This window comes from Dromiciops gliroides, chromosome 2 (assembly GCF_019393635.1).
Source record: "Dromiciops gliroides isolate mDroGli1 chromosome 2, mDroGli1.pri, whole genome shotgun sequence".
Taxonomy (NCBI): domain Eukaryota; kingdom Metazoa; phylum Chordata; class Mammalia; order Microbiotheria; family Microbiotheriidae; genus Dromiciops; species Dromiciops gliroides.
In genome coordinates this window covers 214,195,006-214,437,988 of record NC_057862.1, presented here as the reverse complement: position 1 = coordinate 214,437,988, position 242,983 = coordinate 214,195,006, and the positions used below count along the sequence as shown (strand labels likewise).

Below are 242,983 nucleotides of genomic sequence, written 5' to 3'. Positions count from 1 at the left end.
AGAAGCCAAATCTGTCTCCCACACGTTACCAGGGAAGGACAGTGCTGCTTGTAAGGTCAGCTTTCTATGGTTACACCCTCAGCTCTGACGTTGATGAGGCACATTGTTAAACACGCTAGAACTTGGTACCTGCTGCCTCGGCCTCCACCACCACACTCCACTCTTCCACAAATCCAGATGCTCTTTGCAGAGGCCCAGGCATGCCTAAGACCCTCCCACTGGACTAGAGATTCAGGAGTCCAAAAAGCCATTCCCATCTTGATAGGTTAATAAGTTTTCACCCCTTCAGAGACTTTGAAACTGGATTTATCCTGTGGCAGTTGCAAACAGAGCAGGGGAATTTATCCTTCTGAAACTTGTCAGAACCCACCCTCTTACTTAAGGAGAATACCAGGTTTTCGGGACCACCAAAAGAATGCCATTGCCTTGCTGCTTGATGCCTGAAAAAAGCAATGAACCTGAATCCAGAGTATGAGGATTGTACTTCAAGAGCTGCAAGCTAGGTTTCGAAATCCAGCTGGGCTGTTTGGTAATTGGGTGCCCAACCTTCATTTTATAGATTAGAAACTGAGGCCCAGAGGTTAAGGGACTTGCCCCACGTCAACAAGCTGGTTCAGAACACAGGTATTATGATTTTAACATAAACATTCTTTCTAGAGATTATATTTGTAAAGTTCATTGCAAACCTTAAAGCACTATATAAATGCTATTATGTTTACTGCTACTACTACTAACTACTACTATTACTACTGTTGTTGCTGCTACTACTGCTGCTGCTACTACTATTACTGCTATTATTGCTACTTCTACTGCTACTGCTACTACTACTACTACAACTATTACTACTGTTGTTGCTGCTACTACTGTTGCTACTACTACTACTACTACTACTACTACTACTGCTACTGCTACTATTACTAGTGCTGCAACTACTACTATGACTACTGCTGCTGTTGCTGGACAGAGGGATAGTGAATAGAAGAGAATAGAGCACCTGGCCTGGAGTCAGGAAAAAATGAGTTTAAATTTGGCCTCAGACACTTGCTAGCTGTGTGACCCTGGGCAAGTCATTTAAACCTATTTGCCTCAGTTTCCTCATCTGTTAAAAATGAGCTGGCAAAGGAAATGGCAAACCACTCAAGTATCTTTGTTCAGAAAACTCCAAATGGAGTCACAAAGAATTGAGCATAACTGAAATGATTGAGCAACAACACTATTACACCATACTCTGAGGATCTAGTCTGAATTCTGACCATCATTTATTTATTTATTGCCTATATGATTCAGGATGAATAATATCATTTCTCTGGGCCTCAATTTTTCTCCATATAAAGTGATGTCTAAGGTGCTTTCCAGGTCTGAATTCTATGTCCTATGACAAAGCCAGTTTGGGGTTATGATTTGAAAAACATTAACCAATGACATAGTAACTAAATATCCATAGGCAGGACAGGGTAGGTATGGGTTGTTGTTGGTGGTGGTGGTTATGGTTTTAAGTTAGACTAAAGTGCAGTTTTCATTCTCAATAACCACAACCCCACATCTTCCAGGGATTCACAGATTAGTAACCTTACTATCTTAATTTATATAGTAACAACATTGTTAAGATAATTTTGAAATATAACTGAGAACTCGAACGGGACTGATGACTACGCAGGATTCCAGGGAACTGATGATGACTGATGATGACTGATTCTGCCCACCTCCTGTTCCAGGCAGGACATAGAGACTCAGGATGTAGAACGAGGCAGACCTTTTGTTTTGCTTGAATACCCAGGGTTTTGTTTCTCTTGTTTGTTTTCAAAACAAAAGGAGGTGGGGCAGCTAGATGGCGCAGTGGATAGAGCACTGGCCCTGGAGTCAGGAGGACCTGAGTTCAAATCTGGCCTCAGACACTTAACACTTACTAGCTGTGTGACCCTGGGCAAGTCACTTAACCCCAATTGCCTCACTAAAAAAACCAAACAAAAAAACAAAAGGAGGAAATGGGATAGAGAGAAAACAATACTTCTTAATTGAAAAAGTTTTTTTTTAAAGGTTAAAAAATTAACCCTACACACTAACTCTTTACATTTCTATAGGCTTTAAAAATACAAAATTCTTTCCTGATCTTTTTTGATCCTCACATCAACTTCTAGGAGGTAGGAGGAGTCTTACCCATTTTGTGGGTGATGACTTGGCAGCTAGGTGGGGCAGTGGAGTCAGAATCCAGCCTCAGACACTTCCTAGCTGTGTGGTCCTGGGCAAATCATTTAACCTGTATGGGCCTCAGTTTCTTCATCTGGAAAATGGAGATAATAACAGCACCTACTTTACAGGGTTCTTTGAGAATCAAATGAGATAATATGGGTAAAATGCATTGTAAACCTTAAAGTGCCCTATAAATGTCAGCTAATTATTATGAGGGTAAATAGCTTGCCAAGGCTCAGTTAGTGGAAGAGGGCAGGTCAAAAGCCCAGGCAGGTCTGATTCTACTCTGGTGGTACCCTTTCTCCACTTCTGGTCCTTTCACCCACCCCTACATGAAGGCATTGAGGTGGCACAGTGGATGGAACACTAGGCCTGGAGCAGGAAGACCTGGGGTTCTAATCTAGCCTCAGACACTAGCTGTGTGACCCTGGATAAGTCAATAAAACCTTATTTGCCTGTTTTCTCATTTGCAAAATGAGCTGGAGAGAAGGAAATGGCAAACCATGCCAGGATAGCTTTGCCAAGAAAACCCTAAATGGGGTCAGTTAAGGAAAGTCAGACACAACTGAAAAGACGGATTAACAACAGCCACCACCACCACCCCTATGAAGTTTCCTGAGGAGGTCTTTTGGGATTAGATTATTCTCCAAAAATCCAGGATCTGATATGATTAAGGGAAATGACAAGATAAACAGCACAAAGTTATTCCACTCCCACTGAGATAATCCTCATGTTTTCCAATAAACCATGACTAATAGGGGAATCTCCAAGTCGGGAAAAGACAGAATCAGCCCCCTCAACTTCGATTCAGGTGAAGTTCAAACTAACACAATCTGCATGACTAGAAAGTGTGTGTGTGCTCACCCTCGGGGATGAGCCAAACCTTCTGCCCCGGAATAAAGTCTAGGATTCTGTCAGTGTAGAACCTAAGGGGGCCATAACTAGGCCATGGCAGGAGGGAACTGCAACTTCTGGACGATGGCCACTTGCAGATAATTGGGATTACGGCTGTCAGGTCAAGGATCACATTGAATTAATTTACTGGATTATAGTAGCAATAAACGGCATTTATAGCACTTCGAGACAGCACAAGTAATCTTGCCCATATTACAAATGGGGGAAATGTGGCCCAGCGACATAGAGGGGCTGCCAACATCATGCAATGAGGGATGCCAGCCAGAGCAGTGATTGAAACTCGAGTCCCCAGATTCTAAATCCAATGTTATCCCAAAACAACTATAATGACACCTCATTGATGTACCCTCTTTTACAGTCTGAAAAAGTGCTTTTGTGTGTGTGTGTGTGTGTGTGTGTGTGTGTGTGTGTGTGTGTGTGTGTAAATCTCATCTCACAACCCTGAGGTAAATATTATGGGTCTTATTATCTCCATTTTATAGATAAGGAAACTGAGGCTCAGTAAGATGAGTTAAAATGGGCAGCCTAGATGGTACAGTGGATAAAGCATCGGCCTTGGTTTCAGGAGGACCTGAGTTCTAGTCTGGTCTAATATGCTTGACACTTACTAGCTGTGTGACCCTGGGCAAGTCATTGACCCTGATTGCCTCAGTTTCCCTCATCTGTAAAATGAGCTGGAGAAGGAAGTGGCCAAACCACTCCAGTATCTTTGGCAGAAAACCTCAAAAGGGGTCAGGAAGAGTCCTGCAGGGCTGAAAAAACGACTGAATATCATTTCCTCCTGGATCCAAGTACATGATCTGTGGCAAGCATTTACATAGCCTTCTAAGGTCTGCAATGCCCTGTACATATCATTTCATTTAATCCTCATGACAATCTTATGAGAGGTGCTATTATCACCCCTATTTTACAGATAAGGAAGCTGAGGTCAGGAGAGTTTAAGTGATTTGCCAAGAGTCACACTGTCGGTTATATCTGAGGTAGTATTTAAACTCAGATCTTCCTGACTAGGTCCAGCGCTCTCACCTACACACAATATCAATTTCCTTCTTTCTATGCTCAAAACACTCCCACCTCCACCCACTGACAACCTGGTGACTATTTGCCTGTTTTCTGTTTTGCATTTCATGATCTGCTGATCTAACATCCTGGCTTGATCTCTTCTAGCCCGCCTGGTTGTCCTATCCCATTGCTGCTGCTTACAACCTGTCACTGACACCAGTTTATTTGTCCTAATAAAATATACACTTGCCCACCCCGCATCCTTTCTTATCTCTTCTATTAGTCAAGAATTATATAGATGCTTCATTAATAACATAAATATTATTTTACCCTCACAACAACCTTGGAAGGTAGGTGCTCTTAACATGCCCATTTTAGAGTTGAGGAAACTTGAAGCAGAGATGAAGTGACCTTCCCTGAGTCACATAGCTCGTTAAATGTTTGAGGCAGAATTTAAATTCAGGTCTTCCTGACTCTAGGGCTCTATCCACTACACCAGCTATCTGCCCTCCATCTATATAGCATACACTCTGAAAATAAGAATCATGTGTCATACCCACCAAACCACCCAGCAAGGCTGGGCACAAAGGAGGTCACAGATCATAGGATCACAGATTCAGAGCTGGAAGGGACCGTACCTTATAGGTTACCTAGACCAACCTTCTCATTTTATAGAAAAGAAACTAAGGGCAGCTAGGTGGCGCAGTCGATAAAACACTGGCCTTGGATTCAGGAGGACCTGAGTTCAAATCCAGCCTCAGACACTTGACACTTAGCCTAGCTGTGTGACCCTGGGCAAGTCACTTGACCCTCATTGCCCTGCCAACCCCCCCCCCAAAAGAAACTAAGTCCCAAAGAGGTTAAACAATTTGGCCAAGGTCACACCAGTGGTGACAAAGAAAGGATTTAACTTGGGTCCTCTGACTCCAAAGTGGGGGCGGGGGGGGGGGCGGGAGGAGAGAGAGAACATCACCCACCTGCCAGGGTTATTGTGAGGATCAAATGAGTAAAAACTGTAAAGCGCTTAGCACAATGCTTGGCACATAGTACATACCATACAAATGCTGGCTATTATTATTATTTAATTTTGGGGGGGGGCAGGGCAATGAGGGTTAAGTGACTTGCCCAGGGTCACATAGCTAGTGTCAAGTGTCTGAGGTCAATGCCTGGCACATAGTACATACCATACAAATGTTGGCTATTATTATTATTTAATTGGGGGGGGGCAGGGCAATGAGGGTTAAGTGATTTGCCCAGGGTCACATAGCTAGTGTCAAGTGTCTGAGGTCAAATTTGAACTTGGGTCCTCCTGAGTTAAGCCAGTGCTTTATCCACTTCGCCACCTAGCTGTCCCAGCTATTATTATTATTATTATTTTTTTTTTTTTTGGTGAGGCAATTGGAGTTAAGTGACTTGCCCAGGGTCACACAGCTAGTAAGTCTTAAGTGTCTGAGGCTGGATTTGAACTCAGGTCCTCCTGACTCCAGGGCCGGTGCTCTATCCACTGTGCCACCTAGCTGCCCCCCCCCAGCTATTATTATTATTATTAACCCTGATCAAGCTACTCAATGGAGGCAAGTGTCAAAAAGTGAAGAGAATTTGATCTGGGGTCAGAGGACCTGGCTTTGAATCCCTGTAGCTAGGTGTGTTCCAAGGCCCAGGTTTGTTTCCTGAGCCCCCTCAGTTCCTCATCTGTAGTGAGAGGGAGGGCCTAGATGCTCCCTTCTGGCTCCGAATCATCCTTGATCTGCTGCCAACACGTTCAGTTTTGCTGAAGGCACTGGGACTCCTAGCGTCAATCCTGCCCTGATATCATCTTACCCTCCCAAGGTGATGGCTGCAGTGCTTTGCTGTTGACTCATCCTTTCATCCTCCCAAACCCCTCCAATCCTCATCTGAACTGATGCACCGGTCTACGTGCCTCCTGCCAATCTGGTGAGATGTCCGAATCTTGGCATTGAAGCAGGGTGCAATTTGGCTCTGACCTTCCTTTCTAGCCCTCATCTCCTAACACTCTACAATTCTAGTCCACGTGGGCTATGCTCATCTCCTCCTCTTCCCAGAAGCCCGTGAAAAGAGATCTGAGGGTAGGCCATGGGTCCAACCCACACCTGAATGGGATTCCCTCTCCTATCCAACATGGCTGGCCCATATCAAAGAAGGTGCTGTGTGCTATGAGTGAACCAGAGTAAAAGTATCTCAAAAGAAATGAGAGGGGCAGCTAGGTGGCGCAGTGGATAGAGCACTGGCCCTGGATTCAGGAAGACCTGAGTTCAAATCCAGCCTCAGACACTTAACACTTACTAGCTGTGTGACCCTGGGCAAGTCACTTAACCCCAATTGTCTCGAAGAAGAAGAAGAAGAAGAAGAAGAAGAAGAAGAAGAAGAAGAAGAAGAAGAAGAAGAAGAAGAAGAAGAAGAAGAAGAAGAAGAAGAAGAAAAGAAATGAGATGCTCAAATTTGGAGACATCTCCATTCTAAATGTTCACAGGCTATTTGTGCCCGACCTGTGCTGGAACCTTCTGAGCTCATATCGGTCTGATCAGTCATAGTCAGACTCACTGTGTATTGTGTACAAATTGTGTGCTGTACACTGTACACATGACGTCATTTTTGTCCTTTTCCAGGTGCAACCTTTAGGTAACTCCTTACATTGAACCTCAAACTGCCTAACTTACTTCCTCCCAGTCCTAACCTTTGGGACAGCGCAGAACAAGTCTCACCCCATGTTAATGTGAATGACCTGTACCCCTTAAATCTTGGCTCCTCTAAGCTTTCTGCTTTCTTCAATAGCTGTTTGTATGCCACAGGCTCTAGTCTCTTCACTGCTCAGGATGGATTGTAGCTTATAAATGTTATCCCTAAAATTTGGTGCCCAGAACTGTGTGTCTAGTGGACAGAGCAACTGAATTTGCAATCAGGAAGACTTGAGTTCAAATCTGACTTTACACACATACCCATGACAAATCACTTAACCTCCACCTACTTCTCAACTGGGAAACAGGGATGATAGTACTGTGTCATTTGAAAATATATGGGGGTGCCTATCTCTGTTCTAGGTTTTAGGGAACTTAGTTGGGTTTCTAATATTTGATACTTAGAAATTAGAGGGCTACTGCACCAGTTTGGGGCATTAATCGTTTATTAAAGCGTATTAAATGTTAGTAGAGAGAACACATTGCTCAAAATTAGAATCCCTACATACCTAGGGAGGAAAAGGAGAGGGGGGTCGTGCATGGCTGCCTCCACCAGTGCCCCACGCCAAGAGAGCAAAAGCTCCCTGTGGTCTAGAGGAGAGGCGGCCCTTACACACTGCTCAAAGATAATTAGCTAGCATTATTCAAATCTATCAGTTTACTGGACTTGAGAGTGGTCCATATTAAAATGAGCAGTACATGCTGAGGTCAGAGTCCAGAGGACAGACCCTCTGAGGGGAAAGGCTTTCAGGTAGGTGTGGTTTTAATCTCTATTGTGTCTCCAACTTTACTGACTCTGGGCTGGCTCTGAATCAGAGCAGGCAAGATTCCTGATGGGGGCCTCTGGGACCCCCAAAAAACTCATTATTTTCTCACAGTCCCTACCTTTTAGGGTTGTGAAGATAAAATGTGGTATTTGGAAAGTGCATTGCAAACCTTTAAATGTTATACAAATGCTAGTATTATAATACTCCAAATATGATCTAAGACATTAAGTCTAATAGGACTCTTGCTTCTCCCTACCCTAGATATTATTGTTGTTCAGTCATTTTCAAGAGTGCCCAACTCCTCATGACCCCATTTGGATTTTTCTTAGCAAAGATACTGGAGTGGTTTGCCATTTCCTTCTCCAGCCCATTTTATAGGTGAGGAAACTGAGGCAAACAGGGTTAAGTGACTTGCCCAGGGTCACAGAGGTAGTAAGTGCCTAAGGCCAGATTTGAATTCAGGAAAATGAGTCTTCCTGACTCCAGGCTGGGCACTCTATCCACTGCCCACCTAGCCCTGGACCTTAGCCTCCTCTAATGTAACCTAAGTCCATATTGTTTCATTGCTAACCCATACTGAGTCTGAAGTCCACAAAACTCCCCAGAGCCATCTCACATATCCAGTCATGCTTCCCCTATTCTATATTTGTGCAGTTAAAATGCTGTTTTGTTAAAATCTTGCCTTTTAAAAGAGTATAGGGGGGCAGTTAGGTGGCACAGTGGATAAAGCACTGGCCTTGGATTCAGGAGGACCTGAGTTCAAATCCAGCCTCAGACACTTGACACTTAACTAGCTGTGTGACCCTGGGCAAGTCACTTAACCCTCATTGCCCTGAAAAAAAAAAGAGTATAGGATATGAGCTAGAAAGGGCCATAGGAATTATCTGGTCTAAACCTTTCATTTTGTAGATGAGTAAACTGAGGCCTAGACTTGAGGCCACCCAGGAAGCAAGTAGCTGAATCAGAATTTGAACTCAGGTGCCCTGTCCCCCCAATTTAGTGTTCTTTCTACTTGCCCAGGGTCACACAGTGGTGATAAATTTATGTCACAAAACTATTCACTGGATTTCCTTAACATACATCTCTTATAGAATATCAAATATTAAACTTAATTTTAAAATTAAATCCACCTTAAAGAATGGGAAGATTCATATGAACTGAAAATAGTATAACTAGAGAAACCAGAGAAACACACACACTCTATATATCTGTGTGTGTGTATATATTTTATGTGTATTTCTTTTTCTTTCTATCTACCTATAATCCATCCATCCATCCATCCATCCATCCATCCATCCATCCATCCATCCATCCATCCATCCATCATCCATCCATCCACCCACCCACCCACCCACCCATCTATCTATCTATCTATCTATCTATCTATCTATCTATCTATCTATCTATCTATCTATCTATCTATCTATCTATCTATCTATCTATCTATCTATCTATCTATCTATCTATCTATCTATCTGTAGTCAAGGTCAAAAACCTCGAACTGAATGCTATGTAACTATAATGATAAAGCTCAGACCCCTCAAGATGAGCTGAGAAAATGTAGTTTCCTTATTTCTTTGCAGAGGCAGAAGACTATGGGTGTGGACTATTGCATATGCCGTTTAATAGAGTTGATCATGTTGGTTTTTCTTTTTCTCTCTTTAAAAAAAAAAAAAGCACAAAAATCCCCCTTTCTGGGTAAGGTGGGGGAAATGTTTGAAAAGAAAGCAATGTAAAAAAAAATTAATAAAAAATAAGATTAAGAAAAATTCAATTTATCCACTCTTTCAAGAATGCCTCTATTGTATTCTCTGGTGCTCTCAATCATATTTAAAATGCCTGACTGTCAACGAGGGTCTCAGGAAAGCAAGCACTAATGGTGCCTGTAGCCAGGTTTGCTGATGAAGAAAGCTTAATAATTAAGCAGTAAGGACAGAAAGCACCAGGAAGCTCTCTCCAAAGAAATATTTCTATTATAGAAAAATAGAGCCCAACATGTTTCTTTCTCCACTTTTATTATAATCCTGTCTTTGTGTTCCAGAATGTGGTTACTACAAGTTACCAGGAGCAACTCCTAAAGTTGCTTATTAACATTTTACAATTTCTTTCCATCCCTCTCAAGATTAAGTCAGCAAATCACCAAAAAGGACATCTTTAGGGAGGAAAAAAAAATCAACAGGTTTTCATATATCACAGGGAAAAGCACCTTTATAAACAACCTTGAGGACAGAATGAATGAGTCTGATCAGATACATAAAACAGCCAAGGAGATTTCTGACAGAAAAGAGGAATACCTACTGGAACATAAATAGATTCCCCTCCCCCAAAATGTGTGTGTTTATAGATTATATATATAATATATTAAAAGAAATTTGGTTTTCTACCCTGAAAAATTATTCAGAGGGAGAAATGGTCATCCCCTATAAGGGGTGTGGGGGAAGCCTCTAAGCCTCTTTTCATTTTACATGTTATTTACAAATGCTGGGCCTGGGAAATAGCCTTCCTCTCACTTTCCTGAGAGCCATCTTCCATAATAAGTCCCAGCACATATAAGCTCCAGTGTTTGCAGAAAAACTAAAGAAAAAGGTAGCCCAGCTTTGCTCTTGGGGGTTGAAAGCTGAAGCACAGGCTACCTGATTAGAGTTGGCAGGGTAAGCACCCTGACCTAACTCTATTCATCACCAGTGTCGAAAGGAAACAAAGAATCCTTGATTAATCCATGGAGTACTTGGTGTTATACTATCTAGCCTGTGAAGGCTTCATTTTAAAAAACAAACTCAGCTCTGGGATATTCCCTGTGATACCTGGGTTGGTAACACAACTGTTACTTGGGCCTAATAAACTTCAACTTGGGCCTAATAAACCCTGCCCCCAACCCTCAATTTCCAATAAAGTCGCCTGATACCTTGTTTTCTGTATACTCTCCAGGAGTGGACTGCAAGTTTGGGCAGTTCCTACCAAGCCAGAAAGCTCCAAGTATGGGGTCTAGTGACATAACATATGTCCATAACCTGTGGGCCAACCTAGCTAAGTTTGGAAAAATTATCACCAGAAAATTGGCCACCAAGGGAGAATGTTTTTTGAAGGGGTGGGGGTGGGAAGAGAAACAGTAATTCGGAAAAGACTATTATTAACGTGTGGAGAGGCCATGTCTTCAGAGGGAGTATCCACAACTGATGAGACCTTGAATTTCTTTTACACCAACTCACTTCAAACCAGCTCTCAATTTTATGAATGTGTCTGTTCTTAAAGACTGGTTCCAAAAGTACAAAAACAAAATAAGTGTCTTAGTAGGGGATTTATGATGTGTCTGGAGCAGAGAGAAGGAAAGTTTTAACATTTAATTTTTACATATCGACCATGCTAATGTGTACTTTCTTCAGGAGGAAAATAATACTGGAAGCAGCAGATAATATAGAACATGTTACTAAATTTGGGAATGGAATGCTCTTTAAGACTTGGCACAGTGTTCATTAAAAAATCTCCTCTGAATCCCCTCCTTTATTCTAAAAGCTGTCCCCTTTTTTCCCCGCGCCACACACAGGCAAAAAACAAAACCCAAGTCAAAAAAAGACAAGTCAAGCCAACCTACTCCACTACAATGCCATAACTGCTTCACTGTTTGGCTCTACTTGTAAGAGGGGACAGGTTACAACCAGCCGTACGCGTACCACACAGGTCTGCTGGTCCCCACTAGGCTCTGAGACCCAGGGGTACTCTTTGAGCCCCTCCTCGACTGAACTCCTCTAGCCCGGGAGAGTGAGGTAGAAGTCAGGAACTTAGTCCTGGCTCTTGGACACGAATCCATCGTTCTGGCCTTGCCAGGAGGTCCCTTCTCCTCGGGAGGTGGGGCACCATGCGGACGGGAGCAATAGTAGCCACTTCCCCAGTGTGTGGTGGGGTCTTGGGTTTGGTCCTGGCCGCTGAGATAGGTATAGCAGAGAAGGGTTGTCCTGCCCAGAGCTGAGGTGTTCTTGCTGCTGGGAAATGCCTGTCCCACTGCCACTCATGAAACGGTGGGAGAGGTGGAAGACTGTTGATGAGGAGGTGGTCTCTCTTCCTTTGGGGAGCCAGGGAGAACGTCTTGAGTCAAACTGACGGGTACGGGAGCTGGGACCCTGAGAAGAACCAACGATCTTCGCAGACTGGGGCCTCTCTCTGGAGAGAGAGTGCAGGCTGGAGGGAGGGAGGGAGTCTAAGGGCCTGGCGCCTGGTTCTCTGCCCCCATGGGCATCTGCCCCAAGCTTCTGTGGAGATTCTGTTTGTATCCATCTGGGTCCACTAGCACGAAGAAGGTCTGCAGAAGCCAGGCTGAAGGCTCTGCTAGTGAAGCATTCCTACTGGCTGTGGCAGTTGAGGGAGGGGGCAGCGGGGGCCTGTTTTAGGTCTGCCCAGTGGCAGGCTTTTGGGGAGGCTGGGCCAATCTCTGGGAGCTAGGAGTAGTGGCTGGGGGCTCAGGCTCTGACTGTCTGAAGTTGGCTTCACATACTGCCCTGGTTTGAGCAGCTTTCCCTCGGTTGTGTTGACCGCCATTTTGATGGTGGGTGCCACAAAGTTGGTGGGCATTTTGGTTCCCTCTTTCCTGATGGGTGGAGCCAGTGGGCTTCCAATGGCAGAGGGATCATTGGCCTTTCGAAAGTAGTCATTCCAGCAAGTCATCCCGGCCAGCGAAGCATCCTGGGGAAGTAGGGAGGAAAGATCAAAATGAGTGAGAATACAAAGGGACACTTTTAAAAAACCCACTTTCCGTCCCAGGATGTCACAATGGAATTCTACACATGGTACATCAAAGATGTTCAACAGGAAGCACACAGAGGAGCCGGTATGAATTGAAATGAGTTGCCCCTGCCGTTTCTTGAGGGAAACCCTTACTGGATTACCTGTGGTAATGGAAATGAGGGGTAAAGTGTAGAATCAAACACAATAGTGTACTTAAGAAGAATCACAGAATGTTAGAGACAAAAAAGAAAAAACTGAGAGAAAAGTTTCCTTACTAAAAACTTAGGTTAAGCTGATGAAGAACTGTGAATGACTTGACTATTCTCAACAATACAATGATCCAAGAGAATCCAAAGGATTATTGATGAAGCTTACTTTCCACCTCCAAAGAAAGAACTGATATTGATGGAACAGACTGAAGTATGCTATTTTTTCACTTTCAGTTTTGTTTCTTTTAATCAAGTTTTATGTACAAAATGACAAATATGGGAAATGTTTTACATAATCATACATGTATCAACCATATCTGATTGTTTGCCGCCTCAGGGAGGGATAGAGGGATAATAATATGGAACCCCAAATAGAAATAAAATATTTATTACTATATAAAACTTAAGTAGTCTACCTGTTGTTTGTTTTTCTTTTTGTTTTTTGCAGGCAGTGGGGGTTAAGTGACCTACCCAGGGTCACACAGCCAGTAAGTGTCAAGTGTCGGAGGCCGGACCTGAACTCAGGTCACTCCTGAATCCAGGGCAGGAGCTTCATCCACTGCGCCCTCCTAGCTGCCCCCTGGTCACCTGTTTTTAACTTTTCTTTCTCTTTATTAACCAGTCAGAGAACTAGAAAAACTGACTAATGTGAATTCTATTGCCTTTTGAATGAGTATCAAAATTACCGAAGCTAGCAAAAGGAATGGATATATCCACCAACTGGCTGATGACGTATTACTAATATTCATCATCCTAACACCTCCCTTTTATCTTTTTTTTTTTTATTTTAGCCGGGCAATGGGGGTTAAGTGACTTGCCCAGGGTCACACAGCTAGTAAGTGTCAAGTGTCTGAGGCCGGATTTGAACTCAGGTACTCCTGAATCCAGGGCCGGTGCTTTATCCACTGCGCCACCTAGCTGCCCCAACCTCCCTTTTATCTTAATAAGAAGTACCTTCATAAGGGAAGCAGGAGAGGAAATGGAAAAAAAGGGGAGAGAGGAAAAAGGATGAGAGTAAAGAGGAGGAAGGAAAAGGAAGACAGAGGGAGAAAAGGGAAGGGGAGATGGGGAAAAGAAAGAATGAGAAAGTTGGAGAACGTAGAAGAGATAATCAATGGGATGCATGTGAAAACCAATTACATTGTGACAGCCATACTGACCAGTCTAAGTGTTGCCAGTTTTTAACCACTGAGGCAGCAACATCCATGGATCCCAACCCAAGCCAGTTAACTAATGAACACACTCCTCCTCCCTATGGGAGGTCCTTTAACCACCAAGCAAGGTGGCAAAGGGAGAAATGTAAGTCAAGTTTTGATCACATCATTTATCTGCAGGAACTTCTCAAAGTTCCACAGTAGCACAGAAACAAGTCTTACTCTGGTTGTTAGAGTAAGACATCAGCCCTACCTTTCCCTCTCCAACAATCCCCCCTTAAACCCTCCAACCCCTACCAATGACAATAAATGAAGGCAGGTGAATTCATGCAGGATGTGAATTAGACTTCAGCAGCTGGTGTTGTTAGGGCTTAGCAAAGCGTGACTTGTTAGTGATGAGCCTCTAGAGAGGGTTTCAGCAATTTAGAGTCTATCCCTTAAGAGGGAGTTTAATCTGGCTTTTTATAAATGTTTTTGTGCTTAAGGTGATAAGAAACACATACCCATACAACAAGCATCTATTAAACACTTACTAGGGCAGCTAGGTGGTGCAGTGGATAGAGCACTGGCCCTGGAGTCAGGAGTACCTGAGTTCAAATCCGGCCTCAGACACTTAACACTTACTAGCTGTGTGACCCTGGGGCAAGTCACTTAACCCCAAATGCCTCACCAAAAAAACCAAACCAAAGCAAAACAAAATCCAAAACCAAAACCCCCCAAACCACTTACTAAATGCCAGGTGCTAGGCAAACAAATGCAAAGGATAAAACAATTCCTACTTGCAAGGAACCTAACTATGACCTGAGCTGGACTGGGCCGTAGCTATCGTGCTTTGCAAAACCTGAGATCCACAGAAATCATAGGATTTGGGGGCTGGAAGGGCCCTTAAGGGATCAAGTCTAAACCCCTTGTTCTACAGAGAAAACAAGCTTGGAGGTGATATGACTTATCTGGAATCACAAAGAGGAAAGGCAGAGCTTTGACTCAAACTCAGGTACTCGACTTCGAGGCCAATACCAATTTGGCTGTACAAATCTAATTTTTTGAAAAAAACTCTAATGAATTGGGTTTATTCCCCCCTTTGGATGCCCAAGTTGATCAGAGTCCCACACTAGGACACAGTCATCCCACACCATCCATACCCAGGCAGTGAAAGCACAGGTTATTTTGGTTATTGCTCTGAGGAGTTGTGAGCATGAATGCAAATCCAGAGTGAGGCTGTGCCAACTGTGCCAATGAGCCTACTCGAGATAGGGTGAGTCAAGTGCCCTGGTGACAGCAGTGTTAGCATGGGGACGGGTACCCTTGGGAGATACAGGGACGCTGTTCTCCGGTTGGCCCTGCCCACTCCTGGCCTCAGCATCTCCTCTTGAATTGTAGGCCCAAGGACTGGGTCCTCCAGTGCCTGGGGCTCCGGGTGTTGGAAGAAATGAGAAGAGGAATGGCAAGAAGGGTACAGTGAATCAGCTTCTAACAGAAACTGCTGCAATGAAATCATTTCAGTCTCGTCTAAGCTGTGTCGCCACTGAAAGGGAATAAGCAATGGGACAGAATGAGAATGGGACTGAAGATAGACAGAGATCGCGAAAACAAATTTAAACATATGGTAGCAGAAGTCGTACAAGATGACCTGTGTGAAGAGGATCTAATTTTTAGATTATGGTAAATGTTGAATACCGGTCTAGCTGTTGTTCCCAGAACATCTCTGGTCTGTCTCCTCTGCCGCCTCTCTCATCTTCCACCAATTATTTTAGGAAGAACAGGCATTCCAAAAAGAATAAGCTTCTTGAGGGCAGGCACTGTTTTGTGTCTCTAATGCCCAGCATAGGGCCTGGAAGGGGGGGCGGCGCTGATACATGCTTCGTAAGGGAAGCCTGCAAAGTCACACACTACACAGGACTAGGAACAGGAGCCAGAGAGGATACAATAATACTTACAAGAGCTGTATCAGTGATTTGGGGTCAGGGACTACGCTTCATAATTCTCCTAGCTTACTGTGCCTACCATGATGTAATCATGGGTCCCAGATAGAAAGGCCCTGTAGAATCTGCAGAAGCCAGGCGGAGGGCCCTGCTTGGTGAAGCACTCTTACCAGGGAGGGGCCATAGAGTGGCCTGTTTAGGTCTGCCCAGTGGCAGGCTTTGGGGAGGCTGGGCCAATCTCAGGGAGCCAGGAGTACTGGCCGGGGGCTCAGGCTCTGTCTGTCTGAAGTTTTGGCTTCACATAGTGACCCATGGTCATCCAAACTCTGTTTTGTTTTTGGTGGGGCAATGAGGGTTAAGTGACTTGCCCAAGGTCACACAGCTAGTAAATGTCAAGTGCATGATGCTAGATTTGAACTCAGGTCCTCCTGAATCCAGGGCTGGTGCTTTATCCACTGTGCCACCTAGCTGCCCCCTGAGGTGACTCTTAAGTCAGGGAAAGCAGTAGGCAAGGAAGAACATTCTTGGTCGGGGAGTTAGTCAATGAAAAGGCAAAGATGTAGGAAATGGGAGTGTCTTGTACAAGGTACAGAAAGAAGGCCAGTTGTTGAGTCATGCGATAAAGTATAAGAAGGGGAGGTAGGTAAGAAAAGGCAGGAAGGGGCCAGGTGGTGAAGGGCTGCAGGTTTATATTTGATCCTGCAGATGGGAGGAAATCGACAGAGTTTACTGAGCTTTAGGAAAAATCACTCTAGCAGCTGAAAGGAAGATGCATTGGGATGGGGCAAAGCTCAACTAAGGAGATCAACCAGAAGGCTACGGAAGCATTAGCCTAGGCATGAGGCAATGAGAGCCTATGCCAGGGTAGCAGCTATATGCATGGAAAGAAAGGGAAGCATAGAAAAGATGTTGCAAAGGCAGAAATGACAAGATTGGCAACAGACTGGTTAGGTGGGTGAGTGTGAGAAGAGCTGGGGACGGCTTCAAGGTTGTGAGCCTCAATGATTGGGAGGATGGTGGTGCTCTTGACAGGAACAGGGAAGTCTGGAAGAGGAGAGGGTTTGGGGGTAGGGGAGGAGAGAGGAAATAATAAGTTCTGTTCTGGACATGTTGAATTTGGGATGCTAGAGATGTCTACATCTCATTAGTGTCTCCAACTCAACAGGTTCGAGATCCAATTTATTCCCCCAAGTCCCAACCCCAGACTGGTTCCTCCCTCTGATTTCAATGTCTGTTTATGACACCACAATTTGAAACCTTGGGATTATTGCTGACTCTTCCTTCTCCAATCAGTCACCAAGTTCTGCTAATTCGAGCTCCACAACACTTCTCAAACTCCGCCCCCCCCCCAAACACCTCTTTATTTCCACTGTCGCTATGAGCTCTCATTATTATCCACTTGGACACTGGACTACTTCACCAGAGTCCTATCTGCCAGGGCTTTCTGCCTCCAGCCTCCACACTGATGAATTATATGTATATGTATATGTATATATGTACACACACACACACACACACACACACACACACACACACACACACACACACCCCTCTCAGTTAGCCATGATGACATCCACAACTCTAAAACCTCCAGGAGACTTGCTCTGTACATCATTCGGTGCTCTGCAATCTGCTGCTAGCTTTCTGGTCATCTCCTACTACCTTTCTCTGCATCCTCTTCTCTTGCTAAGCTGATCTACTCTCTGCTCCGTCTTATAATATATACCATGTAGTCTCTTACTTCTGTGATTCTGCTCATGATCTTCCGTATACATTCTTCTCCACCTGTTGCATTTCTTTTTTTTTTGTTTGTTTGTTTTGTTTTGCAGGGCAATGGGGGTTAAGTGACTTGCCCAGGGTCACACAGCTAATAAGTGTCAAGTGCCTGAGGCCGGATTTGAACTCAGGTCCTCCTGAATCCAGGGCCGGTGCTTTATCCACTGTGCCACCTAGCCGCCCCCCACCTGTTGCATTTCTATTCATCCTTTTAAACCCCAACCCAAATACTACCTACTCCAAGGAGCCTTTGCTGAGCCCTGCTGCTCAGGAATAACTTTCTCCTTTGGACTGTTGAAAAACTGTTTTGCAATTCTTAAATACACTGTTTCATGGACAGTGCAAGTATCAGTCATCTTTCTCCCCCTAAGCTCCACAAGGGTGAGGCTACACCTTCTCTAAAATCTGTATCTCCCTCAATGCCTCGCACAGTATTCTGAACACAAAAGGGGTTTAATACATGTCTGTAGGTGAAAGCTTCACAAAACAGTTTATTCCAATACTGGACAGATCTAATTATTATAAAGTTCTTTACACTGAGCTGAAATCTGTTTTCCTATGACCTCCTACAACCATAGGCCCTAGTTTGGGTCCTCAAAGAGCTACACAATATAGTCCCCTTTCTACTAGACAACCCCTAAAATATAGAACTGCTTTCCCCCTTAAGTCTTCTCTTCCCTTGGATAACACCAAACACCATGATCCAACAGTCTTTTTTTTTTTTTTTTTTTGGTGAGGCAATTGGGGTTAAGTGACTTGCCCAGGGTCACACAGCTAGTATGTGTTAAGTGTTTGAGGCTGGATTTGAACTCAGGTCCTCCTGACTCCAGGACCAGTGCTCTATCCACTTCGCCACCTAGCTGCCCTGATCCAACAGCCTTGTGCAAATGTGGTGCCTCATACTGAACCCAATACTCTTGGGGTGGTGAAATCAGGTCAAAGTAAAGCAACATTATCATCTCCTCATGACAGACTATAGGCTTCTAATTGGTGCACTCTAAGATTGCAAGTTTTCCTCCAGTGAATGCCTCCTCTTATCATGGAAGTGACCCTGTCACAAGAACAAGCTTGGATAGGTCCTACCAACTTGGGAACCCTGAATACGGTGCTGAGGAGGGGCTGAAAATTTGCTGTCTCAGAACCAGCCTAGCTATATTTATTGAGGCCAAGAATATTTTTTTGGTCATAGCAACTCACTATCTAGTAAGGCATGGAGGAATTCCAGTCTATATTTAGAGGGGGTAGGGGTACCCTTACTGATGATATCGAGGATCCCTGAAGAACTATCACATATAATAGGTCACCTTACTTTGGTTTCTTTGCTATTACATCTACCTCATTAGTGCAGGCAATCAATAATTAATTGTATTATTAGTGAACCTTAATCAATCAATCAATCAATCATCCAGCATTTATTAAGCACTAGCTGGTTATCCAGGAACCATGCTAACTGCTAGGGATACACTAAGTACAAAGAATAAAACAATAACATAATCAACTTACATTCTAGTGGGCATGACAAGTATATAGAAAGATATATACAGTATAAACACAAAGTTATAAAATACATAAATGCATATGCACACAAATTAGTTAAAGGTAAAGTACTATGGGAGAGATTAGGAAAGGCTTAATACAAAAAATATGACTGAGAAATTCCTAGAGAGAGGGAAGGACTCTATAAAGTATAGGTAAGGAGAGAAAGCATCCCAGGCATAGGAGACAGGCAGTATAAAGTAGCCAGGAGACAGTGCTGTGAGCAAGAAATCGAGAGAAGGTCACTTTGGCTGGATTGCAGCATGTAAAAGGAGGGAGAGTAATGTCCAATGAAGCTGGAAGAGAGGAGAGGGTCAGGGTGTGTTGGATTTTAAAGGCTAAACAGATAAATTTCTATTTTATTTTTGAAGCAAGAAGAAGCTGCTGGAGTTGGCTAAGTAGAGAAGACACAGGATCAGATCTGAGCTTAAATAAAATTACTTTGGTAGCAATGAATGGCATATACCAAAGCAGCGAGAGACCTGAGGCAAAGAGACCAATTCAGAGGGCTGATGGAATAACCTAGGAGAGAGGCGATGAGGCCCTGAACTAAGGGTATCTGTGAAAATGAGAAGGGGCTGGATGCAAGAGATGTTGGGGAGGTAGAAACAGCAGGATTTGCCAACTGACTAGGTGTGTGTGTGTGTGTGTGTGTGAGAGAGAGAGAGAGAGAGAGAGAGAGAGAGAGAGAGAGAGAGAGAGAGAGAGAGAGAGAGAGAGAGAGAGAGAATGAGGAGTGCAGGGTAACACCAAGGTTAATAATCTGAAAAAAAGGGATGTTTGAAAAAGAGGAGAGTTTAGGTGAAAGATGATAATTTATTAGGTCATTATTAATGAGTTTAATAGGTCTCTGGGACATCCAATTTGAAACCCATCAGATAATTAGTGAGAAGAGTCTGGAGCTCACGGAGGGTAATGGGGCTGGTGGTATAGATCTGAGAGTCATTGACATACAGAGCATAATCAAACTCATGAAGATAACCAGGTTACCAAGAGAAAATAAAGAGGAAAAAGAGGGGCCAGGCCAAAATCTTGGGGAGCACCAACAGTTAGGGGGTGTGGTGTGTATGTTGACCCAGCAATGGAGACTGAGACTGAGGAGAGAAAAGAATCACCCAGAGAGGAAAGAACATTCTGGAGGAGAGGACAGTCAACAGATACTGATGAGGATTACGAATGAGAAAAAAAGACCACTGTATCTGGCCATTCAAGAGCTCACTGGTAACTTAGTTTCAGTTGAGTGATCAGGTTGAAAGCCAGATTGCAAAGAGAGAAGGAACACAACCAGCTGGTATAGACAGCTTCTTCCAGGAGAATGACTAAGAAAGGAAGGAAAAATGTGCCTTTGCAGGTAAGACACAACCTAATGAGTGTAACTTGGAAAAGAAGAGCTCTCTCCACCACCAAGGTATTCAAAGATACAATGTTACACAAGGCAACTAGAATGAAACAACACTAATTGAAAAAGACCCATGATCTCATTTGCATCCCCAGTCATTAATTAGCACGGTGCCTGGCACATAGTAGGCAGTTAGTAAATGTGTACTGTACTGACTATTCTATGATAATCTTCATGAGTAAGAACTCATCTGTAAGATCTTCAAAGTGCTTTCCTTGGAAGAATCAAGCAATATTTTCTCCATTTTACATATGAGGATCACACACAGAGCATCAGAGCTAGGGATTCAGAAAGACATAGCTCTTACACTAACTGCCTATCACCCTACACTGCTACCCGGCTGAAAGGCACTAAAAAGGTGTGGAGAGGCATCCCTGGATCCACAACCAAGGTGACATTTTGGTGGTAAAGTTGCTTTGGAATACTAATAATATGAAGCCTGCTGCCACCAGGACACCCCATGAAAAATGGTCTGTGGTCATTCTATTGTCTGGGGCAATGATGTTCCCTTTCTTCTGAGGGCCTCAGAGTACTTTGCAACCATCATCATAATCAGCAGCAGCAGGAGCAGCTAGAATTTATATAGTAAAGCTTTGCAAAGCACTTTAGAAATATTAATCTCATTTGATCCTGAAAACCAACCTGGGAGGTAGGTGCTAATATTATCCCTATTTTACCAATGAGGAAACTGAGGCAGAGGTTAAGTGACTTGCCCAGGGTCACGGTTAGTAATTATCTGAGGTTGAATTTGAACCAGGGGTCTTCCTGACTCCAGGTCCAGCATTCTATCTACTGTACCATGTAGCTACCTATATCCATCATTGTGACCAGTTCAATTCACAACTGTGAAAACCAACCTCTCCCCAAATTAATCAATTATTCCTCATCATATAATCAACCACCTTTGGTTCTTTATCTAAAGCCCTGCCCGTAGGCCCATGCTACGTCCCCTCCTGTGGTACATCTCTTTCCCTGGCTCAAAACCAAAGCAGTGCCTAACTTACATTGGAGGGGGATCCCCTGTTGCTCTCTTCCAAAAATTCTTCCAAAGTCACCATCTCACTGCCTGGAGAGGCAGAGCTTTGCCTGGTAGCATGAGGCTGGCCAGGATTGTTCTTCTGGAGAGACTCCTGTGGGATTGGCCCATTCCTGGGTGGAGGATGTTCTTGCCTGCTCACGGATAATGCTACTGAGCGGCTCAAGGCAACGTCTCGAGGCAAAGTGGCCACATCCCTGCTGGGGACCAGGTCTTCACTCCCAAAGCTTTCAGATCTGCCGTGGATACGATCACAAGACCCTAGATTGGGGTGGAAGTCAGACAATCTGTTAGCACTTACTAAGTGATTTGCTATGTGCTAGGCACTGTGATAAATCCTGGGAATACAAAGAAGGGCAAACCAGTGCCTGCCCTCAAAGAACTCCTATTTTAATGGAAGAAAGAAAAGTATGGAGAGAAGGCCACGTAGCAGATATATCTTCCTGTCTTCAATGGACAATTTATTTCATAAGGTAAATCTGAACAGAAATGAAAAGGAATACAGGACCTTAACTGATCTTAATGCTATTTAGGTTTTTTGTTTTGTTTTGTTTTGTTTTTTGGTGAGGCAATTGGGGTTAAGTGACTTGCCCAGGGTCACACAGCTAGTAAGTGTCAAGTGTCTGAGGCCACCTAGCTGCTATTTAGATTTTAAAAGATTTTATAGGGGGCAGTTAGGTGGATAGAGGACCAGCCCTGGATTCAGGAGGACCTGAGTTCAAATCCACCCTCAGACACTTGACACTTACTAGCTGTGTGACCCTGGGCAAGTCACTTAACCCCCATAGCCCTGCCAAAAAAAAAAAAAAAAGATTTTATAAACTGGATTTTAAAGGACACTGGAATTTTCAGAAGGAATAAATTTGAAAGTTTCACTAGAATTTTTTTTAAAAGTCAAGATAACCTAAAATAAACGTTTGGGCTTCTGAAAATGTTGGTAGGTATTAGGAAGCAGTAAAGGCCTCTGGGACAGACCTGCCAATAACAGATGGTGGCTGTCAACTGAGGAAGGACGGCTACCTGCTGATGATTTTTTTTAAAGTCACAGACGCTTATGAAAATCTCTTCGGATACAAAGGGGGATGCACACCAGAAATCATATATCTTCTAAGTATTGGAATATAACAGTTGAAAGATTGCTTAAAAAGCTCAACTGTCTATACAAATATAACATTGTGTGTGCACAGTGCCATTGCACTTAAAGCCTCCCACACTGACATCTGATTGTTCGATTCTAGGCCTGATTAGATACAGCGATGTGGAGATAGGAAGACCTGAGTTGAAATACTACCCCAGTTACTACTGATATAACCCTGGGCAAGTCTATCTCATCAATCTGTGCACTTTACTGGTTGGACTCAATGGTCTCTAAGGTCCCTCCCAATTATAAAAGGAGTAGTAATAACTAGTATTGATTTAGTACTTTAAGGTTTTTGCAAAGCACTTTATAAACATTATCTCATTTGATTCTCACAACAACCTACCTGAGAGGTAGGTGTTATTTTATTCTTATTTTATTTTACAGATGAGGAAACTGAAGCAGAAAGAGGTTAAGTGACTTACCCAGGGTCACACAGCTAGTAAATGCCTGTGATAGGATTGGAACTCAGGTTTTCCTAATTCTAGGTTTAGTACTCTATCCACTACACCACCTGTAAATTTGTTCCTATGACTTCGTTTAGGATCATTCAAACACTTTACTTTTCTTCCTGGCAATTCTACCTCTCTGTGAGTTAACCACTTCACAGCTCATTAACTTGTCCCAAGGAAAGGAAACCAGTTGTAAACTCAAATCATCTAATTTCTCCTCAGCACAGCTTTTGGGTACTCACAACAGCCTCAACTGGAATCTGTGGGACATCTGTGGATTTCTGGCATCAGCAAAATGCTTGATCTTTATTAAGAAACAAACAACTTGGCAGATAAAATAAAATCTAACCATATAAAACAGTAATGGATGGTTATTCTTCATCCAAAAAGATTCCCCATAGAGTCTCTTTAATAAAGCGAGCTCACTCAATGCATTTAAAAAGTGATTTTTACTCACAAAAAGTATTACTTGAGTACAGCGCTTTTCATGAACATAGCAATCTAGTCAAGCAAGAGAACACCTGTACTTTTCAGTGGCTCCTACCAAATCGCTATTGCACCATTGCTTTCCATGTAATGGCAGCATCTGACTGTTGTTTAAAGTACACTCTTGTCTTCCAAGGTAACAGAAACTCTTCCTAAAGTGGTTTAAATTTTGAACTTCATGAACTCCAATTTCTATTCTATTATCCAGCACTCTATTACTAAATATTTTCATGCTAATTAAACAATTTCATAGCTAACAAATAATTAAATAATGTAAATGTCATTATTGCTTATAAGTTAAATTATATGATAAATACATAATATACAAATAATTATATAATATCAAAGATATGGAACATTATATTAGATATATATTTAATTATTTGATAAATGCAATCTAATATTAATATTAAATAGAATTCTATTTACTAATAAGTCACATATATATATTAGCTTGCTAATATTAACTAAAACTATCAGAGATCTAAGAAGGAGAGAAACAAGTAATTATTAAGTGCCTATTATGTGCCAGGCACTGGAATAAGCATTTTATAAATATTATATTATCTGATTCCTCACCCTGGGAGGGAGGTAAGATTATTACCCCACTTTATAGATGAGAAAACTGAGATAAGCAGCAGTTAAGTGACTTGCCCATGGTCACACAGCTAGTAACTGTCTGAGCCTGGATTTGAACCCAGTTCTTCCTAACTCCAGGCCCAGAGTTCTATCCCCACATTACCAATCAGCACTCCAAAGCTAGAAGGGACTATTTAGTCCCAAATCCCTCAGGATCAGGGAGATTAAATAACTTGCACAAGTAGCAAGTGTCAGAGGTTGGATTTGAACGCAGGTCCTCTTGACTCTACAGCCAAGTGCTCTTTCCATTGCATCAAGCTGGGCTGCCTAGAATTGCACCCAGGACAAACTCTCTGGAAGATACTACAGTCCAAGAGTTGGCACTGGTCCCTGCTCCTTTGTGTAGCCCATTAGCCCATTCAGAACCCACCAGGAACAGAACCACGGTGCCTACCTTTTAGGTTAAGAGGTGAGCTGTTGCCTGATGCTGTCCTGCTGCTCTCTAAGCTATGGGGTCGGGACACTGAAAGGAAACAGCAATGGTTATTGAAGGGGTCCATGAGTAGGTGTAGTCCAGACAGAAAGACAATAAAATAAAAGAATAAAATCCAATAAAATCACCATCAGCCCTGCTCCGTTTTGCTATAGATAGGGTACGGGATTCAGCACTTTTGGAGATATAGTTAAATCTTTACCAACAGCCTGCTGGGTAGAAGAGAGGAGAATAGCGAAGGCTTCTTTGAAGAAGGATATTCAGGAGCCAGGCTCTTAAGGGTGGGTATTAATTCAATGGGTGGTGGCAGGGAGGAAAGAGGGGCTAAAAAGCCTAGGGCCAGTTTAACCGTGAAGAACTCAGGAACACAAGCATCTTGACTAGGCCTGGCCTGCTGGGGAGGTCAATAAGAATGTCTTAACTAACTGTCCTTTCTAGGCTTATTATGAACTCCACAGTCTAGCCAAAATGGAGTTATTGCTGTTTCCAACACAGGACATCCCATCTCCGGACTCCATGACCTTGCGCTGGCTGGTCCTCATGCCCAGAATGCGCTGCGTCCCCACCTCCGCCTTTGGAGAATCCTTGGAAGCTAAGCACAAAGGAAAAGCCTGGGACATTCCCCACTCCCCTCTTCACTTTTGCCTGTTAGAATCCCTCAAAGCTTAGTTCAAATGAAACTTCCTAAGTAACACCGCCTGCCTTAGCATCCATTCCCTCAGATGCCCCAAATTGCCTTGTATTTGTCTTGTTCAGGGATTTGTTAAGTACCTATGGTGTCTCAGCACTAGGCATACTTCATGCCTTTGTCTCCTCCAATTAGCGTGTGAGCTCTGTGAGAGCAAGGAATGTCTCCATTTTCCACTGTATTCCCCTAGTACAATGACTGGTAGATGGTAAGTACTACACAATAAAAGCCTTCCCATTCCATTCCTGCCACACCTTACACCAATCCAGAGGGAAACCCCTTATTCTTCTGAAATAAGCTGGAGAATGACGGGCAACTCCCATGGTAACCTTGGACAAACAACCGTGCCTCTTTCCCCAACAACCCAAAGTTACACTCTGCTACAGCCCAATCAGGACTCCTGCCTGCCTCCCTTGGACAGGTCTTGAGCTCTCCCGCCCCTATTCACATTATTCCTCCAGTCGGAATGAATACTCATCCTTTAAATCCTGGCCCTCATATCACTTCTTCAAAGACATCTTCCCTATTCTCCCAACTTGGTAATGACTATTCTTTCCTTGGACATACAGGGCACTTTGCTTATACCCAGAGATCTGGTGGTAAAGATTTAACAACTGGCTTGCCCCTACAAAAATAATCTGTTATTGGGGGCAGCTAGGTGGCACAGTGGATAGAGCACCAGCCCTGGAGTCAGGAGTACCTGAGTTCAAATCCGGCCTCAGACACTTAACACTTACTAGCTGTGTGACCCTGGGCAAGTCACTTAACCCCAACTGCCTCACTAAATAAAATAAAATAAAATAAAGAAAAAATATAAGAAGAAAAAAATAATCTGTTATTGATATTTTCTCTATCACTTTTCTAAGTTTAGACAACGAACAGAGCAATAAACCAAGTCTTGGATTTGTAAGCTTGCTGATTTCTGAAGTGTAAATGCTCCTGCTGAAAATCAAAATGATCCGGTTCTCTCAAGCTGGCTCCAGCACACTGCAGCTCCTGCTGCTCTACGTGCACTTTTCTTGTCATGGAGTCATTTGCATCTAAGTCACATCCCTCTGATTGCACTGCTGGCTCAATGCGGCCAACGTCTCCTCTCGTTCTCTCTGCTCTGCCCCTAGCAGGTGTCCTGAGAAGACGTCAGTTGGATGAACTGCAACTTATAACTGTTATTTCTGCAGCCTGCTGATTTTGTTTGCTTCTGATTTAAACTTGATGAAAGGGAAACGACCCAATTTCTAGTCTGACAAGTACTGCCCTTCCGGCTCTTACTGTGTTTCTATGAAGATTTTAGAATGGTAAGGGATTGGATAAGACAATGTCCTTTGAAAAGAAACTGCTCTCAACATTAGTCTAAAAATGTTATTAATAATAACAACAACAATATTAAACAACAGCATGACAGAGAGGCTAGAGAGCCAGCCCCAAAGCCAAGAAGGCCTGGGTTGAAATTCTGCCTGACAGAGACAGGCTATGTGACCCTGGGTGATAAGTCATTTAACCTAGGTTAAGTTATGCTCTAGGCAAGTCTTTAAGTGTAGAGAAGGTGCTGTCTTGAACTGGCCAAGGGAGTTTCCTCATTGAAGAGGTCCCTATCAGATGGGTGGGAAGGGAGAGAGAGACAAAGAGAGGAGAGAGGAGAAAGAGAGAGAAAAAGAAGACGGGGAGAGAAAGAAGGAAAGGGGAGAGGAATGGAGAGAAAATAAGAGCTTCAAGCCTACATAGAGCACTGCATACATTATTATCATGTGAAGAACAAAACCATGTTCTGTGAGATAGTCTAGGTCTTCCATATGACTTGAGCTTCACTTTGAAGCCAAGAGAACATAACTGAGGGGAGCATGCTCCCTTTTTTATTGAGAGTCCCAAACTGGACACTACCAGACACAGAAAACAAGAAATAGCTGATTATCATGAAAACCAGACAACAAAGACCTCACCCCTCCAGCAGAAAGCAAGTTTCTTGAGAGAAGGCTTGGGGGGGGGGGTCTTTTCGTCCCCAGCACCTAACGAACATGATACCTTTCACATAATAAAGGCTTAATGAATGTTTATTTAAATAAGTGCTTGCAGGCACTTATTTAAATAGGGCACCTTCCTAAGCTGAATGACATAACATGGGCCACTTACCATGCTGCCTGTGGTTGGTGAACTCTAGATCTGGGGTTGGCTCACAAAGGTTGTCATCAGAATTGTAACCTGAGGGTGAAAAATGCAAATTATCAGAATATTTCATATTGGTATACCTGATCTCAAAGCCCCACAACTTTAAAAATCTTGGTCAGGAGTAAGAGAGAAGAAATAAAGACGGTTTACAAAGGGGAAGCTAGTTAGTGGCTTTCTGCATCAAACTCTCATCTCAGAATTCTTAGATTGCTACCATTTAATGCCTCTCCAATGCCTAATGAATTGACTAGAAACCCCGGATCCTGGTTTTCAAGCTTCTGCTGTGTCTCCGGTATACCTTCCTTTCCGGTTTTACCTTTTCCTATGACCACGTGAGATAACACACGGAAAGCACTTTATATACCTTAAAACACTGCATTATTAGTCTTTATATATTCTTATATTTTCACATACAAAATTACTCTCTATCCCCTATTTTCATGCTGGATTCTCTCAGTTCTTTGCTATTACTCACACTGTCTACAATGCATGTCTTTGGAATGGCTCCTGTACCCTCTCCTTTTGAAATTCTTTTCTTCTTTGAAGGGTCAACTCAGTTGATCCATCTGTCTCATCCTCCATGAAGCTTTCCCTGACTCATTTCCCCAGCTGAAAGTGATCTTCCCCTCTTTGGGGTCTCCATAGCACTTTGCAAGATAACGAAGTGGGTAGAGGGGCCAGGCCTGGAGTCAGGAAGACCCAAGTTCAAATCTGGCCTCAAACAACACATTAGCTGTGTGACTCTGGGCAAGTCACTTCACCTCTGTCTACCTCAGTTTCTTCATCTGTAAAATGGTGATAATCACAGCACCTGCCTCCCTGGGTTATCGTGAAGATCAAATGATATAACAATTGTAAAGCTCTTAACACACCATCTGGCATATAGTGAACAATATCTAAATACATGAATTCCCCTGTCCCCAGCCTCTGACCAAAAAGCCTCTTTAATATATATTTTTTTATTTTGCTATTTCCCAATTTAAATACAATTTTTTAACATTCACTTTTTAAATTTTTGAGTTCCAAATCCCCTCCCCAAATCTATTTCTGTTTCCCCAGGAACTTGTAAACAGCAAGAGTTTAATACATGCTTGTTGAAAGAACAATCAGATCTTTGTTCAGTGTTGCCCAACCTTAGTGGAGTCCATTAATGTCTCAGGGCTGGTTTCTAGGGAAGGAAGCCATGTTGTCTTTTTTCTCTACTTTTCCCTCTGGGAACCCACTGACTCACTTCTCATTTAACCTTGAAGCCTTTCTTTTCCATTTCCTCTATAACCTTTAAACAGGGCTTATTCCTTTTTGAAACAAAATGGGATACTCTGGGTACTCGGGAGAAAACTGGCCTAAGGATAAAATAAAAGGAGTTTAAAAAATTTAAACCACTGAGTCATACTTTTCAGCATCAAAGCAGTTACACCAAAAGGAGGTGACCCCGACAGCAATTAATTAAGTCTTTCTGTAGCTTGGACTTTTATTTATTTCCCGTGGAGAGGGGGGAGAGCAAAGGGAGAAGGGAAATGGAAAGGTTCACCAGAATCTTTAATTAACCAAAGTCTATCAATCAACTTGGTCCACATTTCTTTTTCTCCCGTTTTTGTAAGAATTTAAATATATTTTTCATTTATTTTGCTAAATATTCCTAGTTACACATATTAAATTTTTTAACTTTCATTTTTAAAATTATGACTTCCACCATCCTCCCCCACCCTTTGAGAAGACAAGCAATATATTATCAATTATACTTGGATCTGTTTTCTTGAAAGGGGGAAGATTTGGGACTGTGATTTTCAATGTCATGGTGAACTCCCGATAAAGAACTCCCCTCTAACAACATAGAAGGCCTTCTCTGCAAGATACAGACTAAGAAATTTGCCTAGAGTATTGTGGGTTAAATCACTTTGCCAGATCACACAGCCAGTATCTGTCAGAAGTGGGATTGAACTCAGATCTTCCTGACTCTAAGGCTGGTTCTCAGGTAGTGAGAGTGCTGGACTAGAGTCAGGAAGGTCTGAGTTCGAATTTGGCCTCAGACACTAGCTATGTGACCATGGGCAAGTCATTTAAGCTGTTTCCCTCAGTTTTTCCCTTTATAAATCAGGCATAATAACAGCACCTGCTTTCCAGGGTTGTTGTGAGGATAAAACGAAATATCTGTAAAGTGCTTTACAAAAGTTTTGCAAAAACTTTGCATTACGTTATTATTTTAATATATTTCTAATATAATCATAATATACTATTATGATTATTATATTGTTATTTATTCACTATACACCACAGCCTCTCATGTACCTAACATATGCCAGGATCAAGAACGGCTTCATGGAGAAATGAAATTATTTGTCCAAGTCCGTACAGCCTTATCAGTGGCAAAACTTGGACAAGAAACCAAAGGGAGCAAGCAGCACTAGCCGCCTCGGCCTGCACCCGTCTGCCCCCGTATAACAGACTTCCCTAATGCTGGGGCAAACAGTAGAAGAATAGATAACATAGGTAAAGTGTAATTTTAAGCTTTCAAGCACGATGTAACTGCTAGCTATTATTATTACTAGCTTCTCTCTCTAGCTCCCATGGATTTCATTACCATCTCTATGGATGTTGATTCTCACATCTACCTTTCCTGCCCCAATCTTGCTGCTGACGTCCAATCTCACATCTCCAACTGCCTTTTAGACATCTCAAGTGGGAAGTCCAACAGACACCCTAAACCCAGTGTGTCCAAAACAGATCTCATTCTCTTTCCCCCTAAACCCCTCCTTGGGAGGGTAATACCATCCTCCTAGTTCCTTAGGTTGTGATTCCTCACCATCTCTGACCCAGCCCCCATCTATCTTTCCTGTCTTTAATCCAGTCCAGAGAGCAGTCCTCTCTGCTCTTCTATGACCAAGATGCTAGAGATCTCTCAGTTCCTGATATTTTCTCCGGCTGTCTCACATGGCTGGAATACTCTCTCTCCTCTGCTCCACTACTCACCTCCCTGGCTTTCTTTAAGTCCCAGTTAAAATCTTTCTACAGGAATCATTCCTTAACCCTTAATTCCAGTTCTTTCCCTCTTTTAATTATTTCCTATTTATCCTGTATATGACTTGCTTTGTATATATATTTGTTTGCATGTTGTCTCCTCACATTAGATTGTAAACACCTTGAAGGGAGGGACTGTCTTTTGTCTTTTGCTATATTCCCCATGCTTAGCAGGGCCTGGCACATAGAAGGCACTTTAAAATGTTTGATGAATTGAATTACCATTCTTTGATACCATCCTAGAAATGTTGCTGCTCCATAAAGAACATGGTAAGGGAAATGCTCTGAGTCAGGGGAGAAGGGACTGCTTAGTAAACTAAACTCTATAAGATTAGCCAAGAACCATCAGAAAATGAAATGTTGCAAATTAATTCCCATTTTGTTTAGAAAAGATGGGAAAAAGCCCTCTTCTTAAAACCTGCTGGGCACCAGTCCAATTCCAATTTGGCAAAAATTCATGATTTACCCCTTCAAAACAAAGGCTGGTCTTTCACACCAACAAAAATACGTATATAATGTACTCTGGGTACCTGAAGAATCAATGTTGGGGAAACAGAACAGGTCAAGTTTTAAGTGGATCAAGAACTGACTATAGTGCATGGTTCCAAGAGTAGGAATCACTTCAATAGCATCTTCCATCAGTATTTTGTAGGCAGCACTTGAGAAAAGACAATGGATTAGGCAGGGCCTTCAGAAGGGGTCAAGAGGTAAGCCCGAGTCCAAACAAGGATATAGCCCCCTTATTGGTCTCTAGCTAAAACAGAGAGTTAGGAGGTAGGTCAACCCAGAGTGATGAGCCTTGGGGGAGATACATCAGGAAGAGAAGGCTCCAATTCCAAGGCAGATTATTTTCTGAAACAGTCTCTGGTTCTGAGATGAATTAGGATGTTGACAGTTATTGTTCCTTCCAATAGTAGACATTGATACACTTGAGCTACAAATGCTTTCCTAAGTGATATTTCATGGAAAGACGACAAAGGTTCAAATCTTACATTTGCCACTTGTTACCTATAATCAAGGGGCAGCTGAGTGGTACGGTGGATAGAACTGCTGGATGTGGAGTCAGGAAGACCTGAGTTCTAATATGGCCTCAGACACTTACTAGCTAAGTGACCCTGGGAAAGTCCCTTAACCCCTTTTTGCCTCAATTCTTCATCTGTAAAATGGGGATACGCTGGAGAAGGAAAGCCTCAGACAGTAGCTGTGTGACCTTTGGGAAGTCACTTAACCTTTTTTGCCTGTTTCCTCTTCTGTAAAATGAACTAGAGAAGCAAGTGGCAAACCACTCCAGTATCTCGGCCAAGAAAATCCCAAATGGGGTCACAGAGTTGAACACAACTAAAATGATTGTAACAATAACAAAAACCTATAATCAATTCAATAAACATTTATTAAGCACCAACAATGTGCTAAGTAGCCTTGAGGATATATTTTCCCCACTCAGGGCTTCAGTTTTCTCATCCTAAAAATGTCCACAACAGGGGGTTCTTTATCTGAGATCCATGGAGAAATTCTAGGGTGGGGGGGGGTTGGCTGTGAACAAGGAGGGTTAAAAAAATACATCTTTATTTTCACTAACCTCTAACAGAAATTTAGCACTTCCTTCAATTATTTAAAAACATTATTCTGAGATGGGCAAAGAAAAAAAGTGGCAAAAAAACGTTAAGAACCCTGGGCCCAGATGATCTCCCCAAGCTATCTCTTGATCCTATGCCAATAACATTCACACATTATTTCCAATACTCAAGTACTTTTCATTGCCACATTTTCCCATTAGGAATTTCAAAAGGTTGCTCTGAATCATGTCCTCATAAGCATACTGCTTAGCCCATAGTAGGTGGTTAACAAATACTTGGTGATATATTCTCACTTAGGCCCTAGTACTCTCCCTCCAAAAATTACCTTTTACTCACTTTGTATGTGCTTATATATGTACTTTCTCCATTGTAGAATCTAAGTTCCTTGAGCCCAGGTACTATTTCACTTTTGTTTTGGTATTCACAAAACTATGAGTGGCATGTAGGAGGCATCTGACAAATATCCAGTTGACTAACACCTTAGAGGATCATAGACTGACTGCTCATAAGAGGTTTCTATAGAATTTTTTTTTTTTGTGAGGCAATTGGAGTTAAGTGACTTGCCCAGGGTCACATAGCTAGTAAATGTCAAGTGTCTGAGGCTGGATTTGAACTCAGGTCCTCCTGACTCCAGGGCCAGTGCTCTATCCACTGCGCCACCTAGCTGCCCCCGTTTCTATAGAATTTTTATGGAAATAGAAAGCATTTCCCCCAAAACATACTGGAAATCAGAATGCAGTATGCCATTATTGGGGACTGGTTAGATAGTGAAGGTCAAAGCTGAAGCCTGACTCCAAGCCCCAAGAACATCAATAAGGGATGATTACAGAACGGCCTCCTCCTCCTACCTACCTTTGGGCAGGCCTGTGTGCCTGGCAATGGGGGTTGAGCTAGAAGGGGTTAAATGGATGGCCGAGGTGGAGTGAGCCCTTGAGCCCAGCTCTGTGTGCCAGTGCTTGACCACGGAGTCTGTGGAACCCTCGAAGTGGTCACTGCTGCCTCCATGCGGGGAACCTCGTTTTTGCTTCAGATCACTGGTGACTGTGGCAAGAACAGCGGAGGAGGAGAGGGGGGAGGAAAAATTAAACATTAAAAGATTCTCCCAGGATATCTATCATGAAGAAAACCAAGAAGCCAGGGAAGAAGGAGACACACAGATCTGCACAAACAAGCAGCTTTATGGGCAAACTATTAATCACCCCCCACTCCCCCAATCCCCACCCCGAATAGCCTGTTTCCAAAGATATCTGATTCCACTTAAGGCCTGCTTTAAAATGGACTCTTACCTGTCTGTCATATCAGGTACAAACCAAAGAGTAAGCGAGAATATAAAGAAAATACCAAAGAAAAGAAACACAAAGGAAGAGAAGTCCCAAAAGATTAGCTAGGGGATAAGTTCCCTCTTGACATTTTAACCAAATTCTAAAAGTGCCTAAAAATGGTGTCTCCTGAGATAAGATTCTCTGATTAAAAAAAACAAAACAAAACAAAAATCAAACAAAACAAACAAAAAAACCACCCTTATAGTTGAAACTCTAGTGGTTCAGGAAGTTGAACTGTGTCAGGGGATTTGTCTATACAGTTATCCCTTCTACATCACAACTATCCCCATTGCTGTTACATTATATCACGGGCTGACATAAGAAATTAAATGGGAATTTTGTGGGGGCCAGCAGATGACAGAAAAAGTTTAGAAACTCAAATGAATAAAATTTGTATATAGTAAGTATTGTATAATATCAACATATTTTATCTTTTAATACCACAATAATTCAGACTTCTCTGTTATGAAAGAAGGGCCAAAAATTGTATGTGGATTTTGCAGATCACAGGGTCACCCCACTCCTAACCCCTACAATGTGAAAAGGATAACTGTAATACTTACTTTCTATTATTCATGATCTTTGATGGTTTAACATCTCATGATTTTTTTTTTTTTTTTAGTGAGGCAATTGGGGTTAAGTGACTTGCCCAGGGTCACACAGCTAGTAAGTGTTAAGTGTCTGAGGCCGGATTTGAACTCAGGTACTCCTGACTCCAGGGCCCGTGCTCTATCCACTGTACCATCTAGCTGCCCCTCTCATGATTTTTTAAAGGAAAAATGTGGACCATTATGCATATGCCTTCCCCCCAAAGAGAAAAATACTGTATTTTTTTCTTTGATTTACAAAAAGGGGGGGGGGGGTAAATGGCTTTTTACATCACAAAGTACAAATTAACCCAATAGCCAAACTTTCCTAACATTAGTACAAACCAACACTCTAAAAATGTTTCATTTTGATAGCCAAAGTATATATATCACCTTTTTTTTTTGTCTAGTCCCCCCTCCTACCCCCAACCCAGAGTCCCTTCCCCATGGACCCGACCTTCCCTACCTTCTCAGAAATCAGAGAAGTGGGTTCAGTGTGCCAATCATTTAAATGGCCCATATCTCTAAGTACATTTTATATTTTGGAAGGTAACCTTGATGAGAAGCAAGATTCAAGTGTGGTGAAATGAATCTGCATAGATTATGTAGGAGTTGAGTTAAAACAAGGACTGAATGGGAGGGAGGGCAGAGATGAGAAGAAATGGGGAGGGATGAAGTGAGTAGTTAGCATGAAGGACAGAAATAATATGGTCTCAGAAAACATGCTAGAAGGACAGACAGAAAGGGCATGACAGCAGCTGGGCTTCAGCTAAAGGCCTGTGCTGACCGGCTGTTTCTTCCTCTCCCTGGTAGCGCTGGTATTGTCTACAATTATTTTTATGTATAAAGTTTTCATAGGTAGAAAGCTCTGTCCTAAGCTGGAATCTGTCCTAGGACAGACTAATCCAATTTTTCAAACTACATAAAGCAGCAGCAGATCCCTTAAACAAACATGGAACATAGAGACATCAGAATAGAGCCTTTTTAATAAGAGCAGCATGTAGCAGGCAGTCATATTTGTTAGGATACTATGACATGACAAGAGGAAAAAGGGTGGTGACTTCAAACTCAGTTGCACAAGAGATACCCTTTTTAAAAATCCCACTTTATGGAAAGCATTACGTTTTAGGAAGTATAGCAATAGCTGACCAATGCCAACTTACAGCCGGACAAGAAATAAGCCTGCAAAGACAAGAGGACACTCGGAAGCACACGCAACTTTGCTCACTACTATGGAGCCCTGATCCGAGAGATAAATACGTGTGCTGTGTGTACCAGGAGGTTCCCCTAAAACTATTGCACTGAAGAAACAATCCAGCAGGTATAAGAACTCTTCTACTTTGGAATCACAATCCATATTGGCTAGTTTAAAACTTGGCTTGGGTTTGAGATTGAGTACCTTATAGCATTGGTATCAAAGGGGAAGGGAGGGTCACTCATGCCCACTGTTGGTCATTTAGCATTTACACTACTGTTTTTGCTTTTGAAAATCCAGAGATGAATGAAGGTACGTGATGAAGAAAAATGATAAAAGAAAAGGTGGTATTAGAAATCTCCAATGGCCGAGAAAGAGACAGACTCGTTAGGAGAGGGTGGGATGTCGGAGGAAGACCAGAATCGCAGGCGTTTAGAGAGAGCTGTTGGAGACTTTTCTTTGTCCTTGCTTTTGCTTCTCAAGAAGGGACTCTTTTTGCGTGTTGCTGCTAAATTATCATCACCCGAGTGGCCCAAAAAGAAGAAAACAAAATAAATGAACAGGAATGTCAGAAATGAAAACAAAATTATCTCAACAGACTTAAGATCCCAACATTACCTCATAAAGCAGAAAGGACTATAAGCATAGTGATGGGCATAATCTAAAACATTTAATGAATGACAATTGATTGATTTAGTTGGAGAAGTCATACACTGCACTCAGAACCCCAATTTAGGACTGGGACCAAACTTGTCAGTGGTAGCAAAGCCCTTGAGGTTAAAAATGTCATCCATGCATGCAACACTGGTGGAGAATTCTACCCTGACCACGGGGGAGACAATCTGAAGTATATTTAAAAGTAATAATTTTAATGACTATGTAGAAGAAGGTCATAAAATGAGTGCACAGAATACACAATTCTATAGTTGCTACATCAGTAAAAAACTGCGAACACAAATTTCCAAGGCCTCTTCCCAATAGAACATCTTTGTAATACATAATTCTGTGATTTTCAATGACATGAAGTTATTTTTTAATCCATTAAATTTAAATGTTTTCATTTCAAAATTTAATTAAAAAGGACTCAAACTTTTTTTGATTTCCTGTAACATTTCTGAATTCTAATTAGTTTTTTAAACTACCAAACAATTCAACAAACTCTATATTGCTATAGTGTTTTTTTTCTACTCCAGTCCCCTCCACCCAATTTTTTACATTTTAACTTTTTTTTTTTTAGTGAGGCAATTGGGGTTAAGTGACTTGCCCAGGGTCACACAGCTAGTAAGTGTTAAGTGTCTGAGGCCGGATTTGAACTCGGGTACTCCTGACTCCAGGGCCAGTGCTCTATCCACTGCTCCACCTAGCTGCCTCTAACATTTTTTTTTTACCCAAACGTCTTAGTGAATTAGACCTAAGTTTTTAGTAGTTTTAAACTTCACTAAAACTTCTGGGGTATTTCTACTTCAAGGATCTAACTTTAACTTAACCATCACAGTAGTTTGTACTTTTTTTCTCATTCTCCCAATTTTAACACTTCAGAGTAGGTTTTTTTCCCCCATCTTGCCATTATTTCTTCACCAACATCGCCATCTACTGGTGATGTTTCATTTCACAGATTGTAAAGGGACCAGGGTTCTGGTTAATGCCCATAGGCTTGCAGAGAGAGGGTTTTGGGACTTCATCAGAAGTTTCCTTTCCTTTAAAAAAAAAAGAGTATCAGGTTTAATTTAGTTTTAAAACCAAGAACACTGGTCCATAGCAAATTTTTACTGGTCTGCAGAACTGATATTATTAAAACTCCTTACTTTTAAAAACCTATATAACCTAAAAAAAAAATAAAAACAAAACAAACTCCCCATATTCCTACTCCTTTCTGTCAATTTCTTTCTTTCTCCTAATTGCTCCTTCGCCCTGGTCCAAATTTTGAGATGATTTGAACCACTGAAAGGTGGCAGAGGGCAGAGTATCTGCAGTATCAAATTTAGATATTTTATAGTCCCTATTCCATATATTTAAATAACAACACAATAATGTACTTTAATCTGCTCACAGATGGATAAGTTTACCAAGATAGATTAGTTGGGCATTTATAATTTCTGCAGTTTCTCTATTATTTCAGCTCATTATAACTGATGAAGCCAATTTACGATAAATAGCAAACTGAAAGGATGGAAAGAAGGTTGGACTCGGAGCCAGAGGGCCTGGCTTGGACTCTCTACTCAGCTACTTATTATATGCGTGATCTTGGACATGATCACTTTAATGTCTCTCGTTCTGTGTTTTTACCTGTAAAGTGGCTGGACTGGATAAATTCTGTGTCTGGCTCTAGAAGCAGCTAAGAAGCTATAGACACAGAGTCAGGATGGCCTGAGTGTGTGAATCCTGCCTCCGACATTCATTAGCTATGTGAATGTAGGCAAGTCACTAACACTCAGACTTAGTTTCCTTATCTATAAAATGGGGGTATTATTAGCTCAAAAGAAACATGAGACGCACGAATTTAGAGACATCTACACTCCAAATGTTCATGTGGATTATTTGTGCCCAATCTGTGGTGAAGCCTTCTGAGCTCATGTTGGTCTGATCAGCCACAGTTAGACACACTGTGACTAGTGATAACATCCAATGGCTCGAAGCATCTCAAACATACTGATGTTGGGGCAGGTAGATGTCGCAGTGGATAGAGCACCAGCCCTGGAGTCAGGAGTACCTGAGTTCAAATCCAGCCTCAGACACTTAACACTTACTAGCTGTGTGACCCTGGGCAAGTCACTTAACCCCAATTGCCACACCAAAAAAAAAAAATCAAACATACTGATGTCATTTTGGTCCTCTAAGAATGAAGGACAAACAATCAAAATGGGGATGATAACAGTATCTAATTTTATAGGGTTGTTGTTAGGATTAAATGATATAACACATAAAGTGCTTTGCAAATCCAAAAGCACAACATAAATGCTAGTTATTATTATCTATGATCTGATGGATCCATCCCTGGACTTTGGTCTCTTCATCTATGGAATGAGGGAGTTGGACTAGATAGGTGATTTCTAGGGTTTCTTCCAGCTCCCCATTCTATGCTGCTGCTGCTGCTATTCAGTTGTGTCTGATTCTTCCTGACCCCATGGGGGATATTCTTGGCAGACATACTGGAGTTGCATGACATTTCTTTCTCCAGCTCACTTTAAAGAGGAGGAAACTGAGGCAAACAGGGTAAAGTGACTCGCCCTGAGTCACATAGCTAGGAAGTGTCTGAGGCCGGATTTGAACTCAGATCTTCCTAACTCCAGGCCTGGCGCTCTATCCATTGCACTATCTAGCTGCCTTCCTATAATGATACATCACACATATTAGGAACCAAAAATGTTTGGATGTGGAGAAGTTAATTTTTTCAAAGCCTAATTAGCCTCAGAAGCCAGCAGGTCCAGGTCGTTGTGGATAGACAGCTAGCTTTTGAGTTAGAACAACCTGAGTTCGAGTCTTGCCTTTGACACATGCTAGCAGTGTGACCCTGGGCAAATCATTTAACCTTGCAGTGACCCTAAGTCAACTCTCTAAGTCACAGACCAGGGGCCATTCTGCATTGGTAGAGGGCATTTCCAAGCTTGAAGTTCTCTATAGCAATAGAATCATGAGCCTATTTCAAAAAGTAAAACACTCACCAGCATCAGAGTTTTCCTTTCCTTTTTAAAAAAACAGTATCAGAATTAATCCAGAATTTTAAAACTATGAGCACTTGTCCAAGGCAAATTTTTACTGTTCTATAGGAAAGTCTCTACATCTGTTATCTTTTTTCTGCATAAGGTTTTGTGCTGCATCAAAAGGACCAAAGTCAGAGATTTGGATGGGTCTTCTAAGATCATCTTGTCTAAACTGAAGCCAGAGAGAGAAGGGGCCTGGTCTCAGGTCACAAAACAAGTCAATGGCAGAGTAGGATCCCTTAACTATGAATATAAGACATCACATATTATTTATGCATATTTATGTACACATTACTGTTTCTATGTGTACCTACTGGCAATCACTAGATGCATCTCTAGGTTGGGCTAAACAATTTGCCACATGGAAGAATCAGAAATTGAGGGGTTATGCCCATCAAGTGGTGAATGGCCAACTAAGTTATGGCTTATGGATGGGATGGATGCTGTAAAGCAGTGATAAAAGGGATGGTTTTAGAAAAACCTGGGAAGATTTTTATGAACTGATGCAAAGTGTAGGGAGCAGAACCAGAGGAACAATTTATAATAAGAGCAGTATTATAAAGATAATCAGTTTGGTAAGACCTGGTAACTTTGATTAACACAATGATCACCACAATTCCAAAGGACCCATGATGACACACTTGCAGATAGTGATCCAACGGACTCAGATTGTAGATTGAGATGTTTTTTTCTTTGTCTGTTTTTGGTGTGGGAGGAGCATAACTAACGTGGAAAATCTTTATGCAAGTGGAACTGAAGTCCACACGACTAGCGAGAAGAAAATTAAACTAGAGAGGTATGTTGGAAGGAACACTGGATTTGCACTGGGAACACTTGGTGGGGTATTGAGTCCTAGCGTCATTTACTAGCCATGTGACCCATAGGCCAGCCAACCTTCCTAAGCATCAACTTTCTTATCTGTAAAATCGGAATAATAACTAAACATCATATTCTCTTCTTGGGAGGATTGTGACAAAAGTGTTTCATAAATTGTAAAGTGCTTTATAAACATGAAGTATCCCTGGTACAGGCAGGGAAATGTTATTTATATTTTGCTTCTGTAATACTTGCCAATCAAGTTATTAAGGTTTAAAAGAATTCTGTGCAGATCCCGAGGGTTCCTACAGGCTATGTGAATATATGTTAGTGCTTTAAAAGAAACATTTCATTATAAATACTAAGTGAGCATGAAAACATACAGAGGCATACTTTTCCTCTAATATATTAACACAGGGAGGACTGCAAGGATGACAGCTGCAAATGTTTAGAACTCCTACCTGCTAAGTAATGCTTCTGGCTCTATTAGGACCTATCGCAGATTCCCTCCCTACTTGAGTGGGGAACACACACACACACACCCCCCAACATACTCTCACTCTTTCTACTTATCTAATCAATCATTTAGCACGTTACTCAAACTGGGATCAGGGTAAGCAAGTCTTACCTTTCCCCCCGGGTCCATTGTGAGCATCCCTCTCATCCTGGCTGTTTGAACCTGTAGCAGCAGTGTTATCTGTAGTCTCCTGCTGTAATTTGAGATGTTGGGAAGCAGATGGAGAAGCAGGATCTGCGGATTCCAGCTGCCAGGGAGGGCTGTCAGCGGTTGATTTGGGGCGTTCTTTTGAACCCTCTTTCTTTGGTTTGATGAGTTTGACTAAGGCTTTGGCTCCAATCCAGTGGTTTTTCCTATTGGGGAAGAGATTTTCAGGAAGAAACTACTATAAGATACACTCAGGAACTGTGTTTCTTGAGGCTGTGGGACCCTTCAAATACCAATATGGGGGCTGGATCAGTCACTGGAGATGCAGGAGAGCAAGGGTATTCAACAAGCCAAGCACAGGACTTTTGGTACAGGAGAGAAATATTTCAAAGGAAATAAGGTCAATCCTCAAATAAGTGAATTACTAGAGGGATATAGTGATGTAATTATAGAAAGAACTGATATTTCCTAAAGAGATTCTGGCCTAGGATGTTGAGTGAAATGGAAATTATCCTGAAAGTACTATTACCACCAATTGATGATGATGATAATAATAATAGTTCATAGACTGGATAATAAGCTTGTGGCTAAATGATAGCTCATTTCATCATGGTGTAGTGGAAGAAGAACTGGACTGGTAATAAGGAAACTAAGTTTTTATCTAGCTCTGTACAGTTCTCTTTTGGGGGCTTTATCTGTAAAATTAAGCGATTTGCTTGGATAATTCTTAAATTATATGATTCCTCCTTAAAGAGATGGATCTTAAAGAGGAATCATTGCTATGAGCAAAGACAGAATTTCCTGCTTGTTTGCTTAACTCCAAGGAAATTTTGAAAAGGGATCAGAAATATGGGTAAGATGAAAGGTACACAAACAAGATTATGTTATGGTGTTCAAATTCCTTGGCACAGGGAAATTTCAGGAATCAGGGACAGGTAAGACCTAGAATCTCCTCCTTTCCCCGGCAGACTGTATTCCCTGGTGACCAGGTTTCACAAACAGAGAAGTCTCCCTCTTATCATGAGGAGATGCCTTAGAAATAGTTAATCTCATCTATCTGGCACTGCTGAGGTCTAAGAGATCAGAATTTAAAACAAAGCCAGGAGGACACCACCAAAAATGCCCAACGAACTCTCACAACAAGCCTATAATTTGTGAAGCATCGATTCAATCTGACGAGCATCTTTAAACTGCCCACTATGTTTAATGGGTTATTTAGCCATCATTTGAAATGTTCTTGTGTAGAGAAAACCCACTACAATTGCCATTTTACTTTTAGATAACTGTTAGGAAGTTTCTGCCTCTCAGTAACTTCCATCTATTGTTCCTGGACCCATCTATACTTTAAATGCTCTAAGAATTAGGTCACGTCTTCCTTACGTCTTCTCTTCTCCAGGCTCAACACCTACACTATGTATGGAGTGGCCAGGAGAAGGGTCTCTAAGGTCTTCTCTAGCTCTGCATTTAGGGTTTCTCTTTGGAACACACCAGTTTGTAAATGGACCTGTGTTCTTGAAATGTGCCCCTCAGAATGAAACTTGACATTCCATGTGCCACCTGACTAGGACTGATGGAGTACAAGATGTCACCTGATTAGTGCTAGACACTAAGTCTTTCAATAATAGCTAGTTAGTATTAGTATAGTTGAGGGCAACTAGGTGGCACAATGAATGCATAGATCGCCAGGCCTGGAGTCAGGAAGACTCATCTGAGTTCAAATCCAGCCTCAGACACTTACTCTGTCCATTTGCCCTAGCTATGGATTTCCCCTCTTTGCTAAAGTTGTAAAAGCCCCTCATCCTTTGATATCACTAATTTTTTAATGCTGTGACCCATTCATTATCACATGCCCATTTGGGGCTTACTGTAGTATGTGGTTTATGGTACTTTTTTCAATTAAAAGGCCCCCATGCTTCCTTTATGGTCAAATGTGTGAGCCTCTAAAGTAAATGTATTTTTTACCAGCTCTTATTAGGCATTCTCTATCCTGAGCCCATAGTTCTTTTTTTAATTTAATTTAATTTAATTTATTTTTTTGTGAGGCAATTGGGGTTAAGTGATTTGCCCAGGGTCACACAGCTAGTAAGTGTTAAGTGTCTGAGGCCGGATTTGAACTCAGGTCCTCCTGACTCCAGGGCCGGTGCTCTATCCACTGTGCTACCTAGCTGCCCCCTGAGCCATAGTTCTTACATTTTAAGCTCTATTCCACCCTTTTCTCAGACACCATCTTTTTTTTTTTTTTTTGGTGAGGCAATTGGGGTTAAGTGACTTGCCCAGGGTCACACAGCTAGTAAGTGTCAAATGTCTGAGGCCAGATTTGAACTCAGGTACTCCTGAATCCAGGGCCGGTGCTTTATCCACTGCGCCACCTAGCTGCCCCCAGACACCACCTTCTTAACTAAGTAGAAGCAAGAGGGACAAGTGGAAAGAGTGCTAGACTGGGAATTCACTCTCTGTTCTCTGGACCTTGGTTTATCTGGGAAATGAGGGAGTTGGATTGGATGACCTCAAAGGCCCCTTCAGATTCTTCAATCAAACATTTTTGGCAACCTACCTTCTGTGGTGATGAAAACACTTCCATTCCTTTACTAGACATTAAAATTCCTAATAATGTGTTTCTGAACTCAGAACATGGGTCTGAACCCATCATGTGTGTGTGACCCAAGTACCACAAAGACAAAAGACTTCTCAATTACTGTCAGGTGGATAAATAGCTGCCTGAGTCCCCCTCTGAAGGGACTCAAACCATCACTGTTTTTCCTACCTTTGACCCTAATTGGAAGGCCTGTTGCCTAAAGGTTACCCATGGAGCCAAACCATCATTCCTGTCCTCACAATCTGCCATTATTACAGGAATTATTATTTAGTAAAACTTATTACAACACTTATTAAAAATATACAAGTTATTAAAACTTAAATAATACTCATCGCTAATTAATTTACTACTTAAGTACTTATCATTAATTACCTGTTATTAAGTATTATAACAGGGTTATCATTAAGCCTACTATTTCACTTGTTCTTTTTCTGCTGTTTTTTTTTTCCTTCCTCAATCTGATAAAAGGTCAGGATACCATTTTGTGCATACTCTCCAAATTCTTTCCTTTCTTTATTTTTTACCTTGAAGCAACACTTTCATTTTCCTCAAGGAACACTCTGTTCTTTCTTAATTAATAACCTGAAGCCTGGGAAGGCATTGCTCTAGTCCTTTCAACATTTCATCAATGGATGCCAGGCCGTAATTTGTACATACATAGCAGTTCCTTGGCAATAGCAGGAAGACAAACATTGTGCTTGCTCCTGCTAAATTCCCCATGCCCTTCAAAGATCTCCCATCCTCACTAATTTTTATGGGTAGTACTTATGGCCAACTCCACTAATGTCATGGCAAACTGTCTTTTGTATTATTTTATATATTTGTAGCAGGCTTTCCAACTTGCTTCTGAGCAGCAATTAGCAGTTTCCTACCAAGCCTCAATACAGAAGGAGAGAGAGAGGAAAAAAAGAAAAGAAAAGAAAAAAAGCTGAGCATAGCTAACACAAGGGGATAGGATATTTCCAGCTGAATCTAATTAACTGAAGTCATCTCACCATCCTCCCTCCACTCAGTTGCTGGTGCCCTTTTCCTCTTCATATTATCTTGAATTTTATTTACCTGCTTACATGTTATAACTCCAAGTAGAATGTGAACCCCTTGGGCGCAAGATCTTTTTTTTTCCCTCTTGGTATCCTTAATACCTAGAACAGTATTTTTTCCCATAGGAGGGATTTAATAAATACTTGTCAAACTGAATTTCGCTTAGGTCAGAGGCCAGAACTAGAACCAATGAATGGAAAATACAGAGAATGAAATTCTAACTATATATAAGGAAAATCTTCCTTGGAATCAGAATGGTTCAGTGGAATGAATGGGCTTGGGAGGAGGTACCATATGACTACTTTTCTCCAATGTTGTGGGTGGGTGGTGGGGATGCTGCTTCAGGGAGGAGTTGTCCTAGATGCCCCTCCTGAGACTCTCTCCAACCCTGTGATTTTGTAACAAGGTCTACAAATGGGGCTGCACCCAAATTAGAGGCCCCAGTGCAGCCTTATATTTATATTTCTAACGCTTACTTGACTGGAGTTATAGGGCCAAAGGCTGAATGGATTTCTGTGCATGTTATTTTACCAACAGTAAATACACAAAACACAGGTAATTCTATATCTCCTTTTGAGTTGAATAAACACTTTTCTAACCCGAATCCCGCTTAAATTATTATGGCTCGAGGGGCAGCTACGTGGCACATTGGATAGAGCACCGACCCTGGATTCAGAAGGAACTGAGTTCAAATCTGGCCTCAGACACTTAACACTTACTAGCTGTGTACCCTGAGCAAGTCACTTAACCCCAGTTGCCTCACCAATAAATAAATAAATAAATAAATAAATTAATTAGTTATGGCTCATAGGAACATAGATCTTAAACTAGAGGGACCTCAGAGGTCATGAAGTCCAATGCCCTTCGTTTACAGGAGAGGTAACTGAGGCCAAGGGAAATGAATGAGTTGTGCCTAATGCCACAATGGCAATAAAGCTAAAAGCTTTTTAAAAAATAAGGCTAATTGGGGGCAGCTAGGTGGCACTGTGGATAAAGCACCGGCCCTGGAGTCAGGAGTACCTGAGTTCAAATCTGACCTCAGACACTTAACACTTACTAGCTGTGTGACCTTGGGTAAGTCACTTAACCCTAATTGCCTCACTAAAAAAAAAAAAAGGCTAATAGCAATATAGCTTAAATGAACTTACTTCTTTGGAGCAGGATCATAGAATTTATACTGATCCATAATTTTTTCTTCTAATTTTTCTTTATGTCTTCTTAAGGCATTCAGTTTGTCTCTGGGAAAATAGCAGAAAAAGGGTATAAAAATTAAATTGAAACTGGTTGAGCAGCAGAGATACACAGGAATACCAAACATAAATATTCAGTGCGGTCTCAGCCTTGTAGCCACTCTAAATGGCTTATTAAGTTGTCCAGCTCTAACTGTACCTTAATTTAAAGGAGTAACTTCTCCTCTCCAATAGTCTGAATGAAAATAACCAAATCCCCTAATGGCACTACTAGACAATCAATAAAAAGTACTCGATGCCCTTTTGGGGCACATGAGACTGTAGCAGACCCTTGGGAAACATTAAAAATTAAGAGACACAGATCTGGTTCTCGGAGTGACTGAACCCTGGAAGAAGTAAAATGAGTCAAATGAGACTCTTGACCTACGTCCGCTTGAGGATGCGCCTTGATCACGTGGGACTCTCTGTTTTAATTTTAGAAGAACCCCTAAGTGGAGACCCCCAGCAGAGCCAAACCAAAGTCACTGGTGAGATCCTAGAATTTAGAGATTTCTGAAAGGGGACTCTGGAGACCACTTACACCCACCCTTGAATTTTACCAATGAAGAAACTGAGACTCAGGAAAGTTAAGTGATTTTTAGTACTTAAATCTTCCAGGGAAATGAGACACTAGAAGTTTCACATACGCACTAATTGTGCATTTGGGGCAAATTGCCTGACTCTCAGTCACCATTTCCTTATTTAAAAATGAAGATAAAAGGCTATTTTTTCAGCTCCAAAAATCTATAGCCTTTTATAAGCTAAAATACTAAACTTTGGTGTTTTACATAAAACCACAATAAACAGTAGCTATATCTGGCCACAAAAACTATTTACAATTTAGAACAAAACAACTGTACCTAATGGAGGTAGATATAGTAGAAACAGGTGATGTATTGGCTAGGGCACTGCCTGGAGTTAGGAATACTCTTCTTCCTGAGTTCAAATGTGGCCTTAGATACTTACTAGTTATGTGACCCTCGGCAAGTCACTTAACCCTGTTTGTCTCAGTTTCCTAATCTGTAATGTAGCTGGAGAAGGAAATGGCAAACCACTCCAGTATCTTTGCCAAGAAAACCCCAAATGGGGTCATGAAGAGTCAGACATGACTGAAACTAATGAACAACAAAGTTTACATATTTTCCCCCTAGTTTATTATTTCAGCTATTATTCTCTAAGGACATATTAATGCACCACTCATTTAGCACAGATATAAGATTAACAAGCCTGATTAAGTAACAATCTTCCATTTTTGTTGACTGATTCATCCCAAACAAGTATGACCAAGGTTTGTTTATGATGCCAATATGAATCATTCCTTAGAATTTATAAGATACCGGGATGCTGACACTAAATAATGTTATAAACTAATCTAGATTACATGGGGAGGAATTTCGGTTTAATTCCCTTCTAAAATACTAGGCTGAAGTGTGGCTTGACTTCCTAGCCTCTGTCTTGAACTTCCACAGAGCACTGTTTTGGTCGTGCTACACACCCTTGGTCAAAAACTATCAAGAGCTCCCCACTGTCTACCAACAAAAATCCAAACTTCTCAGACTGGCATTGAAGCCACTCCACTATTCCAGTATTATTTTTCCCTATATATACCCCACTATGCTCTGGCTAATTTGGATGGGTTGTCATTCTATTAAAATACTTTGCCCTTTCCCAGTTCTGCACCTTTCTTCATGCAGTTCCTTTTATCTGGAATGCCTTCTTCACTGACACCAGTCAGAATCTAATGACCCACAGTCTCAATACCATCCCTCAAGGTTGTTGTCCCAGACATAAATCATCACTGTATGCACTACAACAGTGGTACTTATCAAATGCTGCTTTGTATTGTATTTATACACTTTGGCAGATCTATGGTTTGATTAGTGTTGGTAGTTACTCCACTGATACAGATTGTGACCTCTACACCTTCTCATCTTGTTAAATCCTTCCATAGATCTTTCATGGGAAGTCAATCCAACATGGTGGAAGGTTTCTTTTGGCTCCTTTGCTATCCTGGGGATTCCGATGCAGTACTCCAGCCTTCCACTGTTGTCATTCATTTTCCCTCCTGGATGGGTCTACCGTTGATCACTTTTCTAGTCATACGAGTGCTTGGTCATATTTTAAACTCTGTCACAAGTAAGTTATCATATTGGTAATATTCTACTGCTTGTTCACGTCCACCAGAGTTCCTTTCATTGCCCTTTGAGGTGACCTGTGATTCTAATTCTTCCAACACCTAAGTATTCGTGTCTATATGGCAGGCAGCAATGGGGGAGAACATTAAAGGGAAGGGAATCTTAAAGAGAAGGGCTTTTGTAGCTCTGAACAGTTTGGAATAAGTGAGAGGCCTCCCAAATTTCCCAAATGCAAACCAGACTGATCTCCTCTTCTCAAATTCTGGACACAGTTCACTGTCCAATTGAAGTGCTTGCCCAAAGTATACATACTGCTAGATTAATTTTGACAGGCTACCCAGTCAGCTGCACATCAGTTTCCTCATCTGTAAAATGAGGATGTTGGAACCGACGGCCTCTAAAATCCCTCAAATGATTCAGCCACCTCCATGCCATCATGATGTAACAGAGTAGAACTTTTGGAGTTATTCCGTGAAAAGAGACCTTGGCTAACTTACCTTTGAATCCCCCACTGCACCCGGCCCTATTCCTTATACACAGTGGATGCACATTAAATGTTTCCTGAATGAATGCAACTGCAGTTAATATCTTTTGAATTCAATTGCAAAAATCCATTTTTAAAACAGCCTTTGAGGAGAAAGGCAGCCCAATGGCACACTAAATCTGGAGTCAGGAAGAACTGAGTTCAAATCCAGCCCCAGAAACTTACTAGTTGTGTGACTCCGGGAAAGTCATTTAACCTGTCTACCTCAGTTTCCTCATCTGTTAAATGGTGTTAGTAAATGAGATAATATTTGTAAAGCACTTTGCAAACCTTAAGAATTTATATCAATGATAACTATTATTATTTTTGTTATTAAAAGTTTAACAAAGGGGCAGCTAGGTGGCACAGTGGATAGAGCACCGGCTCTGGAGTCAGGAGTGCCTGAGTTCAAATCCGGCCTCAGGCACTTAACACTTACTAGCTGTGTGACCCTGGGAAAGTCACTTAACCCCAATTGCCTCACTAAAAAAAAAAAAGGTTAACAAAAAAGAAAGGAAGACTTTATTATATTTATTTTCAGCTGTTTGACTGATTTCTTTTAGAATGATAACAATGCTTTTTTTTCACTGGGCACAAACCAACATGCATGGCTTACTTTTTGAGCCCAATCAATGTTTTGGCTCCAAAAAAAACCCCACTACAACTTCCCAGCTTTGGAAATGACACTGACTCTCTTGGACATAGGATATAATCTTTGTAAATCAAATAGAGATAAATAAATAACACCAGGGATGAATGGAAAAGTCGTGCTGGGGAGAGAAGGGCCTCGGCAGGGCACTTCTGGCTTCTGCCAGGCCCCTGGAGAAGTTTGCTGTCAGAAAGCTAATGGTGTGTTAACAAGATAGGACTCCTCACTACATGACAAAGACACCTGCTAACTAACAACTCTGTTATACATCTTTGTGTTAAGGGGTGGGGGAAGAGTTGTGTGAGTTGCCAGAATTTCCCAGAACAAAGGATTCATCCCCAAATGTCAAGTCAAATTCACCAGAAGCGGGGTCACCGAGGGGATTATATGGATGCTGGGCAAATAAAATCCTCCTCTACAAAAGTAAGATGGTGCAATGAAATGAACGCTGGATGGTTGTCACTAGTATTACCTCTGTCACCTATTATTAATCCTGTGACTCCAGGGGAGTCAATGAACTCTGCTGAAGCTTGATTCCCTAATCTGTAATTGGGGATAAATAATTAGTCATTTTTTTCATTCATGTCTGACTCTTTTTTTTAATTTTAAGTAAGGCAATTGGGGTTAAGTGGCTTGCCCAGGGTCACACAGCTAGTAAGTGTTAAGTGTCTGAGGCTGGATTTGAACTCAGGTACTCCTGACTCCAAGGCTGGTGCTCTATCCACTGTGTCACCCAGCCACCCCCATGTCTGACTCTTCATGACCCCATTTGGGGATTTCTTGGCAGAGATACTGGAATAGTTTGCCATTTCCTTCTCTAGCTACATTATGGATTAGGAAACTGAGACAAACAGGGTTAAGTGATTTGTCCAGGGTCACACAGCTAGTAAGTATATGAGGCTGGATTTGAACTCAGAAAGATGAGTTTTCCTGACTCCAGAATCGGTGCTCTATCCACTGCTCTAATGAATATTTACACCATCTACACCATACAGGGCTGCTGTCATGATCAAATGAGGTCGGGCATGGAAACTGCTTTCTAAGTTAATATAGCATATAAATATGAGCTATTATTAAAAGGCAGCATAGTGTAGTAGACAGGGAATGGGTCTTGAAGCCAGGAAGACCTGAGTTCAATTCTCATCTAGGACACATACCTGACTGTGTGATGCTGGGCGAATCACCTAACCTCCCAGTGCTCTACTCAACTCTTTAAGACTTATAAGTGGCGCATGGCTAATATGGAAACATGCTTGGCATGACTTCACAGATATAATGGGTGGGAGGGAGAGAATTTGAAACTCAAAAACTTTTAAATGGAAGTTTAAAATTTTCAAACGAAATTGGGAAATACTCAAGAAAAACCCCAAGACATAATTTTAGGAAGATCGTGAGTTGCAGAAAAGGGGCCGACCTGCATTGGTAGAAGGGAGTTTAGAGGTAGGGTCCCTATCCCCAAACCCCACCCACCATTATTATCAAACCACAACGTTTCCTCTACATGTGTTCCATCACGCCTTCCTTCACTGCTTATAGGCTGAGCAGAGATGAACCCCCTTTACAATATCCTTGGGAAGGGGTCTCTCCAACCCTGGACACCCCAGCCTCATTCATACATGTACTGCTTCTGCTCCTCATGGAATTGCTCTTTGTTCTCCATGTTCTGCTCCAGAAGAAGCTGGTTCTGCTGGCTTAGCATCTGGATCTGGCTCAGGAGATGATGATTCTCTTCTTCCAGGTTCCCCTTGAGACGGGCAAGCAGCTGAAACAGAGCAAATGAAGGCTCATGAACACATCACGGTCTGGAGGGTTCTGTCAGGCTCAGGTGGGAAGTACGGAGCCTCTACATTTAACATTCTCTCTGCTCCCAGTCTAAGAATGAAAGAGTAAAGATAAATGCCATCTCCTCCCAGCCTGTGGTGGTGTAGGCTACAGTGAGACCACAGATTATGGTTAATATATTAGACTATACTAATTATGATCATAGCAGCAGATGGTATTTTACCTCATTAGACACTGGCAGCTCAGGGTTAGGGGGGACCCATAAACATAATTAACAACAAATGGACATCCTAGAGAGATGAAAGCTTAGGGGTTAAAAATGGAATGGAGAGAGGGTGGGGAAATAAAAAAATTTATTAAACACCTACTATTATGTAGGGGCAGCGAATAGAGCACTAGGCCTGGAGTCTGGGAGACTTAAGTTCAAATCCAGCCTCAGACAATTACTAGCTGGGTGACCCTGGGCAAGTCACTTAACCCCATTTGCCTCAGTTTCATTATCTGTAAAATGATCGGGGGAAGGAAATGGCAAACCGTTCCAGGATCTCTGCCAAGAAAACCCCAAATGTGGTCACAAAGAGTCAGACACGACTGAAACAACTAAACAACAGGATTGAACATAACAATTATGTTCCAGGCACTGTGTTCAAAGCATCACAAAAAAGTTGATATTTGTATGTTATCCACCTTCAGAGCGAGAACAGATGAATGCTACTGAGCACAGACTGAAGTCTGTTTTTTAAATTGTATTTTTCTTGCTTTTTTTTTTCTGACAACATGGTTAACACGGGAATGCATTTTGAATAACTTCACATGTATAAAGTATATTGTATTTCTTGCTTTCTCAATGGATAAAGGAGGGGCGGAGGGAGAGAGAATTTGGACCTGAACATTTTAAACGTGAATGTTAAAAACAACATGTATCATCTGAATGGGAAGCAAAATGGAGAAGTAGAAAGACTTTGGGTCTACACTGGTCACCGAGTCAAAAATAAAAGTTCTGGGGGAAGCTAGTGGATAGAGCACCAGTTCTGGATTCAGGAGGACCTGAGTTCAAATCCAGCCTCAGACATTTGACACTAGCTGTGTGACCCTGGGCAAGTCACTTAAGCCCCACTGCCTCACCCCCCAAAAAAAACGTTTTAAAAAAGGGTCCCAGGGGGCAGCTAGATGGCGCAGTGGTTAAAGTGCTGGCCCTGGATTCAGGAGTACCTGAGTTCAAATCCGGCCTCAGACACTTGACACTTACTACCTGTGTGACCCTGGGCAAATCACTTAACCCCCACTGTCCCGCCAAAAAACAAACAAACAAACAAACAAAAGGGTCCCAGTCTTTACTCTGCCATTACTCTGAACCTGGTAAGGCACATGGGGTTTGCCAAACACCCTGAGGGAGCTATCTTGCTCCCAGCCTACATACTATACAACACCTACCTAATCCATGTGACAACAGACAAATCCCTTTCTCACTCTGAATTCGTCTCTTCAGCTGTCAAAGGGGAATAGGTATACTTCTGTTGCCTATCTCACAAGGCTATTTGTAAGCTTTAAAGTGCCAGATAAAGGTAATAAGATTATTGTCCTAATGAGAGAGCAGGCTATGCTTAGCTCTCACAAAATTGGAGAAGATTCTCCTTCCAGCGAGAGAGATATCTGAGTTCAAACAGTTCTGTGTTTGTGTTTGGTGATAAGAGTAAGAATAATTTTTTAAAATGATAATGATGATGATGATTTTATCAAAAATAATAAAATAATAGCTAACAGTTAATAATAATGATGATAACAACAACAAAAAACCGACAACTGTAGCAATAATAAGTTAACATTTATATAGCACTCACTACATGACAGGCACTGTGCTAAGTGCTTTACAAATATTAACTCATTTGATCCTTACAACAACCCTGGGAAGGCTATCATTACTCCCATTTTACAGTTGTGGAAACTGAGGCAGATAAGTGACTGGCCCAGAGCTACACAACTAGTAAGTATCTAAGGCTAGATTTAAACTCAGATCTTCCTGACTCTAGGTCCCAAAGAGGGATGGATCTAGAGTTTGAAGGGCTGCATTTGAATCCTGGCTTTATTTTTTAACTATGTCACTTCACCCAAGTCACTTCCCCTCTTTGTTCCTCAGTTTCCTAACCTGTAAACTGAGGGGGTACAGATTGGATGATTTCTAAAGTCCCTTCCAGATCTAAATCCTATTAACCTACAATAATGTCCCTATTCTCTGTCAGATTCTGCTAAAGGTACTGGAATTCTGATTTCTTCAGCCCCAGGTTCTATACTCTTTAGGGAATTCTCAGAAGTAGCATCCCCAGGGAAAACCACCTGACCAAACTTTGTATTCTCACAAGGCATCACAATACCTGGTACTATACAGGTCTCTAGATTAATAACAATGGGGGTGGAGCGGGGGGGGATCCAGATGGGGCAATAGAAAGAGCGTTAGATTTCAAAAGTCACCAGCACCAGAGATAAACCTTCTGTAAGATCTGGGGCAAATCATTTTACTTCCAGGGACTTCTCTTTTTCATCTGTAAAATGAAGATAATAATGACCACACCAGGCAACTCACGATAGAAGGCTGACCGTGGAGTTGGAAGACAGGTTCAAATGTTGTCTCTGACATATACTAGCATGTGGGACAACAGGCAAGTCACTCAACCTCCAGCACAGTAACCGGCACATAGTAGGTGCTTAATATGTGTTTACTGATCAATTACTTAACCTCTCAGTGCTAGAAGGGATCCTCTTCATTCCCAATTCAACTTGCTCTCTGAGGCTGCTCCATCTTCTCACCAGCTGTCTTAAGAGCCTACCTTGGGACCATTCCACCCTGAGATCTATTCTCTCCATTGATGTGCCCCTGACCAGGATGGCTATTTCTTGGGGGATCTCTTACCCCTGCCCCAAGTCATGCTGCTCACTTCACTCCCAGCTTACATCACTCTCTGGTCTGCCCCATCTTCCCATTAGCAGTGGAATACCCTGATAAGCCCCCACCCCAGTTTATCAGCTCCCCTTTATGTTTTAAAAGTCTTTTCTTTGTGGAATGGAAACCCCTTGAGAGTAGGGAACACCTTAAGTTTTTGTTTTATTTTTTTATTTGTGTGCCCTTTTTTTTTTTTTTTTTTTGGTGAGGCAATTGGGGTTAAGTGACTTGCCCAGGGTCACACAGCTAGTAAGTGTTAAGTGTCTGAGGCCAGCTTTGAACTCAGGTCCTCCTGAATCCAGGGCCAGTGCTCTATCAACTGCGCCACCTAGCTGCCCCCTGTGTGCCCAATTCTTAACATGTGCCTTGTAAGTGCTTAATCAATCTATCTGTGCGCATATATGTGTATATATATACCTATATATACATATATAGATACACACACATATATACACTTATATGTATATAATGCAGATAGAGCAACAGAGTATAGACATCCTGCCTATTATTCCAAGTGACAGAGGAAGCACAGTGTCTTATATATAGTAAGTGCTTAATAAATACTTGCTATGTTCACTTATGACATTAAGTGACTGAGGAATTGAGGGTCTGCATTAGTAGGTATTTCAACACTTAAGAATTCCTTATGATAATGAAATCATGGGCCTACTTCCCCCTCCAAAATAAGAGTACCAAACAAAGTTTACCATGTGAAACAGTAGACAGATTTAGGTACTGACAGGATCAATGATCTTAGGTTTACCCTCTCGAGAAGCACATGCACTAGTATTTCTATAAAGAAACCACATCCTCAATACCCAGATGCCTGAATTTTCCTCACCTTCTTAGCCCCTGGGAAAGACATAAAGCCTTGCTAACGAGTTTCTCCAAATTTAAGAATGGGGCAAATGAAGCCATTTTTCAAACGTAGCAAAAATATTATGCCAAAATGAGATGATCATATGGAAAGGTCGGGCAGACATGCCCTAAGGGATGGATATCACCCGGCACCCAGTCATTCAGTGTAGCTTTCTCCCTGCCTTTGGCAAGAGCTGAAACCACCATCTCCCTGTTGTTTTTGTTCAGTTGTTCAGCGACAACCAACTCTGTGTGACCCTATTATACCAGGCCCTTCTATCCCCCACTACCTCTTGAAGTCTGTCCAAGATCATGCTGGGAAGACCTGTGTTTAAATCCTGCTTCAGACTCTTGCTGACTTGTGTGACCCTGGGCACACCATTTGACTGTGCTCAGCCTCAGTTTCCTCAAATGTAAAATGAGGGGCTTGGGTCCTTTTCGGCTGTAAACCTTTAATTCAGTAAGAATAATTTTTTAAAAGGCTTAAAAGTTAGGCCAGGCAGGGATAACAGCCAGCATAATTAGGCAAGAAGAGACTCACTTCACAGTGGTTATCCAATTTGGTCATGGAGATGTCCATGTTTTGATGCTGCTCTTTTAATTCATCAAACCGGGCTTGCCAGCGGTTCAGTTCTAGCTGGGAGTTGTTGAGGGAGGTCTTCAGTTCCTTTGTGTGGGAGTGAAGTTCTTCATATTCCCCCTTCAGCTGGCCATGTAGGAAATTCACCCTGTAAACAGGCAAGCCACAATGTGAATGAAATGAGGGCAGTCAAGTGGCACAGGAGAGAAAAGTTCTGAGCTTAAAGTCAGACCCTTATTAGCTGTATGACCCTGGGCGTACAATCTCTGAGCCTCAGTTTCCTCGTCTGTAATACAAAGGGGTTAGATTCAAGGGCCTCTAAAATCCTTCCAGCCTCTAAATCGATGATCCTATGATGTAACAATTACCTTATGTGAACTTCATCAAGTTCCATAGCCTTTCTGGGCCTCAGTTTCCTCAGATGCAAAATAAGAGGGCTAGGGGCAGCTAGGTGGCACAGTGGATAGAGCACCGGCCCTGGAATCAGGAGTACCTGAGTTCGGATCCGGCCTCGGACACTTGACACTTGCTGGCTGTGTGACCCTGGGCAGGTCACTTGGCTCCAATTGCCTCACAAAAAAAATTAAAATAAAAAAAAATAAGAGGACTAGACCAAAGGTTCCCTAAAGCCTATTTCAGCTGTAATGCTTCTACGTCTAACTCTTTCCCCCAGTCCTGAGCCATGCCAAGTTGCTCCTTTTAACTCAGAGGCAAAAATGAGTGACTAGAAATGAAGGTGCTTTGTGTCTCAAAGGTGATAATGTAAATCCAAGTCTACAAACATTTATCAAGCAACTAGTATGTGCAAGGCACCGTACTAAATGCTCATGATGCAAAAATAAAAACTAAACTATCTCTTGTAATTACCATCATTGCTAATGGTATTATGTAATTGGACTCATCAGAAAAAATTTTTCCCTTTTTTATGTACAAAATTTAGTACATGGCACATGAGTATAAACAGTTCTCTCCTGGGACTGAGATTTTAGAGGGTTTTTCTACTAAACAAAACAAAGCAAACAGACAAAAAACAACCCCTGGTGTTTTGTATGATGCAAAAGCTTCTGAATTTCTTAAGGAGATAAGGAAAGTGAAATGAGTATTGTTAACGAGAAAAAAAATATACTGATAATTTGGATATGAAACATCTCCCTCGCTCCATCCCTCTCTCTCTCCATCTGCTTACAAAAAACCAAATGGTATTCACAAGTCCCCCCTCCATTACACTGTGAGCTTCTTGAGGGGATTGTCCTTTTCCTGTTTTGTATCTCTCAATCTTAGGTTCAGTGCCTAGAACATAGTAGGTGATTAATAAATATTTACTGACTGATTGAGACTTGATGGTGTAAACATATCACTAAAGGCTGGGTGGAAGAGGCAATCACTGTTGGCCAGTCCTATCTTATACTTCAGCCAAAGTCCTAGCACAAAGTCAAGGCTATATCTCTCTATAGGGTTACTGGGTTACTTTAACTGAAAAATTCGTTATTTCAAAACTAAGTAAATATAACCTTAATCCGAAACACACAATCTTCCCTCTATTTTCCTAGACCTATCTTATCTAAGCAAACCTATGAACAAAAGGTCAGGAATATCAAAGGAACTAATAAAAAATGCACAGGAAGGTGGGCTAGCCGTACCAAATCTGAAGCTATACTATAAAGCAACAGTAATCAAAACTATTTGGTACTGGCTAAGAAATAGAACAGTGGATCAACAGAATTAGATTAGGCATAGGAGACACAGTAGTAAATGACAATAGTAATCTACTGTTGGATAAACCCAAAGACTCTAGCTTCTGGGATAGGAACTCAGTATTTGACAAAAACCGCTGGGAAAACTGGAAGATAGTATGGCAGAAACTAGATCAACATCTTACACCATATACCAAAATAAGGTCAAAATGGGTACATGATTTAGACATAAAGGGTGATACCATAGGTAAATTAGGAGAGGAAGGAATAGTTTAGCTCACAGATCTATGGAGAGGAGGACAATTTATGACCAAATAAGAGATAGAGGATATTATGAAATGCAAAATGGATCATTTTGATAACATTAAATTAAAAAGGGTTTGTACAAACAGAAGCAACACAGCCAAAATTAGAAGAAAAGCAGAAATCTGGGAAACAATTTTTACAGCCAGTGTTTCTGATAAAGGCCTCATTTCTAAAATATATTGGGAACTAAATCAAATTTATAAGAATGCAAGTAATTCCCCAATTGAGAAATGGTCAAAGGATAAGAACAGGCAGGCAGTTTTCAAATGAAGAAATCAAAGCTATCTATTGCCATATTAAAAAAATGCTCTAAATCACTACTGATTAGAGAAATGCAAATTAAAACAATTCTGGGGTCCACCTCACATCTATCAGATTGGCTAATATGACAAAAAAGGAAAATAATAAATGTTGGAAAAACTGTGGAAAAACTGGAACACTAATGCATTGTTGGTGGAGTTGTGAACTGATCCAGCCATTCTGGAAAGCAATTTTCCCAAAGGGCTATAGGGCTATGCATACCCTTTGACCCAGTAAAAGCACTACTAAGTCTGTATCCCAATGAGATTACAAAACAGGGAAAAGGACCCACATGTACAAAAATATTTGTAGCAGCTCTCTATGTGGTGGCAAAGAAATGGAAATCAAGGGGATGCCTATCAATTGGGAAAGGGCTGAACAAGTTGTGGTATATGAATGTAATGAAATACTATTGTAATATAAGAGCATACAGATTACTGGAAAGACTTAAGTGGACTGATGCTGAGTGAAGTGAGCAGAACCAGGAGAACATTGTACACAGTATCAACAATACTGTGTGATGATCAACTGTGACAGACTTAGCTCTTCTCAGCAATACAATGATCCAAGATAATTCCAAAGGACTCATGATGGAAAATGCTCTCCACATCCAGAAAAAAGAACCGTGGAATCTGAATGCAGATTGAACCATACTGTTTCTACTTTTTTTTCTTTTTTGAGGTTTTCCCCTTTTGTTCTGATTCTTCTTTCACAACATGACTAATGTAGAAATATGTTGAATGCGATTATACATATATAATCTATATCAGATTGCTTGCTGTCTTGGGAAGGAGAAAAATTTGGAATTAAAAATCTTACAAAAACAAATGTTGAAAACTATTTTTACACATAACTGGAAAATAATAAAATACTTTTAAGATTGAAAAAAAAAACCTATGACAGGAGAAGACAGATCTGTGAAAATCCCATTTGTTTTTTATATTCATTTATGAATTAAGACGCTTTGTAAGAAGGGATGGTGAGAGTTGTCAGGGGCCTCTTGGTTAATCCATGGTTCCTTCTTTCCCAGGTGGGACCAAGAGAGTGGATGCCCCTCAAATATTAACTTTATAGGGCCATCTCTGATCTTACTGATTGAGGTCCTCCTCCCTCTTTTTTTACTCTTCCTCTAAATTAGAGGTCCTTAACCTGATGGTCTATGAACTTGTTTTTAAAAAATATTTTGATAATGACATTTCAATATAGTTTCTTTTTTAAATCTTTGTATTTTATTTTGTGAATTTAAAAATCTTATTCTGAGAAGGGGCATATAGGTTTCACCAGACTGTCAAAGGGCTTCACAATACAGAAAAAGTTAGGAGTCCTTGGCTTAAAGGACAGAGAGTCACAGGCCCAACCACCTTTGAGGATAGCCTTATGAAATAGCTCTGATTCTCTCCTACCCTCCTCATTCTCTCAAAACAACACACAGCTCAATTAAAATTTTTTTTTTTCTGGACTTCTGAGGAGTGGATTAAAAAAAGGAGGGAACTTTAGGTGATATTGAGCTGGGGGTGGGCGGGCATCAGGAGCTGGCTTAGATGATTACTGAATTTAATTGTGAGCATATATGCACCTTGGAAACTGATAAACGTTACAAATCAGGGATCAATTTATTGTTCTGTTGATTGCCCAGACTTAATAAAATGATTGAGAAAAACTAATAATGTACTTTAAAAGTGGATCTTGAGTTTTTAGAAACCTAGTTGTTAAACATTCATCAGCATACCCCTGGTTGTTAACACTGGGTGAAAAGACAGAACCACAGGGAAGCATGGGCACTATGCAAATCCTTACACCCAAGACAGGCACTATAATCAACAAAAAGATTACCAGTCAACAAGCTGTTAAGTACACTTTTCAAGATAAAGAAAAAATAAGCTATCATGAGAGAATGATTAGGACATTGCTTAATATATTCCAAAGAAAACTAATGATTAGTTTCATGATTAGATGCCAGGGGGAAAGATGCCCTGACTGGCTTCCTACACCATCCAACCTGAGTCTCACCTGTCCAGCTCTTCTCTTAACCTCTGGTTTTCTCCCGCCGCGATCACGTTTGTTCTCTTTTCCTGCTGCAAAGCTTCTCTCTCTGCCTTCAAAATGCTCTCCAGCTCTTCTAACTCTGATTTTTGTTTCATCACACTGCCATACCTGTTGGAAAGAAACCAATCCCACTGAGACACTTGGTGAAAAAGGGTTACTGACAACTCTTGGGGCCCTTTGGTCAATCCACTGTCCCTTCTTTCCCGGGTGGTGACCAGTGGTGGATGCCCTTCAAGTATTAACTTTCCGGGAGACATCTCTGATCTTACTGACATAGTCCTTCTTTTCTCCCCCTAAATGAGAGGTTTTTAACCTGGAAGGCCATGAACCTGCTTTAAAACATATTTTGATAACTGTACTTCATGGGGCTATTGTGAGGATTAAATGAAGTAATATATGTAAAACACTTTGCAAACCTTAAAGTACTATACAAATATTAACAAGTAAGCATTTATTAAGCTCCTACTATATTCCAGGAAGTACTGGGATCAGAAAGACCTGGGTTCAAGTCCTGCCCCTAATGTACTAATTCTATAACCATGGGCAAGTCACTTAACTTATTGGGGCCTTGGGCAACTCTCTAAGGCTCTAAGTTACAGAAGGTACTTATTTGTATTGATGGGTGAGTTTCAACATTAAGAATGCCCTAATTAAACACTGGTGAAATCACAAATGTGGGGATGTGGGGTGATGGGTACCATACAAGGTATTGGTAATGCAAAGACAAAAATAAAATCATCCTAGCCCTCAAGGAACTTGTATTTCCCAGGGGTGATAGTGGAAACAACATGAACCAAAACAAGAAATTATAAAAGATGTATAGGTTAACTAAAATCACAGGTTGGCCGGGGGGGGGGGGAGAAGAGTGAGAAAGGAAGAACATCAACAACTTGGGGAGATCAGGAAAGGGCTCACATAGAAGGCAGCACTTGAGTCAAGCTCTGAAGAGACTTAGGGATTCCAAAAAGTGAAGGTGGGGACAGGCATGGAGGACAGTCCGTGCAAAGTCACATAAACAGACACGGTTGTAACAGTAACATAAGCTTGAGCTATTACCAAGTTTGGTAGTAATAATTTTACCAAAGGCAACAAGGATGGGTATAGGTTGTCTACTTTAGCAAATATTTATTGAGTTCCAAATGTTTGTAGAGCACTGTGCTAAAACTAGGGACAAAAGAGATTCAGATAAGATATAGCCTCTTGCAGAACTGTGTTTAATGTGATTGTACATATACAGCCTATATCAGATTGCTTTATGTCTTGGGGAGGGGGGGAGGGAGGGTAGGAGAAAAATTTGGATCTAAAAATCTTATGAAAACAAATGTTGAAAACTATTTTTACATGTAACTGGAAAATAATAAAATACTTTTATGATTAATTTTAAAAATAAGATATAGTCTCTGCCCTCATGGAATTTCCAGTCTAGGAAAGGGATGTCACATACACAGATATAATTTAAATATATCTAAAATAAATATATAAAAATAAATAAGACCTGTGATTTTATTAATATAAAGCATTCCCAATGAGGAATTTTCCTCTAGATATACAACATATAGTTTTACAAAATTGCTGAGAGCTTTGAAAGGAACTTAACCGACTGTCTTAGGGTCATACTGTCAAAATATAATTGATATAGGACTTAAACCCAAGCCTTCTTGACTCTAAGACCAGCTCTCTTATTTGTACACCATGCTATCCCTCAAAACAGAGAACTTAACACATGTTTAAATACACATCTCTGCATTAGAGAGAAACGAAGTGCTATGGGCAGTCTGAAGGTGTAGGTTATTCCTGTAAGCTATGGGTGGAAATTGTTCACCCTTCATTTTCAAAGAGGACCAATGCCAACATGGAATGATGTCTTGACTTGTACAAGTGAGGCAGATCTGCACAAGTTGTCAGCTTAACTCTTTCTTCCAGAGTTATCAAAGTCAGCGGCAAGATAAAAATCAAGACAACTGGCAATGGCCCAGGATGCAGTGGATGGAGGACCTTGGTGTCTTGGTGTGTTAGAGCATCTGATTGTGCTCTAAGCATTTGCTTCAGCCTCCTTCATGACTGTTGGAGCAAACTGTTCTCATCCACCCATTACAATGGGGGAAGTCTTCACATGCATGGGGTGGATGTCTCTCTACCTCACTACCTGTCAGTTACACTCAACTTGGTTTAGCCCATCGGTGCAGATCATTTTTACTGGGGTGTGGCCATTGTGCATGCTATAGCTTCAGGAAGCCACAGGTGAGAGTTAGGTAAAAGGCAGACAGCAAAGGTGGATGTGCAGCCCTGAAGTGTGCTTGGCACACCTTCACACATGACGTGTTGATCCTCCCTGAACACCTCATACACCCTAGGTGGAAATTAAACAAGTGAAGGGTGTGTGTGTGTGTGTGTGTGAGAGAGAGAGAGAGAGAGAGAGAGAGATAGATAGATAGTTATCTCAGGCATTGGAAATAGAAAAGAGCATGGATGCAAGAAAATTTAGGCTACATTTGGTGAAAAGTTTATAGCCCAATTTTCCTGGAATATAGAATACATGAAAAGGAATAATATGAAAAAAAAAGGCTAGAAAGGTTAGAGTAATGTCAAACTAAATTCCAGACAAAGGAGTGAGAAATTTACTCAGTCATGAAGAGGGAGATTTCTAAGCAGAGAAGTGACACGTCAGTTCTGTGTAAAAAGAGAATTAATATGGCAGTGATGTTGGGAAAGAACAGAGTGGGGAGAGGTAGAAAAGTGAACATGAGAAGACCTATTCAGGGGGTTACCTCAATAATGCAGGGTAATAATAACCAGGGCCTGCATGAATACAGTGGTAGTAAGAAGAAAGAGGAAGAAAAAAGATTTGTGTGGAGGTGAAAGTGGTTATTGTGAGAACCTCATAACTAAAAAGGTATGAGATGAGAGGAAGAGGAAACATCAATTAATCATCAACTATGTGCCAGGCACTGCACTAAACACGTTACAAATATTAACTCACCTTACCCTTGAAATAACCCTGGGAAGTAGGTGTCATTATCATCCCCATTTTACAAAGGAAGAAACTGAGGCTGTGACTTGCCCAGAGTGACATAATTATTAATATCACTGAGAGGAAGCCCCAGTCAAGTCAGAAGGCATAATCTATACCATAAGAAAGGTATAGGGGGCAGCTAGGTGGCTCAGTAGATAAAGCACGGGTTATCCACTGCTCCACCTAGCTGCCCCCTCCTTGCCTTTTCTCAATGACACTACCTCCTGACTCTGTCTACAAGACTCTCCTTCCTTATCTCTACTCCATGGCTTCTTTCAAGTCTCAGCTAAACTCCTACCTTCTATAAGAGTCTTTCTGAGGGGCAGCTAGGTGGCATAGTGGCTAAAGCACCAGCCCTGGATTCAGGAGGACCTGAGTTCAAATCTGGCCTCAGACACTTGACACTTACTAGCTGTGTGACCCTGGGCAAGTCACTTAACCCCCATTGCCCCCGCCCTCCCCCCCAAAAGAATAAGTCTTTCTGGATTCTCTTAATCTTTGTGCCTTCTCTCTGTTGATTATCTCTGGTTTATCCTGTATACAGCTTGTTTGTACACAGTTATTCCATGTCGTCTTCTCTATTGGGATGTGATACATCTTTAGTGCTTAGGACAGCGTCTGGCACAAAGTAAATGTTTACCGAGTATAAATGCTAATTTCTCCCCTGAACTAAATTCTTTCAAAAGAAAACTATCTCATTCACTTGGAATGCTTGACTATTCTAAGCTTTTCCTTCCTCTAAATCAAAGTGTTTAGAGTCTCCAGGGGGAGATTGGGACTTTTCATTTACCTGTAAGTCATTTACATGAATGAAAAAGCATTTATCAACTGCTTACTATGGATCAAGCCCTGTGCTAAGTACTGGGATATAAAGAGAAGAGGAAGACATCATGTAAATATAAGAATCTCAGATTCAAATATTATGTGATACAGTAGAAAGTCCGACAGATCTCAAGAATCAGGAGCCTTGGTTCAAGTCAAAATTCTAAAACTTTCAAGGCCTAGTACTTTGGATAGGATTCTAGGATGAAAAGTAAGGAATCATCTCATCCAAACCCCTCATTTTATAGATGAGGAAACTGAGGCTCGAAAAAAGTTAAAAGCCTTAAGGCTTTTAACTTAAAAGGAGAAACCGGTCATTTGAACTAAGGCTCAAATTCAAGTCCCCTCAGTTCAAAATTCAATGTTCTTCCAATTATTTCATCTCTGAATTTTAGTCTCATCATCTATAAAATGGGGAGACCAACAGTAACATTATTAATCTCTTAGTGCTGATGTGAGGAAAGCACTTTCATTATACTAAAATATATATAAATGCATAAAAAATTCATATACAAAAATATATAATTCACATACAAAACTTTCAACTATATAAAAATCATCAACAATTAAAGAAGGACAATTTGCCACCATGGGCAGAAAAAATATTTTAAATTCACAAGCATCTACAGGTTTCCTTATCTTCTCTTTCTTGGTACTTACAGATCCTCTGGCTAAATTATAACCTACAGAGAATGGCAAGTGGAACAGGCTCAAAGAAATATCCAAGTTTGATAAAGGCATCTAAATTGCCTAAAATCAAGATGTTTTTTTTCCTTCTGTCTCCTCTAAGGACTGATAAAAGTTTAACTGGCTTCCTGAGGCCCTCCTTGTGTCCCTCCCTCCTGGCAGAGGGCAAGTGTTAGGTCCAGAATGAATAGAAGATTAAGGGTGGGGAAGAAATGACACAGAAAGATCTTTTCACACATGGAAGGAAGTTCATTGCACCTTTCCTCCTGTCTCACGGTTTCACAGGGCCATGTGTGCTCAGCCCAGAGACCGGGCCCATAAGTGATCAGGAAGCCAACTCCTCTGACAAAGACCACCCAGAGTGTTGCTATGGTGACTCGGCCTCTGGACCGCCCACTTAGCCATTACACCAGTTGTCACTGACACCAATTCCTTCCTCAGGTCTTTGGTTAAAGATTTTTTTTTTTTACAAGGGGCATCAATTTACCACAAATGGTTTAAGATACAGATCCTCATGGGAGCCCTCTGTAACCCTGTAGATAACAAAACCTTCTCACGTCCAAACTATTCATCAGTCAACAAGCATTTATTAAGTGCCTACTATATGACAGGCACTGTGCTAAACACTGGAAAGGGAAAAGAGTCTCTGATCTCAAGATACTAGCATTCCAGTGGGTGAGGCAGTATGCAAACAATTTTGTACAAACAAGATACAGAAAAGATAACCAACAGAGGGAAGGCACTAGTATTAAGGGGGATTGGGAAATGCTTCTACAATCCCAAAGTTTAAAAGTAAAATCAGCCACTAGGTGGTGCAGTGAATAGAGCACCAGACCTAGAGTCAGGCACTCATCTTCCTGACTTCAAATGCAGCCTCAGATACTTACTAGCTGTGTGATGCCAGGCAAGTCACTTAACCCTTTCTGTCTCAGTTTCTTCATCTGTAAAATGAGCTGGAGAAGGGAATGGCAAGAAAACCCCAGATGGGGTCACTAAGAGTCAGACATGACTGAAACCAGTGAACAACAATAATAATGTAAATGAACTGAATGAAGAGAAATGAGAAGATGCCCCTAATCTACCTCTTCTTCCATAAGTATTTCATATTCAAATATGTTTTTGGACTCTTTCAATATATCGGATCAGTCGTACTGGCTTTTGTTTTTCTTCTCTAAAAAAATACTATTTTTTTCATGCATGATAACTTTCTGGGAAGTAGAGGGAAAGGGGTATTTGGGATAATTATGGTGATGCAAGAAACACAAAATACCAAGAAAACCTATGAAAGAAGGAAATGATGAAGGGGATGGTTTTAAAGAAATCTGGGAATACATCTATGAACTAACTGATGTGAAGTAAGCAGAACCAGGAGAAGATTTTATACAATAATAGAATAAACATCTCTACATTCCTTCAGATGATTCTCATATTGCATGATTTCCCAAAGTCTCTCACCATCCTGATACATCTAATCTACCAATGTCCTTCCTACAACACGGTGCACAGAAATGAATAATTCAGTTGCTAAACTTGTCAGAAAAGGCTTGACAGAGGAAGTAAGAGTTCACCTGAGCCTTGACAGATGAGAAAACACTGGAGAGAGAGTCAGAAAGGCTGGGTTTAGTCCTAACTCTGCCCTTTATCAAGAGTGTCATTTGAAGGCAAGCTAACTCATTTTCTTTGGGACTTAGCTTTCTTCATCTGTAAAATGGGGATAATGGTATCTGCCATTTTCATCTCAAAGGGTTTAGATAAAAAGAGAGGAGGGAAAGGAGGAAGATATTTCAGTTTGAGGGGTGAAGAAGGAAACCACCAGGTCATAAGAAGAGGGGATACGAAAGCAAAGTCTGTGAAGAATAAAGGAGACAAATAAGATCAGTGGCCTCTGACAGCTAGGTGGCGCAGTGCATAAAGCACCGGCCCCAGATTCAGGAGTACCTGAGGTCAAATCTGGCCTCAGACACTTGATACTCACTAGCTGTGTGACTCTGGGCAAGTCATTTAACCCTCACTGCACCGCAAAGAGAGAGAGAGAGAGAGAGACAGAGAGAGAGAGACAGAGACAGAGAGACAGAGACCAGTGGCCTCTAATCCTAGTCACAATATAATTCCTATAATCACGCCTTGCAGCACACAACAACTAAACAAAGAATATTTTCTGAGGTAGAATATTCTAATTCTAGTCTGGGCAAATTACTTTCTAAGCCTCAATTTCCTCATCCATAAAACAGGGATAATTTATATTACTATCTACTTCATTGTATTGTTGTAAAGAAAATCATGCATAAACCTTAGAGTAAAACCCTCTGGGACATCTTAAACTGGCAGTTCAAATCTTGCCTCATACATATACTAAAGTGAGTACTTCATCTTTCTCAGTCTCAGTTTCCTCATCTATAAAGTAGGTATGATGACATCTACCTTGGTAGAATTGCTGTAGGGATCAAATGAGATAAAGACCATAAAACAATTCACAAACCTTTCAAGTACTATGAATGTCAGGTGTCATTTTTTTCCTAAAGATTCATCCAAGGTCACATTAAGTCAAAGAGCTGAGATTTTAATACAGATCTTTAGGTTCTATGTTTTTTTTTTTGGGGGGGGGGTGGTAGTTCAATGCTTTCTACAGACGTTCTTCCCTGTGACAGGGGAAGGGAAAGAAATATGAGGCAAGAAAATAATGACTAATAGGGGCAGCTAGGTGGTGCAGTGGATAAAGCACCAGCCCTGGATTCAGGAAGACCTGAATTCAAATATGACCTCAGACACTTGACATTTATTAGCTGTGTGACCCTGAGCAAGTCACTTAACCCTCATTACCCCACAAAGAAAGAAATAAAGAAAGAGAAGGAAAATAATGACTAATAAGGCAGGGATGGAAGGGTGAAATGGGACAGAGTTCAGTTCCTGTGTGCCAGTCATTGAGTTATGATTGATTAGAAGAACATATACCAATTATTAACTTTTCTGAGTGGCAAAGGGGAGGTTGGGGCATGGCAGAAGTAACTAGTCTGAGAGCCAAAGAAAAATCCGCCAGTGTTCCATCTCTAGCACATGTCCTGGGGGTTGTCACCCCCTCCCATAGAGTTAGGAAGAGAAGAGCTCTTAATTCTAACTTGCCAGGGCCTAACCTAAGAGGAGCAAGGGTGTTGCAAATGGTTTAAAATACACAGGTATTCGGCAAACACTTAATAGGCATGGGCTAAGTGTAAGGCCCTATACATGGGGAAAGATGCAAAGATATCATGGACATGGTTCCTGTCCTCAATTAAAATTACCTTCAAAGGATCAAATGAGAGAACTTACATAGAGCTTTGCAAATCATAAAGCACTATACACACATATACATATAAATGCTAGTTATATGAAAGTGGGGTGTTGTCCAACATATGTATAACATTTGAGGGTTTTTGTTGTTGTTTAATCGTTTTAGTCAAATCTGACTCTTAGTGATCCCATCTGGGGTTTTCTCGTCAAAGATTCTGGAGTGATTATGGCATTTCCTTCTCCAGATCATTCTACAACTGAAGAAACTAAGCCAAACGGGGTTAAGTGACTTTCCCAGGGTCACACAGCCAGTAAGCATCTATGGCTGGATTTGACCTCAGTCTTCTTGACTTCAGGCCTGGTGCCTGATCCATTGCACTACCTAGCTGCCCTATCTGAAGGTTCACAAAGTGCTTTATGCATATTATCTCATTTGACCAAAGACAGCATATATCCAATAAGTGAGAGACAGAGATAAGTATTCAGGGGGAAAGATAGGTGACTTCAGAGAATCAGAGAATCTCAAGGTTTAAAAGGATCTAGGACATCAGCTGGTCCAGCACGAACCCCCAAGAAATACACTTGACAACCTCTCCAACCAATGAAAACTCTATCTGACCTCCTCTAGCTAACTGTGAACTCAACAGCTTCCGAGACCACTCATGCCAAGTTCTGTGCTAAAGCATTTTGCAATTATGGTTTCACCTGATCCTCACAACAAGGTAGGTGCTATTATTACCCCCCCCCATTTTACATATGAGAAAACTGAGGCAAAGAAGGGTCAATAAATGACCTGCCCAAGGTCACACAGCTAGTAAGAGTCTGATTCTGGGTTTGAACTCAGGTCTTTCTGACTCCAGGCCCATTGCTCTTTATCTATTACACCACCTGACTGCCATGTTCTATTGTCCATCTTCCCTTTGCTCCTCCAGTAAAATCTCTTCTCCAAACCAATCAACCCTATCTACTTCCTTCAGCCACTCCTCATGGGACACTGGTTTTCTAGTCCCCCTCTTCTGAATGAAATTCAGTTCCTCAGTGTCCTTTCTAAAATGTGATGCCTGGAATTTAACTGAATGCTTTAACTGGGGCTGTCAGAGATGGTTTCTCATCAACACTAACTGGGTGACCACGGACAAATTCTATGAACTCAATTCCTCATCAGTCAAATGTGGATCATAATAATATCAGAAAAATCTATCTCACAGGGCTCAAATGAAATAATTTATTTCAAGCACCCTACAAACCTTAAAACCTCATATAAAAAAATTTTTTAAAAAAACCTCATATAAAGGTCAGCTATTATTATTTTAAGAGGCAAAGGGCTGATCAGGAGAGACCTATGTTCGAATTCTGATTCAGACGTTCATTAGCTATGTGAACGTGGGCCATTCACTTCACTTACTAAGATAAGTAATAATGAGACTAATAACTCATTTCAATTAATAATAAGGTAATAATAATGAGAATAATTCATTTAACTTAATAATACTGATAATTCCTTTCATGTAATAAGAATTAAAGAGAATAATAATTCACTTCTCTTAATAAGATAATTAAATGGGAATAATCCATTTCACTTAAAATAATTAACACTAAGAATAAGAATTCACTTCACTTAATAATCCTCATAACACCTCTACCTCACAGGGTTGCTTTTGAGGACTGAATGAGACAGGTATGTATAAGTGCTTTGTAAAGCTTGCTATTAGCCAAGTCGGCACGTGTTACCATCACGGGAGGGGACACTGGAGAGGGAAGCTCTCTGAGGCAGAGGCTCCCTTTTTTCATACCTGCCCAGACCCCAAAGCCCACCTGCCCTCAGTGCTCCCTCGGGGGGTCTGAGCTCTCTCTCCAGATCCTTACCTGTCCCCCAGCTCCTTGTGTTCCACCTCCAGATTCTTGTGCAGGGTCTTCAGGCAGCTGTGCTGATGGATGAGCATCTCATACTCGGTGGACTGCCGCTCATGCAGGGAGCTCAGGTGTTCGTGGTCCTGAAGCAGTGACTCATAGGCCGTCATGATCTGCTCCTTCTGCTTCAGCAAGTTTTCATTCTCATTCTCCTTCATCACCTGCTGGTTTTGGAGCAAAGTGTACTGGGCCGTGAGAGAAGAGTTCTGAGAGCTCAGGGTTGAGTTCTCCACCTTTGGAGAAAGAAAAACACAGCACCCTTCTCTTAGATGAGATGGAGATGACATGGATAGAAGGACTAACAATTCAACACACGGAGATGGACTTAAACACAATCACCAGACTCCCTAATGCCTTTAAGTCAGGAGTGAAGGGCACTAAATTTTGGTCCTAAGAAGGTATATCTCTAAGGAAACCTACCCCATACCTCCTAATAAGCCAGATGGAAGAGCTCAATTCACTCCCAACGCAACCATCTCCACACTGGCACAGCTCTCATTGGTGTGGAGTCTTTTCTTACATTGAACCTCTATCTGATTCTCTACAACTCCTACCTAATAAATATTCCAAGTTCTGTCCCAGGGAAGGACCAAACAGAGGGAAGGACCAAACAGAAAAGTCTAATCCCTCTTCCACAAGACAGTCTTTCAAATATCTGTAGATCACTTTTATGCTCTCCCTCACCCAACAGAGTCTGTTTTCTAGGTTAAAGATCCTTAATTCCTTCAAATCACCCTCTTATCATATGGATTTGAAGCCTGTCATGATCCAGTTTCTTCCAGCTGATCAAACGTCCTCTTAAATGGGCAGCCTAGACTACAGGTTCTAACCAGGACCAATCACACCAAGACTATCAGCATGGCATGGTGGGAAGAATATTGGCTTTGGAAAAAGAAGACGTGGGTTTACTTCCTCCTTCTTGGCAAAGCCTGTGTGATGCTGGACAAGTAACTTAATCTCCCTGGGCCTCAGTTTCTTCATCTGTAAAATGAGAGGGTTGCACTGGCTGGCCAGTTCTTTTAGTCCTATATCTATGAGCGTGCTGCAATCTAAGAGGGAATTAGCTTTTTTTGACTGCTATCATCCTAATGACTCATATCAAGTTTGTTGTCAAATAAAACCCCAAGATTTTTTTTACTATGTGAACTGCTATCTAGTCAACACTTCTTCCCATCTCTTACCTGTAAAGCTGGCTTTTTGAACCCAACTGTAAGACTTCATATTCATTCTATTATATTAATCTTACTGGGTCTGGCTTATTGTTCCAGCCTGCCGACTTTTTTTTTTTTTTTAAGTAAGGCAATTGGGGTTAAGTGACTTGCCCAGGGTCACACAGCTAGCAAGTGTTAAGTGTCTGAGGCCGGATCTGAACTCGGGTCCTCCTGACTCCAGGGCCGGTGCTCTATCCACTGGGCCACCTAGCTGCCCCGACTTTTTTTTTTTTTTACTCTGACTCTGTTACCTAATATTTTATATATTATTCCTAACTTCTGTGTTATCTGAAAGTTTGAAAGGCATGGTATCTGTTCCTTTATAAAAGACACTGATAACTGTAGGTTCAAAAGTAGATCTGAGGGGCACTCCACTGCAGACATTGTTCCCAGCTGATATTGATACATTAATAACTAACGTCTCTTTTACTTTGGATATCCTAAGGTATCAGGAGATCACAAGAGCTATTAGAAAGAGAAAGGATCCAGGAATCACCTAATTCACTGAGAACCCATGCAGGGGCTCAGTGAGGTCAAAACCATTTTCATAATACTAAAATGTTTTCATTTCTAATATAATAAATATCAACAGTGGCCACTAGGTGGCACAGTGGGTAGAACGCCTGGCCTGGAGTAAGGAAGGCTTTTTTGCCTGAGTTCAAATCTGTCCTCAGACACCTACTAGCTGTGTGACCCTAGACAACTTATTTAATCAACCCTATTGGCCTCGGTTTCCTCATCTGCAAAATGAGCTGGAGAAGGGAATGGCAAACTGCTACAGTATATATGCAAAAAAAACCCAAAAAAACCCTCATATGGGATTACAAAGAGTCGGACATGAGTGAGAAGAAACATTATCATCCAAGATTGATAGCCATAACCCACATAGACAAAAGGAGTTGGTGGGAAGGAGGTTTAAATAATTTTTAGCAATGAAAAGAGGGTCATGAGACCAAAAAGTCTGAGAATCGATGATAGTCCATCTTCTTTATTTTATAGGTGAGGCCCAAATAAAGGCAAGAGAGATTAAGGGACTTGATTGAGGGTTACAATGGGAGGAGAATTGAGGCTGGAACTCGGGGCTTTTGCTTCCTAGTCCAAGAGACTCCACCATACTATGCTACCTTCAACTAAAAATGATGATAGGGGCAGCTAGGTGGCACTGTGGATAAAGCACTGGCCCTGGATTCAGTAGGACCTGAGTTCAAATGTGGCCACGGACACTTGACACTAGCTGTGTGACCCTGGGCAAGTCACTTAACCCCCATTGGCCCGTTAAAAATAAATAAACAAAATAAAATAAAAATGATGATAATAAAGAAATGATGAAAATAAAAATGATCTAACATTTGTAAAGTGCCTACTATGTTCTAGACACTGCCAAGTGCTTTACAAATATTATCTCATTTGATCATTATTATCATCCCCATTTTACAGATCAGGAAACTGAGGAAGAGAGAGGCTGAGTGACTTGCCCAGAGTCACACAGATAATGAGTGCTCGAGTCCAGATTTGAGCTCAGATCTTCCTGACCCCCAGGCCCAGAGTTCTATCCACTGTACCGCACCACCAGCTGTCTTAGTGAATAACTCCTACTCCCAACATCAGCTGTGGGCCACTGACCTGCAGTTGGGCTGTCTGTGTCTGCAAGACCGTATTGTGCTCCTGGAGGAAGGCGCTTTGCTTCTGAAGCGTCAAGACCTGGTTACTGAAGGCCACATTCTGTGTCTCCAAATGCTTGAGCTGTTCCTTAAGCAGCTGCTTCTCCGCATGCAGGGCGGCATTCTAAAGGAGAGGCACAAACCCACACGAGTGATCAGTAATGTGATAATTAGAGAACAGGCAAAAACAGAGCCCCTGTGGGAAGCGCTAACTCATCACCAATGTCTCCTGGAAAATGAATCTCCAGTAACAGACATTATGAAGAGGTGACATTATGAGGCTGCTGCTGCAGACTTTCTCTGGCACACCTGCAAGACATGTAGTTGTAACTGTAGTAGTTGTAGTGGTAGTAGTAACAGGAGAAGGAAGAGGAAGGGGAAGGGGGGAAGAAGAGGAGGGGGGAGGGGGGAGGAGGGGAAGGAGGAGGAAAGGAGAGGAAGGAGGGAGGAAGAAGAGGAGGAGAAGACATTAGTATTAAAAATAACTTTCCCGGGGCAGCTAGGTGGCGCAGTGGATAGAGCACTGGCCCTGGAGTCAGGAGTACCCGAGTTCAAATCCAGCCTCAGACACTTAACACTTACTAGCTGTATGACCCTGAGCAAGTCACTTCACCCCAATTGCCTCACTTTAAAAAAAAAAAAAACTTTCCAAAGGAAAAACCAGGCCAGAAATGTTAAGTTTTGTACTTCTTGTGTACTCTGACAAGCAGTCATGAAACCTCTGCCAGACACGTGGGTTGAGTGTCCCATGAAAGGCAGAAGGGGCACTAGGAAGTCTATCAAGGAAAGGAAGAAAGGCAACCACATTTAGGGATGGGAGCAGAACTGGGGAAAGGAACTGGGGTTTGAGTCCAGAAAGACTTACATTCCTTTCCAAGTCTATGGCTCTGTCCTTGACTTTCAACAGCTCCATCGTGGCATCTCGGTGGCCAGTTTCCCAGTTGTCTTTGACTTGGTGGTTGAGGCCTACTTTGCCCCCTGGATGTTTACAAGAGTTCTGCAACTGTTTCCCTTCTTCTTGGCTCTGCCTGAGTACTTCATATTCCTTCTTCATCTGGAGGGTGCACAAGCCAAAACAGACGTTAGAAAGAAGTACCAGGGAAATAAATGGGTTTTGTATGACCACATAAGTATGCCCTTTATCAAATTGCTTACTTTCTCCAAAAGACGGGAATGGAGGGAGGGTGGGAGAGAATTTGGAACTCACGATTGTGAAAAACGAAGCTTAAAAAATGTTTCACATGTAATTGGAAAACAATGATAGTTATTTTTATAAAAAAGAAGTGTGGCTGAATCCAAGCAAAGTGTAGGGGCTGGGAATAATCATGCTGCTCAGTGAGGATTTCTGAGACCCAGTCAAGTAAGAGAGATGCTCCGTATCCAACTCCTTGGGAAGAATTTGGAAAACATTCAATAATCAAGTGCCTGCAACTATCAGCTTGGTAATTCCCTATTAATTTCCATGCTGCTCCTGCCCGCCTCCCCCCCCCCCCCATATGAAAGTAGATAACACAGGAAAGGATCAGATATGGAGATCAGGACTGAGAGCTGATGGTATAGGACTATGGGTATGCACTCATGCATCTGAGGGGCAGCTAGGTATCATAATAAATAGATCTCTGGGTCTGGAGTCAAAGAAATGAGTTCAAATCCAGCCTCAGATACGCCCTGTGTGACCCTGGCCAAATCATTTAACCTTGTGTGCCTCAGTTTCCTCATCTGTAAAACGAGCTAGAGAAGGAAATGGCAAATTTCTCCAATATCTCTGGGGTCACAAAGGGTCAGACAGCACTGAAGAACAACAAATCCTTCGCCTTTGCATTCAGAGCACGGGCCTCACCATTTTTAGTTCATTTTGTAGCTGATGATTTAAATTAACAGTCCCCTCCATCTGGGCCTGTAAGAATACAATCTTATCTTCTTTCATGGCTAGTGTTGTTCTGAGAGCTGATTCATTTCTGTTTTCCAGCAGTTTATATTTTCTGAAATCAGAGGACACAATAGCATTACATCCTGCCTCCCTCTAATTTATACAGTGAGCTCAATGGGAAAAATTCTCTCCTAGCCCTTCCTCCCCCTCCCCCATCCCTCTCTCTTGCCACCTTGGCCCCCAAACTCACAATTACCTACGCTTCCTTCCTCCCATTGGCCAGGCTTCCTTACCTACGCTGCACTACTTGGTCCACGTGAAACAAAAGATCTAAAACTCATGTGGCAGAGCCCCCTCCCTAAGCTGATATAAGTGAGGTGTGCGATGGTGATTCTGATCTTGCCTCAGATGATGATTAACAGAGTGATCCTGGACACATCACTTAACTTAGAGGTGCCTCAATTTCCTTAGCTATAAAATAGGGATATGGCCTTTATATTCTGAGGTCCCTTCCCGACTCTAAACCTGTGACCCTATTTAAATGTGACTGCTCACTTTATTACAATTCTTAATATAATCACAATTCTGATCTCTTTAGGGCTCAATTTCCTCATCTGTAAAAATAGCTGGTCTCAGGACAGATTCCTGGACTTGGAATTAAGAAGATCTGAGTTCAAATCATGGTGTGTGAACCTGAGTAAATCGCTTAAATTCTCTAAGACAAAGGTTCCTGATCTGTAAGTAAGGATGGAAGAAAACAAACCCCTACTATGTTCAAGACACTGTGCCGAGTACTTTACAAATTATCTCATTTGATCTCACAACCACCTTAGAGGGTACTATTAATAATAATTACCATTTCTATAGCACTTACTATGTGCCAGGCACTCTGCTAAATGCTGAATAATTATTATCTCATTTGATGTTCACAACCCAGGAGGGTAATAATAATAATAGCGGCTAACATTTATATAGTGCCTACTATGTGCCACGCACTGAGCTAAGTGATTTATAATTATCATCTCATTTGAATCTCATAACAACCCTGGGAGGTAGGTGCTAGCTATTATTATCATGTTTTATAATTGAGGAAACTGAGGCAGGTGGAAATTAAATGACCTACCCAGGATCACATAGCAAATAAATATGTGAAGCTTGATTTGAACTCAGGTCTTCCTTACTGAGGCTCTATCCACTGTAACACCTAAAATGAGAGGGGCTTCTCAGGTCCCTCCCCAGGTCTAGATCTATGATTCTATGCCCAGATTACAATTCTAGCTAAACTATAATTCTTGCTATGCCCAAGATATTGAGTCTCCTTACAAATAAGATTATTTTCACAGTGTTGCAGGATGGCCAAATTACAAAACTCACTCCAGCAATTAAGCAGAGATTTTAACAGGCATTTAAAATTCCAGGCTATTTATTACTGGGCTCACTTGGAAGGCCCTCAAGGTAGGAGGTTCTGTTGACACGAAACAGGCTCAAGGAACCCTCTGCTCTCACTGGGCAAGCACGACAACAACAAGAGTTCCCGTTTCTATAGTGCTTGGAGGTTTACAAAGCACCATCCCTACAGCAAACCCAGTGACGAGAGTCACGCTCATTTTTTTTTTTTTTTTTTTTAGCACATGCCCCCAAAATCAAAACACAAGGAAAACACACATGCTGGGCAAATTCTGTGCGACAGATATATTAAGCTTCAGACTAAACAGCAGAGGAAGCTGCTATGGGAGTTAATTTCCTCACTTGTCATCATTGCTGTTATCATCCTCCAGCAGGAGGCCTTTATTCAATCCAACTTTTTCCAATTCTTGGCTCAGCTTGTCCCGCTCACTGGACAATTGCTGGCTCTTCAGTTTCTCAAGGACCAAGTCCTGCAAGAACACCATTCATCTAGTTAATCAAGTAACAGAAGACAGAAAGCAAGACCAGAGACGTGCCCATTAACCCGATATAATCCTAACCCCACCCCCACCCCCACCGGGTAGCCAATTTCTCTGAGACGGATTTGGATCTTCTCCTCTGGCTTGACAGACAAAATAAAGGCAATAATACTGCCCCCTTCCCCTCACCCTACCCCAGAATCACGGACAAAAATGGGGAAGAGGGATTTTTCCATTGTTATCTTCTGACCCAATGCCAATAATTCTGGCTCAAGCTAGAGCAAAACTTCCTTTAAAAAAAAAAAAACAACAACAACAAACTTCAGACCACTTGTCACTAGACACCTCTGAATGGAGGCAATATGATCATTTACTGAGATCACCTTTATGTAGGGGGTGTCTGTTCAAGTACGTATAAACTAGATGACTTCAAAGGTCCCTTTCAGCTCAAGTCTATGGCAACAATAACTTGGTGATATTGACTAGACTATAAGCCCCTTAAGGCAAGTATTCTATCTTTTTCATCCTATGACACACTGTTGTTATTGCTATTTTTCAGTTGTGTTCAACTCTTCATGACTTCCTTTGGTGTTTGCTTGGCAAAGACAATAGAGTGGTTTGCCAATTTCTCCTCTAGCTCATTTGACAGATGAGGAAACTGAAGTATGGGACTTGGCCCAGGGTCGCACAGCTGGTAAGGGTCTAAGGATGGATTTGAAGTATGTTTATCACAACATCTTTGTGATGTAGATCTTAAGGTGTCATTATTCCTTTGTTAATAATTGTCATTATTAACAATGGAACTCAGAGTTAAAGTGACTTGTCAAAGGCCACACAGGTAGTAATGTTAAGAACTGGGGTTTAAACTTAAGTCTCTGAATCCAAATCTAGTGCTCTCCTCACCATTCAGAATATTAAACCAGGCCCGAAGGGAAATATAAAGTTAGATAAGGTCCCTGCCTGCAGCAGGGAGCTTCCACTCTGGTAGCACATGCCATGATTATCTATTTTTATGAATCGTTTTGTTGATTGACTAATAAAGATTTTATACTAATCCTTCCAGCAACAATTTAGTTTTCAAAGGTAGGTGTTGAACTCATGACTCTAAGCTTAAAGGCTCCAAACCAATTCATCTCCTGAATATCTGAATCATCACAAAAGCATCTGCTGACCTAAAAGTTTAAATAAAATTTTAATTACACTGCCCTGGACAAAAACTGCAGGGGGGAGTAGAGCATAGCACTTGAGATTTCTGCCATATGGAAGCACTGTCTTTAAAACATCCCATCACCTCCCCTTCACAGGTGCATCCCCCCAAAAGATGAGATAAAATAAAATGGTGACCAGCAGAAAACCTGTCCAATGGCTTACCTCTCTTAGTGTTGTGAGGGTTCTCATGTGAATGGTGACTTGCTTGTTAAGGTCCTTATTTTCCTTTTCTAGTTCTTTCAGCTTACTGGAGGAGTCCTTAAACCGAGCAATTTCTTTTTCTAGTGTTTTGTTTTCTTTTTCAGCAGCCGCTAATTTCACGACATTATCATCCAAAATGGCGTCCTTGAGTTCTACCTGTTGCCACAATCGCTTCGTCTCCTTATCCAGCATTTTTTTATCTTTCTCTAACTGGGACACTTCCTGCTCCAGCATCTTCTTATCCTTTTCAAACCGTTCCATCTGCTTATTCGTAATCCTCAGCTCTTCCAGATTCCGATGCAAGGTCTGGTTTTGTGTTTCTACCTCCTCTAGTTCCTTCTCCAGCTCCTGAGTCTTCTTGTTGCTGGATTCCAGAATCTGTTGAAGCCTCAGATTCTCAGCATTCAGTCCCTGGTAACTAAGCTCTAGTCTCTCGGACTTTTTGCTCAGGGCCTTCAACAGTTCTATAGTTTTTTGGAGTTCTTCCTTCTCCTTCTCTAGTTCCTTGTTCTCTATCTCGATCTGGGCCATCTTGGCACTCGTGAACCTCATCGTCTCAAGCATCTTCCGCAGCTCCAAGTTCTCCTCATCCAGCTGTTTGTTGTCATTCTCCAAGCCCTCTAGTCGGACAGAGACGTTCTGTAAGGTATCCAGCGACTTCCTCAGCTTCCTGTTCTCCAGCTCCAGCCCCCCGTTTTCATTCTCCAGGGCTTCGACTTTCTCTGTAACCAACTTCATGGATGTCATCTTCTGGGTCAACTTTTCATTCTCTCTTTCAAGGCGGTGAAGTTCCTTCTCCATCGTCTCCACCCGTTCTACCTTCTCTTTGACGTGTTCAAAATCCTTGTGCAGCTGCTTCTTTTCAAACTCAGTCTTGCTGAGTTTGCTGCTCATCTCCGTAATGGTTTCATGCAGAGATTTGTTTTCTCTTTCAATATCTTTTACTCGAGCCTCATTACTGACCTGAGATCTTTCTCTCAAGGACCAAACTAGCTGATTGAGATGATCCTTTTCTTGTTCAAGGTCTTTTATCTACATGAAAACACAATGACAACAAAAAAAAGCCAAAAAAAAGGAGAGATCAGCTAGTTAAGAGCATTTACATAGTTCTTTTAGGTTTCCAAAGTGTTTACCAATATTATCTAATTCCATCCTTACATTAATCCCTAAGGTATTATTCTCCCCATTCTGTAAATGAGGAGACCGATGTAGATGGAGTTAAGTGACTTGTCCAGGGTTGTCCAGCTAGTAAGTGTTTGAGACTGGATTTGAACTTGGGTCTTCTTCACTCCAGGCCCATCACCAGGCACCATCTAGCTGCCTCGGGTTAAAAGGGATCAGGTTACTTAATGCTTTTGGCATGTGTGAGATTTTTCATACTTAATTAGTCCATCCATCAGGTCAAGTAGAAGGCTCTTGCTATGTGAATTTTATGAAGCTATATGCCCTACTATTAGGAACAAATAGGCAAAGTGATACTAAATTTCTTTAGCAATATTTTGTGAAATTATAAATACAATTTGTCCATTTATTTCACAGCAGTAGAAGGTGAAAATGTTGAGGTTGCTGATCTGCAGGTGTGTTGATTAAAATGAGAAAAATTCCTCAAACCATTAAAAAAAAAGGGATCAGAAATTTAGGGATAAAAGGGATCTCAAATGCCACCCAGTCCATCTCATTTTACAGATGAGGAAACTGAGACTGAGGGAAAGTAAGTGATTTGCTCAAAGTTATATAGGTAGAGTTAATGTCAAAAGTGTGATTTAAACTCAAATTTAAGTTGAAATTAAATGATGTAGAATTTGGTAGAGATGAGGCCATTATAATTACCCAACACTCAGACTGAACTCTATCTTACTCTTTAAGACAGGAGTTCTTAGCCAGGGTCTGTGAAGCTGTTCTTTTTACTTTGTTGTAACTATATGAATATCAATGGTTTCCTTTGCCAATCAGTTTTAAGCAGCTATGTGCTAGGCACTGTGCTAAGCACAGGTCATTTCCTTTGACCCATAGGATTACTTTGTAATCCCATATGTTTTATTTTATGTAATTAAAAACATTATTGGGACAGCTAGGTGGCACAGTGGCTAGAAGAGCACTGACCCTGGAGTCAAGAGGACCTAAGTTCAAATCAGGCCTCAGAAACGTACTAACTGTGTGACCCTGGTCAAGTCACTTAACCCCAACTGCCTCAAAAAGTTTTTTCCCCTAGCAAGAGTCTATAAGACAATCTTCCCCAAAGGGGTCCAACACATAAGAAAAAGTTAAGATCCTCTGCAATAAGGTAATATCTATATACTTAAAGAAGGGTAAACAGAAAATTATAGTGGCCCAGTGAATAAAGCAACGGACCCAAAATAAGGAAGACATGTTTGAATCCAACCTCGGACATTTAACTAGCCCTATGACCCTGAGCAAGCTGCTTTAACCTCCATCTCCCTCAGTTTCCTCAAATGTAAAACGTGGATAATAATAGCAACTATCTCTTAGGGTTATATGAAAAATGTGTAAAGTACGGTACCTGTCTGTCTTTATCTGCCTTCTGCGATTCCATGTCACTCTGAAGCTGTTCTTTCTCTTTGATCAGCTCCTCACTGAGGGTCTCCAGGTCCTGGCTGCTCTGCTTCTCTCTTTCAAGCTGAGTCTGTAACTTTTCAATCTTCAGCAAGGCCAAAAGGCAAACAAAAAGAGAAAAGAGAGTCATTATCCAAAAAATGTTCCAGCCCACCAAAAAACTAACCAACTTTCCTTTCCAGATCAATACTGCAGCAATGATGCTTCCTAACGAGACCAAGAGGCAGCTTAGTGTTGCGGTGGATGGAGTGCTGGGTCTAGAGTCAGGAAGACTCATCTTCCTGAGTTCAAATCCAGCCTCAGACACTTACTAGCTGTGTGACCCTGGGAAAGTCACTTCATCCCGATTGCTTCCATTTCCTCATCTTTACAAATGAACTGGAGAAGGAAATGGCAAACCACTTCAGGATCTTTGCCAAGAAAACCCCAAATGAGGTCATGAAGAGAAAAGAACTGAATGAGACCAGACTCTGAACCTCCTTAATCTTTCCTGGAAGCTAAGTGGCATGAAGGATAGAACATGGGGCGACAAGTCAGGAAGACCTGACTTCAGATCTTGCACCTCTGACACTTCCCATCTATGTGATTCTGGCCAAATCATTTAACTCCTGTTTGCCTCAGTTTCCTCAACTGTAAGATTAGGATCACAATAGTACTACCTCCCAGGGCTATTATGAGAATCAAATGATATAATACTTGTAAAGCACTAAACGTGTAATAAATGCTTATCATATTCATCTCTGTGTAGATTGTATTTATAACAATCATGTTATTATCATCTAATTTTCCATATCATCATCATTACAACTGTTGATATTTATGTAAAAATGCATACATAAAAGTCACATTAGATATATCCTTGTGTTCTCCCCTTACAGCAACCTGTAAGGGACCTGGAAGGTAACTGCCAGCCACATGACCCTGGGCAAGTCACTTAATCATACTTAGCCTCAGTTTTGTTATCTGCAAAATGGGGATAATAACAGCACCCACTTTACAGGGGTGTTGTAAGGATCAAATGAGAAAATACATGTAAAGCACTGTACAAACCTTTAAAAGCCAGTGGAGGCTCAGAGAAATGACTTGATGGAAATTATATAGCAGCTAATAGAGTCTAGGCAATTGTCATCAAAGTCTCCTCCTACAGATCTATTATTCTTTTCAGAGACCAGGGCCTTCCCTTTGAACTAATGTCTCAATTCTTCGCATCTCTTTTATAAGTTACTTTAAAAGGCCTATTTCTGTTCAATATAAAGGAAGAACTTTCTAACAATTAGAGATGTAAAAATAAATGCCTAATTCCTCCTTAGGAGTTCCTAATGCTAATTCCTCCTTAGACAGTGAGCTACCCAACAAATGAGGTGTTTAAGAAGAGAGAATAGCTATTTGTGAAGCAAATACACAGGGGTACAATATATAAGGAGACGGGGGCTGGGGGGGCCGGCTAGGTGGCTCAGTAAATAAAGCACCGGCCCTGGATTCAGGAGTACCTGAGTCCAAATCCGGCCTCAGACACTTGACACTTACTAGCTGTGTGACCCTGGGCAAGTCACTTAACCCCCACTGCCCTGCAAAAAAAAATATATATATATATGGAGACATCATGGTAGACATGATAGGATGATCTAGGGACAAGTCTCTTAGCTTAGCTGGGCCTCAGTTTCCTCGTCTGTAAAATGAGAGAGTTGGACCTGACCTCTGACATTGCTTCTTGCACTAGATCTATGATCTCGAGAGCCTATGAGGACCTTTCCACTGCAAAGACCATGAATCTTGAGTTCTGGAATCCAGAACTGCATACAGCACTCTAATAAACAAGCTATATTCATTCTGTATGTGTGTGTCTGTGTGTCTGTCTAGACCACTCCTCTCATTGTCTCAAAGGGTTTTCTAGCCCTTTCTTATTATGAAACTAGTCACTACTGTTAACTCTGTCCATTTCAGGAGGGGCATTGACAAACTGGATCATATCTAAGGGAGGGCAGTGAGGATGATGATGAGAAGGGAAATCAGGCCACACAAGGGCTGACTGATGAATCCTAGAATGTTTATAACCTTGAAGAGGAGAAGACTTGGGGGAGTGGGGTAGGCAGAAAGGGAAGGTAGGAAGTATTATTTTTACTTAAAGGTAGACTAGACCAGAAATTCTCAAGCAGGGTACATGAAGTTAGTTTTTTAAAAAACATTTTTACAACTATTTCAATATAATCAGTTTCTTTTTGCAATCCTAAGTACTTTATTTTATATATTTAAAAACATTACTCTGAGAAGGTCCATAATTCTCACCTGATTGTCAAAGGTGATTGTGACACAAAAAAGGTTAAGACCCTGTAGCCATAGGCTTATTCTGTGTAGAAATAGAGGGAAGAACTAGAGGCAATGAATGGAAGCTCTGCAGTCAGGTTTTGGCTCTAGGTAAAGACCAGAGATTTAGAGCTGGACAGGATCTTAAGAGATAATCAGACTGAAATCCCCCCCTTTCTTCATTTTATAATGAGGAATGTGCCCTGGGTCATCCAGCTCATAATTATGAAGCAGAATTCAAATGCAGCTCTTCTTCCCTCCAATCCAACATTCTATCGAGTAAACCACCTCATCTCTCAGTAACTTCTTGATACTTAAAGCTGTCCAAAAATGGGAAGGGTTGCCTCTGGGGATGGTAAGTTAATGGAGATCTTCTGAGTGAAGGCTGGGCAACTACCAGCCAAGGATGCTAGAGATGTAGTTCCTGCTCTGAGAGTTAAAAGAGATGGTCTTGGAAGTCCCCTCTTGACTTGGAGAAGCTGCAACTCTTCTTTCATTTCATCCAGACTAACTCAGACTTCCTTTACCTGAAGGGCTATGCCCACCTTAAAGGCCTTCCTCAGTTTCTCAAGCATTACGCTTCTAAGGTCAGATGGAAGGTGAGGAGTTAGGTCCCTGTGGGTTTCTAGCATCTGCTGTTGCCTCTGCTTCCTCGGGTGGACCTCAGATCAGTCCTATCAGTGGTCTTCTCCCCATTTTTATCACACTCTCTGATCTGCAGTGACTCCCTATTTGGTCTGAACCACCCACGTGTTACACTTTGCTGTTGAAGACCCAAAGGCCAAGGGTGTCCAATGTTATTTCCTCCCTTTTTCAATTTATCACCATTTGGGGTTTAAAAATGTGATTTCTTCCCCAATCAGGCTTCCTTGCTGCCGTTGGTGGCTTTTGCCTCTTTCCCCTTGCCCCACCCCCTGCCTCCCCACCCTTTTATGGTCCTCAGTCAGAGTCCACATTCTAGTGTGTAGGCCACAAAGCCCCAGAGAGGTTTGCTTTCATTTCTGGTAATGAATGTGTTGGCTGTCTTCCTAAACTTAGGAAAAATTAATTTCTGCTAAATAAATCAGTCCTGTTCCATTACAATGATGAGATTTTTGCTTTCCCTTAAATCATCTGTTCTGTCTTGATCACAGGATTTGGTTTTGTGTTCCCAGAGGCTACTGATGGTAAAAGGAAAAAATCCTCATATTAATACCCGTGAAAGTTTCATCTATTTTTTATTTTGTTTTATTTTGTTTTTAGTGAGGCAATTGGGGTTAAGTGACTTGCCCAGGGTCACACAGCTAGTAAGTGTTAAGTGTCTGAGGTTGGATTTGAACTCAGGTACTCCTGAGCCCAGGGCCGGTGCTCTATCCACTGCACCACCTAGCTGCCCCCAGTTTCATCTAATTTAAAAAAAACTGTCACTATGCCCAGTCATACCCTGGCAGCTTGTTCCTGTTGAGACATGAGCTAGAGTACCTTCTAGCACTTCATGCCAGGGGGTAAGACTCCCAGTGCCCCTGCTGACTTTCCTTATCTCCTCCTGCCCCAGAAGTGAGGGTTCTCACTGCCTACCTCCCACCCCGGTTTGGCCCTGGATCTTTTCCAGCTCTAGGCTGGTCACCCATTGAGTTATTCTCTCCCCTACCCTAGAAACATTCAATCTACAATCACATGGAAATCTGGATGACTTGTTTTATCCAAAAGTGATGTAGGCAGCATGGACCAGAAAGGAATATGAAGACCAGGCAGCAACAAAGGCTGATAAAGTCTTAAGGTAGTTAAAATATACACCAAGATATGCACGGCATTGGTGGTATAGAAATAAAAAAAGAAAATTTTTGAAGGATAGTTAGATCTGGATCAGTTATGTCTTGTCTTGTACCTGGGGACCCGGGTATTAAGGAGAAAATTAAGTTAGCCAGCAGTTAAACCGAGGGCACAACAGGTACCAGATAAGAATGGCTCAGGCCTGGATAGGCCAAAATTCAAAGAGCAACATACCTAGAATCAAGAGACATGAGCCTTAGTTTCCTCATATGTAAAATCAGAATACTATAGCACCTTCTGTATGGGGTTGTTGTAAGGACCAAAAGAGATGATGCAGTTAAGTGTTTCACAAGCCTTAAAATGCTATGTAAATGTTAGCTCTTAACACTCACTGGTTTATGAGCTTAGTAACTGACATTTACATATTTTTTTGGTTTTCTATAGACATTTTTATTTAAAGTTTTGAGTTCCAAATTTTATTCTTCTCTCACTCCCTCACCTCCCCCCTCCCCAAGGCAGTAAGCAATCAGATATTGGTTACATTTTTTTTTCATGTCTTCTTTTTTCTTTTTCTTTTTTTTTGGGAGGGGGGGGATGGGGGTTAAGTGACTTGCCCAGGGTCACACAGCTAGTGTCAAGTGTCTGAGGTCGGATTTGAACTCAGGTACTCCTGAATCCAGGGCTGGTGCTTTATCCACTGAACTACCTAGCTGCCCCGGTTACATATTATTTTTGTTTTTGTTTTTGTTTTTAAGTGAGGCAATTGGGGTTAAGTGACTTGCCCAGGGTCACACAGCTAGTAAGTGTTAAGTGTCTGAGACCGGATTTGAACTCAGGTACTCCTGACTCCAGGGCTGGTGCTCTATCCACTGCGCCATCTAGCTGCCCCTACATATTATTTTTAAACTAAGCTTCCTAAATATTTTTATGTCTTTGACCCCTTTGGCTCTTGGGTCAAGTCCATGGAACCCTTCTCATAATCATTTTTTTTAAATGCATAAAATAAAATAGATAACATTACAAAGGAAACCAATTATAATGAATGACTTCTCAAAGTATTGTGTAAAATTTTTTAAAAAGTTATTTTGTAAAATCAAGTTCATGAACCCCAGACTGAGAAGTCTTGCTTTAAAGTTTGTAAAGTACTATCTATCTACACACATATATACATACACAGACATATGGGGGGGGAGGAGGGAGGGAGGGAGAGAGATCATTTTACTTGAATTTGAGAAAACCTCTAAGATAGGTACTATAGATAGTAAGGTGAAAGGGAATAAGCATTTATATAGCACCTACTATATACCAGGCATTATGTTAACTGCCTTACAAATCTTATCTCATTTGATCTTCACAACAGCCAGGTAGGTGCTATTATTATTACCATTTTAAGAAATCAAGTGATTTGCCCAAGGTCACATAGCTAGTAAATGTCTGAGGTCACATCTGAACTCTGGTCTTCCTGATTCCAGGACTGGCACTCTACCTACCTACTGTCCCCCCTAGCTGTTTCAAAGTGCCTACTTATCCTTAATTTTACTTCCTTCATTCCTTACTGATCTAAGCCCCTGACTTTTTTTTTCCACCATGTCCTTTCTTTCTTTCTTTCTTTCTTTCTTTCTTTCTTTCTTTCTTTCTTTCTTTCTTTCTTTCTTTCTTTCTTTCTTTCTTTCTTTCTTTCTTTCTTTTTTAGTGTCCCAATTGGGGTTAAGTGACTTGCCTGGGGTCACACTGCTAGTAAGTGTTAAGTGTCTGAGGCTGGATTTCAACTCAGGTCCTCCTGACTCCAGGGCAGGTGCTCTATTATCCACTGTGCCACCTAGTTGCCCCCCACCATGTCTTTTCAACCTGGAAGATGCTTCTCCCTTTCCTTGATGTGAGTTCTTTCGGGAAATTCCATTTTAAACAAGGCCCCACAGCAGCCAAGTTGATTCTTTCACTCCTCTCCCAGCTCCACTCCTGGCTCTCCAGAGTTCTTTCTCTCCCAAGTTCCCTGTAGGGTACCTTCTTTCTCCCCTACCCTCCACCCTTTTGGACTCCTTTTATAGGTCATCTTTCTCTATCAGAATATAAGCTCCTTGAGGCCAGGGGCTGTTACTGTTTCCTGTCTTACTGACTTTTTGTTTTGTATTGGGCGGGGCAATGAGGGTTAAGTGACTTGCCAAGGGTCACACAGCTAGTAAGTGTCAAGTGTCTGAGGTCAAATTTGAACTCAGGTCCTCCTAAATCCAGGACCTGTGCTTTATCCACTGAGCCACTTAGCTGCCCCCTGTCTTACTGACTTTTACCGGTGAGGTTCAGAGGTGGTGGCTTGCTCAAAGTCACACAGCTAAATGTCAAAGGCAGGTTCACAACTCACATTTTACTGGCTCCAAGGTCAGCTATCTACAATTCACTCCAAAAACAAACTCCTCCAAGACTCTGTTTCTTAATTTTTTTAATGGGGCCAACAACACTTTCACTACCCATCTCAGAGGACTGTTGTAGTGTTCTTGGTAAATCTCAAGGAGGAGCTACCTTACCAAGCTGGGGAAATCACCTTTTGATATTTTTTGACTGTTAAAACATTCCAGCAAGTGGGTAATCCCCTTTTCCCTATGAATTCTGCCAAGACAGCATATCCTGATGGCTTTACTTTAAACACTTTTTTCCCCCTCTGACAATTGGGAAAGGCCAGATGGCACTCTACCAAAAAGTGGGAAATGGGAGGGGGGTGGGGGGGACCCTCTGGGGAAGGGAAAAACCAAGGAAAGAATAAGGAGGCTCTGCAGCCAGCGATGAATGCCAATTCCTGTTTGTACAGGCAGGAAGGGTTGTATGGAGGGTGGAACATGAAGGCAATGAAAAGAACAATGGGAAATTGGAGGGGGAAAAAAGCATTTCCCGAGACCTACAGGGAAGACAATATGAAATCGCCTCCATATACCCAGATTACTTTCCAGTCTTTCAATTAACATTCAATTAACAGCTCTAAGGGGCTCTCTAGAACCCTAAAATCCTTATCTTTCTAAATTCAAATCTTCCTTATCTGGAGCAAGGCCTAAATGCTTTCCTAATCTGCTCATTTCCTCTAATAGGCTCATATGGGACCGTAAAACAGGTCCAATAATTCTGTATTCTCTGCTTTCATCAGAAGGTGTAAGCAACAGATGCACGAGTTGCTTTTTTTTTCTCTTTAGAACTGAATACAAAAAACCTGTCGGCAGCTGAAACTTTATCCAAACACACAAAAAGGGCTGTAGAAATGGGGATGGGGAGACAGACTGGAGAAACACACTGAGGATGGGCATAAGAACAAAACAATCCACAGGCGTTTATTATCATTATTATTAATAATGATAACACTTACACTTTAAGGGTTGGAGATCGGGATGGAGAGGGGGAGGGGGAGATGGGGAAGGGGAAGAGATGGGGATGGAGGGGAGGGGGATGGAAAAGAGGAGAAAGATGGAGAAGAGCATGGGGATAAGGATGATGATAGCTAGGGTTTATACAGTGTTTTAGGGTTTACAAAGCACTTTATAAATATAATCTCATTTGACCCTCATATAATCCTGGAAGGCAGTTGCTATTATTTCCCCATTTGACAGATAAGAAAACTGATGTGATGACTTTCACAGGGTCACTCTAATAAGAATCTGAGAGAATGTTTGAAATCAGGTCTTCCTGACTCCAAGATCAACACTATATCCGCCACACCACCAAAAAAGGGAGGCTGCTTATAGTGGTTTCATAGATGTCCAAGAAGAAACATGGGCCCGCTCTGAATATATGTAGTTTAGCCATGCCCCATTTCTAACCCCAGTGAGCACTTTTATGAGCAATGACCACCTTGTTTCACTTTTTTTCCTATGTGCTTTGAAAAATCAATCATCATTTTCATACACAGAACCACAATCATATTTTGTAGACACTATCTTCATTTTTCTTTTTTGCATTCACATTGCTTTCAAATATATTACTTTATTGGATCCTCAACAGAACAATGAAAGAGATAAGGCAGGGGGGCAGTCAGGTGGAGCAGTGGATAAAGCACCATCCTTGGATTCAGGAGAACCTGAATTCAAATCTGGCTTCAGATACTTGAGACTTACTAGCTGTGTAACCCTGGGCAAGTCACTTAACCCTCATTGGCCCACAAAGAGAGAGAGGGAGGGAGGGAGGGGGAGAAAAAGATAGGGAGGGAGGGGGAAGGCAGGAAGATATCAGGCCTATTTTACACATAAGAAAGCTAAGACACAGGAAAAATGAAGGGACTTGTGCAAGGTCTCAGAGAAGGGCTATGATTCCAATCCAGGTCTTGTGACTTTCATTCCTGCTTTTCCTACTTCCACTTCCTCTTGAGTCTAACTAAAATAGTTGTAGCTACACTCGATCACAAAGCAGTTCTTGTCCAATGTCTCATTTTTACTTTTTTTAAAAACATGAGCTTTTTTTTTAAAATAAATTTTTCTGTCCCATCTTCAACCATGAATTTGTTTTTTGTTTTGTTTTGTGGGGCAATGAGGGTTAAGTGACTTGCCCAGGGTCACACAGCTAGTAAGTGTCAAGTGTCTGGTGTCTGGTGTCTGAGGTCACATTTGAACTCAGGTCCTCCTGAATCCAGGGCCAGTGCTTTATCCACTGCGCCACCTAGCTGCCCCCAAACATGAGCTTTTTTATTACTGTTTAGTACATGATCTTATTTACCCCATATCAACAATTAATTGTTCTTACTACCCTGCTCTTATTCTTGTTCCTTCATCTTGACCCTCTCATCCTCTTGTGGGCTTTGACATCCCCACACTGACTTGGCTAGCAGGGCAGGAGAAGGAGGTTACCTTTCTGCTCAGTTGGTGGTTCTCTGTTTCAAGCTCCACAAATTTTAATTTGCTCTCTTCTGCAATCAGGGAGGCATCCCTCAGCTCCTGGATGGTGTTCTGAAGGCTTTGGTTCTCTTTCTCCAGCTTCAAAATTCGACTCGAGGCACACTCATTCAACTCAAACACAAATGACTTCCTGGATGCTAGGAAAAGATTGACAGGATCAGCCTTCTAAAGCATCACTGAGGTGCCCCAAAGAGAATCAATTCCACCCCCATTGATGACATGCCTACTAAGGAGAGACAGCAAGGAATAGTGGATGAGGCATCTGCTGCAGACCCAGGAAGGCCTGAGTTCAAGTCCTGACTCTGATACATATTGGCAAACAGTATGAGACTGGCTAGGCAAATCCTTTAATTTATGAGTGCCCCAGGTTATTTTCTAAAACTAAAAATTACTGAACAGTTACTGATTTGCATTGGTAGGAGGTTCATCACCAGAGTTCCCTGCACTGCTGAAATTACAGGTCTGGACATAAATGAATGAATGAATGGATAAATAAAAATGAAGGAATAGATAAATAAAAATGAAGGAATTGAACAAAACAAAATCCTAAAATAAAACAAAAATATGCACATCATTACAATAGGAATTGGGGATTTTTTTTAAGATGTAAAAAATAATATAATCCTGCTCTCAAAGAGATTTAGTTGAGGGTGGGAGGGTGGGTGAGATTAGATGCATATATACATGTATAGGGTATCCCAAAAGTCTTAGTGCAGTTCAAAACTATTAAAACTTAAAAGTGTAATACGACTGGGGACACCTTGTATTAAAGTTGGGTGGGCTGGATTCGGACTATAGAGGGAATTAAATACCAGCATAGGGAACTTGTAAAAGAGCTAATTAGGATTTCTGAGGCCATGAGTGTAGTGGAGAAAGAGAGCAGGCCTCAACTTTCATATGATTACATATGTAACCCTGGGCAAGTCACTTAACCTCTCAATGTCCAAAGCACTATGTCCCTGACAACATGTGTTTTCAGAATAAATCAATGATCGAGATTTAAGCTATAAAATATTGGAATACTTACTGACGTCTTCTGAAAAATAAATCCAAGATTTTCACACACACACAAAAACCACCCTACAACCACTTTGTAAAGTACTAAGCAAATATTAAATCACTGCTATCAGTGGCAACCATGCACATGTTCTTTTTTTTAGAACGATTTATTTGGTGCCAAAGCTTCCCGGTATAATGCTGACTCCTTGTTCATAAAACCCTTTCCTAGAAGGAGACTTTTCCCCCGGGAAGTTCTTCAATGGGTAACATTGTATATATGGAATAAGTCAGTAGGTGTAGGCAAACTACCCAATAATTTAATAGACTATTGTACCTGTTATATTGTTGTCTTTGTATCACAAGTATGTAGTACAGTGCCTGACACACAGTAAATGTTTGACAAATGTTTGTTGATTTATGCAAAAGAAGAAAAAACATCCATTTGGTAGATCTCAGAGAGCAAAAAAAATGTCTGACATCTTTTTCCGCTCAGGCAAACGTATAATGGGCATAATAGTGCCCAAGGCCTAGGCTTCAGTGGGGACAAAAGTCATTTGGGAGTTTCCTCTGACATCAAGCATTCTTAGCCATTCATAAATCTGACTACCATGGCCTCTGGGAGACATGCTGGTTTTCACTTAGAATGCCATGGGAGTTCCCATATGGAAAGGGAGTGACACAGTAACAATCCATATTTCTCACTCCAGAGAAAAGGCTATTGAACCTTTTATTTTCAAGGGGTGGGAAGGGAATAGACAGAGACAATTCCAAGTGGCATTTAAAGGTAATTAGGTCTTTGGGGTTGAATTATCAAGCTTAGTGTGGACTCCAGGGGAAATGATGTCAGACTTAGTTCCTTGGTATGGAAACTGAAAGGACATTTAAGGGTGAGTCACCGTCTCCTGGGTTTATTTACCATCTGAAAGGTCAGCATTCTTGGACAGTTGTTCTAATTCCCAGCCCAGGTGGGCAGATTCATTCATACTCTGCTTCTGGGCAATCTCAAGGACCATGTTTTCTTCCAAAAGCTCTTCGATTCGCTTCTTATCTGTGTCCCTGTCCTAGGGAAGAAAGAATAACAGAGAGAGAGAGAGAGAGAGAGAGAGAGAGAGAGAGAGGGTAAAACTCAGCAGGTGTAAGGGACCAGTTCTTGTCATTAACAAGCCCAGCTGCGGGGCAGCTAGGTGGCGCAGTGGATAGAGCACGGGCCCTGGAGTCAGGAGTACCTGAGTTCAAATCCGACCTCAGACACTTAACACACACTTACTAGATGTGTGACCCTGGGCAAGTCACTTAACCCCAATTGCCTCACTAAAAACAAACAAACAAACAAACAAAGCCCAGCTGCTCCTGGCAGGGCAGAAGCATGAAACATTTCATAGAGGATGTGTCATGATATCTTTAGGAAAGAAGGATGTAGGCAGAAGGGGAAATTCAGGTGGTAGAAGAACAGAATATATCAATATAAAGTCATTAAGAGGAGAGAGGGGGGAGGGGGAGAGGGACAGGCTATCTCTTACTTGAAAAAAATAAATACCAAAATACCCACATTATAAATGAGTGCTATCAGTATCATCAACATTGAGTGTTGACCTACTGTGATGGACTATATTCTTCTCACCAATGCAATGGTACAGAAGAGTTCCAGGGAACTCATGATAGAGGAGGATCTCCAAATCCAAGAAAAAAAAAAAAAGAAGAACTGTGGAGTATAGATGCTGAATGAACCATACTATTTTTTTTGTTTTGGGTGCTGTTGTTTTTTTCTATTTTGAGGTTTTTCATCATTGCTCTGATTTTTTCTCTTATAATAGGACTGATGCAGAAATAGGATTAATGTTATTATGTGTATATATATATGTGTGTGTGTGTGTATATATATCTATATGTATATTGATATATAGATAGATATAGATATAGATATAGGTATAACCTATATCAGATTACCTGCTGTCTAGGGGAGGGGGGAGGGAGAAAAATCTGCAATTGGAAAGCTTGTATAAACAAAAGTTGAGAACTATCTTTACATGTAACGGAAAAAATAAAATACCTTATATGTAAAAAAAAAATGAGTGCTATTACTGTCAAGAGGTCTACATCCTCTATTAAAAAACCAAAACAGCTAAAAGCTGAAGGGACTGAAACTCCCCAAATATGATTTAACAACAAAGCTTCATTACCAGCTCCACATCGTGAAGTTTAGATTTCAGTTGCAAGTTTTCCTTTTCCAGCTCATGAACTTTATCCCCTCGGGCTCGAGCGGCTGTCAGCTGTTCTTCCAACATTGCCTTGGTTTCAATTAGGATAATATTATCTTCTCTCAACTCCTATACGATATAAACAAACAAAATGCATTTAGATAAAATAACTTCTTTATTGAGAACCCTCCCCTTCTACCAATTCCAGTTATTTTGGTAAGGGGAGTCTAAATGAAAGACACCCAGGAAAGTTTTGTATACAAATAATATTTGATCATTAACACCACTGTCTCATTTAGATCAATTCAAATCAATTTTCTACATTTTAAGAAATCCAAATTGAGACATAACTTTTAAAAAAATAGGCATTAATTTCTAACTAGAAAAACTGTGATGAGCTTTCTTGAATATTATCATCCAATCATATAATCAGGTTCAACTAAGAATTTATTATGCATCTACAATGTACAAGGTTTTATGCTAGGCACAGAGATACAATTCAACCAATCAACAAGCATTTATTGAGAGCCTATTATATGGATAAGTGGTTTCAGTGGATAGAGCACTGGGCCTGAGGTCAAGAAAACTCATCTTCCTAAATTCAAATCCGGCCTCAGACACTTACTTGCTATGTGACCCTGGGCAAGTCACTTAACCCTGTTTGCTTCAGTTTCCTCATCTTTACAAACGAACTGGATAAGGAAATGGCCAACCACTCCAGTATCTTTGCCAAGAAAAACCAAAATGGGGTTACTAAAAGTCAGACATGACTGAAAAAAATTGAATGATAATAAACACATATTCATTGACTGAATGAAAAAAACAATCCTTACTTGTATTTATTCACGTATATATCTGTATATGTTCTTGTCTCTTCTATTAGAATGTAATCTCGGTGTGAGTTGGAATTGCTTCATTCATTCTTTAACTTAACTACAATATGGTTTGGTAGGAAAAGCACTAGCAGTTGGGAGAGAGAAGGAAAGGGCTGATGCAGAAGACTTTATCTGAGCTGAACCTTAAAGGAAGAGAGGGTCTCTATGACTCAGAGGTAAGGAGGGCATGGATTCCAGGCTCATGGAAAGCCATCGCAATGGCAAGGACTCTGGAGATGGAGTATTGTGTCTGAGAATCACAGAGGCGGTCAGTTTGGCTGGATGGCAGACTGATGGAAGTAATGTCCAATGAGGCTGGAAAGATAGGTTGGGGCTCACTGTGTAGACCTTCAGAAACTAGGGCGGCGGGGGTGGGGGGAGTCAGCTAGGTGGCACAGTGGGTAAAGCACTGGCTCTGGATTCAGGAGGACCTGAGTTCAAATCTGGCCTCAGACACTTGACGTTTACTAGCTGTGTGACCCTGGACGAGTCACTTAACCCCCCCATTGCCCTGCCAAAAAAAACCAAAAACAAAAAACCCTAGGCAGAAAACAATATTTTATCAACTTACGACAGCGAGGTGGTGTACTGCATAGAGGGGTGACCTGGCATCAGGAAGACCCTAACTCAAATCTAGCCTCAGACACTGGCTTTGTAGCCTCTCTGTGCCTCAGTTTCTTCATCTGTAAAATGGGGTAAATAATAACAGCATCTACTTCTCAGGGTTGTTGTGATGGTCGAATGAGATAATATTTGTAAGGCGCTTGGCATAGTGCCTGGCACACAGTAGGTGATATTTAAACGTTGGCTATTATTTATCCGGAAGACACTATGAAACTAATGGGAGTTGGCTAAGTAGGGGAGTAATAGAGTCAGGTATGTAATTAAGGAAAATGGCACGTAGGGTGGATTGGAGATAGTAGATGGGATGTAACATGTGAGAAAAACTGAAGGTCTAAATGTCTGCCCTTAAAAACCTAAAACTCTAAAAGGAGAAGGGAAGAGAAGAAGAAAGAGGAGCTGATAAAACACCTGCAAGTCAGAAAATGATGAAGCCCACAGGAAGTTGAAATAAGGTAGGTGGCCTTAGAGATTCGAGAAAGCAATTGCTAATGAAATCTCTATTTGGGCCATCTTTCTTTTTCAAAGTGAATTTCCTAATGGCACATTTGTGCCTTCAGAAAATTAAAAGTCCTTTGCCTTGAAAAGTTCTCATCCCAAGCTTAGAAGAGAACCAGTCTCTGGCAAAAGTAACACCCCCTAACCAAACAAAGCAACTCTGCCAGCCTGGTGCAGACCTAAAAGGGCAGGGGTACATCCACCACTTTGGCCCTGTGACCAACTGCTAAACAAATCTAAAGGAAACAGTTGCACTCTCCCATCACATCGCTGTTGCCCTCCACATGAGAAGGGCCCCAGGACAAATGTTTTCATTTTCTTTGCGTTTATTTTTCACCATTCTGAAGAGCCATTTCAGGGCCCTGCAAGAATTCCACACCCCCCACCCCCAGTCTCCCGGAATGCCTTCAAGAACACACTGGGAAACCGGACAGCCTTTTCTAGATGGACAAGAAGCCTGTTATTGGTTTTTCTACCCCCTTACTCTCACTGATTATAACATGAAGAACAGGGTTAGGTAGGTCATTCATATCCTGCAGCTGGCTGGTTGCCCATAGAGACGCAAGAAAAATTGGCTGGGGCACACTTAGGCTGGAATCCAAAAGGGCTGGTGGGAAAAAAAAAATCACTCATTTTGGTCAATGAGCACAGTTTTAATCAAAGGATGGAATGAAGAATTGTAGATAGTTTGGCTGTATCTTGAAAAGGCATTTACCCGCCTTGACAGAGGTGGGGAGCTATGGGTATGGCACACTGTGGTTAGTTTTACTAAATTGTTTCTTTTTTTTTTTTGTTCTGTGTTCTAAGGGATAACTTCTGAGAAGGGAAAGGAGGAAGAGAGAGATTTATTGGGAAATGCATCTGCTATAAAACTAAAAATTTATGCAATAAAAATTTATTAATAAAACCAACCAGAAAAATCAAAACAAGCCCAAAGAAAATCAAAGCAGATAAAATTAACCAAAAAATGGAACTGATAACTGAAAGCTGTTTTTAAAAATGCTAAGAAAAATTTATAAACCATTAACTATTTTAAAAAATCAATCAATTAATAAGCATTTTTAAACACTTATTATACACCAGGTATTGTATTAAGCAATATGGAAACAAAGAATGAAACAATTCCTACTCACAATGAACTTACATTTTAATGGGGTAGCTAATAAACAAAGTGTGTATATATACCTATATGAATATATGATATCTACACATTTATTCACATTGATATTTATGTGAGAGATATATGTATATAGATATATAGAAATACATGTAGAGGGGTGTGTGTATGTATATACACACATCTATAGATAGGTATATAGTATAGGTGTGTACGTATACATGTGTATATATAATATATGGATGATATATAGTACAGTATGTATTTATAGACAAACATATATACATTTAGAGGTTTAAAGTATAGGTATGTGTTTATACATATATAAATATATGTGTACAGTATAGGTATGTATGTATATACATAGATACATATGTATACATAAGCAGATATATCTCATATAAACATTAAATGAATAAATACAAATAATTACTAATTAGTCAAAGACAAGGTAGTTTGAGAGGAAGGGTACTAGGCATTAAGAGATGAGGAAAAACTTGTTGTAGAAATAGGATATGAGCTTCATCTTAAAGGAAGAGAGAGAGAGAGAGAAACTCAATGATGCCAAGCATAGAAAGAAGTACATTAGTGCATTTCAACCAACTGGTGTGGCCAATGCAAAGGTGCCTGGGAGAATGGAGGTGAGCGTTGTGTCTGAAGAACACAGGCAATGCCAGTCTGGCTTGATAACAGGGTGCAGGAAAGTAGAGCAATGTCCAGGAAGACTGAACAAATATGCTGCTGGTTGTGCAGGCATTTAAAAACTAAACAAATGAGTTTATATTTTAACCTAGAAGCAACCAGGAAGTCACTGGAGTTGGTGGAGGAGGAAGTCCCATGGTCAGCTCTATACTTAAGCAATGTTATGTTGGCAGCAATGTAAAGGATGGACTGTAGTGATTACAGATTTCAATCAAAGTAACCAATTAGGAGGCAGTTGCAATAATCAAGGTGAAAAGTGATGAGGGCTTGAACTATTAGGGGGGCAGCTGTGCGAGTGGGGAGAAGAGGGTCACATTGTGGAAGCAGAAAAAGCAAGAGATACACTTAGAATTTTACACTGGGAGAGAGTAACCCCACAAGCATAAGCAGTGATTCAAAGGAAAAAGATCTATTGTCTACAAGGACTACATAAATTCCTAGAAACGAAGCAAGATTTTTTTTTTTTAAGTGAGGCAATTGGGGTTAAGTGACTTGCCCAGGGTCACACAGCTAGTAAGTGTTAAGTGTCTGAGGCCAGATTTGAACTCAGGTACTCCTGACTCCAGGGCCGGTGCTCTATCCACTGCGCCACCTAGCTGTCCCAGCAAGATCTTTAAAAAATGAAATAAGAGGTCTAAAGGAAAGTACTAGAAGGAGAATAAGACTTTCAGAAGAGAAAAGTGATGAACCTTACCTAAGACAAACTCCTTGAAAACTAGAACAGAAACCGGACAAAAATCAATGACTTCATGAAAGAGATATCAGAACCAAATTAAAGATTAAAAAAACAAATAAAAGAACACATAAAAATCCAGGTATTATGAAAAACTGTCCTGGAAAAAAGGTAAAGGTAAGATCACTTAGAATCATTAGAGTCTCTAAAATCCATACTAATATATATATTTTTTAAATCCAAGACATATTTCAAGAAATCCCAAATAACTGCCGAGCTCTATTAGAACCAGAGGGCAAAGTCAAGACAGAAAGTATCCACTGACTGTTTCCTAAAAAGAGCCTCAAAAGGAAAAAGTCCCAGGAATGTCATAGCTAAAATCTAGTTTCTTTTTTGGGGGGGGGGGCAAGTAGGAGAAAAAAGTTCAAGGACCAAAGAAACACAGGATCACATATGGACATTTAATAGAATATAGGGGCTTTCAAGCATTTCTGATTTAAAAACTTGTGAACCAAATAGGAACTTCAAAATGCAAATACAAGATTCAAGAAGAATTAGCTAGAAGGAGACAGTTTCAAAGAATCATGGATAATACAATAGGATAAAGAGTGAAGGAAGCAGAACCAGTAAAACAATTTATACAAGGGCAATAATACTATTAAAACAAAATAAAATATTTATAGCTGCTTTTTTTGTGGTGGCAAGGAACTGAAAATTGAAGTGATGCCCATCAATTGGGGGATGACTTAACAAGTTGTGGTATATGAATGTAATGGAATACCATTGTGCTGTAAGAAACAAGCAGGCGGATTTCAGAGAAACCTGGAAGGACTTACATGAACTGATGCTGACTGAGAGGAGCAGAACTGGAAGAGCATTGTACACAGCAGTATCAACAGCATTGTGTGTTGATCAACTGTGATAGGCTTGACTCTTCTCAGCAATACAATGGTCCAAGATAGTTCCAAAGGACTCATGATGGAAAATGCTCTCCAAATCCAGAAAAAGAGAACTGTGGAATCTAGATGCAGATTGAACCATACTACATCTACTTTGTTTGTTTTTCTTTTGGGGGGGTTTTCCTTTTGCTCTGATTCTTCTTTCACAACATAACTAATGCAGAAATATGTTGAATGCGATTGTACATATATAACCTATATCAGATTTCTTGCTGTCTTGGGGAGGGAGGAGGGATAGGAGGGAGGGAGAAAAATTTGAAACTAGAAATCTTATAAAAACAAATGTTGAAAAATATCTCTATATGTAACTAGAAGATAATAAAATACTTTTATGATCAAAAAACAAAAATAAAAACAAACAAAAAACCCCTATGAGCTCTGATCAAAGCAATAACCAATCACATCTCCAAAAGATTTATGACGAAGCCTATTACCTACAAAGAGATGATACAGGCAAGATGCAATAAGAGACATACATTTTTTTGGACATGGCTACTGGGTAGATTTATTTTGTTTGACTATGTTTTTTGTTATAAGGAATTTCCCCCCTCTCTGTTTACAGCTGGGGGGACCAAATTCTGGGGAAGGGAGAGGGGGTCAAGAATAGTAATGCCAAAAGGGGTGGGTCATAGAAAAAAATTTTTAAGAGAACAGAAGGAAGCACAGACAAACAAGGTAATTTTGAAAGTGATGTGTTCATTTTATCACATACTTTAAAAAAAAATCAAGCAACATGAAAATTCATGGTTTAATACAGAATCCTCTTTTTTGTGTTCTATATATGAGAAATGTTCATTTTTTAGGGTGTTTAAGTTAAGAATTTTTTTAATTGTTAAAAGAAGATGGGTAGGTGAAACATTTTAAACACCTCAGACACTGTCACTATACTTTCAAGCACTGAAGAGCTACAGTGAGGCACCCAAACCTCCTGACAGAATGAGTCTGGAACTGTGCTCAGTGTCCAGAAACTGAGTCATAGGACTGGAAGGGACCAAGAATCTAATTCCATTTCAGCAGTCCTCTCCTCTGTAATATCCCTCAAGTAAGCCCTTATAAATGTATAGATTATTAGGTGGCAGAGTGGAGAGAGCACCAGATCTGGAGTCAGGAAGACCTGAGTTCAAAACTTATCTCAGACATTTATTAGCTATGTGACCCTGGGCAAATCACTTAATTTCCATCTGCCTCATTTTCCTCAACTGTAAAATGAGAATAATAATAGCATCTTTCTCCCAGAGTTGTTGTGTGGCTCAAATGAGATAAGAAGTGTGAAGAGCTTTGCACACTGCCTAACACACAGTAAGTACTATATAAACGGTTTTGTTTTTTTTTTGTGTGTGTGCAGGCAATGGGGGTTAAGTGACTTGCCCAGGGTCACACAGCTAGTAAGTGTCAAGTGTCTGAGGCCGGATTTGAACTCAGGTCCTCCTGAATCCAGGGCCAGTGCTTTAACCACTGTGCCGTCTAGCTGCCCCAAGTATTATATAAACGTAAACTATTATTATGCTTTTTATTCACATAAAAATTTTATAACGATAAGACGACAGGCACATGGGTTGGTAGTTCTTGTGATTTTTTTCTCTATTACCTTCCCCGCGCCGCCCCCCCCCCCCAATCATAATGCCACATTTTCCAAGTCTTTGGCATCTTTTCCCTTTTAGCCTTCAACAGACTTCCCTCTGTGTCCTTTGGTCTATTCTAGGTACCCTTCCCGTCTTTGCTTTCCTGAATGCGTCACATAGGAACTTTGATGTTAAAAGTTCAAATGTGGAGGATTCACCATCACTGACAGAAAAAAAGAGTTGGTTACAGAAATCACAAAAGACTTTCTGTTTCGTTCTGTTTGTTTTCCTCATTGGGGTTTTATCCTTACATGCTCTTGGGAGGGATCATCTTAACTGGGTCTCTTACCAATCTCTGGTTTTTTCTGCCACAATTCTTAGTGGTTTGGAAAGGAAGATCTGAGTTCAAATCCTACCTCAGACACAAAGTGTGTAACCTGTGGGACAAGTCAATTTTAGCTCTCTCAGCTGCTGTTTTCCTTCTGCAGGGTAGCACCTAATTCATCAGGGCTGTTGTGAGGATTAAAGGAGATAATACCTGTAAAACACTTTGCTAATGTTAAAGTGCTATATAAACACTGATGATACTACTCCTATTATACCAAAAGCTCAGTGAGATACTGCTGTTATCTGAAGCAAGCATCAGTGGCTAAATAATCTGATAGCTCTCCCTCTTTGCTCTCTCCTAGCCTTTTAATTCTTGTCTCTTTCTTCCTTCAATCCAGCTAACTCTTAGGCTTGTCAACAGTATCCAGGATTGTTCAACTTTTCTGGAAAAACCCCAGATAAGGGGGCTGGTAATCTCAGGCTTAGCCAAGGTGAGTCAAGCCCTATTTTTACAGGTGGTAAGCAAGAAGCCAGAAGTCCTGGATTCTAGTCCTGGTCCTGCCACTAAATAGCTATGAGACTCTGGGCAATTCACTATCTCTACAATCCTGTTTTCTTTATCTGAAATATGGTGAGCAGGACTTTATGGCAAGATGATCTCTTAAGGTCTTCTCTAGCACCAAAACGTTGTTACTTTCAGCTGTGTCCAACTCTTCATGACCCCATTTGGGGTTTTCTTGGCAAAGATACTGGAGTGGTTTGACATTTCCTTCTCCAGCTCATTTTACAGATGAGTAAACTGAGGTAAACAGGGTAAAGTGACTTGTCTAGGTTCACATAGCTGGTAGGTCAAATTTGACTCCAGACCTCTGTGCCACAGTTAGGTGGCACCTAGCACCAGAGTATTCTAGCCTAATATTAGGATCATAGGCTTAGAGCTCTAAGGGACTTCTGAGGTCATCTTGTCCAAATGCCCCCTTCCCCATTTTACAGATGAGGAAACTGAGTCCTAGAGAAGCAAAATCACTTGCTCCAAAAGACACACAGATAATAAACATGATAAATGGGACTGGAACCTAGGTCTTCCGACTCAGTGTTCTTTCCACTAAATTACATCCATCACATTCAATGACAGGGATTCTACCTCACACTTATTACATCCCTTTCAACACAAGATAGAATTCTGCATATAGTAAAGTACATTTTATTGTTTGAAAAGCTATAAGACATTTTAGAGAAGACCGCTTAAAGAAAAATAACATAGCTAAGGAAACAGATATCCATTCTTAAAATGGCAGAAATAGCATGAGAACCTTCAACAACATTCTCTGGAGTAATGAAGTTCAGAGGAGACCTTTATCACATCTCAGAGGAGTTTTGACTAAATGTATTTACAATGATAGACTCATCCCCGATATGTTCTCGATACCAAAGAATCACAGAAAGAAGATATCATCAGGCCTAACTCTTTTACTTATTTGCCCAAGTAAGATGGTGGCAGTGTTGGATGGGACAGAACCCAGGTCTAACTCCCAATCACTCATTTCTTCCATGAGACTACACTGATTAGAAGACTCTCAACTAGATTTCACATGTATAATGTCTAACTTGAATTCTTGGTAGGCTGAAAAGAGGGAAAGAATCTGGACCTCAAAGAAATTTTTTTAATGTCAAGAATAAATAAATAGGGGGCAGGTAGGTGGCACAGTGGATAAAGCAACAGCCCTGGATTTAGGAGGACCTGAGTTCAAATCCGGCCTCAGACACTTGACACTTACTAGCTGTGTGACCCTGGGCAAGTCACTTAACCCCTATTGCCCCGCAAAAAAAAAAAAAAAGAACAAATAAATAAGAATTAAAAGAAAAAGAAATTAGACTCACTGCTCTAGAGATTCTCCCCCCCCCTCCCCCACACAAAACCAACTAGCTGGAAAACAAGTTGTATCAGTGCACTGTATCAGAGGCAATACATACATAGAATGGAACCATCTCTTCTTTAAACTTTGGATCCTCCACAGTTGATGCTTAGTAACTGTTGGTTGGTTGCTCAACCTAACTAGACAGATAGAATTCTCACAAATAACCAAGAAGACTGTCTTTTCAATGTAGGCTTTCTTAACCTTTGAGGACGATAGGGGATTCATCTACAAGCAAATGACAAGGAAACCGGAAAAAGGGCTAATCTTCTGGGGAATTTCTGCTTTTGCTCACAGCTCCCACGAAACCTTCTCATCTGCCCTACCGGCAGAACAGAGACAAATATGGATGTTTTCAAAGGGAAACAAAAGACCAGGTTCAAACACAGATGACCCTGTAAAATTAATCTCTTCCACTTCCTGAAACCATGGATAATGCATGTATTTTTTAAAAATTGTGTAAATATAACTAGGAGCTACACAAAGCTTTTGAAACAGGTATTTATTAAGCATTTATATTGTTGACCAAAAGTTCAAAAACATATGACCATCAAGCCTTTCCCCCAAGGTAAACACAGATCTCATCCCCAACAGGAACAATAAAATATTCCCTAATCTGTAATTTTATTCATTTTATTTCCAAGATCAGAGGTTGGGAGGGATTTCTCTTGTTAAGCAGCAATAAATATATCCAAATAAATGGACATTAATTGGACCCCTTTCATGGTACATACAGCAATTGACATGAACTCCAGAAATAACATTGGAAAAGCCCTGAATTTTTTTAAACTGGCTTTTTTTGTTTGTTTTAAAGACAGCTGGGTCAATGTTTTAAGATGTAATGCAGTAAAAACGGATTTATCCAAGCAAATATTAGTTTATTCAAATCCCTATGAAATTTTAAGTACTTCTCCCTGGTTTACTATTAAAAGTATTTCACAGCATCATGGAATTAGAGAGATGAAAGAAACCTCAGCTGTCAGCCATCTACTCCCAGTCCTTGAGGGAAGGAATACTCAATACAATATAAATGACAAATGACCAGTCAGTCCCTGCTTGAAGAAGACTACCCTGGGGGGCAGCTAGGTGGCACAGTGGATAGAGCACTGGTCCTGGAGTCTGGAGGACCTGAGTTCAAATCCTGCCTCAGACCCCAATTGCCGAAGAAGAAGGAGGAGGAGGAGGAGGAGGAGGAGGAGGAGAAGACGACGACTACCCTGGGAGAAGAAACCCACTTTTTTTTTAAGTGGGGTTAAGTGACTTGCCCAGGGTCACACAGCTAGTAAGTGTTAAGTGTCTGAGGCTGGATTTGAACTCAGGTACTCCTGACTCCAGGGCCGGTGCTCTATCCACTGCGCAATCTAGCTGCCCCCACCACTTCTTGTAATACCCCATTCCACTTTAGTCAGGCACAGACTGTTAGGAAGCTTTTCCTGCCATCTAGAATGAAATGTCCCTCTTTGCGACTCCCAGCCCCAGCAACAGATTCTTCCCTTTGGGGCAAAAACAAACAAGTCTAAAAATCCCTCTTCCACAAGAAAGCCCTTCATGTTTAAATACAGCTCTCGTGCCCCCTCTGAGTTTTCTGTTCCCCAGGTTAAATGTCCCAGCTCCATAAACACAGCCTCAGGAACTCAAGTTCCTTCACTATCCTGATTGCCCTCCCTTTGAAAAGCTCCTCAGATTACGGATGTCCTTTTTAAATTGTGGTGTCCAGAACTGAACATGGTACTCCAGAAAAGAGATGAAGAGGGCAGAGCATAATATAGCAAGACTATTTCTTTCCTTGGGAGCTACAACCCTCTTAATGCAGCCATGATTGAATTCACCATTTTTTCCTTCTATATTATAAAGCAGACATATAGTGTACTAGAAATCCACTAAAAATCAGATTCCCCCCGCCCCCTGTTTTTGGAGGGGATAGAGAAGAATGAAAGATAATCCATGTTTTCCCCACTCTATAATTACCAAGATGAGTGGGCACAATAGTGTTACACCTGGAGTCAGGAACACCTCAGCTGAAATACTGCTTCGGACACTCAGTAGCCATGAGACTGAGCAAAACAAACCTCTCGGCACTTCAGTTTCCTCATCTATAAAATGGAGATTATGATAATAAGCACCTACCTTATGGGTTTTTTTTATGAGATCAATCGAGATAACCTATGTAAAGCTCTAGACAAACCTTAAAGTGATATATAAATGTTATTTATTATTATCATTATTTCAAGTATAAGACTTGACATCAATCCTTATCATATTTCATTTGATTAGACTCAGCCCTAAATTCCAGCCTGCCAATATCATTTTAGATTCTGATTCTGTTACCCAGTGTATTAACTATTCCTCCTCCTAGCTCGATGTCTTCTGTAAATTGTGTATTATACCTTTACTTAAGTTACTGATAAAAATGTTTACAATACAGGGCCAAGCACAGATGGTGGGGGGATCCCACTCTTGCCCCGCTGACAGTGAACCATGAATAATTCTGCTGTGAGTCTGGCCACCACCCCACCAGTTCTGACTGAATCTAATCTAGTACATATCCCTCCATCTAATAAGTATGTTGGATCACTAGAATTCATCATGCATCCCAGTTGTTTGCTTTTCCTTTGACCTTTTTGCATTATAAAATAGGATTTTTAAAAATCTAGAGGATGGTAATTTAACAGAGTATTTAGCATCCTCTGCACCTGGTGCCCTCCTACACAACCAGGCTTATCTCATCACTTTTTTCCATGAACTCAGTATCTCAGCTAAGCCATAATGCTGAAACATTCTCTTCCTCAAACATTCAAGGGTTTTCTCTATCTCTACTCACAGTATTCTCTAAGCATGGGATGTTGTTCCCCCTCCTTCCCAACCATTAAATCCCAATTCAAATGTTGCCTCCTCCGTGAAGGGCTTCCTAATTTTCCTGCCATTAACGACCTTTCCCTGAACTCTCACACAGTTCTTTGTGACTATGTCTCTAATACACAACTGAATAATCTTGTGTCTTGGTTATTTATGTGTCTTAGCTGAAACAAGATCATCACCAGAAGGTTGGCTATAATAGGAGGTGATAAATCTTTCTTTGGGTCACAGCAACTCAAAAAAACTATCCCCTGAGGTGTGACAGCATTAAGATTTACATCAGTGAGATAAGGAGCCATGCTAGTGAAATTATGCATGTTTTCACGTATTAGAGTATTTTTAAAAATTTATGTCCCAAGCAGAGGTGTGCTGTTAAATATTTAACAACCAGCTCTCCATCAAAAAGTACTCATGACATACTTTAAAGTTTAATCTATATTCTTAACATTCTCCCTTATTTTCTTAAGTTGAGACAATCAACAAAATGATTAATCAAGTTCTGATTTGTAGTGTCTTCCAATTTCCAAGGTATAAATGCTCAAACTGAAAATTTAACTACTGGGTCTTGAGAGTTGGTACAAGTTAGTTTCAGCACACCCCTGCCTAAAGGATATGGAAGAATTAAATAATAATGCTTGATATTCATAAAGTACTTTATGGTTGGCAAATCACATTTACATACCTTATTATACTTGCTGAATATATGTGTGTATGTGTGTGTGCATGCACACGAATATATATATATGTGTATATAAATACATATATATGTGTATGCATATATATTGTGAGTATATATATGGGAGGGTATACATACACACACAATTAACTATAAACTGCACTTCTTATTATTTCCACATTCACTCTGTGGATTATCCAAGACCAATTTTTTAAAATCTCAAGATGGCTTGCCAACAGAGCCAATACACATCTGGGTTGCACATGAATTAAATGAATTGGTCTATATTCAGGGAATATAAATTAGTTTTAAAACAGACATCCATAAGATTTGGAGTGGGAATATACTGTAGAAGTCATCTAGTCGAATTCCTTCATTTTACAAAATGGGAAACTAAAATTCAGAGAAATCACCCGACTTGACTAAGGCTGAACACATACTGTCTGAAGTGGGATCTGAACCCAAGTCTGCCTGACTCTGAGTCAAGTTCCCTCTATGCTGCCAGGATGTGGATTCAAGTGCTCTTCTGACAAATGCTGCCTTGTGACCCTAAGCAAGTCACTGACCTCTCTTTGCTCTAAGCAGCTAAGATTAAGTTGCAGACATGGATCATATGTTTTGCATGACTTCACACGTCTAATAAATAATAAATTATACTCCTTGCCTTCTCAATGAGTAGGGGAGGGAATGGAGGCAAGGAGAAAATTTTGGAATTCAAAAATTATTTAAATGAATGTAAAAAATTTAATTTTTTTTAAAAGATTAAGTTGCAGAGAAGGAAAGCACAGACCTACGCTGATAGAGGTAATTGCTAAGAAGCAGCTAGGGGGTGCAGTGGATAAGATGCTGGACCTAGAGTCAGAAGATCTGAGTCCAAATCCTACCTCAAATACTTGATTATGACCCTGAGGAATTCACTTAACCTTGTCTCATCTTCCTCATCTGTAAAATGAGAATAAAACCTTCCTCATAGTATTGTCCTAGTGTATTCCCTCTGTTATTTATCTTGTATGTTGCTTGTTTGTATATATTGTTTGCATGTTGTCTCACCCATTTGATCGTGAGCTTCCTGAGGGCCAGGCCTGTCTTTTACCTCTTTTTTTTTTTTTTTTTTTGGTGAGGCAATTGGGGTTAACTGACTTGCCCAGGGTCACACAGCTAGTAAGTGTCAAGTGTCTGAGGTGGGATTTGAACTCAGGTCCTCCTGAATCCAGAGCTGGTGCTGCCCCTTTTGCCTCATTTTGTATCCCTAGTGCTTACCACAGTGCCTGGAAATGTTGCCCTGAATCCAACTAAACCTGCCTTCTATAGTTGTCATATTTTCCAGAGACACTGCACCCAGAGTGTGCAGGAGGCTGTGAATGTGTCAAGGACACAACCGAAAGGTCCCCTCCACCCTGACCCTGGAGGTGACATCAGGTACTTAATACTTGTTTAATGAATGGTTGGTTGTCTTGAAGATCAAATAAGATAACATGCAAAGTGCTTTGCTAACATAAACGTCAGCCACTAATGAGAGAATTTCCACACCAGGGATTTCTCTATAACAGTGAAATCACTGGTCCATTCATTTTCAGATTTATGAGATACATCGATATTAGTGGAAAATAGCCTTCAAGAGAATGTCTGATATAACTAGCCCCCTCGTTTCCTGCAGGGAAGGCATCATCTCTCCCATTTTATACATGAGGCAGTGAAAGTCCAAAAAGGGTCCCAGAGGGTCAGAGAGGATGAGCTTCCACCTTCTAGCACAGCACCCCTTTCGAAATATATCCATTAGTCAATATAAAACATAATTAGGACACTAAATTTTCACTATACCCTTACGCAGTCCAAACCCAAACACAATGGTTTTAAATAATCAATGTCCTTAGTCACTCCCATTATAGAAGAAATCATTTACTATGTGTATATGCATCCAGAAATATCATGTGTTATGTGTTTATATATGCACACATGTATACAGTTACATTAAATACATGTGCATATGTGTATACATGCACAAATATAGAAGGGGATAGTTCAATTATTATAGCCAACTGTGTATAGATGGGGTTTAAAAAAAGGCAATGTTGTTTTTCCATTCCTTTGAACACAGACAGAAATGCCAGGATTTCATCTAAATCCCATCGGTATTTCCTGAAGGAACAATCCTATCACTGGTATGTCCCTGATGGGGGCGGCTGTTTAAATGTGTCACCCAGGTCTCTGTAGCAGTCTAGATTTCAAGTTATACATAACATTCTGCAGAGAAAGCTACCAGGCATAATTTCACCCCAGTGGGACAAAATTTCTCATAAAAGCCATTTAAATCTGAAATGATGAGGAATTCTATTCTGATGGGCTACTTCTGCTACCTTGAGTTGCCCAGGTCAGATGCTGAATATTACTGCCATATAACTTTCATAGTCCTTCTCTACTATCACCCTCTAGGGGTGGGTGGGATGGTGATATTGCATCTTTTAAAAATTTTAATATATTTATGTTTAAATATAAATACATATAAAATATATAGGTTTACATTTGGAAGGCATACTTTGCATATCTTTAAAAAAATAAACTGCTAATTGAGTGGTTGTAGCTTTGAGAAAATGTATCCTGTTGGATCAACACTTTTTGGTCATTCCCTCTGAGCTATGTGACAATGAGTCCAGACCTCCCTATGTGCTGAAGGGGACAGAGTGCCCAACTACCTTGGCCAGGAATCCTTCTAGAGCGTGGCAGGCTGCCTAGACCCGCACCACTGTGGAGTCAGACTCAAGCACACATATCAGAGTGATATTTCCAGTCTTATTCAACTCATGGCACACTCGAGGTCTGTTTAGAACATGCCCCTGCTTCTCCGACTACTCCTCCTGTCTCCTCTGTGGGCTCCATGTCCAAAAGTCTCCTCCCTCCTTCCCTCCCTCCCAAAGGAGAGAATCACAAAATCTAAGAGCTAGAAGGGAATGAATAAAGAGTGTAGTCCAAACTGCCCCTGAAGTCTGTCCACAATTTCCCCAACAAGATGCCATCAAGCATTTGTCTGAAGCCTTCTAATGAGGGGGAACCCAACGACTTCTGAGGCAGCCCACTGCACTCAGGCTGCGATGAAGTTTTATCTTACATCAAGTCTTAATCTGCTACTCCGCAACTTCCGTCTATTGTTTTTAATTCTACCTTCTGAAGCCAAGTAGAAAAAGTCTAACCTCGCTTCCACATGACAGCACTTCAAATACTTTAAAATAGCTATCATGTTACCCCTAAATCTCTTCTTTTCCAAGATAAACTCTCCCTAGTTCCTTCAGTAATCCTCTACTCCTGTCATTATCCTAGTTGCTTTCTTCCAAACTTGCTCCAGTAAGTCTTTCTTAAAACATGGTGCCCAATATATGATGAGATTTTGTCCGATGAACTGATAGGTTTGGATTTTATTTTCTCTTCTCCCTCTTAAAAAAAAAAGCTTTATTTTATGGGTTGGCTGAAGGGGAGAAATATAGAACAGAGGAAGTATAGGTGATAGAGAAGTAAAGTTAACAATCATATTTTCTAAAATGGTACTCAGCCTCCCTCTTTGAAGAAGTAGGAAACTTTGGCTGTGGAATGTTGCACATATGCAGAATATTTTATAGATTGACTAGTTTTGCTGAACTTTTTTCTCCTCTTTTGTATTCTTTATTATAAGGTATATGACTTTCTGGAAGGGATAAGGAGAGTTATACATTGGGAAAGGTAGGTAATATTTTTAAAAATAATTTATTTTTTTAAAATAGTGCCAAGAACTAAACAAAGTATATATCAGGTATGGCCTGACCAAGATATAGTATATCAGAACTATGATTACCTCCTGTATCCTGGGTACTCTGCCTCTCTAAATTCAGAGTTAGATAGCATTCCCTTTTCTTTTGGCTACCACCTCACAGTATTAACTTGTACTGAACTTTTAAATACAATGAAATTTTTTTTCTATCAAAAGACTAGCTGTCTACTCACACATCTAACATTGTATGTCAGTGGGATTGGCTTTTGAACCCAAGCAACTCTGCACATTTATTCCTATTAAAGTTGATTTGGACCTTCACATCCTTTGATGTTTTCTTAAATTCTTTTTAAAATCACACCAGGAGTTTTAAATTTTGGTTCCATAAATTTGATTAAATTTTTTTCGGCATTTTAATATAACTGGGCTTCCCCTGTGATATTATACATCTTATGAATTTTAAAAGCGTTGTTCTAAGAAGGGATCTATAGTTTTCAGCAGACTGCTAAAAGGGTTCATAATACACACAAAAACTAAGAAACCCTTTAGACTGAGTCACCAGATGTCATATGTCCTTCACTACTCTTAAAAAATACTGATCAGCCCAGAGCCAAGAACAGACCCCGGGATGCTGTCTGAGCCTCCATTTCCTCATCTATAAAACAAGGATAATGTTTACAATATTTCACATGGCTATTGAGGGAAAGTATCTTGTAATATTTAACATATTAAGCTAGTTAAGTTCAAGTTGACTTCTTTGAGGGAAGTTAGATGGCACGGTGGACAGAGTGCTGGGCCTAGAATCAGAAAGACTCATCTTCCTGAGTTCATATTTGGTCTTCGACTTGTACTAGTTATGTGATCATGGGCAAGTCACCTCGTCCTCTTTGCCTCAGTTACTGAGCTGGAGAAGGAAATGGCAAACGACTCCAGTATCTTTGCCAAGAAAACCCCAAATGGGGTCAATGAAGAGTTAGACATGACTGAACAACAATATGACTTCTCTGAGTGGTAATTAATGATGCAGATGATAACTTGAAAAAATAAGGAAGTCAGTGATTACTCTTTGGGTATGGTCACTCAACCAGTTCCAAATCCCCATAACTGTATCATCTAGCCCCAGGGGACTTAATATTTTTTTTTCATGGACCTCTTCTTGTTCAGTGAAGCCCTTCTATCCTACCCTGTCTCCTGAAGTCTGTCCAAGCTAATGGTCATTGTTTCCATGACACTATCTATCCATTTCATCCTCTGCCATCTCCTCCTTTTGCCTTCATTCTTTTTTTTGTGTGTGTGGGGCAATGGGGGTTAAGTGACTTGCCCCTGAATCCAGGGCTAGTGCTCTATCCACTGCGCCACCTAGCTGCCCCCTTGCCTTCATTCTTTCTTGGCATGAGAGTAGTTTCCAATGAATTCCATCTTCTTATCATGTGGCCAAAGTATTTAAACGTCAGCTTCGGTATCTGACCTTCCAGTGAAGAGCCTGAATTATATTCTTAAAATATTAATTGATTTATCTCCTTGTCATCTAAGGGACTCTCAAAAGCCTTCTGCAGCATCACAATTTGAAACTGTAGACTCTGCAGCACCCAGCTTTCCTTGGAGTCCAACTCTCCATCACACATCGCTACTAGAGAAACCACAGCTTTGACTAACTGGACCTTTGTTGGCAAGGTAATGTGTCTGCCCTTTTTTTTTTTTTGAGGCAATTGGGGTTAAGTGACTTGCCCAGGGTTACACAGCTAGTAAGTGTTAAGTGTCTGAGGCCAGATTTGAACTCAGGTCGGTCCTCCTGACTCCAGGGCCGGTGCTTTATCCACTGCGCCACCTAGCTGCCCCAGTGTGTCTGCTTTTTAGTATGCTGTCCAGATTTGCTACAGCTTGCCTTCTGAAAACCCCTTCAGCACTCTGGTAAAGCCTATGGATCCATTCTAATAAAGTACATAGAATTATAAAGAAAACCAATTATATTAAAATACACAATTATCCAAATTTCTTAAGAGTTCTCTGATGCCAGGTTAAGAACCCCTGATCTAGGCTAACTAGGCTATCTTGTGCATAAGTTTAGCAATAAAGTCTTTATCAAGTGCTTTGTTGAAATCTAAGTATGCTAGGTCTACTACACTCTGTATTCAAACCAGACTGACTATCCTGCCAAAAAACCAGGAAAGGCATTTAAGTCCAGGATGACCAGTTTTTTACAAAGTTATGCTGTCTTTCAGAAATTACAGTTTCCCTTGCTAAGTGCCCACAAACCATCCCTTTGATGTGTTCTATTTATTTTTATTTTTTTATTTTTTTTGTAGGGCAATGGGGGTTAAGTGACTTGCCCAGGGTCACACAGCTAGTAAGTGTCAAGTGTCTGAGGCCGGATTTGAACTCAGGTCCTCCTGAATCCAGGGCCGGTGCTTTATCCACTGCGCCACCTAGCCGCCCCCGATGTGTTCTATTTATTAATGGCCAAATTCCAGAAGTCAGACTCCATGGTCTACAGTTTATAGATTCCACTTTCTCTCCCTCCCCCTTTCCCCCCCCAAGACTGGTACAGTATTAGCCCTATGACATCTCTCCCATTCTCCAAGATCTTTCAAAGATCGCTGACTGTGGCCCAGCAATGACAGCCACAAGTTATTTCGGTGCCCTAGGATGCTCATGATCTAGGCCTGTTGACTTGAACTCACTGAGGACAACTGAATACTGTCTGATCATCTCCCTCACTTATTTTGGGCTTCCATTTCCTGATAACATTTTCCCCTATCCTTCTGGTCCAAAGATCATTATCCTTGGAAGAGAAAAACAGAAGCAAATTAAATGAAGTTTTCAGCCTTCTCACAGGTGTCTAACATTTTCATAGTATTCTATCCCAAGCAGCGGTCCTATCATCCTTTCTTCAATATACCTCTTGCCTCCAACACAGATTTTAAAATAATAAAAATATAAGCTTTTTGTCAGCCTTAGCATTTTTTTTTTTGCCAAATTCATGTCATTCTGGGATTTAAGATGCCTGACAATTCCTTCAAGATCATTCTACTCTTTTCCATTAATCCTCAATTACCTATCCTTGCTTCCATCTTCTATAGATGTCTTTTAAAAAATCTAAGTCTGTCAATAAGGCAGTGAGGCAAAATGAAGAGAGAGCCAGTTTAAAAGTCAGCAAGAGGGGGCAGCTAGGTGGTGCAGTGGATAAAGCACTGGCCCTGGATTCAGGAGTACCTGAGTTCAAATTCGACCTCAAACACTTGACATTTAATAGCTGTATGACCCTGGGCAAGTCACTTAACCCCCACTACCCCGCAAAAAAAAAATTTTAAATTAAAGTCAGCAAGACCTGGGTTCAAGTCTAACATGTTGACACATACTAGCTGTATAAGCCCAGAAAAAACACTTCATTTCTTAGTACTCTAGCCAACTAAAATAATACCTTTAAGAAAAGGGGCTGACTTGTATTGGTGAAGGGAATTTCCTCACCTAGAAGTCTTCTATACTGATGAAAATAGAGATCTAAGGTCTAGCTCTATCCCCAGTGAGTTCTTTGTATATCCAGATCAGTCTCTTTAAAGCAGCTCAACTTTTCTCTCATCAGAATAATTTCTTCTTGGGGATTCAGAATCTCATTTCTGAGAACTTTCCATCTAATTCCTCTCATTTCTGTTGCCCTAAGGGAATCTGATAAATTAATTCATGCTAAGCTGTTCACTAAAACTCAACCTCATTACCTCCCCCAAGGACATTTACATTTTCAACTGTAACCATGTTATAATTCAAAGTAATAAAGCTTTAATGATAAGATTTGGGGAACCATTTGTAGAGCATAAGGGAGATATTTTGGGATGGTGGTATTGTTTTCTCCCCAAAAGTCACCATACATATTACTACAAAGTACAAAACAGAAAGCACTGTGTGAGAAAACACCACAATGGGATTTTTTAAAAAAAAACCTCTACCTATCATAATTTTAGTTCTTTCCTAATAATAAACATGTTTATTTATAGTTTTGAGTTCCAAATTTTATTCCTCCTTCCTTCTCTCCTCTCCCCCCTCCTGAGGCAGTAAGCAATCAGATATAGGTTATACACGTGCAATTATGTAAAACATGACCATATTAGTCATTTTGTACAAGAAAATTTGAATAAAAGAAAAAATGAAAGAAAGTGAAAAATAGCATGCTTCAGTTTGCATTCAATCAATATCAGTTCTTTCTTTGGAGGTGGATAGTATGCTTCATCATTAGTCCTTTGGGACTGTCTTGGATCATTGTATTGCTGAGAATAGTTAAATTATTCATAGTTCTTCATCAAATAATATTGCTGTCTCTGTGCACATTGTTCTTCTGGTTCTGCTCACTGCACTATACATCAGTTCGTACAAGTCTTTATTTTTATTTTTTATTTTATTATTTTATTTTATTTTTTTGTGGGGCAATGAGGGTTAAGTGACTTGCCCAGGGACACTCAGGTAGTACGTATCATGTGTCTGAGGCCAGATTCAAACTCAGGTCCTCCTGAATCCAAGGCCAATGCTTTATCCACTGCATGACCTAGCTGCCCCCTCATACAAGGTTTTAAAGGTCTTTCTGAAATTATCCTGCTTGTCATTTCTTATAGCACAATAATATTCCATCACCATCATATAACACAACTCATTCAGCCATTTCCCAATTGATGGGCATCCCTTTAATTCTTAGCCACCACAAAAAGAGCCACTATAAATATTTTTGTAGAAATAGGTCTTTTTCTCTTTTGGGGGATATCTTTGGGATATAAAGTTAGCAGTGGTAATGTTGGATCAAAGGGTATGTACAGTTCTATAGCCCTTTGGGCATAATTCCAAATTGTTCTCCAGAATGGTTGGATCTTTTCACAACTCCACCAACAGTGGAACGGCATCCCAGTTTTCCCACATCCCCTCCAACATCCAATATTTTCCTTTTTAATTATATTAAAACACTGGATTTCAAGTCAGAATACAAGAGTCGAAGTCTTAATTTTATTACTAGCTTAACCTATCTGAGTATACGGTGACTAATCTGTAAAACAGTGATTAAAAAAACAAAACACCCTCATACTACCTACAAGATTGCTATAAGGAAAGTGTTTTGTAAAGTTTAAAGTACTAAATAAATATTGGATATTTTAAGTCCAGCCCAAATAAGGAAACAAATCTAGGAGAGAAAAGAGCAACCAGATCCTTAATTGGGTAGATGCCATGTGTATGGATCCAAAAACTGAAGTAATGATAGATAGAAGCCTGGAACATTTGAGTCTCATTCCAGTACATGAGCTATTACACAGGTCCTCCTCCCTGTCAAGTTGGCTAAGCTGGTAGTCTAGCTAGTGTAATGCATGCAGACCACTACAGAACTGCCTTGGATCCATGGTAGGTAAAACCAGTACTTCTAATGAGCAATTAAAAAAAAAACAACTTTCTTTGACCAACACAACAAGCATTCAGACAGATACAAATGATCATCAGGACCAGCAGATGACTTCCAAAACCAAAGATGGCAGGGGGCAGTCCTTCTTAACTCTCAGCTGACAAAGATGACACGCTAGCAGCTTGTACAGCATAGTACAGCTCTCTCTTAGTGGGGTCTGGATGAATTACAATGTCACTAGCATTCCACTGTGAAGAGATAAACCCTACTTCATTGACCTGTGGAACAAGAAATCTTCCAGAACTTATGATGATGAGAAAGAACTGGTAGAGCCTGAATGCAGAGTGAAGATAATTTTTCTTTATTTTTCCTGGTTTTTTTGTCTATGTTTTCTTTCACAGCATGACTTACATGGAAATGTGTTTTGGATGACTATACATGTATAGCCTATGTCAAATTGCTTGCCTTCTCAATGGGGAGGGAAAAAGGAGGGAGAGAGAGAATTTGGAACTCAAAACTTGGAAAAAGTCATGTTAAAATTGTTTTTACATGTAATTGGAAACTTTTTTAAAAATTAGATATTTTTTAAAAAAGAAAAGGACAGTTAAAAAAAATCAGCTCTTCCACATCTACCTCATGAAGGACTCTGGGTTTTTGACTGCAGAAAGTAATGGTATCAGATTCTTTCTGTACTAAGAACACCAACCAAATAGTCTTACCTATTCTTTTTTTTTTTTTTAGTGAGGCAATTGGGGTTAAGTGACTTGCCCAGGGTCACACAGCTAGTAAGTGTTAAGTGTCTGAGACCGGATTTGAACTCAGGTACTCCTGACTCCAGGGTCGGTGTTCTATCCACTGCGCCACCTAGCTGCCCCAGTCTTACCTATTCTTAACAAATCTGACTTCATTATAGCAGGACACAGCATTCTAACAAGAGGAAAAAAAAAATGCTGTTTTCCGGATCTGTAACCGGTTAACTGAAAAGATTTTATGAGTAAATGAATCAAGAAATTATGGAGTTATTTCTTGGAAATCCAAAGAACATGACCCCTGCTGGTCAAATTTATGTTAAATCTACTTCTTACCCAAATTTAATCTAGTTCACATTTTCTAAGCTCTCCATACACCTTCAAGGAAATAGAAAAAAACTATTTATGATGTTTCTAGGTTACCTCCAATCTTTCTCATTCAAGGAAAAGTGGAAAAAAGTCTTCACAGGAATTCCAAATCTTTGATTTTGTAGGAGAAGAAACTGAGATCCAGAGAGGACCTTGCTCAAGGTAACAGAACTAGGAAAACAAAGAACCTCAAGTTTTCTGACTTTTTCTAATTAGTTTGCCCATCTCTGTCCTAGCTTTCATTCTCCTTATTTTCTAGATACTGTTAGAAACACAGGTAACAGCTCAAATAAGTGTTGCAGTTCAAGTGTTGCAAGCAACTCAAATAATCTAAGCAGGCAGCAGAATGTGGTTGAAGGCTTCTTTATTTCATCTTTGCAAAGACGGACACTCTTCTGAATGAGCTGGATAGTGCACCTAATGACGTCTCACACAGCTATTTATACCCACCCAAGGATCCCTCCCAACCAATCACATCACAGAATTTACTATCCCCATTTACATACAGTAACAACCAATCAGATTGTCCCAGTCGACCAATCAGATTGTCAAAAAAATGATACCAGGCCATAACCTATTCTGGGCAAGAGTGTACGCTCCTTAGAACAATGGTGTTTTAACATACATAATTTTTCAAGAAACAAAACTTAAATCAGGGTTTGAAACTAAACCCACTGTCTGTCCCCAGGACTCTGAGAAGAGTCCAAAACTGGTCTTTTCTCTCAATACTGTATAGTATATAAAATACTATCCTGAAAATAGTATTTTCCCCTTAGCTGCTGCTTCTCAGCAATAAGTTCAAATTTGAGTCAAGACAGACACTGCAAAGTGATGGGTAGGGGGGAAATGTGTACTTCTCACCCCTTTTCACGGTTATCTTATTTTAGTCTGTTTGTGTCTTTTCTTGTCTACTAAAAACATCAACTCCAGCAGGCAAAGGTCATGTCTTATCATTCTCTCCTGAGCACCTAGTCCGTTGCATCAAGCGTATATAACAGGGCCTCCATAAATGTTTACTGAATTGAAATGAAAGGATCTTCCTTGAAGCTTCAGGTGAGGAAAAGGAGAAACTGAGGCCACTCCCATCAATGTTATCCATCTTTAACATCAGATTGCAGTACCAAAGTGCCCCACACCTCCACACACTGCCACTGCAGGCTTTGATGGAGAGAAGGATCAGATTTATAACTAGAAGAGAGGCCATCAATTCCAACCAGGCCTCCTATTTTACACAAGAGGAAACTGAAGCAAAGAGAGGTTAAGTCATTTGCCTTGGGACACATAATTATTAAATGTTCAGATCAGGATCTGAACCTAGTTTCTCTTGACTCCCAGTCCAGGGCACTTCTGAATAGAAAAATGAGAGGGATACTTTGAGGGGGTCTGCACCGGTTCTAAAGTGCAGAGACAGTACCTATATGAACCCTTCACTGATGCTCCTCTTCAAAGGAGAATACAGACAGAGCCATCCAAATATGCTTCTGATGACAAACCAGGGGTCACAACCAGGCCTCCAGAAAGCGGTACCGCCCCACCCCCACCCAGGACAACTGCTACTTAGTAATCAGCCTCACCTCCATCCGAGCTTTATAGAAATCCACATCATGCAGTTTTTCCTTACACCGGACCAATTCCATTTCAAGCCTCTCCACTCTGTTGGCCCGCTCTCTCAAAGAATCCAGTTCATCCCGGTAGGCTCGTGCAGACCGGGCATCAGCCCCAAGGTGGATATTCTGGGTAGATGGACAATGACAGAAGAAAACCGAGCACCACATTACCTTCAGAAGTTAAGGAATGTTAACTAGAGTTACGGAATATTAGCTAGAAAGGAGCTAGTGAGAGAAGGATCTATCCCTTGAAAATGGAAACATGGGTAACTAAAGGTATCCAGGAATTTCAGGGAAAAGGAAAATCCTGGTGCCTAAAGAAACTGTATACCAACCATTACCAAGTAGATGTCTGGGCACAGAACAATGCTATACAAGACAGCAATCACTACTGTAGTTCTTATTATTTTCAGCTTTACTCTCAGAAGACTCTTAAGAGAACATAATGGGAAACAAATGTGCTTTTGTTTGAAAAACAAAAACCAAAAAACTCCCAATGAAGCACTCCTTAATTTCCTGGCTTTTATTATTAAAGGATAACACTGGTCAACCCTCACAACCCCACATCTCTAACTCTTAATGCTGAAACACAGTTCTGTACACAGTAGGTGCTTAATAAATATTTCCTTACCTCCTGCTTGATTTTCTGCAGTTCCAGCACCAGCTGATCAATTTCATGCCGGGCATCAACGAGCTGCTCTGATTTCTCCTCCCTGAAGTAAGAGATTAGGGGTAAGAACTCAAAGAGATAACAATACCAACAATTAATTGGACGGGGCTCTGCTGTTTCCACCACGACTGTGAACAGGATTGGAGAGGGAGTAGTAAGGGGGAAGGAAATCAGGTCCTTTGGGAAAATCCATCCATGTAAATGGAGTTTGCAGAAATGAGTCTTCCTTATGAATTCCTTCTGTTTTCTTCTGGCCTTTCCCTAAGCTCACGTCCCATCAGGCACAACAGATCCCCTGCCAAGGTACTACCTGTATCCAGAAGAACTCCTTTCCACAAATCATTCTTAAGACAAAGGCCTGGTCACAGGGCTTTGAGTTCCTGTGGCAACCATCTCCTCCAGCCCACTTCCCTCATAACAGAGAGGTTATGGGACGAACCACTGAAGGTGGAGGAGCAGACAGCAACCCCAAGATAAGGGAGAGAAGAGATAGAGACCATTCTGAAAACCAACCAATGATAGGAAAGACAAAGTAGTCAAAGGGAGGTGGGGCACTTTTAGAAAAACTATTTGTTTGTCTCCAATTGAGAAAATATAAAGTGTTCCAAAAGTTGTAAAGCTTTTTTGAATTTAAATCTTAACAAAAATCCCCACCAACTGTTTGGTTTTTTTTTTTTTTTCTTTTTCAACTGTTTGTTAAACAGGGTCCCAAAAGTTTTCTGGCAGTCTTAAGTTTAACACTTAAAATCACCTTAAGACTTTTAGGACACCTTGTATAACAATAATTCAGCCCCCACTTTGTTGGGAGGATTGGGAGGGAGGAGGAAGTGATAAAAGAGAGAATGCTTGTGTGTATATGTTTTTCGAAAAACAAGTTTCACATGATTGCACGTGTATAATATATCAAATTGTTTTTCTTCTCAAGTGGGGGGGAGGGAGGGAGAGAATTGAGGAACTCAAATTTTCAGAATTGTTTTTACATGTTATTGGGAAAAAAGAAAACATTAAATTAAAAAAGAAAAGCAACACAGTAAATAATGTAACAGACACATCCAATGGAATTCAGCCATCACGCAAACTAAACAAAAACTTAAAACACAACTCCAGGCTCTTGGATGAGGGGACAAGTTTACTGATGACTTACAATTCTTGCCGGACCCTCCGAAGCTTGGCCTTGGTGTCAGCGAGTTCTACCGCCAGATGCTGCTTGTCCTCGCTAGAGAGGCTACTGGTTGGGCTGGGGGTGGAGTCAGTGCTGGACAGTTTCAGGGGGCTGGGTGGCTGCTGAGACTGCAGATAATCTCTTTCCTGGGTGAGGTCCACTATTAACTTCAGTTAGGAGGGGAGGAGAGAGAAGGGAAGAAAGGATGAGCACAGGATCATAAATTTAGATCTGGAAAGGACCCTGAGAGGCTCATAAGTCATTTTATGATGAGCAAACTGAAGAGGAGAGTTAAGTGACTTGCCCAGGGCCATTCAGTAATGGCTCCCTCCAAACCACTTTTATGTTTAATTCCCTTCATATGATTTCACGTGTCATAGTATTATAGATTCAGAGGTAGAAGTGATCTTAATGGCCCCTGAGTCCAGGCTCTAGTTTTATTGGTGAGGAAACAGAATCTCAGAGGGATTAAATCATCTGCCCAGGTTCACACAGCAGCATCTGAAGTGAATTTGAACTCAGGTCTTTCTGATGCCAAATCCATTGCTTTATCTATGACCCTCAGTAGCTCTTGTAGAGAGACTGACAAGATATTCCCCTGGGGCCCTTCAGTTCTAAAGTACATGGTTATAGATGTGGATCAGAGAGTGAGAGGAGAGAAGGAAGAGGGGATATTAAATTAGATGAGTCTTAAATGGTCGAAGAGAAATTAATATTAGAAAAAGAAAATTTTTAAAAAACCATGTCTCAGAGGAAAAGACAGCAGAGCTAGCAATGGTCTGGCAAAGACTGTTACTATCAGAAGTCTACTGTGACTTTCCTGCACAATCCCTCCCTATCCTCTGCCAGGCCATTCTTTCTAGTATTGGGGGGACCCCCCCCCCCAGACATACTTCTGTACATTCATCTCTCTCATCGATTAGCCGTTTGAGGTGAAACACCATGTTCCTGGAGAGAGACTCCAGCTCCTCCGGGGCCATGTCTGGCAATTCCAACCATTGCAAGTCAAACACATTTTCTTGGTTCTGGGTCACCTGCAAACAACCACAGATACTGTTGATGAGGGTGAGGTGGGGGTTCTGGGAAAGGGGGGAGAAAAGAATAGGGCTCAAGTTAATTATGAGCAGGGAATTGGTAATGGTAAATGGATCAGAACAAATGTAAGGTGGGGGCTTTAAATTTCTGCTGAACACCTGTCTCATTTGGAAGGCAGGTGAATTATTAATCCCATCACTGAGACAATTTGCCAAATGGGGTCAGAAAGAGGTAGAACTTCAAATTATCTTACAATAAGCTCATTGAATAAAGCCACACTTGCCCTGAAAATACCTGGGTACATTATTGAAAAAAAAAAAAGATTTTCACTGGCCAGTCAAGATTCTAAAACTAAAATCAGTTTTACAACACTAAGCAGATTCCTTTTCTCAATTACCCTCTCTGCCCCGAATCACAATACCGCCCCCCCCAACCCATACTCTCAAGTTTACCAAGTTTGTTTTTTTATTTATAATCAACCAGCTAATTATTAGTAGGATTCTAGTTCTTTGTCTATAGCATTCCTTACAAGTATCCTTTTCAAAGAACTCCAAATGGTTATAATGATCATTACTATTATTAGTTATAGGAGTAACAACAGCAGTTATAGTGTTATCTTCCTTGATCAAGATTGGGGGGGAAAGTAAAAGGCTCCCAATTATCCTCTCAAGAGTGTGACAGCTACAGGAAAATGGTTGGCTCACCAAGGCAAACCTGCAGACACATACATTTGAACACACACGTACACACACCAGAAACACCTAAGCTTGCTCTTGGGGCATTGGGGTCAGGCTGGGGATGAAGAGCAGCTCTTCTAGAACTTTCTGGTTTCACCTTTAACAATGACAGCAAGTCAGTGTCTTTTCTCCTTGCTACTGACAGTAGCAGAGTCTTTTTTTCTTTAAAAAGAAATGAATATTTGAAAGCAGAGTGACATTTGCCAGAGTACATTTTAGAAGTATGTAAATCAATTCTGAGCCTAAACCAACTGACAGCATCACTCTTAAAAATAGTCTGAGCCCATATTAGGTAATAAGTAGGAAACAAAAGGAGGTTTAATTGAGGGCTCAAAAAAAGAAGGGTGTGTGTGTGTGTATGTGAGTGTGTGTGTAAGTTTATGTATGTGAGTGTGTGTGTGTGTGTACGTGTACGTGTACGTACACAGTACAAATCCATATTTTAACTGGCTAATGTCCATATTTCCAAACATAATTATTCTGTCTATCCTGGCTGAAATTCCAAATGAATAAAAATCATTACAAATGATGCTGACCTTAAATAAACCCATTATTAAGAGCTAAAACCTCACAATCACCACTGGCACAGTACCCCACAGAAAAGTACCCATAATAACACAGCCCATCCCACAAAGGCTAAGAAAGGAACAACAAACCCTACCTCTTGGATGTGTGCCACAATCCCAGCCTGGGTTTCGATGTCCAGCTGTTTGATTTTTTCAATAAACTCCTCTTTCCTTTCACACTGTAGAGGGATGAAATGCTAATGGGAGATGTTTCCTTGGATAACAATTAGGCTCTGCCTTTTAACTAAGAGGTTACCCCAGGTATTAAATACATTAAAAAAAATAAAAGGAAAGTTCCTTCTTTCCAAATCTGGCTGCTGCTCTTAGTGTCCAAGAAGTTCTACCCATAGTGCTTCGGTTAACACATCCCTTCATGTTTCCACACAGGGATCATATGATCAATTAGCCTCAGGGCTTTACACATGTCCCATGCTGAAGAAGAGCAATGCTGGGTACAGTATAGAGTCTCTTTGGTAAATAGCCCTGCAAATGATCAGGAGTAGCGGCTGCATCTTCCCTACAGCACTGACCACTCCTTGATTGGGGCAGTCAGTTCCCAGTCCCAGAGAATCCCCTTTTGGGATTCCAAGGTGGAAACATAGCCAATACCAACTCATTTGGTATTTTTGAAGGTGCACTGCCCTGAGAATCAGGAGATATGGGCAATGAGGGAATGCAGTGGAGAGACCACTTGACTGAAATATCAGGACGATCTGGGTTTGAATCCTACCAGACACTTAGTAGCCATGCGACTCTGGGCGAGCCAATCAACCTCGGTCTGTCTAAAGGGCATAGAATAAATGCTCCCTTTTACCTGGTTTACCTACACCAAGTGTCATTTATTATAGGGATTACACATTCCTAGAGGGGCAGCATGGTACAAGGGATGAAGTGGTGGACACAGAGTGAGGAAGAATTAGGTTCGCATATGACCTCTGATACTAATTAGCTATGGGACCCTCTCTAAGACTATAGAAATTAGAGATAGCTGCAACGCACACAGATGGAGGGAGTTTCCAGGGGGATAAAAATCACAGGTCACTGATGTATTAGGCAAATCTGTTAGGTTAATTAATGACACTACTAGTTCTTATTTATTCTAGAACAGCTGGCTTTGATACATCATTGGGCTATACCCGCAATCAACTAAAACGCCAAGTATTATTATGACAATCTCATCCCTCACCCAACCCTAATTCCCCAACCCCCAGACCTCCAACTCCATGCACCAACCTGAACAGCACAGCCCAGAACCAATAAAAGGACCTTCTTAATTTCGTCCATACTTTTACCTAAAAAAAAAGAAGAGCCACATATAGGAATTTAACTCATATACACACACATGCTACTCTACTAACCGCTAACCACTTATTTATAGACAAGTCCGGATCAAATACAGAATCCCCCCTGAAGTGGTGGCCTGTACTTGATGGTACTCTTTGAAGTTATAATTATATAAAATCTGGTAACTGGTTCCAGCCCTAGTATTTACAATTAGCTAGCTAAAAGTTGACTCCTACCCTCCTCAAATTCCTCACAGGAGCTCTCTGCCTGGACCTCTCCCTACAGTCTACCTAGATAATGGTTATTTATATAAGTTTCTAATCCATCCAAGTGGAACACAGGCTCTTTGAAAACAGGGACAGTGGTGCTATGAAAAGAATACCGAATTTAAAATTAAAGGACCGGGGCGGCTAGGTGGCACAGTGGATAAAGCACCGTCCCTGGATTCAGGAGTTCCTGAGTTCAAATCCGGCCTCAGACACTTGACACTTACTAGCTGTGTGACCCTGGGCAAGTCACTTAACCCCATTGCCCCGCAAAAAAAAAAAAAAAAAAATTTAAAGGACCTAAGTTCAATTCTCAGACAGATTCATTACCTTGGAAAAACTATCGAACTTTGCTGGGGGCTTATCTGTAAAATGAGAGGCAGCATGGTCTATGGGAGAAAGACTTAGCCTTGGAATCTGAAAGACCTGGGTTCAAGGTTTGCCTCTGACACAAACTAGCTGTGTGACCTTGAGGAAATAACTGAGCCTCTCTCGGTGATGTAAGCAACTCTCAAGAACTATAAACTACAGATGCATCAATGGGGAGGGAAGGAGGTTCCCACTGTGGGATCCTAGAATCATAACGCTAGAGGGAATCTTAGAAGTTGAGTCCAACTCCCAAGAAAGACAATGAGGCTTTGAGAGGTTACATGACTTGCCCAGAGTCTCACAGATGTTAAGAATCCAAGGTAGGATTCAAACCCAGGTCTTCCTAATTCCAAACTCAGCACTTTCCCCTATGTCATGCTGCCTTTCAAACAATGAAATCACAGGTTTGGACCATTAAATGGAGAAATGAATGAAATAAGTAGATAGATGACAGATGGATGGATAGGTGGGTGGGTGGGTGGGTGGATGAACAGACAGATAGACAAATGGAAATGCAAATCCCCATTGTGAATCAGAAGAATCACACAGCAGTGTGAGGAACCTGGAAAGACCATTCACCATGTTCCATAGCAGAGCTACCTCCCCAGGGAGGTCTGGAGAAGGGGAGTCATGTTGGAAATCCAAACTGGAGCACAAGCCAGAAGGGCAAGACCTGTATTATCTGCATCCTGGAGATTAACAAGCAAATCGACTTAACTCAAGACTTTCTTGGCAAAAAATGAGAGGTGGACATTTGCAGGCAAACAACATACACAGCTGCAAATTGTTTATAGCAATCAATTCTGAGACAGGGAGAAACTAAGGTCATACACCCATGGTGGTAATGGAATGGGTGGGGTCAGCGAAAGAACAGTACCCAATAATGGTGCTAAAAGATACCCTCCCCCAACATTCCGTGTTTCCCATCCTCTTCCACCTCTAAAATCCCATGCATCTATAAAATGTATCCTTCTAGAGAGGTACACAATTGCTCTTGCTTCCAGGACATCTATACAACTAAGTCAAATGGTCATTTTCTCTCACTTAGACATATTACACTAGGGTGTTCAGTTTGATTAACAAATAGAAGCAGCAAACTTCCCTGGGATGTCTCCCAAACTGGCCACACTGCCTTGGTTGAGGTTGTTTTAGCTCACAGTGATAAGTCATCTACAGAGACTGACGACAACAGAAATGAGAGTGAAAATTAGAAATCTATGATTTCTCCATACCTGCAAAGGAACAATGGCCAAGAAAACACCAACAAGGCTGGGGTTTCATTTTTATACCTTACAACTGAACCACCTGCAACTAATGTTCACTGTTAAGAGAAAATAATGCTTGGAATAAATAAGAGGGAGAGCACAGTGTTTATTGGGCAGCTGGTGGTATAGTGGATTTGACTGAATTTAAGAGTTACGTAAATCTGAATTCAAATCCTGTTTCAGACAAAAGCCGTGTGATCCTAGAAGTTCCTTAACTTCTACTGATCTCAAATTTCTGATCTGTAAAATGGAAATAAAAAGAGTGACTAACTCACAGGATTTAGGACAGCTAAGTGTCATAGTGGATGGAGCTCTGGGCCTGGAGTCAGGGAGACCTGAGTTCAAATCCAACCTCTAACACTTCCTAGCTGTGTAACCCTGGACAAGTCACTTAACCGTGTTTGCCTGGAGCTGGAGAAGGAAATGGTAAACCCCTCCAGAATCTTTGAAAAAAATTTTTTTTAACCACAAATGGGATCACTTACTAAGCTGTATAATCCTAGGAAAAATGAGCTGGAGAAGAAAATGGTGAACCATTTCAGTACCTTTACCAAGAAAACCACAAATGCAGTTTACAAAGAGTGGGGACTGGTGTACTACAGGACTGTTATGGTGATCAAATCAGATAATAAACACAAAATGCTCTGCAAGCCTCAAAGCACTCTATAAATGTTAGCTACTGTATTGCCTTCCATGATGAGATGCTCTGAACAATAACTGAGAATTTTCTAGATCTCTGTTCTTTCATGCCTCTCGTATTAAAGTCAACATCTGACTATGTCTGTTGATTTAAATACTGATAATTTCCTAAGCATGATTATGGGGTAGTAAGGATGGGTTTTTTAAAAAGTGAGTCACATCAGAACAGCCTACCAACTACTTTCAGAAAAACTGAGTTGTCTGGAAATGACCCAGTTTGCCTCTCCTAGTATTTCAGAGTCAAATCCCTACCCTTAAAGCTCTATATACTATTTCTAATCCACCTGTGATTTCTGTCCATTTGCCACCATGAAAAGTCCCCCTTCTACACACCCACTGGCCCTGCTCAGACCTGTGTAGATGAACAGTTCTCAAATTAAAAAAAAAACCTTAGAACACCTTTATACTCTTGAAAATTAATAAGAGCTTTGATCATGTGGGTTAGATCTATTGATATTTACCATACTGGAAAATTAAAACATCTTAATATTATTAGGAAATTAGTTTTGACCTCAAGAACCACACTTTAAGAATCACTGGTGTAGACCAGTGGTATCAAACTCAAATAGAAATGGGCCACCAAACCACACATAAGGATCCCTATGGATCATATATTGGTTTTTGACACCTCCAGTGTAGACTATAAACTCCTTTTAAACTGCTCTCCTCAGAACACTGCACTGGAGTGTGCTCAGTAAGAAATTATCCATCGGATAAATGATTAGGAATTAGGAAGGTAACCCAAACAATACATACATTCTGGGGAAACCTCAATATCTCCTACAACCAACATCTTCCACCTAGAATACTGCACCAATGACATAGGATCCCCCACCTCCAGCCACAGACAAATGCAACATGCGTGGAGGCCAGATTAACTCATATTTCTAAGTATTAACAATGTAAGGAAACTCTAGGTGGGGGAATTTTCTCATTAAAACAGCTTCCATCCCTATTCTTTTAGTATGACTGCCCCTAAAGACTTGCAGATTTCATAGTCATCACAGATCTTGAGTGGAAAAAGAGACCTCAAAAGTCATCTAGTCCATTCACCAACCAAGACTCAGGCAAGGTAAGTGCCTTGCACAAGGTCACACAGGTAGTATGCCTGAGCCAAGATGTGAAACCCATCTTTAAATCTTAGCACATAAAATAGATTCCCAGAGCAATTTCAAACAACTGGGTTTCACATTTACCATAAACACAACCAGAACTGGAGTATCTCGGATCAATAACAAAAGAATCACCCTCCTCCAACCCCCCCACTTCTATTCAAACAACAGGCAGAACCTACTTCATTTCCCAGCTCCAAACTTGGGAAGAATGGCATAAAATCATGATCAGTTACAAAGATTTCAGTGACAGACCCAGAATCAACAAGGTGAGGAAGGAGAGCAGGGAAGGAGGTGGTCGGGGGAACAGGATCACCATTATCTAGAAAATCCACAGCCCCAACATTAGTAAATCAACAAAATGACCTTTAACAAACAACATGTCTCCACTCCTAAGACCGATCCCGCATGCAAAGGCAATCCTGTTGGAAGCCATAGTGGACTGAGGGCTGGCTGCAGTCTGAGCATATTCTCTGTGCTTGCAGATGGTCTCCAAGAAGTTCTAGCAAACAAAGTTTGGTAACCAAGCAGCAGTATCTGACAGTCAGCCTGGTGAAACTCGGCATGCTGGCTCTGTCTGCCCACGCTCTTGTGCTAGGTACCCACTAGAGATTCCGAGAAAAGCAAAACCAGCCCAAGTACTTTCAGAAAGAATCAAGAGCTCATTTCCTAGCCCCCTAAGCGACAAGGATGCATGACTGAAAGCACCAAGTAGGGCCATTTGTCACTGGGTTGGGTTTCTTTTCTGACAACTCTTAATTGATCAGTATGCAGGAACAGAAACTTCACCCTTTCGGTGACTGCCGGAGCAATCAGAGTAATTTCTATTGGGATAGTCCCTCATTTCTCTCCAAAGGCTCACATGGTTTAAGCAGGGGTTAGGGAGGGAAGAAACAGAAAGCCCGTTTGACTATACTCAAAGGGACCACATAAGGCTACACAAGGCTGGCTTTTTTTTTTAAACGATGAATCAAAATATCCAGTTTTTTAAAAACTTGCTGTTTCCAGCATGGAAGTCAGTGAAGTTTTCTCTGCTCACCAAGTACCCACAGAGTCAATGACTAGTTGTAAGTTTCAGGACAGCAATAATAGAATGAAAGATTCTGATGGGGCCAAAGAGTAACATTTGAGAGGAAGGCCAAGGACACATTTGACAGGAGAAAACAAGCATTAAGTGGATTTAAGAGTAATGACCAAGTTTTCAGAAATTCTATTCCTCTCCAATCTTAGAAAACAGTTCGAGATGATGGGCAAGGGCATTTCTTCCCAGCAGCCGGCACACAGTCGGCTCTTAATAAATGCACACTGACTTACCTTGACCATAAGAAGTTGCTACCAGTGCAAGCTGGATATAGAGGGTACAAAGAACTAGGTCTATCTAGAGACAGACTTTAATGCAATAAGCGCTCTCAGCCAAATGGACTGAACATAATTATAAATTATTGTTAGTGTCTAGTCTGCCCTGCTCTTAGCTGCATAAGAATAATAACCACTGATTTCTATTTAGGAAAGGTCATAGAAGGGCCCAGTTCTCCCACATATATTCTAGCAAAGATTTTAAAAGGGCACCAGACTGAATAATGATAACTAAATCTAAGGAGAAACAACAATCCTCCATCCAAACCAGGACTGGACCTGAAGACAGTCAGAAACTGCTGAGGACTGACAGAGGGGTCCCACTAGGAAAATCAAAGGGAGCTGCTGCCAGAGTTGACCGGTAATACTCCATGGACACCCTAAGATTAGAGTGCTCTTCTGGGAGATGGGACAGCTGGAAGTTCTGAGTACTCTGACAGGGAGCTGAGGAGGGGGTAAAGGGGTGTGAATCTGCCCCATTCTGACCACAGAGACACCAGGGAGCCCTCTATACTGCAGGGCTTTGACCTATATATAATTCACAGGGAAACTGAAACCTTCCAAAGCTCTACAGCATCGCACCAAGTTGAGGTCAGGACTTACCTAGTCCATCCAAGAGTATGGGAAGGATGAATCCTAGGTCTGGCACTCAGTCCCAAATCAGGAACCGAGGCTAGGAAAATTAGCAAACAGAAGATGGCACCAAACACAAGGAAGACGTAATACTAAGGATCAAGAGCAAGCCAAGAGTTAAAGCTCAAAATGGAGAGAAACTTCACAGGTATAAGTAGAATCTCAGGAGACAAGAGCATGATAACTGGAAGTTAAGTAAATAGCTTTAAAACAGAAAGTGGTACTTTCTTACTATAAAAGTGGACTCCCTGAAAACAGAAATGAAGAAAACAGTAGTCAGGAGATAAGAAGAAATATTAGAATAAAATTAAAGATTGAAAAAATTTTAAGAAAATGGCACGCATTGATTATCAAAATAAAACCTTCCTATTTGAACAGTGCCTAAGTATCTTCAGTAAAACAAATAAATGCAACAAATTTTTTTTTTTGGTGGGACTATGGGGGGGGGGTTAAGTGACTTGCCCAGGGTCACACAGCTAATAAGTGTCAAGTGTCTGAGGCCGGATTTGAACTCAGGAACTCCTGAATCCAGGGCCGGTGCTCTATCCACTGTGCCACCTAGCTGCCCCCAACAATTTTTTTTTTAAAAGAAGAGTATACAAACATGGAAATAAGGGATGGTGGAGTGGGCATCTCATAGACCTCATTCTCATGTGAAGTACAAAGATATAGAGGGTTTGGTATAGAAATATACTACACTCAGAGAAACAGGCAGGGTCAAAGCAAGAGTGGTTTAAGAAGGAGGGGAAAGGTGGGAGGGTTAGAATCACAAACAAACTTCAACTTCTGATATCCCAAAGGAGAAATTAAAAGGCAACAAAGAAAGTAAAAGAATTAGTGATTGGGTCTAGGTCTAAGTTAAATTTTTTTTTAATTAAAATTAAAATCCTGAAAAAAATACATTAACATTTTATCTTTGTATAATGTTTTGATTCTACCTTTCAAAAATAACTTGAAAATCTATCGAAAATCACCTCTATTGTCACAGCAGGGGTAGAGTTTGAGAGAAGAGTGATCCAAAGTATGAGATAGCCATAATAGAAACCCCTGCATCATTCATTCTCTCTCTCTCTCTCTCTTTTTGGGGGGAGCAAGGCAATGAGGGTTAAGTGACTTGCCCAGGATCATACAGCTAAGTGTCAAGTGTCTGAGGTCAGATTTGAACTCAGGTCCTCCTGAATCCAAGGCCAGTGCTTTATCCACTGCACCACCTACTTGCCCCCTCCTGCATCATTCTCAAAGGTCACCTCTGTCTTTGTCAACCACAATGGGAATGGAGTAAAGGGGTGGCAAATCTGTCTATGTAATGGGCTCACTGGAAGAATTCTAGCCTGGTAGCTAGATTTGTAGCTTCCATTAGGGCAGACAAATAGATGATGGTGGCAGTTCCCTGCCTAGGACCAGATGCTCCTATTTTTATTTTTTTTAGTGAGGCAATTGGGGTTAAGTGACTTGCCCAGGGTCACACAGCTAGTAAGTGTTAAGTGTCTGAGGCCGGATTTGAACTCAGGTACTCCTGACTCCAGGGCCGGTGCTCTATCCACTGTGCCACCTAGCTGCCCCCTATTTTTACAAGTAGGAGGCAGGGTGATACTGTGGCCAAAGCACTAGACTTGGTCACCAGGGTTCAAGTGCCGGCTCTTGCCACTTACTTTTCCTGTGACCAGTCCCTTCCTCTTTGCCTTAGTTTTCTTATCTGAAAATGAAGAGTTGGAGTGGACAATTTTGAAGATGTGGTTCAGGTCTAATGTTCCATCATTATATGTACACAATTTCCATTGCTAAATGTGTCATTATATACATGCCTAAATGATAAAATAGCATCCTGGAAACAGCTTCTAGACTTACCAAAAAGGGGGGATGGGGAGGGAATTATCACAAAAATCAAATTGTTAACATCTTGGGTAGTGATTAAGAATAAATCTTGCTTTTTAGCCAGCATTCAGCACAGTGCCTAGCATATAGTAGGCATTCAACAAATGTTTATTGATTTATGTAGATTGTCAGGCTAATCTAATCTCCTTTACGTGATAGAGTGATAAACCTGGTTGGTATGGAGGAAGAAACAGATATAATCACTCTTGGGTTCAACAATGCTGTTGATTCCATTGTGTCTAGGCTAGTTATCAATTAAGTGGGTAAACAAATGAAGGTAGATATACTACACAGCTGGATAGAATATGGTAGTTAGAGAGATTAACACTGATGAATGATCAGCACCCTGGACATAAGTATTACCAGTCTACTGACACTTGACATTTTTATCAGTGAACCAGAAGAATGAAAAAATAAACTTGTTCAATTTGGAACTATGTAAAGAAAGTGACTAAAATACCCATACCCAGAGATTCCACTGCCAGCCATATACACCTCCAGGGAGGTCAATGACAACAGGAAAGGCCCCTTAAATGTCCAACATTTATAGCAACACCTTTTGTAGTAGCAACAGAGTAGAAACAAAGGAGATATGCCTCAAGTGGGAAATAGCTAAACTCTTTGGAACATAAGAATGTAATGGAATACTACTGTGTTGTAAGAAATAAGAAACATGTGGGGCAGCTAGGTGGCACAGGGGATAGATCACTGGCCCTGGAGTTCAGAGGACCTGAGTTCAAATATGATCTCAGACACTTAACTAACTGTGTGACCCTGGGTAAGTCACTTAACCCAGACTGCCTCTCCAAAAAAACAAGACAAAACAAGAAATGAAATATGTAAAAGCATGGCAAGACTTATGTGAACTGGTATAAAGTGAGGCAAAACCAGGAAAACATTTATGACTTCAACAAAACCATGGAAACTAAATGCTGCAAAATTATGACAATGCGTGATCAAAAAAAAAATAGAGGTATGAGGACATCTCACCTCCATCCCCTTCCTGATAGTAGTGAGGGGCGTTTTCTGATCTGTTCAGTGATTCTGCTAAACTCCTTTCCCCCTGCCTCCTTTTCATTTTTTGGTTATATATAACTGTTCTTGAAGGAGGGGGAGTAGGGTAAGTTGGAAAGTGTAAGTGATATAAAGACAAACAATATAAATTTAAAATTCGTGGAAAAAAGTTTGCTCAGTTTCTAAGTGGCAAGGTTAGAAATAGAATATGACTTTCCGATAGATGGCAAAGATAGACAAAAGACAGACAGACAGATGGATACGTGCTGTTGTTTAGTTGTGTTCGATTCTTCATGACCCCATTTGGGACTCTCCCAGCAAAGATGGATGAGAGAGTTTATTAAACCTTACTAGCTATGTCTCAGGTAGTGTGCTAAATATAAAGTGGAAATGCAAATATAAAATATTCTCTGCCTCTAAGGAGCTTATATCTAAGAAAGGAAAGACAACATAAAGCATAGCTAGTTTGGAAGAGGGAGAGAGCAGGATTTAGGGTTTTAAAAGGGCAGCAGGGACATGGCAAGGAGGTCTTTTTTGGGGGCAAGAGAAGGCAAAAGCTCACCCCTAAGAGCCTAGGGTTAGGGGGCAGCTAGGTGGCGCAGTGAATAAAGCACTGGCCTTGGCTTCAGGAGGACTTGATTTCAAATCCAGCCTCAGACACTTGACACTTACTAGCTGTGTGACCCTGGGCAAGTCACTTAACCCTCATTGCCCTGGGGAAAAAAAGAGTCTAGGGTAGAGTCGAATGCAGCAAGTGCAAAGAAGAGAAAAAGAATGAAGTCTGGAATACAGGTGACATAGTTTGGAAACAGTGACCAGGAACGAACACACACACACACACACACACACACACACACACACACGGACAGGAATGTGAAGTTTCAAAAGCAAACAAGATACTGGATACAAAACTGCAAACATGCAGAAAGAATAGCAGACAGGGAGGTAAATTTCACATCAACCTCAGCATGGAATGGGCCTTTATGGTAAATCTCTACTGCCCAAGAGAAAAGAAGCAAAACTTGTAAGGTATTCAGGGGGTGGAAACCACAGAGATGATACAAAGTAAACAGACTGTAAAAGGAACTAAAGATGAAAAAGCCAAAGAGAGACTTGTAAAATCACAATAAAAAATATGGAGGATGCATACACAAAGTAACAATGAGTTGTCCTTGAGCAAGAAGAGAGAAGTAGAGAATGTCATTAACTGGTTATGGGATTTGTACCTACAGAAAAATTTGCTGACGATAAATTGCATAAATGAAAGGGCATGAAATGATCTTCTATTAAGATCTTGGGAAGTAAGATAGATGCTTATCTATTCAGTGCGGCTTAAATCTAGTCCTGGTGGGAAGACAGATGTGATAACCTGACTCAGGTCCATTCCCTCTCTTGGAATTGATACAGCAAGGTTCATTCATTCATCATCCAAAGAAAATAAAATGTTGTGACTCCACACTCCTCGTTTTAGAGATGAGAAAAGTGACCTCTAAGTTTTCTAATAAAAAATTTTCTTGGCCAAAAAACCCTGACAATCCACCTTTCCGATCTCTTTGCTTCTCTGTAAAGGAAGGGTTTTGAAATAAATGGTTTCTACCATACATTTCAGCACTAACAACCCGTGATTCTATGATGAGACAAACACTTATAATGCAGGTACCACCACCACTGGTATGAGCAAATAAAAAGCAGCCTCAAGATGACCATGTTAAATTAACTTTAAAAGCAATTAGTTAAAATTTAAAAGAACTAAAAAGCAATTTAATGGGTTTTAAAAATAAAAATATAAAATATTTTTCATATAATCTTGAAAAATATAGTACAAGGAATACAAAATACTATTCAGTAAATGTTTTGAGCTTTCCTGCCTCCAAGTCTTCCCCCCCCCCCCACCTCTGCTTATGACTGAAATGCCTTCCCCCCCCATTGGCTCTGCCTACCCCAAATCAAATGCTAGGTCAATAGGGTCTTCTTCCTTAGTGGCTCCAGTCCCAACTCAGCTATTCATTTGTAGTCAAGGTACTTAGCTTTTCTGGGCCTCGATTTCCTTATCTAGACAAAAAGAGAGTTGGGCGCCATGGTTTTTAAGGTCCTTTTGAGTTCTAAATCTCTGATCCTATGACCTTATAAGCTCCTACAGATCACTGTCTGAATCGCTTGCATACTGTCTTGCAACAAATCTTCTACTTCTGTTTACCACAAAGTTAATTGAGTTTTTGATCTACGCCCTAAGTAGTCAAGGGTCCGAACTGTGCAGTCAAGTCATTTAGAAATGGCTCTCACATTGGGAACCAGTTATTTCCTGTCTGTCAAGAAATAATCCATTTCATTTTTGGTGGTGTTATGTAGTGTTTGTAATGTCCAGTGCCTCTTCTTAAAGCAAACATTCACAATAAACAGATAAGGCTTCTATGTAGTCCAAAAGTCTTTGGCCTCTTATATTTCTTAATTCTGAGTCATATTTTCCAACATATTTTTTCCAATCTCCCATTTCCTTTTTTGCATTGAAATCATCAAATATTTAAGTATGTATATATGATTTTTTTTATTTGGAGGGGGCTTATCAAGTCCTCTGTAAAATTTCACTATCTCCTCATCCTTGTAGCAGACATAGGATAACAAGTAATAATATAATAACATTATGATTATTATTATTATTCCTAAGAATGATTGATAACAATAGCTAGCATTTATATAACACTTTAAGATTTTCAAAGTACTTTACAAATATTATTTCACTTGAACCTCACAACGACCGTGAAAGTGGGTGCTATTATTACCCTTATTTTATAGATGAGGAAATTTGGGTTAAAAGAGACTAAATGATTTGCCAAGAACCACATAACTAAGTTCTGAATTGAAATTTGAAATAAAGTCTTCCTGGCTCCAGTTCCAGTACTTACTGGCATCATTAATACTTCAAGAAGGGATAACCAAGTGTCCTAAGAAAAATCAATTAATTAAACTATCTTTACATATAATTGGGAAAAATACTATTAAGGAAAAGAAAATCAATCAGCAAATATCTACTATGTTTTTACTATGTACTAGACACTGTGTTAAGTGACAGGGATTCCCTCAAGGAGCTTACAACTAATGAGAGAACACCACCAAATCAGAATTAAGGATAAAGACAAGGGGGCAGCTAGGTGGCAAAGTGGATAGAGCACTGGCCCTGGAGTCAGGAGTACCTGAGTTTCAATCTGGTCCCAGACACTTAACACTTACTAGCTGTGTGACCCTGGGCAAGTCACTTAACCCCAATTTCCTCACTTTAAAAAAAAAAAAAAAGACAAGATAAGGTGTACAATTAAAACAGCTCCAACCTGACCTAGAGAGGAAATGGATAAGGGAATAGGCATTGATAAAGACAATCACTATTTCCTACTAAAGTTTAAACCAGAATAATGCCATGAAAAGGAAAATCAAAGATTCTTCTGCCTCAAATTATTTTGGGATTACTTTATCTGTGTAAGGTTTGCCTCAGTTTCCTCATGTGTAAAATGAGCTGAAGGAAATAGCAAACCGCTTGAGTTATCTTTGGCTAAGAATGGGACCACAAAGAATTGGACACAACAGAAAATGACTAAACAACAATTATTGTTACTAACCTGTACTTGAATATAATCTCCTCCATAACATTCCTGAGAAGTAGTCATCTGATAGGTACTTGAATACCTCCTGAGATAGTCTGATCCAATTCTGAATAGTTATACTTAAGTTTTCCCTTACAAAGATGAGCTCTGACACTATACAAGTTCTATGTATTGTTCTTACTTCTGACCTCCTGAGTCCCAGGATGAGTCTAGTCCCTCTTCAAAATACTTGCAGACAGCTATCATACCTCCTTGTTCCCTTCCCAAGTCTGCTCACAGTTAAAAACTCTTAACTCTTAAGCTGATCTTTGTATAGTCTAGTCTCAAGTCCCTTCAACAGACTTCACTGGGATTCTCTGAGTCCAGTTCAGTTTGTTAATGTCCTCCTCCTCCTCCTCCTTCTTCTTCTTCTTTTTTTTTTTAGTGGGGCAATGAGGGTTATGTGACTTGCCCAGGGTCACACAGCTAGTAAGTGTCAAGTGTCTGAGGCCGGATTTGAACTCGGGTACTCCTGAATCCAGGGCCAGTGCTTTATCCACTGCACCACCTAGCTGCCCCCTGTTAATGTCCTTCTTAAAACACTGAACCCCAAACTCTTTTTGTGGAATGATCCGCAGGATGGCAGGGTCTCCTTCATTCAAGTTACTCTTTCTCTTAATGAAGTCTAACATGAGAAAGGGGAAATCAGAAGGGGAGAAGTTAAGAGGAGAAAACCTGCATTTCATATTTCAAAGTCTCTCCTCAGGAGAGCTGTAAAACAAAATAAGGAAGCAAATGACAGAAAAGCCTATTGGTGAAGGATCTAACTTCTCAAGGATTTTAATGAGAAGCATTTACTAGAGGTGTTTACTACCAGGAACTGACACGGTCAATGTCCCCCTGACCCAAATGGGGTTTCCTGCTACATGGTGTTTACGATCCAGCTGGGCCAGAGCCTAAGTAAATCTGTTCCTTTGAATAAGCTAAAAGTTGACTGCTAGTTCGGCCAGGTAGAGAACAGAAACGAAACCGGGCCATCAAAGCTGACTTAACCCAAAGGACTGGGACACAGCCAGGGTAGAATGGAAAGAAAACTGCATTTAGTCCAAATCCCAAGTTTACTACTAAGTGAGTGGCCTTAGTCAAGTTGCTTCTCCTCTGTGGGCCTCAGAGTCCTCCTCTTTAAAATGAGGAGGTTGCAATGACCAATTACAATTCCAAAAGGATTCATGATAAACCAATCTCTAGAGAGAGAAGAGACAAACTCAGTGTAGAACAGTCTTTCTTACACAGCTAATGTAGGAATTTGTTTTGCATGCTTGGGGTTTTTTTTTTTCCTTCCCATCTCTATGATTGAGGAAGTAGGAGAGATAATTTACAAGTAAAAATAGAATAAAACTGAATTTAAGAAAAAACAAAAGTGGGGGGGGGATTTTTTAAAATCTCTAAGATCTTGCCATCTTTACATCTTATGATCTGGTGATCTGCCAGGTAGAATGGCCTAAAGTCTTCCCTGGATTCTAAAACTCAAGAGGTACGATCCCAACATAGGGTTATGTTCCAAAAGAAAAAAAAAATGGTTTTCTCCCTCCATCATCCACACGTATCTGTTGTTCCCCTGTCAATCACTTAATCAACAACATTTCATTTATCACCTATGACATATTTGTCAGATACTGGGCTGGGCACTGGAGATACAAAGGGAAAAAATTAAAAGATACAGCTCCAGAATCTAGGATTCAGACTTTTTGGGGAGAAGGGGAACATATTTCTGCTTGCTACTAAACCTCTCTATCTCTAACTATGCCATTAGAGACCATACATAGTCGCAATAGCTCTGTTGGACTAAATATCCCTACATGGCCAAAATATGTAATTGATGCTTTGAATAGGGGAAGGGAGGGAAAGCGAAGGAAATATAGCACCTACATGCCAGGCACTATGCTAAGCAGTTGACAAATATTAACCTCATTTGAATTGCTCTTTCAAGATTGTTCTTAAGTCTCTCTGTGAAGCACTCCTAATTATTTCAATTAGTAGCTATTTTTCTCTCTCCTTGAATATCTGTGTTATACACATTCATGTACATGCTATATTACCACCATCACCCTGCCCATCAAGAAGATAAGCTCTGGGGGCAGCTTTGTGGCGCAGTGGATAAAGCACCGGCCCTGGGTTCAGGAGTACCTGAGTTCAAATCCGGCCTCAAACACTTGACACTTACTAGCTGTGTAACACTGGGCAAGTCACTTAAACCCCATTACCCTGCCAAAAAAAAAAAAATTTAAATTAAGTTTTAAAAAAAATGGGGCAGCTAGATGGCGCAGTGGATAGAGCACCAGCCCTGGAGTCAGGAGGACCTGAGTTCAAATCCGGCCTCAGACACTTGACACCTACTAGCTGTGTGACCGTGGGCAAGTCACTTAACCCCAATTGCCTCACTAAAAAAAAAAAAAAGAAGAAGATAAGCTCCAAATGAACCATACTATTTCTTTTGTTTTTGGTGCTGTAGTTTTTTTTTCTATTTTGAGGTTTTTCATCATTGCTCTGATTTTTTTTCTCTTATAACATGACTAATGCAGAAATAGGATTAATGTTATTATGTGTGTGTGTGTATATATAAAACCTGTATCAGATTACCTGCTGTCTAGGGGAGGGGGGAGGGAGGGAAGGGAGGGAGAAAAATCTGAAATTGTAAAGCTTGTATAAACAAAAGTTGAGAACTATCTTTACATGTAATGGAAAAAAATAAAATACTTTATTAATTGAAAAAAAAAGAAGATAAGCTCCTTGAGGTTAGGGATTAAGGGGTTTAGGGGGAGAGATTTTGGTCTTTGCATACCTATCATCTACCATAGTGCCTTGGTAAATGGGAGCTACTTAAATACATTCTGAATTGACCATCTTGTACTTCTTCATTTCCTTTTGACTTAGCTGATTTTCCTAGTGTCCTTAATATGAGATGCTCAGAACGATGAATGTGTTGCAACAGCCAACATTTATGGAGTACATTTAAAATCTGCAAAATACCTTATATGTAAAACCCAATTTGGTCCTCAAAATAAGCCAATGAGAGAGGCATAGGATTGACTACATGGAGGGTAGTCAGGTGTACCAGCACATCTTGGAGCATGGCATGGTGGAGAGAGTAATGGGTCTCAAATCAGGAAGACCTGAGTTCAAATGCTACTTTAGAAACTAGGTATATGACCCTAGGGAAGCCACTTAACCTGTCTGTCTCAGTTTCCTCAATTGTGCAATGGGGATTAAAAATAGAACTTTCCTTCCAGAGTTGTTGTGAGAATCAAATGAGATAAAATCTTTAAATCACATAGCATATTATCTATCACTTAGTTTCCGGCTTAATATATGCTTGTTACCTTCCCTTCCCCTAAAGCCACAGTTAATCCATGCTGGCTTCACAGCCTAAGAGGTAGGTACTAAAAGTGAGATTAGTATCCCAGTTAATAGATAAGAAAACTGATTAATGTGTCAAGGGGGACAGGAAAGTGTTACAATTTAGTAACACAACTTCTTTGGGTCTGAAAGCTCATGTCTACCACCAACCAATAAAGTGAAATGGCAACAGGAACAAATGGATTTCAGGAAGCAAAGGTCTTAACCCTGCTTATCCATCAATCCATCTACAACTATTTAACAAGGCCCTACTCCATGTCAGGTGCTGGGCAATAGAATACCTAATTCTGTTTACATTAATTTTACAAAGGGATTGCTGCCTAATTTCAAACAGACACTACTACATAGAGTAGGTGCTTAATGAATATTTACTAATGAATGAATACATGATATTCATGGCACTACTGATTAATCTGCCCAGATATGTTATTTGGAAGAAAGCATGAATTAATGAATGGATGGAAGGATAAATGGATAAATGGATGAAAGGCTGAATGTATGGATAGAAGGATGAGGAAGGAAGGACGGACAGACAGAGACAAGCCCTTTCTTTAGTACAGCCAAGACAAACTGTAAGCCAGCTGTTAAATTCTTGGGATCAGAGAATTTCAGAGCTGGAAGATATCTTATCACTCCCCCCTCAACCCCCGAATCAGCTGAATGGGAGGTAGAAAGTGATTTATCCTTATACGGGAAAATGTGCTCTTGCTTTAATGCCTCTGATAATAAACCTATCATTTTAAATTTGGAGACCACAGAGATCCTCCACATTGTGTTGGATCCAGCCCAGTAGCCCTTTTACCATGAGATGTACAAAAAGCCCGTGGAGCTGACCAGGCCTGGAGATAAAAAAAGAGCATACTTACCCGAAAGGGGATCCTTGCCAATCATCAAAACATTGGGTAAATTCATTACAATCAGCTGCTGGAGGACTTCCTAAAGAAAGGAGATAGGAAACAAAACTTAGAGAAATTTTATTTCATGTATAACCAAGTAATCTGGGATGGAAGACCACCTAAAATGGGTCATGTGGGGCATATCCCAAATGAGAAACATTGCAAACTGCTAAGTTCAAACAGCACCAACTTCTTTAGAACAGACATAAATCACAGCTAATCTAAGTCGTATCTCAACTACTGGTCTTGGGGAAACTGGCTGCATTCTGGGCCCTTACCCTTAAAAGGAGGTCCTGGCATTGGCTATCAGTCATTTTTTAAAACACTTTTAATTACTTTTTTTTCTTTTTCAAATATTTTATTTTTTCCCTTTACATGTAAATTTTTTTTATATTTTAAAAAAAATTTCGAGTTCCAAATTCTCTCTCTCCCTTCTTCTTTCCATTCCTCCCTCATAAAGAAAGCCATATCTTGAAAGGAGTGTTTTATAAGCCTTTTCACTCTCTGGATGCTATATGAGCAATCTAAGAGGGCAAGTGCCTGAACCCGCTGTAAAGGATTTTCCTGCCCAGAATTTAAAGGTTAAGAGGAATGTAAAACATAGGTTCAGTCCTTGTAGGCTTTCTGTGCAAAATATTTACCGAGTCTTGACTGACATTGTTTTTTCCTCCCTATTCGGGTGTCCCTTGGTTTAAACAAATCTAATAGAGGAACAAAAATAAAAGATCCCAGCACTTAGAGCTGTTTAATTAGAGATCATCTAAACTCACTTTATAGGAAAGGAAATTCAGGCCCTAAGTCACTCAAATATTATATACCAAACCTGAACCAAAGTCCTCTGATCAAAGCTAGTGGCCTTCCCTCCCTCCCCTCTCCCTGCCTCTCTCCATATAAATAGAGATTTGTCAAAATGAAAAGATAGTGTTTGCTGTATAAAACGAGTTCATCCTGGGGTTCTTTTTAATATCAGACTCCTTTAGTATAGTTAAAACAGGACTCAATAATTTACAAAAATTACAACTTTCAAAGCAGCCTTAGTACATCAAGGGAGGTGTGCCCCATTTGTTATACTGTCAGTTAACAATGAAATGTGTTAACAGAGGGAAATTGTGGTGCAGATATTCTAAATTGTCAGATAAACCAAAAATCACATTGCTGGTTCCATCAGCCTTAGCCTTAAAGGAAGGGCATAATGGTGTGGGTGAAGATAACAACAAACATGGGATGGTGGGCCAATTACCCTATGGAAAATCTAAAGAATTAACCAATTTTCAAATCATCCTTATGCTTTTCTTTGACTTAGTAAAGAAGGAAAGAGATCACAGACTACACAATCCACAGTGGAAATAAACATTAGTTAATAACATATTATTCTATACTCTAGGGCCAGTGCTTTATCCACTGTACCACTAGCTGTATGACCTTGGGAAAGTCACTTAACCCCAACTGCCTTAAACATCCAGGGCCATCTCTAGTAATTCTGATAAATGTCATGCTACTGGACCCAGATGGTTCTGGAGGAGAGAGTGATGGTGTGACCTTACACAGCCCTCCCTCACTTAAATCCAATTCAGCACAAGTCATGACATCACCCTGATATGATGTCATGGTCCTCTTTGAGATCAAAGGACAAACAACATCATTCTACACACATTATCTCATTTGAACCTCACAACCCTACTGTAGGTACTGAAGAGAAAGAATAGGAATACTGCAGAGCCTAAACCCTGGTCCCCATCTGGTACATGCTAGACTGTGAAACGCACCCACAAAGGTGATGTGGTTCAGCAGAGTGTCCTGGGCTTGGAATTAACTAATTCTAATACCTCATAACCTCAAGGCTATTCACCATCCTGGCTGCCCTCTTTTTTGGGGAACTCTCTAAATTATCAGAGTTTTCCTTAAATGGTGGTGCCCAGAACAGAACGAAATCAGATGTGGTTGTGGCCAGGCTAGAGAACAGAGAGTTCATTTGCTTATTTCTGAACACTATGCCTCTCTTAATACAACCCAAGATGGTACTGGAGTTTTTTGACTACTGTATCATATTGGATTTGCAATCCACTAAAACTACTAGAGAGCTTATTTAGAAATTTCTAACCATTTCAAACTCATCCTTGTGAACCTGACTTTTTTGAACCTAAGTATAAGATTTTATATTTATGTCTATTGAATTTCATTATACATTAAGTTCAACCCCAGTGCTCTAGCCTATTAAGGTCTTTTGGGATCCTGACATCTTGTCATGCAATCTGTTACCTATCCCTCCCAATTGTCATTGGCAATTCCCTATACAAATTTGATAAGCATGGCATCTATGCCTATATTCAAATCATTTGAACAGCACAGGGACAAACACGAGTGGAGTAGTCTACTGGGCATGTCCTACCAAGCTGAAATAGACCCAAGTTGAAATTGCGTCCCACCATTCAACCAGTTCTTTTTTTTTTTTTTTAAGTGAGGCAATTGGGGTTAAGTGACCTGCCCAAGGACACACAGCTAGTAAGTGTTAAGTGTCTGAGGCCAGATTTGAACTCAGGTCCTCCTGACTCCAGGGCCGGTGCTCTATCCACTGCGCCACCTAGCGGCCCCCATTCAACCAGTTCTTAATTCCTTTTCTGTATTATTATCTACTACACAGCTCATGTAAAAATACTGTGAGATACTTTCTCAAATGCTTTGCTAAAATCTAAGTAAACAACACATCATTCTTCTCATCCATTCATTTAGAAATCCTCTTCAAAAAGGTTACATCTGATATACCCTGTTCTTGATGAAGCCAGATGAGTTCTCTGGAATCAGTTTTCTTTTCCTAGATCTTCACTCAACTGTGGCTTATAATATGCTCTACAACTTTTCCAAAAATCAGCATCAGCCCCACTGGCCTACAGGCTGTAGACTGTCTTTCTTCTCTTTTATGAAAATGAGGATATTTGCTCTTTCTCTAGGCCTGTAGGACTCCTCTAGTTCTCTACAACTTTCAACTGCCACTGCCCATCTGGGAATCATAACTGCCAATTAATTCAGTAGCCAAGCATTTAACTCTTCTAGGTCAGATTACATTTTCATGGGCATCTAGGTCTCTTAAAATATCTCTTTGATTATCTTGGGTATAGACTACTGGCTAGTCATTACTGCTCTGTCATGTCCAGTGTGCGGGTCATTCTAGCGCCTCAGTTTCTTATCATGGCACACATCACCCAATATGGTTTGGCTGGAGAGTACCTACCAGGCTTCTTTTTTCCTTTGCCTCTCACAAGCCCTCAGAGAAGCTAGCCATCATTCACCCCTCGGCTCTGCCCCTTTAGGGTTAATAGAATAGGTTCCTTCTCAGATTTGGGATTGGGTCTGCATCCATCCAATCAAATCTCATAGTTTATACCACTGGTTCCTCTCATTCATCTCCAGTTAAGGTTACTTACAAGGGCAAACAACACAAAGCTCTTAACTGGATTATGCACAACATAATGAAAATTTAAGCTTCACTGAAGCCCAGAACAAAGACTGCACATTCCATTCAGACCCAGGACCCAACCCCTCTCAAAGGAAAAAATAGCTCTTTTCAGCTGATGTCCATCTTTCTCATCATACCCAGTCCGGAAACTTTGTCTCTAGAGTCACTGTTTGGTAACTAGTAGGCACATAATAAATACTTATTGGTTGACTGGCTCCTCCTGGTTGGGAACTAAGTGAAGATAAAAACTTCTGTTCTCCCACTAGCAAAGAAGAAAAATATCATCTACTCACAAGCAGCCCTAGATGGAAATAAGACTTCCTGACTCATCTCTCCTAAGTCTTCCAGAGATACAGATGCCTCCAGATACTTCTCTAGGGCTTATCTTTCAAGCTTAGATCCTGCTACTTCATGAATGTCAATAACACTCCTTAGTTCCTATTTACATGACAAGGTCTGCTCATGACAAATTTCATGTCTATAGAACCAAAAACTGTTTCTCTCTATTCCCTGAATCAGCCCTCTCCCTTGTCAGAAAAGGAAGTCTAGAGATAGCACTGCACGGTGAAAAAAGTTCACTAGGTGTCAAAACACCTCAGTTCAAATCCTGGCTCTGCTTGTTACCACCTTTGTGACCAAGAGTCAGTCACTGAATTTCTCTGGGTCTCAGCTGTAAAATGGACTAAATGATCTGGGAGGTTCCTTTCAGCTCTTAATCAAGGATCCTATGTAAAATGATAGGAATGATCATTATTAATATTTCTACAGCATTTCAAGTTTTCTAAAGTAACCTTAATGTTTATAATTAATGAGGTGAATAAAGGTTACACTAACTCCCCAACAGGGTTGTTCTGAGGAAACATCCAGGAAGCTATTTGAGGACAGGAATTATTTCAGCTTTTGCCTTTGTTATCACACTTCATCCAGTACCTGGCATACAGTTGGTGCTTAATAAATGTCTGTAATATGAATGAAAAGGAGAACAACACTGAAACCTTAAAGAGTTATTATTTCATTTGAGTTATTATTCCAACCTTTCAGTGATTAGGGACATTCCCTCAACCTGCATTCACACCATCCCTTCTAGAGTGAGTAGATGGCACTGGAGAGTTGCTATGGCCAAAAAATTTGTCATCCTGCGGCCAAACCTGGGACTAGACAGATATTGTCAAAATGGCATGGTGGAAAGAGTGCTGGACTTGGGAGTCAGAAAGACCTGCCTTAGACATTATTAACTAGCTTTATGACTCTGGACAACTATCCACACAGTAAGATCTGCTGGGTTGCTGGGTTCTGATTCAGAAGACCCAGTGTTCAAATTCTGGCTCCACTACTTACTATGATGCCTGTGTAACCTTGGCTAACTTCTCTGGGCATCAGTTTCCTCAAGTGCAAAATGAAGGGGTTTGTCTAGTGCCTAGATTCTTAAACTGTAGGTCTCAACCCCATATTGGGTCAGGTAACAGAATGTAGGGTTCATGAAAAACTTGGCAACAGTGAAAGTTTATGTATACCTATTTTATATACCTATATACCGAGGGTCAGGTAAAAATTTCTTAGGCAAAAAGGGGTCGAGAGAGGAAAAAGTTTAAAAAGCACTGGTCTGGGGGGCAGCTAGGTGGTGCAGTGGATAAAGCTCCGGCCCTGGATTCAGGAGGACCTGAGTTCAAATCTGGCCTCAGACACTTGATACTTACTAGCTGTGTGACCCTGGGCAAGTTACTTAACCCTCATTGCCCTGCCCCCCCCCCAATTTTTTTAAGTGAGGCAATTGGGGTTAAGTGACTTGCCCAAGGTCACACAGCTAATAAGTGTTAAGTGTCTGAGGCCGGATTTGAACTCAGGTACTCTTGACTCCAGGGCCGGTGTTATATCCAATGCACCATCTAGCTGACCCTCCCCCCAATTTTTTTAAGCACTGGTCTTATTGACATCTAAAGTTACTTTCAGCTGTAAATACATAATTTTTTGACCTCTCTTAAATGTCAATTTCCTCATCTGTAGAATGGGAATGATGATATTTGTACTAATTACCTAATAGGGTTGTTGTGAAGCTTAAGTAAGATTAAATGTATATAAACACTTGGCAAACCTTAATGTCACTATGTAAATATGAAATTATTATAGTTATGGCAAATGCAAGAAAATCATTGCTAGGAAGATAAATCTGAGGTGCCGCCCACAACTCTTCCACCCCATCCCCACTTCTTTCTTCCTTTAGTACCAACATTTGAGATCTCAATGTATGATATTTCTGCTGATTAATCTCAAAACAGGGACATTTAGAATTATTCATTTACAAACCACCAAGAGGGAGCTACAGACTCCTGCCCAATAGTTAATGAACAGCTAGCTTCCCTCAGAAATCTCAGTTAAAGTGCACTTTGGTCAGTTTTTAATGGTTGAAATTTATTTCAATTTGACAAGTCATAAATTAAAGGTCTGCTATGCTCAAAGAAGTGTTCTAGATGCTAGGAATACAAAACCTAAACCAGTGACTATCTTCGGCGTTTACAATCTACTTTGGGGATATAGTGTATGCTAGTAACTAAATACTAGCTAATTTGAATTAGGGGGTGGATCACCTAGGGGTATCAGGAAAGGCTTCCCAGGGCTAGAGTCTACCAGGTATTGGAGGAGGGTCAAGCAGAAGCACGTGCTACAGGAAACCCATCTCCCAATATTCGTGCCAAAACCCCTTTCCCCTTTCCTTCACTTGGCTAGATGCTGACCTCACTATCCCTAACCCTTTCAGAAGAAACCTAGACCCTCCATTCTGATAACCCTAGAACCCCAACTACCCAAGGGTATTGAGCCAGGATCCTCCAACCCACTATTATCAAATACCTGGAATGCATTCCTTCTGAACCTCTGCCAAATCCTACACCTCCTAGCAGGGTGGATATGAGGTGCAGGGAGTCAAGTTACTAACCACAATGCCTCTGGAAAGACGGAAGACCACCAGGCATTATCATCTGTCCTGCTACTATGCCCTCCAAACCCCTGGGCATTACCGTTCACATACTGATGCACCCCAAGGACCCCTCACGGCCTTGCCATCTGCCCAGCTGCTCTACACAGCCTAATAATCACCAAGCCTACCACCGAACTCCCCTCTATCTGTTTCCTTCCCCAGTAAGAATGTTAATTCCTCAAGAGTAGGTATCCCTGGCAATTAACACAGTGCTTGGCACATAGCAAGGACTTAATAAATGCTTTGTCTTTCATTCATTTATTCATGTATTCATTCATTCGAGGAAGGTGGCAGCTAAGAGTCTTGTGAAGGAACCTTGAGATTTGGCAGAGGTTCAGAGGGAATGCATTCCAGGTATTTGATAATAGGTAAACCATCAAGAATCTGAATGTCATGAAACTCATAAAGGAGGCCAACCTTCCATGATGAACCAGATACTTGTTTTTCCTTCCTCACTTCCCTCCCCTGCTGCCCCTTCCCCCAACTTCAACCAAAACAGAGGGAAACTGAATTTCAATCAGACTGAACACTTTCCCTCTGTGCCCATCGTCATGTAAACTCTCTCCAAAAAGCCATTCACCAGCTCGGACCTCTGGAAAACACTGGGCAGTGATGGAGCCAGTTATAAGTCTGGGAGGAACGTGAGGAGATTTCTGACGGGCTGTTGCTCTATTTCTACAGTGTCTGTCCACAGAGTAGAGATTGCTCTTTAAAGCAAGGAGCTCAGTGCCCAGGGTCTGGATGGCCAAACAGAAAACTATTGTTAAGGCAACAGCTCTCCTTTGCCTGCTTGGCGCTGGCACTCTCCCTCCCTCCCTCCTCCTCCTCCTCCTCCTCCTCCTCCTCCTCCTCCTCCTCCTCCTCCTCCTCCTCCTCCTCCTCCTCCTCCTCCTCCTCCTCTCTCTCTCTCTCTCTCTCTCTCTCTCTCTCTCTCTCTCTCACACACACACACACACACACACACACACGAACTCATGCACTCACCCCTATTTTTTTAAAAAATCAGGCAGAGCCAGCCTAGATCTCCCATAATCAGCTCCTTAACCAAGTCCTAGAGTGCAATAGGTGTTTTTACATCAAAGCCAACCTTTTGCTGAGTCACAATCCAAAAGCTCTTTTACACATTTTTCCCCCATGCAGGGGCTCAACAAAAGTTTGGCAGTCCTTGGTCTCAAAAAGGTGTATCACAAATTATGTTGTTGAGTTTACCACCAAATAATTCTACAAGCTACTAATGGGCTTTGTAGCACACTGGCTTTAATACAAATATCAAGACAACCCCCCTCTATCCCTCAGCATTCCTTTGGGGGGGGGCTACAGAGCAGTCAAGAGAACCGTATTTACAAAGTCCTAAGGCAAGAATGGATAAAAAATTCTTGTTGCTTTTGTCTAATCCACAGATCTCTTGTGGTCTTAGTAACTAGACACAGAATGTGGGGTGAATTAAGAATGCCAAAGGTTTGCAGTGCCCCCACTGACTTTTCTCTGCAGGGTACAAGCAACCTAGGAGAATGACCTAAAGATTAGTCCCTCTGTCTCCTATCCTCTTCCTCCTTAGAGCACCTAAATTCCCTCTACAAAGGGTTATGATGAGATAAGATTCCATATAAAATGACAGGAAAAAAGAAACTATTATTTTCTTTTTAAAAATGAAAGCACACACAATGATTCACAGAATAATCCCCAGTGGTAACCAACCATAACCAAATGAAAGTAAATCACAAAATAGGGACTGTGAAGGGCTTTCTTGGACCCTAGCAGCTAGGAAAGTGGGGGAGGGGCAAGTACAAAGTCCTTAGTAATTTTAAAAGAGGAAGAGAAGAGGGAGGGAAAAACCTATTTCATACCCACCCAGTAATTCTTTACAGAATACAGTCCCTAAGATTCAAAAGCCTAAAATGACATACTCTGGTTGAATACTCTAGCCCAACTAAGGGTTATAGCTGTCTTTAAGAATGTCTGGGGCAGCTAGGTGACGCAGTGGATAGAGCACCAGCCCTGGAGTCAGGAGTACCTGAGTTCAAATCCGGCTTTAGACACTTAACACTTCCTAGCTGTGTGACCCTGGGCAAGTCACTTAACCCCAATTGCCTCACTAAAAAAAAAAAAAAAGAATGTCTGATAATTTAACCACCACCCCTCTCATCAAGGCAATGGGGAGTAAGTGACTTGAGCAGGGTCACACAGCTAGTAAGTATCAAGTGTCTGAAGCCAGATTTGAATTCAGGTCCTCCTGATTCTATCCACTGCACCATCTAGCCCTTTTCTAAAGGATCTCTAAAGGGAATGTTAGTGAGGTATGTATGTTGTGGACAGTAGCATTGGGATGAGTGGGGAATAAAAAACAAAATACATCAACAAACCATTCCCCCCCCCCCAAAATATAATTAAGTACAGCTGTGAATTCATTCAACCACTCTGAAAAAACAATATGGAACTATGGAAATAAAATTACTCGTATGTCCATACTCTTTAATCCAAAGAACCTATTGTTCTTTTCATATCTATCTATCTATTCATTTATTCATTCATTTATTTGTGTGCATACATGTTTATATGTATTTGTGTGTATATATGCACATACATGTCTGCATGCATGTTGTATGTGTGTATAAGAAAAGTCCCATACATACCATATTATTCATCACACCACTTTTCCCTCAAAGAACTAGACTCCAAGTAGGTATCTATCATTTGCATAACATCTAGCTAGATTGTGTTATATGAGCATTACCGTACTGTAAGAAATAATACTAAGGATTTAGAGATGCATTGGAAGAATTATATGAACTAATACAGAGTCAAATAAGTAGAACCAAGAAAAAAATATACACAACTACAACAATGTAAATAGGAAGAATAGAAAAAGAACCAAAACTTAAATCCTGAGTAATTATAATGACCAAGCTGAGTCCCAGAGAAGAGATGAGAAAATATATCTCCCCTTCATTGTAGAGGTAGGCACAGTGCATGGCACATAGTAGGAACTTAATAAATGTTTATTACTGTTGGCCATAGGTTAATGCATTGGTTAGTTTTGCTGAACTGTTTTCCCCCCATTTCTCTTTTAATTTCTCTTACAAAGGATGGTTCTTTGAGAGAGATGGATAGATCCAGAAATTAGGGCCACGTAAAAACAAAAGGCATCAATAAAATAGGATACAATTTTTTTAAAAAAAGACCCATGGAAACACAGGCAATATTGGCCAAGAAACTGTAAATATGTTGTAATCTTTCCAGAGAAGCTACAATGCTGTCTATCACACCAGCTGCCACCAGAGAAGGGGTACATCTGTGTTTGCAAGTGATGAGGAAGAACCAAGCAGATGAAAAAGGCACAGCACATGTTGTGAACAACCAGGAGCCAGGCCTTGTAGGATTTTCCTCACTCCCTTGAAATAACAACTATATGGGAAATGCAAGGATGCAAAAATGAAAGCATGGGAATAAAAATGTATTTTTTAAAAAAGGAACAAGACGGGGCGGCTAGGTGGCGCAGTGGATAAAGCACTGGCCTTCGATTCAGGAGTACCTGAGTTCAAATACGGCCTCAGACACTTGACTTACTAGCTGTGTGACCCTGGGCAAGTCACTTAACCCCCATTGCCCAGCAAAAAAAAAAAAAAAAAGGCACAAGAGCTAAAACTGTCTATGGACTGATTAAAATATTAAAACCAGGAAGATTACAGGAAAAAACAAAAACCCTTTCTTCTCCTTTTCCTTATTCCTTGCTCTTACCACAAATTGTTCAATTATCTTTTAAAATGCCAAGAGGAGGAGAAAAACTAAGGGAAAGGGTCACAATAAGAAGCCATAACATACCAAAGAGAGTGAGATTCATGAACATTTTTCACGCTCTGTGGGAGACGACGGGGGACAGGAAGAAGAAAAGATATAAACAGTTAATGAGTTCCAGAAGAGATCCAGTTAATGATTTTACCTGCTAAACCAACACTTTACTGAACAATAAGTTAAAAGTCAAAGCACATGCTGATGATCCCTTAGATGCTGTTCTGAACACAATAAGTGGGGGAGGCATTGGAGGTGGGGTACACACAAACTGACTAATAACCATCACTGATAAATTGTTTGTCAGAGCCCACGAAAGCACTACTGCCTCCTTTCAACTTCAGGCCAATTCCTCAATGCACCCAGGGAACCACATTCTTTCTGTCTCCAACACAATTAACTCACCCCTGCTGCCAAGTGTCCACACTGCCATCACCTCGGCCTCTCCCTTTATCTCCACCAAAATGACCTTCCTTCAGAATCCTACTCAAATGAGATAATAATTGGAAAAGAGCTTGGCACATAGTAAATGCTGTATCAATGTTAGCGGTCATCATCATCACTCAAAACTCACTTCTTCTATGAAGTCAGTCATCAATCAATCAATCCATTAATCAACTGGCATTTATTCAGCTCCTAACTACATGCCAAAAATACTCCCTGCCCTAAAGAATGATAGCTGTAGCTGATATTGACAAACTCATGGGTCTCTTTCTCACTTGTATTTCATACATGTTATATGCATTTGTCCTGTCTCCTCTGTTAGAAGAAAAACTCTAAAGAAAGAACTACATTTCACAATTCTCTCTTTAAAGGCAAGGTCTGGATGTGCTACTGGGACTCCATCACCAACAATCAGTTGATTGCTAAAAGTGAACCAAGCATGGACAAAAAAGCATGGGAGAGGAAGAAAGGCAAAGAAAATAATTTACTCTTCAGTTAAAATTCTGACATCAGAAATCAAGTAAGTTTACTCCTTCAGTAAATATTTAAACTCTTACTATATTGAAGCAACTAGGACGATAAGGAATTACAGGGCTTAGCACAGTAAGTGGCACATAGGAAGCACTTTATAAATAATTTTTTTCATTCATTCATTCAGAGCATGTGCTGATCTGCATTTGTAGGTAGAGCTTCCAATATTCGTGAAAATCACAAGTCCATCTTTGTTGTCCCCAATCCTCCCCTCTACCTCCCCATACACAGAATACTGTGCTCAGTGCTTAGGAAGATACACAAATGATATGCTATCATGTGGTCCCTATCCACAAGGAACTCATCATTTGGTTGGGGAGAATGGGCATGCATATGGATAAATATAATAATAATTTTAAATGTGGTAATCTCACCAAGTAAATCAGGATAATTATGCAAGGGGAATCATAAGACCACAGATTTATAGAAAGAGGGGATCGGAGAGGTCTTTCTAGTCCAACCCATTCATTTTAGAGATGAGGAAATTAATCTCTAATGAGGGGGTTAGATGTGTCCAAAGTCACACTGATAATGGAAGGGAGGGGGAAGAGTTTCATACTTCCTCTTTATGAGGATAAGGTGGAATACTTGCATAAAGGGAGTTCAAAGTTCTAAAAGATCAGATGAAAGAGAAATCATTTCCTGCCTGTGACATCAGACTTCTTTTTTTTTTGTTTGTTTGTTTGTTTTGGTTTTTGTGGGGCAATGGGGGTTAAGTTACTTGTCCAGGGTCACACAGCTAGTAAGTGTCAAGTGTCTGAGGCTGGATTTGAACTCAGGTACTCCTGAATCCAGGGCTGGTGCTTTACCCACTGCTCCACCTAGCTGCCCCCCGACATCAGACTTCTTAAAAAAAAAGTACAATTTGAATCAGGTCTTGAAAACTGCATACAACTGTCAACAGAGGGAAGCCACTTTGGGCACAGGAAACAGTAATGGTTCACTAGTGGCTGGACATGGACTTGGAGAAGTCTTTAATGGTGTGTGCCAGGGATCTATCTTTAGCCCCATGTTGTTCAACATTCTTACCAATGACTTGGAGGAAAGTATAGAAGTCATGTTGGTCAAATCTGCAAAGCTGGGAGGGATTGGTAACAGATTAGAAGAACAAACAATAAGGTTCTAAAAAGATCTGCACCAGTGAGCATGGTGATAGGGTGGGTTGAGGAAGATGAAATTTAAAGTCTTACACCTGGGGATTTAAAAAAACCCACTTCACAAGAATGGGAAGGTATGGTTAAGCAGCAATCTCTGTAAAAAAAGACACAGGGCGGGGGAAGGGGGAGGGCAGCTGGTTGGCACAGTGGATAAAGCACTGGTCCTGGATTCAGGAGGACCTGAGTTCAAATTTGGCTTCAGACACTTGACATTTACTAGCTGTGTGACCCAGGGCAAGTCACTTAACCCTCATTGCCCTGACCCAATATATATACACATACACACACACATATATGTGTGTGTGTGTGTGTGTGTGTGTGTGTGTGTGTGTGTGTGTGTGTATGTATGGATGGGGGTTTTAAATGAATTGCATGCACAATGAGCCAACCATGGGACACAGCAGCTGAAAGTCAAAGCAGTACTGAGTGATACAATATCCAGAATGAGGGAGGTAATAGAATGATCAGCTATGGAATACAGTGCTGTTTCTGAAGCAACACATTTTTGAAAGGATGTAAAGGAACTGAACTCTATCCAAGAGTCTTCCTCAACTCTTTCTCAGAACCCCTAACATTCTTCAAGGCTCAGCCTCAGGGCCACTGGGAAGTTCATTTTTGTTTTTATATTTGCAACATTTAACACCGTGCTTTGCATAAAGGATGCTCTTATATGTTTGTTCAAATGATTCATGTCAAGGAATTGTGGAAAACACCTTAGGGAAACAGAGGAAAGGAGACAGTCTGAGAGTAGTCTTCAAAGTAAAAGAAGAGGGATCACATTTGTTCTGTAAAAGTCCAAAGACTAGATTTAGGAGCAATGGATAGAAGGTGAAGGGTGGCAGACATAGTGTTTAATAACATCAAGTCAAATCAGAGCTATACAGAAGGGAATAGGATGTAGGAAGGAACCTTGGTCAACAATCATTTAAGTTAGAGGACTTTGCCTTTAGCTCTCAAAATTCTTTGAAAAGCACTGAGTTTTGGAACAGCTAGGTGACATAGTGGATGAAGCACCAGCCCTGAATTCAGGAGGACCTGAGTTCAAATTTGGCCTCAGACACTTAACACTTACTAGCTGTTTGACCCTGGGCAAGTCACTTAACCCTCATTGGACCCCAAAGAGAAAAAGAGAGGAGAGGAGAGGAGAGAAAAAAAAAGAAAAGAAAAGCACTGTGTTTTAAAAAGCCTGGAGGTGATAAGGCAAAAGATGTGTTTGGGAGTACATTAAGGAGTTGTTTAGGTTAGAATATGGAGAATATGGGTGGGGGGAGCAGAATAAGAGATACACATTCCATTTGGACCTAGGCTCACTGACCCAGACAGTTGAATCTCAATTTCAACTGAGTCAAGGTCAAGTAAAAAAAGTATTATTAAGGGCTTACTATGTGCCAGGATTGGAAGAGCCTCCTTTAAAAATAAAATTTTATTACAAATAAGGAGAGATGTGATAGAATTTCAGGGTTGGTTTAATAATAAGAAGAAAACATGCAAACATAAAACACCAGCTCACAAAAAAACCTCATCTCTATTTCTTTGTAACAGAAGGGCTCAAGCATTCCCAGGTCAACCCTTAAAATCAACCCCTCAACCCCAAAACTGGATGTGGTCTTCCCCTTGTCTGTTCTAACACTTTATACTACTTGTCTTACATACTTATATTAAATGTTGTATGGAACATTAAGTACACACCTATAATTTGCACAGTGCCTGGTACATAGTAGGCACTTAATAAATGTTTATTGACGGCAAAGAATTGGAAATTGAGGGGATGCCCATCAACTGTTGCAGTATATGAATATAATGGGATACTATTGTGCTATAAGAAATGACGAGCAGCATATGCTTTCAAAAAAACCTGGGAAGACTTACATGAACTAATGCTGAGTGAAGTGAGCAGAAACAGGAGAACACTGTACACACCATCAACAACATTGTGTGATGATCAACTGTGACAGACTTAGCTCTTCTCAGCAATACAATGATCCAAGACAATTCCAAAAGACTCATGATGGAAAATGCTCTCCACATCCAGAAAAAGAAAAAGAACTATGGAGTCTGAATGCAGATCAAAGCATACTATTTTCACTTGGAGGGGGTAGTTGTTTTTCCTTTCTTCTGGTTTTTCCCTTTTGTTCTGATTCTTCTTTCATAAATGACTAATGTTTAACATGATTAACATGTGTATATACATACACACACACACATATAAAACCTATATCAAACTGTTTGATGTCTTGGGGAGTGGGAAGGAAACAGAGAAAAAATTAGAATTAAAAATCTTACAAAAATAAATGTTGGGGCAGCTAGGTGGCGCAGTGGATAGAGCACCGGCCCTGGAGTCAAGAGTACCTGAGTTCAAATCCGGTCTCAGACACTTAACCCTTACTAGCTGTGTGGCCCTGGGCAAGTCACTTAACCCCAATTGCTTCACTTTAAAAAAAAAAAAGAATGTTGAAAACTATCTTTACATGGAATTGAAAAAAATAAAATACTATTAAGGAATAAATAAATAAATGTTTGTTGATTGACTGAAAGCTCCATCAGGACAAGAGATGCTGCTTATCACTGTTCTTTAAAATCCTACTGCCCGGGGCAGCTAGGTGGCGCAGTGGATAGAGCACCAGCCCTGGAGTCAGGAGTACCTGAGTTCAAATCTGGCCTCAGACACTTAACACACACTTACTAGGTGTGTGACCCTGGGCAAGTCACTTAACCCCAATTGCCTCACTAAAAAAGAAAGAAAAGAAAAAAACAAACAAAAATCCTACTGCCCAAGGTAGAGCTGTGTTTACCACCCACAAACACATGTGAAATGACCCTACAATTCAACTTCTGGGAAACAGTTAAGGATCTGACCTGAAATGGAAGAGAAGGTAGTATGCTGATCAACTCTGAGAAATAATTAATTAGTTAGAGTTTGTGTGTTGTTTGCTTGGCCTTAAGGGTCAAAAATCTCCATGATGTGTGGTCAGGTCTATGGCTAAGATGAATGATGGCCACTGTAGACATTTGTAAGAAAGCTCTTGGCAAAAATTATTACATAGATGTGAGTATATAATTAGTAATAATATAATAAGCCCTTGGTCTTAAAAAATCATCTATGTCAGTTCAAATTAATAAAAAATAATAGCATAAAATCTTGAACAAAGGCCCCAACACTTCCTACCACAACACCCAACATTGACTTACAATAAATCTGTAATGCACGAGAGGTACTTTGGGACAAAAGAAAGGAAACTGGCCTCAGAATTAGGAATACCTGGGTTCAAATCTGTCAAAAAGCATTTATTATTTGCTTTCTAAGTACCAGGTACTACACAAAGGGCTGAGAATACAAAGTCAAGCAGAAAGATTAGCAGGCCCTGCTCTCGATGAGTCAGAAACAGGTAGCTAGAATGTAATCTGGAGAGGAAATAGTTAAAGGACCCATATGCACAAAAATATTTATAGCAGTGATGGCAAGGGATTGGAAACCAAGAATAACTGTGTTACTCTTAGTAATTGCCTGTGTAACCCTGAGAATCAAGCAACAAGCATTTACTGAATGAATGAATGAATGAATGAACAAGAAAGCATTTATTAAGTGTTTACAATGGACTATATGCTTAGTATTATGCACTAAATGCTAGCTCTACAAAGAGGAAAAATGAGACTGTTCCTGCTCTCCAGGAGCTCACACTCTAATAGAGGGAAACAACACATAAAGTAAAATTCAGCTGCAGGGCAGACGGCAAGGCCCGGGGTACTCAGGTTGCCTACTGTGTGCAGAACACTGTGTTAGGTGCCCGGAATACAAAGACAATGAATAAAACAATCTCTACTTTCAAATCACTCATATTCTAAAGGAAGTCACTTAACCTCTCACTGCCCCATTTAACTCTATACAAGGATAATTTTCTGTAGAAGGAATTTCCTTCTCCACAATTCATTACACCAATGAAACCACAGATGTTTGGTGGTTTTTGCTGTTGTTCATATTTGTTTTTGTTTTTTTTTTTAAAGAATAACATAATAGCGTTTTTCAAGGAGAGAGGATAATAGTTTAAATTCCTAACTGCATGGGTTTATACATACATTTTACTTCATGCAGAGCCATGAAGAGAACTTGTATTTTGAGGTCCTTGTCTCCTAGACAACCTAGTACACTCATCAACTACATGACCCAACTATTTGATTAAGAATTTTAGTTTCCTCTGCAATAATTAACTGTTTGTATTCAGCCCATCAGAAAATTAAGGGAGGTCCAATTTTTTTTAAAGCAAAACGTACCTCCCTGGGTAGAAACAAATGGAATGCCCTTCAACACACACACACACACACACACACACACACACACTCTCTCTCTCTCTCTCTCTCATCTTTTTTGAATAATTGATCCTGACGGTGAAATCTCAGTGGGAATGGAAAAGACAAAGGCAGAGAAACTGGATTGCTCACTCCCTTCTAAGCAAAATGTACGTGTGTGTGTGTGTGTGTGTATATATATATATATATATACACACACACACACACACACACACACACACACACACATATATATATATATATATATATATATATACACACACACACATATATATGCATGCTCCTATGAGAGGGGTAGGAAGGAGGCAGAAGTTCCCTAGAGAAGGATTTATAAAGAAAGAGCTGAAGGGTAATAAAAAGTCAAGGTTTTAGTTTAACAAAAAATAAACCTATTACAGAAAAAAAATAATAATTTTGTTGCAATTAATCAATCAGCCAGAGCAATCAATGTCTCATTCTCAGACAAATACTCCAGACTGGAAATAAAAGTACTGATAGAGTAATAAATACCTGAGATTCTAATACTATGCCTCTCTGATAATGTTGGTCACTTGTGCCACCTTTGAATACCTCTTGACCACTGGTCAGAAATACTTGGTTTACAAAAAGGTCCCATGAGATGTTCAGTGCCTTCTGCAAGAGGTGATGTAAAGGCCTGAATCAATTTTTGGCAAAACCCTTCCTGCCCTCTAATTTATCACCCCTTAGCTCCCCCACCCAACCCCACCCAGGGACCTTTGCTTTCTTGTGTTTGTTTTTTAAGTGAACAATTCCAGGATTATGATTTGAAAGAGTAAAGAAACACTACTTGGAAGACATGTGTTATACACTGAGAAGCCCCTTATGACCTATATAACCTTGGACAAGTCAATTAACTGCTCTAAGACTCAGTTTTCTCATCTGTAAGATGAAGCATGGCTCAGTTCTAAAATTCATTGATTGTAATAGCTCACCTTGAGATCCTTGACAAAAAGAATTTTATTGTTGGCTAATGCAAATTGTGCTGAATATCTTGGAATAAAGAAGCACAGGCAGAAAAGTAAGAGGCAGTATGCTTGTGATCTGGAATAAGAGTTTTTAAATAGGGCAGCAGACAGCACATACATGGATTCCATGTAGGAATGCATCCTGGGATTCTTCAAAGAACATCTCTTCTCCTACACAGATGGGACCCCAACAAGGAAGAATAGCATAATGTGGTATAAGGAAAAAGAACATTGGGTTAAGAGTTATTTGAAGACCTGGGTTCTAGCCTCAGCCCTGCCATTCCACTGGCTTGCTGTGTGAACCCTAAGTTAAGTCAAAAACTTCCTTCTCTCCTGGACTCCCTTTGGGAAAATGAACTAGAAAATCTCTAAGGTCCCTACCAGCTTTAAAATTTTCTAAATCTATGAGTCAGACCCTAGCCTCTATCCTCTGGATCTTATAGCCAAGAGCATATCTACTTACTAACTTTACTACTAAGTGGAAATAAAAAGCCTGCTGATTAATGCTCCAAATCTCCTTTCAGAGCTTGGGTTGATGGCACCATATGTTTGTAATTCCACATGGACAAATGCTTTCCAGTATTTTTTCCTTTCTTTAAATTCATTCTCAAGCTAGTCCTGAAGAGCTCTACTAACAGCAAAACAAGCAGGTAATGAAGTGTGTGCCCTGTTAAAGGGCTGTCACTAAACACTACCCCTAGATCCAATCCATCTGTTCCACACAATCTCAATTAGTCTGAGGTGGTCTCCAGGGTGCCAAAGCAGTTTTAAGCACACGCACACAGAATGACCTAGTTGGCCTGATAAAGTTGCCTGGCATCTTCAAGTTAATTCACTGAGATTTAGGATCTGCGAGTCAACTGTGTCCAAGTTAAACAACATTCAATTCTATAGCGAGTTCCAAATGAGCCATTAGCCAGTAAGCACCACACACACTCTCACTGCCAAACACTTAATAATCTGATAATCACAGTACAACCATCCTAATGACCGTGTTTTACAGAGACAAGATAAGTCCATTTGGGATAGACTGGAAGAAAGACCTTCTATTCTGATTTGATCATAGAACAGAAATCAGAACCAAACACACAGAAAACTGTAAAAGCCACCACACAGGTACACAAGCTACATGGGTATAGAAATAGTGTATCCTATGGAATAAACTGTAACACATCCCAAGTCTCCAGCTGGACTTTATGACCAATTTTGAGTTAATGGCATAATTCTGTTCTGCATGCTTTGGGGGAAGGAGAAAGGATTGGGGAAAATAAAAGGGCTGCACTAACTGGGATTGAAGATAATTGATGTCATGCTGCTAATGAGAAGAGCAGTCTCCTTCCTAAGCATGGGACAGTGTCCCCATTGGCGAGGCTGATAAAGGAGAGGGACTGAGTAGAAAGGTATGGATGACAGAATTTAAACACAGAAAGGAGCTTGGAGGTCAGAGTCCAACCCCACCATTTTACAAATGAGGAAAAAGAGGCCCAAGGAGGGAAAATGACTGGGCCAAAGTCACACAGGAGTAAGTGATAAACCCAGAATTCAAACCAAAGCACTCTAGCTCTAGTCTCTATTGGGATGGTAGGAGGCTGGCACAGCAGCAGCAGCAAAGATTGCTATAAAACAGGCCGGAAACAGAGACAAGGCAAAAATGTGCATGTGCCTTTATTAGCAAGGCATGAAAATTGCACCCCTCGGAGTGCTGCTGGCCAGTCACAGGAACCTTTGAGTCTTTAATGCATACCACTTGGTATATCACAAAATAAATACCCTCATTCCAAGGAGAATGGAATTTATTGGCATTAAAAATAGTCATATCTATAAAAAGTCCCATGAAAAAAAGTATTCCTATTTATACCCCTGTGTGCTGTACATGGTTGGGGGTGAGGGGAGATGGGGTACACACATCTACCTTCTTTACCCTATAAGTCCCATTACTACAGTAGCAAAACAAAGTTAACTGGGCAGAACTTTAAGAAACGTCATTAATTTAATTAACTTGTCTACATTCCCTTTTGGAACGATTCTCATGCCAATACTCGCTGTGTTTGATGGTGAAATCAGGTTTTGTCTCAGTTTCCTCAACTGCAAAATTAGGATAATAACATCACTTACCTCACAAGGTTGCTATGAGGATCAAGTGGCATCATATTTATAAAAGGATGCTTAGTGCAGTGCCTGGCACATTGTAGGAGACAGGTAAATGCTTATTCCCTGCCTCCTGCCTTATGTGCTTCAAGGAGGTCATAGGATCACAAATATAAATCTGGAAGGGCGCTAAGAGCCCATCCATTCCAATATCCTCATTTTTTAGGTGAGGAAACTGGGTAGTGAATGTCAGAGATGGGATTAGAACCCAGGTCTTCTTGCTCCCTGGGCAGCTAGGTGGCAAGGTGGATAGAGCGCCTGGCCTGGAGTTAGGAAGACCTGAGTTCAAATCCAACCTCTGACACTTACTAGCTTTGTGACCCTGGGCAAGTCACCTAACTCTGTTTGTCTCAGTTTCCTCAGCTGTAAAACGAGCTCTCTAGTATCTTTGCCAAGAAAACCCCAAAGGGGGTCACAAAGAGTCAGGCATGACTGAAATGACTGAAAAACTTACTCGAGGCTCAACTGTCTTTCCACTGTGATATGCTACTACAATCTCTTCCTCATTCCAACCCTCCCCAAGAGGCTGACAGTGTATATAAGTAGTTACCTAGGGATGGCAGACGTATAGTCCCTTGGCGGGGGGGGGGGGGGGGGGGGGGGGGGGTGTTAAGTGATTTGCCCAGGGTGACACAGCTAGTTAGTGTCTGAGGCTGGATTTTAACTCGAGTCCTCCTGACTCCAGGGCCAGTGCTCTATCCACTGCACCACCTACCACCCAGCTGCTCTGTATAGTCATTTTAATAAACATGAATCTCTACAACTAAGAGAACTTTCTACAAATAAAATAATGCTTAAGAAACTATTTGCAAAGCATATATAAACTGTTATTTTAAAAAGAATCAAAAATTAGCTGCAAACAATAAAAGTTAGACTTTTCAGAGAATCACAGCATTGTAAAATGTTACTAAACTACAGGCCCTTTGACCCAGCAATATTGCTACTAGGTCTATTCCCCAAAGTGATACCTCGGCCCTCTTTTTGATACCAAAAAAATTAAAAAAGAAACTAAGGGGTCCTCATAAATTGGGGAATGTTTGAACAAATAAAGGTATAGTAAAGTAATGGAATACTATTGTGATGTAAGAAATGATGAAAGGGATAGTTTCAAAGAAACAAGAGAAGTCCTACATGAACTGATGCAGTGAAGTGAGCAGAACCAAGAAAATCATTAATACAATCACAACACTATGAAGACAAATGATTTTGAACTGATGGATCTGATAACCAACCAGGATTGCAAAGGACCAGTGATGAACCATGTCATGTATCTGGTCCCTTCCTACCTTTCCAGTATCCATACACCTTACTCTCCCCCTTTACCCCTTACTCTGCATGCTCCTCAATCCTATGACACTGGCCACCCTGCTGTCCATCTCCCCACTCCACTCTAGCACTTCAACTGCTTGCAAGTTCTCTCCCTGATTAGACTGGGAGCTCTTTGAGGGCAAAGACTATTTTTCTGGCCTTTCTTAGTATCGCTGGCCCTTAGTACAGTGTTTGGCACATAGTAGGTCCTTAATAAATGCTTGTTGTTGACTTGACTTGACTTGACTTGTTTATCCAAGTCACTGATAAAAATGTTAAATAACACAAGCACAGATCCCAGAATTACTCTATTAGAAATTTTATTTTAGGGTCAGCTTAGGTGGTGCAGTGGATAAAGCACCGGCCCTGGATTCAGGAATACATGAGTTCAAATCTGGCCTCAGACACTTGACACTTACTAGCTGTGTAACCCTGGGCAAGTCACTTAACCCCCATTGCTGTGTAAAAACAAACAAACAAATAAACAAATAAATAAATAGAAATTTTATTTTATCTCAAGGAATTAACTTTTAAAAAACTCTTCCAACAGCCCCAGCAAGTCAGCACTCAATAAGTAACCAAAGGATCCACAAATATTGGGGTATTTACTTTACTTTATATACTTTAGCCCTATATAGTAGGCCATAAAGATATCTTTTCGTTTTGTGTGTGTGGGGGGGGCAGAGGGTTAAGTGACTTGCCCAGGGTCACACAGCTAGTGAGTGTCAAGTGTCTGAGGCCAGATCTGAACTCAGGTCCTCCTGAATCCAGGGCTGGTGCTTTATCCATTGCGCCACCTAGCTGCCCGGCCATAAGGATTTAAAGAATGTCTACCCTCAAAAAGCTTATGTTCTGTTGGAACAAATAGCACATGCTTAGATAAATAAACATAAACTATAAAAACCATATCATCCCTTCCACATTGCAACTTTCCCCTTCAAGGTTTTGATCTATCATGGGTCGGCTTAAAAAATTAAATGGAAATTTTGCAGAAACCACAGACAGCACAGAAGTCTATGACCAAATACGTAACCTAAATTTTACAGTTCAGATTTCTCTGGTATGAAGGGAGAGCTAAAAATTTTTATTCAGATTTTCCAGATTGGGAGGGGCGTGTCAAGCCCATAACCTCCACAATGTGAAAGGGATAAACACAATATTTTGTGTATTAGAGGATGGGAGAGGAATCAGGAAAGGCCTCACGTAAAAAGTAGCACCAAGCTTTGAAGGGATCTAGGGAATTTTAAAAGGCAGAGGTGAGCAGAGAGTACATTCCAAGCACTGGGGGGCAGTCACCTGTCAAAGGCATGGGTACAGAGGTGGACAATTATGCATGAGAAACAGCAAGAAGACAAAGTTTGGCCAGAGCAAGATTTCGAAAGATGTCAAAATGCCAAACAGAAGAGTTTACATTTAACGCTAGAGGCAATATAGAACTACTGGAGAATTTTGAGCAAGGAAGAGCAGCACAGAGATCTGTGCATGAGAAATTCTTTGGCAACTGTATCGGCTGGAGTGAGGTAACACTGGAAGCAGGGAGAGCTATTAGTTGACTAATAAAAGACTCTAGGTGAGAGGTGATGAGGTCCTGAAGTAAAGTGGTGACTTCAGAAATCACAACAGATTTTAAAGATGCAGTGAAGGTAGAAATGGCACGACGAATTGAACATGGGAAGTGAAGGAGAGGCATGAAGGACTCCAAGGGTGCAAGTCCGGGTGTCTTGTAGTAGGCAGTGCCCTACGAAATCATAGGGGAGTTAGGAAGGGGGGCATATTTGGGGTAAATGAGTTCTTTTGGACATCCACCAGCACTATGCTAAGCACTGGGGGTTAGAGAAAGTTTAATGGGGGAGGTAACATGCAAACAAGGCATACACAGAATAAATTGGGAGATAATCAACATAGGGAAGGCATTAGGATTAAGGGAGAGGAATGTTTCTTTCCTTTCTTCAGTGCCACTGCCGGGCAGAAAGAAATAATACTTTGGGGCGGGGGCCCCCCCCCCCGCAATGAGGGTTAAGTGACTTGCCCAGGGTCACACAGCTAGTAAATATCAAGTGTCTGAAACTGGATTTGAACTCAGGTCCTACTGAATCCAGGGCCAGTGCTTTATCCACTGCCCAGAAATAAAACTTAATAAATGCTACCGTTTAACTCAATGATGCAGGAGAAAAGTTCATCTGGGCAAGTCTGTCTGCCTCAATTTCCTCAACTGTAAAAAGATATTAACCTTGCAGGGCTGTTGTGCAGATCAAATGAGATAATCACACACACACACACACACACACACACACACCCTTTCCCCTTCTCTCCATGCTCTGCCACAAGCAGTCTGCAAGGCTGGACTGAAACAGCAACGTGAGGGATTTAAGATCAGATACAACTTTCAGGGCAACAAGAGCTGTTAAACGAGAGAATGGACAACCAAGAGTGGTTGTAAAACCTTTTCTGTGGGTCTAAAAAAAGAATGGCAATATTCTTATTCCCCTCAGATGGGGTAGGGACAGCTCTGCCTGAAGGAAAAGGATGAAGGGTGGAAGAAAACACTTTGACCGTCTCCTCCTCACTTCAGAGTATTTGGAATCAAATGCTTTTGCCTTCTTCCTGTTCTTTCATAGACAAATGGTATATAAGACATCTTTAAAATGAAGGGATGAAACCAGTCTATTTCAAAGGTTCCTTCTAGTCTCAAGCCCTCTGCCCTGTACTGGCCAGAGGGGTGAAGCCATGGCTGAGATGAAAGCAGTAGTTCTATCTATTTGGCTAAAATATCAAGGGTTGAAACAAGAAGTTCCAGGCCCTCAGTTATAATAGAAGATCTGAGGACTTGAGACTAAAAACAATCAACTGCTTTTCAGATGCCTGCAAGCCAGGCAGGGCTGGGCCACTCCAAGTTGGCTTTTACTGTGTCCTTGGAAGCCATTCCTAGCTGCCCTGGGCACATCTACCCCCAAGGGAGGGCAAGAAGGGGCCTTCCTCTGGTACAAGTACAGCAAAAGGGATTTAAGGTACACCACCACCCAGTGCATCTGATGCTGTCATTCCAGATACCTAGTTTTTTAAAAAATATTTTTATAGATATAATACTGGTATTTGATAAGCTCTTTTTAGGAAGAGTTGCCTCCAAACTTAAAGTAAGAAAGCCACTGGAATAACAGTTTAGAAAAGGATCACAAATACATAATTTTTAGCTTTTTCTAGCATTTTTTAATTTTTTAATTTTTTTTTTTTGCAGAGCAATGAGGGTTAAGTGACTTGCCTTGGGTCCCACAGCTAGTAAGTGTCAAGTGTCTGAGGCTGGATTTGAACTCAGGTTCTCCTGAATCCAGGGCTGGTGCTTTATCCACTGCGCCACCTAAGCTGCCCCTAGCATTTTTAAATGTACAGTTTATTCATAGTGTCTATGTTCCAATAACCAAATGAACTAATAAAATCTTGATTGTAAAACAAAACAAAAAATTTCATTAAGTATTTCCCAATTGCATGTAAAAAATTAAGTAATTTTTTAGAATTCTGAGTTCCAAATTCTCTGCCTCCTTCCCTCCCTCACCTCCCCTTCTCCTTGAGAAGGCAATCAATGTTGCAAAAGAAAATAGACCAAAAAAAAAAGAAAAGAAAAAGAAAGAGTTTTTTTAAAAGTATGCTTCAAATCCGTATTCAGAGTTCATTGGTTCTCTTGATGGAGGTGAAGTCTCTTGGAGTTGTCTTGGATCATTGTCTTGATCAGAGTAGCTAAGTCTTTCACAGTTTGTTCATCATCATTACAATATTGCTGTTTCTCTTTACAATGTTCACCTGGTTCTACCTTACTTCACATGAGTTCACATAAGGTTTCCCATTACAATCATACGCCATAACTCATTCTTCCATTTCCCAACTGATGGGCAAACTCTCGATTTCTAATTCTTTGCCACCACAAAAAGAGCAGCTATAAATGCCAAATGGTTTTGATAGTTGGCTTTCTCATCACTGATATGCAAGCTGGAGCAAGCACAGAAGGGCATATTAAGAAGCTTCCAACTGTGATTTAGACATAAGAGGTGATACCATAGGTAAATTAGGAGAGAAAGGAATAGTGTACCTATCAGATCTTTGGAAAGGAAAACAGTTTTTGACCAAACAAGAGATAGAGTATATTATAAAATGCAAAATGGATGATTTTGATTATATTAAATTAAAAAATTTTTGTACAAACAGAAGCAATGCATCCAAAATTGGAAGGGAGGCAGAAAGCTGGGAAACAATTTTTGAGGCCAGTGCTTCTGATAAAGGCCTCATCTCTAAAATATATAGGGAATTAAATCAAATTTATAAGAATCCAAGTCATTCCCCAATTGAGAAATGGTCAAAGGATATGAACAGGCAGTTTTCTGATGAAGAAACCAAAGCTATCTATTCCCATATGAAAAAATGCTCTAAATCTCTAATGATTAGAGAGATGCAAATTAAAACAACTCTGAGGTACCACCTGACACCTATCAGATTGGCTAAAATGACAAAAAAGGAAGATAATAAATGTTGGAGAGGCTGTGGGAAAATTGGAACACTAATGCATTGTTGGTGGAGCTGTGAGCTGATCCAACCATTCTGGAGAGCAATTTGGAATTATGCCCAAAGGGCGATAAAGCTGTGCATACCCTTTGACCCAGCAATCCCACTTTTAGGTCTTTTGCCCAAAGAAATCATGGAAGGGGGAAAGGGACCCACATGTACAAAAATATTTATAGCTGCTCTTTACGTGGTAGCAAGGAATTGGAAGTTGAGGGGGGGTGCCCATCAATTGGGGAATGGCTGGACAAGTTGTGGTATATGAATACAATGGAATACTATTGTGCTGTAAGAAATGATGAGCAGGAAGAGTTCAGAGAAACCTGGAGGGTCCTACGTGAGCTGATGATGAGTGAGATGAGCAGAACCAGAAGAACATTGTACACAGTATCATCAACATTGAGTGTTGACCTACTGTGATGGACTATATTCTTCTCACCAATGCAATGGTACAGAAGAGTTCCAGGGAACTCATGATAGAAGAGGATCTCCAAATCCAAGAAAAAAAAAGAAGAAAGAACTGTGGAGTATAGATGCTGATTGAACCATATTATTTCTTTTGTTTTGGGTGCTGTTGGGTTTTTTTTTTCTTTCTATTTTGAGGTTTTGCATCACTGCTCTGATTCTTTCTCTTGTAACAGGATTAATGCAGAAATAGGATTAATGTTATTATGTGTATATATATGTGTGTGTGTATATATATATATATGTATATGTATAGAGATATATAGATATAACCTATATCAGATTACCTGCTGTCTAGGGGAGGGGGGAGGGAGGGGTGGGAGGGAGAAAAATCTGAAATTGTAAAGCATGTATAAACAAAAGTTGAGAACTATCTTTACATGTAATGGAAAAAATAAAATACCTCATACATTTAAAAAAAAAAAAAAAGAAGCTTCCAACTGTAGGGTGACTTCCCCCAAATCAACAAGCAAGCTTGTTTAAACGTGAACCTGACTTTGGCTGGGGTGTGTGGGGCGGCACCAAGAAACACCAAATGCCCAGCTGGGAAAGAACCTAATGCCAGTTACAAACAAGCAGCACTCAGCAAAGCAGGCTATTAATGAGATCAACAGACAGGGGCCTGAGGCTCAGAGGATGGGACTTCCTGAGTCATAGAGACAGCCAAAAAAAAATTTTTTTAAATCTTGCCTGAGGGAGAACTAGTGAAGGGTGTGTTTTTGGTGGTGTTTCCCCCTCCCTTCACCTTCTCCCCAGGGCCATCTAGCCAAAAATAACTCAAGTGGCTACAGCCACCACTATTTCTCAAGATTATAGCCAGAAGCCAGGAGTGGTTGGGGTCAAGGTCTTGAGTCAGGGACTGCAGAGAGCCACAGCTTTGAGGCTCTTGGTCACTACTAGACTTCTCAACCCACAAAAACTGTAAGTAAGGAACTATAAACACATCATCCCTGCCCTAAAGGAGCAAAAGAAAAAGGTACCAATAGATGAATTCTTATCCTGACTGGTACTTATTAAGCAAGTCATTAACATTTGTTTTATAAAATTTAAAGCCCCAAATTCTCTCTTTCCCTCCTCTCTCCCCTTCTTAAGAAGGCAAAAGCAATTTGCTATAGATTATAAATGTGCAGTCATGTAAAACATATTTACGTATTAGCCAGAAACATAATTTTAAAACAATACAAAAGACTTATTAATCCTGAGCAAATCATTATAAAAAGGATCTTTTAAAAAGTTTGCTCCAGGGGCAGCTAGATGGTGCAGTGGATAAAGCACCGGCCCTGGATTCAGGAGGACCTGAGTTCAAATCCGGCCTCAGACACTTGACACTAGCTGTGCGACCCTGGGCAAGTCACTTAACCCCAATTGCCTCACCAAAAAAAAAAGTATGTTTCAAATCTGTATTCAGAGTTCATTGGTTCTCTTGATGGAGGTGAAGAGCATTTTTCATCATGAGTCCTTCTGGAATTGTCTTAGATCATTGTCTTGATCAGAGTAGCTAAGTCTTTCACGGTTCATCATCATTACAATATTGCTGTTACTCTGTACTATGTTCTCCTGGTTCTACTTACTTCACTTCACGTGAGTTCACATAAAGCTTCCCAGATTTTTCTGAAACCACCCCGCTTGTCATTTCATGGGATTTATATAAATCCTTCTCCCAATAGAGAAATTCACAATTATTATTCCCTATCCTTACTCCTCGCCCCCTACTAGAGAGAGCTGCCCTCAAAACCAGAGACACCAGGGTTCAAGTCTTCCCTTTGACCCTCTGGGCTCTAGGAAACTCTCTAAGACTTTAGAAGCCAGGGAGCAGTCAAAGGATCATAGATGCAGAGTCAAATAGAACCCTAGAAGCCATCTAACTCTACAGACTACTCTCATTTTACAGATGAAGAAACAAGCGAGCCATACATGTAGCAAGAGTGGAAGAATATGAACACAGGTCACGAGTCCTGAATGCAAATCCAACACCCTTTCCTGCACCATGCTTGATTTCAGTTCAATTGAACAAATATTCACCAAAGGCTTCCCTACAGCATTCTAGAAACAACGGTGGAATACAGGAAGGAAGCAAAAAAGTCACGACCAACCTCCTTGAGCCTCAGTTTTCTCCTATGTAAGATGAGGGGGCTGACCTGGATGGACAACCTCTCTACAGCTACTGTTCTATGAATTCAAAGCCAGCAGAGTACAGAACAAAGAACACTGGCCTCGGAGACAGCTGACACAGGTGGGAGTTGCAGTTCTGATACTCTCATTGTGTGCCCATAAGCAAGGCATCTATCTCTGAGCCTCAGTTTCCTCATCTGTAAAATCAAAATAATAGCCCTTGAACCATTACCTCAAATGAGTATTATGAGGAAGTCACTTTGTAAACTTAATTGGAGTAATTACTATAACACTGTCATTATGTGGAGGGTAGCAAAGATGGCGGGCGGGACAACATATGAAGAACGAAGGGGGAAAATCATTTGAAGAATGTAAAGGATGAGCATAAGGACATATTTAACCCTACAGCTGGTTAATATGAGCTTCAGCCAGACCAAGTTAGAGCTCTTCTAAACCTTTCAGGGGACACTCATAATTTTACCTCCAAAACAAACGGACAGCCTGCATTAGTATCTATTTAATTTTAAAAGAGCTCGGAGGCGCAGCTAGGTGGCACAGTGGATAAAGCACTGGCCCTGGATTCAGAAGGACCTGAGTTCAAATCCGGCTTCAAACACTTGACTCTTACTAGCTGTGTGACCCTGGGCAAGTCACTTAACCCTCACCACCACCCCCCGAGCTCCAAGGAGAGCTTTCAACAAGTCTGGTGGATCTTCTAGGAGGATTTCTGGAAAGGCAGGGGAGAAATCATACAGTATGAATAGGCAAGGACAGATTGTGGTCTATATCAAAGTACCATTACACACTTATTCCCACTGGTCTTGAAAGAAAACCTGCAAATAAAACCTTAAGATCTGTGCCATCATCCCAGGACTAACTGTGTCATTGTAAACTAGTCATTTCTCCAAATCAGAAGAATCTTACAGCACCAAGAAGATATCATAGCTTCAAGAATATCCAAAAAGAGAAGTATTGGAAGTAAGAGATTTTTCTAATTAATGTGAATATTTTTTTCCGTAGCTAGAACATGGGGGATGGTGACCAAGATCAAAGCCCAAGTCCTAAGAAGTGAGGAGATGAAGAAATGACTGACTCATATGACTAATATTTTAGCAGGAAATTAACATTTCAACAGACAACATCAATTTCAAGACAGGTGTCTCAACAGGGACACGCTAGTATGTTAAAAGCAAATAACCAAAAAAAAAAAAAAAGGCAAATAACCAGTGTATATTAAAGGAAGCACATTTGGACCTGAAAGAGGTCTTCAGATGATGGGGAATTGAGGGGCTTTTTAACCCTTTTTGTCCAGGACCCCTTTGGCAATCTAATAAAGGCTACAGACTTCTTCTCTGAATGATATTTTAAAATACCTAACATTACAACAGAAACCAATTATACTGAATGAAATAGTTATTTAAAAATTCGTTAGCAAAAAATAAATATTTTTTAAAAATTTAAAGGTGGGGGCAGCTAGGTGGCACAGTAGATAAAGCACCAGCCCTGGATTCAGGAGAACCTGAGTTCAAATCTGGCTTCAGACACTTGACACTAGCTGTGTGACCCTGGGCAAAGTCATTTAACCCTCACTGCCCTGCCCCCCCCCAAAAAAGTTTGTTTGCTCTAAATCACTACTAATCAGAGAAATACAAATTAAAACAGATATCACCTCATACCTATCAGAGTCACAAATTTTTTAAAAAGAAAAAATACCGGATGCTGATGGGGATGTGGGAAAACTGGGTCACTAATCCACTATTGGTGGAGTTGTCTAAATAAGCTGTGGTACATAATGGTGTTGGAATATTATTGTGCTGTAAGAAATGACAAACAGGATGATTTCAGAAAGGCCTGGAAAGACTTATATCAACTGATGTACAGTGAAGTGAGCAGAACCAAAAGAACGTTGTGCACAATGACAGAAAAAGTTTGATAAAACTGTGAATGACAACTGTTCTCAGCACTAAAATGATCTAAGACAATTCCAAAGGACCAACGATAAAGCACACTAGCCACCTCCAAAGAAAGAACTGATATTGACTGAACACAGACTTTAGTCAATATCAGTTCTTTCTTTTATTCAAGTTTTCTTGAACAAAAAGACTAATATGGAAATGTTTTTACATAATTGCACATGTATAACCTATATCTGATTGCTTGCTGCCTCGGGGAAGGGGTAGGGGAGGGAGGGATAGAATTTGGAACTAAAAACTTTAAAAAAAAAATGTGTTTTTTTTTTTTAAAATTATGTTCAGGGAACAGCTAGGTGGTAAAGTGGCTAAAGCACCAACCCTGGATTCAGAAGCACTTGAGTTCAAATCCAGGCTCAGACACGTGACACTTACCAGCTGTGTGACCCTAGGCAAATCATTTAACCCTCATTGCCCCACAAAAGGAAAAAAAATTAAAAATTAAAAAAAAATAAAAATAAAAATTTACGTTCACATTTCACAGGTTAAGAACCCCTACCTCAGAGAACCCTGAATCTAATAATTCATTTTATAATTGCAGAATCAGAAAGAGAAGAAAAATGATAGGGTTTGTTAGTACCCAAGGGGAGACTGGAACCTAATCTACAAACTTCCAGAATAAGTGTACTTTTCTTTGTGCCAAAAGGAATCACATAGACTATCTAATCTTCTCTGTAACATCTTGGACAAGTGATTATTCATTTGGTTCTTGTTTTTAACTGCCTACAGCTCAAGTGCCACTTTCTGTGATGCCTTTCTTGTTCTACCCAGTTGCGAGGGCGTTCCTGAACAAAAATTATCCTGAATATTTTCATTAATTTTGTACTTATATATCCAAGATGTCTTCCCCAAAAGAATGCAAACTCCTTGAGAAGAGAAATTATTTTGGGGTCGTATTTGATCAAAGTACTCGACAAATAATATGTACTTACCAAAGGCTGATTCTTAGATCCAGCCATTTATTGCCTTCTAAAGCTGATGGTGGAGGCACAGTGGTATCAGTCAGGCCCCTACTCTTACCTCCATGCCCAGTTAAGTGTCTTGATCTAAGTTATGTCACTATGAGCATGGCAAGGAGCATGAGAGGAGCAAAATAAACAAACCCCAAAATCACAATTATTTGCCAAGCATAAACCGGCCGCCTTTCTGGGCAACTGTCTGAACAATTTAATTAAAAGTACCACATGACTGAGAAACTGTCAGGAATGTTTCTGCATCATTTTATGTGACCTGAAGACTAAAAGTGACTGGGCTGAAGAAAACTTTAAAGTGTAAATTTCGAATTGGTCAAACACTAATGATATTCCCTAGTGAAGAAGACAGACAAAAAATTAAAGCGGTCCTCTTGCACACAACGAAACAGCTGCACGCTCCAAATGGAAACACCATTCCATATCCAAAGCCACATGTCCAAAGAAAGCACATGGTAAATTCCTTCATCATTTAAGATAGACGCATTTTCCAAAGGCCATGATGCGGCCAGAGACAAAAGACCCCAGGGGACTTGGGAGTTGACACCTGAGTTTGAATTTCCATTCCCACAAGTCTTGGGAACTCAATTCTTCCTCTAAGCCTCAGTTTCTTCATTCATAAATGAAGAGTACTACTTTTAGCATAGGTCTGTAGTGAGAATAAAATAGAGGCAACCATGATCAAAGTGGAAAGTAGACCTGATCTACAGTCAGGAGACTTGTGTTCAAAAGTCCAGCCTAGCCATTTATCAGTTGTGTGTAAAATTACCTAATCTCACTTGATCCCTCATTGGAAAAATGAGGAGGATAATTTCAAGAATCAAAATCAAGGGGTTGCTTTTTATGACTGAATGAGATGACATATTAACATTACTTATTATTAATGGCCTACAAGGTTTAAGACATTAATTGTTTGAGTTGGGTTTGTTTTTTGTAGCCTGTTTAAGTCTTTCACAAATCACTTTTTATTGGGTCCAATTTGCCTCTGTGTTGTCTAATAAAAAGTATCATATTCAGTTCCTTATAAGTGACTTGAAAACAAGGGCATAGTGCTTTAGAACAGAAAGTACACAAAGCACTATATAAATGTCAACTATTATTAGTATTATTATTTCTACATGAAAAATGACTCTACCACCAGTCATGTAAGATGTACTCTTATAGTTACTTTTCCAGGGGAGATGTTAAGACTTGGGCTGAGCCATCTACCCTCTCTTGCCCCAGCCCCATTATGACTAACAACAAAGATTTTTGAGACAGCTGGCTGTGGTCAAGAATATCACCCATGGCCATATTTGGAAATAATTTGGTATCTATGTAAGGATTAAACTCATAACCGTGGCCTCAGTGGCACTGCTCACTAATTGACTGGCTAAATGGGCTGACTCTCAGTCCCCAAGTATTGGATTACATACACCCACAAGAAACTACTTCTCAGTTAGCTGAATACTGCCATCCTACTCTAAGCTCAGCTCCACTGATTTGGACAGAAGGCAATTATCACCAGAATGACCTCATAATCACTTAATTAGTCAAGTACTAAAGAGCAGCTAGGTGGTGAAGTGGATAGAGCTCTCATCTTCCTGAATCTGGCCTCAGATGCTTTAGTAGCTATGTCATCTTGGTCAAGTCACTTAACTGTTTGCCTCAGTTTCCTCATCTGTAAAATGAGCTGAAGAAGGAAATGGTAAACCAATCTAGAATCTTTGCCAAGAAAACCCCAAAATGGGGTCACAGAGAGTCAGATACAACTGAACCATGACTAAAGAGCTAAGCTCTTCTTCTTTTGGGGGGGGGGCAATGAAGGTTAAGTGACTTGCCCAGGGTCACACTGGCAATAGCTTCTTTTTTTTTTAAAGTAGAACAATGAGGGTTAAGTGACTTGCCCAGGGTCACACAGCTAGTAAGTATCAAGTGTCTGAGGCTGGATTTGAACTCAGGTACTCCTGAATCCAGGGCCAGTGCTCTATCCACTGCGCCACCCAGCTACCCTGGCAATAGCTTCTTAATTGGTTTCCCTGCCCTTGAGTCTTTCCCCTCTCCAAGTGAATCCTTTACAAAGCTGCCAAAGAGATAATAAAATTCTGAACCATGTCACCCCCCTGCTCAACAAACTCCAATGGTTCCCTATTACCTTCAGAACCAAATACAAACTCTTCGGGCATTTAAAGTTCTTACCCTGGCTCGACTCTTTAACTTTTCAGCTTCATAATAAACACACTGCATATAGTCCAGCCAAACTGGACTTCTAGCTGTTCCTCCCACACAGCACTTATCTCCCATCTCTGACCTTTTTTCACAGGTTGTTCTGTATGCTTGAATGAACTCCTTCCTAACCTGTGGAAACAATCATCTTCCTCAAGGGCCACCTTCAACTTGAAGCTTTTCATGCTCTTCCCTTTTCCCTGACCACAAAATCACCTTATATTTATTTTACTATACTATATATATATATATATATATATATATATATATATATATATATATATATATATACACACACACACACACACACACACTATATTTTATATGTTTTCATAAATATATATATACACTATTACATATGTACATATATGATATGTACATGTCTCCTCTGGTAGAATATAATTTCCTTGAAGGAAGACACTGATTTTTTTTATCTTTATATTCCCAGCACCAATCTTGGTACACAGTAGGTGTTTAATAAATGCTTGCCTTTTTATTGGCAAATCCTACATCTTAACAGTTCCTGGTTCTATCACCAGTAGTTTCCAGAATTTTTCTCCTAAGAGACATTGGACACTCTCTGCCGTTTTGCAGATAAAGAAACTGAGGCCTGGACAGATCCAGGAAAAGCTGTCTAAGAAATGTGAATTTAAGGACTTATGACTGTAATATAAGGAATAACAAACATGATGAATACAGAGAAGCATGGAAAGGTTTATGTGAACAGATGCAAAGTAAAATATGCAGAGCCAGGAAGAACAGGCCTAGTCACTTCAATAATATCCTAGGAAAGAACCACCACAAAGCAATCAAAACTGAGTGTCACACAATTATAAAGAACATGGTTGGCCTCAAAGAAGATATATGAGAAACCACTTCCCCCAACTCCTTTGCAGGTCACGAGCCAAAGGTGGGCAAGATTACATATAACAGTAGATTTTCCAATGAGTTCTATTGCCCCCCTTTTTTGTGAGGCAATTGGGGTTAAGTGACTTGCCCAGGGTCACACAGCTAGTAAGTGTCAAGTGTCTGAGGTCGGATTTGATCTCAGGTCCTCCTGAATCCAGGGCCGTTGCTCTATCCACTGTGCCACCTAGCTGCCCCTATTGCCCCCTTTTCTTAAAAAAACAAAACCACTAATATAATTATATAATATTGTATACGATTGCAATATATGATATATATGATGATTGATATGGATAGATAGATAGATAGATAGATAGATAGATAGATAGATAGATAGATAGATAGATAGACAGATAGATAGATGGATGGATGATATGAGACAAGATGAGATGAAACAAAACAAGACTAGATGACAGAGACCTGGAGTCTGAAAGAACTGTGTCCAAATCCAGCTTCAGCTAATTAGTAGCTAAGTGACCCTAGGTGGTTCATTTAACCTTTGCCTCAGTTTCCCATCCCCTTCAGGTTCTAAATCCTATGATTCCATGAATGAGAGGGTAAGAACATGAGGAAATGGAAACAAAGAATGTATATTTAGGGAACATCTGCAAGATTGGGATAATAATATACCAATGTCTACCTCCCAGGGCTGTTGAGAGGATTAAAAAAAAATCTGTAAGGTGTTTGCAAATTTTAACACACTATATAAATGCTTGTCTAAAGTTAATGTTAGCTTAAAGTTAAGAGTTGGTGACCAAGTTTGCAAGCTGAGATCCTAGAGGGGAGCCTAATAGACCAATGTTAGTGGCACAGAAAATTGGGCTGCAGTACTAGCAATAATAAAATAACAGCTCACACTTACTTAGATTTTGAAATTTCTAATGCATTTCTTTAAAATTTATTTTATTATTATTATTTTTTTGTGGGGCCATGAAGGTTAAGTGACTTGCCCAGGGTCACACAGGTAGTTAAGTGTCAAGTATCTGAGGCCAGATTTGAACTCAGGTCCTCCCGAATCCAGGGCCAGTGTTTTAACCATTGCACCACATAGCTGCCCCCTAATGTATTTCTTTAAAAGGACTGTTAAGACAGGTACATGGCCTCTATGAACCATGATTTTCTCATCTGCAAAACAAGGATGATATCGCTAGCAGTAGAAGATTCTGTTTCTCCTCTAAACAAAGTGCCTTTATCTTGAACAATGTGCATCCACTTGAGTTAAAGTCTGTAAGCTTCCTGGAGATACCTAGCCAGCTAAAATAACTCCTCACGCTTAGGGAAGTCTGTCTACCACTCCTATGTCTCTGGATTGATCAGGAAAACATAAAAGACAATACAGAACAAGAGAGTGTATCAAACTCAAAGAGAGAGAGGGTCTTGGCCTTCTTTTTCTCTTTCCAACAGCTTTCACTGAAACCCAAGCAACCCCTAAATTACAGATGGAATGAGGTCTTTTGTCATGAAAAAGGTTAAGTAAAAGGGTGTTGGGGGGAGGGGGGGGGTTCCTAGAAAAATATGCCCAGAACCACGTTTTAAGCCACATTATAGTGTTATAAAAAGTCTTCCTGGGGGCAGCTAGGTGGCGCAGTGGATAGAGCACCGGCCCTGGAGTCAGGAGGACCTGAGTTCAAATCCGGCCTCAGACACTTAACACTTACTAGCTGTGTGACCCTGGGCAAGTCACTTAACCCCAATTGCCTCACTAAAAAAAAAAAAAAAAAATTGGAAAAAAAAAAAAAAAAGTCTTCCTAAGGACAAATTACTAATGACATTTTAAAACAAACAAAAAACTAAGTAGCAGAAGGAATTGAGGAATTTGTCTTCTTCCAGGCATGAACAGATACCTCAGACTTCAGTAGGCTTTTGACACTAAGAACAGAGGATCACCCTGGCTAAAAGTGTGCGGTACATCCTTTGAGACCCCACCTACTGGCTTTGTCCTCTTTTTATAGCACCTACCACGTTATACCTTGGATTCTGGTTCTTTAATAATTATAAAGGCACCATGGTGGATAAAGCACTGAGCTTGGAATCAGGAAGACTCATCTTCTTGAGGTCACACCCAGCCTCAGACACTTACCAGCTGTGTGACCCTGGGCAAGTCACACAGTTTCCTCAGTTTCTTCATCTGTCAAATGAGCTGGAGAAGGAAATGGCCAACCACTCCAGTATCTTTGCCAAGAAAACCCCAAATGGGGTCACAAAGAGTCTGACACGACTGAAATGACTAAAGAACGACAACAAAGAATTAAGCACAGTATCTGGCACAACAGTCAGAACTATATAAACATTAGCTATCATTATGATAATGATTGTGCAAAGATCTATTGGTCCTGTAAACTCTATGAAATAGGACAGCAATTATACCTTACCTAAATTTTGTACTTCATCCCAGCAACTCACAGCTCAGTGTTCTACATAGACTGCTACACAGCAGTCTGATAAACAAATATAGAATGAATGTCTATCTTGGCATGCTCCCCACTCCATCGTGCCTGTTCTAAGTTCCATGCAGACAAGGACAGTATCTTATTCACAGAATCTCGGGGTTGAAAGGGACCTCGGAGGATCAACCAGAAAATGGACAGAAATCCTCTCCTCTATATCATTTTCAAAGAGTGCTCATTCAGCATCAACTTAAGCATGTCCAGCATTGGAGAACTCACTACCTTCTTGGGTAGCCCAGTCCACTCAGGCTGAATCATCAGGAAATTTTTCTTTACCTTAAACCAAAATTTAGGGGGCAGCTAGGTGGCGCAGTGGATAGAGCACCGGCGCCGGATTCAGGAGTGCCTGAGTTCAAATCCAGCCTCGGACACTTGACACTTACTAGCTGTGTGACCCTGGGCAAGTCACTTAACCCCCATAGCCCCACAAAAAAACAAACAAACAAAAAAACAACAAAATTTACCTCCTCTGGCCCTCACCCTCTTCTATGGGATCAAGCAGAATAAACTTAATAATCTCACTTTTATATGGCACCCTCTAAAATATGGGTAAGACTCCTATGAGGTACCCTCTGAAGTTGCTTTCATCTAGGTATACAACATCACCCGTTCTTTTAACCATTACTCATTCTAAAATGCACCCAGAACTAGACACACTATATGCCCAGGAAAGAATGACTGGACCATTGCCTCCTTCATTCCATACATGTTGTATTTCTATTAATAAAATGTCGGTTTACTTTAGATTTTTCAGCTACCAACAGAGATCAAGTAGTCCCCCATGAACTGCTTTCTAGACACATGCCTTCCTCTTCATCCTTACTGCTGTGCATCCCAAGCCTTGTTATAACTTTCATCTTGTTAGTTTCAGCCTACCATCCCTTGTCTTTCTACATGGTTTTGGATCCCAATTTTGTCATCCCACAGATCAGCCATCCTTCCCAATTTGATCTCTCCCACAATTTTGATAAGTATGCCATTTGTTTTCAATGAAAGCACCAATAAAATCGCTCCAGGCCTAAAGATGGGAATCTATTCCACTCTTTTGTAAAGGATGCTCATTCATCTACAGGGACATTCTTTCCCACACCACAGAACCAAGCATGAGTCTCCACCCACACAGAGACACTAGTAGGAAGGCAGACTCAATAAAGGAAGATCAATACTTACAAATCAAATTAAAGTGCTATGTTTATTCAATCTCCTGGTGGCTCATTACCAGTGGCTATGTACAAACACAAAGGATACTGTGACTAGTGGCCCTGCTGTTTCCTTCTCAGTCACCCAGCACCAACGGTCAAACCCCTCCCTACACATAGGCCCTGTCCTGGGCAGACACTGACACCCTCTTGGAATATTTTCCAGCGGGAGAAAAGAGCGACTACCTCTTAATAGCAAGGTGGCTAAGTTGCCAAGCCCATTCATAGTCCAAATGCAGACTATGTTAGAGAAAAACATCAGTAAATCAATAAGCCTTAATTAAGCACCTCCTCTGTACCAAGCAATGTGCTCGCAGGCACTAGAAATACAAGCAAAATGGACATGACAATCTCTATCAGCAAAGAGCTCACATCTGAAAGGCGGAGACAAGTATCCATGAAAGTATATACAGCTTCAAGTGAATAAATACAAATATACACAAGGTAGTTTGAGAGGGAGGGCAAAAATCCAGACGTGTCTTCTTCCCATGCTCTGTGACTCCTGTCTCAAAAATAGACTGATCCCACCATCGTTCCCAGAGCTTCTCCTAGAAAACTGAGTGATGAGGATGAAGACAATTCTGGGTCTGCTTCCACGGGAGCTCAGAAATGTACTCCCACGTGGTGGTCAGGCAGGCTACTTTTGTTTGACTCTAAAACTTTAAAATTCCATGGCAGCTGTGGGGTAGTGCATGGAGGGGCTGGACTTGGGCAGGTAATTGTGAGCTGGGTGATCCTAAGCAAGGTCATGTTACACCTTTGGGCCTCAGTTTCCCTGTATGTTAAATGAGAGGGCAGACACCCGCCTCCAGTATCACTTCTATCTCTAAATCTATGATCCCATGAACCAGCTATAAAATGCTAACTATGCATGAGCAAGGTATTATGCTAAGAGTTGTGGGTTAAACAATTGTTTTTTTTTTAAGGGGGGAGGGAATGTCCACAGGATATATTGAAAAAATGTAATTTACATTCTAGTGGGAGGAAATGAAATACATTTAAATAATTATAATACAAGGCACTATGAGGATGTTGAAAGACAAAGTGCTATGGGGCTAGAGAAAAGAGAGATTATTTCTGGTCAGTAGTAGGGGAACAGATGGAGATTAGGAAAGGCAAATGACATCAACTCTTATACTCTCACTGGTATGTCTTGAGCTTGCCAAGAATTTAATAACTTGCTGTAGGAAGAGGCCCCAGTACCCAGAGTACAGTGTACATAGCAAAACCTCATTAATTCGGTTCACTTCGCTTCAAGAGAAAACATTTATCAAGAGCCTATTATGTGTAAAGCATTCATAAAGACAAAACCAAAACTGTTCCTGACTTCAAGGAACTTACATTCTACTTGGAGTAGGAGTTCTTAACCTATGATAAATTTTTCAGAGGAGTCATGAACTTGAATGGGAAATTAAAAAATACATCATAACTTTCATTAACCTCTAACACTTAGCATTTTCCTTTCATTATGAATTTAAACACTACCACATTATTGAGGTCTGTCCCTAGACTTCCAAAGGGGGGTCTTCAATACAAAAAGGCCAACCCCTGTACTACAAGTACTATATACACAAAGAATTAAAACAACAGTTAATTTGACAAAGATAGAACTAACAATTCAAGACAGTCAGGGAAGGCTTTATGAAGCTGAGCTGATTCTTATCAGTTGACTGGGTTATGAGGAGCCCCAGAGAGTAAAACAAAATCCTACTCTATGGTATCAAAAACAACCAACCAATTAGCAAGTACATTTTGAGAACAAACAGGGTATGCCAGCTTCTATATATGACAGATTATCATATCTAATTGAGAGCAGAGATCTTGTTTGTGTGTCTGTACACACTATGTACATAAGTACACAATAAGCATTTAATAAATGCTTACAGATGAATTAATATGCTAAATACTATGCTATGGGAGATACAAGAAAGACAAGTGATTGTAACTGTCAAAGATATATATATCTATGTATGCATACACACACAGATGAAACAAAAATGGCACCTTATTTTTAGTGCAAAAAATAACAAGAGAAATGAGAGGAAATTCTTACTAGAGAGACTTCAGCTGGGTTTGGAAGGGCTGCTGGAATCTAAATAAGTAAAGAGAAAGTAAAAGCCATTCCAGGAAAAGAAGGATAAATCTGGTGGTGAAAACCAATCAACAAGTATTTATTAAGAACTTATCACGTGCCAGACAAAAGTTTGGAGAAATACAAAGGCAAAACCAGAACAATCCTTAGGGCACTAACAATTAATTTCTAAGTGAGCAGCCACAAGGAAAATTTGTCCAGAAAGGAAAAGGAATGAAAACTATAGCACCACTGAAGGGTCTGCATCAAAATCTTCAAGATACCTCAGGCCACCTGACAAGGTAAGAGTAAAGGGCTGTAACGATTGGAATAACGCCACCTGCTGGAGACTTACTGTAGAAGAGTTCTGCCCATGAAGCGAAGGTCTTTGAGGGCAAGACCAGGAGTCTTTTCTTTGGCATCAGGAAGTGACGCGGACTAGTGGGAGGAGGAAGGAAGAGACTGGCGCTCAGTCTCGCGCTCTCTTTCCTCTGGACTCGGGTAGAGAGCGGAGCTAGAAATGTGCTCTCCCTTTAATAGATAGGAATCTAGGCCTTTCTCTCTCTTTACCAAATTCTTATTCTCCTTAATAAATGCTTAAAAGTCTAACTCTTGCTAAAGCTTATAATTTATTGGCGACCACTCATTAAATATTTTAGACAGACTAGCTAGAATTTTAGCCCTTAACAGGGCCCAAGAACACCCTAGCAGCCCATCAAAACGCACACTCAAAGTTGATTTGGAGAAAAAAAGGAAACCCAGTTCAAACATGATCCTCTTTTTAGCTCTTTTGGGTTTGTCTTGGGTAATGAATAAACTCTGACCCCTTTCTTCCTCTCCACCCCAGGGGCTGAAGTGGGAGAGCACCCACATAGTAGAGCTCCTCCCTTCTTCTCCTGTCTCTTCCAGGACAGGATCTGAGTTGCACCCAACACACTTCATTACTCAATTAGCTTGATGCTACTGAACCACCCACTTCCTTAAAGCAAAATCCACACTATCTAAAGGATGAGAATTTGATACATAGAGTCAAATCAATCTCTCTCTCTTTTTCTCCCTCCTTCCTCCCCCCCCCAACCATGCTCACTTCCTTGAAGCCACTCCAGTCATTCCCCATCAGATTTCATCTGAGAAAAACCACTTGCTAACTAACATCTGTTCACCTTGTTCGCTGTCAACTCCCAGGCACTACATGACAGCTGAGTTTGACTAATAGTTCACAGTATTAAATTCTATACAGGTAACCCTGATTCGATGATCAACTTTGCTTTTTTATTCATTCAACCTCTTCCTGGTCAAGGTCACAGACCTAGAGCTAGAAGAGACCTCAAAGACCACCTATTCCAAATTCCTTCACTTGTCAGATGAGAAAACCGAGACCCAGGAAAATTAATTGTCCAAGGTCATATCTATAATATGTATCAAAGGTGAGATTTGAATGTAGATACTCTGACTCTCAGGCCTGGACTCTTTCCTTTATACCTTACTGTTTTGTTTCTCATTCATTTTTGTGTGGTCTCAATTCAATTTCATTCAATCGGAAGGACATTACTCAGTATAATGTTGGCCTTAGAGATGGAAAGACTAGTACAATTTCTCTATACAAGTCTAATCTGCCCCAAACCTTTGGCACTTTATATTTCATCTTAATAGTGTTCTTCTAAATTTGATTCTAGGTTCAACCTTGTTCAGTTACAAGGTTTATTCTTGTAACTATGGCTGAATCCTTTAAATTCTGCACCTGCTTCTTCCTCTTAAAAAATAAATATGATATCACTTATCTCAAAGTGTTGCTATGAGGATCAAATGAGCTGACAGATTTGAAAGAGCTAAAGAACTATGAAAATGTAGCAGTGTGGGCACCCCTCAAATGGCATATGCAAAACTGCTACCCAAGTTCAAGATAGGTCTGAATCCACTCAAAACCATAGCTGATAAACCCCCACTAATGTTTCAGCTTTCTTTAATCAGCCAGAAGACATAACTAGTTCAACAAAAAGGCACTGCATAAAATAGCATAAGAAGAAATATTCCTACCCCATAAACTTAGGGCACACTCACAAATACAAAAATCATAATTGATTATGATTATTAGGATAATTGAGAATATACAACAATTATACATGGCAACGTACATAGAAAATTTACATAACAAAACTTACAAATTCAAAGCAATTTTTTGCATTTCTAAATGATAAAGTTTGCAGGGGGCAGCTAGGTGAAGCAGTAGATAGAGCACCGGCCCTGGATTCAGGAAGACCTGAATTCAAATCTGACCTCAGACACTTAACAATTACTAGCTGTGTGACCCTGGGCAAGTCACTTAACCCCAATTGCCTCACGAAAGAAAGAAAGAAAGAAAGAAAGAAAGAAAGAAAGAAAGAAAGAAAGAAAGAAAGAAAGAAAGAGTGCAAATGGGCCACCTTGTTTCCTTTCACCGTAGTAATTGGATTTACATGTATTTTTTCAGCAGAATTTGAACTGCACTTTAGACCAATAGGGTCACATTCTAATAGAAACAGATCCCTTCCTGCCTGGCAGATAATGACTTAGAATACTACAAATGAACATAATCTATGTTGTATTATATTTTAATTTATTTTGTTAAATACTTTCCAACTACATTTTAATCTGTTTCTTGCTTTCTATGGGACTCAGGTTTGGACACCTCCACTGAAGACAAGGAATTCCTTTAGTTGATGAAAAAACCGGAGTGGAAAGAAACATTCCCCTACAGTCTTAGCAACAGCCTAAGAAACAAAACCAATACCTCTCTAAAATTATAATATAAATTTATGGAAACATAGTGTCAGTTTATAAAAATGTGGCCCACATCTGGCTGAAACCTGAAGTAAGGAATACCTGTACTTTTCTGGGCCCAGGCAAGGCAGCTCTAGAAAGTAGGATTAGACGAGGAGGAGGAAGAGGAGGAAAAAAATGTGTCAAGTAAGATTAAAAACAGCTTTAGGAAGTACAGCAACATCCCAATAATCTAACGCTTTGGTAGTTTCCAAGTTTTGTAGCCAACACAGAGAAATAATATTCTATGGTTTATATTTTCCTTATCCCATGACTGTGATCACAACACAACAGAGAACAGCAGTCTATGGTATATCTTACCATGGAAATCAGGAGACCGCCTGACTTTGTCTGAGGCTTAACAAAATACGGTCAAAAAAGAGGTCACTCAATCAAAGCTTTGGCGCCAGAGGTTGGAGGATGAAGTTACTCTCTGAAGGGGTTGGGCTGATTTTCAACCAAGCGGGGCAAGTTATAAACTAGAATGAAGAGGTATCAACCTCAACCATCTTAAAATGGCCAAACAGAAATCCAATGCTCTAAAAGAGAGCTTTGAACCTCTGTCCGAATTCCACTTATCCTCTTAAAAGAAAGTTAACACTTCCATCGCTGGAAACACTACACCTCCACCATGCATGTACTCTAAAAGTACAGCAAAGGGCCTATTCACATAGAAGCTAAAAATGGGGAGTTGGGCTCCCTCCACCCTTTGGGAGTATACAACAAGAATGTCCCAAAAGTCTTAGTGCTGTTTTAGGTTTTTGCAAACTTAAAACAGATGTTTTGGTTTCTTTTTATTAATTAATCTCTAGGAACAGAGAAACTATATGAGTGTCACAGGTTTTGAAAGCTTAAAATGGCATTAAGACTCTTGGGACACCCCATTTATTGGAGAAATGATTCACTACTGTTTCTTACCTAAGAATTTGGGACTGTACGAGATGCCCTCTTGGGGGCTGGCCACTAATCATCCGGATGATGAAACCCCAAATCTTTTAATAACCAGTTTATAGGGCTTTCTTGATCTGGCCAAATAGAAACTAGCATTCCATCCAGATGACAAGTAGACACATAAAGGAAGGATCTTTTGTGGCTTAGGACTTGAATTTGGGTCTTTTCTATATAAAATCAGCCTGTGACAGTCATATATTCTCTCCATTTTTAGGAGTTAAATTATTAAAACAAAACCAAAAAATACCCCAACATGCCAAGTACAAGAAGGTGGGTGGCATTAATTTTAATTACTCATAAGCACATGATGTAACTACTTGGCCTTTGTTGCTTTGAAAGTCAAGGCCCTGTGTTGATTCATTTTGTGTCACTTTTTTTCCTTCCTCTTTTTAAAATCTTTATTCTAAGGGATGACTCTAAGAGGCAGAAGGGGGAGGTTTATAAGCGATATAAAAAGGAAAGATATCAATAAAACTGTATTTAAATTTTTTGTTAAAAGTCAAGACCAAGAACAGTTTAAAAAATTAACCATCCAAATCTTGACACTTTTTCAAAACCAGGTCAGTTACTGGCTCAGATCACAGTGTTAGGACCAGCAGAGACCTTAGACAACCATTTATTCAAAACCCCTTATACTCCTAAGACAAGCGATTTCATCACATACTCTGGCTCTGGGCTTCTTTAAACTTTTTTACTCATGACCCCTTCTCACCTGAGAAATTTTTATATGACCCTGGGTATACAGGTATATAAAGTAGGTATACATAACCTTTTACTGCTGCCAAATTTTTCGCAAGGCTCATATTCAGTTACGTGACCTTATATAAGGTCGAGACTCACAGTTTAAGCAACTCTGTTTTAGAGATGAGTATGGAAAGAGGGACGAGATCTGCCCACAATTCCACAGATCCTGGAGAACCGAGCTGTCCTAGAATTCAAAACTTTCTGACCTCCTAAGCTATGTATCTTCTATGTCATACATTTTAGAATTATACTGTCTTGCCTGTCCCTAGTGGTTTGCCTATCACCCTAACAGACCTGGAATTTAGCATTAGGATGTTCACAGATGGGGCAGCTAGGTGGCGCAGTGGATAGAGCACCTGCCCTGGAGTCAGGAGTATCTAAGTTCAAATCCGGACTCAGACACTTAGCACTTACTAGCTGTGTGACCCTGGGCAAGTCACTTAACCCCAATTGCCTCACTAAAATTAAAAAAAAAAAAAGATATTCACAGATTCAGAGCTAGAAGGGATGTCAGAGCCCACCTAGTCCAGCCTTCTCATATTAGAGCTGAGGAAGTAGAGGCTTGGGGAGAGTTAAGTGGCTTGCCAAAGGTCACAGGTAGCATGCATTTGAGGTATGATTTGAACTTAGGTCCTCTGATTCCAGAGCTTGTGTTCTAACACTATAACTTCCTCCTCTGTTGTTGTTCAGTCGTGTCTGACTCTTCATGACCCCAATTTGGGGTTTTCTTGACAAAGATACTGGAGTGGTTTGCCATTTCCTTCTCTGGCTCATTTTACAGATGAGGAAACAGAGCCAAATAGGGTTAAGTGACTTGCTCAGGGTGTCTGAGGCCAGATTTGAACTCAGGAAGATGAATCTGTCTAACTCCAGGTCTGGTGTTCTATCCACTGTGCCACCTAGCACCTCCCCCTCTCCCCCCACCAAAAGAGAGACTGCATTAACTCAAAAAGAAGTTTCATAAGGAAAAAATACATATTTTCATTCACTCCCTGCCTTCATTAGATGGATAAGGAAACTATAGCTAAGAGATGAAGTACTCAAAAGTCAGAGAGGGAGAAAGTATCAAGACTGAGATTTGAACCTAGTTCTTAACTCCTTGAGAATAGGGTACTAGGGCTTATGCTTCTTTTGAACTACCCACACAGTGTGTGACACACAGTTGTCATACAGTAAAATATTTGTTGGGCTGAACAGAATTTGGGAGCAAGGTTCCTAAAAGGAACAAGTATTGTCAAAGATGTCTCTAGGTGGCGTAGTGGATAAAACACCAGCCCTGGATTCAGGAGAACTTGAGTTCAAATCCAGACTCAGACACTTGACACTTACTAGCTGTGTGACCCTGTGTAAGTCACTTAACCCTCATTGCCCCACCAAAAAAAAAAAAATGTCTCCAAATTGACATGTAGCAAAGGACCTTCTCTGATTCCCGGCTTCCTCTTCCTGTCTTGATTGCAAAATACCTGCAAAATGCCTCAATAGCAACTAAGACAGGAAAAACTGAGAGGGGAGAATGAAGAACTGGCAACTCAAAATAAAATATAATTTCACTATTGGCTCACAATCATTTATCAAGGCCTATACAAATGTGATCTTCCTAAGAGAAGGCCACACCTTGCCAGCCCTACCCCTAGAAACAACAAAGTAGAGGCTATAGTTTTAACAATCTCATCACTGGGCAAAATTAGACTCATAAATCCTTTGAACTTACTGAAAGAGACCTTGGGAGCCACCTAGTACAACTCTTATCTAGAGAGGCAATCCCATCCAGAAAATCCCAATGGGTAGTCATTCGGTTTCCCCTGGAAAATGTCCAGCAACACCCATCATTCCTTCCTAAAGAAGCTATTGTTGGGTAGATCTATTAGGAAGCTTCTCCCAAATCTGCCCTTTTGAAACTTCTATTCATTGTTCCTAGTTAAACTAGAGGATTTTTTTAATGGGATTTATGGGACAATGAGAGTTAAGTGATTTGCCCAGGGTCACACAGCTAGCAAGTGTCAAGTGTCTGAGTCCAATTTGAACTCAGGTCCTCCTGAATCCAGGGCCAGTGCTTTAGCAACCGTGTCACCTAGCTGCCCCCAGGCTAGAGGATTTTAGAGAAGAAAGGGAATCTTTGATTTAACTTGGTACCACTTTTCTTCCCTGCCAAGCCTTGAAAGACTAATCTCTAATATGCTAAATGTTGCTAGTGACAAAAAGATTTTCAAAAGGGCCTGAAAAGGCAATGACTTTATCCAACTTGGAAGAGTTACAGATGGGAAAACTTAGGAAGCTGGTTTAGTGGCTGATGGAGCTGATCAGTGGGTGATTTTCTTTTTTAAAAATTTTCCAGGGCAGCTAGGTGGCGCAGTGGATAAAGCACCGGCCCTGGATTCAGGAGTACCTGAGTTCAAATCCGACCTCAGACCCTTGACACTTACTAGCTGTGTGGCCCTGGGCAAGTCACTTAACCCCAACTGCCTCACCAAAATAAAATAAAATTTCCAATCAACAAAAATCCATCTCTCCTGCTCACCTCCTCTACCCCCACTCAAAATAAAAAGACAAACAAAACCTGTGTTACAAACATGTATGCAGTTAGGCAAAACAAATTCAAAAATTGGTCGTGTCCCCCTCAACAATGTCTCAATGTGTACTGTTGAGTCCATCATCTAGCAGACAGGTAGGACAAGTCATCATGAGTTCTCTGGAATCATGACTGGTGCATTCCATTGATCAGAGTCCCTAAGTCTTTTCAAACTGTTTATCTTTATGAGATTATTGTTTTCACATAAATTATTTTCCTAGTTCTGCTCACTTCACTCAGCATCAGTTCATACAAGTCTTCCTCGGTTTCTCTAAGACCGTCCTCTTTGTCATTTCTTATAACACAATAATATTCCATCACCTTCATATATCATAACTTTTTCAGCCATTCTCAAATTGATAAGTACCCCTTCAGTTACCAATTTGATGTCCTCATAAAAAGAGCTGCTAAAACATATTTAGCCAAAAACAAAACAAAACAAATTTTGCCCATATGAGTCCTTTCCTTCTTTTTATAATCTCTATGGGGATACAGATATAGTAGCTGTGTCACTGGATCAAAGGGAATGCACGATTTAATAACAACCCTTTGGGCATAATTCCAAATTACTTTTCAGCAAGGCGGGACCAGTTCACAGGTCCACCAACAGTTCATTAATGGGCTTGTCTTCCCACAGCCCCACAGGTGAAGTTCTCTCCAAGGAGAGAGGAAACTTGGAGAAGAAGAACTTGATAAAGAGGTGCTGGTCAGAATCCACATGTGGGTGGCTGGAAAGAAGTCACTAACAACCTAAAACCAAAGGGTTTTTATACTTGAAACCAACCAGAAAGCTCCCTCCAGCTGGGGCAATAACTGAGTCAGACAGCCTGGGAGCAAATGCATAGGATCTGAGTTACTTGTCTACTCAAAAATCTTCAGTCTCCCTATCACTGATACGATAAAATACAAAATTTTTAACCTAGCCTTTCAGGGTCTCTAAAATCTTGCTCCAATCCACCTTTCCAGCCCTATATCAGATTAACTCCTCTTCACATTTCAGCCAAATTGGACCACTGACTACACCATCATCTCGTCCTGCACTCTCATCTCTATACCTTCATGCATTCAACTCTAGAAGCTCCCCCACTGGAATGCTCCCTTCTTCAAAACGTAGCTCAGAGAATAAGCATGGCTTGAAAAAAGAGATATGAGAAGACATTCTGACCCCATCTTTTGGCAGAGGCAGGAGAGGTCCACAAATACAGACTGCTCATATTTTTCAGACTTTTTCGATGTATTGTTAAGTTGTGCTGATAATTTTCCCTCTTTTCTCTTTCTCCTCTCTCCTCCTCTTCTGTGTCTTCAAAAAAGGTCCCATTTGTTATAGGCAATGGCTCACTGACAGGAGGAGGAAGAATAATGGGGTAAATTATGGTGATGTAAAAAAAATAAGATTAATAAAAAACTATTTTAAAAAAAGACTAAATATTGCAAAAATGCCAACCTGAATTGTAAAGGGAACTTCCTTATCTGGGCATATCCTAAACCAATGAAATCACAGGTCTACTTCCTATCCTTATTTCCTAACAAGAACACAACATAATCCCTTTCACAAATACAAATACTCAAATGAGCTGTGATTTTTTGACACTGATCAGAACTACTTAACTAGATAAGTACCAGGAATCACTCAAGGTTTTCTCAGGATAAATGAAAAGACAGGCCACCAAACCAGGTTTTTTCCTGGTTTCCAGTCCAACACTGGACTACCTAAACCAAAGTCTCGATGCCTCTGCCTTGTATTTGGGGGAGGGGGGGTGGTCTGAACTATTTCATCAATCCAGGAAAGTCCTGGTGTGGAAGCTCCCTCTATCAACGTGATCTGCAATTTTCAGGCCTAGAGAGCTGCTGGGGGGCACTGGACACCCAGACCAGATAAGGAGGGCGCTGAACCCCAGTTTTCCTTACTCTCAAGACCAGCAGTCCTTATCAACTACTAATCAGTTACTCCAGATTGCCCTACACAAAATGGCTCTTAATGTTTTAACTGATTTGTTTCCTACACAAAAGGTAAGGAATTCTGCCCGTTCAATCACCATCCATCATCACTCTGGTCAGGAGTTTAGCATCCCATAAGCAAAGACTCCCAATCCATGTCTATGTACACCACTACACTGGCCATCCAAAGCCCTTCACTTCAAAGTCATTCATCCAACCCAGCAATCACCATCCCAGAGAGGTTCCTACTTAGCAGTAGACTCCCTCAGTCTCTATTCACCAGTACACCCCTGTATACTTTATATTTCCAGGCCCAAAGGCATTCCTGTGAAACCACATGAAAAGTTGACATGCCGGCAGCTGCCTCACAGGGCCCCTCTCCTCCCCCTTTCTTCTCACCATCTGCCACAGGGCTGGGGAGCTCGGCCCCTTTTCATTGCGTGAAAGATTAACCTGCTACTACTACCCCAGCTCTGCCTAAGTGTTCCAAGTACTGGAATTTAATTCCTTAGGAAGGTCTTTGGTCTCTCCTAAGAGCCTCCATGAAGACAAATGGACTGCCCTCAATACCAAGGCTATCAGAGAGCGGGCCAGTCTTTATCCTGCTCCAAAGGCAGAAGTTAAACAATCCAGGTCTACTTTGTCCCTGCTTTGCCCACTGCTTTTTTCCTCTGTCACTCTATCTCCTGGGCATTTTAACTAGCCGTGCCATATGCCCAGAACTCTCCTCTTCCTCACCTCTGCCTCCTGACATCCCCAAATTCCTTCACATCTCTGCTCAAGTCCCATCTTCTGAAAAGTCTTGCTTCATCTTAACATCTTCTTTCTGAAGTTCTCTCTTAATTTATCCTGTGTATAACAGGTTTGTACATAGCTGTTTGCATGCTATCTCCCCTATTAGGGATCCTGTCCTGTAAGGTATAGCAGTTCATTTGCTTTCCTTTGTATTTCCAGCCCTCCCCATAGCACACTGCTTGGCACAGAATAGGTGTTTAATAAATGCCTGTCAACAGACTGAATGCCGAGCTGGCCAACTCTGCTCAAACTCTCAACTTCCAACATCAAGCAAGAAAAAAATAAAAGCACTTTGTTTCCTAAGTTGAGTTAAGAGTGAAGAGAGAAACGATTGGGAAAGAAGCAACTGGTTCTGGCTCAACACACGTTTTTCAAGTAACTTATTAAATTTTCCCATCTTCCTCCTCAGAGGGCACTGCCCAGAGGTGTCAGTTTACTCTGCAAAACCTGTTCCAAAGACTAAGTAACTGGTGAATGGCTGATGAGAAACTGGACACCTATGGGAACAGAACTCTTCTTTCAGAAATGCAGTGATTGTGGGAAGACAAAAGCCCTTTGCACGGGTTATAAAGCATTTTATTGTACATTGCATGCTGGAACAAGGAACTGGGGGCTTATAATAAGCCTAACTTAAGCAGGGCCAGATTCACATGGAAGTGCCCACTATGATGGGAAGACCATTTCCACCATGCTCACTTGACAAAGACAACCCACTCATTGTCTTCAGGTTTGCTACCTTGAAGAGAGTAAGCTTCAAGAAGTATGAGACTACAACCCTCTCTCCTCCTTCCTCTCTGTGAAAAAGGTAATGGTCAAAGGATATACACAGGCAGATGTCACAGAACCACAAATTATCATTTATTATGAAAAGTGGTAAGGTATAGTACATAGGGCACTTGACTTGGAAGCTGGAAGAACAATGATTACTAATTGTGTGATCCTGGTTGGAAGGTCACTTCCAGTTCTTTTTTTTTTGTTGTTGTTATTGTTTTGTTTTTGGCAGGGCAATGGGGGTTAAGTGACTTGCCCAGGGTCACACAGCTAGTAATTGTCAAATGTCTGAGGCCGGATTTGAACTCAGGTACTCCTGAATCCAGGGCCGGTGCTTATCCACTGCGCCACCTAGCCGCCCCCACTTCCAGTTCTAAATATATACAAGTAACTGAAAAACTGCTCAAACTCCATAATAATCAGAGAAATGAAAATTAAAACAACTAGAAGCGGGGCGGCTAGGTGGAGCAGTGGATAAAGCACCAGCCCTGGACTCAGGAGTTCCTGAGTTCAAATCTGGCCTCAGACACTTGACACTTACTAGCTGTGTGACCTTGGGCAAGTCACTTAACCCCAATTGCCCTGAGCAAAAAACAAAACAAAACAAAACAAAACAAAAAAAAACAACTAGAAGCTACTGCCTTTTACTCATCAAACTGGATTCTGTCCTTTTTAGTAATCTCTGCCAATGTTGGTAGGGCCATAAAGAAACACACTATTAAACTGCTAGTAGAGATGGGAACTGGTGCAATCTTGTTTGGAAAGCTATATGGCAACTGAGAGTTAAAACCTACAAAATTTATCAGATCCTCAAACATGGTGATTGATGTAGCAGTAGACTGGCGTGTACAAAAATAGCCATAATGGCTTTATTGTAATTGGAAAAAAAAATCCCTGTTAATCCATCCATCCAACAACTGGGGAAGAGCTAAAAAAAAAAGGTAATTTATCAACACAATGGAATTGTGCACTAAGAAATTTATATATATATATAGAAAGAGAGAGAGAGAGAGAGAGAGAGAGAGAGAGAGAGAGAGAGAAACATAGAGAAACTTGGTATAGTAGAAAAGGCAATTTGCTAATTACTACTTGTTTAACCTTAAGCAAGTACCCTTATCTTTCTGGATCTCAGTTCCCTCATTTGTAAAATTAGGTCCAACTAGATAGCTTCTTTTCAGCTCTAAATGCTATGGTTCCTTTTTTCTCCATATAAATATTTTATTATTTTCCAGTTACATTGAGATAATTTTCAAAATTTGTTTTTACTTCTAGCTTCAAATTTTTCTCCATCCCTCCCCTAAATGCTATGATTCTAAGCCATACAGAGTAAAGAAAGCAGAACCAGAATATGAACATTAATTACACTTCTTAAAAATCCATTAGATTAAAAAAATCCATCAGATTAAAATCTCATATGCAAAGCAGAGGTTGCTTCTGTAAATAGCATGTCATGCTTATATTTTTTAAAAGGTAACATACCACCCTTTTCTGCAGCAAATTATAACTGGTTTGGATTTTGTGGATTTATGTGTGATTTCATTTTAATTTTTCATGGTTACTAAGTTTATAATGTAAAAAAATTAAAGGAGAATGAGACCCTAACACTAATATAGTGAAATATGCAAATAGGCAATATTTTTTTCTTTTCCATCCAAATTAGCCATTTAACATCTGGAAGGCATTCCTAATGGTGACATTCCTTTCATCCAAGTCTGTGCCAAGGAGCAATTTTATATTCACTAGAACGAAAGCTAGGATGTAATTCACCAAAATCAAAGTCGTATGGATTGTCTGACCAACAGCTCTAGTTGTGGGAGGGGAAGAGGAAGGAGAGGGGAAGGCAAAAGGAGAAAAAGAGAATGGTAAGTGTGGTAATATGATTTATCAGTCAAAATTAATAATTCTAGCTTAGATTTTGTAAAGTGCTTTATATACCTTATCTCATTTGATCCTCATGGTTTGAGATAATGTATGTAAAATCCTGTAGAAAATCAGGGTTCTATATAAATTGATATCCCCATTTTATAGCTAATGAAATTAGGACCATGGTAAATTAAATGACTTGGCTGGGTATACAATGTTAGCAGTTAGGGCAGCTAGGTGGTGAAGTAGATAAAGCACCAGCCCTGGATTCAGGAGGACCTGAGTTCAAATCTGATCTCAGACACTAGGCACTTACGAGCTGTGTGACCTTGGGCAAGTCACTTAACCCTCATTGCCCCACCCACCCCCAAAACACAAAAAACAATGTTAGCAGCTGGTAGTCAGGGATCCGACTCAGGTTTTCTGACCCAAAGCTCTTTCCAATATGCCATAGTACCTGGACCAATCAATCAACAAGTATTTATTAATCACTGACTATGTACTAGGCACTGGGGATACAGACTAAAGCAAAACAATCACTTCCCTCAAGGTGTTTACGTTCTGTTGGTGGAGTGTGAATATATAAGTATAAGCAAATTTATGAAGTGAATAATTTATAAGGCTGGAAAGACAGCAAGGAGCCAGGTCTCCTACAAAGGAGACACCAAATTGATTCCATAAGGGAGTGACATGGTCAGATCTACACTTTGGCAATTATGTGTAGGATGGCTTGAATCAGGGTGAAACTAGAGACAAGGAGACCAATTTAGGAGGCTTACCGCACCTCAGTTGCTCCATTTTTCAAACAAGGTTAGATGAAAGGCTCTCTGGTCTTTCCAGTCCTAAATCCCCTTAATTTGATAGGTCTAACTACACTTTATGTTACAGCATTATTGAGACACATATCCATCTGCTGTAGGTGTCTCTTCTATGGGACAAGCAAACAACAGGCTCCCCCACTGATGATCAGTTTCATGAATAAGACATATTCCCAGGGCACATCTGGCTACTCCACAGTCCAGCTGGTCTGCTCAGCTGGTGAGAGACCACAGTGCTAATGAGGCTTAGCTCCTTAGCACAGTCCCTATGTGTATTAGTTAACTTCATTCTGTTCCACGGACACTGAAAGTTATTTTTTTCTGTTTTTTTTAAAGAAAGATAATTTTAAATGAGAAAAAACTGAGCATGAAGCCCGAATCTCCAGAGAAGGGAAAGTCTGATGAACAGAATCCTGAAAAATCATCCTCCGGCCTGGAAAGACAGGGATGCTAATTCACTGTAGGGGTCATAGTGAAATAGTTCAACCATTCTGAAAAGCAATCTGGACTTAGGCAAGAAAAGTTATTGAATAGAAAACTCAGAAATTCCACAAGTATGGCTATATTCCGAAGAGGTGACTGATAGCGAGGTTAGACCCTTACATTCAAAACTGTCCATAGTGGCATAATTTATAACAAAAGGCTAGAAACAAAATGCATGTCCCAAAACTGGAAAATGACTGAACAGATTATGGCATATGAATTAGCTGAAATAATACTGCAGCATGAGGAACAACAACTGAAGAACTTGGAGTCACGGGGGAAGACATGTATGAAGTGATGGCAAAGCAAAGAATGTGTGGGGGCAGGAAGATTAGAAGTCAGAGCTATAATTTCATCAGCGTAGAGAGTCATTGTCTTAGAAAGTTGCTGGAAGTTAAATGACATGCCTTAAAGATCATGTGTTAAAGGCAGGACTTACTCTGGTCCTCCAGACTCCAAGGTTGCTTCTCTAACTACTATACCAGGTTACCAACCACCACAGAGCCAAAAGAACAAGGTTAAAGAAAGTCAACACTAAGCCTGTAAATAATATGCATGCTAAAAGAATATAAATAATATAAACTTTCTAAAAACCAAGCTATACCCAGTTTCATATACATTCCTCTTTTTCCAATTCTCCTCTATATATGGAAATGTGCGTATTTATTGATATTTACCAAGTTCCTAATTTTTTAAAAAAATCATATAGGAAAAATCAGAGCATAAATAAAGTCAACACTAAGACAACAAAATTCTGGTGAAATACAAGGGTCAAAGAACTATCCTATCAACTTTAAACTTTGCCTTTTCTACAACTAATTATTGTGGGAAATATATACTTGGAAGCACAGCTTGTCTGGGTGTTTGGAAGTGTCTGCTGTGTCAAAACAAAGTGTATCATTAATTTTTAAAATTATTTTAATCAGCTCCCCAAAAAAGAGATCAAGAAAGTAGAGGAGGAAAGGAGAAAGCTCAGGCCTGGGTGTCACAGACTGTCCAGATAATCCTTTTGTCTCAGAGGGAGCTGAATTAATATTGAAAACACACTCTGAAATTAAGACAGTGTAGCTGGGCAGAGGCATTCGCCTGTAATCCTGGTACTAGAGGAAGCTGAGGCTGGTCCGTCTCTTGAGTTCTGACCCATAGTAGGGCTAAAGCTGACAGCATGTCTGCACGGAGTCCAGCATCAATAAATCAAGCCCATCGAAGCAGGGGCAAACCAATCCAGGAAAGAAATGAAGAAGGTCCTATGTCAATCAGTATAGGATATATAGACATGAGTGGGTGAGATAGGGACAGTCAGAAAGATAGAAGGAAGCAAGCAAGCCAGTGTGGGTAGATGGATGCATGGATGGATACAAAGTCTGAGACAGTTGCATCTTGTTCTTGGGACTCAAATCAAGAATAGTTCATCTATCGGTTCCAATTTTTGATGAGTGGAGTAAGACATTTCCAGAGAGAGAGAGAGGATGAGATGGAAGGAAGGAAGGAAGTAATATCTTGTTCTTGGGACTCAAATCAAGAATAGTCAAGCTTTGGGTATTATATTTCATCCAATTTTTTGATGATTAGGGTAAGTCACTTCAAGAGATCCAGAAGACACGGAAAAACCAATGCATACTTTCATATCATACAAAACTTGAGGATGTCCTTGGCTACCACAGACTAACAGCACTTCTTCAAACGCCACCTATCCCTGAGACAGGTTCCTCCAACTAGGGAATCTTTCTGATGATCACTTTAGTGAAAATGTTGGTGAGGTATCCTATTTAAGGTCAGGTTGGATTTGATAGCTCTTGAGGTCAGAAGATCACTAGATACAGAGCTGAAAGGGGTCTCAGAGATGATCCGGTTTAAACCCTTCACTGTATAAAGAAACAGCTGATACTCTGGTACTCTGACTGGTCCCCCTGGCCAAGGCCAGCTGCTCTATGAATGTGTCCCCCCCAACATAAGAAAGGCAGATGAAGGAGATAATATTGATAATAAAGAATAATAGTTCAGAATTGTTTACTGTTGTTTGGACTTAAGATTTCAGAGATGTAGGAAACTCTCTCTACCAATGAAGAATTTCAACTATTCTGCCCCTTTGAGGTCTTTGAGATTTGACTGGAGCACTGAAAGGTTAATTGACTTGACTGTGGTCATAGATCCAGTAAATATCACAGGCTGCATTTGAACCCATGTCTTTCTCACATGGGACCAACTCTACCCACTACATCATGATGCCTCCTCTTACACTTTTTAAAAAACGAAAACTGAGATTCATATAGAGTTTTTAAAGTCTGCAAAGTGCTCTATCGCCATTATCTCATTCAGTCTTCATGAACCTGGGAAGCAAGTGCTACAGGTAATATCACTGTTCTACAGATGAGGGGTTATAGGATAAATTGAAAACTGGAAGGGACTCTGAAGGTCCTCCTGCTCATAATCAACATCAGGAAAACGGAGCTCAAAAAAACTAAGTAGATCGCCACTGTGTTCCTGCAGTGGGTGTCAGATACAAGTCATCTGATTCCAAATGCAGCCCTCTTTCTACTAACAAAACCCCTATTCTCAAGAAGTTTAAGTATAATATAATTAAAGATATAAAACAGAGGCACACAAATAAGGATGATACATGGTGGAGAGGCAAACCCACCCTACTGCTGGGCACTCAGTAGCACTGCCTTGACATCCATAGGGGAAGCATATCTTCCCAATTATGGAAACATTTTCCCCTTCACAACTCTGGAATACGTCTGATCAAGGAATGCTACTTCTAAAGGGGAAAAGGTTGTTAATTTTGTGTGTGTGTGTTATGGACTCCCTTTTGGCTGTTAGGTGAAATCTATGGACCCCTGCTCAGAATGTTATTAAATGCATAGAATAAAATCCAACCTCAGAAACAAACTATGTGACCTTGGCAAGTCACATGGCAAGGGTTGGTGTGAAAATAAAACGTGATAATATTTGTAAAGCACTCTGCAAACCTCCAAGGCTATTTAAATGCTAGCTATTGTTGTTGTTGTTATTTTAAAATACTTGTCCAAAAAGTTTTAATGTAATAAACATTTTTATTTATAGTTTTGAGTTCCAATTTTTATCCCTCCTTCTCTCCCTCCTCTACCCCTTCCCTGAGGCGGCAACAAGCAATCAAGATACAGGTTAAACATGTATGATTATGTAAAACATTACCATATTTGTCATTTTGTACAAGAAAATTTGATTAAAAGAAAAAATGAAAGAAAGTGAAAAATAGCATGCTTCAGTCTGTTCCATCCAATATCAGTTTTTTCTTTGGAGGTGGATAGTATGTTTCATCAATAGTCCTTTGGGATTATCTTGGATCACTGTATTGTTGAGAATAGTCAAGTCTTTCACAGTTCTTCATCAAACAATATTTCTGTCACTGTGCACAAAGTTCTCCTGGTTCTGCTCTCTTCACTATATATCAGTGCATACAAATCTCTCCAGGCCTTTTTTAAGTCATTCTGCTTGTCATTTCTTATAGCTCAATAATATTCCATCACCATCATATACCACAGTTTAGCTATTCCCCAATTGATGGGCATTCCTTTGATTTCCAATTCTTAGCCACCACAAAAATTGATGCTATGAAAATTTTTGTACAAATGGGTCTTTTTCTCTTTTGGGGGATGTCTTTGGGATATAAACCTAGCAGTGGTATTGCTGGATCAAAGGGTATGCACAGTTCTATAGCCCTTTGGGCATAGTTCCAAACTGCTCTCCAGAATGGTTGGATCTTTTCCGACTTTTTTTTTTTGGTTGAGCAATGAGGGTTAAGTGACTTGCTCAGGATCACACAGCTAGTAAGTGTCAACTGTCTGAGACCAGATTTGAACTCAGGTCCTCCTGAATCCAGGGCCGATGCTTTATCCACTGAGCCACCCATCTGCCCCCAATGTTTGGATCTTTTCACAACTCCACCAACAATGGATTAGCGTCCCAGCTTTCTCATATACCCTTCAACATCCAATATTTTCCATTTTTGCTATATTTGCCACTCTGATAGGTATGAAGTGATGCCTCAGAATTGTTTTAATTTGCCTTTCTCTGATCACACAAAAAAATTTAAACAAATTCATGGATCTCAAGTTAAGGTAGCCCAGTGAAGAGAGCACCAGGCCTGGAGTTAGGAGGACCTGAATTCAAATCCAGCCTCATAAACTTACTAGCTGTGTGGCTCTCAGAAGGTCTCTTAACCTCTGTTTGCCTCAGTTTCCTCATGTGTAAAATGAGGATAATAGTACCTACCTGGGTGAGGATCAAATGAGATAATAAGTGTAAAGCACTTAGCAGAGTGCCTGGCACACAGTCTAGCTATTATCGTTGTTGTTGCAGTTATAAGGGTTTTTATAGAGAAGGAAACATTCAGTCTCCCCTTTGTATCTGACCCCTTTCCCCCTAGGAAAGACAGATACATCCACCATTTAAAACTCCAGTCCCAAGGATTTCTCTCCTTTTAAAAGAGTTGTTAAGCTGTGACTACCCAACACCTAATACTCTTTTTTTTTTTCTGGTGAGGCAATTGGGGTTAAGTGACTTGCCCAGGGTCACGCAGCTAGTAAATGTTAAGTGTCTGAGGCCAGATTTGAACTCAGGTCCTCCTGAATCCAGGGCCGGTGCTTTATCCACTGTGCCACCTAGCTGTCCCCTAAAACTCATTTTTAAAAGGGGTACAATAAAAACAACATATCCAGGTCTACCATCCACAAGACATTAAAGCATCTGGATTTGGGGAAATATCTGCATGTTTGGTTTCAAGCAAACACAACCTTACCCTGGATTTGTGAGGTAAGCTATTTCCAGAGATCTGAAAGAAAGACACAGCAAAGACCGACTGATTAATATTAAAAAATGAAAAAGGCTGTGGGGAACCCTTCCAGAAAAAGGGAAAAAAGCAGGGGTGGGGGTGGAGGTGGGGGAACCAACTGACTACATACATGGGAAAGGAGGCTGAGCCAAGGAGACAAAAACAAGGTGGCATCTCACAGTTAATGTTTAATGAGCACCTCCTAATTCCAAATTGGGTACAACAGACTGTGGTTAGCCCCAGCAGCTGGCAAGTCATTCCATTCCTGATGGGAGTGGCCAGAGGGGAGGGTGAGGAGGAGGAGGGGCCTGTATGCTTTTCCATTTCCGCCCACCGGTGCATCACCTTTAAACAAGTTACAAGCAGAAAACTTCTACCTCCCTGCTCATCAGCCATAAAACACCTTTCCCCCTCTCCTCCCTCTCCCCAGCCTTGGCATGTATTCCATCTGCAATTCTATCTTGCAAACCCTGGCTGGTATAACTGACCTTCACAGTTCTGCCTCATCACTCATTACTTCTTGTTGTTTGTCCTTCATTTTAAAGAAGACAAATGACATCAGGAAGGTGATGTCATGACATGCAGTGAATTGGATTTAAGTGAGGGAGGGCTAGGCAAGGTCACCAACCTCACTGTCTCCTCCACATCTGGATCCAGTGGAAAGATATACATCAGGGCAAATAGAGATGTCCCCAGATGTTTAAGGCAATTGGAGTTAAATGACTTGCCCAGGGTCACACAGTGTCTGAGGTGAGATTTGAACCCAGGTCCTCTATCCACTGCACCACCTAGCTACCCCTACCCATTACTAGATGATGAAGCAAAAAGGTGGGGTTACTTTCTTTAACATTAGGTCTGAGTCTCATTCACAATGTTAAGCATTTTTCTCCTTTGAAAACTCTACATAAGATACCATAGGAGGCTATCCTTATATACTTCCCTTTTCAAACTCAGAGACCACATCACACAGCATCCAAGCATGCCTCAGCGTCTAAAAAAAGGTCACAGAACCTAAGGGTTGGAAAAATCTTGGAGACACCTTGTAGTTCAGGACATGAACCCCTTTGGCAATCTGGTGAACTCTCGGACTATTGTTTTGTTTTTTTGAAGTGCAAAATATAAAATATATAGGATTACAAAGGAAAACAAGAACATTCAAACATAGTTACCAAAACGTTTTTAAAAGCAAGTTCAAGGACTGTGGGATAATGATTCTTGTCATGGTTCAGCATATACCCAGAACAAGAATCCACTTACAACATATTTCCTCCCTTCCTGAAGCCAGCCTATTTGGGAACTGTTCAAATTATTTCCTGACATCCAGTCATAAATACTTCTCTCGACAATTTCCACCCATTTCTCCTATTCCTGCCTTCTATGGCTAGGAAAAACAAGCCTTCCTCATCATTGGTCCCACCAAGATTTGACTTGGCTTATAAGCTTCATGCTCAAGCCGAGGAGCCAGTCATTTTAGGAACTCTACCCACCCCCACATATCCAACCTAATATCTAATAAGACCATTCCCATTTTTTATCCTCTCTCCCAAATTAGCTGCCCCTTTCTCACCACCACTGTAAACCCACCCCACCCCCAGTTCAAGCCCTCACTACCCTTGCCTCACTACACCAGCATCCTAATTATCTAGTTTCTCTGTCTACAGTCCCCTCCCCCTAATCTAGACTTCCTAATACGACCCTGTAATTTTCCTAATGCACCACTCACATCACTTCTCTGCTCCAAAGCCCTCAATGGCTTCCCACTGTCTAAAGAGCAAAAGGATAAATGTCTTAGAGCCTGGCATTCAAGGGTCTCCTTAATTTTTCTCTAACCTACTATTCTAGACATATCAAGAGTTGGAGAATTTATAATTTCACTGTGTGTTTCCCCTGTAACACATAACTCTGACCTCTCTAAAACCTAATAAATGGCCTCTGAGAATAGCTGTGGCTAAGAAAAAAAACACTCTGCTGGGGTTGTCATTTTTCACCTTTATATCCCTAGTTGCCTTGCACTTAATAAGCACTTAATAAAATATTTGTTGAACTGAATTAAACCTCAAAAGACAACGTTACTGGAAAGACTAAGGCAGCCTCACAACTCATACCCCTGGAAAATGCCAGGGGCAGGGGCTAGGTTCTTAGGACAAGCAGCACCAAGGCAACTTGATCTGAATTCATAGCATTATCTTCCATAAATACTCTCCTTACCTAATAAATTTCTTAGCACTTTATTTCCATTTCTGACTGCTCAAATTCAACCAGCTGACTATATATATATATATATATATATATATATATATATATATATATGTTCTGTCTGTTGTTTGAAAAGGCATGAAGGTGGGGGTGGGGTGGGGGTGAGAATTTAAGTGTTGGTGCAGTAAGGCTGTATTGGATTTAGACTCAGAGGTTCCATTTCTGACTGACCTTAGCCAAATCACTGAATTTCGCTAGGTCTCAGTTATCTCAACTGTAAAATGAAGGCAACTGGATAAGATAAATTCAAAGGTCCCTTCCATTTCTAAATCTATGACCCTTGGGCCCTCACCCACCCCCCCGCACTTTTCTGGGCTGCCTATGGAAATAAATCAAAGGCAACAGTGCCTTGAAAAGATCACAGGGGAAGAGAAGAATGCAATCTGATCAGATCTTATAGGATTCCGGGAAAAGGGGCGGATTGTCTCCATCAGCTTGAGGAGAGGCAGAGGTACAATGGAAAGAAAGAACAATATAATGAAGGCCTGAATTCTACTCATAGTTCTGTCATTCATTCCCTCTATGACCTAAAAGTCATTTCAATACTCTAGGACTCCATTCCCTCATACGTAAAAATAAAAAGGGTAAACTATCTCTCTAAGGGTCCCCTTTCAAGTCTTAACATTTGACATTCTAGTATCCTTCTCAAATAGAACATTATTAAATTGCATGAATCTAGGAGAGTTGAAACAAAGTAAAGTACCGGGCTGAAAGAATATGTTGGTTTACTAGTATACTGAAGAATTATTAACACCATATACAGGAACAGACAATTCCCAATGCTGGCTTCCATCTTTTATATAACTTTATTTTATTGGACGCTTTGGCTGAGTGTCCTTATAAGCCCTAAATTAACATGGGAAAGGTGGTTCAGGCTGTTTCCTAGTGAGATAACTTTCCCAAATGACTCACCTAGGATTTTTAAAAAATGCCTCCTTACAACTGCAGGCTTCGAACATACCCCCAAATTACAGGCTGTATTGTATATACAGAAATACATATACACTTAAACATCTCTATCCTTAAGACTGGTTTCAACACATTTTCCAGCTTCATTCTTGATCTGAAGGTTGTTTAACAACTACACTCCTTCAGGGCATCCTCTATGTCTTCTCATGGTGTATGTATGGACATGTTTCTTACCTTCCTGTGACACAAATAGTGGGAGAAGTGATTTTTTTCCATTTAGTGGGGGAAATTAAGCTCTATCCCCTCTATGCCTTAGTCCTAAAAGGAGAGAATATTTAAAACACCCCCAAAAGTTTCATCTATAGGATCATCTTACAGAAAAAAAATAATAAAGTACATTTCTAGACAATGTTAGTAAGGCAGACAAAAACTGCAACATAACCAGTAGCTTCTTGGGATCCTGGAAATAGGGACTTCCCTTTTACTTTCTAGTGTCCAGCACCAAGACAGATATTCTGAGGTCAGTCAACCTGTGATTGAACTTACACAATCAAAAAATCAGAGAGAGAAGGGTGCTCAAAGGTTATTTAGTTCTAAATGTCCGCTTTCTGGATGAGGAAACTCATTTCCCTGAGAAGGAAAGTGATTCCTCTAACTAAAGCTGCCCAGCCCAGTGAGTTCATTCTGGGTTGTGGCAACTCTTTAAAACTTACTCTACTCTTTCCATTTTCTGCCCAGGCACAATAGACCAAACTAACTAAAGAGTTCAAATCCAGCTTCAGATACCTCCTAGATATGAGACCCTGGGAAAAGTCACTGAAATGGTGTGCCTTGATTTCCTCATCTGCAAAATGGGTATAACAAGACTACCTACCTCCCAAGGTGGATGTGAAGATAAAATGAAATAGTATGTGAAAAGTGCTTTGCAATCTTTAAAGTGCTATGTAAATGATAGCCAGGGCAGTTAGGCGGTGCAGCAGATAGAATGAGAAGCCTAAAGTCAGGAAGACATCTTCCTGAGTTCAAATTCAGCCTCAGATGCTAGCTGTGTGATCCTGGGCAAGTCACTTAACTCTTTTTGACTCAGTCTCCTCATCTGTAAAATGAACTGAAGAAGGAAACAGCAAACCACTCCAGTATCCTTGCCAAGAAAACACCAAATGGAGTCACAAGAGTCAGACATGACTGAAAAATAACTCAACAACAAGAAATGCTACTTTTATTGTTGCTAATGTCATTTTTAATTCGCACGTATATATCAGTGATGATCATAGCAGCTCTATGACTCCACAGCGCCCCATAAGGGGAAAGAAATGAAACAAATGCTCGCTTCATCAATCAACATTTATTAATTGCCTACTATGTATCAGGGATAGCGCTAAACACTAGGGATAAAAAAAAAAGTCAAAAAGACAGTTCCTGCCCTGAAAGAGCTTCTAATCTAATAGGGGAGACAACTGCAAACAAGCTATATACAAGATAAATAGGAAATAATTAACAAAGGGAAGGCACTCTGATGGACATGCTAGGATACACTAGATAAACAAAAATATCTAACTCCTATTCACAGACAGCCTGAGAGAGGCGATTGATTTTGAAGGGAAACACCAAGGACGTCTCCATCCTAAGACTAAAAATAAAGGGTTTTGTCTCCAAATCCTACACCAAGGCGATGCTCAACAGGGCTTAAAAGGGACAAGTGCTTTTCACGAGGCAACAGCCTGGAGATAATTTTATTACTTGCTTTTTATGCTTTGCTGCTTTTTGGGACATTGCTTCTAAATGACATGGGAAGGGGGGGATGGGAGTCCAGCTCTCAACCCCACAGGGGGCTGGAGACTGGATTCTGAAGAGTCTTTGTACAGCCCCCAGAGGCCAGCTAAGCCAATCAAGGGTCCAAAACATTCAAGTGAGGAACTGCCAGGCCATACAACCATCCCCTCAGCAAAAATTCACAGAAATGTGGGTGAAGACACAAACAACAACAACACTGAAAACAGTAGCCCCACTTACAAAGTACCCTGTAAAATACCTTCAAGTCAAAAATGTTATTATTTTGTGGCTTCATTCTAGAGCTCTTTCCTCACACTTCCCCCCAATTTCCAAAGCCAGTCTCAAAATAGGAACATAAGAATATTTCATTTATTTGTGTTAGTTGAGTCCTAAAAATTTGCATAGCTCTACAGCCTCTCAAAATAGTTTTTCTTCAGACAGATTTGTAAATTAGCAATGCACACCCAAAACAAGCTTTCCCAGGAAGCTATTTGTGAAAAATAAGGGGTCCTGTATCACCTGGGACTGAGAGGGTTTTTACCTTTTTTTGTATCAAGAATGCCGCTGGCAATCTAATGAAGCCTATGAACCCCTTCTCAGAATAATGTTTTTAAACGTTGTAAAATAAAATACATAGGATTACAAAGGAAATCCATTATATTCAAACCCAGGCACCAAAGATTTTAAAACAAGGAGGAAAAAAACCCACACACAGAAGTTCACAGACTTTTAGGTTAAGAATCCCTGACTTAAGGAACAATTCAAGGCTTGAGCCTGAATCTGTAAAAGGCACAAGATAAACTGGAATACTTAACGCACTTTGGAGTCAAAATTTTTACCTGGAAGCATTAAAGTGTTGGAAGTCACAGAACCTTTTCTTAAATGATTTTATGGAAAGCTGTTCACCTATAGCCTTGGGGTCCTATCCGATGAGAAGATAAGGACTAAAACAATATGGTCACCTTTTCATCCAGTTCATTTTGTTTTGTTTTGTTTGGGCAATGAGGGTTAAGTGACTTGCCAAAGGTCACACAGCTAGTAAGTGTCAAGTGTCTGAGGCCGGATTTGAACTCAGGTCCTCCTGAATCCAGGGCCATTGCTCTATCCACTGCGCCACCTAGCTGCACCCCCATCCAGTTCATTCTTAATGTCTATGCCTCTGCTAATGGTACAATCTTCTCTTTGCTATTCTGTCTTTTTAATTCAACCCACTCTTCAAGATATATCTCCCCTCTGTGAAAAACCTTACTGGAGAATTCCAACTCATAGTGATCTTGTCTATTCCAGGAACTCCAATTATCTGAACCATATCCTTGGTGTGGGGGGGGTGGGGGGGTGTATCTGGGTATACTCCCAGGACACGGGGGTCTCAAGTATTCTCATCTCATGTAAAACGAACAAGTTGAATTAGACAACTTCTAAAGTCCCTTCAAGATTCTTGGAATTCACCTGTTTTAGTCTCCTCCCCGCCAAGGCAATCCACAATCTCCTGGAGGGAACAATGACTTGCTGTTCCTTTGCTTCCCTAACACCTTGCACAATATATACATACCCAATAAATACTTTAGAAATTCACGGTCTTTGGACTGGGCTTGATCTACACAAATCTTTCCCTTGAAATGAAGGCCCTAACACTTCAGACATCTCTTCAGGGTTTCCCTCCATCTCAAAGCCCAGAGTAATTAAATGATTGGACCAAATTTATAGAGCTAATAGGTAGCTGGCATGTGACTCCAAATAACTCACTTTTATCTGAAATAGGTGAGATTCTCAAGACAAATTTAGTCCTTATGCCCTTATATTTAAAAGCACATTTCTTACATCCCCTAAAGAGGGTGACCGAAAAAAAAAAGTCTCAGGGACAAAATCCCACAGCAAAACCGGTTGGCCCGAGGTCATGTGATACACCTCAATACACAGTCCCCCTCCCCCTAGAAGTACAGGAATCTCTAACTACAGAACCGCTGAGGGTGTTCAAATCCTTTATTTTATGGATGAGGACACTGAAGTCCAATATAGATAAGCAAAGCTAGAATTCTTACACAAATCCTCTCATTAAACCCTCTACTTTTTATGCTGCCATAGCAGGCTCCCTAATCTAATTTCTTTGGTGAGTAATCCCACACAGAGATCCACTTAACACAAAACGCTCAAGATGATTCTTCTCAAAGATAGTTTGTAAATAAGATACACACACCACAAGCTGTCATAGAATATTGATTATGAGAAAACAGGGAAATGACTATAAAAAGACAGATCTTCCAGTTTATCGAACTCCAACCAAGTAAAGAAAGGCACCAATTTTTCCTTTTAATTGTTGTCCTTGATACTAGCAGTGGAAGAATGAGTAGGACACTCATTTTGGAGGTGATGCTATCAACTCTTTTAGACTAGTTTTAGGAGGCGACTTTACCTCTGAATCATATCTCCCCCACCTTTCTTTTGACTTCCCATGACAAGGGAAGACATATCTTACAACCTCCCCAAAAGACAAGAGGAGGAAGTGTGACACAACGAGGAAAGAAAAGTCACTACTGGCACCTGAAGCTAACTTCTGGTCTACCTTCTCCTTCAAGGTAACTGGATGATGGAATGCAAATCACTTTCTCCCTGGGCCTCAGTTTCCTCTTCTGTAAAATAAGAGGAGGATTTCTAAGGTTCCTTCCAGCTCTAACACTAATTATTCTGTGGTTGGATGGTTTTACTCACCCTGGCCAAACTCAATTCAACTCAACTCAAGCATTTATTATATAGAAAGCACTCTACTAAGCACCAAAGAGAGCAGAGTAATTATTGCACTGGGAACTAGGAAGAGTTATTTGAATTCAGTTCAACCAACCTTTTTATGGGTTTACTCTGTACAATGCCCTGGGCTAAGCAATGCAGATACAAAAAATGAAATAAGACAATTCTGGAGGAAGGTGGCATCTGAACTGGGTCATAAAATAAAAGGAAAGGAAACTATTATGAAGAAACTAAGAGGAAGGGGAAACATATGCAAAGGAATAATAATGATGATGATAATAATAGCTAACATTTATATAGTGCTTATTATATTCCAGGTACTATGCTAGGCACTTTACAAATAGCATATCATTGGATCGTTACAACAACCCTGGAATGTAGGTGCATTTTTATTCCCATTTTACAATTGTAGTGACTGAGTTTAAATGACCTACCCAGGGTCACAGAGCTAGGAAGTGTCTGAATCTGGATTTGAACTCAAGTCTTCCTGATTCCAAATCAGAAGCTCTATCCATTGACTGTGTGAGAACTAACAAAATGAGAATATAGACTGAAGAATGATCCAGCCCAGCAAACTGTTGATTACATGAAGAGAGAAGTATAAATCTAGATAGGTGTATCAGAGTCAGATTAAGGAGACCACTGAATTTAAGGCTAGCTTTTTACCAGCATTTAGGATATTAGATTTAGAGCTCATCGGAAGGCACCGCAGAGTCATTTAGTTCAACTCCATCATTTTACAGATAAGGAAACTGAGGCCCAAGAAGGTTAAGTGATTTGCCCAATGTCAAAGAGGTAGGATTTGAACACAGGTCCCCTAACTGCACAGTCAGTGCTCTTTCTGCTGTGTCACACTATGTCCCCAAATTAACTGAAAGGCAACAAGGAATATTGAAAAAAGGAAAGAAAGAGGGGCAACAGGGTGTGATACAAGGAACTCTAAAGTAATAGTTACAAGACTTGGGTTCTACTAGTCCAACTCTGCCTTTAGATAACTGCCATTTCCTAACCATCCTCATTTTAAAGACGGGACAACTAGCTATGATAGAATGGAGTCAAGAAGACTCATCTTCCCAAATTCAAATCTGGCCATAGACACTTATTGGCTGTGTGATCCTGGGCAAGTCACTTTACCCTGTCTGACTCAGTTTCCTCATCTGTAAAATGAGCAGGAGAAAAAAAATGGCAAAAACCACCTCAGCATCACTGCCAAGATAACCCTAAGTGGAGTCACCAAGAGCCAGACACTCTTGAAAAAACAACTCAACAAATGTCAGGCAGGCAGGCACATCACTGGCACTGAGTGCTGGGGATACAAAAAGAGGCAAAAACCAGACCCTGCCCTTAAGGCAGAGCAACTTGAAAAGAAACCATCTCCAGTGCCTGGGCTCCCGGGTTCACCTGCAGAAAAAAAATGATGAGCAAGCGTTATTTTGGTTCCACAGAGAACAAGATCACTGGTCAGCCAAGTTGAGGGAGGAGACAGTGCTGAGAGTTTAAAGCCTGCCAAGCCCAACTCTCAGAAAAAATTAAGAGTTGGAAGTTTAGCTTGTATAGGATGGTAGGGACCTTAGAGATCTTTTTTTGTTTGTTTGTTTGGGTTTTGGTTTTTGTGGGGCAATGGGGGTTAAGTGACTTGCCCAAGGTCACACAGCTAGTAAGTGTCAAGTGTCTGAGGCCAGATTTGAACTCAGGAACTCCTGAATCCAGGGCTGGTGCTTTATCCACCCTTAGAGATCTTCTAATCCAAACCTCTCCTTTTTTTTTTTTTTTTTTAGTGAAGCAATTGGGGTTAAGTGACTTGCCCAGGGTCACACAGCTAGTAAGTGTTAAGTGTCTGAGGCCAGATTTGAACTCAGGTATTCCTGACTCCAGGGCCAGTGCTCTATCCACTGAGTCATCTAGCTGCCCCCAAACCTCTCCTTTTACAAGTGAGGTAACTAAAACTGAGAAGTGAAGTCATTTGTCCAAGGTTACTTGGCCAGTCAATGGATAGATTTCAAACCTAAGTCTCTAGATTCCAAGTTTAGTGTTTGTTCCACTGTACCGGATTCTGATCTTGCTTTGTAGATGCTCTCCAGCTTGTGTTATTCTAGCATGAATTTGTTTTTAATATTATAACATGTGACATGTTATAATGTACACAATATACTCTCCGTTGAAAGTATAGACAGCCCTTCATTCACACAGTTGTGACAGAGGCTTCAGACCTTGGTTTGTGCCATGCTGATTAAAATAGCAGACATCACTGTCCATACTTGTAACTGAAAGCCTCTTCAGAGAAATAGGACTTTTTAACTCCAATACTGTGAAAGCCTCATGATTTCATAGTGCAGTTCAACAAACATTTACTGATGGCGGCCTATATGCTATGTAATGTGTCAGGTCATAAGGATACAAAAAGACAAAACTGAAACAGTGCCTGCCCTCAAAGAGCTTACATTCAGTTGTGGAAGGAAACAGCATACACAAAGGTATGTAGATAGATACAAGTGCTAACTGGGGGAGAACAGCAAAGGCTTTCATGTATGAAGTAACAGCCTTGAGGTGGAGGTGAGGGAGGGCATAGCAGACATAAGAAACAGCCTGGACAAAGGCACAGAGATGAGAAATGAAAGGTTTTATACCAGGGAAAGCAAGCAGGGGTGTTTGACTGGAACAAGAAATCCATGAGAGGAAGTATCATGAAACCAGTTGGGAAGACGGGTTGAGTTAGACTGCTGTGAAGGGCTTCCAGTGTGAAATAACTGTCATTTATCTTAGAGGCCACTGAAGTTTCTTTAACACTACAGTGACAGGGGCAGCCAGGTGGTGCAGTGGATAAAGCACCGGCCCTGGATTCAGAAGGACCTGAGTTCAAATCTGGCATCAGACACTTGACACTTACTAGCTGTGTGACCCTGGGCAAGTCACTTAACCCTCACTGCCCCACAAAACAAAACAAAACAACCACAGAAAACACTACAGTGACAAAGTCAGATGAGAACTTTAAGAAGAGTAACTTTAGCTCCCCAACAGCAGAGGCTTTTTTGCATACTCAGTGGTTAGCACATAAAAGGTGTTTTTAAAAAATGCTAGCTGGCTGACTCCAGATTGGCTGTAAGGATTGGTATGGGGCAATCCCAGTTACTTCCTCGTGGATCATAACAACCTTTTAAGGGCTGCTATGCCTGAAAAAAATCACTAATAATAATCAGACTTTAAGGGGATAAGCCTTTTTCCACAAAGAAGTTGGAAGTACACATATTATAGCAATTTAAAAAATTTTAAATTATGGCTCTGTGATGTGCCTGAGGCTATGCAGAAGTAGCAGTACTTACTAAAACCCAGGCCACCTCAATCCAAATCAGTCTTCTCTTTTTTCTCTAGCAGCCCAACAACTGATCTCTCTTTTATTTCAAGACTCCCAGAGACAAAGAGGGGAAAAAATTGAACCTAATTCTCCCTCTCATTTGTCACTGTCATTCTGAATCCAAAGCAGAATGAAGCACTGGAAAGCTCCAGATACAGGCTATTGAAACAAAGCACAAAATTGACTTTTGGTAGGGTGTTCTATCAATTTATAATCAATCAAGCTACATTTATTAAGTGCCTACTATGTGCTAGGTACAGTGCTAAGTTTATAACATTGGCATCAAGCACCGAGAAAAGATCTGTGGCCTATTCAAATGAATAATAGTCACTAATAAGTGACTAAATCTTCAGATAGATATGTACTGCCCAGTGCTGAGTCAGTTCCTTTAATTTAATTAACACTCCTGGCTTCCTTTAATCCCAGATAAAATCCCATCTTCTATAATAAGTATTTCCCAACTCCCCCTAATGTTAGTGCCTTCCCTCTATTGATTATCTTCAATTTATCATCCACAAAGCTTGTTTTTATACACACACAGTTGTTTTCATGTTGTCAGCCCATTAGACTGGGCTCCTTGAGAACAAAGGCTTTTTTGGACTTTCTTTGGATCCCCCAGCCCAGTTGACACATAGGCGGTACTTAATAAACACGTATTAATTATCTGATTTATAATGAGGCAGATGATAAAGACATGCCTTTTCATAAGATTCAAAACTAGAAGAGACCTTAGAGGTAATCTATTTCAACCCCCACATTTGCCATCTTTTTTTGTATTGATATTTTTCTACTTGCCTTCCTTTCTGAATATATCCCTCTTCCTTCCCCTAGCCAATGAACAATCACTTGTAAGAAACAATGCTATAAATAAAAAAGATGAAAAAGGGTGGCAAAGAAAACCCAAGAAATCAACCATTTCTGACAGTGTATATAGCAAGGTTCCACATCCACAGCCCTCCTCCTCTCAAAATAAAGAAGAAAGCTACATTTTCACAATTCCTGTCTAGGACCAACTTTGGTCATCAAAATTATAGAATCAGGTTTCCTTTCTTCCTTACATTTACATATTCCAGCCTCCCTTCATTTTATAAAGAAACTGAGGCCTTACTGTCAGAAGACAGTAAGAATCTTAAATGATTTTTCCAAGTGGAAAAAAGGCAGGACTGAACAGCTGTCACAAACAAGCTACCTTCCAATTTTTTAAATCTTTAAATATTTTATAAGTTTTTTTTAAATCCCATTGCCTTCCATACTGTAATTTTTTTTGGTGGAGGGAGAGATAAAACTGTGATCTCACTTGTTTGAGTGGAACACCTACAAGGTATAAACTGTAAATAGTCTGTAACTTAAGAATCTCAGAGAGTTCCCAGAGATACTGAGAGAAAAAGTGGTTTGTACAGGGTCACGTGGTGTGTGTCAGAAAAGAGACTAGAACCCAGAACATCTCAACTCAAGGTCATCTATCTGTAACACTACCTGCCCCTTTACATATTCTTTTTAAAAGAAAATTTTAAAAGTTACACCTAGGTTTTTACATGAAAACACAAAATGACATAATCTAATTTACTCCTTCCTTCCAGTGTCCAGATTTCACAGGGGTAATTAAGTAGTAATACCGACAAGCCCAGCAGTCCCCAAATTGACCTGAATTCCAAGACACGATCCTCATTCTTAGTATAACAAGATCCTTGTCTCTGACGTTTCTCTCTGGTAGTACAGGATCATAAATTGGGAGCTAAAAGGGACCTTCAGAGGCCATGAAGCCAACCCCCTGATTCTACATGAGGAAACTGAGGGGTAGACACATTAATGACTTATCCATGATCATAGAGCTATTAAGGACCGAAGTCAAAATTTGAAGTCAGTCCTTCCTGACTTTGAGTACAGAGCTCTGTCCACTACACAGCCTCCTTACTCTTCTGAAGTATTTTCACAATCTTCCTTCCTTTAAGTAGCTAATCATTCCACGGTAGCAGCTTAGAAACACGCAGGAATGCACTAATATTTACTCTACCAGGAACTTATTCTACTCTCAAAATTGGCAGTGTATACACACATGTATATGCGAGTTTATGTGTGCACACGCATATCTGAAGCATAAACAGTGACAGAGACCATGACTAACTAGCCTTGACCACCTTGGATTTCTCTAGAGATGCTAGGTCAAATCACAAAGTCAGAAATCTAGGAGAAATGGGAAGACCAGTCAAATACTGAACTAGTTTTGTTAAATTCATTTTTGTATAAGGACACTGAGTTGTTTTTTTCTTCTTTTTTTTGCAGGGAAATGAGGGTTAAGTGACTTGCCCAGAGTCACATTAGTTACACATTTTCCCCAAAACTTGAATATCCCTTACCTCCCAGCCTAGCATTGTTTATAGTTAATCAATACTGATTTCATCAGTGAGAATTCTCTTCAAGCAGATCAATACCATTCTTCTAGGACTCAGTCTTGGAAATATGTCAGTTACACAGCGATAGTAAATACTAGACTCCAGATATGAGCTCAAGTCTTTCTGACTCCAAATTCAGCGCAGTAACAACACAGTAAGAACAGGTAGGCTGAACTGAATTTAAATTAGTTATCAGGATACCACAACTGGTACCAACAGCTTCCTGAGTTGAGCAAGTATTTACTGCATGTCTCTGCTTAGCACTGTGAGAAATATGAAGGACTTAAGAGATTTTAACCTAAGTAGATTTGGGTTAGACTAATCAGAGAAAGAGAAGAAGCTGGTGGCTCAGTGGATAGGGCACTGGGACTAGAGTCAGAAAGAACTGAGTTCAAATATGCCCTCAGGCATTCACTAGCTGTGTAACTTGGGCAAGTCACTTAACCTGTTTGCCTTAATTCACTGGAAGGAAATGATAAAGCACTCCAGTATCTTTGCCAAAAAAAGAACCTATGGACAGCACGGTCCATGGGGTTGACAACAATTGAACAAGCACTTTTTAGCCAAAAAGGAAGCCTACAGCAGAAAGGGAACTGGATTTTGTTTCAGAGGCCATGACAATGGAAAGAAACATTAAGTCCTGGAGTCAGGATGATTTATTAAGGGGTCAGTGAGGAGACTGACTGGAATGAGAGGTGTTCATTCAGAGGAGGAGAGGGAACAAGATATTGTGGGGGACAAATTTGGAATCAGAAAGCCCTAGGTTCAAATGCTGCCATGGACCATCGACCTAAGCCCTACGATCCCAGTGGAAGATAAGATTGGAAAGATGAAAATGAGGCCAAATTACAGAAGCTCTTGAAAGCCTGGCAGAAGAATCCAAGCTTAATGTTGTAAGATACAATGAAGAATGAAAAACAGGAATGCAGTCACCAATGAACATTCTTTCTTTCCACTGTACTAAAATGCCAGCATCATAGGATAACTCTTCAGACACAGTAGACAAGGTGAGTTAGAGGAAAGGGAAGTCAGGAAAATTAGTCATAGGCTGGTACAAAAATCCAGATGTGATAGAAGAGAGAGTGGATGGTCCCCATGACAGCAGTAGAAATGAAAACGAGTTAATGTTACAGATATCACACAAGCCAAAGCTAGAAACAACAGGAGTTAAGACAGAGGGTTAGAAAGAAAGCCTGAAATTGGAGAATCTCTGTCCTCATGCATAAAACCACACAACAACCCACAAACAATCTTCTTGAAATTCTGAACAGCAAAATTCCTTTGGGGAAAAAAAGGAGTGGCTGTACCAATCCGTGCAGAAAACAATTTAGACTTAAGGGGGAAAGTCACTAAATTATTTATCCCTTTGACCCAGAGACCCTACTAATGGGCAGATACCATAAAGAGGTCAAAGGACAGAAAAACCCTGTGTGTACCTCAAAATGCCTGGTAATGCTTATTGTATTAACAAAACAACAGGAAGAAAATCAAGCAGGGACTGAATGGCTTAAACAAACTGTGTTAAATGAACAAATGGAATATTAGTGCTACATAGAGGAACAGTTATGAAGAATTCAAGAGAAATAAAAGACAACTTGTATGAACTGATACAGAATGAAGAATCAGGAATACAATATACACTAGAATTATAAAACCTGGAAAGAACACTAAAATAAAGCCCAATTCCTAAGTGATTAATAATTTTGTTCCTGGAGAAATGTGGAGTATTGAGAGTGAGGAATGTGATGCAAGGTGTCAAACACAATCCTTTTGTCAGTTTCTCTGTTGTGTGGGGGTAAATGAGGGTGTCTATCCAGAAATGACTGTAATATAAAAGCAAGAGACACCAATAAAACTTATTTTTAGAAAGTAAAGAAAGGAAAAGGTGAAAAGATATGAGAAACCACTAGCTTGTTCCTTCTCTTTCACCACCAAAATCTTAAAAATATCAAAGCTTTGCCTTCTAATCAACTATCTCGACCAGTTAAAATCTTCTTCAAGGCCCCTTCAAGGTACCTTATTCCATGAAGATTCGCATAGTGAAAAATTTTCCTACAGCATTTTGTTTGGGTCTCTTTTACCCTTTTACACTGCACCTTGTACCCTACTTATCTCATGTCAAATCTCCCATTAGACTCAAGTTCTTTGAGAGCAGAGTCCTCATCATTTTCTATCTCTGTATTCCCAATACTTAGTAAAGTGCCTTCCACAAAAACTATGCTATTAAACCATCAATTTTGCAAGCCCTAAATCCTCATAAATTCTTCACCTGAAAACAATGCTGTGCAAAAGCTGAAATGTCAGAGACTAAATATTTACTCCCTGTTCAATCTTGAGAAAGTTACTTCCCATCTGTGGGGCTCAGTTTCTGCAACTGTAAAAAGTTTGGGGGGATTAAAGAAGCTCTTCTAAATACCCCTTTTAGATCTAAATCCTAAAATTCAATGACTGGCTGGCTTTCTCTCCCGATAGGGACAAACATCACCAAATCTCAAAAACTCTAACAAGAGGTAGTTTTTAAAAAAAAAAAATTGAAGTATGAAGACAGTGTATGGTCATAATAGAAGTTATTATACCTCAGGCTGGGGGGGAGGAGATGAACCTGGATTACTTATGGAGGGAACCCGTAAGTTTATGAAACTAGGAGAGAAATGTTCTTGTTAAGCCTAAAACCAAGAGGGCTCTTGGGAGTCAGGCAGGCCAGACACAGTTTAAAACAATCAATTTAAATTTCCACTCCTTCCTTCCAGTTCTCTCCCCTTCCCCCACCATCAGGGGCACAGAGCCCCAGGGAACCTGACATATGGCATCTCTATCTGCAAGGGGAAAATCAACATTTTAAAAGCCTGTCAGTGTGAAAACAGGGCAGGGGGTGACAAACCCCCCTACACACCCCTCCCCCAGGAGGAGAGAGGAACAAGCAGTATCATGCTTATTTATTCCTGCCTTCCCTCATCAAGAGACAGGGTGAAATCTGATGAGGCCTATAGACCCCTTCTCAGAAGGTTTTTAAAAGCATAAAATACCACCAAACTAGGACATTTCCTCAGTTTTACTTAGTGAGAGTGGTGTCACTAATTAAGTGAGGAAAAATCATTGTACCTCAGCAGATCTCCAAACCTCAGTGGCTTGATTTTTGAGTTCGCTACAAAACGGGTGTATTTGCAAGGTCTATCTCCCTTTGTAAGAACACTAACAAACCTCTTAGTACCAGAAGCCACTCTCTAAGACAATACATTGTTGAATTGATAACTGTCTACACTAACTAGAGAGAGGGAGTTTCCTTACTTCTCTAATCATAAGTTAAAAGATAAAATACCTTACAGGGTAATAGTAAGGGTCAAATGAAATAACACATATAAAGGATTTTGCAAAATTGCAGGCATATATAAATATCATTTATTATTACTGTGGCCAGAAGATCCCTTTCTAAGTCTTAAAGGACTAGAGATCAATTAAATCTTTATTACCAATCCTAGAAAGCTTCTAGAGTGGGCAGAACCACTCCACCTTAAGACTGGTTAACCTGGCATCACTGACTGTAAAAGCAAACCTAATTAGTCCCTTCTGAAACCCTGCCAGACAGCCTAACCCCCGGGGATTAGCACATGGGGTGCTTGCAAAAGCAAGTTGAAAGCCTTCCCTTTTCAGCCTTCTCGGAAGCAAGCAATGCTCAGTGGTCTCCTCTCTTCCCCACCTTTGGCCTGCTTGGGGCTCTTACAAGCTTACAAAAATCCCAGCCCCTATACAAGCCAATATTACCAGCTAATAAGTCAACACTTGGCTTCTTCCTTTCTTTTTCCCCCTTCCAAAGTCACTCTTTACAAATAAATGATGAAAAAACTAGCCCAAGGAGACCAATATCATGCCTTTCTAAGCCCCCTGACCAAAGGTTCTAAAGCATTAACTGTTTTTTAAAATATGTTTACAACTATATTTCAATAAAATTAGTTTCCCTTGTAATCCTATGTATTTAAAAACATTCTGAGAAGGGGTCCAAAAGCTTAACCAAACATCCAAAGCAGGTCCATGACACCAAAAAAAGGTTAAGAACTTGGGTCTAGGTGAACCTTCAAATACCCTTGAACGCCCCTCCCTCTCACTTCCCTGTAGACGTTAAGCCTGTATTGGCATCACTGGGCATCTGCTAAAAGCACATCTGGAATTTTGTTTTAGAGGACCAAAACACTAACAAGAGCCTTCTCAAAGTCATTAGCCCTACAAATGAACCAATACAGCCTTGATCTTTACCAACAGGGGCCCGCTTGCCCAAACATGTCCTCAAAATGATCTATTTCTTCAGACAAGCCCCAGCCACAGCACCCTTGTGCTGTTGATTACAGCATTAAACACCAAAAACATAAGTCAACAGAAATAAATCTTCCTTCAGAAAACTCAGAAGAATGACTCCCCTTCTGTTTATGATAAAGCAACTGATACCCACGTCCCCATTTTCCTTTCTATTTTTAGTCTGGAGTTATAGAAAATAAATTCTAAAAACAAGCTGCTTTTATTTCTTTCAGAAGACCTTTCCCAATTGTCCCGGTGCTGCTAATCCAACCCTCATTACATTCATTTGATATCAATTCTTTAATAATTATTTGTTTCATCATCCCCAGCTCAGCCCATGTTTTGAGTGTGTGGACACAGTTCTGGAGGAAGACATCGATTCCTAGCTTCAGAGAGGGCTTCACAGAAGAGCAAGATACTGAACTGGACTTTTAAAGGGCAAGCAGGATTTCAACTAATGTAGCAACCGAGTGGCTGACCCTGCAGGTATTGCACACTGTTATCCAACCTACAAACCCAAGGGAGGCAGAAGAAGTCAGACTGGGAGAAATAACTAACCAATGAAATGAATTTCTAAGGACTTTTTTATCCTATAAAACTGCTGACCTGACTGGTTCTGATGAAGGAGTCTGGCTTTCAAGCTACTGGATGACAAACAGTCCAATTTGTCAAGAGCAGGGATGAAAAATCACTACTCAGATTCCAAGAAAAGATGCATCACTTAGGAAAGGCAATTCAGGGAGGAGGGACACGGAGAGGTTTATTAGCCAAAAAACTAAAATATGGGAAGGAAGAAGTAGCAAATTCAGTTGGCCCAATAAGATTTCCTGTGGGTCAGGAACCTGGACCATACTACGTGAGGTTTCTGCACCACGGGCTCTCTGTCCAGTATGATTGAAGGTGGGCACAGGAGAATCATATTCCAAGTCTGACATTTATCTGAGCTTCAGCACTATGAGGGAACTGGAATGAGGAGCCTGGAATCGGGAAAAACCTGAGTTCACATCTAGATACTTACTGTGGGAGTGCTGGCAAGTCACTTAATGTTTTTGCCTCAGTTTCCTCATCTGTGAAATAAGGATAACAATAGTACCCACATTCCTGGATTGCTGAGAGGTTTAAATGAGATAATAATTGTACAACACTGAGCACTGTGCCTAGCCCATAAAAAGCAGTAAATAAATGTTAGCTATTACTATATGTGGTATTATCTGATCTCAGACACTAGCTGTGTGACCCTGGGAAAGTCACTTAAACTGCCTCAGTTTCAACTATAAAATGGGGATAATATCATCTGCCTCAATGGATTATTGTGAGAAGCAAATGAAATATTATTTGTTTTTTAAAAAGAGACAGCACAGTGCCTGGCACACAGTAGGTGCTATATGGTATAAGAGGGCTTATTCTCTTGCCCTACGAGAAAATTATTTCATCTCTGAGTCTCAGGTTTTCTTATCTGCAAAATGGGAATAACCATTCTTCTACTGAACACACCTGAGTGTTGTGTGTGGAAAATACTTTATAAACCTTAAAGCCCTATATAAATGTGAGTTTATTAAAGCTAAGGAAAATAAATCAAGACTAAAAATAAACAAAAAACAAGAATTTACTAAGAGCCTACTACGCACCAAACACCGTCCGAGGCAACAGGAATACAAAGAAGAAACAAGTCTTACTCTCAAGGAGCTTACACTCTAATGGGATAGACAACAAGTACATACAGAAGTATATACAGAAAAATACAAAGTAGTTCAATATAAGGTGGTTTGGGAAGGAGGGCACTAGCAGGGAAATCAGGAAAGGCATCATGCAGAAGGTGGTGTTAGAAGCTCTATCTTGGCAGAAAGGGATCCTCTGATGCAGAGGTGAGGAGGAAATGCATTCCAGGGATGTAGGACAGTCAGGACAAAGAACTGGAGATGGGAGATGGTGTGAGGAAAACAGGGAAGCCAGTTTGGCCAGACTGTAGAGGGCAAGAGGAGAAATAATGACCATTTAGATTAGGAAGATAGGCTGGGACCAGGGTGGGAAGGCTTTAGAAACCAAACAGTGGTTTATATTTTATCCTACAGGCAACAGGAAGCCACTATTGTTGATAGAGTAGAGGAAGAACATGGTCGGGACCTGTACTTAAGAAAAATTCCATTGGTATTTGTATGGGAGATGGACTAGAGCAGAGAAAAAACAATTAGTGTCCTAAGAGTTCTTATAGTGTATCTTCTTTCTATTGATAGGTGAAGAAGGAGGGAAACTAGCCAAGAGATTAATACTAGTGCTTTTCACTGTTTTTATGTGCTTGCGGGGGGGGGGGGGGGGGGGGGCAATTGGGGTTAAGTGACTCGCCCAGGGTCACAGTAAGTGTTAAGTGTCTTAGGCCGGATTTGAACTCAGGTCCTCCTGAATCCAGGGTCAGTGCTCTATCCACTGTGTCACCTATCTGCCCCCCCCCATTTTTATGTGCTTTTTATGGAAGTTGGTAGGCCCAGTATGAGAGTGGATGGGATACTCCTCAGAGCAACTGAGTGCAGCTGCTATCTTCCCATATTCCCATCCTCAGCTGGACTGTACTGTCCTTCTTGTGCTAATACAGGTAATTCCATAAAAGAGGAGCTCTTAGGTGCACACAGGTGACAGTCTAGGGTCATAAAGAGCAGTGTTTAAAGACCTCAAGGAAGTAAGATACCAGCCACAACACCCCCCACACCCTCCACACACACTCTCTCACACCCTCCCCCTCCCCCACCCCTTGTAGCCATCCTAACAAAGTATCTGTGACTTTAGCCCTCTCCTCTCCTCCCTTTCCCTTTTCAATTATCTCTGGTCCTCTCTATTTCCTGCCCTAATCACAACCAGGGTGTTGCCCATGTCCTGTAACAGCTGCCATCTTCTAGCCCAGACACTGCAGATTTCAGGAGTGAGTGAAGCAATCCAAGGTTCTCTTTTCTGGGGCTCAGGGCTGGTGTAAGGCTTAATTAATTGGAGGACCCCTATGGGAAAGGAGTCACCAAAAGGGTCCTGTACCAGAGAGCCACAACAAGGCTCTTTGATTTAAACAGCATGCCCTAGCTTAAATTCATGGAACCCTGTTCTGGGAATTGTACTAGATGATCTTTAAGACCCTGTCAAGTTTTACATTCTAGGAGCTGTTAAGACACTTGTCTGACTTCCCCAAATCAAACACAAGGGATAAAAATTAGCACCACCCAACTGCTAAATCGTTTTTAGCAGCTTAGTTAATCCCAGTTATTGAAAAGAGGCACGTTAGCTCATGGCCAGAGCCAGCCAAAAAGATTGCTGAAACAATCTGAAACTGCAGGTTTTACAAAAGCCATTGGCTAAGACCCAAATTTAGCCCTTGGAGAGTATCATTTGCCTTTCAATGCATCTCGATGACCTTCTTTCTTTAAAAATAGAAAAGGGGGGAAAAGGGAAAGAAACCTAATTCCAACATCCTTAAAAATGGGAGACCATTTTCCACAAGTTGAAGAACCACAAGGTATGAGAATCAGGCCAAGAAACGTAGGGAGAGCTGGCAAAAGCCTGGCTTGCTCCAAGAAGACTGCCAATGCCCATTCTTACAAAAACAAAATGCACCACCACCACCCCTTAAAAGCCACAAAGCTAAAAGCCCCAAGACCCAGCTGCCTTCTTTGCTGGATCTCAAACCAACATCTCATTTTCTTTGCTTCCCCCAATGCTCACTCTCCAGGATTTTTTTTTCTTTTTTATAAGAGGGAAGAAGGAAGAAAAGGAGTTTGATTCCAACTTTAGCATCTCTCCATAGATGGACAAACAAAACCATATTACTGTACCATTCTTTTTTCTCAAATGGGTAAAAGTGAATTTGAATGTTCTTCGAAAGTGTTATTTGGGGAAGACCAGAGACCCACCAGGCTTCTGCTGTTCTCTCCTAAGACAAGGGCAGCCTCAAAGAGAAAAGTTTTTGCCTCCCTAGAGAGTTCTGTTAATCCTGACCTCCTGGGTTGTCTCTCACTGTACTGGATCTGGGCAGTTAGAGACTTCAACCTCAGTCTTTAATATCTCCTGCTGAAGGAGCCCCCAGTTCACCTCTGCCATAGCAGTTAGACTCAGGCCAACTCAGTTCACAGCCAGCTGGTAGAATGAACAGCTGCCAAGAAACAACCCTGGTGACCTAACTGGGGCCTCATTCAGGACTGGCAAAATCACAACCAAGACAGGAACCCAGAATGGCTTTTTATCTTTCTCCCCTGTAAAAAATCCTCCTCCTCTTCCTCAACACAAAAACTAATACAGAACAAGTTACAAAGGACTGGTTTTCTTTCCATGATCCTCTCAGGTATGTCCATCCCACTTTCCAGCTCCCCCCTATGCATCATCTTCCCCCAAATTGAAGGTAAGTTCTTTGAGGGCAAGGACTCTCTTGCTTGCTTATAACTATATCCCTAGTGCTTAGCACAGTGTCAAAGACATAATAAGTACTTAATAAAATCTCATTCCTTGGTAGAGCTAAAATATCAGCAAACCATCAAGGGGGAGCCAATAGAGATGGGGGTCTTAACCTGGGGCTCACCAGTCCACTGATAAGATTTCAGGAGGGGAGGGTCTGCTAAATGTATTTCAACAGAATTGTTTTCCTTTATAATACTATGTATTTTACTTTATGTATTAAAAAACGTTTTTTAAAAGGTTTCACCAGACTGTTGAAGAGGGATAAACATCACTGGACACTTGTCTACACTGGGGGAGATTTTGGTGTCTGCCCTAAAGAAGAAAAAAAATTAGGCGCCTCACAAAAGTAATAATGAACACAAAAGAAAATGAGGGGGGCAGCTAGATGGCACAGTGGATAGAGCACAGTCCCTGGAGTCAGGAGGACCTGAGTTCAAATCCGGCCAGACACTTGACACTTACTAGCTGTGTGACCCTGGGGAAGCCACTTAACCCCAACTGCCTCACCCAAAAAAAAAAAGAAAAGAAAGAAAACAAGGGGGGGAGATATTGAGAAAGAATATAGGGGAGCAGAAAAGGGTTTAATATGAACAGTGGAGAGACAGGAAGAAATGCAGGGCAGGGAAAGACCAGGAACAAAGCAGACAGGTCAGTCTTTTTTAAACCTACCACTGAGGACTATCACTTTCCAAAGCAGTCTTGAAGGTTCCCTCCTGGACTTTAACCGGAAAATAAACACTCAGAAAGCAACCTTGGCCACCTTCCTGTCTGTCTGAACATTAACAAGCTGCTCCCAGAACTGATAGGAGATGGAAGGATCAGTTTTTGATGAATTACTTTCAACTGTTTCAAGATTTGGGGGCAGGAGGTAGTATATTAAATGATAAGCTTAAAATCAACGAGGCCGCAAATTCTGACACAAATAACAACTGGCGGTTGAGGTAATTTTTGCTGGAGACATTCCAAAAAGATATCGAATGGCTTCTCAATTTCAGAGGAGGAAATTCTCCAAGGCAAAAGAAAAAGAAAGGTTTTAGGAACTTAAGCAATCTAAGAGAAACATAAAAAGTCTTCAACCTTTCAGGAGAAATGACCATTTATATAATGGTCCCCTTAGAATGTAGGCATGCACTTTAGAATTAGTCAAGTCCTCCTTTAGAAATAGTTATTGCCTAGGGGCAACTAGGTGGTGCAGTGGATAGAGCACCAGCCCTGAATTCAGGAGGACCTGAGTTCAAATCCTGCCTCAGACACTTGATACTTACTAGCTGTGTGACCCTGGGCAAGTCAACTTAACCCTCATTGCCCTGGAAAAAAAAAAACAAACAACACACACACACACACACACACACACACACACACACACACGAAATAGTTACTGCCTGTCTTAAGCCCATTTCTAGGATTCTAGATTAAAATTACACTTTTTTTTTTAAAGAATTACTTTATCTATCCATTTATCTATTAATTAACCCTATCTGGCCCAGACTGACAGGCCAGATCCCACTAATGATCCTTAAGGGAGATCTGACCTAGTCCACCTCTGAATCCCTTAATCTGAATCCCTCTTCATATAAACTGGTGGCCCTCTGCTCCCCAAGGGTAAGTATACTGGTTCCCTACTTAGTGGGGACACCTGTCATCTTTAATCCTACTGCAGTTCAGGACACCCCAAATCAAGCAATCCGCAACCTACCAAACTCAGCCTTCCCCATTACAGGTGGGCACCACCATGCCCACTAATAGTACATCACTTTAAAATAGGTTCTTGTCATCTGTCACCCTGGAATATAAAAGCATCTGTGAGCTAGCAAGTAGCCCGGCATAGTGAATATAGTTAGTACTGGATTTAGAGTCAGAAAGCCTTGTTCTTGAGTTCTGCATCACATTCCTGGTTCTGTGACCTTAGACAAGTTATTTAAGGGGTCTGAGCCTTAGTTTCCTTCTCTATAAAATGGAGTGAAGATGCTAGACTAGCTATCTCCCATGTCTGGAGTTGTCTGCCTTCTCATCTCCACTTCCTGGCTTCTTTCAAGTCTTAGTTAAAATTCCATTTGCACATAAAGCTTTTCCACATCTCTCTTCATACCAGCGCCTTCCCCTCTGAGATGCTCTCTCATTTATCCTGTATTTATCTTGTCAGTACATAGCTGTTTGCATGTCAGACCGTGCATCAGACCGTGAGCTCACAGAGCAGGAGCTGCACGGGCACAGTGATAAGCATGTTACAATTACTGACTCATTTGATTTTCACAATAACCCTGGGAGGTGGGTTCTATTATAATCCTCATTTTACAGATGGTGAAACTGAGGCAAAGGTTAAATGATTTGGCCAGCATCAACATAGCTTGTTAAGTGTCAGCAGTCATATCTGAACTCAAGTCTTCCTGACTCTGGGTCCATGCACTGAGACATCTAACTGCTTTAAATAAATGAACGAATAAAAGGTAAGCACCCATCATCAAGGAATAGCTGAACAAATCACGGCATACAAATGTAGACATGGGAAGACTTGCATGAACTGTTGTACGGCAAGTTAAGCAGAACCAGCAGAAAGATATATTCAATTACTATAATAAGGTTAGTGAAAGTAACACTTAAAGACAATTGTATTATAAGTTACAGGGACCAATCTCGGTCCTAAAGAACAAAGGATGGAATCTGAATTTGGTGATACCGCCTTCCATCAGCAAAGAGAAAATGAACTATGGGTGCAGAAAATAACATATACTTTCAGAGATCATTGTTGTATCTGTTGGTTTTGGCAGAATTTTTCTTTACAAGGAAAGACTTGTTGAGAGTGAGGTTGTACTGAGAAATGATTGTGATTTTTTTAAAAGCATCAATAAAACTTATAATTATGAGTCAACATAACTTGCTTATCAAGACTCTGCTTATTGGTTACAGTGGGCATGGTCGATAAGACCACAGAGATAAGGAATGACAGTGATAAGCTTATTCAAATGCTTCCTGGGTAGATTAAGAACATTTGGGGAGCTGCTTTGGACAATGGAGCAGGGCAAAATTTCATGAGGTGTTAAATATCTTGTCTTAGCAATAGCTTGTACCACCAATTCTATTAGCTGATTTTCAATCTGAACTTTCAAAGTCTAAATTTTCTTGGATGATCAAAGAATCCAGAGCTAGAAAGGGTCTTGGTGATCATCTCATCCATCCCTCTCTCACTTTATAAATGAGGAAATTGAGGGCAAAGAGAACAAACTATTTTTTCAAGATATGAAGCTAGCCAAGAGCAGGGTTAAGTCTCTTGGATATCATTCCCTTACATTTAGGGAAGCCAAAAGCAAGACAAAATACCAGAGAAACAGTGTCCTTCCTCATACCTGATACTTCTATTTCTTGATGCCTCATAATCTAACCCAACCATTTGACTGAAACTGTTCTCTCCAAGGTCAACAAGGAACCCTTAAATTCCAACCCAATGAATGGCCTTTTTTCAGGCTTCAATCCCCCTGACTTTCATACTGTTTTTGAAAATCCTGACTACTTCCTCCCTCCTCTTTTCGCTTCTGTAACACCACTACCTGCTTTTTTGACCACTTCTCAAACTGCTGGATCAACATGCATCTCCCACCCTCCTAAGAGTATGTCTTCCCATTCCCCAAGTCAATGGCCCAAATGAGCCCTCTTCTCTCAGCACATCTTGTTCATCTCATCAGTTCTCACATTATCTCTATGCCAATGGTACACACATACACATATACATACATATCTTTATATTTTTGAGTATATACATACATATTTTTGTATATATACATACAGTATACCTATATACATACACAATATATATTTACATTTTATATGAGTGTATATATGTATGTTTGTATACATATATACCTATGTACACCACACATGTATACTTATATACACACATAAGTATAATTATATTTTAGGTATCTATGTGTGTGTGTATATATATGTATATATATACACACACCTATATACATACATACATATATCTATATCTATCTATATATTCCCAGTCCTAATATCTCTCCTGAACTGCTTCACTTGGCTATCCTATTTGCATCTCAAATCCAACATGTCCCCCATAAACCCACTCTCCAAGCAGCTTCATTTCTGTTGTGAGCATCGTCATCCACAGTTACCCAGGTTTTTAACCTAAGTCTTCCCTGTATCTTCACTCCCCCAACTCCCACATCCACTCAGTTGTCCAGTCTTACCGATTCCTTCTCTCCAACAACTGATAGCTGTCTCCTCTCCACCCACATGGCCACCACCTTAGTTTAAGACCTTCACCGCCTCTTGCCTGCCTTCTCTAAGAGCCTCCTAATTTGGTGTTAGGGTTTCCTGCCTCCTCTCTCCAACATATCCTACCCATTCCTATTAAAATAATTTTCTTAAGGAACAAGTCAGTCTGTGTCACTTCACTGCCTCAAAAATCTGACAGTGGCTCCCCATCACCTCAATAAAACACAATCCTTAAATCAAATTACAGAGGCAGCTAGGTGTCACAGTGGATAAAGATGAAGTTGGGAAGACCTGAGTTCAAATCCTGCCACAGGCACATTAACTGGGTGGCCCTGGGGCCCAGTTTCCTCAAATGTGAAATGGGGATGATAACAGCACCTCCCAGGATTGTTATGAGAATCAAAATGAGATATTTGCATTGTGCTTACCGCTGCAGCTGGCACATACTAGGTGCTTATATTGTTGTTATATTTATATATTATTTATGTATCATATATTATAGTCTTATTTATATCTGTGTATAGGTTCTACATCTCCCACAAAAGTCTGAGCTCCTCGGAGGCAGGAATTCTTCATTTTCTCTTTATTTCTGCTGTTTAGTACAGTACCTCAAATGCACCTAAAAACTTTGCCAAAATGAAATTTCACATATGGATGGACTCCTACCTCAGCATCATTTAGAAAAAGTTTCTAAGGGCTGGATAAAAGGTGCAGCAAAAATGGAAAATAGTATTCCACAAACTTGCTTTTCGGTTGTGGAAAAACAAAAACCACCCATTTTTCCAGAGACTTTCCCACCAGAATTTATCTCTTACACACATTTCACTATATTGGTTTAAATATAGGCCACCTTACATATAGGTCACATTCCTAAAATAAGTTCTCTTTGGAAAGAAAATACCCAGGTATTGATTCTAAAATAAAAACAGCTAAGCTTTACTCAAAACAGATTGGAGGAGGGGACAAGGGGAAATGTGGCCTATATTTTGAATAATACACACTATTTGTCTAAAGGAAAAGTTGGGAATCACTTTCCATTAGACCAGGCCAACATGGAACAGAACAATCAATTATCAATCAATCAATTATTAAGTGCCTACTATGTGCCAGACTCTGAGCTACGCACTAGGGAAATATGTACAAAGAATGAAACAAGTCCTACTTGCAAAGAGCTCACATTATAATTGAAAAGATACCAAGTACATATGAAAATAGAGCATCGAGGTGGCAGAGTGGATAGAACATTAGGCCTGGAGTCAAGGAGATCCAAGTTAAAATCTGGCCTCAGACACTTACTAGCTGAGTAAGTACAAGTAAGTCACTTAACCCTGTTTGCATCAGTTTCCTCATTTGTAAAATGAGCTAGAGAAGGAAATGGCAAACTATTCCAGTATCTCCACCCCCCCCCCAATCTCCTTACAACTGCCATCCAGCAGGTGCAAAGAACAAAAGACAAGCTTCCTAAACATTCGCCTTTTACCCTAAGGGAGGATAGCATGAACTTCTGCAGTGACTACTGGTTCCCCAAATTCTGTAATCTCAGAGTCACTAGGACCAGACATCTTAAACTCAAACAAGGCATCCAGAATATAACTGAACAACAAAGATTAACTAGAAAAAATAGATGTTTATTATGTAGCCTCTCTTCCTGCCCAATAATATACTTGCAACTTGTGCTAAATACAAAAAAAACACAGAAATTATGTAATAACTTCTGCTGCTTCTCCCAATTTTATCAGCCTGATTTCCATAAAACCCCCTAAATCCTCTTGCTCTTTCCTAGGTACCCTAACCTACCACTTCCTATCCCCACTGAAGCCCATTCCCCTGGTCTCTTCTCTCTATCATATCATCCTATAGTCTACCATCCTCAGGACTTTTTCCCATGGTCATTCAGTTGTCTAACTCTTCATGATCCTGGGGACCACAGGATGCCAGTACTGCTATTTATATAATATTTATTTATATAAAATACATGATGTATAAATATATGATATATTTATATATAAATATATGTTATATATTTATAACAGCACATGCTATTTCCTTCTCCAGTGGATTAAGGCAAACAGAGATTGCATGGCAGTTCATTTGACACACAGTTTTATTTTTCAGTCAGACTCTTCATGACTCCATTTGGTGTCTTCTTGGCAAAGACACTGGACTGGTTTGCCATCTCCTTCTCCAGCTTATTTTACAGGTGAGAAAACTGAGGTAAACCTAGCTGCCCCTTCAGGACTTCTTACTCAAGGTAGACCACTGATTAACTCAAAGTTGGAAAGGACACCTAGAATCCCTTCAAACAACGCAGTCTGCAATTGACACCTCCCAATGTTAGAGAAACTCACTCCCTAAATCTTAGAAGCAACTAGGTGAACAGAGTGCTGGGTTTGGAGTTAGGAAGACCTGAATTCAAAGCCAGCCTCAGAAACTTCCTGTGTGACCTTGGGCAAGTCACTTAACCTATTTTCCCCTGGGAAAGAAAATGGCAAACTACTCCAACATCTTTGCTAAGAAAACCCCACAGAGAGAGGTCCACAGGATCACAAAGAGTTGACACACCTGAACAACAGCACTTCTAATTTTAGAGAATTCTCAACATTAGGAAGTGTTGGGTTTTTTTTTTTTAATAAAGGTGAATTCTGTCATTTCTGCCTATTGCTCCCAGGGTCCCTAGAGTGGATAGTGCTGGGCCTGGAATCAAGATGACCTGAGTTCAAAATCTGCCTCAACTAACTGACCTCGGATAAGTCACTTAACCGATTTCAGCTTCAGTTTCCTCATCTGTAAAATGAGGACTATAAGAGCATCTACCTCATAGGGCAGTTATAAGGAACAAATGAAATAGCATATGTTAAGGGCTTAACTTGAAGCACTATATAAATGCTGTTATTTAGATAAATCTGTGTATTATATAAATATTTTTATTTTTATGGCCTTTAGGATCAAAGCAGAACAAGTCTGGGGCCTCTTCCACATAACATTTCTTCAAGTATTTATGCACGATTATCATGTCCCTCTAAGTCCTCTCTTCTCCAGGAGAAACACCAACCATCCACTCCTCTGAATGATCCCCACATGGACTACTGTCTAGTCCCATTACTATTATAACATTTGCCCTCCTCTGACTGAGCACCAGTCTGACAATGATCTTCCTAAAACGTGGTTTCTCTAACCCAAACACAACACTCCAGATGGAGGAGGGGGTAACCGAGGCAGAGGACAAGAGTATCACCTCGAGGGGAAGCTAGGTGGCGCAGTGGACAAAGCACCGGCCCTGGATTCAGGAGTACCTGAGTTCAAATCCAGCCTCAGACACTTGACACTTACTAGCTGTGTGACCCTGGGCAAGTCACTTAACCCCCATTGCCCTGCAAAAAAAAAAAAAGAAAAAGAAAAAAAAAGAGTATCACCTCCTTCATTCATAAGCAGCTGGTGGCAGAGCAGATGGAGGGCTCAGCACAGTCAGAAAGATCCGAGTTCTAATCCATCCTCAGATACTTTCTAGTTTACCTGACCTGGGCAAGTTACTTCACCTGTTTTGCCTCAGCTCCCTCTCCTCTCAAATGTCATAACAATCTCTATTTCACAAGGCTGCTGTGAGGATCAAATGAGATCATTGTAAAGGGCTTATCTCAATACCTGGCACATAGCAAGTGCTTATATTGTTGTTATTCAGTCGTTTCAGTCATGTCTGACTCTTCGTGACCCCCCCCCCCTTGGGGTTTTCTTGGCAAAGACACTGGAGTGGTACACCATTTCCTTCTCCAGCTCATTTTGCAATTGAGGAAACTGAGGCAAACAGGGTGAAGTGACTTTCCCACAGTCACCCAGCTAGTGTTGGAGGCCGGATTTCACCTCCACTCATCCATCCATGCATGCTAATATCAGAAGGATTCTAAGGCAGGGCTCTGTGGCCAAAAGTGACCTCTTGCTCTGGAATTAGCCTGAATCTTTTTGGACTTCAGCCTTCCTCGTCCTAACCTGAGAATTAAAAGTCCATCAAAACTGAGTATCTTCCTTGGCGAGTTCTCACTGAGGTCAAAGGAGAGCTTCCTTGGAAAACAAACAAGTCCAGACTCTTCTGACCATGGCCTCTTTCCTTTCAAGTTTTTCACAGGCACCATTGTTCTCAGGGCAATGAGGAGAGGAGGAAGTGGTCAGCCGAGGGATCAGGAAGGTCATTCTAAAAACAAAACCAGGGCAGTTGATTCTCTAACCCCGACATGTGCTAGTAACAACAAGCACAGACAAGAGAAAGTGTTCCATTCATCCCTTGGGGTGTGTTTGGGAAAAGGAGAGGAGAAAGGGAAGCTGACCTTTGTGAGGAGAAACAGCAGAATGCAGCCAGTCTAAAGATGATGTAGGACACCCGTGTCCCTTCAGTCAAACCTGGTCTCTGGGGACAGGCTTGTGTCAGCTGAGAGTCTCCCCCACCCTCAACCTGATAACTAAAACCTGCATGAGTTCACTATTAAGTGACAATGCGTTCCTCTTAATTCTCTTTATTTTTAAATTGTCACCACATGAATGGATCTGTTAGAAGAGAGCAGCAAATCAGTTATGTGTTTTCCCCTGAAAAGTTAATTAGTGGATGTTCTGACATTGTCCCTTTATGACAGTAACCAGTCAAAAAATGTATAAATTCACTACAGTGACCTGTATCTCTCTCTCTCACACACATACTTAAGTTCAGTGACCACCATATACTCTTCAGTCCTGGGAATAACAGTGTCTTGGAGCTGTCAACCTTACAATTCAATCTTCTTTTTGGGGGCAGCAAGGTTAAGTGACCTGCCCAGGGTCACACAGCTGTTAAGTCTCAAGTGTCTGAGGTCGGACTGGAACTCAGGTCCTCCTGAATTCAGGGCCAGTGCTCTATTCTATCCACTTTATTATAGATGAGAAAACTGAGGTCAATAGGGAGTTTTCAGATACCCATACAACTTAACCTGAAGAGTGAAAAAGACCATAGAAGCTATCTACCCCAACCTATGTGCAAAAATTACAACATTCCAAAACAGATTTTGTTTCTGCTTGAATACATCAAGTGATGGGGAGCTCACTACTTTGATAAGGCAGCCCTTTCCTAATGATAAATATCAATCTGTTTATACTGATCAAGAGGTAAAGGAAAAAAAGCATTTAAAGGTGACACAAGCTACCTTCAGGAAGAAAATCTTGGCACAAAAGTTTAAAAGTGCTTTCTTCACAAGAGCTCTGTGAGGTAGGTAAAGTTGGTACATTACTATTCCCATTTTATAGATGAGGAAAGTAAGTTCCCAGGTCACACAATGGGAAAGCCTGGGCTCCCCCCAGTTCTCCTGACTCCTAGTTCAGCACTCTCTTTCCCCTTTGCTTTAACAAAAGAACTCAGGCATGAGGGAAAATAACTCTTGTAAGGCATAGGACCTACACAAAGTATCGCCCACTGGATCTATAAGAAGTTTCAAGACAATCTATCAGTCCAGTGACATTTTCATCATCTTCTTACAAAGCCAACAGGACCATCACAGACAACACTAAGTTAGGAATCACACTGAGATCGGCATCAGATTTCTGTGAAATAGGTTTAATACCACAATGCCTACCTCACCTGTCTTTGGACATTCCACTAGAAACATCCCTCCAGGCTGACATAAATCAACCTTATTTGTATATAATTTTTCCAACCAGCTATGTTAACGCCCCTAACATCCAACTGACATTTCTCTATCTGATAACACAAAGAGAGCAGGAGAAGCTTTGGTACAGAACAGTATAGTCAAAGAGGAGAAGGGGAAGGGCACAAGCGTTCATTAAGCACCTACTATGTGCCAGGCACTAACATGCTAAGTGCTTTATAAATTTTACTTGTAAATAATATCTCAGTGTGCATTTGGAACCAAAAGGCCTGGATTCCAATTCTGATTATGTGACCTCTCATCCATAAAATAAGGGGGTTGGTTAGATGAGCACAGATGGTCCTTCCCTCTCTGAAGCCTGTGATCCTATCACCGAAATGCCTTACAAAATCGAAACATAAAAAGAAAAGGAGAAGAATTTTAGCACCACGGCCATCCCGGCCAACACAGCTAATAATACAGTTATCACCCCAGTTACAGTCCAACAGTTCTTACTTAGCCTTTCCAAATAAGGCAGACAGTTCCTCTAATGAGCAGAATGCCCCCCTTAACTACTTCTTTAGTTTTGCAGATGATTGTAATTGAAGTTATCAGACTAGTTCTGATCTCCTGAAAGGGGCCTCCCAGGGAGAAACAAAATAGGGAGGAGGGCTCTGGGGAGAGGCAGCATCCTAAGAGCAGCATTCCTCCAAAGTCTAGAGATCCACCTCCTTCTCCAAAACCTTTTTATCCATCAGTGAGTGAGGTGGACTAAAAGAACCAACACACACAAAGGAAACCCCATAAAAACACTCAATAGCAGCCTTGCCTTGGTCCCTATTGGCTGTTAAAAGGTTATTTCAGGGGCAGCTAGGTGGTGCAGTGGATAAAGCCCCAGCCCTGGATTCAGGAGGACCTGAGTTCAAATCCAGCCTCAGACACTTGACACTTACTAGCTGTGTACCCTGGGCAAGTCACTTAACCCCAATTGCCTCACTAGCTGTGTGACCCTGGGCAAATCACTTAACCCAATTGCCTCACCAAAAAAAAAATAAATTAAAAGATTATTTCAAAAACCACAAAATCATTTCTCAAAATTCAGAGACATTTTTCTACATCTGTCCCCAAATATTCAGCAGAGGTGAGGTCAATTAACTCCAAGTACCTGCTTCTATCAAGCAAAATGGGGGTCCGATATATGGTTGCACTACAAAGGAATAAACAGCATTAAATAACCTAACAGGAGATGCAAACTAAGAATCAATAAGCACATCTGAAGCTATCATGTGCTCTAGTATGGGTAGGAAAATATAACCATCCTTGCCCTCAGGTAGCTTACATTTGAACAGAGAAGACACCAAATAAACAAATACACACATACACATACTCACACAAGCACACACACACAAGAACCATCATTCTAAAGTTGTAACCAATGGAATCACAAGTCATAGGCCATAAGTGAGCTGACAGAATGGGAGAATGTCTAAGATGTGTACGACTGATTCCCCCAGAATTCAAGCTATGTCTAGGGCTCAGGATTAGGGCTCCAGGCTGAGATAGGAAGCTAAAAACTAGGGATACACAAGCACACAGTCTTGTGGTAAACTTGGGGAAACTCAAGCACAATATTTTAATTCTCACTTTGGAACCCAGGATATGGTGGTCCATCACCAACCACAACAGCTAACTGGGGAAAAAAACACCCAAAAGCCACATAAGAGAAAATTAACCTACTGACACTATCCAGGTTTTGGTCAAGAAGCATCAAGATTAAAGAGAAATAGGCACTGAGAAAATGTAAACTCTTACATTATTGTCTTGGTATTCCTCTAATGCCTAGTACATAACAAAAGTTTAATCAACAGTTGCTGATTAATTGATCATTCTTAAAAAGTTGGGGGTTTTTTGTTTGGTTTTTGTTTTTTTGGTGGGACAATGAGGGTTAAGTGACTTGCCCAAGGTCACACAGCTAGTAAATGTCAAATGTGTGAGACCAGATTTGAACGCAGGTCCTCCTGAATCTAGGGTTGGTGCTTTATCCACTGTGCCACCTAGCTGCCCCCTTAAAAGGTTTTTAATCAGCACCTGATGAGAAAAACTCAGGTTCACAGAACTTTAAAAGTCACGTAAGTGAATATCATCTCCTCTCTATTTCCTGTGCCCTGTTCCTCTGACAACCACCAGCTAGATCACAAAACTGAGAAGACAGAATTGTGAAGGGGAGAGAACAAAAGGTACCTGGTAGTAGGTTTTTATGCTCCTAACCAAAATGGTAAGGTTTTGTATCCGAAGGTTGACATCATTGTTGACATGTTTGTTGATCCGCTGATTTGATGGCCTGGGGTCTCTAGAGAAAAAAAGAAGAAATGAAACATTTCTTTGAAAAGCATCATATGTCAAACACTTTACAAAATGGGGCATCTAGGTGGCGCTGGACCCGGAGTCAGGAGGATCTGAGTTCAAATCCGACCTCAGACACGTAACACTTACTAGCTGTGTGACCCTGGGCAAGTCACTTAACCCCAATTGACTCACACACACACACACACACACAAAGCTTTAAAAAAAAAGTTTATATTCTCAATGGGAGACAGAGACAACATTCAATTATGTACAAATAAGATATTTGCAGAATAAAATGGAGATAACCTTAGAATACTGGGAGAGTTTTCTTACAGAAAGGGGGGACTTTAGCCAAGACTGATGGACATCTTTCCACTGACCTCTGAAAGAATTGGTGGTCTATCCTGGGGCCTTATAGTCTCTGCCCACAAAATCTAAAAGACCCATTTGCAACAATATGCAGAATATAAAATATCCCACTACAAAATGACACTGGGAGGGACACCAATAATTCCTGTGGGTCTTGTCATTTCTTTTCCAACCTCAGACAAGTGTCAGCCCTTGTGGAGATGAAACCAATGGAAAAACTGACTTCACTGGACTCATCTGCACACAGGGCGTTCATCCCATTTCTTTATAAGCATGTCACATACACACAAAAAAACAGTCCTGTTTACAGAACAGAGACTTGGTGGAACTGAATGAGATTCTACTTTTTTCCACATGTGCCAGAGGCTGCTTTTCAGAACAATAGCAATTCATGTTCATACATTACAAAGGACTCTCCTAATATGCACTGGGAACTGGTATTCTCATTTTGCAGAGGAAGCTGGAAGAAAGGTCCAGGATCTTGGAATTTTAGTTAGAAAAGGACCCCAGAACACAATCTCTTCTTTTTTAGAGAGGAGGATGCTAAGGTAATGTTACTTGTCCAAGGGCACAAAAGTGACAGCCTAGAGATTTGAACTCGGTTCTTCTGATTCTAAATCATACGTCTTTTTCCATCACCCCACAATGATGTCCCCAAAGTCCTACCACAAGCAGCTCTCAGAGATTAGGCCTCAAATCCTGGGGTCCTGATTGAAGTAGGCAGACTAAGTTCTCTTACTACAGAGAAAAAATTATTATTTATAATCATGCCTTTCACTTATAGAGATCTGCAAAGCACTTTATATGCCATCTTCCAAGTAGGTGATATATTTATATGCCCATTTTACATGCTTTATTTCATTTGATGATGATTAGACTGTGAGTTTCTAGAGGGTAGGGGGCAGGTAGGCGACTCAGTGGATAGAGAGCTGGGTCTGCAGTCAGGAAGACTCACCTTCCCAATTTCAAATCCCGCCTCAGACACTTACTAGCTGTGTGAGCCTGGGAAAGTCACTTAGCCCTGTTTGCCTCAGTTTCCTCATCTGTAAAAAATCAGTTGGAGGAGGAAACAGCCAACCACTTAAGTATCTCTGCCATGGACAGTGGTAATGTTCTATGGTTCACAGGGTCAGGAAGAGTTGGGCAAAACTGAACAAAAAGAGGGTATGGACTGTCTTTTGCTTAGCACAAGGCCCGACACATAGTAGGCACTTAATAAATATAGACTGATTGGATTGTCACAATGCCCTTGGGAGTCAGGTGCTAAAATTATCCCAATTTTACAGGTAAGGAAAATGAGGCTGAGAAGTTACATGCTTACATAAGGTCACACGACTAGTAAGTTTCTAAGGTAGGATTTGAACTTGGGGTCACCTGGACACAAAATCCAGTGCTCTGTCCACTATGCCATGATTGTTAAGAGCTAAGAGCTTCTTGGAGGATAACCTAAGAGAGAGGAAGATGGTCTGTAAAATGTTCCCCAGAGGCAGCTAGGGTGGCTCAGTAGACAGTGTTGGCCTTGGAGTCAGAAGACCTGAGTTCAAGTCTGCCCTCAGACATTTACTAGTTGTGTGACTCTGGACAAGTCATTTCATCTCTGCCTCAGTTTCTTCAACTGTAGAGATAACCTCCCAAGGTGATTGTGAGGGTCAAGTAAGATCACATTTACAAAAGCCTGAGCACAATGCCTGCCATACAGTAGGTGCTATATAAATGTTCATTCTCTTCCTCCCTTACCCAGGCTGAGAAAAGAATAGAACACGAAGGTACAAGGAATTTTTGTATTTAAAGAACTAAAGCTCTATGATGAACAGCCCATGAAAGCCCAATAAATGAGAGAAACACCTACGAAGGTTTAGAATAGGAATTCTTTTCAAATGCCATTAGAAATAAAATGGCTTTATGTAACTGTTTAAAAGCCATGGCGGGGGGGGGGGGGGATGTATTTATCGAACACTTAACTAAACATGCTTCACACTTTGCTCGGTTGAATTTTTAAAACCCACTAAATAACCAGACGTGTGTGGGCACACATACATACCCCCTGCCTTCTGTAGAATAAACCCAGCCATGAATTTTATACATTCATTGTTTGTCCCTAAACTAGAAATACAGTCATCTTAGGGTAGCTAGGGTTGCCCAATTCAGTAGCCATGTGATCTTACTGTTCCTCAATAGAAGTTGGCCAATATTTACATTTTACATGTTTATTTTGGATCTCCTCGGTACCAAGAAACTGAAGATGAACATAATTCTCTGGAAATGAGCTTACAAGGATGGGACAATTTCAGAATATAGAGCCTATAGGTGCCTAATGACCACAGAATATTTTTTAATGTTTTACATTAAAGCAACAACACTTGGGCTTTTTAGATTTTGATTTTGGGTGGTTGTTGTTGCTGTTTTTTAACATGGGCATCTCAAAGGAGCCAAAGGGAGTTAAAGGGTCAGCCTTCAAATGTGGCTCCCTTCTCAACTCTAACTTATACTAACTGCATGACCAAGTCCATTAGCCTCTCAGTGTCCCAGGCAACCAAGATGATAAATTACTATAGATAACTTGTTCATCTGTATTGCTGGAGGGAGTTTCCACATCAGAAGTTTCCTGTATTGATAAAATCCCAAGTTCCGGCCCCCCAAAAAGTTGGGAGATGAGGGGAGGAAGGAGAAGAGACAGCGTATACACAGAAACAAATATGCAGGAGAAGAAATGCTCAGAAACAACCCAAATCATCACTTAATCTTAGCATCTGGAACTGTATGGGAAAATATAAAAGGGGGTAGGGGAGGCTTTAGTTGCTTTCATTATTCTCATTTAGCAACCAGTTGACAGATGTCACTCGAGGAGCTTCTGACAAATACAGGAAGAAAATTACAAGTAGAAAGTGAAAGAACCATCAGGAATTTCTGTAAAGTACACAGAGCAAGGGAAGGCCCCAAGTCACACATGCTGAGGCCCAGAAGCCGGGTTTTCAGTCTGATAATAGAGTGGGTAAGGGATGCCTCCAACCATTCATACCTCCTGGGAAACACTCCCATATGTTACTACAAAAGAACCTGGACACTTACCTTAAGACCAGTTAGTCTCATTACCACATCATTACTGCTGCACTCCTTTAGGAGGAAGCACAGGGTAAATTAATATTATGTAGAAAAGAACATTCTCTCAATTGATTCTTGGCCACTTTAGCAATAGACTTCTACCATATCCACATTAGTTTCTGTGGTGTGGTGGGATCCTTGGCTTTTAGTACAGTAAGTCTAAGCAACTAGCTATGTGACCTTGGCTTAGTCATGTATGTGCGCACATGCGCACAGGCGCACAAGAATACACACACACACACACACACACACACACACACACACACACACGGGCTCAAATTCCAGCCAGTGTAGACACTACCGCTATGACCTTGACCTGACCTCTCTGAGATTCAGTTTTCTATTTTATAAGGTCTCTAAAGTCCCTTCAAAATCTATACTCCTACAATCCTCTTTACGTTTCAGGTTTTTTTTTTTTCTTTCATCCCTTCCAAAACCAATTATTAGATACCTACAAAGTACACAGCACTCAGAGAAATACAAGATAGATGAGCCACGATTCCTGTTTCATCTGTAAAAATGAGTGGGAGGAAATTAAACTGTTTCCTTCCAGCTCCATTTCCACTTCGCCACTAAGTGCTTTTCCTCATCTTCAAATAAGAGAAAAACAAGGTTATCAGAAAAATCCTGATGCTCCCTGGATTCCGTAATTAATGATTATGAGCCTTATCATCTTTTATAATCTCCCGCCCCTCTTCTTTAGTTTTATACATTTGCTGAATTGAATTCATTATTTTTTTGGTGAGGCAATTGGGGTTAAGTGACTGGCCCAGGGTCACACAGCTAGTAAGTGTTAAGTGTCTGAGGCCAGATTTGAACTCAGGTACTCCTGAATCCAGGGCCAGTGCTTTATCAACTACGCCATCTAGCTGCCCCCCCCTCTTCTTTAGAATATAAAAGTCTTTTATTAGTATTTTATTAATCCAAACTAAACCCCATCTTCAGAGAAAGATGCAGAAGATAGAAAACCAGGCCCCCTGAGGTCAGGTGACTTGCTCAGACTCACAAAGCTGTTAGCACTATGGCAGAAACAAGGGTGGTCTCCTAAGAACCTATGTTTTCTGTCTTCTACAAAGAACCAACAGCCACTCTTAAGACAGGTTCAAATGTCTCCAGACCAGGACTTCAACATTCCCCTCAATGCATCTGGTTAGAAAATGAAAAAAGACACCCTTCCCCTGGGCTCCAGAAAAAACACGATGATTTAACTTCTAACAAATCTTGACCACCGACCTGAGGGACATCTGATGACTTCCTGGGTTTTAAAACTAGTTTCTCATCCAGAAGAAAGTCAAAGTAGAATAGGGCTGGGAAAGGATTCTCACGGAAATCCACAAGGAAGGAGCTGAGAGCCAGAAATTCTTGCATTCTAATTCTGGCTAGTGCACCAACCCTTTACCTCCTCAAAGAGACAAGCCGTGAATTTTTTTTTTTTTGGTCTCCATTTCTGTGACTTAAAAAAAAAAAAAAAAGGAATAAAAGTACACTTCAAAAGACAGAACTGCTTTAAAAAGAAAATAAATCTCCATACAGCCCTAACCTGAAGTTTCCTGTATATTTCTGGATCCATTTTCAATCCAACAACATGCTTTTAACAGTCAGTATTAAGTCTGTTCCTGATCTGCCCACAGAAGCCACAATAACACCTGTCATGGGGGAAGAGTTTGAAGAAAGCAAACAATTTGAACTCTGCAGTAGATCCCTGAGGGGCTGAGGAAAGAAAGCAGGGACGGCCAGAGTTCCCAAATGGATTTAAAAAATCTTATCTTGTCAAGAAGGTATGATACTACTGCAAGGAACTATAGAGCAAAGATACACACAAATACATCTATCTGCACGTACTCGAGATCACTGGTTCAAAAGTTGAGAGATACTTTAAAGCTCACAACTTCCTTTTCTCAAGGAGGGAAATGAATCTCAGAAAGGGGATGTAAACTTAGCAAGGTCAGGCACCACCTAGAGCAGGGGTTCTCAACCTGGGGTGTCTGAACTTAAGTTTTTAAACTGTTTTGATAACTGTATGCCAACATAATTGTTTTCCTTTGTAATCCTACATATTTTATTTTATGCCTCTAAAAAGTGATTCTCCCACCTGTCAAAAGATCAAGAACCTCTGGCCTCAAGGGGTTTTCCCAATCAATAAAACTGATTTTTCCCAAAGAAAGTAGAAAGATTTTGCGAGTTGCGGGGAGGGCATGGGACAATGAGAGTTAAGTGACTTGCCCAGAGTCACACAGATAGTAAATGTTAAGTGTCTGAGGCCAGATTTGAACTCAGATCCTCCTGACTCCAGGGTCGGTATTTTATCCACTGTGCCACCTAGCTGCCCCCTAGAAAGATGTTTTTTAAACTTAATAAAATGAGCCAAAATTCTCATCTCTACTATCCCATCCATATACTATGACTAATTTTATGAGGGACCACTTATTAGACCTTGCTAGTTTTCCCAAGCTGTGGCCTCCTCGGCCTTCTCTTTTTATAACATACTCCATTAGAGTTTGGCCTTTTAAACACCAGCAAGTCCTGCATGTGAACACCAAGAGAAGAATCCAATTTTTCTGTTTAAAAGTCAGTATTTTATTCTTGTAAGCACTGATGCCCAAAACGACTGGCTCCAACCACAGCTGTATTCTGGGGAAGTCAAACAACAAACAGTTCCCTCAGGTGTCTGTCAAATAGGGTAGAGAGAAGGGGCCATAACCAAGATGAGTTGGTAGAATTGACAAAACTTCCAATTTAATAAACATTTATTAAGTGCCTGCTACACGCCGGGCACCATGCTAAATGCTGGGGACTAATACGGCTTGAGAGTGAAGGATTGAGTTGGATACCAAAGCTGTGAGTCTGGGTGACTGAGAAAAGGGCAGTGCTCTAGACTATAAAAGGGAAATCTGGAAGAGGGATGGATTTGGGGGAAATGATGAGTTTAGCTTTGAACAATCTGGATATCCAATAGGGTTGGGGAGGGGGACTTTAGCATGGCAAGATGCCAGACTAGGTCATCCTGTTTTCCTGGGTGATATGAAGCCAAGTCTCAGGCTGGCTAGAAAACAGTGGAGTAGGTGAATCTGTACTCACTCATCCACCAATCAGGACAGCTCAGCCCCATGAGAGAGTCCCCAAAGTGAGTGAATTAACTCTCCCTAGGGGGTGGGATATGGTCTCTGTTGTTCCATATGAGGTGAAAAAAAGGGTGAGGGGCAGATGACAAGATGCCTGAGTAAGCCTTGTGTTTCTGAAGAATGGCTAGATGGGACATGAAGCATGTTCCGGGGCTGGCTTAAATATACTCATTTGTATTGTTTCCTGTGGTTATCTTATCCCCACCTCATTAGACTACAAGGACCAAGAAGCAAGGGACTGTTTCTATCTAAACTCTTCATCTCCCCTAGCAACCTAGCACACAACTCTGCACACAGTAGTTTAATACATATTTACTGAAATGAAATTTTTATAGTAATTTTAGAGCAAGAGAACTCTTCAGCTGAAACTGAGCCACAAGTGAAACTTGAGGAGTTGACAAGCTGGCATTTTTCTGACTCTGGCTCTCTCACTTTGAAAGGCCCTTCTGATTTTACAAGCAAGCAGTAATTGGTCAGTGGAGGGAGCAGTGTCCAGCAGCCAATCCCACCCCAGTTCTTCAAGTAAAAGCTGCATATATCCCCCGGTTTTCTTTTTTTTGTTTGTTGGTTTGGTTTTTTTTAAGTGAGGCAATTGGGGTTAAGTGACTTGCCCAGGGTCACACAGCTAGTAAGTGTTAAGTGTCTGAGGCCGGATTTGAACTCAGGTACTCCTGACTCCAGGGCCGGTGCTCTATCCACTGCGCCATCTAGCTGCCCCCCCCCCCCCATTTTCTTAATTTTACACAGCCTCCAGGTCTCAGTAAAAATAGCCTTGGGTTTCATTGATTCTGGACCAATGGAATCCAGTACTTAACCAGCATGACAGAATGGACAAGTGTAGCCAAAATGATACATTTATCACAGAGCATTCCAGAGAAAATTAATTTTCATCTCTGCACACCACGTAGCCCTGCCAAAAACATTTTCCATTTGAAACAAGGGAGTCATCTTTTTTTAGCTTTTAATCAAACACTGAGGTTCAGTAGCTTTACATAAAGAAGGCTAGTGTCCAAACCCTAATGCCCAACAGCTTGCTAAGGGACCCAAACTGTTCATTGGGAGGGGAAATGAATGAGTAATGTTACTGTTTGTAACTATAGGTTTTAAATGGCATTTTAAAAAATGAAATCAGCCTCCCCCCCAAAAAAAAAATAAAGTTTTTTTATTACAGGTAAAATTTTCATTTTATCATTTGGCATAAATTATTCTTCTCCAATTAGTTGATTTCCACTCTACAGGATAAAGAAACAGGCAGAGGTAAACTGTAATTAGAAGTGGATTTTCTCTTATATAGAGGCAGCTAAGTGACCCCCTGGACTTGGAGTCAAGAAAGCCTAAATCCAAATCCAGCCCCAAACACTTACTAACCCTGAGTGAGTCACTTAACCTTTGTCTACCCCAGTTTCTTCAACTGTATGGGTATAACAGCTCCTACCTCGAAGGATCAAATGATACAATATTTGTTAAGTGACTGGCACATAGTAGGCGTTATATAAATACACATTCCTTTCCTCATCCCACTCCTTTATAACTTATAAGAACATCTTCTACCTTATTCAACATCTTCCTTTCTCAAATGGGAAATTTGAAGCCCAAAAAAATAAAGTATTGCCTATCCAACCAAGATGACACAGCTAGCTAACTGATAGTAAAGTTGGAACCAGAATTCAGGTCTGCCATTTCCCTAAAGCAGAGTTCTTTCCACTACTCTACAACCAGCTAGGGGGGAAAAACTGCACTAAGATGAAAAAACTACTAAACTGTACATACCCTCTGAGTCAACAATATCAATACTCATTCAATACTCCAAAGAGACCATTAGATTGTGAGTTCTTTTGTGTCCCCATCACTTAGTACAGTGGCTGGCAAAGAGCAGGTGCCCAAGAAATGCTTATTGACTGACAGATCAAAAAGAGAGGAAAAGGACCTAAATGTACAAAAATATCTATACTAAGTAGTTATGTTATATGAATAGGATGGAATATTTTGTGCTGTGAGAGATGATGAAGGGAATGGAAGACTCATATGAACTGATGCAGAGCGAAGTGAGCAAAACCCAAACAATTTATAAAATAATAACAATAGAATAAAAACAATCAACTTTGAAAGTCTTGGGAACTCTGATCAACACAATGACCAACCATGATTCCAGAGGACTCATGATGAAACATACTACTCCTCTTCTGAAAGGGAGATAATGGACTCAAAAGTGCAGATTGAGACCTTTTTTTGACATGTGAATGTAGGACTCTGTTTTGTTTGAATATACATGTTTGTTTTTTGTTTTTTTTAGTGAGGCAATTGGGGTTAAGTGACTTGCCCAGGGTCACACAGCTAGTAACTGTTAAGTGTCTGAGGCCAGATTTGAACTCAGGTCCTCCTGACTCCAAGGCCAGTGCTCTATCCACTGAGCCATCTAGCTGCCCACCCCCAACATACATGTTTTTAACCCAGGATTTTGTTTTTCCTTTCCTCTCAATTGGGGCAGAGGGAGGAGGGAGAGGAATTATGAAGAGATATGAAAGAAAAGTAATTTAATTCTAAAAAGAGCATTCCAATTATCCATATTTCTTCAAGCATCAGTGATTCACAGTGAAAGGTAGCTCAAATATATTTACTGAAAAATCATGGGAGTGAAACACCAATAAACTATACAAAATGACAGGCAGCCACAGCAAGCATGCAAAATGCAGCAACTGAAACGGATGTGGTCAAGAGTACACGACAGCAAGTAAAATTAGTTTTACAAAAGGTTGTTCTGAGCCACATTCTTCAAGACAAATAACAGCACTACTGTACCAAAATCCTGTGCTTTTCCTTTAAAGTGGGTTTTTTTGAGCCAATTTAGGAGGGAAGATATTTTCCCAGTGGTGCCAGGTATCCTTCAACTGACAGAGAAGACTAGAATTTTAAAAAATAAAAAATACCCACTCCCAACCTAGCATGAAACTTTATCTTCACCCATGGATGCTCTAGCCCTAACACTTCCTGTAACCAGACACACACATAAAATTTTCATGCACAAGAAGAGAAAAAGGGGGCTTTTGGCAATTCATTGTGCCACAAACCCATCCAGTCAAGTACCCTGTTTGAAGTCAGTTACATTTCTAACATTTTAATAGAGGCCATTCAAATTCAACTTTCAAAAGAAGCTACAAACCTCAATCTGGGGTCCTTAAAAAATAATTCAGCGGGCCGGCTAGGTGGCACAGTGGATAGAGTACAGGCCCTGGATTCAGAAGGACCTGAGTTCAAATCCGACCTCAGACACTTAACACGTACTAGCTGTGTGACCCTGGGCAAGTCACTTAACCCCAATTGCCTCACCAAAAAAAAAAAAAAATTCAAGGTATCCACATTACATGTATTGAGATGAAGGGTCCACCTTGAAACAGGCCTGCAAAGCCAGCCTATGCCCTAAGTCAACAGCCCCCAGAATCGAGTTCCCCTCTCTGTCCCTTCCAGAAGTTACTTACATTTGCAACATGATTTTATTTAAAAAGATGCCATCCACCAAATCCATGTACATGGTCAGGTTGTCTTCATTTTCACTTCCAAACGGACCAAATGTTTTCACCTTCGGGAAAAGATGCCAGGGTTAAGGAGGTTGAAGATCTCGCCCTGGCTTGGGATCCAAGCCCGAATTCAAATTGTACAAGCCCTTCCTAAACGATTAGGAATACACACAGCCTGTGTACACGTGGGCACATACACCCAAGCCATCTTGTACAAGAAAGGTGAGGGAAGAACACTTCTCCGCCAGGTCTCTCCTGCTGACCAGTAGCTTTCTCTCCAACCTCCCTAGAAATGCTCCCAGTCCGAACTAAAGAACCAACCCGAGAAGGCACTGGGGAGGGATGGGGAGGGGAATATCCCGAACCCACTCCCCATCTGTGTTGTTCCTTTCAGGAAAGGCCAAATCCACCGGGAATTCCGGGATGGCCAGTCTCTTGGACACAGCTCCTAGGGAGGAGGGAACAGGTGAAAAGGTGATCCCCTCCAAAGGAGAAAGGCTAATTCCAAAAGGAGGTCGCTTCCTGCGCCCAAGTTAGCGTAAGAGTTGGAAAAGCTTAACTTCTGTTCCCGGGGGTCTTTGGGATGGGACCTACGCCTCCGCAATCCCCCTCGCATTAGATCAACCCACAGGAGTCAGCAACAACCACCTGCTGCGTCCCTACTCCAGACCCCGGCGCACGGTTCTCGGGGCCAGGGGAGGCCGGCTTAGGACAGGCTGCAACTAGGATCTCTCCTAAACCCTACTCGGGCAGAGGGAGCGAGGAAAGCGCTCGGGACCCCACAAGAGAACGCACCGGACAGGGCGAGGGTGGGGGCACACTTCCCAAACAAAGAGTGCTGCAGGCAAGCCTCTCCTGGGGAGGGGGGTGTGAGGGCAAGCCAGGAGTCGACGTTCCCGGTCACGGATCCCACCCTCCGCCGCCCCCTTTTTATCTAGTGCCAGTCCGACGGGAAAGTGGGCGCTCCACTGGAAGCGTGAGCCCCCGGGCGGCTTGCCATTCGCAGTGTCCCCACCCTGCATGCCCTCCTGAAGCCCTCGGCGCCCGCGACGGCACTCACCCAGGTCACCAGCGGGCTCTGCAGAAAGAGCTCCAAGAGCTCCGAAATGGTCACGTCCATGCTGCCGCCGCGGCCGGCCAGCGGCTCCCCGGCTGCGCGTCCCCCCGGGCGCCCCGGCACAAAAGCCGAGCGGCGGCTACGCGGCGCGGCGCGGGGCTGCGGCTCGCGCCCGGGAGACAAAGGCGGGGCGCGAGCCCATGTTCCGCGTCCCCCGCGCCCGAGGAAGGGGGGTGGGTGGAGGGAAGAGCCCAGGGTGGGAGGGACCCGGGACTCACTCGAGTAAAGAACAATGCGAACGCGGCCCCGCCCCCTCGGGTCCCCGGGGCAGCCCCCTCGCGCCGCCTCCGCTGCTCTGCGCTACAGCGGCCCGGGTCGCAAAGCGCTTTGGCACACGATGCGCGCGGCACCGAGGCCGAGCGTCGGGGAAGGAAGGGATGGTCTCGGCACTCTGGACCAGGGCTCAGAGTGGGGGAAGGAAGGGGTGTTCACTAAACGTGGGACCAGGGCGCAGAGTGGGGGAAACGGGGGTGGGGGTGGGAGGAGAGGGATAGTCTCTGCACGCGGGACCCGAGCAGGAGGGGGAGATAACTGCATTAAGAGGCCGCCCCGCTTCCTGCCCTGGGGAGATAGTGGGGAGTCACTGCCTTTGGGACTATGGCTGCACACTATGGGTTAGGGGGACACACTGTGGGAAGGAGTGGAGTTCACTGCCCTTGGTATGATATCTCCACGTGGGTGGGAAAGGATTCACTGCTTGGGAGAACGCAGCTGCACCAAGAAGGGCTGGGGGAGAGTGGTGTCACCATACCTCAGTGTTGTGGGAAAGGGGCTCGTTGCAATTGCAGACACGGTTGGCATGCAAGAGGGGAGGGTTGTATTGCAAAGAGGCTTTTGGCCCTTGCGGGACCGTAGCTCCACGTGGGAGGAGAGAGGTTCTTTGCTAGTGGGAATACCCCTTATGGTAAGGGAGGGGATCACCCAGGTCTTGGAACTAAACCCCCACAGGGGGGAAAAGAAGTTCACAGTAAGTGGGAACACTACTGCACGTAATGGGAATGGGGGGGAGCGGCTCAAACTGCCTTAGCA

At 40.9% G+C, this 242,983-nt stretch overlaps 2 protein-coding genes and 1 pseudogene across 2 annotated transcripts; all 3 read right to left on the bottom strand.

Annotated features, from left to right (window-relative positions):
- Positions 1-11,189: 11,189 nt before the first annotated feature.
- LOC122743906 lies at positions 11,190-12,356 on the bottom strand (annotated as a pseudogene).
- Positions 12,357-14,721: 2,365 nt separating this feature from the next.
- LOC122738599 (protein Daple-like) lies at positions 14,722-35,167 on the bottom strand (the record flags this gene model as incomplete). Its single annotated transcript, XM_043980590.1, has 7 exons — positions 14,722-14,763; positions 14,956-15,177; positions 21,290-21,582; positions 24,431-24,499; positions 27,285-27,353; positions 32,768-32,956; positions 35,056-35,167. Coding segments are annotated over 7 exons (996 nt in total), but the record flags the coding sequence as incomplete, so codon positions are not given.
- CCDC88C (coiled-coil domain containing 88C) lies at positions 35,138-242,053 on the bottom strand. The gene is made up of 26 exons (XM_043989146.1): positions 241,898-242,053; positions 240,799-240,899; positions 230,625-230,733; positions 137,832-137,901; positions 121,334-121,392; positions 120,196-120,279; positions 118,656-118,796; positions 117,745-117,929; positions 116,562-116,643; positions 115,898-116,056; positions 91,293-91,439; positions 90,029-90,173; positions 88,066-88,250; positions 79,137-79,274; positions 76,577-77,647; positions 75,069-75,196; positions 73,290-73,431; positions 72,315-72,503; positions 71,412-71,573; positions 68,533-68,810; positions 58,842-58,985; positions 54,493-54,679; positions 49,990-50,135; positions 44,986-45,075; positions 40,165-40,406; positions 35,138-35,527 (listed from the first exon to the last, which is right to left on the bottom strand). The coding sequence occupies exons 1-26, from the start codon at positions 241,955-241,957 to the stop codon at positions 35,370-35,372; spliced, it is 4,602 nt and encodes a 1,533-aa protein (XP_043845081.1). The 5' UTR covers positions 241,958-242,053; the 3' UTR covers positions 35,138-35,369.
- Positions 242,054-242,983: the final 930 nt, after the last annotated feature.

What these genes read in the sequence shown, in the direction of transcription:
- CCDC88C (XM_043989146.1), bottom strand. Translation starts at nt 241,957, where the DNA reads ATGGACGTGACCATTTCGGAGCTCTTGGAGCTCTTTCTGCAGAGCCCG. An exon ending in GAATGCTGACCTTTCAGATG is followed by an intron (nt 88,251 to 90,028) that starts GTAAATAAACCC and finishes ATCTTTTCCTAG; the next exon opens with CATCCAGGAAGTCATTTGTG. An exon ending in CCATAGACTTGGAAAGGAAT is followed by an intron (nt 71,574 to 72,314) that starts GTAAGTCTTTCT and finishes CCTCTCCTTTAG; the next exon opens with AATGCCGCCCTGCATGCGGA.